This window comes from Amphibalanus amphitrite, unplaced genomic scaffold, assembly GCF_019059575.1.
Source record: "Amphibalanus amphitrite isolate SeventyFive unplaced genomic scaffold, NRLGWU_Aamphi_draft 000934F_arrow, whole genome shotgun sequence".
Classification (NCBI taxonomy): Eukaryota; Metazoa; Arthropoda; class Thecostraca; order Balanomorpha; family Balanidae; genus Amphibalanus; species Amphibalanus amphitrite.
The window spans coordinates 87,704-292,197 of NW_024882428.1; the positions used below are offsets into that span (position 1 = coordinate 87,704).

Here is a 204,494-nt window from a genome sequence, read left to right on the forward strand (position 1 = left end):
ATCCGTTAAACCCTACACCTAATACTTTTCCCGCTAGAGGGCAGCAAAGTTCCAGCGACAGATTCGCCGGACCCCTAGGATTCCGCTGAAAATCACTACACAGGGGTAACTTGGGGCGTAGAGTCGCGTGGTGCAATCCGTTAAACCCTACACCTAATACTTTTCCCGCTAGAGGGCAGCAAACTTCCAGCGACAGATTCGCCGGACCACTAGGATTCCGCTGAAATAGGGGTAACTTGGTCGCCGGACCCCTGGGATTCCGCTGAAAATCACTACATAGGGGTAACTTGGGGCGTAGAGTCGGGTGTTGCAATCCGTTAAACCCTACACCTAATACTTTTCCCGCTAGAGGGCAGCAAAGTTCCAGCGACAGATTCGGCGGACCCCTAGGAATCCGCTGAAAATCCCTATATAGGGGTAACTTGGGGCGTAGAGTAGCGTGGTGCAATCCGTTAAACCCTACACCTAATACTTTTCCCGCTAGAGGGCAGCAAAGTTCCAGCGACAGATTCGCCGGACCCCTAGGATTCCGCTGAAAACCCCTACATAGGGGTAACATGGGGCGTAGAGTCGCGTGGTGCAATCCGTTAAACCCAACACCTAATACTTTTCCCGCTAGAGGGCAGCAAAGTTCCAGCGACAGATTCGCCGGACCACTAGGATTCCGCTGAAATAGGGGTAACTTGGTCGCCGGACCCCTGGGATTCCGCTGAAAATCACTACATAGGGGTAACTTGAGGCGTAGAGTCGCGTGGTGCAATCCGTTAAACCCTACACCTTATACTTTTGCCGCTAGAGGGCAGCAAATTTCCAGCGACAGATTCGCCGGACCCCTAGGATTCCGCTGAAAATCCCTACATAGGGGTAACTTGGAGCGTAGAGTCGCGTGGTGCAATCCGTTAAACCCTACACCAAACACTTTTCCCGCTAGAGGGCAGCAAAGTTCCAGCGACAGATTCGCCGGACCCCTAGGATTCCGCTGAAAATCCCTACATAGGGGTAACTTGGGGCTAGAGTCGCGTGGTGCAATCCGTTAAACCCTACACCTAATACTTTTCCCGCTAGAGGGCAGCAAAGGTCCAGCGACAGATTCGCCGGACCCCTAGGATTCCGCTGAAAATCCCTACATAGAAGTAACTTGGGGCGTAGAGTCGCGTGGTGCAATCCGTTAAACCCTACACCTAATACTTTTCCCGCTAGAGGGCAGCGAAGTTCCAGCGACAGATTCGCCGGACCCCTAGGATTCCGCTGAAAATCCCTACATAGGGGTAACATGGGGCCCCAGTAAACATGCCGACGTCGGCCCGACGTCGGCCGACGTCGGGGTGACGTCGGCAACTCGGCATCAGCATGCCGACGTCGGTCCGACGTCGGTCCAACCTCGGCACGACGTCGGCTGAATGTCGGATATGCCCGCATGTTCCGACGTCCAGCCGAGGTCCAGCCGACGTCGGGCCGACGTCGGACCGAGATCAATTGCTGAGGTCCAGCCGACGTCGGGCCGACGTCGGGGCGACGTCGGACCGACATCGGCCGCTGTTTTGACCGTTAAAATAATATAAAATACATGTTTCATGTTTCATAAAGAGCTTCTGTATTCAAAATATCCTCAGGAAACTCAAATCTTCCTCCACGCCGCAACCCCCTGATCCGGACTGGACGGGAAACTTTATCCCACTTGGGATTGCCCGTAAGCCGAGCTCGCCGGTAGCCGGGTGCGGTGAGTGCTTGGGGGCTGCTCGGCCTATCCTTTGGTCAGGCTCAGCCCCGGTTACTCACCAGGGCCGGGCCCAGTTCATATACAGGGTGGGGCAGAAAGATTTACCTCTTGATTTTCTTAAATATTTCGGCCCCGGACAAAGATATCAAATTGATTTCTGACATATATATGCAGTAACATGTACACACCTCAGCGACGGAATTATGACTCAATATGGTCACCTTTGTCCTTCACCACTGCCTCGAAACCTTCCTCTGCGGAGGGGCACGAGCGCCGCACGGTGTCCCCGCCAAGATTCGACGGTGCCGTCTCGACGGCCAGCTTCAGAGTGGCGATTCTGCCGTGTGGCGCTGCACACACCCTCCTCTCCAAGATGGTCCAGATTGCAGAGTCCATCGAGTTCAGGTCTGGACTTGATGATGGCCGAATGTCTTTGTCCCAGAACCCAGGCACGTGTGCCTTCCACCACGGTTGAGCGATGTTGGCCGTTTGCGGCGGCGCACCGTCCTGGACGAAGACGCATCCGTCTCGGAACGACTGAGTGACCCAAGGCAAACCATGTTCCTCCAGCAGATGGACTTAGACCTGTGAATTCACCTTCACAGCCTCCTTGATGAAGACCAAGGTTCCTTTTGAGCCGTCGTATGCGACGGCAGCCCAAACCATGACACCAGCAGGCTTCCTGCGACGAAAAATGGTGCGAATAGCAGGATCAATGCTGGATTGACCATCTGCCCAAATTCTGACGCTCTGGAAGTGTCTCCAGGGCTCACGCATGAAAATGTTGTCATTGGACCAGAAGAATGCCTTGTTACCGGCGCTCCTGATCTCCTCCAATGTCTTTTGGGTCCTGTGTAACCGCTTTTCCCTGTATGCCGCCGAAATTAGATGCCGACGTTGCATTCTGTATGACATGAAGCCCAAGCCGTCGTTTATGATTCTCCTGGCGGTTCTGGGCGAAACATTGAGGTTCCTTGGCAGTTTGCGCATGCTTCGCCTAGGACTTGAAACACCTTCTTGCGCACGATATTAACCAGCTTTTTGAAGCGGTTATCCCTTGTTCTGCCTGGCATGGACTTCGTTGACACTAACCCTGTCTCTTGAAGTCATTTAATTACACTGCAAACAGTTTTTACGGCAACAGCGAGCTGTTTGGCGACGCTTCGGGAGCTGTGGCCAGCCTATTTCAGCGCCGCAATTTTGGCTCTCTTAGTCATCTTCGCCATAGCTCATCAACAACTAGTACAAAATGTAAAAACGATCACATGAGTCAGTTGGAAAGCTGCATGCAAAATTTTATCAAAATCCGTTCATAACTTTTTGAGTTATGGACTGAAAACAAACAGGTAAATCTTTCTGCCCCACCCTGTAGAAAGGCCAGTCGGCAAGTGTCACTTTGCCAAAGTGCCACTTATCAAAGGGACACTTTGGGAAACGTTGGTGCAGGTGTGTACCTAAGAGTGGCTATATGAATCCATTGTGGGATCGCCTTTTCCAATAAGTGTCACGTAACAGCAATGGGACCAGGGACTCTATATGAACTGGACCCAGGGTGCTCGCCAAGAAGACCAATGTCTCCATCCTATGATCCTTCCGGCTCTGAAATGGTCTTGTCAGACCGAAAGGGCATAACCCAACAAAACAAACCGAATTCGTTAGCTGGCTGCGTGGTGTAGTGGTTAGCGCACTAACGTAGCGTTCGTATGACACGGGGTTCGAATCCCCTGGCCGGCTAATGCTTTTGGCGTGTTGTCCCAGTAAACATGCCGACGTCGGCGACTGGGGGCTCGAATCTCGCCGCCGGTTGATATTTTTGGCGCGTTGTCCCAATAAACATGCCGACGTCGGCCCCGTCGGTTCAACGACAAACGATCTCGTCATCCTCGGCAAACGATCTCGGCCCGACGTCGGCCCGACGTCGGCTGGACTTCGGCTGGACGTCGGAACATGCGGGCATATCCGACGTCCAGCCGATGTCGGGCCGAAGTTGAACCGACGTTGGGCCGACGTCGGGCCGAGCCTCGGCCCGACGTCGGGCCGACGTCGTCATGTTTACTGGGGCGTAGAGTCGCGTGGTGCAATCCGTTAAACCCAACACCTAATACTTTTCCCGCTGGAGGGCAGCAAAGTTTCTGCGACAGATTCTTGGGGCGTAGAGTCGCGTGGTGCAATCCGTTAGACCCTACACCTAATATTTTTCCCGCTAGAGGGCAGCAAAGTTCCAGCGACAGATTCGCCGGACCCCTAGGAATCCACTGAAAATCCCTATCTAGGGGTAACTTGGGGCGTAGAGTCGCGTTGTGCAATCCGTTAAACCCTACACCTAATACTTTTCCCGCTAGAGGGCAGCAAAGTTCCAGCGACAGATTCGCCGGACCCCTAGGATTCCGCTGAAAATCACTACACAGGGGTAACTTGGGAACTTTGCTGCCCTCTAGCGGGAAAAGTGTTTGGTGTAGGGTTTAACGGATTGCACCACGCGACTCTACGTCCCAAGTTACCCCTATGTAGGGATTTTCAGCGGAATCCTAGGGGTCCAGCGAATCTGTCGCTGGAACTTTGCTGCCCTCTAGCGGGACAAGTATTAGGTGTAGGGTTTAACGGATTGCACCACGCGACTCTACGCCCCTAGTTACCCCTATATAGGGATTTTCAGCGGATTCCTAGGGGTCCGCCGAATCTGTCGCTGGAACTTTGCTGCCGTCTAGCGGGAAAAGTATTAGGTGTAGGGTTTAACGGATTGCACCACGCGACTCTACGCCCCAAGTTACCCCTATGTAGGGATTTTCAGCGGAATCCTAGGGGTCCGGCGAATCTGTCGCTGGAACTTTGCTGGCCTTTAGCGGGAAAAGTATTAGGTGTAGGGTTTAACGGATTGCACCACGCGACTCTACGCCCCAAGTTACCCCTATATAGGGATTTTCAGCGGATTCCTAGGGGTCCGCCGAATCTGTCGCTGGAACTTTGCTGCCCTCTAGCGGGAAAAGTATTAGGTGTAGGGTTTAACAGACTGCACCACGCGACTCTACGCCCCTAGTTACCCCTATAAAGGGATTTTCAGCGGATTCCCTGGGGTCCGCCGAATCTGTCGCTGGAACTTTGCTGCCCTCTAGCGGGAAAAGTATTAGGTGTAGGGTTTAACGGATTGCACCACGCGACTCTACGCCCCTAGTTACCCCTATAAAGGGATTTTCAGCGGATTCCTAGGGGTCCGCCGAATCTGTCGCTGGAACTTTGCTGCCCTCTAGCGGGAAAAGTATTAGGTGTAGGGTTTAACGGATTGCACCACGCGACTCTACGCCCCAAGTTACCCCTATGTAGGGATTTTCAGCGGAATCCTAGGGGTCCGGCGAATCTGTCGCTGGAACTTTGCTGCCCTCTAGCGGGAAAAGTATTAGGTGTAGGGTTTAACGGATTGCACCACGCGACTCTACGCCCCAAGTTACCCCTATATAGGGATTTTCAGCGGATTCCTAGGGGTCCGGCGAATCTGTAGCTGGAACTTTGCTGCCCTCTAGCGGGAAAAGTATTAGGTGTAGGGTTTAACGGATTGCACCACGCGACTCTACGCCCCTAGTTACCCCTATATAGGGATTTTCAGCGGATTCCTAGGGGTCCGCCGAATCTGTCGCTGGAACTTTGCTGCCCTCTAGCGGGAAAAGTATTAGGTCTAGGGTTTAACGGATTGCACCACGCAACTCTACGCCCCAAGTTACCCCTATGTAGGGATTTTCAGCGGAATCCTAGGGGTCCGGCGAATCTGTCGCTGGAACTTTGCTGCCCTCTAGCGGGAAAAGTATTAGGTGTAGAGTTAAACGGATTGCACCACGCGACTCTACGCCCCAAGTTACCCCTATATAGGGATTTTCAGCGGATTCCTAGGGGTCCGGCGAATCTGTCGCTGGAACTTTGCTGCCCTCTAGCGGGAAAAGTATTAGGTGTAGGGTTTAACGGATTGCACCACGCGACTCTACGCCCCAAGTTATCGCTATGTAGGGATTTTCAGCGGAATCCTTGGGGTCCGGCGAATCTGTCGCTGGAACTTTGCTGCCGTCTAGCGGGAAAAGTATTAGGTGTAGGGTTTAATGGATTGCACCACGTGACTCTACGCCCCAAGTTACCCCTATGTAGGGATTTTCAGCGGATTCCTAGGGGTCCGGCGAATCTGTCGCTGGAAATTTGCTGCCCTCTAGCGGGAAAAGTATTAGGTGTAGGGTTTAACGGATTGCACCACGCGACTCTACGCCCCAAGTTACCCCTATGTAGGGATTTTCAGCGGAATCCTTGGGGTCCGGCGAATCTGTCGCTGGAACTTTGCTGCCCTCTAGCGGGAAAAGTATTAGGTGTAGGGTTTAACGGATTGCACCACGCGACTCTACGCCCCAAGTTACCCATATATAGGGATTTTCAGCGGATTCCTAGGGGTCCGGCGAATCTGTCGCTGGAACTTTGCTGCCCTCTAGCGGGAAAAGTATTAGGTGTAGGGTTTAACGGATTGCACCACGCGACTCTACGCCCCTAGTTACCCCTATAAAGGGATTTTCAGCGGATTCCTAGGGGTCCGCCGAATCTGTCGCTGGAACTTTGCTGCCCTCTAGCGGGAAAAGTATTAGGTGTAGGGTTTAACGGATTGCACCACGCGACTCTACGCCCCTAGTTACCCCTATAAAGGGATTTTCAGCGGATTCCTAGGGGTCCGCCGAATCTGTCGCTGGAACTTTGCTGCCCTCTAGCGGGAAAAGTATTAGGTGTAGGGTTTAACGGATTGCACCACGCGACTCTACGCCCCAAGTTACCCCTATGTAGGGATTTTCAGCGGAATCCTAGGGGTCCGGCGAATCTGTCGCTGGAACTTTGCTGCCCTCTAGCGGGAAAAGTATTAGGTGTAGGGTTTAACGGATTGCACCACGCGACTCTACGCCCCAAGTTGCCCCTATGTAGGGATTTTCAGCGGAATCCTAGGGGTCCGGCGAATCTGTCGCTGGACCTTTGCTGCCCTCTAGCGGGAAAAGTATTAGGTGTAGAGTTTAACGGATTGCACCACGCGACTCTACGCCCCAAGTTACCCCTATATAGGGATTTTCAGCGGATTCCTAGGGGTCCGGCGAATCTGTCGCTGGAACTTTGCTGCCGTCTAGCGGGAAAAGTATTAGGTGTAGGGTTTAACGGATTGCACCACGCGACTCTACGCCTCAAGTTATCCCTATGTAGGGATTTTCAGCGGAATCCTTGGGGTCCGGCGAATCTGTCGCTGGAACTTTGCTGCCGTCTAGCGGGAAAAGTATTAGGTGTAGGGTTTAATGGATTGCACCACGTGACTCTACGCCCCAAGTTACCCCTATGTAGGGATTTTCAGCGGATTCCTAGGGGTCCGGCGAATCTGTCGCTGGAAATTTGCTGCCCTCTAGCGGGAAAAGTATTAGGTGTAGGGTTTAACGGATTGCACCACGCGACTCTACGCCCTAAGTTACCCCTATGTAGGGATTTTCAGCGGAATCCTTGGGGTCCGGCGAATCTGTCGCTGGAACTTTGCTGCCCTCTAGCGGGAAAAGTATTAGGTGTAGGGTTTAACGGATTGCACCACGCGACTCTACGCCCCTAGTTACCCCTATAAAGGGATTTTCAGCGGATTCCTAGGGGTCCGCCGAATCTGTCGCTGGAACTTTGCTGCCCTCTAGCGGGAAAAGTATTAGGTGTAGGGTTTAACGGATTGCACCACGCGACTCTACGCCCCTAGTTACCCCTATAAAGGGATTTTCAGCGGATTCCTAGGGGTCCGCCGAATCTGTCGCTGGAACTTTGCTGCCCTCTAGCGGGAAAAGTATTAGGTGTAGGGTTTAACGGATTGCACCACGCGACTCTACGCCCCAAGTTACCCCTATGTAGGGATTTTCAGCGGAATCCTAGGGGTCCGGCGAATCTGTCGCTGGAACTTTGCTGCCCTCTAGCGGGAAAAGTATTAGGTGTAGGGTTTAACGGATTGCACCACGCGACTCTACGCCCCAAGTTGCCCCTATATAGGGATTTTCAGCGGATTCCTAGGGGTCCGGCGAATCTGTAGCTGGAACTTTGCTGCCCTCTAGCGGGAAAAGTATTAGGTGTAGGGTTTAACAGATTGCACCACGCGACTCTACGCCCCCAGTTACCCCTATATAGGGATTTTTAGCGGATTCCTAGGGGTCCGCCGAATCTGTCGCTGGAACTTTGCTGCCCTCTAGCGGGAAAAGTATTAGGTGTAGGGTTTAACGGATTGCACCACGCAACTCTTCGCCCCAAGTTACCCCTATGTAGGGATTTTCAGCGGAATCCTAGGGGTCCGGCGAATCTGTCGCTGGACCTTTGCTGCCCTCTAGCGGGAAAAGTATTAGGTGTAGAGTTTAACGGATTGCACCACGCGACTCTACGCCCCAAGTTACCCCTATATAGGGATTTTCAGCGGATTCCTAGGGGTCCGGCGAATCTGTCGCTGGAACTTTGCTGCCCTCTAGCGGGAAAAGTATTAGGTGTAGGGTTTAACGGATTGCACCACGCGACTCTACGCTTCAAGTTATCCCTATGTAGGGATTTTCAGCGGAATCCTTGGGGTCCGGCGAATCTGTCGCTGGAACTTTGCTGCCGTCTAGCGGGAAAAGTATTAGGTGTAGGGTTTAATGGATTGCACCACGTGACTCTACGCCCCAAGTTGCCCCTATGTAGGGATTTTCAGCGGATTCCTAGGGGTCCGGCGAATCTGTCGCTGGAAATTTGCTGCCCTCTAGCGGGAAAAGTATTAGGTGTAGGGTTTAACGGATTGCACCACGCGACTCTACGCCCCAAGTTACCCCTATGTAGGGATTTTCAGCGGAATCCTAGGGGTCCGGCGAATCTGTCGCTGGAACTTTGCTGCCCTCTAGCGGGAAAAGTATTAGGTGTAGGCATGGATGATATAACACTGGATTGGTGTCTCGTGGAAATTAACATTGGGATCCGCGACATTGGGATCAGGCCTGCCATCTAGCGAGAGAATTATCGTAAGTTAGGAGCAAGCCGAGTGAACGCCATCTCTCAGCATTATGACACACGTGGGTGTGGTGTGTTAGTTGGCTTGAAGTGCATATTCCCACGAGTTGGAGGTAATCTCACTGGACCTGAGACGGCAAAAGCGTCTTAAATGCTTGAAAGCCAAAAACGTCAAGCAGCCTTTAGGTAATAACGAAAATAACATGCGTAAGACGGTGTGTATTGAAACGCCCAGTACCATCGGCTTGTACGACCTTTTATATGGTCATTTACTCACAATGGTACAGCAGTTTAACAATATGTCACTTACATATTTGGTAGGCTTATTCCTTCTTCTCCGAATTTCGCCCGATTTTCTTCATCTTAGTTAATGTTACGGCACGTGTCACGTGCCAACTTAGGGGTGTCGAAACTGTTCCACGTAAAGTAACTCCGCAATGGCTGGGCTAATTACAGTAAAACTTCGTCAATAGTTAGGCACTCAGTGGCCAATGCATTTCCATGTGTCACTATGGGGGTGCTACTGCACGTGCGCACGTGCGGGGTGCCGCTTCCATATCTCAAGAACGGCTGGGCGGATAACACTCAAACTAGGTACACAAATGTCACATCGATGCTCGCACTGCATTGATCAGTGCTTACATTGGTGCAGAGCTGTTAGGAAAACGATGAAATGAGATGCGTGGTGTTTATGCCTTTTTTCCAGCAGCTGATTGAATTCGCAACAGGAGATCCTTGTTTGCGAAGGCTTCGTCTCCCTTTTCCACCCCTTGTTTAAAATAACATTAATTAACAATGTACGAAGAAGATCACACATAAAAGTTGTTTTAGGCGGCTATCTTGGGCCAGGGCTGCGAAGTTGTAGTCAGAGCCAGCGGTTCTGTTCCGACTCGGAGTCGGTTGATTTTTAAAAGCTGTAGCCCGAGTACCTATGAGTCGAACGTCACCGAAAAGTCATCACTCCACAGACTTACCAGGGCTGCAGAGTCGGAGTCAGAGTCGGAGTCTGTGTGAATTGACAGTTCTGCCTGGAGGAGTCGGAGTCGATATTTGGATAACGGAATCGGAGTTGGAGCCATTGAGTTACTGAAATTTCATCGACTACGCACCACCGGTTGGGTCCTTTTCATAGAGCGTCTTGAATGACATATTGAGCGGCAATGACGTTAGCAATTCCGTTTAAGTTTTTCATTAGACTTAATAGATAGTACTTACGTTCGTTTTGTTCTTTGATCGGACAATTTGTTTGATTTAGGCCAAGTACAGACTCATGTGAAAAATAGCGAAAACGACACGTGCTGGCGAAGTCTCCAATAACTCCCTGTTTCACGATTTAATGAGGACATAACATGGAACTGCTTATCTTATTACTGACCCTGCACATAAATCTATTAATTTCTTCGCTTTTACTGACTTATAAAGACATAACCTTTTGAAAAATTGCACAACAAGCCTGCTACTACACCACACTCCCGTGTGTCACAATGCTAATCAGCGGCGTTCCCTCGGCTTACTCCTTACTTACGACAATTCTCCCGCTAGATGGCAGGCCTGAGCTCAATGTCGCCAAAAACTGCGAAGACACCAATCCATTATTATCTCATCCATGGTGTAGGGTTTAACGGATTGCACCACGCGACTCTACGCCCCAAGTTACCCCTATATAGGGATTTTCAGCGGATTCCTAGGGGTCCGGCGAATCTGTCGCTGGAACTTTGCTGCCGTCTAGCGGGAAAAGTATTAGGTGTAGAGTTTAACGGATTGCACCACGCGACTCTACGCCCCTAGTTACCCCTATGTAAGGATTTTCAGCGGAATCCTAGGGGTCCGGCGAATCTGTCGCTGGAACTTTGCTGCCCTCTAGCGGGAAAAGTATTAGGTGTAGGGTTTAACGGATTGCACCACGCGACTCTACGCCCCAAGTTACCCCTATATAGGGATTTTCAGCGGATTCCTAGGGGTCCGCCGAATCTGTCGCTGGAACTTTGCTGCCCTCTAGCGGGAAAAGTATTAGGTGTAGGGTTTAACGGATTGCACCACGCGACTCTACGCCCCTAGTTACCCCTATATAGGGATTTTCAGCGGATTCCTAGGGGTCCGCCGAATCTGTCGCTGGAACTTTGCTGCCCTCTAGCGGGAAAAGTATTAGGTGTAGGGTTTAATGGATTGCACCACGCGACTCTACGCCCCAAGTTACCCCTATGTAGGGATTTTCAGCGGAATCCTAGGGGTCCGGCGAATCTGTCGCTGGAACTTTGCTGCCCTCTAGCGGGAAAAGTATTAGGTGTAGGGTTTAACGGATTGCACCACGCGACTCTACGCCCCAAGTTACCCCTATAAAGGGATTTTCAGCGGATTCCTAGGGGTCCGGCGAATCTGTCGCTGGAACTTTGCTGCCCTCTAGCGGGAAAAGTATTAGGTGTAGGGTTTAACGGATTGCACCACGCGACTCTACGCCCCTAGTTACCCCTATATAGGGATTTTCAGCGGATTCCTAGGGGTCCGCGAATCTGTCGCTGAACGTCAATGTCAATAATTCGCTAAGTATACAGACGTGTAACACCCACCGAAATGCGTTGTCCTTCTCTATAAAAAAGTCGCAGTATATGGCGCTTTTGTTTCAAACAGCGACGCTTGGGTTTTTGTTTATGTTATCGCCTTGTCGTTGCTTGGTTGTAAGGATTCTAATTTGAATTAGAGTTAATTCGGTTTGGAATTAATTAGATTCTAATTCGGGGGTACATAGTGCCTACTCTTCTTTGTTTCCAACATTATTTTGCGCCACAAATGAACGGCATGCGCCAGAAACGCAGCCAAATCTTGCGATTGCGACTACGAAATTCATTATTTTGGCCTCAGAGCCTGAAGCGAAAAATACAAGCATATTTATTTCAAAAAGACTTCAGGTTTGTCGAACGGTGTTATGAGAATTTTGATAACAGTACTGCATAAGTTTTTCAGTGATGCCGCAAAAGTGTTGTATCTATCTTCTTTTATTGTGCAGTCGGCGGGACCGATTCAAAATTGAGTCGTTGCTACTAAAATAGCAGCATATGGCGACAGATGATGAACAGGAAAAATAGTTGCGTAAATTTAGACATAAACCACCCCCAAACCATGAATATCTTTTGAAGGCACTATAGACGACCATTAACTAACTAGATGTGATGAAGATCAAATGTAATGAATACGCTCATTTTACAAAATTACATGCAAGTACCAAAAAGTGATGTAAGTACTTATTCAACGGTCATTTTCAGCGCTCCCCGCTAACGTGACTTCAAGTTGAGATATTTGCGGCAAGGTACAGAATTGAGCAAAATGGTTTTAATTTACATTATAACTTGTTGTGTTTTGTCAGAAAATGGTCCTAACTCCTAACTCAGATTTTGTGGAAAAAGGTCATAATCTCCCTTTAACCTCTTTTCCTGGGTGATGATCATGAGCGACGAGTGTCTGCACAGGGGCTCTCTAGAGTGCGTCGGTAAGCGCAGCCATTGTGATTCTACCGATCGTTTTTTTTTTTGTTCAAAAATTTAAAAATTTGAATTTTCTGTAAAAAAAATGGCAAGTCATAGCTTCAAGGAAAACCTTGGGTTTGTTCCCGTGGCTCCTCTAACCTCCTCCAAGCTCCTCTAACCTCCTCTCGTTTCAAAAAATCGTTCCCGTCGCTCCTCCAAGCTCCTCCAAGCTCATCTTGATTTCACATCTCACCACCACTATTTGCCTCCTCCCTCATCCCAAACGAAAGTTGGTTTTTTGGAGGAGGCTCTTGCGTAGACATATTTGGCGCACGTAATACAAATGTGCATTGTTTATAAATGAGATTTGAGGGAAGTGGAAATGATTTTAGTGATTGATGACGATTGGATGTCTTTGATATTAATCTAAGGTTATTTTCTTAGAAAGCGATTATTATCTCTTGATTTATGTTTGCGCGCCATAAATCGCCAACCGTTACAGCCCGCAAACAGCTGATTTCCTCGCTAAAATGTTCCCGTGGCTCCTCTGAAACGGCTCTTCTCCAAGCTCATCCAACCTCATCCGAGATTTTTTGGGAGGAGCGACGGGAACAGACCCCTTGTCACCATCGTATTCCTCGCACCATTGCGCGTTGAATGATACGTAAAATGAATTAGTAACGACTGGAGGAAGGCAAGATTTAACACAAAAGTTGATTTTGCCCCCCCAACCGAAAACCTCTGGCGACGCCTATGCCTGAGATATAGAATGGCTCCCATAGGCGAAAACGATAATGTGACCCCCCCCCCCCAAGGTCGGCGAGGTTACCTGAGGTCACCATGTTCGTAACAGCAGATGAGATCGCATACGGCAAATCGACAGGTGGTGTTTTCGTTTCGATCGGTCCAGTGCAGTTCCTGAGTTTATAAAGTCTCACTCTCAGGTCAGGTTTTAAAAGTCATTCTTACAATACTGAACAAGTTCCTGAGTTATAGATTGGCTACAATAGGCGAACACGTCAAGCTGACCTTCCAAAGTCAACGAGGTCACCTGAGGTCATCATATTCGAAACAGCTCATGAAATCTCATACCGCATACGGCGAATTGACTGGTGGCGTTTTCGTCTCGATCGGCCCGGTAGTGGGAACTGGGCATAGAATGGCTGGCGGGCGGCGGCCAGGCGCGCAACCAGAAAAATATTTCGGAGGGGGCACAGCACTAGGGGGCGCAGTTTTTGCCCAGGTGGGCGGCACCAACCTACCCCTCCAAATTTGTTTCTCCTCGGATTTCGTCCACTTGATTTGGTAAATTCATTAAAATAAAATAAAAAGATAATTTAGTGTGTGAGTCCCACACAATGGCATATCCGTTGTTTTGAGGTGGCGGACATAATCACAGGACAACTCAATGGGTGAGCACTGACAGTGCAGGCCCTGCAGCCGTCTAAGGGAGGTACCTTATCACTTATCAGAGGATACCATCGGAAATGCATAGGTACAAATGGTTATGTATTGAACACAGTCGGTGTCATCCACACGAGTCCACAGTGTCCACTGTCCGCAGTGTCAGCTCGCACGACAAAGAGTTATGTAACAAGTCAGGATGAACACTGAAATCATATGTACCTATCTCACCTTATCTCACCTTCTACCAACAGTACCAATAATCTTCCAAACCACGCTCGCGTTCTTGAGCTTAACTGCCGGCACCTCCAAGCGACAAAAACGCAAACATTTTTTTCACTGTAGGTTATGATAACAACATTCCTTTCTGTGACACGCATCACACTGAGTCCACTGAGCCCCCCCCCCCCCTCCAGGATTTGTCAGCAGGCCGACCCGGACAGCCCGGCAGCGCGATCGGTGACAGTCCTTCCCGCCATCTCACCTTCTGCCTCACTTTCTGCGGGCGACGGCGTGGGTCTCCCTCTTCTTGAGGTACTTTTTTACAACCGAGGCTGCGTCGACGTGGATGCTTTTGTGCATCTTCAGGAGGAGGAGGCCCTCGAGGCGGTCCTCCCCCATGGTGGATCGGCCGGCAGTCTTCACCCGCTTCAGTGCGCTGAATGACCGCTCGGCAGCGCAGCTGGTGAGCGGCAGCGTACACAGGAGTTTTAGGAGCGCGAAAATTGTCGGGTGTATGCTACAGCTACACCGGTTCAGTGCCTCCAGCGCCGAACTGGGTCTCTCGCTGGCTTCGACCTCCGCCCATCGGGCACGCCAGGATGTGAGCTCCGGCCCCAGACATGTTGGAGACGGGAGGTCGGCTTCATATGTCTTGGCGGCATTCAGAACCGTTGTCACGTCTCCCAGTCACGACGGGATCACCAGCAGGTCCTTGCCAGGGTAACTGTCCGGTAACCTGCGCGTCAGCTCGCTGATCACGGCATCCACGACGGGAAGGAAGATGTTGCGCAGGTAGTGCTCCTCGGCGTTCTCCGCTGGCGCGTTAGCCCGCTGGGTCTGCTTCTTGCAGGTACGCGGCATGGCTACCTCCACGTCCAGCGCGTCGCTCAGCTCGGTGGCCGTCTCGAACACGGGCTGGAAGCCTTCCCGGAGCACCTGAAGGTCCCTTTTCGTCGTCTCGACCATTGAGAATCTTTCTTCCAGCGTCAGTGAGGGTTTTTGCAGGGCTTTGGAGAGCGCCAGACTGCAGAGTGATACCGAACACATGGACACAGACGGCCAGTGTCATAAGGACTTTGAACGATCTGATGCCCAGGGCCAGGACCTGGCATCGTGCTGTTGACGCCGCTTCAGGGGGTGCCGACTGACTCACTTCCTCGAGCGTCGCTGCGATGGCTGGCAGGAGATCGTGGAACAGCACGAGCGTGTCATGCCGCTCCACCCACCGTGTGGGGCACAGAGGCTTCAGCCTTTTCGATCGCGCTGCAGGGAACTTGTCCATCACATGCTTCTGCAGCTTAGCGGTCCTTGCGGGAGAGCTTTTCAGGAACGTATTGATGTTGCTGATGAGTCCAATCAGCTGGGACACATCCTTGTTCTTGCATGCTTGGGCGATGGCCAGATTCAGACGGTGGCTGGCACAATGAGTGTACATGGCCAGTGGTTGGACTTCTGCAATCCTTGCTTGGACACCACTGAACTTACCACTCATGTTGGAGGCGCTGTCATATCCTTGTCCTGTCGCCTCGTCGATACTTAGACCGATCTCCTCCAGTTTGGCCATGATGGTCTCGGCGAGACCACTTCCCGTTGTGTCGGTTGTCGTCACAATTCCCACAAAGTCTTCACGTACTATGCGCACATGTTGTTGTTGTCCCCTCCATCCGCGGCAGAGCCGTGGTGTAGCTTCTCAGCTCTGGAGGGCCCTGAAGGCGGCCACCAGGGCCGCCACCGTGTCGCCGCGCCTGACCTCCTCCACCGTCGGCAGTATGTTGCCGACCGCCGGGATTCTGAGGCGAGCTCAGCCGAGGGGCGGCACATGCTTCAGAGAGCGGCACTTCATAGCTGAGGGGCGGCACTCAGTCGGAAGGGAGGGGCGGCACTCTGACAAGGGCGGCATTTTGGGGCGCACGAAAAGTGCGCCCCAAAATCTAGTCTAGTATGATTGGTCTGATGACGTCGATGTCCAAGCATGTTGCTAATGGAAGGCGGCGTATTGATCACGGAGGGTGACATGAACCCTCAGAGAGCGGCATTATTCTGAGGACGGCATAACACCTTATGTGAAATGCATGTAAACAGTTAGAGGGCGGCGTATCGACCACAGAGGGCGGCATGACATCACAGAGGGCGGCATTGTTCTTGCTGAGGACGGAATAACGCCTTTTGTTACCTGCATGCAAGCCGTTAGAGGGCGGCGTACTTACCACGGGGGGCGGCAATGTTCTTTCGGAGGGCGGCATTGTTCTTTCTGAGGGCGACATAATACCTTTTGTGGACTGCATGCAAGCTGCTAGCGGGTAGTGTATTGACCACAGAGGGCGGGATAACACCTCAAAGGGCTGCATTGTTCTTTCTGAGGGGGCACAACATCTTTTGTGGACTGCATGCAAGCCGTTAGAGGGTGGCATAGCGGTCACAGAGGGCGGCATAACACCTCATAAGGTGGCATTGTTCTTTCTGAGGGCGGCATAACGCCATTTCGTTGCCTGCATGCAAACCGTTGGAGGGCGGCGTACTGACCACAGAGGGCGGCATGTTACCTCAGAGGGCGGCATAATTCTTTTGGAAGGCGGCATAACGCATTTTTGGACTGCATGTAAACCGGTGGAGGGCGGTAAAACACCTCAGCGGGCGGCCTTGTTCTTTCTGAGGGCGGCATGACACTTTTGTAGACTGCATGCTTACATTCTAAAAGGATTTGCAGGCGCCTTCGGCGCCTGCAAATCCTTTTTCGTGCGCAGGGGCGGCATTTGCCTCGAGGGCGCCTTCAAAGCTGACGGAGGGGGCAAATGCCCAGTGTGCCCCCCCCCCTTGGTTGCGCCTCTGGCGGCGGCTGCAATAGGCAAAAACGTCAAGTTGACCTCCCAAGGTCAACGAGGTCACCAAGGGCTCCGCCACGGACTTTTGGTTGGGGGGGACGGTCTGCCCTTCGCCCATCGCCGTAGTGTCTCCTCTAAACCTAGGGTACCCCCAAATCCAGTTTTCTCAACGGATTTAGGCCACTTGTTTTTCGTCATAGCCCTGATACGACGATTTTTTAACTAGAAAAATAAAAAATAGAGAAATGGTAGGCCACCTGACCCATGCAATATTACCCAATATTAGATTGTAGTCATTGTACCTTCATCATATTGACACACCAGACAGAAAAAAAAACTTGAAAGACCAGCTTCAATTTTTTAATGGTATCTGGCTCATAGTTTTGCGCTGAATCTGAATCCATTTTTAGCATTTGGCGAAGGTCGGATCAGGTTAGGTGAGATCAACAAGTGCGTGTCCCTCCGGCTAGCCAAAGTACCTAGGTGTCAACCACAGACAGCTTCGTAACATGTTGCATTGGTACCAAAACTACTTCTCAATGTTATATGCTTAATTCGACATCATCTCCAAAAAGTTTCCTAGTAACATGCCTAGCTCGAAAAAGTGAACCAAATTCATCTAACGGTAATGACCTTGACCTGATATTCACGTGACCTTGACACATACTAGAATGCATGTGTCTAATTCACGTGACCTTGACACCTACCCGAATGCATGTGTCTACCGTCATTTCACATGTTGGCTCGGTTTTATGACATGACAAGTCTGGAAACGTACAGATAATGTGCGCTAACATACACCGAATCGGTGGTTCGGCCTGACATGGTCTCCAGAAATAGGCCACAGGCCCAAAAGTCATGGCCCATGGGGTTAGGACTTAGGATCATGAAATTTTCAGAGGATGTGCAAAATTCCCGGGAAATACTAATAGTTTCGTCACGATAAACCACTTTTTACGCGAGTTACTTGTGAAAAACTGAGGGGTGGGTCAATCCGACCCACCATAGTCCATATAAGAACGAGGGTTAACCTCTCAAACACTTTAAACAAACAGCTTCTCTTATCCTACAGTTCTGCGATATTCTTATTTGACCGATGGAAGTTTCCTCTTAAAGAACGACAGCGTTTACCCGAAAAAAAAATAATATCCGTATTGATTGTTTAATTGATTGAATTTGAGAGATCCTTTTTTGATATACCTACTGGATTACCTACTGGATATACCTACTGGATTCATCATCGGACTGGGACGTATGATTGCGAACATTCGTTGCAGTAGACTCACGTTGATATACCTAACGCGAAAATGCCTGACGATATTGTCTACTAAAAAATTGAAATCCGTGGCCCTCATAACAGAAAAAGACTTAAAGCACAAGGCGACAATATAGGTTGTCGACGACAGGTTAATTAGATTCTCATCACGTTTTTTTTTTCTTCGGAGATTCTTTGCACTTATGTTCTGTATTCGGTGTCAGGAACAAGAGTCGATTTATCTACCAGCGGAGGAGCCGATTATTGGGGGGGACAAAAGATAGTATGTCCCACCCAACATTTTGGTTGGGGGGGACATGTCCCACCCGTCCCCCCCGGTGGCGGAGCCCTTGGAGGTCACATGAGGCACCATTTTCGATGTGGCTGATGACTGTTGCATCATACAGCGAATCGACTGGTGGTGTTTTCGTCTCGATCAGCCCAGGGATCAGCCCAGTAGTTGCCAAGGCCATATAACCTGAACAATAAGAATAGCTGCCAAAGGCGCGAAAACGGTCATGCGTACTCCCAAGGTTACTGAGTTCCCCTGAGGTCACTATTTTCAAAAATGCTAGTAAAACTAGCATTCCACAACGAGTATTCCACAATTTGGATGATGGTTAGATTGATCCGATCAGTTCAGTGGTTTTTGACACTATAAGTTTTTGAGTTATAGAATATTTGCAAATGTGGCGGTTCAGTAGTGCTGTCGGTGCTTTAGAAATTTAAATTTCGACAAATATTGCGCATCTCTTACATTAAATGACGCAGTTTTTTTGCTATTGTGGGGCAGGGGAGTGAAGCGACTGCGAGTAATGGTGTTTTTTTATATAGTTGAATCTACATCAATTTACATTGATATTGGTATTTTATTGTTAATTTTCAAATAACATCAGCAAACGATGGTCAAACGACTTGTTATGTAATGGCTGAGTCAGGACACTGCAAGGAACTCGAAAGTCGAAAGGACCGGAGGACCCTTGAGGCCAAGTGGCCTTTAAAAATTCGGTACCTAGTCGTAAAGCAGGCGTCACACACGTTTCATTTTACCCAAGCTACAAGATCATCATTTCTTATCTATATTCATTTTAGGATGATAGGTAGAATTTATGCCACCTATTATTGCCTGTCAAGTGTCAAACTATTGAAGTTATCCAGAATGATAACGATTAGTGCTCATTGTGTGACAATACCAAGAAAATGATAGTGAAAATTATAGTTCACCTTTTCTGGCAATGCTGAAAAACAAATATTTATGGCAAGTGGCAACTGGGTGGCAGGTGTCCGCAGGCCACAAGATACCCCGAACATATCACTCTAACCTACTCTTTACTCTAGTACCTTACTCTAGTGCTAGAGTAAAGAGTCTAGTTAGTACCTACTCTACCAATTTTTGCGGCCCCAGAACTTCTAACTGGGAACACTGGTTGATATAGCCTTGCTAAATGCTACTTAGGTAGGTGTACGCGTTAAAAGTGGCTTAATTTGGGCATAAAAAGTTCACTTGCGCAGTGCATCAATTTTGGCACATGAGTTTCTCATAGGCATTCATAGTGTGGATGTTTTCCAGTCTTGGGTCGGGTAGCTCATATACTGCAATAATTTTAATGTTGGCTAAGCCTATCTTTGAATGAGGCCATTTTGTAAATTGTGAAACCCCATTGGCATGTTTCGCAACATTTCTGGCAGAGCTAGGGGCTGAGGGGCTCACAGATCTTGCCACATCTTATGTGGGTCAGAGCTTAGGATGTATTGTAAGGCAGTCTTTTCTTTGTCACATGGGGTCCAAATAAAATTCTTATGATTTTTAAAGAAACAATGGAGTTGCTCATTTTTTTTTTTTTTGCTTATATTCAAATTTCAAAGCCTTTCTGTGCTTATAGTGACTGGTGCCCTGATTACTTTTCCACCCTAGTCCCTACACTTTTCTCACACTCACAAATAATGCTACAAATAATTTATGACCTTTATGCAATAGCTACCTTGTATATGTATCATTTGCTGATGGGTTTCAGTATCTTCAATCTTCATATTTTTCTTGATATGCCGTTAAGAGTTTCCTGTTCAGTGTTCCCTCTCAAAGACCTGGAATTATAGTAGCCTACTATTTCGTACCATTTTATTGTTGGTACTTTTGTGTGCAGTACATTCCCTGTTAAGTGTAATATGTGATAATCCTCTGTTTCAGGTTATTTGGAACTTGGAAGAGAATTTTAATAATAATGAAAGTCACATCCTCATCTTCTAAGAGTAAACCTGGTCCAAACCAGGAAACTAAGGCAGCAACAAAAGTGCAGGTATAGAGACTCAGAACACACTGGATATTGGTGTTGTGTTCATTTTCCTTTGCCTTATGCTGTTATGTTCAATGTTCATCAGCCTTTACTTTACCTATGTTGATGTACAATGTCATCGCTCTATGTTGTTACGTCCAATGTCCAATGTCGTTACGAATACGACAAGTACGAAACTGCCTGTACCACCGACTATGTAAATTGTAAAACTACGGCGCAATGTCGCGACATCTTTTTTGTCTTTGTTTCCCTTCTTAGTGTCGCTCTTCACCGAACACCGGCGCTGATGTCTCCGCCAGAGGCCGATGTCCCCGGCTAACCCCGTGTCGTGCCACACCGCGCTGTCTGACCGGCAGGACGATGCCGACCGGCCCTGGAGCCGCTGGCCGCCGCTGCTGTACGGCTGCGTGTCGGTGCTGGTTGCCGTGTCGGCCGTCCTCGCGGCGCAGCTATACCGACTACAGGAGCAGCAGGGCGGCCTGGGTGCCGCCGACCGACCGCCGCGGGTCTGGGTGGCCGGGAACAAGGTTAGCTAGAGTGATATGCAGCCTCTCCGACCAATGGTAGCCTTCCATGTCAAACATTCACGCGTGTTCGGATAATCTGAGTTTCCCTTCTGGGACCAGTCAATACTGCTGTTTTTGAAGTCTGTAAAATTGAAGCAAAATATTCTGTGAATATTTTATTTGACGAGGCCTGGAGAAAGTTAAATGTCTCGTATATCTCCACTGTTGTAAAAGGCGTGTTTATTTTCACCAACAGGTGGACTCTGGATATCTGAAGCACGTTCTGAACGTGTTCGAACGTCTCGGTTACGAGCGGGGGTCGGAGGAGGACTTTGACGTGCTCTGGTCACACCCGTACCCATTCCGCATTTATAACGACACGCTGATCGCACGCAAGAGCCACCAGAAGGTACATACAACTGTGCTGTATAATTATATGATCATCAGAGGTTGAGTTATACTTTACTCGTAGGTACTTTCTGAATCTACGGTTCAAAAGTCAAAAACCATGCCGATAAATGCATAAAAAAATAACAGGATAAGCCGTCTTCATGTCTGCTATTAGATAGTGTGTTGTTCGTTGGATACTGAGATACTGAAGTACGATTATATTACAATTTACTTACACGATTGATGTAAATCAAATGTTTTCTTTCGTGGTGTTTTTCAGGTGAATCATTTTCCCGGCTCGGGGTTCATCACGTCCAAAGTGGAGCTGTCCACCAGCGGGATAAAGCACATACCGATCGCCTTCAAAATGCCCAAGGAGAAGGAACAGCTGCTCGACTATGTAAGATAATATGTTAACTGTAACTAGTGGTGTATTTGGAGCTGGTTCTTGAGCATTGTGTTGTGTCAAATGAGCCTTTACTTGTTCAAAAGGCTGATGTTATAATGAGCTCACAATTTCATTGTTTCTCTCTTACAGGCCAAGAAGAATCCCCAAACTCTGTTCGTACAAAAGTCCAACAGTCACCGTGACATTCAGATCAAGAGCGTGGACGCGGCGGACCTGGACGCGAACAGCACCTTCTTCCAGGAGTACATCGGCAACCCACTGCTCGTGGACGGCCACAAGTTCGACATCGGCATCTACACGGTGATGACGTCACTGGACCCGCTGCGCGTCTACATCTACTGGGGAGACGTGCTGCTCAGGTCGGTACTTATATTGGGGAGACGTGCTGCTTATGTGGGTCCACGAGCGCACCCGGGTAGTCTGTCGGCATTTCAGTGTACCAACTCTAACTGCGTTGTAATCCTGTAAAATTGTTATAATTAGTTCATAATCGAAATATTGCTGTCTCAATATTTCCTTTAATCGCAGCAGCAGATGAGCTACTTCTGCCTGACTTTTACTTCTACTTCCTCTCTGTTGGCAATTTCACCAGTTGAGAAATGATGTTTGCAACCCCGATAAGATCGAACATTAACAATCCGCAATGTCTCTTCAGGTTCTGTGCCGAAGAGTACCACCCGTTCGACGCCTCTGTGATCAACAAGTACGTGGTGGGCGACGAATACCTGCCCATCTGGAAGGTGCCCTCTCTCAGCCGCTACCACAACGAGCTGAAGCTGGGTCACAGGGAGTCTCTGAACGCCTTCCTGCGCTCCCAGGGTGAGTGACGGCTCGGGCAGGCAATCAGTTACGGTCGCTAGTCGCTTGAGCGACTCTAAGCAGTGTCATTGATGAGCTCGTTGATGAATATCTCATTGAACCTCATTGGTGTGAGTAAGCTGAGGTCCTTCGTCCGTTTGCTGCTTGGTCTGTCTACTCTGAACCATGCTGAGCTTCTCCTGCGCCGTGCTGTAATAGTGCTATTGTGTCAATCGAGGTCAGTGACTCATTAAGTTGTGTTCGTGCTGCGCCCGGCAGGCTCTAAGCCGGAGAAGATCTGGTCGCAGATCGAGGAGTCGATCCGATCGGTGTACCTGGTTAAGGAGCCATCCATGATTCGCGCTTCGAGGAGGTTCGGCTCCACCCGGCAGTTCTTCGAGATGGTGCGATTCGACTTTGTGGTCGACGATGAGCTCAACGTCTACCTGATGGAGGTACGTCGGCTTTTGATCGTTCAGAGAGAGACGTCTGGGTACATACGTCAGCATTGATAGGTGTGGGGCAAGCGCTCTGGTATGTTGGCTTCGACAGGTCAAGGGCAGACGCCGTAAATAACCGACTTGGCTCTCCGGAGCGTTAGCGTGTGGTGTCCTCATTTATGGCGTAGTTAGTGTTGCTGACTGGCTCGGTTATCCGGATGTGGGCCTTATTGATGGTCCCATGCTGTGACTATTGTGCCTAATTCCTTAAGCTGACATTGATCGTGATGTTGTGGTGTCTGCGTTTCAGGCCAACATGTCGCCAAACCTATCATCAGCACACTTTCGTCAGAACGTGCCGCTTTACGAACAAGTGGTCTACAGTCTGCTCAGCCTGGTCGGCCTGGCGCCCCGGATTCGCCCCGGCCTCGCCCGCCAGGCGCGGTGAGTGTCTGTGGTGTGCGGTACTTCAGTCGGCCCGGTGGCAGTGTGACAGGGTTGTGGTAATGACCGGGGCTGGTGTGTTGTGTGCAGATAAGGTGTTGTGTTCCGACTGGTCGGTAGAGTGGCAGTGCCATGAGTTGCAGTCGAGTGTGTTTTCTACAAATCGGCAGTGTGAACTGTTATGTTCTTTTCTCATATCTAGTCCCTTACATCTGAACTAGTGTTTAGAAAATATCTGTATTTTCATCCAAAGATCCATTGCTGAGCTGTCCCCAGGCCCGGTCTGTTATTATCTTTTCCCTGTCACCGTTCATTTGGTGATTGAACTGTCCCCTGTCTCGAGGTCCGGCACGGTCGTAGAACTGACCCCTGTCCCGAAATCCGGTCTATCGCTTAACGCTCGACATCTGTCCCCCAGGTCGCCCGGCCCGGTTTCCGACATGCTCGCCACCGACAAGGAGCTGGCTGTGTTTGGCCTCGAGTGCGGCTCGCCCACCTGCACCGTGAGTGTTTTACGCTAGTGCTTTTGCGGGTTGATTAAGTGTAACTCATGTTTATGGAGACCGATTTTTCCAGACCATCGTCTGGATATTTATTTATATGCAATCCTATTTTATTCATATGCAGAATACAGTTTTATATTTGTGCAGAATTGTTTTTTTTTCTGTGACTGAAATACATACAGCTAGCTGTCTCTATACACATTCCGTCTTTCCCGTGTGGAGTATACTACTAACCACTGGGTTTGTGCCCGGCCCGCCCTGTGCCTTCTGCTTTCTGGCGGGACTCCTGGGGAGGCGTGTGCCACGTCTGTCTGCCAGTGTGTTATGTATGCTATTGCTGACCTCTGCCTGTCCTGTCCCCCATCCGGCAGGACTCGTGTGGAGGTGTGTGCCGCGTCTGCCTGCCGTGTCTGACGATCCCGCAGAAGGCCTTCCTCAGACAGGCGGTAGACGAACACCTGAACCGGCACCTGACGCGGCGCATCCTGCCGCCGCAAACGGTGGGTGAAACGACCCGGTCTGAGGTGACCTGACTTTGATTTAGAATACGAGAATTTAGAATTTAGAATTTAGAATTTAGAAACACACCTGACAATGTGTTTCGTGCCTGCAGTGTAGTTATTGCCCGGCCTATCGGCAGTGCTTCGTGCTCGGGCCTCGGAGTATTTGTTAAATCCTGCCAGCAGTATCCCGTGCCTTAAGTGTCTGTTTGCCCCTATCGGTAGTGTGTCTGTTGCATGGGGAGTTTGTTTACCCCTATGTAACGATATCTGCTGGCAGACTGTGGAAGAGGCACGCACAGGGCTGGAGGGACTCCAAAACCTGAGCTCAACCAATCAACTGATGCACCTCTGGTTCCGCGGCAAGTGCCTGTTGGAGAGAAGCTGGTGTTAAGCGCCCCTACCGGCCCACGGAAGATACACAGGGTCAATGTGAGGCCGCCCTGACTGACACACGCTCACTGCTGGCTGTTGGCGGCCTCTATTTAGGTATGGATGGCTGGGGTTGATGGTGGGAGTTTGCATGAAACTTCATTCCTACGGGTGACCGAGGAGTAACACGGTGCATAGATCTGCAACGAAATGATTTTGAATGCCGTCCTTATATTTTGATGCTTTTTGTGGTTGCGTGCCAAATTTGTTGTTTGTTTTATATACTTTATTGTTTTGTTGTTGTGTGGGAGTATGTGGGAGCGATCAAGTGAGGCTAAGTGAACTTCAGCACTCCGATAGCATTCTTCCTAGTGTCTTTCGTATCGTAGTGTTTCATTGAACACCTGTAACCAGAGTACTCGCACAGTTGTGGTACACGCGCACAACGAATCTTTGTCACGCGTTTTTGCATCTGTACACGACGCGCCCTTGCGCTGCGACTTGAGCCGATTGTCAGGGTTAGACGGTATTGGCTCACGATCAGGACCAGAATCTCTGTTTCCGTACGGGTCGCCAAGGCATGGCGAGTATTGGTGCTGTATGATCTGTGGTGACTTGGAAGCAGCCGTCGAGAAGTTGAGGCTACACTTTTTTTGTTAGTGATTTGCGGAGGTATGGAATCGTCTCAAACTTGTTACCATTTGGTGAATGGTGTTCGATAATGCACACATAGTGGGGCTTAGTGGACGAGCCGACTGCTGGTGACCGGTGACGCGCCACCAGTGGTGATTGCATGTTGTGGGGCGCGGCGAGGCTTTCTAGACCAATTTTGGATGGCTGCTGGCTGATCCTTCCACAAATAAGCACAAACTTCTGCCGTTCGCTGGTGGTTCATGACACGCACTGTTGAATATCTGACCTCCAAAATAATTTCGCAATTTGTTGACAGTGCTCGTGTCTTTTTCTATAAGAATGTGGTGTTTGGTCGCGCTGACTAAATGGCCAGTTCTTGTTTTGAATATTTTTGCAAGTGTCACGAGACCATGCGTACAGTTTAGTACCGTACAAAACTGTCGGGGATGTGCAACATCTTAATCGGCAAAGACACCGCTGCGGGTCTAAATTGCGGGAGAACCGCAACCGGGTGCATGCATGCGCGAACGGCGGTTGTTGTGATATTATGCGGCGTTAATATTTCGTGCGCACGAGTCTGTTACGCAGTGTTGCTGTTAAGACATTCCCATTGAAAGCCGTGTTAACGTACGATCCATTGTCTGAAATGTTCCCCTTTTCTATGATACATTCCGTCCAGGGTGCTGTTCTTAGCTCAGCTGTTCGTATGTTCGTATGTGCTTAGCACTCGTCCATTCCGTCCAATCAAATGCGACTGGCTGTTGACGTCACTAATAAATACTGTATTGTTATCACCCGACTCGTTGACTGTCGCTCCATTGAGTAAAGCTGCGATCACCAGTTAGGGCGAGGTGCTAACGTGCCATGAGTGGCCCTCCTGTGTCGGAGGCTAAAAGTAGAATCAACAAGGCACCTCGCCAGTACACAGGCCGGGCAGCAGGGAACCCAAGCCTCGGGTAGTTTTCCCAGCTTTGCCGACTCGCGGTCATCACATCCCACCGGTAGCCTGGCGCACGGGAAGGCACGGACTGATGAGACATTCGAGACGCCGCGCAGCGCCGGGATTACAGTCAGTCAATTACAATTACAGCCGCGCACAATCACAAAAAGCACACGCCAGCAGTGCTCGCCACAGCCAGCGGAGGCGACGGACGGAGTCTGTGCGTCTGGTAACAAGCAGCAGTGCGGACTGCGGCGCGACGGCTCCAGCGTGACTACTGACCTGTGGACCAGCTCTCTGCCACTCTGGGCCTGAGGGCGAGGACCGGCCCTCCGCGTCCGGGTCCGTCCCTGGCGCGGCGAGACACGGGGAATGACTGATTCAGGAGCTGGCGCCGTGGACGCACCTCCCTAGCGAGCGTACACGGCACGCATAGTCCGTCAGATTGGCCCGAGCCGACCGAACGTGACGATTTCGAGACAGACCTCCATCGGAGCGGTAGGCTGTATCGCACCATTCATTTCACAATTCACTTCCGCATAGTAGTCCGATCACAACAATTATACCGGAGCACCGAGATACAGACAGCTCTGTAACTCACACGAATTGCCGGTACATCCTCTTCAGTGGACAAGTCCTGACGGCGGCAGCTGGTCCCTCACGGAGCAGCGCCAATACCAGGTCCCTGACTGAACACCTAGTCGGTCGGCTAGTAGCGCGCTATGATCAGGTCGCCCTCCTCCACGCCGAAGAAGCGCAGGTCTCGGTCGCGGTCCATGGCGATTTCTCGACTCTCGTCCTGAAAACATGGCACTCGTTCAGTGTATGCAGTAAAGCGCCTAAATACACGTCCTGTGGTAATAGCAGCTGGCTCACCCACGTCTTCCACCGCGGCTGATTGTAGCTCACCCAGTCCGTGCGCCGCCATTCAGTTCATTTTCCAATACAACTATCATCTTGCCTACACAGTAGCACTAAATAAGTGTCTGCTAACCTACGCACAGACACTGCACAGTAGGGTGTCCCAAATTTCACGAAGTTTTTCAATTCACTTAGGATACACCGGGATCCCGTTCCTTGGTTCATTTGAACCTCACACGCCAATTTATAGAGTAAACTACCGGTAAACAAGGTTGCCGCTAGTGCTCTGAAGTTTTATTTGCATTTTGGTGTTATATGATAATGCAGCGTTGTAGTCTCCGAAAGCAAAATGGGACATCTGTGTAAGCAACGTAGCAATATTACCTTCTCCGATGCTCAGTGATGCTCAGATCTCACGCACATTGCACACTGATGAAGATCCGGGTATATGCACGCATACATAGGTGTGTAACTGTGTGTGTGCGTGCCCGTATGCGTCCATATGTGTGTATGTGTGTGTGTGTGCGCGCGCGACTGCGTGCGTGCCTACCGGAGAGAAGGCAATGCCCGCTTTAATCTTGGTGTGAGTGATTTCATGTGCCGATGATTTTGTTCAGGAGTAAGTGATCAAATACAGGTCTCAGGTTGGTAGGTACTTCAAATGTCTCGCTTCAGATCGAACCGTCTGCGGCAATGGCACACCACATAGACGCAGATTGAACGGAATCAAATTTATATTGAAGCGGTGGGTATTAAGTTCACCGTACCCTGCTCTGAGACCGTCTACGCGTAACATCACTGTATCCTGCTCCGAGATTTGTATAAACAAACATCATACCCTGCTCTGAAAACTGTCTATAACATCGTACCCTGCTCTGAGATCCGTCTAAAACATCGTACCCTGTTCTGAGATCCGTCTTTAACGTCGTACACTGCTCAGCTGCAATCCATGTAAAACATCCTACGCTGTTCTAAGGTCCATCTACACTCTAGTCTACAGTCTACACGTAACCTCATCGCACCTTGCTATAATATCTGTCTAACCACTACAGACCCATGTAGTCCTTCGTGTGACCGTAAAGCGACCTGTGCCATGCCACCACCTGGGCCAGCGCCTGCAGCTGGTCGTCATCTGCCGTTCTGTCCATCGACTCCTGTGCGAGCTTCACTCCGCGATCCGCTCCATCATTCACAACCGCCAGACTGTTGATGTATTTGTGAACTGCGTTGTATCCTGAGATACTTTTGCATTTTTGATAGGCTCTTGCAACCATTCGAGGGCGCACTCATCCAGAATCTTGATGAGTGCCCCCTTGAATGGTTGCACCCGGCTATGAGAATCATAGTCACTCATCCAGAATCTGGAAGAGTGCGCCCTCGAATGGTTGCAAGAGCCTGTCAAAAAAATGGGAAAATATCTCAGGTTACAAAGCAGTTCACAAATACGTCAATTCTTTTCCATTATTCACAACAGTCTGGCAGTTGTAAATGATGGAGCGGATGGCGGAGTGAAGCTGGCACAGGAGTTGATAGACAGAACGGAAGATGAGGACCAGCCGCAGGCGCTGGCCCAGGTGGTGGCGTGGCACAGGTCGTTTTGCGGTCACACGAAGAAGGACTACATGGGTCAGTGGTAGACAGATATTATAACAGGGTGCGATGACGTTACGTGTAGACTGTATAGTGCAGATGGATCGTAGAGCAGCCTAGGATGTTTTAGATGGATCTCAGAGCAGTGTGCGATGTTTAAGACGGATCTCAGAACAGGGTACGATGTTTTAGACGGATCTCAGAGCACGGTACGATGTTTTAGATGGATCTCATAGCCGGGTACGATGCTGTTGACGGATCTCAGAGCTGTGTACGATGTTAAAGACGGATCTCAGAACAGGGTACGATGTTTTAGACGGATCTCAGAGCAGGGTACGATGTTATAGACAGTTTTCAGAGCAGGGTATGATGTTTGTTTATACAAATCTCGGAGCAGGATACAGTGATGTTACGCGTAGACGGTCTCAGAGCAGGGTACGGCGAAGTTAATACCCATAGCTTCAACATCAATTTGATTACGTTCAATCTGCGTCTATGTGGTGTGCCATTGCCGCAGACGGTTCGATCTGAAGCGAGACATTTGAAGTACCAACCTGAGACCTGTATTTGATCACTTACTCCTGAACAAAATCATCGGCACATGAAATCACTCACACCAAGATTAAAACGGGCATTGCCTTCTCTCCGGTAGGCACGCACGCAGTCGCGCGCGCGCACACACACACACACACACACACATACACACATACGGACGCATACGGGCACGCACACACACAGTTACACACGTATGTATGCGTGCATATACCCGGATCTTCATCAGTGTGCAATGTGCGTGAGATTGAGCATCACTGAGCATCGGAGAAGGTAACATTGCTACGTTGCTTACACAGATGTCCCATTTTGCATACGGAGACTACAACGCTGCATTAGCATATAACACCAAAATACAAATAAAACTTCAGAGCACCAGCGGCAACCTTCCGGTAGTTTACTCTATAAATTGGTATGTGAGGTTCAAATGAACCAAGGAACGGGATCCCGGTGTATCCTAAGTGAATTGGAAAACTTCGTGAAATTTGGGACACCCTACTGCACAGACAACCTACCTACTGCACAGACACTGTTAACTCGCCTTGCTAACCAACTGGTAGCTCCAGGGGTCGTCCCAGTTAACACTCTCACCGACGCCGCTCACTGCCCTCTCACCTGGCCGGGACTACGGTAGCTCAGCTCCAGCTGCTTGATGTTGCCCCTGAACAGCTTGTTGACGAGTACCTTCAGCTTGGACAGTCGCATAGTAAGCGGCAGCCGGCGCTCGAGGTCCCGCAGCTGCTCGCCCTCTCGCGTCAGCAGCACCAGCCGGACCGACACCATGTTGGCGCTGATAGTGTCCGAGGTGATCTTCAGCTCAGAGTCTTCTGGCGCGCCCCACGCTGGGAACAGGGAATGGGGGTGAAGTCAGTGACACACTACGGACACAGTGGTTTGAGGCCACTCACTCCGCCACGCGTCCCACGCTGGGAATGGGGCGCTGGTCAGTGACACGGCGGAGACTCCACTTGGGCAGAGGGATGGGATAAACGGTAGATGACGCAGGCCAGTCTGACGTGGCAGGGTCAGAAACACACCGACTTGTGTGTCCACACTAAGCCACAGGCTGTTCGCAGGCAACAGGACTATGGGACGCACTGGCTAAACACACACCACGCATCTGAACAAATACAATTATATACCAGAAACTCCCTATCGTTCGAGTTCCCCGCTATTCAGAGTAGAGAGGCACAGGCACACCACAACCTAACCACTGAGCCCGGACCTACCATCACATATTGCCGGGTAGCGCGGGTGTGTTTGCAGGAATGCTCGCCAGGCGTCGCCGCGTTCGGCGGCGGGTAGCCGGCCGCCAGCCTCCCGCCAGGCGGGACCGAACCGGCGCAGGTAGTCGAGTTCTGCCCAGCGCCGCTCCTCTCGAGTCACCTCCGTACGGTTCAACACCTGGGGTCAGAGCGTCACCAAAGGTCACCACAGGGCACTCTGCACGGTTCAACACCTGGTGTCAGAGTATTGCCAGGGGTCACACCGGGCCCCCTGCACGGTTCAACACCTGGGGCCAGAGGTAGTATTTGAGCATTGTCCGGGCTCACGCCTGTCGCCCCAGCACAGCACAAAGACTCAAGTAAAAGGAAGAATCAGATCCCCACCCTGCACGGTTCAACATCTTGCTAAGAACGTGGTAGTAGCCGTTTACAATATAAGCTCAGTCGCTCACAGTAAACGCCTATAGTAGACGCACTGAGACACTTAAATGCAGTACACGCTGACAAAAAAAAAAAAAAAACGCTCACAGGTAGACGCTTCCAGCAGACACCTACGTCCTACATAGATGAGTGTGATGATGATGGTGCCACACCGTGGTGAGGCCGAAGCCCCAACATCGTCCATCACAGGAAGGCGGGGTCCATCGGCCGGCAAAAGGCCGCCTGACAGCGAAGTCAAGGCGGGGGCGCCAACCCGGCTACCGGGAGGTCTCGGAGGTCGAACCCGAGACCTCCCGACCCATTGGTCAGCGCCCCTGCCCACTGCGCTATCAGTGCAACTACGTGCAGCATAGCAGGCGGCGCAAGCGGATGTCCGCACCATCACAGGCGCCGTGGCCTGAGCGGCTGCAAACTGCAGAGGCATGGCGTAAGTCGTGGCCAGACTCCTTCTCCCGGCGAATTTGGAGAGACCGGATGCCGAGCCCGGTCTCAGGCGTGTGAACAGGAGCGAGGCGGTGGATGTTCACGTCATCCATCAACTGAGGGCCGGTCAATGGGGTATGGCCCGCCAGTACCTCCACCGCATCGGCCGCCTCCCGACAAACCGTGCCCCGGGTGCCCTGAGAAGGACTGCCCAGCGGCATGCTCCATCGAGTGTGAAGAAGAGGCGGACACACGTCCGGAGTACGTGTTGCTCCGGTGTCCGAGTCTCGCCGGCCTCCGTCTTCGGTTGCTCGGCAGCATCCACGTGGAACCTGCGCGGCTGCGTGACGGCGACGTCGTCACGGTCTTGGCCCGCGGCTTCAGGCGTCATCTGGCTGACGGGCGACCTCTGAGGTCGCCCGGGAGGAACAACAACCTACGTACAGCTCACAACAAAACGTTAGAGTACACCCTTCTAGCAGACACAAACATGCAATAGGCGTTCACAGCAGAGTACGCTCACAGTTCAGACGCCCTACCTGCAGTTTGCTGACGCGCGCGATGATGAGCTCCCGGGTCGTCTCCGGTTTTTCGATGGCCGTCACCGGGTTATTTCGGAGCGTGACATCCACCAGAGCTGGTAGCCGGTCTAGAGCCGAGACGGAGCTCCACTGGCGACGAGAGGGCGTATATAGTCACCACTACAGCAGCGAGCCTCCCTGAGAGGCAGGACGGGACAGGAAAGTCGGTCCAGAGCCGATACGGAGCTCCACTGAGGGGGGAGGGGCGTCGGACGCAAAGGCAATCTTAATTACAAACACGAAACTTTTCCAAAAAACTACCTATACCAAGGGTCGGACAGTGACACTTAAGCTTCCCGATGACTGCCAGAGACGGCTGGAGGGGTTTGTTTTCAGGGCAACCAAACTATAACAGTCTTTGGCACCTGGCAAACTAGAGTGACAACTGACAGTAGTAGCAAATAGCAATGCAAGTCATTCTTCAATGCAACTAACGAGACAATCTGTCATTTAGTACACCTGCGAACGGTCGTCAAGCCACGCTGACACACTAACCTCATCGATTTGGTTGGAGTCGAGTACGATAGCCTGCAGGGCGGGGAACAGGGCGTCACTCTGTTCGGGGACCTCCAGTCGCCGTAGCCCAGTGTTGGCCAGCCCCAGATCCCTCAGTCTGAAACAGACGGTGTAGGTTAAGCATCGTAACAGCGTAAGACTGAGACATAAGTAAGTGGCAAACCCTTGACGAGATAAATGGCATGACTCTGTAATAACCTTTAACATTCTATCAGCGATTTTAGCATTATAAACTCAGATCCATTTCTGACCAAGCCGACTGCACGCTAAGTAAAGACCAAAAGAGTGTAGCAACTACACAATGGATGACGACGTACTTTGGCAGGGAGGCCAGTTTCATGACCTCTGCCCAGTTTCCGATCGGGTTGGAGTCCAGATCGAGCGAGTCGAGCTGCTGGAAAACCTCCGGAGGCGGCGGCGCCAGCGAGCGGATTCGGTTCGTCACCAGCTGAAACGACCGTCAGAACTCGTAACCAATAATCAGTGCGATCATCACGGACATAACCCACCGGTCACCGAAGGAAACCACACAATCGTCCCTACTCAAACCAGCCCTGCCACAGACGGCACTCACCAACGAGCACACCAGTCACAAGGCACCACCCCTGCTCAGTTGCCTCTGTTCGTGTAGGCAGGCCTGAACAGTGAATACTAGCTGTTCGCACGTGTGGGCAGGTCGGAACATTGTCGGTATCGGCAGGTAATAAGTCCGTGTAAACAGGCCGGAGCAATGGCAGTCAGTCAGTGTAGGCAGCATTGTCAGTCTGTGTAACTGTAGGCAGCACTGTCAGTTTATATAGGCAGCACTGAACGTCAGTCTGTGTAGGCTGCACTGCCAGCCCGGGTAGGCATCACTGTCAGTCCGTGTAGGCAGCACTGACCCAAGTAGGCAGCACTGACCGTCAGTCGCCGGACGTCGGGCCACATGGGCGCGCACTGCAGCACCTCCTCCCACGTGTAGCGCTGCCGGTTGGCCATCAGGATCTGCAACGAGGCGAAGGCGGGCCGCAGCGCCGCGTCCGGCTCGGCCAGACGGTTCTCACTGCCGACAGGGGCGTAGCACCGTCACAGTCCATAGTCAGAAGCGGCTCACAGAGACGGAGAGGCACTGCCATCACTCTCGACGGCGCGGATGGCACAACACTGACACAGAAAATCTCTGGAATCACGTCATCAGACACTGTGATGCTCATACCATCACAAAGCAACGTTGGTAAATGGTATCGAGCCTCACGTTAGTTAATATCATTCACTAGACACTACAGTGTTTACAATAAGGCCGCTGAGATTTTCCTCATCTCGTGTCGTACATGCCGTCAATGTTATTCTGCTTCATTGGGTGGCATGTGGATTTAAGATGCAGCGATGACGTCATGGACGCAGTTTCAGCGATCTATAACATTCTACCGAACTCACCTAATGTTGAGGATGCGCAGTTTGGGCAGCTGTCGTGTGATCTCTGCGACGGCTGCCCACGAGCTGAGCAGGTTCTCCGCCAGGTCCAGCTCCTCGATGTTGGGACACAGCTGCCCCAGCAGCTGTCAGAGAGGAGGTGCGGCGTCACCCGGAGGCGTCAGACGCAGTGACAGATCAGAGCGTGAATGGCAGTGTGATATTCAGACCGGATACTAACAAAAGTAACCGTCGCAGCGGTCAACAGCGATAGAGCAAAAACATACGAAGTTAAGTTCAAAGTTTCAAAAACAAATTTGTGAAAAGCGTGGTGAGATCAAAACAACTTTGGGAAATAAAAACAATCGAAGTTCTAAACTGAAATTGCAAGATGAAAAGATTAAGTTCTAAAATAACACCCTTTTCTCACAGGGACGTCAGCCCACAAACCTCCTGTGTTGGCTTTGTTCAATAGTTACCTGGGATGAATCACCAGCGACGCAGCTATCCCTTAGGTAGACGTTCTTCAGTTGGTCCAGCTTGCTCTGCTTTTTGTTCAGCTTTGTCAGACCAATCACCTGTCCAAAAGATACAAGATATTGTTATTTGTTATATTATCTACTAACCACAATTCAAGTGATTTCAAGACGATGGCCGTCAGTCACTAGTAGGCGCCGGAACCGCTGAGACGAGCACTTTAACCGGGCCTTCCTGGCTTGTGTCGAGGTCGTGTTGAACAACCATCGCCGTTAACTGAGAGGCCAAAGCTATCATATCAAGTAAGAACCATGACTGCCTTACCAGCTCTTCAGTGAATAACGATGCTATCGCTATGACAGACCCGCAACAACAGTCCAAATCAATTCACACTTCCCCGGTACGACTCGCCACCCAGCCCGCTGCTGACCTGTACAAATCTGGCGTTGATATCCTGCTGGAGGGCGTCCAGCTCCTGACGGTCCACGGTCGAGTCTGTGTCGAGGATAGCGCCATACCGATCGACCACTGCCTGCGCGCACTGCACCGGCCGCGCCAGCTTCCGGGGACGCACCATCGAGCCGCCCGTCGCGTGGCTGCCGACGAGGCGCACAGTCAGTTGATATCGACATATCCAATGGGAGCAACAGGATGATGATGATTTTAGGCGTGCAACAAATATGTCATTTTGGAAGCAATACCATCCAGACATCAACCCATCTCTGAAAGATTGTCATGTGTACCTATGTGCTCGATTAGCTCATGGTCTCTCACCTGGTCATGAAGTACTGTTTTCCCTTGACAGTTCCATTGTGTTTGCCCCGCTCCGGGTTGTCCCACTCGACGCCGACCCACAGACCGTCGGCGCCGGTCACACTGCCCACAAAGCGGACGGTGGCGCGCTGGCCGTCACAGCAGACGCGGTCGCCGACGGTCGGCACCCACTCCTCAGCGGTGTTGGGCTCGCACATGCTGGCGGATGAGCTGGAGAGCGGTGTACGTACCACCTGTTGATACAAGAATAAAAAGTGGCTGTCCGTGACAGTGTTGGAGCTAGTGTTGGCACTGTCATTTTCATTCCTGGTCCCAGAGAATAGAATCTGACTGGAGAGCCAGCTGGATTTTAGAATGACCAGTCACAAAGCCATATTGCTGGACTACTAAAATGTGATTGGTGTTAAAATGTGTGACAGACTGTTATCAAAAAAGTTTTTTGTCATTTACAGGCTGGGAAATTCAGAAGGTTCTAGGTGCTGCAGCATAAATTTATCAAGGAGGGCATTATGCAGGGCCTTTGTTCCCAGCTGGGCCTGGGACTTTCAGCAGCAACCATGTTTTGAGGTCAGGTCAATGGACAGTGGGACACTGACCTTTAATGTCATAGTTGAGCCCCTGCAATGTGAAAAAGCTGCAGCTTTGAAATGCTCTTTGAACCAGGGAAATTTGACCAAGAGATGACACTTTTAGAAAGGGGCAAGATCCTGAGCACTTACAACTTGTGCATTTCAGATCTATTAGTCAATCACCAAGGTTACATAGCACAGGTCATGTGAACCCCATATCATTGCTGATTGAGAAAGAGAAAGAACATGCAAATTGCACTGTTCTCATATATGTAGTGACAGAGGCCAGAATGGGTAAAAAAGCAATTTTTGGGCAATTTAAAAAGTAGGTTAACCCAAGACTCCATGGGTTTCCAGTCATGCCCTGCAAGGGGGAGTGTTAAACACCCCAGAGGCCAGAACTGAAACATTAAATAAAAAGCATAAAGCCTTACCCCATCCAGCCCACAACTTATATAACTGCTCCTAAAACTATTTAATGCCTACCTTATATCTATCACCCACTTCTGTCTTCTGGCATTTGGTTTGCAACAAGAGATAGGTGATAGATAGGTCAAAAGCTGAGGTGACTACCTACCTAGGAACCTAATTGTCCTAACCATTCTCCAGCACTTCTATTGTGAACCATGCAAGATTCTGAAATGTTACATGTTACAAAATTTGTTACATGTTACCAATTTCCATTAATATTAAGTTTCCCTTTCTAATGATAAGTAAGATTGAGGATTCAGGGTTCCTGTTCCTCTTTCTCACTTCCTCCCTGCCTTCCTTTAATGACACTGGGAAGTGGGAACCCAACCAGGTGAGTAAACTCAGGTGAGTAAACCAGGTGAGCCCCAAAAACCTTGCTTGAGCCATTGATGAGTGGTGGATGTGTTGTGTTAGGTATGTCTTTCAATCATTATCAAGAGACAAAACACAAAACATAGCTTGGAAACAAGCAGTGTTGAAACATGTTTTGCTTGACAATATGACCATACGTGAACTAAAAAACACATTGTTGCTTGAGCTTGAGACATCAATGAGCTTCTAACAATGAGCTTGTGAACTACCTATCTAATGTATATTGTATAATATGGTACAACAGTGAAATTAAAAAAAAAGCCTGAGGGACTGGTGTCAATGTTTAGTCTATCAAGAGTCACAGAGCTCAAATCAAGCTGGAAGACCTACGGGCTTGAGGCAGGGAATGCAGTGAACCATTGATCAAGCTCGAGCACAAAATAAATTAGACCCCTGGGCCGTGGCAGGGCAGTGGAGGTCAAGGCGAGGACTGCAATTAAATAGGAACCACTACAAGTAAATAAAATAAATTAGATGACAAAGGCTATGTTCAGCTTTGATGAGCATGTTGAATTTGCTTATTTGGATTAGCTCAGTTGGGCAAACTAGACTTTTGGAATCAAAATATGGAGGCATCAATAATTTGATTCTGGTGGGAGGAGCCATGACCAAATATGGGCATGGAATCAATTTTTTGATTCATTTGGGTACACTTTTGACTTCAAATGAATCGTTACGGTTGAAAAAAGGCCCATGACGGCGAGATTTTTCTTTTAAAATGTAGAAAAATGTGGTAGGTTTGCAAAAAGTGTTACCTCAAAGCTAAGAAATTGTCCCTTTGGCCTTGTGAATGGGAAGAAGACAGAGCCACTGTCCATCACGTAAAAGCTGTTTTGAGGAAATCACACTGTATGTTATTTTTGTATCATGAATCACATACTAACCAATCAGTATTTGTGTAAAATGGCAAAATGAATTTTTTAAACTCCTAATTATCATTGTTGTAGTGCTTTTATATTATTTATATGGTTTTTACCTGTTGCTCCAGTTTTTGTATTCTTGACATTTAAAAATTGTGAATTATTATCAAATGTAGCGAAGGTAAAGTACAACAATGCTATAGGTATCAGTTGTGGTGCTGAGGATACCACTAAATGAGAATAATAGCAAGATAAATGCTGTATTCTTGCAAGTCATTGTTGCCTATCTGTTAACATTACCTGTGAATCAAAATAATGATTAGCCAGCTGATGGGGAATCAATATTATGATTATCTGTTTAAAGTGAATCAATTCCTTGATTGTCTTTCACTACCTATATAATTCAAATTGTTATGATAGGAGCAATATTATTTTGCTTAGGAGATAGTTCAAGCATTTCTGTTCAAGATCAGGCATGCTCCTTCTTGAAACACTCTCTTATTTTTATGTGATTGGTAAGTTAGAAATGGTCTGCATTTATGCCCAAAAGGAATCAATCTTTTGATGCCTCCATATTTTGATTCCAAAGGTCTAGTTTGCCCAACTGAGCTCCCTTCACATTCACCCGGAAATCTCAATCTTGCCCTACGCGGATGGACAGTGAAAACAGCAGAAAACAGGGCGCCTGGGGCTATTTGATCAAGGCTCTTGAAATGAGCACATGACAATCGTGTTGTAAAAGGCATAGGATGGGGGAGAAGTCTGTAATAGCCACTTGACTAAAATGCCCTCCAGCGCAGCCTTGTCCAGCGCCCTTTCTCATTCTGTTTCACCGCCCGACGACAGCCGGCTACGGAGGGTCTAGCTACAATATCCCTTTCGCCTGAACTCAAACTCCTGCAGCAGATCAATCCATTTTTGGCCAATTCAAATATTCGAACTAAATTCATTATAAAATATACCAAGAGAAATCTAAATTGAGTGGCACCTAATGGGACACCACACCGTACACCCCGCACACTCAGCATGCCAATGTTGTTTACCTGCGCCACGTTTGTCACCATTTGTCTCAATGAAAAGTACGTCCGTCAATTTAGCTAAATGTTGAAATCCGGTAAAAGTATGTAAAAAAGCAGACAACTCCAAAACAGCTTGCCTGATGATGTAATAAATGGGATAACAAGCGAATCGCTATCAAAAGATGCAGGTCAGCAAGTAAAACTGACCTCCCTTGGGTCATGACCTCGAAAATCAAGGTCAAGGTCAAATAAGGTGATGCCTACCAGGGTATGCCTACTGCCCTGATTTACCGTCCGATCGCTTTCAAAATGGTCTCATTCGATTTCATGACAAAGATTCCAGCCTGCTTGGGATATTGATCTACCTAGATACCAAGGTCATGACCGTCAAGGTTGTGGTGCTGTGGGGCTGTTCACCACATATCAGTGACTGGATTTTACGTTAATCAGAAATGGAGAATATCAACCTGGTGCGTGTTCCAAAAATTCAATCAGTTCGATCCAAACGGCCCCAAGTAAAAGAATTAATTAAAAGAGCGGGTTGTTATATTTAAATTACCAAAACGAAGTCAAAAACCAAAACAGCGAATCAGACAATGGAGCGACGAAGAGACGAGAATGAAATCCAAGTTTGCCAAATATGCCCTGCCTAATCTAAGTTATAAATCCCGGACAGAACGGGCCAAATCGCGGAGCCAGACGTGACGCGTCTGCTCGGGTGAAGAGCTCGGCCTAGAAGTCCCGGGGAACGCGCGGCCCGACGCAGCGGGCCGGGCCCAGACATGCGCAGAAGCACTCGGACACCACGTGGCTGCCGATCGGAGCGCGGATTGGTCACTGGCCGACGCACTGCGGCAGCGCAGGCCGCAGGCACGCGGTCGCATCGTGATGGGACAAAGTTCACGAACAGACACGTCCTGGGCCGCCCCCCCCCCCCCCCCAGCGCCGGGGCGGGGTAGCGACGTCACAAGTCGGCGCGCGAATCGGTCTGCGCCGGGAACTCCCGTGCCGGCCGGCGACACACGTGGTTACCACAAGGTCAAGGCCAAGGTCAAAATATGGTAGACTAGGTACGGTTTAGAGCAGGGCTGCGGAGTCGATGAATTTTCGGTGACTTCAACTCCGACTCCGATTCCGACTTCAAAAAAACAAATCTGACTCCGACTCCGGGCAGAGCTGTCAACTCCGACTCCGACTCCTCAGCCCTGGTTTAGAGCCCGGAATTACCGTCCGATCGCTTTCAAAATGGCCTAATTCTACTTCCTGCAGATGCCAGATTTACCGGAACATTGACATTTGACCTGCGCTGCCTAGGTCATGACCTACAAGGGCAATCTTAACACGCGCACCGACGGGGTGGGGGCGGATATCCGCCCCCTGAGGTTTTTCGCGGATAGCGGGAAAACCGCGGCGCGTAAATTTGGTACCTACGACTATTCTCTCATCAATTTTACACATGGTGTGCAAGTTTGAACCTCCTAACTTTGAAGGTCAGGTCACCAGGTCACTTTGAATGACCCAACCTCAAGTCACTTTTTTGCAGCTTTGTCAGGCCGTGCCAGAGCTACAGTAGATGTCGGAGGCCTTTGAAAGTCGCAGGATGTTATTAGGTCATTAGTAGCTACAATTTGCATATCTCGGAATTTTGATGTCGGTGACCTAAGGTCAGGTCAATTTCGCGACCTCCCCATTATAAGTCAATGGGGGAAAATCAACTCCCTGTTTTTACCACTAAAACGGGTCGGAATGGCCCCCTATACCATACATGACTTCATATACGATCAACCTTCACTACCTTGAGGTCTGTTTTGCTGTTGGGCAGCTGTAAAATCATGTGAAGTCATCAAAGGTTATCAAAGTTTTTTTTTTTGCCAATAACTCCGTACAGGAACAAGATACAGCCGCGCGGATGGTCTCATTGTGTTCACTTCGTCAAGACGCATCGAATGATATACATGATGACCTCGAGGTCACGTGACCTGAGGTCAACCTTTGACCTTGACCTTTCGAGGTCAACACATATATTATTCGATGCGGATTGACCAGAGGATCACGATGATGCCCTTAGTTTGTTCCTATCATGACTAATTCGAAGGTTATTCGAGAAAAGGTCAAAAGGTTTTCCTAAAGGTCATATGAGGTCCGGTCATTTTCGTGACCTCACCGTTATAAGTCAATGGGGAAAAATGAAAACTGCTATTTTGGCGCCGGGAACGATCTCCAACTATCTCAAGCACACAGAATCGTGATTTGATGCACTCCTTGCAAGGTTAGATGCGTCACTTTTGCAATGTTGACCTTGCGTGACGTCATTTATGACGTCATCAAGGTCATATTAGTTTTTCGTCAATAACTCTTGATCAAATTGAGCTAGTGGGTCGGGAAAGCCACCAATGGACTCGGGAAGACCTGCCGAATCGAATGATATGTGACATGACCTCTTTCGACCAACTTCGTGACCTGGGGGTGCTGACCTGACCTTGACCTGAGGTCAACACCCCAAGTTGACCTGACCCGGACAAAAAGTATATCATTCGACGCGCCTGAGCGAGGCGAACACGATGCTGCCAAAATCGCGGCTCTGCGGCCGTTTTTTGCGAAGTTATTCACCAAAAACTCAACCGTACCTTGGGACACTTGACCTGACCTCAGAGGTCACCGGTTGACCTAGGACTTTAAAATCGGGTACCAATCTCTGCGTCTCGTAACGGCACACACGCTCGTTTTTTCCGCGACGCGCTAGCTCCACCAGGGGCGAAACGGCGAGGGGGGGGGGGGTCGTAGTGTCGTACCCGCCCCCCCCCCCCCCCGGCCGGCGCGTATGTAGAAAACCAATAGGTCCGGCGAGGGTTAACCCGTACCCCGCTGGGCTATTCAGCCATACGCGCCCTGCTGGGGGGGGGGGCAGATTCTGCCCCCCCCCCCCCCGTTGGACTTCCGAACCGATGGTCGTAGAAAGACGAGGAAAACGGCAATCGAAAGCTCTCAACAAGGGGGATCTTAAGAGCCCAACTTTTTTTTGCTTAAGTAGGTCAGAGGTCAGGTCAAGGTCAGGTCAAGGGTACAAAATGCAAGTTTCTACATTAACGGCCTTGTAGGTACCGTAGTTGCCGAAGAATAGACTGAGACTGATTGCCCAAAACGTGTTCTTAGGCTACCAAGACAATATTTGTTGCATACAATATCATTCAAAGCTCAAGGTCAAGGTCAGGTCAGATCAGGTCAGGTCACCAAAAACAAAATATAGAAAAGGGCATGTGCGACACATGTTTTATGGGTCATTTTATTCATATAATTCAATAGGCACACTCAATAAGTGATATGGACCATCTCTGGATGAATTTCAGGTCGAGGTCAGGTCAAGGTCAGGTCAAGTGAGGTCAAATTTTGAAGTTGGTTGTTAAGACCTAAAAGGTGTCTATCTGATGCAGTTTTTCACGGCGAATCGAATGGTGCTATTTTTGTTTCCGTACGAGATCTAGAACTTCCAAAAAATCATTTTTCAAAAATTGTGTTTATCGTGACGTCAGACCTTTTATCGTGACCAGACAGACCTGACGTCAGACGTCAGACCTTTTAAATATCTCTAACATTTTTGAACCGATTCTTCTAAAAATTGGTATGTAGGTGCACATAGACCATTTCTCTGACATATATTCCGTTTTTTTTCGATACACTTTAAATTTTGGGTTTATTATTATTTTCCCAAAACAGGCAGTTTTTTATATAAAAAATTGGGCTTAAATTCAAAATTTTCAAAAAACCGAGATAGCCATTTGATAGACAAAGTAGAATCACGTACCTAACCTTTTTGTTACGTCTTGATTCCTTTAAAAATGAAGATGTTAACGGCGTTTGAAATTTTGCCGTTTTTTAGGCGAAAATGGCGAACATGACGTCACTAAAACGTCATTTTCTCAACAAAAAAATGACGGATTTCGCTCAAATTTTCAGAAAACGTCTTAAATTGATGCATGGGTACGGTTCTGAAAGTTTGACGTCGCTGCCGTAACGCGTTTAGAAGTTATTGGCAAAAACGGGAGGGGGTTGGGGCAGATTCTGCCCCCCCCCCCCAGCGGGGCGCGGGTTAACTGGGTACGGATATGTATTATGTACGTAGAGCTCAAACCGATCGCTTTTAAAATAGTTTCATTCGATTGTTCGTCAAAGATTCCAGATTGATCTACGTAGGTCATGAGTATGACCTGCAAGGTCTTTGTCAGGCGGAAACGCTCTACGGCTGAAAGTTACCGTCTAAATTAGACTGAAGGTCATGACCTAGGTAGGTACCTAGGTGTCGAGGTAGGGACCTATGGATACCTACATTGATCTCGATTTAAATTAAACGCAGTTGCACCATGCTCCGGCATACCTTCCTGCGAATTGGCCATTGATCATGATCAGAGGAACAGTGCGCACGTGTAAGCCACGCCGGAGGAAATTCTGAAACACGACACGAGGAAACTCCAACCGGTCTGATCAGTCCGTCGGCTGGGTTGGCCCGCACGCCATCTACCGACTGGCCGGCGTCACCGGAGCGGCGTTGGCGGCGGTGTGACCGAGGACGGCTCCCGGGCGCCGAGCAGTTCCCGCTCGGAGCCGACGGGGAACGCCCGTCAGAGTGCGGCGAGATGCAGTGGACGGCGGCAGTGGTGTTGGTGCTGGCAGCGGGCCTGACGCTCCGCCCGCCCGGCCCCGTCAGCGCCAAGAAACCGCGACACTTGGCAGCGGAGGCACAGAGTCAGTTCGGCCTGGACATGTATAAGGTGCGTCTGTGCGCTAAGCGCACTGTTGAATTCAGCGGGCTCAGTCCTCAGACGTCCTAGGAAACACTGGAATACGTATACACAAGATCTGTTCAGTGCAGCATAATCACTGCTCAAACGCCTTCATGACTTGACCGGCTTTGACCTGAGATAGGTACATGAGTATCCCGCGCGGCCAAACGGCGGCATAGAGCGACACCGTTTTAGGCGGACCTATAACCCGGCCGGGCCCGGGGGTAATCCCAAACACCGCAGCTGGGGGGGGGGGGCGTTTTTCGCCCCCCCCCCCGGTCTAACTCCGTAAATAAGGGAGCTACGGAAACAAAAGCGTTACCAAACGAAAGGTCCTTACGAGACGATCCTAAAGCACCTAAAATTTTTGACCTCAGGTCAATTTTCAAGGTCAGAGGTCAAGGTCAAAGGCAAAAACCGGCACATGTGTAGTGATCTCAAAGTAAGCCTTCTAGAGGACGGCAGGCGGCATCAAACCGGCAAAATTGGGTGTCAATCGAAAGAAGAGAATCTGAGGATTCCGAAAATGTGCTCAAAATCAAAGGTCAAGGTCAAGGTCACGCTCAAAATTGACCTCAAACTTGGCACTTTTTCGCACATCTTGCGTGCTAACTTTCAAGATGTTTTGAAATGTTTTGAGGCTTATCAGTTCCCTATTTGTGGTTCCTCTTACGATACAAGGCTGCTCAAAGGTCAAAGTCGCTGAAGAGTATCCCTGCTAGAGGCTATTTCACTAATTCAAGTTAGTAATAATAAATAAGGCAATTTTGCCATCCGGAAGCTCCAAATGAAGGCTTAGAGGAAAATAGATGCCAGATTCGTGATCAGCGGGTACAAATCCTTCATAAACGACCTTTCATGTGTCAAGGTCAACCAGAGGTTATTCGAGGTCACATGAGGTCAACATAAAACTTGACCTTTTCCGAACAAAATATATATCATTCGACGCGGCTTGACAAGGCGAATGCGATGGTACCACTGCCGTAGCTCTAGGACCATTTTTGTCGAAGTTATTTGCGAAAAACTAAAACCACATTTCGGGGTCGTTGACCTGACCTCTGACCTCAGGTCACCAAAACTATTTTTCTATTTTTCTCTAGGTAAAACGCTACACAACCGTGTTCGTAATTTGTCTTTATCTCTAAAACCTCTATTTTTAGCAGCTATTTGAAGTTTGCGTCTGTGACGCCGAAGTTTGCCGTGCAGGGGTCTAGAAAAATGAACCTTGTGACGTCATCAAGGGGGCTAGGTCCAAATTTTTTACTTCAGAAGATGCCAAATTGATGGGAGAAAAGGTACTGAAAGTTTCGCTTTCCTATCCCTAAGCGTTCGGGAGCTATCGCAAATATTCGCCAGGGGGGGGGGGGAAACGCCCCCCGGGCCCGCGAGGGTTAATCCGCGCCCTGGTGGAATCTGTTTATGGCTAATGCCTATATACCTAGGTAAGTCTGTCTTAAAAGTACCGCGCAAAGTATCGGTGGATCCATCAAGCCTGACCGAGGAAGGGCCTGCTAAATTTGAGTCACCGAAGCAATTGACAATCTCGCCCATTCCCCAGGTCAACTGGTTCGGTGACTTTCAAATTAAAGCAGGCCCTTCCTCGATCAGGCTTGATGGATCCACCGTCACTTTGCGCGGTACTTTTAAGACAGACTGTACATTTAATACTGACTATTAGGCATACTTGGTCGAATGTTGGCAAAACAAATGGTTTAAATGCCTTGGTTAAATTATTTCTCGAGTTGCTCAACTCGTACCTTCAATCGTTAGTTTTGTTGCATTTTAATTTGTTCTGCACTTAGTGTAAACATCCGTTTCAAATCAGCAATGTATGTGATACGGTTCTTTGCGAGCAGTATTTTGCTGTGATCCTGTTTCACATTTTCTCGGTTGTATATTTTCATTTTCGTGCATGTGCGGCGTGTGGCGGGGTGTTGTCGCTGAGCTCTCCAGGCGCCAACGACGGCATCGTGACCTCGAGGTGACCTTGACCGGTGGACGACTGGAGCCGGCGGCGCCTCTGTGTACCCGCCAACTCGCGTATCATCGTGTAGTGTCATTTCGACTGTTCGCTACAAACGAGAGCCGCGGCCCTGTTAGTGCCTGCCTGTCGGTGGCCCATCTGCATAATCGGTGCAGCGGGCAATGCGCCATGCGTGCAATAAGCCGCACTGCCGAGATGCTGACCGCTGTTAAGATGACTTTCAAGTTTCAACGGCGACGCATGCTTTCAAAACTCTCAAACAATTGTGACGGAGCTTATGAGTATCTCTTTTCAGTCAAGTGTTCTACAAACTAAAACATGTTGTCATGCCTTTTTAAACGTTGTATTTTTGTTGTTCGATGACACTACGCTCTGTTATTTACGGATACGGGCCAAGAGAATTTAGAATGTGCTTGATCTGGGGAACAGGAGGCGGGATTTCCCCCACTTGCTGAAGACACCTGAGTAGCATTCTTAGCAGACGTGTGCATGGATCCGAGCGATGGATCTATGATCTCAGTGGATCTCGAAGCAAACTGCAGGTTAGGATCTATGATCCCATCGGATCCGATGTGAAAAATTCATCTTGGATCTATGATCTCATACGATCTGACGATAAATCAAGAACATGGATCTATGATCTGAGTGGATCCCACCATGCACAACATTTGAAACCATGTTTTAAAGGGTTTCTGTGTCAATAAGTGCCACAAAATTGTGGATTATGACGTGCGAGCACATAAAATCACTAAAACAGAACGTTTATGAGTGAGTTGCAACAAGTGTTTTTGGGGGATTTCTGTGTTGACAAAAAATAAGTTAGGATCTATGATCTCACTGGATCTCAAGCAAAACATGAGACTCGGATCTGTGATCCCTACGGATCTCTCGATAAATTTGAGAGCTGGATCTATGATCCCGTCGGATCCGAGATCAGGATCCGTGGGATCAGATCCCAGATCCATTTTCTCGGATCCATGCTCATGTCTGATTCTTAGCTTCGTCTCAGTCTGGATATTCAGCTACCGACTCACCGACTCGGCAAGCAAGGTCGCATCGAATCCGGGGACGACCTCCGCTCGTTCCTGTAAATCAGATATCAGGAGTGACGGAGGCTTCCCATTCGAAGGGAGCTGGGTCCTGCGTCAGCGGTGCCTGGCGCCCATCGGTAGCGTAAGGCGCCAAGTATGGTCCGCTCGCGTGACTGACGTGCATTCAGATTTCAGATCGTGCAGGGCTGCGGCAATGCTGCTCAGTTTCGACGGCTTCCGGTAGACGTTTTTGATATTCGATTGTAACGTCGAAGGTTGACACCTTTATATATACGAAAATCGAAAAGGCATTTAATTTGGTTGTTCTTACCTTACCCTCACCAGACCCACCTATCGTTTATCTATACATATACATACACATAGGTAATAAGGTACCGATGGGGAGTGGATCATGTTGTGGAACCCACCCCTCGCCGTTTCGACATTAAATTTATCAGCAGATTCTCGCGAGCCTACGAAACGTAGACACTGGCATCCGATTCTAAGACTTTAGGTTAACCGATGACCTCTGAGCTCAGGTCAAGTGCTTCAACGATGGGACTTTTGGTGAATGACTTCGCCAAAATGGCCACAGCCGTTATTAGGGCACATTGCGTTCGTCATTCGCAGGCGCGTCGAAAGATACAAATTTTGTTTGGGTGAGGTCAACTTAGGGTGTTAACCTCAGGTCAAAGTCAGGTCAAAGCTATTTAGGTCAAGCAGCTGGCTGAAGGAGGTTTAATTGCATGTCGATCCATTCAGCAAGTCTCCCTGCGTCCAATTACGTACTCACGTCTCAGACTCGTGGTAAGTGACCTGACCTGACCTGAAAATGCGGTTGTCACAAACTCACAAGACTTGACTTGATTAAAGATTAGGTACGTATGCCTGTTTTCAGCTCTCTATCGCTAGTGCGTTCCGAGCAAACGTGAAAAACGGTCATGGGTGAGGTAACCCCTTCTCTTTTAGTGGTGGCTAGGGTCAAACGATTCATCATTTCTTAGCTTCATGAATTAATTTAATATAGTATCATATCAATAATCATGTACATATTATGATTTTAAAACCCTGACAAATTGAGCTGGACCACAGGCCGGGCATATAGCCAGACCAGACCGCATATGGCCCGGGTCTGTCGGGCCGTTATCAAAGAGACCGTGGGTCTGCATGGGATCTAACGTGACACACATTTCACTACCGCCGACGGCACCGGCCGCTTCATGAGGATAAAGGGCGGCACGCCCTGAGCACAAACGCCCTTGGCTTCTAAAAATAGTTCCATGAACGTCGCATGCTTGTAGCAGCCGCCAAATCACGAGCATGTAAGCTCTGGGCTGAGATTCGGCAACATTCCCACCGCCGTCCGTCCGAATGACACGCATGCGCGGGTACGTATAGTACTTTATTGTTTCAGGATATTTTCAAAGCTAGATTGGCTAGATTTATAAATCACTCGGCTGTGAAATATCTGTTCTAGTGAGATAGCGATTGAATCTTCATTTTCGTGTCGAAGCCGAGCATTGTATGTACCTATACCTGCTGTCTATCCAGTGTCCCACCCTGCAGGCTGTGACACGAGATAGACGATAAGCACATAGGGGAGACCCGGGAGGTATGGGCCGGTTTTGTGAAAAGGCAATTTTCTTCCAGTGGGCAGTGGCTACACCCGGTTTTTCACCCTGTGCATGTGAAATTGCCTTTCGCCTGCAACGTTTGCCTGACATTAGGCATCTGGGACCAACTATTTTGTCTCCAGATAACTTCCAATAAATCATGTGCTTTTTCGATCCATCAAAATACACCGGGAGGTATGGGCCATGGCCCAGGAGGTATGGGCCGTTGCCATGTTTCATATTCTTTTCTCGACAATGAGAATATACTCGTAGCTGGTACTCATACCTTGATCTCTCTTAGAGCCCAGGAACCGCATAAGCGGCCAACAGCTTACTTCATGGAGGTCACTTGGGCCCATATGTATTTTGGTAAACTCAAGCATGCATCATGAAATAAGATCAATGATATTTTTCTGTTCGAATGAAATTTGAAGTTAAATTTTCGACCTTGCGCGACAAAAATAAAACTTGTTGACGGGGACATTCAATGAAATCAACATTTTTGTTTATTTAGGATCAACGGGGGTGGGTGGCCCGAACCTCCCGGTTAGGACGCCAGAATGTGCGTGGCATCTCGGCTCATAATCTTGCAAGAAAGCTTCAAATTGTCTATCCAGTCTTAATTTGCATGCTTAAAACTTTATGTTAGTGATGGTCTGACATCATAAAACGAGCCTGGTTCAAATTTATCACGAATTTTCTGAATGTACCGTATTTTACTCGAAGTGGGCAAAAACGCTTTATCACCGCTCATTCCCAAAGAAGACTGAGGAAGATTTTGAAAATCACGTGGGATGTATAAACGGAATGGCTGCTACCAGTTAACTCCATCAAATGTGTGAAAATACGCAACATTTCTTCAAAACTGCGATGGCCCATACCTCCAGGGGGCCCATACCTCCCGGGTCTCCCCTAGGTATGTAGTACACTCAGTCCTGTGGGTACACAACGCGTGCTGAGTAAAAGGTCTGCCTCGCCTGTCTGGTATAGCATTTCCGCTGACTCGCTACATACATACTTGGCTCGTTTAGCTGACGCTCTTCGTTCTCGGCTCGTCAGTACAACTCCAGCGCTGACCTCTCCGCCGATAGCTCGCCGAGCCGCGCACCCGGCCGCAGGCGTGGCTGCTGTGGCTGCTACAGTGCAGTCGGCGCCCAGCGGCCCAGCGGGCCGGCCCTCAGCTGCCGGTCACGCTGTGCACAGTTACCGCTGCACCGTTCCGAGGCGAGCGGCTGGCTGTGCAGATGGGCGGCCAGCGCCGAGAACCATGCGCCCATGGTGCAGGCGTGCCAGTCACACCCAGGCAGACAAAGTCATGCAAAACAAGTGAAAAAACTGGTTTCAGGATCATGGGAGGTGTATCTCATTGAAGCTTATTTGAAGCTTGGCTGAGTCCTGTGCACTGCAGCCGCTGGTTTTTTTCACCGCTAGACGGCTAATCCTGCAAGCATGACGCTCAGGTTTGCAAAACCGTGAGATTCAACAAGGCTGTCTGCCATATTTGTCTAGCCGGACAGCCTGTTTCGTGTGCAGGTACGCCTGGTACGTGTCGCGGCCGACCGCATCGACACGGAACTCGCACTGACTGGACTGCGCCATGTTGGACTGACAGACTGGTGTGTCGGACTGATCAGACTGACTGACTGACTGGACTGATCGGAGTGTGCCGTTTCGGACTGATCAGACTCAGATAGGACTGATCGGACTGTGCGTGTCGGACTGACCGGACTGGTGACCAGACTTTGCTGTGTTGGACTGACCAGGCTGACCGTGTCGGACTGTCTGGGCTGTGACTTGTCGCTATGACCGGTCTGTGCAATTTTGGAGTGACCGGACTGACCGGACTGTGTCGCGTCCCCAAACCCGCACTGACGAATCACTTTGCTCTTTCGTCAGACGATGACCGAGCACGACAAGTCGGGCAACCTGTTCTTCTCGCCTCTGAGCATCGGCACGGCGCTGGCCATGACGTACGCCGGCAGTGGCGGCAACACCAGCGCCCAGATGGAGAGCGTGATGAACTTTGGCCAGCGACGCTCCTCCGTGATGCGCGCTCATAGAGCGCTCCTGCGCAGGATTAAGGTCAGTGAATGCCCGTCTACTCCACCCTCCTTCGACCGTGGCGGCGCCTATCGTAATATAATTTTAGGTAAGTATTAGCCATTAGGTATAGTTATCTAAGTAAGTAGCCACCTGTAGCATGTGCGATGGAGTTACGTCAACAGAGTCAGTAGATCCATAGGAATCATACAATTTCCTATGTGTTTCATAGCCTTGATGCCTACCTTAGTATTAAAATTGTACCTAATGTTTTCTGTACGTTTCCTTAAAGAAGTCGATTCTATTACAGCGCCGTGTATGTGTGTCCCTCAAATCGATGGTCATCAATATTGGATACCTATGTTCGAGTTCGAGTTATTGTTAGTTTCACCGTCTATGAAATCTAGCCTGGTCCTCCGGTCTTAACACATAGGCATACGTAAACTAAGGGAAGTCCTAAAATAATTTATAAGATACGTGAACGTTATCAAAATATTTTCGTCGAGCCCGCTAGTGAAGAGCAATTAGTAAAGTCATCTTGTTTTGCAGTGACCGTCATTTACGGGGTCGTTAGGTACGGATGTGTGTACGGATGTTAGGTACGGACCTCAGAAGCCCGTCGTCCCTCCCTTTCCCGCCAAATAGACTTAGGTATACGGCCGTGAAATGTGTGTCTGCAGGAGTCAGCACTCAGGCGTCTATTGTCCCTTTTCTCTCTCCCCGTCAGACACAGACGTGCGGTTGTAATTCAGAACTCAGAAGCCCGTCGTCTCCCTCCAGCGTCAGATAGACGCACGCATGTGTATTATAAGTCAGCACTCTGACGTCTGCTGTCCCTTTTCTCTCTCCCCGTCAGAGGCGCTACAGCAGCGTCGCACTGCGCATGACGAACCGGCTGTACGTGGCGCGCCGGATGCGGCTGCGAGGCCGGTTCTCTCGCTTCATGGATCGTATATTCGGCGCCGAGATCAAACAGCTGGCCTTCAATCGGCCGCAGGAGGCGGCCAGCGCCATCAACAGCCGCGTCAGCGAGGATACTAACGGCACCATCAGCACGCTCGTGGAGCCGTGTAAGTCAATATATGAGACTGGAGACAGCGTAAGTCAAGTCACGCGGCACCATCAGCACGCTCGTGCCTCGTAGAGCCGTGTAAGTCAATATAAGGCCGCGAAAGTCAACATACGCGGCACCATCAGCACGCTCGTAGAGCCGTGTAAGTCAATATACGGCAGCGAAAGGCAGTATACGCCCGGCACCATCAGCACGCTCGTAGAGCCGTGTAAGTCAATATACGGCCGCGTAAATCAACATACGCGGCACCATCAGCACGCTCGTAGAGCCGTGTAAGTCAATATACGGCCGCGTAAGTCAACATACGCGGCACCATCAGCACGCTCATAGAGCCGCGTAAAGGCCTGGCTACACTATGCGTTTTCTGCGTGCGTTTTTGCAGGTTTGCGTGTTTTGCGTAATATCGTTCTAGGAAAAAAGTTATAAACTATATAATTTTTACTTTGGTTATATACAAAAGCTAATATAACTCTTACGTAACTAAAATTTAAGGTGAAAAACATCACAAAAACGTAATATCCTTCTTTTTTCTAGAACGATATCACGCAAAACACGCAAACACGCAAAAAACGCAGGAAGAAAACGCATAGTGTAGCCAGGCCTTAACCCGGCACCGCCTGGGCTATTTCCGTACCCACGACAGCCTGGGGGGGGGGGGGTCGGATCCGACCCCCCCCCCCCTGTTATCTCGAGAACCAATGGTCGTATCGAGCCCCGCGAGGCGGCGTTCGAAAGGTCTCTACGAGACCTTCCCAAAGCACTCTTAAGATTTTAAGATTGAGGTCAACTTTCGGGTCAAGGTCAGGTCAAAGGTCAAATTCAGGGGTTTTGCATGATTAGGCTTACGGACAGCGGAATCGATAGCTGCTGCTCGAAACTCACCAAAAATGACCTCAAAGGCCTAGTGAAGGTACCATGTGCGTATAGGGGTCATACTAAGTACGGGTCAAGGTCAGGTCAGGTCACGAAAGGTCACGGTTTTCAATTTCTGCTACATGGGCGTGCGACACATGTTTTATGGCTTATTTTTCACGCCGAATCCGATGGTAATGGTTATATGTAACCCCAAGTCACTGTGCTGGTGATAAGTGTGCATTGAAAGCATAAAAAATCGTTTATACTATACGAGGGCTGAGAAAAAAGGTCAATTTTTCAACTTTTTATTTTTGACATAAAAATGCACTTTTCTAGACGAGCTTTGTCCCAGGAATCTAGTGGTGCCATTTGTTTTCACATGCGATGTTCAGAAGTGCCTCTAATTCACGAAAATGCTTATGACGTCACCATGCCCTATGCATGTTGGAGCTATTTTTTACAATTTGGGGGTCAAAAATCAAGATAGAAAGTTGAAATTTGGGGCATCTAATGTTCTAATAGAGCTCTATAACATATAGTCCTGTTTTTTGGAAATTCCCAAAATTTTGGATTTTATAAGCTGTTTTCCAAAAAACATAGTTTTTTGAATTTTTAGGGGTGAAAAACGCATTTTATGGAAAATCCGAGATAGCCATTTTAAAGAACTCGTTGAGCTGCGTCTTTTCATGTCCTTAATTTGCAATTTGCTTTAAACCCTGATTTTTGGCGATTTTTTAAACATTTACCACTTTTTGACTAAAACGCCATGTAGTTACATCACTAAAATCAATATATCTCAAAAAATTTTGGAAATTTTTTCTTGAAAATTGCACAGGAGACGTCAAATTGATGGGGGAGAAGGTATGCCAGGTTTCAAGTAGATAGCGAAAGTGGTTCATGAGTTATTCAAGAAAAACGGAGGGGGGGGGTCGGATCCGACCCCCCCCCCCAGGCGGTCGCGGGTTAAGTCTCAGTATGCAAGGGAAGTGGAAGGCACGGATCAGGGAAACTGAACGATTCTACTCTAACATACGGACTTGATGTCCTGTGCTACGGGCTTGGCACTTCCCCAGCAATGGTCCGCTGGGATTATCAAGGGTCTATTGGGGTCAGATAGACGTAAGACAGATAGACGTCCCTTCCACTATCGTTGTTCTCTTTTCATCTGACCCGCGGAATTTTGGCACAGATATGATCAACGGCGCCACGCGACTGGTCTTGGTAAACGCCGTCTACTTCAAGGGTGACTGGCTGTCCAAGTTCGACCGGGCCAGCACCGTGCCGGGCACGTTCCACGCCCCGGACGGCGATCGGGCCGTGCAGATGATGCAGACCAAGCAGCCGTTCCCCGTCGGGCGGCTGCCCAAGCTGAAGGCCCGCGTCCTCCTGCTGCCCTACAAGGTGGGTCAACCTAGCACCCTCCTGGTATCCCTAACAAAGTGAGTAGGTACCTGTCAGTGTCCCACCCTGCTGCCTTTCAAGGTGGGTGAGCTTTGCACCCTCCTGTTACCCCCCTCCCCCCAAAATGGGATACTCGTCCCATCCTGCTGCCCTTCAAGAATGCTTAGCTCAGCGTCTTCCTTACAAGGAGGTTAAGTACTTATCGTCCTACAAAGTCCTCTTAATGCCTTATCAGTTGATGCTCCCACATCGCCCTGCTGTCCTTCGCAGGAGAGCCTGTATCCTTCTAGTTACTGTTCAGAACTTTCAGAGCTATCGTTGAAGCCTTCTCTGCAAGCGGGGAATGCAAGCTTGCATCATCCCTGTCTGGGTAGGTGTTGATACAGCTCGAGCGGTCCTCCGGTTACCTTAAAACATGCAATATGACCCACGCTTTCGGACCCGCTCTCATGTAGAGGTGACGCGATGGTGTTGGTGATGTCATGCGGTTCTCAGATGTAGATGCTGCCGACTGTGGGATGCATGGTTTTGGCGTAGTCATTGTTGATAGATACAACAGCAAGGTCTGGTCTGGATTCAACACCTAGCTTTCTGCAGGATATGCATTTCGGGCCTACTTGGAAATCGAGCCGAGCAGTTCCTTCTCGTTTCTGCTGTTGGCCCATGGCTACTAATCTATACACATACAAAATATGCAATGATTGTTAATTTTACTTGCATCCCATATTATACGATGACTGGCATGAGCCACTGGTTCAAGGCTGGACACTTATTACTTACTGAGCGCCGCGATATTCCATCTCGTCCTCAGGGCAACAAGATCCACATGATGATCATTCTGCCGTTCAGAAAGGATGGAATGGCCACCCTGGAGAGGGGCCTGGCCAAAACCAGTCTTCAAGAGGTGTTCCAGGCAGCCAAGAAGCCCGATCGCGCCTTCAACATCAAAATGCCCAGGTTCAAACTTGACGAAAGGATCGACCTGAAGCGCGTCCTTCACACAGTGAGTCGTAATCACGAAATTAGGAAGGAACTATATAGTTGATCGTTCTGAGCCTGTGCTTCTCTATGTCACTTATGTCTCCGACACACTTTCTGTGGTTCGTTCAGCAGACGTGACCTCAATGGAGACGAAGTTAAATTGGTATTTAGAAATGAAAGGACTGGGACCAGCCGATGGTCACCACCTGGCTACCTTTTGTATGCACGCAATAAGCGATCCCTCATGGCAATGATTCTCTCGTACCGTCCACCACAGATGGGCCTGAAGGACCTGTTTGACCCTGGCAAAGCTGACCTGAGCCGGATCAGCCGCGGCGGCAACCTGCACGTGACCGACGCCATCCACAAGGCCGTCATCGAGGTCAACGAGGAGGGTACCGTGGCGTCGGCGGTCACCGGTCAGTTGGACAGAGTTGTGTGATCATCTCTGGGGACAGAGCCGTGTGGTCACTGGGGTACAGAGCCGGGGAGGGGGGGGGGGCGTGACAGATATATCACTGCACTGAACTGATCACACAGTCACGACCACTTACAGAACGGCCTTTATTCCTTAAAAGTTGTGCAGTCAAGTCTACAGTAAATTTATTACAAATAAGACCAAAGGGTTCCCTCCCCCACCAGCTCATCGGTTCCCATTTCAGAGGTTGTACTTTCATGTACTATCACCAGGTTCTCTCTGCCAAATGCCGATAATCGGGCTTCCTTCGTAACAAGCTATTGAATTACCCCCTTCACATGCATCACAGTCTGGTTCCCTTCCTTTCAGCCATCAAGATCGGTTACCGGAGGCTGGGGCCCAAGCCGCCGCCGTTCGTCGTGGACCGGCCGTTCTTCTTCGCGCTGTTCGACGCTGGGACTGGACTCACCCTGTTCGTGGGACGGGTCATGGACCCCACGCTGTGACTGCAGACACCAACAACGGGGCCTGGGAGTGGCCGGGTCCGCTGAGCTTGACACGGCGCTTTGTGCTCCACAGCTTATCGGTGAAATCGGAGCGCCCAGTGGGCTATGGAATCTCCGAACGGGCATTTGAGCTTCTAAATGTTTTCGCTGGCATGCGATCAACCGAGTTTCGGTTGAATGTCATGACGCACTTATTTAGGTATAACACTCATGAGTGGTAATAATGCCCGTGTGCATGATAGTTTTAAGATGGCACGGGACATATGTGGACAATGGCGGGCCATATGAACCTCAGAGGTTCATGTCATTGGTAGGTAACTGAAGCATATGCCGGGCTAGTTTGTACCTGAAAGGTGCCAATTACTAGGTCAGACGATATCAAGCAACGTGCGCTATTAGCATTGTTCACTAATTAGCTATCTAATCCAAATGACATTGTTCAACGCCCTGACATTATCGATCTAACAGTTATCATGGTCTGACTAAGTCACTTCATCGTATATTTCTACTCTCACGCAATTTTATCGTGCATGGCTATGTCGCTGTTCGCCTTAGCTACCATAAAAATGGTGCTGTAACTGTACTAGTTGAGGCCTGTAAACGGACTGTGTGAGCCCTTCAGCTACATCTTTCTACCAGCTTGCCGTATATCTCATGAACAGGGATGTTGGAAAAAATTTGTCGCGGATACCTGCTCACTCGTAGCTACAATTTGCTCACTTGAAAGACGTACCGATACTTGGCGCCTGGTAACGGAGCTAGCTACGTTGTGCTGCATTTTATTTTACAAATAAATTGATTTATCTTACATCATTGCATCGTTTGGTTTATTCGAAGCGTTTATTCATCGTTATTTCGTTTGTGTCTCCTATTACGTTAATAACAGAAACATTGAAAGGGAACACTTGTTGATTGAGATTCTCTCGTCTGTATGTCATTTGGTGTACGATAAAACGACGGTGCCGCGAAATTTACACCATGTTCCGGACTTCAAACCGCCCACACTCGATTGGCCGTAATTTGGTCCATGCTCCCACATTCGAAAGAACGAGAAGATAAGATAAATCACAAGGCTGTATTTCATTCCATTCCACTCCAATTTCCATTGCCGCTAGCCCCGCAAAACGCACCAGGTCATGCCCACAGTCCCATTGCTAATAATTGCCCAAATGCATGCGTCGTTCCTTCTACGCTTGCCTGTTTCGCATATTATGCAACCCGTACCATGCTGTGATGCCACGCACACGACAACAATGCGACTTTGTCAATTGAATCTCAGCCCATGCCCGTCACCTACGGCTCATATTATTAGCTCATCTCAGCATACTCGTACATCCTTCATCCGATCACAATCCGCATCCAAATGCCTCTATACGTGTACTATTGGTCTCAAATGAAGAGACCCTTCGACCAGCAGTGAAGACATGGTGCTGAGTATTACTGAGCCCTATATTTACCATCGCCCCTCGACCAGCGCGCCTATTCATTAGCGCCACACTCCCTTCCCTTCCTCCCCATTGCCACCAGCGTCTCTTCAATGACACCCATCCCCCTAACTGCCACTGCACATCCCGTGCCTGTGATCTGTGTTTTCAGTGTCCAACGGCTGGCAACTGAATACCGGGCCACAGCGGGCTGGCCGGGCCGGGACGAAGCGGAACATACGGCCGACCGCCGCGCCACCTGCCTACTGCAGCCCGGCGGCTGTCCCAGGTGCTGCGGGAGGGCACACCCGGGGACTCCAGCGGAGGGTCCCGCTGCTCGCAGGTGGCGCCGCTGAAGCCGGTGGTGCAGACACAGCGCGGCACCGGCAGGCCGTCCTGCAGCACCATCTCGCAGGTACCGCCGTTCCTGCAGGGGTCGGTACCGGCAGGACACGGTTCGGTGGCTGTAACACGAGCAGCGACCGGTCAGCGGGGGTGGTGAGGGTCAGACCAACACAGACGGACCGAGCTAGCTTTTTGTCTTCTTCAAGCTTTTGTTAAGATTATTTCGGCGGAAAAGTTTCGGATTTTGAATGTTGGCATTAAAAGCCAAAGCAACCGTTAAAAAAGTAAACCGTTAAAAGTAAACCGTTAAAACGTCAACCGTTTAATCGATTTGACGAGGATATTCGTAATTTACGTCATGACCATCGTTCCTTGGGATGCATTTACACTCCTGAGTGAAGTATCTATTGAATACTATTTTGGCATAGATAACATGAATCTATGATGATTCATGTTATCTATCATTTTGGTGATGAAGATTGAAGGATGACGATAACCTAGCCGGTTACTTTATAGCTATTAAAAAGGGGCTATTCAATGCGCACGCTTGTGGGGACGTTTCTCACGTTTGTCGCAGAGGAAGCCGGTCCATCCGCTGTGACAGTTACACTGCCAGGGCTCGGTACAGTTGCCATTCACACAGCCCGGGTACGGCAGACAGGTGTCACACAAATCACCGTGCCAGCCAAGCTCACACCTGCGGGACAGGAGGTCACAGGTCACAGCAATCACAGGGGTCACACAGGTCACACTGTGTCACAGGGGTCACACAGGTCACCGTGCCAGCCGAGCTCACACCTACAGGACAGGAGGTCAGGTCACAATAGTCACAGGGGTCACACACGTCACAGCAGTCACAGGGGTCACACAGGTCACCGTGCCAGTCGAGCTCACACCTGCAGGAACAGGTCACAGGTCACAATAGTCACAGACATCACACAAGTCTCTGTGCCAGCCAAGCTCCTCTGAGTGAGCCAGAGGTCACGGGCCGGGCTTGCGGGTCACAGAGGTCACAGGTCACGGAGGTCGCCGGTCACAGAGGTCATCGGTCACAAAGGTCACGGATCACAAAAGTCAAGGGTTAACAGAGGTCATAGGTCACAGAGGTCACTGGCCACAGGTCACAGCAGAGGTAACAGGTTACAGAGGTCACGGGTCGCAGGTTACATCAGATGTCAGGTCACAGGTCACAGAGGTCACATATCAGAGAGAGAAGGCACGGGTCACGGAGGTCACGTAGCAGAAAAGTCACGGGCCACAGAGTAATCGAGTAACCGAGGTCGTAGATCATAAAATGGTCACATGCCACAGGGGTTTTATTACATAGAGGTCATGGGTCACAGAGTCACGGGTCACAGAGGTCACGGGTCACAGAGGTCACGGGTCACAGAGGTCACGGGTCACATAGGCCACGGGTCTCAGAGGTCACGGGTCTTATGCCTGAAACAGACTCTTTCCGCAGTCAGGAAATCGCATGCGAGAGCCTATGCAAATACATTGAAGCACGCTCGCATCAATCGCACGCACCTCCCGGATGCGATTGATGCGGGAAGAACAATAATGTATTTGAATAGGCTCTCGCATGCGATTTCCTGAACGCGGAAAGAGTCTGTTTCAGCCATTAGAGGTCAACGATCACACAGGTCACTGATCTCGAGCGGCAGGGGTGACTGACCGGTCAGAAGGGTCACAGGCCCTCACCTATTCCCATGACCACTGTCCCGTTACTTGGGCCATGTTCTCACCTGCACACACCGGGCTGTTCGCAGAAGCCGTGCTGCTTGCTGCAGTTCTCCCTGCAGATTGCTGCGGTCGGTGGAAAGAAAGGCAGTTCAGTTACATCTGTGCAAATCGGCAATCCCATATTGAACCCGGCAGTCGCTGGGGTATTTCGCCACAACACCACTTGCCGGGGGGGGGGGACGTTAAACGCCCCATCTAAAGACAAAGGAATAATTACTTCAATGGACTGATCAAATGATCAATCATATTGAGATGGCCATTAGGTGATCCTTTTGATCACTTGATAAGCACCGTTTGAATATTCACATCGCATAACAGTTGAGGAATTTCCGTCACATAACTTCCTAGAGTTGTCCATCGCTATATGACCACTTCTTCCTTACGTATGTTGTACCTACAAGCATGTTTCCATAAAAACATAGGTAAGTCGACACATTCAAGTCACATGCTCTATTACTCGTCTCTATGTGGTTAGGACGGTCACAGGCACTATGAAAACAACGAGTCACCGCGGTGTAACAACGAGTCACCGCGCGAGTAGGGCACTATAGCAGGCGTTGGGCGCACAGTGCACAGGTGAGGAGCTGACACGAGGTGTTTGGGGCTAACACGCGGTGATGGGCGCTGACAGCCACGTCCGCGTTGGGCTCTAATGCGAATCGTTGGGCGCTGATCCGCGGCGTTGGGCGGTTATACGCGGCGTTAAGAGCTGTAACGCGGCGTTGGGCGGTTATACGCGGCGTTGGGTGCCGATACGCGGCGATGGGCGCTCACCTCGCTCGCAGAGGAAGCCCGTCCATCCGTGCCGACATCGGCACTCGAGGGGGCCGCTACAGGTACCGTGACGACAGCCGGGCAGCCGCACACACTGGTCACAGCGCGCGCCGCGCCAGCCGGGGCGGCACCTCCACGAAGAGGGGTGTCACTGTCAGCTCGTGGCGGGGACAGTATTATAGATATTAAGCACGAAATATTCATATCACGATGGACCTCTCATAAACTTACCTCACCTAACTTGACTTACCTGATTAGCCTATCACAAATTATCACGCGGCTATTGATAAACATTACCTAACTGGAAATGGCTGATATGAATAAATACGGATGAATACGAATAATACATTTTGCGAGCCTGGTCAAAGAATGGACGTCACCTGCATAGGCGGCGGAGTGGGGAGGGTACCGGGGCACCGTGTCTCCCTTTGATTTTGGCATTTTAACATTAGCCCTATGGGCGTTGCATGGAAAGAATGGGACCAAAAGTCGGCGGTGTCCCCCCCCCCCCCGTAATTGAAGGTGTTCCGCCGCTACTAATTACCTGCATTCGTTTGGTCTGGTGCAGAAGCCCCGGTCCCTATCGCAGTCTTTGGCACATATGGCTGTAAAGCAGAAACGGACACCACCAAATCATTACCAAATTACCAAGTAAAGTAATCAGATATAAGCCATTAGGCACAGCTTAATTTTCAAATCCGATCTCCATGCACGACACCTTTTCAGCGTCAACATTTGTTACCCACATTTGTGTTACCAATATTTGTAGGTAGCGTCAAATGAGTGTTCCGCCAGCAATACTTATGTTCCTGGTGACATATAAGGTCGAATGAAAGTCGAACGACAGGGGAGCGACATCATCAATATAAGCTCAGCATGCATTTATACAACGTCTGACCTTACCGATTCATATTCACTGGACTCAGCATAACGACGGGCTCAGTTGGACAGATTATCGCTATTGATAATTAGTGGCATAAGCCTGTCCGACTGCATCTGCATGGACTGTCTGTCCAAACACGGGAGAAGTTTTAACCCTCGCCGGCCGAGGGGGGGGGGCGGGTGCCGCCCCCCCCCATAGGGTTTTTTCGCGATAGCTCCGAACACGCTGGCGATAGAGAGCTGAAACTTAACATAGGTACCTGACCTTTGATCCAAGCCGGATCTTTTGACACCAACCGCATTTTTGGGTCAGGTCAGGTCACTGACCTATGACGTCATAAGTGAACCTCTGCACGGTCTTCAGATGTCGCAACTTCGCAACGCCCTCACTGCCAGAGGAGATGTCACAGGGAAATGAAACTTGCAGGATCTAGTATCCATTATGAGTCCCACAACTTGTATATCTCGGATTTTTCCTAAAGGTCATATGAGGTCAGGTCATTTTCGTGACCTCACCATTATAAGTCAATGGGGAAAAATGAAAACTGCTATTCTGGCGCCGGGAACGATCTCCAACTATCTCAAGCACACAGAATCGTGATTTGATGCACTCCTTGCAAGGTTAGATGCGTCACTTTTGCAATGTTGACCTTGCGTGACGTCATTTATGACGTCATCAAGGTCATATTAGTTTTTCGTCAATAACTCTTGATCAAATTGAGCTAGCGAGTCGGGAAAGCCACCAATGGACTCAGGAAGACCTGCCGAATCGAATGATATGCGACATGACCTCTTTCGACCAACTTCGTGACCTGGGGGTGCTGACCTGACCTTGACCTGAGGTCAACACCCCAAGTTGACCTGACCCGGACAAAAAGTATATCGTTCGACGCGCCTGAGCGAGACAAACACGATGCTGCCAAAATCGGCGCTCTGCGGCCGTTTTTTGCGAAGATATTCACCAAAAACTGAACCGTACCTTGGGGCACTTGACCTGACCTCAGAGGTCACTGGTTGACCTAGGACCTTAAAATCGGGTACCAATCTCTGCGTCTCGTAACGGCGCACACGCTCGTTTTTTCCGCGACACGCTAGCTCCACCAGGGGCGAAACGGCGAGGGGGGGGTCTTACCCGCCCCCCCCCCCCCCCCTCGGCCGGCGCGTATGTAGAAAACCAATAGGTCCGGCGAGGGTTAAACAAACATTGCAGCCAGTGTCCACTCGCTGCTGCTTAGTTTGGGTTTGGCAGATGGTGACGCTCGGACTATTTGCGTCACGCTATGTTTGGTATGTGCCACTCGACAATCTTGGTAAAGAGTGTTCAGTGTCGTGTCGGCGGCGTCCGGCTGAGCTGGGTGGGGGCTTCAGTGAGGCGCAGCACTGATCAGGAGTGGGTCTACAGTGACAGTGCCTTGCCAACCATGTGGCTCACCCTGTATCTGACTGTGGCGCTGCTAGCGGCCGGTGGTGGCGGCGCCCCCGGTCTGCCCACCTCTCCAGCAGAACTAGAGACGTTCGAGCCGGAGCCTCGGGTGTTCGCCGTGCTGAATCTGCTGGCGGCCGTCGACAGCCGACTGCGGCAGCAGGAGAGCCTGCTGAAGGAGCTGGCCGGTCAGGTGGCTGACCTGCGCCGCCGGCTGCCCGAGTACCCCATCTGCGAGGTGATCACCGTGGAGCAAGGCCGCCAGTTCCGGCTGGTCGGCGACGCCGGCTGCCGCCGCGGGCGACTACAGTGGCGCATCAAGGGCTACGGCCAGTGGCACCAGCTGTGTGACCGCAGCGCCTGGAGCGCCGCCGACGCGGCCGTGGCCTGCCGCTCGCTGGGCTTCCATAGCAGCGTCGCCGGCGTCGACGGACCGCTGATTGGCTCGGTGGAGCGGGGCTACGCGCGCGGGCTCTCCTTCGACTGTCAGGGGGACGAGCAGCACCTTTGGCAGTGTCCGCTGGGCACGGAGACGTTCCATACGGACGGCTGTCCGGCCGACACCACTCCGGCCGCTGTCACCTGTGACGACGGCTAGCTGCCGACCGGCGACAGCTAGCTACCGACCGGAGACAGCTAGCCACCGACTGGAGACGGCTAGCCACCGACCGGCGATGGTTACTGACCTGAGTGTCGGCTATGGCTACACCGACCGGTGACGGCTAGCGGGCGACCAGCCACGGCTAGCTACCGACCTGTGAAAGCTAGCCACTCACACGGCTCCCTTAAGGCCGTCTGAACAGTGTGGTGGGGCTGCAGCGCTATTTCTGCATCGAGATCCGAAGACTAGCCGTTGATGGAATTTCGTTTAATCGTTCTATATAGCAGCCATGTAACAGTGGGTTAACCCTATTCCTGGCGGGCTCCGCCGGGACAAGAAACTGGCGGGGGGGGGGCCGATTCGGCCCCCCCCTGAGATCTCGAGAACGAAGCAAGATAGCGACAAACGGTAAACGGCATCGGATACGCACGGTCAAGATCTACAATTTTTACTAAGGTCATTTTCAGGTCAGGTCAAAGATGACGTCACAGGGGTCGAAAAAGTCAAAATGGCGGCGCTAGATATGGAGAGAGTTTTTCTCGAATAACTTTCGAATTAGTCAAGATAGGAACAAACTAAGGGCATCATCGTGATCCTCTCGTCAATCCGCATCGAATGATATATATATGTTGACCTCGCAAGGTCAAGGTCAAAGGTTGACCTCAGGTCACGTGACCTCGAGGTCATCATGTATATCATTCGATGCGTCTTGACGAGCTGAACACAATGAGACCATCCACGCGTCTGTATCTTGTTCGTGTACGGAGTTATTGGCCAAAAACCTTTGGTGACCTTTGATGACGTCACATGACCTCACAGCTGCCCAACAGCAAAATAGACCTCAAGGTAGTGAAGGTTGATCGTATATGAAGTTATGTATGGTATATGGGGCCATTCCGACCCGTTTTAGTGGTAAAAACAGGGAGTTGATTTTTCCCCCATTGACTTATAATGGGGAGGTCGCGAAACTGACCTGACCTTAGGTCACCGATATCAAAATTCCGAGATATACAAATTGCACATACTGGTACCCTAACTAAAGCCTGAAGAGAAGAAATTGATCGGTCAAAAACTCTAGCTCTGGCGTGATTGCAAACTTTTCTGAGGTAGGGTCACCAAACCGCCTCTGGTGACCTGACCTGAGGTCAGATCAACTCAAAATTTTCAGACATGTTGCGTAGAAGCCTTTTAGGAAAAGTCAGAAAATTTGAGCTTCCTAGCTCAACGCGTTTGGGAGAAATAACCAAAAAACCTCAGGGGGGCTCCTGAGGCCCCCCCCCCCGCCAGGAATAGGGTTAAGGGATCACAGACGAGAGCTTTATGCCGTTGTGTCGTCTCATTCAGACTGAAATACATAGAATAAGCGGCATGTTCGTTGCGGATCCTAGTGTAAATAGGACAGGGTCAGCACTGCGTTAATTAACCTGTTACACGTACGTTTGTCGCAGAAGAGTCCTGTCCAGCCGTCTTTGCAGCGACATTCGAAGCTGCGCCTGCAGAAGCCGTTTCTGCAGCCGGGCAGGGGCACACACTGGTCGCACAGTTCGCCGTGGTACCCTGTCGGGGAACACACAGTCAGCACAGTGGTGCACTTGGTTACAGACCGATCGATAGGGACTCTTATCCACCGGTTATCTAGGCCTCAGCACTGGCAGCAGCTGCGCCGGTAGACTGTGCCGCTTGACTTCAGTGATAAGCGGCACAGTCTGTGTGCGGTCGCTTGTAGCTTTGCACCGATTACGCCGCTCAGCAAATGCGCTCCTTTCTTTTTAAATACGATGCACAGAAAACCACAGTCCGCAACCAACAACGACAATTATGTGGATTATCCAACTATAAGGAAAATGGTCAGCGCCCAATGTGGCTCAAACCGGGCCAGTTAAATACCGGTGGGGTCAAGAGACTAGCCCGCGCCGGGCCGGTGCTCTAAGATTCCGCGCCGGGCCGGGGGGGTGTCTGAACACCCCCCCCCCCTTCTAACTCGGCTTCTGGGCCACGTAGCGACACGCGGTAAGCGGCACTCGAAAGAACGCCCAAAATAAGGACGAAAACACTTCAGTCATTTTTTGGGTCAGGTCAAAGGTCGGGTCACCAGAGGTCACCAAAGGTAAAATGTTGACTATTTCAACATGTTGAAAACTGCCTACGGCTATCTCGGGAACCGATAGAGCTACAGCGCCGCGGAAAAGCGCATTCGATAGCCCTTTTACAGACCTTTCTGGGTAATGTTCTCAGATTTGACCTCAGGTCAACGGTTTAGCCTCCAGAGGGCAAAAACTCCAAAAATAGCCGTTTTTACGAAAAGCGTTTTTTTCGGCAATAACTTTTGACTCAAAAGAGCCATGACGTTACTTTTGCCAGAATCGTGTTCCTCTCGTCGAGACGCGTCGAATGAACAATAATTTGACCTTGAAAGGTCAATTTGAAAATTTGACCCAGGCCAAGGTCATGACCTGACCGGAAAAGGTCATGTTGCATATCAGTCGATCCGCAACGTCGAGCCAAACACATCTAAGGCGTTTTTCAGCGCTCTAGCACCTCTCTATCAGAAGTTATTAGCGAAAAACTGTAGCTTCTGTTCGTGACCTGAGATGACCTCGGGGACATAACGAGGGGTCACAGTTGCCATTTTCTGGTTCAGACTTCAGTGTGTCAATCGTACCTATATCTCGATGTTTGAGAGTGTCTAGAATAGCGTTCGTGCAAAACAGACGCTTCTCAATTTTCTCCCATTGACTTATTATGGACAGGCCGCAAAATTGACCTGACCTTAGGTCACCGATATCAAAATTCCGAGATTTACATTTTATTGATATTATTGCTCTCATCAATCGCTGAAAGTTTCAAGGCAATCGATCAATCGGTGTAGCTATGACGAGCATTCTTATTTTTTCTGAGGTGAGGTCACTTGGCGTGACCTGGTGACCTGACCTAAGGCGACCAGAGTCTGAAATTTTCACAACATGTGCGGAAAAGATGCACGAACAGGTGTGCCTAAAACGGCGGCGCGGAGCGCCGCCATTTTTGAGATATCTGCGAAAAACCGCAGGGGGGTGTTCAAACACCCCCGGCCCGGCGCGGGCTAGCAAGCTGAGCTTAGACGAGTGGCATACCTACTCTCCCACAAACATAATAATTGACTTATATAGTCGCTGGCCTTCGATGACTTAGACTTGTGGCATTCAAACAAACTTTATGCATGTTATGCTGCAGTCACAAAACCAAAGCATTGAACGGATTCACAGAGCGACCCGGGCCGGTGTCATACGGTGGGATATTGGATAGGCTGTGCCGCTTAACACCCGTGTTAAGCGGCACAGTCTACCGGCACCAGGCAGGCTGCTACCATGGCTGAGACCTAGATAACCGGTGGATAAAGAGTGCATATCGATCAAGTTGTAACCTACTGTACCTTCGGAGAGATACAGTCATCCCAAGAGTAACCCGGGGGGAACACGGTCAGCAGTTCAGCACAGGGGCAAAGTGATGAAAAAATAGTCAGCACAGATGTAAAGTAAGGAAAACACGGTCAGCACAGTGGTAAACTGAGAGAAACGCTGTCAGGTCAGCACAGTGGTGAACCGGGAGAGAGGTGATCGATCAGCACTCGCTGATAAAATGTCGACACAACAGTCGCCAAATTAAATGCAAAAAAGTACTCTCGTCGTAATGCTATAGGCGTTACGACGTTAAACAATTGTTTGCTAGACAATTGACGTTAGACAAGCGTTAAACAATTGTCAATTGTTTCATGTGGCTTGAGAATGAACTGTTGCTCGAAAATTTGTCAAACAGTATAATATTTGCTTTTTATTGCATTTTCAATTAATTATCGAGGAAAAGGTCATTTGAAATCCTAACTACAGATATCAGTTATCTTTAGACATTCAAGACGTTTGGTCTTTGGACTTGGTGCTCCGGCGCCTCGGTCCTCACCGACTTTGCAGAGGCACTCGCCGGGCACCCGGCAGTAGCCGGTTGTAGGGCTGCAGCCGGACAGACAGACGGGCCGGTCACAGTGCGTTCCCTGCCACCCGTCCTTACAGACTGCTGAGCCGTCCTCCAGACAGCGCCAGTGGCCGCCGCTGCCGACCGCCCTGTCACACTGCTGAGGGAGGGACGACACTGACCTGTCACACTTCTGAGGGAGGGGCGACACTGACCTGTCACACTCCTGGGGGAGGGACGTCATTGACCTGCCACACTGCTGGGGGAGGGGCGACACTGTGACTGACCTGTCACACTCCTGAGGGAAGGAGGGACAACACTGGCCTGTCTTACTTCTGAGGGAGGGAGGGACGTCATTGACCTGTCATACCGCTGGGGAGGGACGACACCGTGACTGACCTGTCACACTCCTGAGGGAAGGAAGAAGGGAGGGTGGGAGAGACACTGACCTGTCACACTCCTGACCTGAGGGACATCGCCAAGCTGTCAAACCTCTTTTAGACCACTGATTTGTTGCACTCATTGATTAAAGGCAGCATTTTAATCTGTCACTCTTGTGGGAAATATGATAAAGCGGATGAGCTGAATGAGCACCGCAAGCCTAAATGTGACAGCCCTATAAAGTCGACATCGTTCAGCTGATGTTTGGCCCGTGGCCCGCTGATTGAACAGCCGTTCGCCGACGTACCGTGGCGCAGTGCTCTCGGTCGGAGCCGGGACTGCAGAGTACGCGAGTCTGCACCTCCAGTTGGGAAGTGCCCGCAGTGATGACCTCACTGGACCACGCTCCGGGCTTCAGCGCTGTCCGCAGAGTCGCCCGGCCGGCCAAACGCGCTGCCGGCGAAATGGCCAGTGCCGGATCATATTGGGTGCATTGGTGTAGCTGCAGGATTGTTATTTCACCAGCATAAAGAACGGTGTGAAAGAGTCCACGGGGCTATGTGATGACCGGCTCATTGCGAAGGGGGACGTAACTTTTTAATCTTATTATGCTTTTAATGTTGCTTTGGATAATTGTAATACCGGATAGGTATTTGTGCAGTACCTATTTTTAGCTCTTTCTATTGAGGGCCATCATTTGCGTTTAGAAACACGCCTTCAAAGTTCAAACCTCGTTGGAGACCGTGTGAAGTTCCGCTTATAGGTGGACGGTTCCACCGACGCTTGCTCACCGAGACTCAGATGGCTGGTGTCGGTGACGGGCAGATCCAGGTCGCCGGTGAAGTCACTCCAAACTTCGACCGCTAACCTCAACCGTCCCTGCATCAAGAACGGAAATCAGCCATCTGATGATTATCGTTTCGAAAAAAATGAGCAACATATGGCATTTAATGTCACGATGACAAACGGAACGCGAGTAGTTACCTATTGATCACACGATGGTGAACCCTATAAATGCAACGTCAACACCATTCCTCAGCCCTCGGTAGTCGTGAATGCTATTTGCCAAACTCACTCACCGGCCAGGGTGACGTCACTCACAGGCCATGGTGATGTCACTCACTAGTCAGTATGACGTCACTCACCGGTCAATATGACGCCACTCCGGCCGTATGACAGTTTGACATCACTTACTGGCCAGGGTGTGTCGAACGGGAGGCTGATCGGTGGCAGGGTCTCCGCATCATCAGCTGATACGGTCACAAACGCGGTGCCTAGGGGACATTCGGAGGTCCTGCGCGGAGTCCCTACGTCCCCTGTGCGCCGGGAGTGGGCCACCTCTAGCGCCGGACCCTCCTCTGATTCCTCCGTCGGACTCTGTTCGGACTCCTCTGAGCCAGAGCCCTCGCCTAGCTCAATGGAATCCTCCGAGCCATCGACCCTGTCAGCAGTGTCGTCAGGACCGTCAAAGTGTGAGTCTCCGACGGTATCTGTCAGTCCCGCCCGGGCCTGTCGTCCAGACCGCTCGATGGTACCGATGGGCAGCTCGCCATCCCTGGCGACGGTCCTGACTCCTGGCCGGCCCACCCTCCGGCGCGTGCGGGTCCGTTTGGGCTGGAAGTACAGATGGATGAGGTCGTCGTCTTCGACAAATACCAGACCAATGTCGTGCTGATCGACAGGAGGCTCCTGGGGCCGGCCGACCAGGGCCGAGCCCGGGAGAGGTGGCCCGCTGCTGGTGGTGTCACCAGTGGTGTTGGTGGCCGTCCCAGGAGCGCCGGCGGACTCGGCGGACTCTCCGACCCCGCCGGACTCTTCCCGAGGCCGTGGGGACTCATCGCGAGGTCGTGGACGAGCCACAGAGTCCTCACTGGGTGAAATGGACTCGGTCGACTCCTGGGACTCGTCGTCAGCAGAGGAAATGAGGTGGTGGATCACCTGGATGGAGGTGCCACCGGACGGCTCCTCTTGCTGGGCGGATCGATGCTCCACCGGTAGTAGTTCGTCCTCTTCGCCGACAGGTGGCAGGCCACTCGGCACAGCGGTATCGGTGTATTGCTGAGAAACAGCCACGGGCGAGCGACGCCCTCGCCCGGATCGGAGGGCGGAGATGCGCGAAAAGCGCACAGAGGGCCGCTGTGAGATGCCAGCCCCACTTGCAGCGGCGCAGAGGCGAACCACTGTGCGGCAGGGCTGGTCGCAGGTGGCGTCATCTATGCTGTTTGGTGACTGACAACAGCGCCCTCGGCTGGCAGCCGGAGTGTCGAGGTCTGTCAAGGAGACGAGCCTGATCTGCAGCTGGCCGGCTGAGTTTACCTGGGAACAGACGATGTGAGGGAGATCGCAGGTAAGCCGCGCCCGGCGCCGACCCGAATGTGGGGGGAGGGGATGGGGTGGTTGAACACCCCCTGCGGTGCGCCACTGTTCTTTGCACACTTTTTCATACACCTTTTCATGCGCATGTGAACATTTCAGACCTAGGTCGTTCAAGGTCAGGTCACCAGGTCGCATCGAGTGACCTTACCTTTATAATGCTCACCATAGCTACACCGACGGAACGATCGCTTTGAAGATTTCAGCAATTGATAAGACAGTATGTATGAACTGTTTATCTCGGAATTTTGATATGGGTGACCTAAGGTCAGGTCAACTTTGCGACCTCTCCATTATAAATCAATAGAGCATTGAAATGAGCCTGTTTTGGACAAAAGTCATACTATCACTCTCAAACATCGGCTACCAGGTAAACATGCCACACCGAATCGGAAAATTACACCCGTGGGCCGCCGGTCATGACCCCTGTATTTATGCCCCTGAGGTCATCTTAGGTCATAAGATCTCCAATAGCCTGTTGACAATATTTTTAAAAGAGGCGTGCTAGAGCGATTAAAATACCTTAGATGTGTTCAGCTCGGCATTGCGGATCGACTGATCTGACTGCAACATGACCTTTTCGATCAGGTCATGCCCATGACCTCAAAATTCAAATTCAGTCAAACTTTTAAAATGACCATTGACCTTTCAAGTTCAAATTATAGTTCACTCAACGTATCCAGAGGAAAGGAGCACGATGCAGGCAAAATCAACGTTGTGCTAATTTTGAGTGAAAAGTTTTTACAGAAAATATTTTTTGAAAAATGTGTGTTGTGATGTCACTAAAATGAACGGAAGGGGGTTACACGGGTTCGGAAACACTTTTCACCTGTTAGTGTAAGAACTTAACCCTCGCCCTGGCAAGGGGGGGGTCGATGCGACCCCCCCTAAGGTTTTTCGAAGATAGCGTAAAAACGGCGGCGCGCAGCGCCGCCAAATTTGGCACAGCCTATGGGGCAACCTTCTTACATATGAACTGAAAATTTTAGGTCCGGGTGATCTTGGGTCAGGTCACCAGGTCAGAAAAACCGGTGCAAGGTCATGGTCAAGTTTCAACTTTCTTTTTGCACCTGTCCAACTCACAGTTTTGGACTGATTTCCTTCAAACTTTCAGGATGTACTAAGTTCACCGAGCTGTATAACATATAGTTCGGGTTTTTTGAAGTCACTGACCTGAGGTCAGTTAGAGCCAGAGGTCATTACCTCGTAATGTTAAGCCTATGGGAAAATACTAAATTTGGAAAATACTGGAGATATCCGTTTAGTTCTATCACTTTTGTGCTTTGAAACCACAGTACTTAACAGCAGGTCACTTGGTGCTTCTTTGTTTGGTGTACTTATCCATGGGTCAGGTCAAATGAGGTCAACTGAGGTCAAATAACGTTTTTGCCAATAACTTGGCACATAATGACGCTAGAGCTTAAAAAATGGTGTCATTGTGTTCCTTGTGATCAGCCGAATCGAATGATATGCGATATGATGCAATTTGATAACTTGAACTTAATTAATTAATTAAAGTTTACTTAAAAATTAAGAAAAAACTTTAAGTACACTTACGCAAGCTAAAAAGTATATCATTCGACGCGCCTTGACGTGCTGAGTTCACTGGTGCTTTTCTTTTTGCTCTATCTTAATTAGATCAAAAGGTATATGCGAAAAAAATGACCCGTTTTTAGCGAAATTTTTACATTTATACCCCCAAAACCCCCTAAATATTGACCTAGAGCAACCAAATTTGGACAGGGGCGAGAACTCCAGGGGGCCAACCTACCTACCAAATTTGGTGTTTCTAGGTGCCATAGGAGCCAATCGCGAGGGGGGGTCGCATCGACCCCCCCCCCCCCCTGCCAGGCCGTGTTATGAAAAATGCCCTGCCAGGGCGAGGGTTAATGGGAAGTTTCGCCTTCCAGTGGAAGAATCCCAACGAAATGGAAGTAGAGCATATGTAAATGAATAATGCTACGGCGTTTGCAATTTATATCAACGCTGGTCTCATGCAGATGCATCGAGTGGAATTGCACGCAATGGGTCGATTTTCTGAGCCCACACGTGAAGCTGAATCTCAGATGGACCCATATTTGTGTTGGTCTTACTTTCCATGGACGCTTCGTGCAAATGTCGCTTCTACATTTCCAAAAACGGCAGAGTGGATTGTTCTCAAATTCGGTCGAGTTAGAATTGTTTAAAAGGACGAACCACCTATATCAGTTCGCTATACCGTGCAAAGGCGGTCGTCCAGGGTTCGGTGCGCTTTTTACGCTCGGGGTCTGAGCCCCTCCGAAGCTCTTCGGCCGGGGGACCGATAATGTATTGGACCCCCATCCCCACAGCCATAGTCATCTAATTCCAGGAACATCCAAATTTACCAGCTTTTCTCGGAAGGACCGACTACCAATCATAAAACCGGGGGGGGGGGGATGATTCATCTGGCGCATGCCAGTGTAATGCGGTGCGGATAGGCTGTGCCGCTAAGCTCAATTCAAGTTACAGTCTACCAGAAACTTTCATAACCTTTTCTCCCATCAATTTGACATCTTCTGAGGTGAAAAAAATTGGACCTAGCTCCTGTACCTTGATGACGTCACAGTGTCGATTTTTCTAGACCCCTGCACGGCAAACTTCGGCGTCACAGACACGAACTTCAAATAGCTGCTTTAAAGGTAGTGTGCCACCTTTGAATGATTTCCCATTTTATTTTTCCTAGGATAAGAAGCTTCTGTTTTTACCTATATCGCAAAAAAGGGCCTAAAATAGTGTTTTTTTTTCGCCTAAAAGTTTTTCGGTTTTTCGATATGTATAACAACTGTAGTGGGCTGACCTGCAAACAGGCGTCGGCAACAATAACGAATGCGGCGCACATGTGACAATAAGCAAAGGTCAATATAGAGTTACGACGTACGTCGTACGGGAATGAGTTATCAGCTGTCTAATCGTAGACAACACAATGTCGAATTTAAACTGTAAGCCTGTATTGGTATTGTTTCTTTAATTTGGCTGTCGAACATTAATTTATGGTTGGAAATATTATTTTATGTATAATAATTGATATGAAACAGCCGTCTCTAAAGGTTTGACCCCATCTCACCACATGAAAGTGGCAGAAATGACAATGATCAGCTGACGCATTTTTCTTGGCCGAAGTCAGAGTGCGCGGCCCGACGCACCACCACCGCGCCCAAAGCCAGGGCCCCGGTAACGTGAGGTAGCCGAGTCGGGGCAGCGTGCGCTGACCCAAGCCGGGGCCGCGGCTTTGGGCGCGGTCTACCGCATCCCCACGGGCAGCCCCGGGCTATCACATGACACCGGGAGGACGCGCGGCCTCGGCTTGGGTCAGCGCACGCTGCCCCGACTCGGCTACCTCACATTACCGGGGCCCTGGCTTTGGGCGCGGTCTACCGCACCACCTAACAGGCGTGTTCGAAACCGCAGGAGATGATGATGAACGGGTTTATCGAAACTTGATTGGATGAGCCTATCGGTAATAGCGATTTTAGTGTGTGCATTTATTGTTCATAGTGGTGTGAAATGTGGTTGGGGTACGACCGACAACCCGTCGGGGCGAATTTCGCACTGGGGTACTCAAAATTTTAAGAATTAAGACGTTTCCATGAGTTTTGAAGGTATGGATAAGTTCTAAAAATCCGGTTCTCCTTATCTGGGCCATTAACTCCATACGGTCCAGGAAAGCTGGCACACTACCTTAAAAAAAAAAAATAGAGTTTTAGAGATAAAGACAGATTACGAGTACGGTTGTGTAGCGTTTAACCTCGACAAAAGTAAACAGTTTTAGTGACCTGAGGTCAGAGGTCAAGTCAACGACCCGACCTGTGGTTTTAGTTTTTCGCAAATAACTTCAGCAAAAATGGCCCTAGAGCTACGGCAGTGGTACAAACGCATTCAACTTGTCAAACCGCCTCGAATGATATATATTTGTTTGGAAAAGGCCAAGTTTTATGTTGACCACATATGGCCTCGAATGACCTTTGATTGGCCTTGACACATAAAAGGTCGTTTATGGCGGATTCGTAGCCGCTGATCACGAATCTGGCATCTATTTTCATCTAATCTTTCATTTAGAGCCTCCGGATGGCTAAATTGTCTGAATTATTATTAGTTATTACTAGCTTGAATCAGTGTAATAGCCTCTATCAACTATCAAGGGTACTCTTCTATGACCTTGACCTTCGAGCAGCCTCATATCGTAAGATAAACCACGAATAGGGACCTGATAAGCCTCAAAACATTTCAAAACATCTTGGAATTCAACACGCAAGATGTTCGAAAAAGTGCAAAGTTTAAGGTTGATTTTTAGCATGTCCTTGAGGTTGACCTTTGATTTTATGCACATTTTTGGAATTCTCAGATTCTCTTCTTTCGTTTGACAACCAATGTTGCCGGTTTTTTGCGTCCTGCCGTCCTCTAAAACGCTTATTTTGATATCACTACACATGTGCCGGTTTTTGCCTTTGACCTTGACCTCTGACCTCGAAAATTGACTTGAGGTCAAAAATTTTAGGTGCTTTAGAAATGTGTTGTAAGGACCTTTCGTTTGGTACCGTTTTGTTTCCGTAGCTTCCTTATTTATGGAGTTAGACGGGGGAGCACCCCCCCCCCCCGGGCTGCGGTGGTTGGGATTACTCCCGGGCCCGACCGGGTTAATAGCAATTGTGAATTGTGACCAGTTACACCATTCCTAGTTCCTACGCTATGAGCACTGGACAGTAGGCATAGACACTGTAGGTACGTTACGTATGTTGTATAACAGACTAACAGATTAATAAAACAGAATGACAAGTGCCGTGGTTTTCTCAGCAATTTTGAAACCCGGAACCAAGAAATGTCTCAAGATGTGCAATTGTTGCATAATATAACAGCTTGGCTCACATATTTTGACATTAATAACCACACCAGGCTTATAATTACATCATCAGACTGAGCGAAAGTATTGGTGGCGACAATCTTCGCAAATGTTCTCGCATCACATTTATGAGATGCCTGCGGCGAAAACTCACACCTGGGAGGCCAGCCCTTCACTCCGCACTGGAAGAAATTAGGCGTGTGCTGGGTGAATTTTGTCAAACCGCACTACACTGGCGCATTTCCAAACACGTGGTAACTTACGCCGCTGTGAGCTACTGGACCGAGCAGCAGGGCGGTGGTGACGGCCACCAGCGCCGACCAGCGGGGCTCCATGGGCTCTGGTCACTCGTCTCTCTCACACACTCTCACTCCGGCCGCTCTCTGCCGACCGCCGTTCTGCCACTGACGCACTCTTCTCCCACGACGGGAGATCGGCCGCGGTCTCAGAGGGAGCACCTTCAGCGCCGACCGGGCCGCCACTGCCGCCGCCGCCGCCGCCGCCGCCGCCAGCCGCCGGATCCGCTGCCGATTCGGGCAGCTGAGCTCCGGCGGAGGTGACGGTCGGTCAGTGACCCCGGCAGGTCACCGAGCAGGTCTGACCGTGACCCGGCAACGGTGGAGGGGGAGGACGAGTGTCTGGGCGGGAAGGAGGTGCGGTCAAGGTTAGCTAATCGGTGGGTCTGCTGCATCGATAAAGAAGGATGGTTCAAGAGTGATTCTTCTGGCACACGACCAAATATCGGTGACTAGCGAAATGTTGGAACGGTTCGTGCGACTCCGTGGTTAGATGCAATCAGTACAACCAATTCCAGCTACGAAGAATATATGGTCTTACCAGTCTTGCAAAAGTTGCAACGTGCTCCCGCCTCCCGGAGTTAGTCTTTGCGGGCGATTTGTATGCATGACATTGGAAGGCTTGTGAAATCGATCATTGGAGTGGAACCAATAAAAGATCGCTGCGTATGTCAAATCAAACTGGCATAAATCCCATGTTTTTAAATCACTCTACAGACACTGAAAAATGGCACACGCATTTACAACAAATGGCTTATAGTGGTTCTTATGGCTTATAGTGGTTTTTGCTTCCTTCACATGTTTCTATTTGCTTTTACTCTCGATTGATATAAAAGAACAAAAGGCAGCAATATTATGTAGGTAACGTTATGTTAGCAACGTTATGTTAGGTAAACATAGAGCATCTATCGGATACAGTGCATGCAGTTGTTAAGGTCAAGAAACGCCGTTTTGTACCCTTGTGGTCTTCAATTGTTCCAGCTGCCAGTGTGGTCGTTTGAAAGTCGTTTCATTGCACATACTCATCATTCTAGCCCGAAACGTTCCATTTGATTTGTCACGCTTTCCTGCTGACGGTGAGCAGCAGCCGCAGGCTGCTAGACAAGTCCGAACAGCCACTACTTTTCTGCATGGCTCGATGGTTTCCACAGTCCATTGCTCTTACGGCTTCAGGGTGGTCGCGGGAGAATGTGACACTAAAAATGATTTCGTGATTGGGGAAATCGTTTGTCTAATGTGTGTATTCTGCGAAATTGATTTCTTAGGTATTCAGACATGCATGAGTGGGTGGCTTCACAGTATGGCGCAGTGTTTGTGACAACATATGTGGGCCTAAGTTATTCCTGTGCACACCATGCATGCCTACATACATAGTAAGTCTTGATAAAAGCAAAGCCGTTGTTTTAACCCTCGCATGTGTGCGGCGTTTTCCAGCTTCTAATGTGTAGGGGGGGGTCGGTTGGACCCCCCCCCCCCTTGCCGTTTGGCCCCTGATCGAGCTAGAGCTTCGCGGAAAAAACGAGCGTGTTGCCCGTGACGAGAGGAAGCCGATGATACCCAATTTTAAGGTCCTAGGTCATTGGTTGACCTTCCAGGTCAGGTCAATGACCCCAAAGTCGGGAAAATCGGGACCTATTAGAAAGTCGTAAAGTGTGGCTGCTAAGGGGTTTTTCGGGGTGCTGATCACGAATATCGTGTTAGTTTTAATCACAGATGATGTCTTTGAGCATTTAGACCAGGTCGGGTCAGGTCAGGTCAGGTCAACCAGTAGGCGTCGTGACGGGTATTCGTAGTACGTGACAACCGCCTCTGACAGCTTCGTAACATGTTACGAAGGCACCAAAACTACTTCGTAAATGTTCAAATGGTTGCTAAATTCGAATTCAGCTCCAAAAACTAGCCTAGAAACATGTAAAACTCGAAAAAGTGAACCGAGGTCACCCGAGGTCACCAAAGGTCAATGACCTGACCTGACCTTCAGGTGACCTTGACACCCACCCTAATGCATGGGAGCAACATCATATCACATGTTTGAACGTTTGAAACCACGAAAAGCTTGCAAACGCGCGGCTAATGCGAGCCGACGTACGCCGAATCGCGATTCCGGCCAAACATGGTCTCGGAAAAGAGGTCACAGGTCAAAGGTCATTTGGGCCAGGGTCATGAAATTTTCAGGGTAGGTGTAAAATTGATCAATGTGAGGGTACTGAAAGTTTCGTCGCGATCGGCCGCTTTTTACGCGAGTTATTCGCGAAAAACCATGGGGGGTCCATCCGACCCCCCCTACACATGCGAGGGTTAAAGTCATTTTTCCCAGGAAATTAGTTATGTATGCTCACTTTTCGGATTATTCTCTGGGATAATAATATCTAACTCACAAGTCCATATATTTCGGATGATATTGCTCACCCTTGGTCACTGGACAAAATAAAAATGTAATTATACATGTAATTGTTTTTATTTGTCCAGTGACCAAGGGTGAGCAATATCATCCGAAATATATGGACTTGTGAGTTAGATATTATTATCCCAGAGAATAATCCGAAAAGTGAGCATACATAAAAGCAAAGCCCTAAAATTATTGACGGTATTGAAGTGTGCCACATTCCATACCTCGGTGGACGCTCTTCCCGCTTTTAACAGTCACCTAATACCTAACTTAGAATTAATAACATAATAACTTATAATTATTATGTTTCTGCTTTGGTTGGAGACGTAACAGCATTTCAAATATCATCCTGCATGTCCTCTCTTCAGTCTTCACCTCTGGAAAAAGTTCGCTGAAGCCGGAAAAAAACATGGGCGCTCATATAGGTGACTTATCGAGTGCCGAACTATTTAAGTCTCACAAATTGCGTCTCGAAGCGTCTCAGGTATGAGACAGCCTATTGGAAGGATTTTGACCTCTCGCTTTTCATCACCGCGAGGCTCGCACCCTGCAGTTATCTGCCATTTCGCGAACTCGGCGCGCCCACACGTGAACGCGCCGTTAAGACGGTCACAGCGGCTGCGCAGATGAGACCATTGTGACGCGCGCCGTGTCGGTGAGACCATTGTGGCGCGCACGCGGCAATGGTGACGGTGCGGTCGGTTCCGGTGCCACCGAACAAGATAGCGGTGAGTCGGGGTCATGATCCCTCTTCCGTCAGTTAGGTAGTTGGGGTCATGATCCCTCCTGTCAGTTATTACTTCGTCGGTGACCCGAGTCCCGAGACAAGTGTCTATTTCAATAAAGTAAAATGATCTACGGATAAAATAGTTTATGTTTGATGGTTATTTCAATGTTCATTGTTTCCACTAGGCGTGTTCACTTGTTCAGTGTCTTCAATAAAATATCGTGATGAGAATTCTATTATTAACACGCGCAGTGGAAGGGTTGCGATTACTACGCCCAGTGGAAGGGGGGGCGGATGTCGCCCCCCCCCATAAGATCTCAGCTCCCACTGGAGCTAGAAAGACGAAATTTGGAGGGTAGGTGGGGGCTATGGGGAACTCTGTTGTGTGTGAATTTCATGACCCTAGGTCAATATCTTCAAGGTCAAATGAGGTCAAATGTGGTCAAATCTGCCATATTAGCGACTTTTTTGCGTTTACGCGCCGATAACTCAAAAAGTTACCGGCCGATTTTCTTTAATCTTTCACTATACGAAAGAACAAACATTTGTGAGTATGTATAGCGAATTTCTAGTTAATCCAACAATAAATATGGCAGTTAGAAGCCTGCTCAGGGTAAGATGTCGCCGGCTGAAGCGGGATCGGCCGACGCGGAAACGCGGCAATCACAATTTTGTGTTTACACACTCATAACTCAAGTTGTTACCGGCCGATTTTCAAAATTCTTTAACCATATGATTGCCTGTACATTTTTCAGTCTTCTTACCAAATTTGACGAGAATCTAATCTAATGAGCGGTAAGGAGCGCGATGTAAAGACGGAACCGTCCCGCCCCGGCACAGTCTACAATTCAGGCGGCGCGTAACGGCTAGCGCCGGCCGCCGCGCCGCCGCGCCGCCGCGGCGGCAGGATGTTTGACTTTACACTGCTATTACTAGAAAAGTTGTGAACCGATTTTTTTTTACTTCTTGCACGAGAAGATCCGCAATTCAATTCTGGGCAGGTAGCCGAAATTTCACATTGATATTATGCTTGCGGCGCGAGTTATTGGCGAAAAACAGGAGGGGTGGGCGAAATCCGCCCCCCCCCCCTTCCGGCTTCCACTGCGCGTGTTAATAGGCACGTCATAATAATATTTTTTCTTATAAATTAGTCAATGTCATACGATAATGTGCTTAAGAAGATGTCAATTGAACCGAAAATACTGTTTTTTCAGTAATTCTGAGATAACACTATATTTTCGCAAATAAAAGATAATTTCACAATAAACTTACAAGGCCCATCTTTGCTCAATAAATGTTAATTTCAACTTCCATTCGCCTTTTTCTCACGAACGACGATAAAAATGCTTTAATCTATACGATTTAGCTTACACACCAGTTTCCATAGCTACGTAACTAGAGCTAGATACCTAGCTGGTTCTTAATTGGTACCATTAAAAAAACACTAGTTGATAAAAAAAACAGATGCGTTTTAAGGAGATCATTACTAAATATTTATTATTCTAAGTTCTTCAACAAAAACACAACAATTATCGGCCAGCATTTACAACAACCAATTCTAGCAGGTAGCAACGCGTTAAGACCAATAGAAATATAGGACTATTGTCGTGGACATACAATATGTAATATCTCAACCTAAGCCTAAACACCATGAATACCTAAACATTCCTATATGCTATTTTACTTTGAATTATCCAGCTGGAGTCACGAATAAAACTGGCAAGTGACGCCATGCATTGATTTCTGAATGATCAGCACCGGGCCACATTTCACATAACAGTCATTCAGTTCGCAAAGTTCATCGTGCTTCACCTACACTCCGCACAGGCAACCCTCGGTCATGACAACAGGTGACCGAGTGGTGACCCTTCTACCACACAGACGCCCATCTTCTTCGCCCCTCCCTCCCCTCAGCCTCACAGACTGCCCGCCGGCTGCTCGACCGCCTCTCCGATGTAGTTGACCTCCGCCTGGTAACCATCCTGACCTCCCGCGGTGTAGGTCACCACCTGGGTGCGACCGTCGGGCAGCTGCACCTCGTACCGGCCGCGTGTGATGCCGTCAGCCGCCGCCTGCTGCAGACCGAAGGCGGCCCCCGACTCACGTCGTCCGTCCACCAGATAACCGTACTCGTACTCGATGCCGCCGTCTGCGTCGAGGGACTGGGGATAAACGAAAATAGTGAATTGTTCTTATATCAGCGTGACGAGATCTTACACAAATTAAAGAAGTCAGATCATACAACGTTAGTAAAGTTTGATCACAAGCCCAGACACATTTTAAGCAAAAAGGCACCGACATGATGTGGACAGAATTGATCATAAGCATGTCAAGGAATAAATCCTAGTATCATCATATCATGATGTCCTCAGATGTAGGTATCACAGCATAAATAAAACTCGGCCAGAGAACACTGTTTAGCGATGACCGCGCACCAAATCCGCTGCTGCTCACCTGACTATCAGTGTCCCGCACGGGGACACCGGATCCCAGCACTGCGTCCTCCGCCGGCGGAGACAGCTTCCTGGCCCCCCTGCGTCGCGACGGCGCCCCTTCGAACACCGTCTCAAAGGTGGGAAACTGCGGCGGTGCCCGGCCGAGCCCGGCGGCGCTCGTATCGAAGAAGTCGTCGCCGAACAGGTCAAACTGCGAGATCGGCCGCGTCGCCCCTGTCGTTCCGTCGGCATCGGCCGCGACGAACGACTGCACTGTCTGCGGCGGCTGGAAGGAGGCCGGGGAGGCCGCCGACTCTGGCTCAGACAGCGGAGCCGCCACGCGCACTGTGAAGGGCTCGTGGCCGGAGCCGGGAGCCAGCGGAAACACGGGAATCGGCCGCTCCTCTCCGGCTAACTCCAGGTAGACGGGAGTCCGCTCCGGCACCTCCTTGTGCACGACTGGAATGGGGGACAGAAGCTCAGAGAGCGGGCGGGTGGTCGTAACTCCGAGAGGGAGCGAGCGGGTCGCAGGTTAGAGGGGAGCAGGACGCAGCTGAAAGAGAGAGAGAGAGAGAGAGAGAGAGAGAGAGAGAGAGAGAGAGAGAGAGAGAGAGAGAGAGAGACAGACAGACAGACAGACAGACAGACAGACAGACAGACAGACAGACAGACAGACAGACAGACAAACAGACAGACAGACAGACAGAGAGAGAGAGAGAGAGAGAGAGAGAGAGAGAGAGAGAGAGAGAGAGAGAGAGAGAGAGAGAGAGAGAGAGAGAGAGAGAGAGAGAGAGAGAGAGAGAGAGAGAGAGGAGAGTCGCAGCTCAGCGAGCGAACGGGTCGCAGCTTAGAGGGGAGAGCGAGTCGGCAGCGTGCTAATGTTGATCACGAGAAGAGTTCAATTTATACATTGGAGGTGAACTGAAGCCAGAGTAGAACACTTCCATATTAGGTATAGATAAACGGTTCGAGGGCATCGTATTTCGTTTTAGCAAGACAGTTGTGAACTATTGACGTGTTTTCAAAATATGTATAGTTCATCATTGCTGCCTGCGCGGTGTAACGAAATCAATCTGTATTCAATAAACTGTGTGCATGTTCATGTTCCTGTCATACAATGTTTTTTATTATGGGTAGCTCGTTATAGGTACTCTAATATGTGTGTGAGATGTAAATAACTAAATTATATAATGGGGGCACTTCTCAAGGGCGATATTTACGAGTACACGTGCGGCTGGTCAGTAGGTCACCGACACACACTCGCCGGCTGTTTTCACTTGCTCTCACCTGGCTTGCGGCCCTTGGTCGGCCTTTTGCCGCGAACCTTGCCCCTGGCGTGCCCTCTGACGCGACCCCGGACTCCGGGCCGGCCTCTGGGCGCTCCGGCCCGCACTCCGGGTCGGCCAGGTTTCCCCGGACGTCCGGGCCTGCCGGACCGGGCCCCGTCGGCCTCCAGAAGCAGCAGACCGAGCAGCACCACTAGCAGCAGCACCAACTGTGACAGGCAGACGACCAATGTCAGTGGAGGGCCACACGGAATAGAGTTCAGTGATGGTGAATGCAGGTATAAATGGTACACTTCCCGAGGGGTGTTTTTTTGTATTCAACTGACGATTTTTGTTATAACAGAAGCGCGACGCAAACACGCTGGCACCATCATGGGTCGAAAATCTCCAATAGGAAAAAAATTGAATAGTAATATAATAAAAAAACTATGGGAAAACGACAAATGATCCAAATGCCCCCTTGGAGCCCATTACCACAGGCACTGCAGTTGGGCCTATAGTTGGCAGCCTCAACCGCAACTGCGCTAACGAGAATTTATTCGAATGTCGAAAGTAAACTCGCTTATTTAGACACATACTGCTAAGTGCTCCACCATGATTAATTAGTTAAATAGAAGTGTTGCAATAAAACTAAAAGCAAAATAATGGTTTGTATTATTTATAATATTTATATTTATTTTCATATTTAATGACTGCCGGGCCGTTTACCTATGCATACAAAAATTCATTTTTATTTCAAAGCAGTTGCGCAGGGTTAACAGCTTATTCATCCCATATTTCCTCGGCCTACGTGACATTCTACTCGTATATGTGATATGAGATCCTCAGCTGAGCCTACGTGAAAAGGAGCATGCGTCGACTTCAGCTCAACACTCCAAGGAACCAGAGCCGCCGAATTCTTACCGTTGTTCTCAGCTTCATGTCCTTTGGGCACGATAACACACGTCAGTCCCAGTCCCAGCCACTCAGTTCTGCAGCCGCTCAGTCCTGCAGTCGCTCAGTCCTGCAGCTGCTCAGTCCCAGCCGTTCAGTCCGCCAGTCAAACTCCACCGGTCAGCGCGACCCACACCGTCCAGCTTTCTCATCAGCACTGGCCGATTCACGGGCCGACAGTCGACTATGTATAACCATCCGGCCACAGACCCGCCCCAGTAGACCACACTGCGGTGAGAGGAATAGGCCCCCCGGAGAGAGAGAGGCACCCACGCCACTTAGCTAAATCTACAAGGCCACATCATGCAAGATATACGAGTACGCAATTTAGAACAGATTGCAAAGTGTAATAGGTAAAATGTTCACACGACTTATGAAACTATTTGCTTTTATATTATTCATGTAATCCTTAGTTCCTCAATTATTAGCCAGTAGACAGCGCTGTCGTAACACATAGGCGTGACTAATAAATTCAAACACGTAACAGTCACATATTTTTAATAGTACCCGCTTCAAACCTATTTTTATGATATAGTTACTAGGCAGGCGATGATCTTCATAATGACACAATGACGGTCACAATTAATTGTTTTTCTCGGAGATGCAGCATTTTAATCTGCGCGCATGCAATGAAGCACGCCGCACGGCCTGTTCCGGCCCGTATCACCGCTTTCCGGCCGCTTTCCTCTCAAGCAGGGCCGTAAGCGCTCAATCAAGTCTCTCCTCTCCCGAGCGTATACAGGCCAGTTTCTCCCAATCTCACGCACCCTCGGGCGACCGCTGTGGCTCACGCCTCGACCCGGGGCACCGCCCTCATCCGTGCCCGATCCTTTGTGTCACGCAGCATCGGCCGGCTCCCCGCGGCATCGTTTCACTCCACCATGAGAGAGGTTCGAAAACAGCTGAAATTGGTGCAGTTGAATGACAAATAGGCTGCGCAGTTCCCAATCTTTATTTCCGTGTTTGTTAGGTATCTGGCAAGACGTCACCATAAGTATTCAACGTTACACTGAGTGTACAATGTACAATGTACATATATACATGCAACATCTTATGATCAGAGCCACGTGAACAGTTTACGACCAGATAGGCTAGCGATGGAACGCTTGATGACATAGACACCATCGTACCTGTTTAGGTAGGTTCATACTTCATCGCAGCGACTACATTAGCAGGTGACGCAGGCCCTTTACACTCCTCGGTGCTCAGTTCTCGTTGAATTCGCCGCGTGGTCACGTCAGTAGTCGGTACCGGCGCGTGGTCTCGTCCGTATCGGCGCGTGCTCTCGTCGGTGTCGACGCGTCGGTTCCGCGCGAGACGGCTGAGAACGGCAGTCCACCGACATTCAGTCCCCGGACGACGGAGTGTGAGCCACTGGTCGTAAGCCTCCGTCTGCGGACCTGCGACTGCGATTCTCCGCGACTGGCCTTACCGACCACTCGTGATAAGTAAAGACTGCAGGGCACTTGGTCCGTGGCATAGTGATGGCATCCACAGCGCAGCCAATGGAAAAGGACCTCCACGGCGTGAGCACCATCCAAAAGATCATGAAAGAAGCGGTGCAGATGTCGCAAAAGGAAGAAGTGGAGCTAGTCGCCATGCTAAAGAAGAAGGTCAGTTCGAATGGTAAACTGTCATTACAAGTGTTATGTTTGTATTTATCTGTATAATTGCAGATGTGGAAGCTGGGATAGTTCATGGAATAAGACATAATGCATAAGTTGATTGTTGATCGCCTCTTGCACCAAACTACCTAGCTGGGTAAAATCGTAAAACCTGTTTCAGAATAAGCTAATCTAACGGTGGTAAATTTGTTTGCAATAGCCCAATACATAATCATACATGTGCTTGCTAAATTTTGCACGCAAATTGTTACATTTGAGACTTGGACTGGGTATACGATGCAAAATAATCCAAGCATTGGTGCAAGAGGATTTTGGTGCAAGAGGCCTGTTTGATTTGGTGCAACCAATATTTTGGTGCAACCTGTTTGTCAGTGAGTATGTGAGTGAGTTTGTCCAAGCTTTTTTGGACCTGAAGTCAAAATGGGTGGACCGATCGGGACGAAAGTGGGAACGTTTGATTCGTCTCCGGCGAGGTAAACTTTTGGTGCTGGCCTCGGTTCGCTCGGTGCTTCGTGGCACATGCTATTCCGCTTCAAAGTTTCGGTGACACGAAATTTTTTGTCAAGGCTACAGGTCAACCCGAGGTCACGGGCAAAGCCATACTGGCGGGACACATCGGTAACACCTTGAACCAGTTTCCAGGGGGGTCACCGTCTGCGAGGGGTGCAGGCTGCACGTGCTGGGGTCGGAAAACCGTTTTGACGTGACGTGGTCGACTAAAGACTAGTGATGTACAGTATGTCTAAAAAGAATGTACCGTCGCCACTACGTGGCGCTGGTGTCGCGAGCCGGTAGTTGGCTGAATCCGCACCAGACCACACATTCCCAAGCGCTAGGTGACAGCTCTGTGCAGCGGCCGGTAGTAGCGTAAGCCCGAACCTTCGTGACACGACCCCCGGGGGGGGGGAGGGAGGGGATCGGGCGGGGCAGCGCGTGTAGGGAGGGGTGCTCCGGTGGGCTGGCAGTTGTCGCGGCCAAAGGTCAAGGAGTCACACACCAAGCGAACGGACGCTGATGTGGGTTCGTGGGGATCGTGAACTTGTGTGTGGTAGGTGCGTCTTGCGATGCACGGGTGATACGCCATGGGTCTAAGCCAAATGATTCAGGGGAGAGCTGAAGAAAAACACCTGGTCAACTACGGCGAATAATGGTGCTGAAAAATGGAAAGTATGAGTCAATGCAAGCATTCATGATTATAAACAACTTTTCTGAGGACGCAAAGGCCAGCATTGAATAACTATATCCGGATCGAAATAAGCAGTGATTTATAATTAGGGGAAGCCGGGGGAAGCCCGGGCGCGGGGGAAGCCCGGCCACCCCGTTTCCAGCTAAATTATTCACAATAAAATGCTCAACTGTTTGTCCTTTCAGCGTGGCAGCTAAGGTAACGCCAGCAAAAAAGTTAAGGCTGACAAAAATTGCATATTGTTAAAGTTATAGCGCAAAAATGATATTTTAACCCTATTAGTGGCAGGGGGGGGGGTTGTTTTTATCCACCCCTCAGGTTTTTCGGGAATATCTCCAAAACCGCTGAAGCTACGATGCTGAAATTTTCTGACTTTTCCTAAAACTAAATTGAGCACATTCCCTGAAAATTTCAAGATCATAACTTTACCAGGGGCGGCTCCAGAGCACTGGGAATTGGGGGGTCCTATTCGTGAAGCAAGTCATTTGGGCGAAGATCACGATGCTGCACCAGTTTTACGAACAGTGAATAAAAGGTATCATGTGATAACATATACAGTTATTGTGCATCCTCTTTTGACACGTTTTTGCTATAATAGGCGGATCCAGGCGTCCAAAAAGGGGGGTTATGTTTTACCTCCCAACATAGGTGCCCTGACACCGCCTATGCATTACCAATACAATTTTAGTCGTTCTCTCATAAGAAAATTATAACATAACAAGACCATTACCACCCTTTTTAGAAACAGTACCAACAAAAACCTTATTTACTATACTTTTTGTGTACCCCCAATCTCAATGATCTGTATCCGCCTATGATTTTTGAAAATGCATATTTTTAGGATCCATGTGAATTCCTGGTTCATTCTCTATCGATCGGCAAAAGTTGCGTTAAGATTGGTTCAGAAACCTGGCCGTGATAAACAGTCTAAAATGTATCTGCAATTTGCCCGTTTTTACCCCCCTCTACCCCCCAATTGACATTTTTTAATTTTTATTTTTTAGAAATGTAGATCACGTTGAGCGAAATCGAATGCCGTTTGAATTTTGAAAATCGGCCCGTTAGATCTCGAGATATCAAGGGGGGGTCGTAAACAGCCCCCCCTGCCACTAATAGGGGGTAGCCAGGAGCCTGCCACTAATAGGGTTAAGGGTTTTTAGCTAAAAAGTGAGATATCTTGCACCGTTAATGTTATACCATACAGTACTAAGATTTATACGAATGTTATGTAAGGACCGTTTAAGTGTTTGTAGTGAAGGGTGACGAGGCAGGCTGGCTTAAGTATGACATTTTTTTCGAATATCGCTGTTCTAAAATAAAAATTAGCACATTGGGGTAACCCCGGGCGAGTGGCCAAGCTTACCCCCAACCGAGAGCAATGCCACTAAACCATTGTTTTCCATGAGATAATAGGTACTGAGCAGGTTTGGTTTACACCTAGATCAAAGATAAATTTCGAAAATAAGCATGTTATCATAGACAAAGCCAGTCATGTCACTTAAGGTCAACTAGGGTCAAACTACGTTTTTGCAGATAACGCGACAGACAATGAAGCTAGAGCTTCAAAAATGGTGTCGTTGTGTTCTTCTTCATCAGCCGAGTCGAATGATATGCAATATGATGCATTAAGGTAAAAAGAAAAATAAATTTTAAGGAATTTTGAAATACACATTTTTTGTCAATTTTGCATCACGATTTTCATCGACCTGTACTGTATATGTAGTAGACGCTAGCTAAAATACCAGTAGTGACATAAACTCTATAGATGTCCAGAGCTAATCAGTACCTTAATATTTCACTTTCCGTTAATATTTGGAAAACACATAATGGTTTCATCAACTCGTTGTAAAGCGCTGGGGAGGTGGCCGGCGTTACCCCTATGCCGGGCTTACCCCAGAAAAATCAACACTTTATTAAAACTCGATTTTCTCAACCTTATACTTATTCCACGAAACCGAATTTTTGGGAAAACACGGCCAATGAACTTAGCTAGCTAGCAGGATATCAACATTTTATACAGCACGTATGGTATATAATAAAAATGAAAAAGAGCTTACTATGCCGGGCTTCCCCCGGCTTCCCCTACATGCCAAACTAATAGCGCTGCAAAACCCACCTGGTAAATTGTCAAGTCGGATTCATACCGACTTGAATTGCAAAACCCACCTAGTAAATTGTCAAGTCGGATTCATACGGACTTGAATTAAACTATCCTAAATTAAATTGTTAATTAACTTTCTAACACTGACGTTCTTTATCATATGATAAGTATGGGGTTAACCAAGATTCAGCATCTTCCGCGCTCAAACAATCACCCGTAAGGTTAGAACATTAATGGCCAGGGAAAAACAAGGTCGGGATTTGATTAACCTCGCAAAATGGTCTCAGGGGAAGGCGGCTCGGTGGTATTACGTTTGTCATGCTCAGCCGCGCCAAATAGAAATATGCACAGTGTATACAAAAAATATATACATTTTTCCGGGCAAGACCATTGTGAGGCCCTAGGGTCAACTTATAAGACAAAATCCTTTTGGCTCATCTGTTTTTCGTCAATAACTCCCGATCAACTAAAGCTACCGAGTCGATAAAGCCACTAATGGACATGGAAAGACCTGCCAAATCGATTGATATGCAATATGACCTCCTTTGACCAGCTTCGTGACCTGACGGGCTGTGACCTGACCTTAACCCAAACTTAACACCTTAAGTTGATCTCACCCGAAGAAAAAGTATACCATTCGACACGCCTGAGCTAGACAAACACGACGCGGCTAAAATCGCGGATCTGCGATCATTTTTAGCGAAGTTATTTACCAAAAACCGAACCTGTGCCTTGGACCACTTGACCTGACCTCAGAAGTCATCGGCTGACCCTAGTCCTTAAAATCGGAGACCGATCGCTACATTTCGTAACGACGGACACGATCGTTTCTTTCGTGAGGCTCTAGCTCAATTAGGGGCGAATCGGCGAAGGGGGTTGTTCCCTCAGTTCCAACCCCCCAACGCCCCCTCGGTATTCAGAAAACCTGAAAGCTGGTGAGGGTTAAAACGTTGCTCCTGAACGAGGAAGAAATGTAAAAGTCAAAGCTCTATAGACGTCCTGTAAAAATGGCCATAATAAATAAATTGGTTAGAGATAAGATGCTTTTTGAACGACTTTCTCATATAAAATCGGGTGCTGGGACCAATCTCATGAACGCTTTAGAATGGACAGGGCGTCACTGGCTTATGCTTGGGTGCAGAAAACGGCTATTAAATGCAAAATGGTTTTCACGCATTTCAGTCAATTGTATATTAACGGTCCTAGTGGCCGAACTAAAAAAGTTCGGTAGCGTTTTGCATCTGTTACGCCCTAAGAAAATACACCATCTGTTGAAGTGGGCGACCTTATTTGAATGGGAGGGCGCATTATGCATCAATCGTGTGCTTCCGTTTGTTTTGGACTGCATTTTACCACATCCACTGCTGTGGTAAAATGCAGTGAATACGACATTATCTAATGCCGTGAATACGACAGCATTTCATTTATAAGATTGGGACAATAGAGTCGCGCCCCGCGAGCTCGGTTTTCCGCTCGGCCGCTACGGGCCGAGGAAGTCGATCTTCGCCTGAGGGCAGGACGGAGGTCAGCGAGGGAGCGCGGGGTCAGCCAGGTATCGCCCAGTGCCGAGCGAGTGCCGCTCCCTCCCCTCTCTTCCCCTCTTCTCCCCTCCCCACCTCGGTATAGATGGGGACGGGGAGGGACCGAACTGCCAATGACATGCGAGCGGTCAAGGCCGCTCGCGCAGCAGCGACCCTGGCGGCCGGGTGCCGCAACTGGGATTCAGCCAAGTTACCGATTCGCCCTCCTGTGGGAGAGCCAAACCAGGGGACATAAACCCGGTTTACATAGCATATTTGACGAGGCTCTAGCTTGTTAATGTGACGATAATTTCGATGCAGTGGTCTTCAAATATTTAGATGGGATCATTTTGTAAATTGTTAAGCACCATAAGCAGCTTTTGCAACATCACGGACGGAGATATAAGCTTGCAACAAACCCTATGTAAACGTGTCTATTCTTTTTAGATATACTGTTCTTCACTGTTCATCGGAGCTTACTAGTAAAAGCAAATTTAGGACTGTAAACATGTTCATTTATATTTTTCAAATGGTATTTAATTTTTTACCAATGATGTTTAGGTATATATTGCGCAGCAAGCGGTAAATGGTGCGTACCGACAGCGAAAAACAATTACCCAAAATGCATGACGCGGGAAAATACGATAACGCATTGCGTACGGCTTTGTGGACGATGCCCATGGTATTGCGGTCATGGGTCCCTTTTTAATGCGCACTTCTTATGCGTCCGGGTATAGGTAAATAATAGACATGATTGTGTACGAGCTGTTTATGGCTTCACATGAACAGTTTCGGCGTTTAGAGCCGAACAGTTTCGGCAAACATGAACAGTTTCGGCGTTTGTCTTCTGGCGCTGCCACGCAGTCTCGATGACGTTCGAGAAGCCGGCTTTCGACTCTGACTCTGAGTTACGTACCAAAAATAGCTCGTTAGTTGTCGGTCATGGCATTGTTCTTCTCTTGTAGAATCAGTGATGCTTCTTATGCCTACATATTTGATATTCTGAGATTAAACGGACTCTATACAAAATTGACTTAAGAAATGTTTGATCTCTGAATTGTAGTGTTTATTCACCTCACCTCGGCTCTTTCCTTCCAGGACAACACTACAAATCGTAGACGATAGTTTTAGGGCCTTGCGTAGGCGTACCTAACCAAAAGGTGAAAAAATTGTTCACACCTAAGGAACCCATCATCTCACCTAAGGAACTTGTACAGGTCTGGCGGGTTTTAGCCGTAGGTTTTGCACCTAGAAAATTTAGTGTACTTCAGGGTGGCTTCGTCGTCTTAAGCTTTTAACCCGCGCCCCGCTGGGCTATTCAGCCATACGCGCCCTGCTGGGGGGGGGGCAGATTCTGCCCCCCCCCCCTGTCTAACTTCCGAACCGATGGTCGTAGAAAGACGGGGGAAAACGGCAATCGAAAGCTCTCAACAAGGCGGATCTTAAGAGCCCAAATTTTTTTGCTTAAGTAGGTCAGAGGTCAGGTCAAGGTCAGGTCAAGGGTACAAAATGCAAGTTTCTACAGTATCGGCCTTGCACCGTAGTTGCCGAAGAATGGACTGAGACTGATTGCCCAAAACGTGTTCTTAGACTACCAAGACAATATTCGTTGCACACAATGTCATTCAAAGGTCAAGGTCAGGGTCAGGTCAGGTCAGGTCAGGTCACCAAAAACAAAATATAGAAAAGGGCATGTGCGACACATGTTTTATGGGTCATTTTACTCATGGAATTCAATAGGCACACTCAATAAGTGATATGGACCACCTCTGGATGAATTTCAGGTCGAGGTCAGGTCAAGGTCAGGTCAAGTGAGGTCAAATTTCGAAGTTGGTTGTTAAGGCCTAAGAAGGTGTCTATCCGATGCAGTTTTTCACGGCGAATCGAATGGTGCTATTTTTGTTTCCGTACGAGGTCTAGAACTTCCAAAAAAATCATTTTTCAAAAAAATTGTGTGTCGTGACGTCATAAAATTTTGAATAACTCCCACATTTTTGAACCGATTCTTCTAAAAATTGGTATGTAGGTGCACATAGACCACTTCTTTGACATATATTCCGGTTTTTTCGATAAACTCAAAATTTTGGATTTTATAAATATTTTCCCTAAAAAGTCAGTTTTTTGGAAAAATTTTGGCCAAATTCCAAAATTTTCAAAACCCGAGATAGCCGTTTGATAGACAAAGTAGAATCACGTATAACCTTTTTTGTTACGTCTTGATTCCTTTAAAAATGAAGATGTTAGCGGCGTTTGAAATTTTGCCGTTTTTGAGGCGAAAATGGCGAACATGACGTCACTAAAACGTCAATTTCTCAACAATTTTCCGACGGATTTCGCTCAAATTTCAGGGAACGTGTCAAATTGATGTATGATAAGGTACTGAAAGTTTGACGTCGCTGGCGTAACGCGTTTAGAAGTTATTGGCGAAAAACGGGAGGGGGGCAGATTCTGCCCCCCCCCCCCAGCGGGGCGCGGGTTAAGTGTTGAAGATGCGATCGACCTGTTGGGTAACAAGCCGGCCATGATCGTGTAAAATGGCTTCATCGTAGATCGATTAGTTTCTGAGAATAACCGGAAATGTAAAAGAGCAAAACCTACCGGTTAATCTCGCGAGAGCCGTACGCTGTTTTGTCATGGCCTGAACATCTTATTTGATTCAAAATTCAGATAACATTTTCATTATCGTCGAAAGGTCTGCACTATAAAAAATCCAATCCAAGAAATAAAAGACAGCCTTTGTTTCTAACGTCCGGATCATAGCACATCTCTAATGACATGCATAGTAGCGGCGGAACACCTTCAATTAAGGGGGGCACTGCCGACTTTTGGTCCCATTCTTTCCATGCAACGCCCATAGGGCTAATGTTAAAATGCCAAAATCAAAGGGGGGCACGGTGCCCCGGTGCCCTCCCCGTTCCGCCGCCTATGATGACATGTGTATTATTATATTTCTACGCAGCAGAAAAGCACCTACTGCTAATTTCCTGACACTCGAGTGATAGGGACAGTCTGTTTGAGTTGCATATAAAATGAATATGCAGTTACATAGAACAATGGTAATGTGCATGTATTGTTCCATATAGGTCTTTGCGTTTGTAAACTTAACCCGCGTCCCGTAGGGCTATCAGTGGACCCTACCACCCGTGGGGGGGGGGGCGTTTCGGCACCCCCTACGATCTCGGAAATTTACGGGCCGATTTTCAAAATTCAAACGGCGTTTGATAGCCCCACCGGGGAACTAACTTGTGGCCAAGTTTCATTGGCCTAGGTCAAACCGATAACGTCACAGGTCAGGTCAAATGTAGGATTTTCACCGTTCACACTTCACAGGCATTTGAAGAGTGTTCTGAAATCAAGTAAATTGGTAAGTTATTGAAAATCATCGATGGTGAATTGTTCGCTAAGCACATACTTTGCTATCTGAGGTCACTGATACCAGGTCAGGTCACAGAGGTCAGGTCACTGGGGGTCAATTTATGAAAGTGTCGTGTGATGCATGTTTTATGGTCCATTTTACATGACAAATGCGATTATGTGGGTCAGGCAGCCTTTGGGGTTAGCTTAGGCTACGTTCTGGTAAAGGTCAGGTCAAGGTCAGGTCAAACTAGGTCAAATTTCAAAGTTGATATTTTTGCATAAAATGGGTATCGATTCGATGCAACTCGTCACGGGGAGTCTAATGGTGGCCTTCGTTTTGCCCTACGTTGTCTAGAAATGCCATAAATTTGACGTCATCATTTTTGAACAGTTTTTTTTTCGCTATAACTTGGCCAAAAAAAAAGAGATATCGCTCTGAAATTTGGTATGTAGATAGAAGACGATAAGTACTATCATACATACCGTTTTTTCGAAGCTCCAAAAACCTTTTTGGATTTTTTGGCTAATATATCCAAAAAAATACTTTTTGATTTTTAGTGGTCAAAATTCAAAAATTTCAAAAATCTGAGATGGCAGTTTTGTAGCGTTGTTAATTCTACACCTTTTGTGTCTCGATTATTTTCTGTATCTTCAAAGCTGTAGGCCTGACAGCTCTTCTCGTGAAGCTCTTTTTCGGTCGAAAATGGGAGAAAATGACGTCATTCTAACGTCATCTGTGGCCAACCTATCTGGAAAAGTTTTTGGTCACAATGTGTAAAATTGATGCCTGAAAATTTGATGGCGATATCTGCAGCCGTTTAGGAGATATCCACGGAAAAGGACGGGGGGGGGCCGTTTCGCCCCCCCCCCCTACGGGGCGCGGGTTAAGCTTGCTACCAGAATGTTCCTCTGCCCACTGCGCTGCACCATTGTCCCGCTACCCCCGTGTTCCAGCCTGGTGCCTCCGCTCGTCGGACGCGGGTCTCGGCCCGCCCTCGGTCCTCATCACGGTGGGGTCCGGTGAGCGCTCCTAAAGGAAGACGTCTGTGTCACCGACAGCGGCGCACCGCGTGGCAGCACCGGTCTCCCTCGGTGAGTGCCGGTCTAAAATTGGACAGGGAGCAGTGGACGGCGGAAGGTGGACAGGGGACAGTGAACATTAGACAGTAGACAGTGGACAGGGGACAGGGAACAGGGGACAGCGACATTAGATAGTAGACAGTTGACAAAAGGCAGGGGACAGGGGACAGTGGACAGTGGACAGTGGACAGTGGACAGTGGACAGTGGACATTGGACATTGGACAGTGGACAGGGGACAGTAGACAGTGGACACTTAACAGCGGACAGTGGACACTGGACATTGGACAGTGACAGTGCAGCATCCCCTGGACACTGCAGTACCAATACATATTCATCCTGGACACTGGACAATGCAGTACCCTTGTCAAGTAGAATGATACCCACGGCCGAGCAAAAGAACCCCTCTCGATCAGTGCCATCGTCAGCTCTCCCCCATTCGGTAAGTGTAATGCTTCGCCCCGCATTAGGGTTCAAGTGGCCGCCCGACACTATCATCTTTTGCAGACGTGCAGTAGGGCTCCAACACAAAACGCTCCCATAAATCCATTTGTGTTATTGTCCGATGGAGGTCTAAGTGATTGGCGTGTTCTCGTATAAGGGTGGTCATTTTCTCTACCAAACAGGTGATATACCGGCAACAGGTGAAATCCATTACCGCAGCGCATTTTAGCAGCGTCTTTCTCATGTGGTGCTTTGTTCCAATGTCTACTCCTCTGGCATCACGTTACATAAGGGCACTAGATATTTACTCAGCGTATTGGTCGGTATTCGTAACTTGCTATTCATTATCATGTCCTAATGATTTATGAAGATCATTGACATAATCAGCTTAAAAATATTTTTTTACCCAAACAGCTTAACATTTTGAATTCAGTTCCATTTACCACCTCCCAACCCAGCCTAGTGTTGAACTTCAGTTAATGCTTTTCTAAGCTCTTATTTTTCCGTCCTTTTTCGATGCTTAGTACCTACATATGCCAAAGAAAAGAGCTGAAATGGTATGCTGAAACGAAACTTCTTATATGTAGACGCCTGTACGCTGGCATTTTTATATTGTAAAGTTTGGCATTTCATCTAACGAATAGTCGAAAAGCTTGTCGAGGTTTATGGACGCGTTGGGCTCTTCCACTCCCCCCCCCCCCCACGCAACCGCCTTCCCACGCATCCCCATCGAGAGCAGGTTGTACTTATATACCTGTCGCAAATGATTTAGTCCGGTACAGTCTATCCTCCAGGCGTGTCATTTTCCGGCGCAGTCTATCACCCAAACGATACGGCACGGAGTTTAGACTGTACCGCCAGACAGCGCGCCTTGAGGTTAGTCTGTACCGCCAGACAGCGCGCCTTGAGGTTAGTCTGTACCGCCAGACAGCGCGCCTTGAGGTTAGTCAGTACCGCCAGACAGCGCGCCCGGAGTTTAGACTTTACCGACAGACAGCGCGCCTGGAGGGTAGACTGTACTGTAAGGCAGTGCGCCTAGTAGATAGACTGTACCGCCAGACAGCGCGCCCGGAGTTTAGACTTTACCGACAGACAGCGCGCCTGGAGGGTAGACTGTACCGTAAGGCAGTGCGCCGAGAGAGTAGACTGTACCGCCAGACAATGCACCTTGTGGAATGTGGATAGACTGAGCCGTATGGCAGTGAGCCTAGTGGATAGACTGTACCGCCAGTCAGCGTGCCTTGATGTTAGCCTGTACCGCCAATCAGTGCGCCTGGAGGTTAGACTGTGCCGTGACCGTGAGGCATTGCGCCTGGATGGTAGACTGTGCCGTAAGGTAGTGCGCCTGGATGGATTGACTGTACCGGAAGGCAGTGCACCTCGAGGTTAGATTGTGCCGCAAGGCAGGGCGCCTGGCCAATAGACTGTACCGTCAGGCATTGCGCCTAGGCCTAGAGGATAGACTGTATGTACCACGAGGCGGCACGCCTGTAGGATAGACTGCCGTGAGACAGTGCGCCCATTAGGATAGACTGCCGTGTGCGCCTATCTACTAGGCGCACTGCCTTACGGTACAGTCTATCCACCAGGCACGCTGTCTGGCGGTGCAGTCTATCTACTAGGTGCACTGCATTATGGTACAGTCTATCCACTATGCGCACTGCCTTACAGTACAGTCTACCCTCAAGGCGCGCTGTCTGGTGGTACAGTCTATCCACCAGGCGCACTGTCTGGCGGTACAGTCTAACCTCAAGGCGCACTGCCATACGGCACAGTCTATCCACAAGGTGCATTGCCTGGCGGTACAGTCTAACCTCAGGGTGCGCTGCCTTACGGTACAGTCTACCCTCCATGGCGCGCTGTCTGGCGGTAAAGTCTAAGCTCCAGGCGCACTGTCTCATGGCACAGTCTATCCTCCGTACGCACTGCCGTACGGTACAGTTTATCCTCCAGGTGCACTGCTTTGCGGTACAGTCTATCCACCAGGCACGCTGTCTGGCGGTACAGTCTAACATCAAGGCGCACTATCTGGCGGTACAGTCTACTCTCTCGGCGCACTGTCTCACGGCACAGTCTATCCTCCGTACGCACTACCGTACGGTACAGTTTATCCTCCAGGCGCACTGCCTCACGGCACAGTCTATCATTCAGGCGCGCTGTCTGGCGGTACAGTCTATCCACTAGGCGCGCTAGCTGGCGGTACAGTCTATCCACTAGGCACTGCCTCGCGGCAGTCTGCATTTAAAGTGACATCGGAATGCGGAACTGACAGGGAATAACTAGTGTATATTCAAAGGCGAAGAATGCTGGGAGCTCTATAAGATACATATATGTACCTACGCAAAATGTACCTACGCCTCATCTCCGGAACAATTGATCTGATTTGCAAAACTTAAACGGAGTTTGATAGTCCCGGAAAATTGTTGGACTTCACAAACAGAACTTACAGAAAAGTCTAGTGAAATGCGAATACATTTTAGAAAAGCCCCAAGAGTCGGTTCTATACGTACATTTACATACATGCATACATATGTGTGGATAAACGATGATAGGGTCACATTTAGGGGTTGAATTCCTTCTCTCTTTACGGGAGTGCGTATAGAAAATGTGCATTATTTTGTAGCCTTGTGCGGTAATTACATGCGATTGGCTTTTTCAGGGATATCGCGACATTTTCCGTGAACAGGCTGAGAAGTATTGCGAAGAGACCACCATCCATGGTGTCAAGTACTTGGCCAGGGAGAGGTCAGCTAAACGGTGAGCAATCCTGTCATCAGAATTTATTTGGTGTGTTTCGTGTAGGAACGTTGAGCATCTAGAAGAGTCAGTCTTGCTTGCATTATCACAGATATATGAAAAAATCAAAATAATATCGTATACCAATGAGTGAGAACTAATCTCAACCAAGTCTTGCGGTAGTGTCGAGCCTGGTTACTCCACTATAGGCACACAACTGTTTGTGCTGCTCTTCCTATTGCTCTGTTTTGGGTTGCTGTTACCTCATATATGTGAGATTCATAACATATAATGTAAAATATTATGTTACTTGCTAAAGCGCTCACAAAAATGTCAATAAAAGTCGTCGGTAGAACTGGTATTCGAAACTGTACATATGTGCCCCCGTTTCAGCTGGTACTGGGGCGTCATTGTGCTGGGCACGTTCTGCTCAGCGTCGTTCCTCATTTACGGCGTGGTGGACAACTACTTCCGGTCTCCGACACTGGTCAGCATTGAGACGACCGACTACCCGGTGCACCGGATCCCTTTCCCGGCGCTGACCATCTGCAACCTGAACAAGATCAGCAACAGCAGCCTGCCGCCCGACCAGCAGACTGTGCTGGGAAGGTGAGTCGCCGAGTCGCGTCGTGACCGCAGAGTCGTGACCGCCGAGTCTTGTACCGCAGAGTCAAACCGCTGACCTACCGCTGCTGGGTTGTGTACCGCTGAGTCGTGCACCGCAGACTCATTTACCGCTGAGTCGTGCACAGCAGAGTCATGCACCACTGACTCATGCACCGAGTCATGCAGAGTCATGTATCGCTGATTCGTGTGCTGCTGATTCACCACTGAGTCATGTACCGCTGATTCGTGTGCTGCTGATTCACCGCTGAGTCATGTACCGCTGATTCACCACAGAGTCGTGTACCCGAACGAGACCGAGTGGCGTCAGCGCGTGCTGGACGCTCTGGAGATCGCCTACATGGACTCGTGCGCCGGCGGCCGCTGTCCCCTCTCGGCCGACTCGTGTGAGGGAGACCACTGCCTCCCCTCGGCAGAAACCCGCCGCAGAACACATGACATACCTCCGGAACAAGTCCGGAAAATCATGGCGATGGTGAGCTCTGGGGACAAACGCGTCCTTCCAATATTTATTCTGGTTTGTTTCTATTATTTTTTCGTGATGCTCTCTCTCTCTCTCTCTCTCTCTCTCTCTCTCTCTCTCTCTCTCTCTCTCTCTCTCTCTCTCTCTCTCTCTCTCTCTCTCTCTCTCTCTCTCTCTCTCTTTCTTTCTACCTTTTCCCCCCGTCTTTTTCTCTCTCTCCAATAAGAGCGAAAAATAAAAGCATGCATAGAAGTATACGTATAAAGTATCTTGCCTGTCACACCGTTGTGTGTGCTTTCATTACGACCAGCGACACGTTAATTTTCTCCGTGCAGACTTCACCGTCGTGCGATGAGATGGTCGTCGCCTGTCTCTGGAGAGGCCGGAAGACACCATGCTCGAAACTCTTTAAAACGCAACGGACCGACCTCGGCTACTGCTGCCTGTTCAACGCGCACTACGACAGCGCCAAGTGAGAAAACGATGTTTTTTGAACGTTTAGGGGAAGCCGGGGGAAGCCCGGCATAGTAAGCTCTTTTTCATTTTTATTACATACCATACGTGCTGTATAAAATGTTGATATCCTGTTATCTACGTTCATTGGCCGTGTTTTCCCAAAAATTCGGTTTTGTGGAATAAGTATAAGGTTGAGAAAATCTAGTTTTAAAAAAGTGTTGATTTTTCTGGGGTAAGCCCGGCATAGGGGTAACGCCGGCCACCTCCCCAGCGCTTTACAACGAGTTGATGAAACCATTATGAGTCTTCCAAATATTAACGGAAAGTGAAATATTAAGCCACTGATTAGCTCTAGACATCTTAGAGTTTATGTCACTACTGGTATTTTAGCTAGCGTCTACCACATATGCAGTACAGGTCGATGAAAATCGTGATGCAAAATTGACAAAAAATGCGTATTTCAAAATTCCTTAAAATTTATTTTTCTTTTTACCTTAATGCATCATATTGCATATCATTCGACTCGGCTGATGAAGAAGAACACAACGACACCATTTTTGAAGCTCTAGCTTCATTGTCTGTCGCGTTATCTGCAAAAACGTAGTTTGACCCTAGTTGACCTTAAGTGACATGACTGGCTTTGTCTATGATAACATGTTTATTTTCGAAATTTATCGTTGATCTAGGTGTAAACCAATTCTGCTCAGTACCTATTATCTCATGGAAAACAGTGGTTTAGTGGCATTGCTCTCGGTTGGGGGTAAGCTTGGCCACTCGCCCGGGGTTACCCCAATGTGCTAATTTTTATTTTAGAACAGCGATATTCGAAAAAAAAATGTCATACTTAAGCCAGCCTGCCTCGTCACCCCTCACTACAAACACTTAAACGGTCATTACATAACATTCGTATAAATATTAGGACTGTATGGTATAACATTAACAGTGCAACGTATCTCACTTTTTAGCTAAAAACCCTTAAAATATCATTTTTGCGCTATAACTTTAACAATATGCAATTTTTGTTAGCCTTAACTTTTTTGCTGGCGTTACCTTAGCTGCCATGCTGAAATGACAAACAGTTGAGCATTTTATTGTGAATAATTTAGCCGGAAACGGGGTGGCCGGGCTTCCCCCGCGCCCGGGCTTCCCCCGGCTTCCCCTACATTTGCAACGTTCTAATTCTTCTTTTGTACGTATGTAAGTGCGTATATACCTAATAACTATGACGTATTTAGTTCCTTTAGGTATATTTGCTCGATTTCTCTGAGAAGATGGTGGCATGCGTTTGTTCTCTTCAGTAATGCCCCATTTCAGTTCCACCTCAGCAACATCCCGGTCAATATACCCTACGTGGATATCCGCTTCATCTCTGTTCGCTGGCGCCCCTGATGGCAGCTCACACGGTCGACGCTTGTGTCACATAGCGGCGCTGCCCGACGTTCCAGGCAGGACGGGGTACTGTACAGCGGCTCCGGTAACAAGAACGGTCTCACCGTGATGATCGACGTCAAACGCTACGAGTACTACCTCTCCCATTTTCTATCCGTCGGGTTCAAGGTTAGATAGGCGACGAGACAGGCTGACGGTTGGACTTGTTCTTGTCGGTACATTTTCTATTGAGCACTAAATAATAAACACAGATGAAAATATCGTATGCATGCTGCATGCAGTAAGAAATAACAAAGCCCATGTGTATATGCCAAGGCAAGCATGTCGTTAGGCGGCACGGGTGGACATCGATAGCAGCGCCTCTAGCGGTCACTAGGGAAAGCTGGGCTGTAGGCGACGAAATACCGGCTGAGTTGTTACACGTTGAATAGGTTTATACATAGACATCCGTCTTGTAAAAAAGTTGAACTTTTGCCTTCAATATTTCTAGAGGCAATTTTAGAAGTGATCTTCACATCTTGCAAAACCGTTTAGATTATTGTATTCACTCCAAGCCTTCCTTATTGTTCTTGATGATGCTGGAACTATTTATAATTAGTGTTAATCTAGCTTAGTAACGTAAGATATTGTGCAAACGATGGAAAAACATAAAAGGAAGATTTTAAATGCAATTGTATTTAATAATTGATGGTAGAATCTTTACACAGCAAGGAAAAGTTGCATGCTAACTGATAATTTAAAGCTCTTGGGGCCAGATGTTTTCTTCCTTCCTTACGTCGCCCCAATGGCCGCGAATACACTTGTGATAACGCCTATCGTGTAAGAGGCTATTCGCTTTGCTGCAGATTTTAGTTCACGGAACTCACGACGAGCCGGAGGTGCGTCAGCGAGGAATGGCCATACCGCCGGGACAGGAGATTTTCGTGGCCGTCACTGCTGAGGAGACCTACACCACAGGTAAGGTAACCGGAGGTGCGTCGGCGTGCAATAGCAATACCGTCGTGCAAGCTTTCCGTGGCCGTCATTATAGTCCACTCGGAAATAACAACATAAAGACGCGCGAACAAAAATAAAATTTTAAATCTAAACAAAAATCAAGATAAATGATTTCTACCAAATATCGCAGCACCATTTTAATTACCCAACTACCCGGCGTCTAGACTGGTCTCTTCGTCTCTGCGTGTTGCAGCGCGTGCCGAGTCCAGTTTCACGCCGGAGGAGCGGAACTGCTACATGGAGCACGAGCGAGCGCTGCGGCACGCCGACACCACCTACTACACGCTGGCCAACTGCCTGCTCAGCAGAGAGGCCCAGGCGCTGGTCGACCGGTGCGGCTGCGTGGCCTTCTACATGCCAGGTATGAGAGGGTGGATTTAGACGAATGGCATGAGATATAAATCAGTCTGTAATCAAGTCAGTCTCTGTCGGAAATCAAAGTCACGAGCGAAATCACGGAGATGTCAAATGTCCGTAATTTCGTTCGTTGCTTTGATTTCCGGCAGAGACCTTGGCAGAGAGTCAGAGACTGATTTAATTTTACAGGCTGATTAGTAGTCAATGCACAAATATTTTTTGAAAGAGGGATGAAGTAAAGGATTAAGTGACAAATAATTACAAATTGTCAAAGTATGGATTAGGTATAGGTAGGTATCAATTTATCGCTCCAATACGGCTCAAACGTTACGAAATGTATAGGGCGCAACCCAAGTGAAAGTTGGGAAGGCATGCTGAAGGATTGGAGACTAGGGGTATTTGTAGTTTATGTTTATAGGCTATCGTACTCAGTAGGTACTGACAAAAGACATGAGTGGAACTGGTCGACAAGGCCAGATAGGTGTAACTACGGATAAATAATTCGAACTCACTAACTTGTAAAGTTTAACTTCCGGAAAAAAACGAGTTGATATGGTGCGTCTGAAATCACAAAAAGTGTGCTCATGTTTCGGGAAGGCTGCTTCACATTTTTTAGAGCAATTCGACGTTTACCGTATGGAGACTCGTTTCTCTTGCGCAATGCCGGCTATAACTTACAAGCTAATGTTATTTCTTCCGCTACACAGGAACCGCCAAAATATGCCATGAAAAAGATTTACCGTGTCTTCAGACGTTCTTGCGTAAGTAATTGCAGCTGCTCGAAGCTTTTTATTCACTTATTTTTCCAAGCCCGTATTGGTCTAATTGCACTCCTCGGGACATAGCTTGCCTTTCAGACATCCTTTTCCTTTTACATTTTTCAAACACTTATGCAACACAATGTCGTTTCCTCTCTCACGCCAGTTTTACGGTCTTTCACATGTTGATTAAAGAGTTAAAAGTTGGGTCGTAGATATAACATTGTTGCTCTGCATTGCCATAGAAATGGTAAAGCAACAAAATCATCGGAAGTAATGTGGCTTTTCATGCCTAGCTTTTTAGTTATGTTCGTCGGCTAACCTTAATAAAATATTGCTATCTTATTATGCTTCAAAACTTTATATGATAATTATTATTACAATTATAAGCACACGATTAAAAGTTATGACTTTAAGTACACGAATGAAAATTGTAATTAATATAACACGAATAATCTTCAATAAGTAAACACAAAATTTTACTTTTATAACTCCGCGAAATATGATTGCACGCCACTTTTATTTGTGTGCCAACATCGGTTGTCCAGTCTTTGCTCCCCATTTAGGGCTTGGGGTGAAACGTGATTTTTACGCACCGACAACGTTTTGGGCTACGTTTCAGACCATCTTTCTCGAGACTTCAACCTGTCGGCTGAGTTTTGGGAGCACTGCCTACCAGCGTGCGACGAAACAAAGTATTCCACAGAGCTCTCGAGCTCACTTTTCCCGAGCCAGGAACTGATCAAGAACGAGGCTTTCAGTGATATTTTCAAGGCAATCGTCACCAGAATGTGTGCATCTCTGATCGGCGTAACCCAGCAGCAATCGGTGAGCTCCGGTTTGTGTGCTCTCAAGGGTGACTTGACGTGAACGCTGAACAGTTATAATGCGGTGAAGTGAATGCACCTCATTGCTTTATTGAGCCAGAAGTGCTCATTGTATGCGATTGCCTGCAGTGATTCGTGATAACTCTCTGTTGAATAGCTCTAGGAAGTGGGATTATTGAAAGTAAGAAAGTTTTACGTGTATTATTGACCAAGTCTTCTTCTGTGCTGTCCAGCAGATGCTACATAGAATGGGAATCATACCGGCGTTCTGGTTAACTATGTAATATCGCCTGCCCGGGGGTTCCACTAACTAGTCTCGCTGTTTTGCTGTTAACTAACGTCGTCTATCACCGGACTCCCAATAACTAATGTTGTTTGCCTCCGGACTCCCGTTAACTAATGTCGTCTGTTTGCTGGTTGCCAGAAGGAGTGTTCTCTGATCCTGGCGGGGAAGGGGGCTGAAGAGCTCCTGGCCAACGACTCGCTGACGGAGCCGCTCTACCCCCTGGCCGTCAACTACGCTAGGTAAGATTCCGACGGTCAGTTCGTCCACCCGTCACACTGACCCCGTCACCCGTCACGCCGTTCACCCGGCGGACGGACGTCACCCGTCCGTCCGTCGTATATCCCGCGCCCCGCTGGGCTATTCAGCCATACGCGCCCTGCCGGGAGGGCAGATTCTGCCCCCCCCCCCGCCCCTGTCTAACTTCCGAACCGATGTTCGTAGAAAGACGGGGAAAACGGTAATCGAAAGCTCTCAACAAGGCGGATCTTAAGAGCCCAATTTTTTTCTTAAGTAGGTTAGAGGTCAGGTCAAGGTCAGGTCAAGGGTACAAAATGCAAGTTTCTACAGTATCGGCCTTGCACCGCATCTTGCCGAAGAATGGACTGAGACTGATTGCCCAAAACGTGTTCTTAGACTACCAAGACACTATTCGTTGCATACAATGTCATTCAAAGGTCAAGGTCAAGGTCAGGTCAGGTCAGGTCAGGTCACCAAAAACAAAATATAGAAAAGGGCATGTGCGACACATGTTTTATGGGTCATTTTATTCATAGAATTCCATAGGCACGCTCAATATGTGATATAGACCACCTCTGGATGATTTTCAGGTCGAGGTCAGGTCAAGGTCAGGTCAAGGTCAGGTCAAGTGAGGTCAAATTTTGAATTTGGTTGTTAGGCCTAAAAAGGTGTCTAACTGATGCATTTTTTCACGGCGAATCGAATGGTGCTATTTTTGTTCCCGTACGAGGTCTAGAACTTTAAAAAATCATTTTTTTTTCAAAAATTTTGTGTGTCGTGACGTCATAAGATTTTGAATTACTCCCACATTTTTGAACCGATTCTTCATAAAATTGGTATGTAGGTGCACATAGACCACTTCTCTGATATATATTCCGATTTTTTGATGCACTCAAAATTTTGGATTTTATTCTTATTTTCCCAAAAAAGTCAGATTTTTTAAGAAAAAAATTGGGCTCAAATCCAAAATTTTCAAAAACCGAGATAGCCATTTGATAGACAAAGTAAAATCACGTATAACCGTTTTTGTTACGTCTTGATTCCTTTAAAAATGAGGATGTTAGCGGCGTTTCAAATTTTGCCGTTTTTGAGGCGAAAATTGCGAACATGACATCACTAAAACGTCGATTTCTCAAAGAGTTTCCGACGGATTTTGCTCAAATTTTCAGGGAACATGTCAAATTAATGTATAATAAGGTACCTACTGAAAGTTTGACATCGCTGGCGTAACGCGTTTAGAAGTTATTGGCGAAAAACGGGAGGGGGCAGATTCTGCCCCCCCCCCCCTCAGCGGGGCGCGGGATATGAATACACACTGGGCCACTCACACTGCCAAGCGGTGTTATTTGAGCGCACACAGACACAGCACATTGTTCGTGGTATATGGCAATGGAGACGAGCCGATGACCGACGACTTTCACTTGACAGGCGTGTTGCAGAGTCATAAAAAACATTCAGGCTGCTGTTTTGCAGTCAATGATAGGTACTTATCATTTCACGTGGCTTAGTGAAATTAAAAAAAAAATACTTCTATTTTCCCACTAGGTAATTTTCCCCATATTTTTACGGAGCGAGCGAAGCGAGCGTAGTCTTTCCTTAGATTAACGGAAATTTCTGAGTATGAGCGGCCGGCCGGCCGGCCGGCCGGCCGGCCGTGGTCACGCTTTTGCGAGGCTGATATCTCAGCAACCACTTGACCGATTTACATGCGGTAATTTTTGTAGGGTAGCTTCATTCCTTCTACCAAGTATTGCACTATTCCCGATGCATGTGGGTGACCCCTTATGCACGTGCCACGTGCAAAACGAAGAGGTGTCACTTTTGTAATTGTTGCAATATCTCGGTAACTACTGGGCCGATTGCGCTGAAAGTTGGCATGTAGGTAGGCACCCACTAGGCAATGCATATCCATGTGCCAGAGTTGGGGTGCTGCTGCACGTGCGCACGTGCAGGGGTCGTTTCCAGATCTCGAGAACGGCTGGACCGATTGCGCTCAAATTTGGTACACGGTTACGCAGCAGTTAGTAGGGTGCCGTGCACAAGTCAGTTGGGACCCATTTTGCACGTGCGCACGTGCAGGGTGCCGCTTCCAGATCTCGAGAACGGCTGGGCCGATTGTGCTCAAATTTGGCACATCGCTAGAGACCTGTTAGTAAGGTGCCGTGCACAAGTTAGTTGGAGGTACCCCTCACAATTTCGCACGTGCAAGGCCCACCCTCTCGCTCGCTCCGTTAGTCGCCACAAAAAGCGTTATACTGGTTTTATCTCTTCAGGCTGGGTTTTAACTTTTAATTAACTAAATAAATAACACAAGACAAATTATTACGGAGCGAGCGAAGCGAGCGTAGTCTTTCCTTAGATTAACGGAAATTTCTGAGTATGAGCGGCCGGCCGGCCGGCCGGCCGGCCGTGGTCACGCTTCTACGACGCTTATATCTCAGCAACCACTTGACCGATTTACACGCGGTAATTTTTGTAGGGTAGCTTCATTCCTTCTACCAAGTATTGGACTATTCCCGATGCATGTGGGTGACCCCTTATGCACGTGCCACGTGCAAAACGAAGAGGTGTCACTTTTGTAATTGTTGCAATATCTCGGTAACTACTTGGCCGATTGCGCTGAAAGTTGGCATGTAGGTAGGCACCCACTAGGCAATGCATATCCATGTGCCAGAGTTGGGGTGTTGCTGCACGTGCGCACGTGCAGGGGTCGATTCCAGATCTCGAGAACGGCTGGACCGATGGCGCTCAAATTTGGCACATGGTTAGGGACCGGTTAGTAGGGTGCCGTGCAAAAGTCAGTTGGGACCCATTTTGCACGTGCGCACGTGCAGGGTGCCGCTTCCAGATCTCGAGAACGGCTGGCCCGATTGTGCTCAAATTTGGCACATCGCTAGAGACCGGTTAGTAGGGTGCCGTGCACAAGTCAGCTGGAGGTACCCCCTCGAAATTTCGCACGTGCAAGGCTCACCCTCTCGCTCGCTCCGTTAGTCGCCCTAAAAGGCGTTATACTGGTCTAATATTCGTTCGTTTTATGACTGATTTGTGTTTTAAAGTTATACTACTAATAAAACGTTCGTTCTTGTTCCCAGGCTCAACATGGCCAAGCTGCACGTTTTCTTCAAGACGAACTCGGTCACGCGGTACAAACGAGACTTGATGTACACCATCGACCAGATCATAGGTAAGATGCCATGCTACGGATTTTTTTTTCATGCATGCTACGTGTGTAATGAAGACGTTTCGGTGACCAGGCGGGCTGTTTTCAGATCAGCACAATGAATGCGAGGAGACTCCATTCATAACGCAGGTACATTACATACGTGTACGTGCATTCAATTATGAGCGCATCACAATGCTTAAACTATCTGCTTGATATAGACGAAAATTTCACATTCATGTTTTTCTATCTCCCTTTGCTTGTCGTTTACTTGTTTGGTTATTTCTTTTGTAGAGTTAGGCTTTTTCAGTCTAACAAGACCTTTTCGTAGCCGCGGAAGGGTGATAGGAATTACAGGAAGACATTGGCCTGCATAGCCGCCCAGGTGCGCCACCGGGGCCGAGCCAGTCAAGCCTTCTCATGGATAGGCTGACCAGTCCCGTAAACGTTCACCTCATGGCACAACTGGCCTGCTTCTGAGAATATAAGGTGACCGTTCGATGAATGTCGGATAAAGGTTCAGAATGAATATCTAGCCTGGATCAGGGGTTTGAGGCGTGGAGGAGAAGGGCATGACTGCTTTGAGGATTGAACGACATAGAACGGTGTGTTCGTCCCTACACTGTATGTAGGACCTACAGTGTAGGACCTACAATGTAGGTATACTTATTTACATTTTACGGGCACTCAATATGTCAATGTCAATATTGTATGTGTATGTGTATCAATATTGTATGTCAATATAAAATGTCAATGCAACTTGCAAACAATAATATGCTGGTGGCTGCATGGTCAAACGTCAACATGGATGGTGAACAATGATCATGAACCGTCTATCTTCCATTGGCTTCACGATCAAGAAGACCATGGTCCATGGGCAGGGCAGAGCTGGTTAATGAACTGATGCCATTATGAACTCGAGTGAACTCCGCTGGCTAGGTAGTCATAAGTCAGAGTCACGAGTCACGACTCACGGGTCTGCCTGTAGGATTGGGGACCCATCGTTGGTGAAATCGGCCCTGCACCAGTCGCGGTAGCGCCATCTACACTACAGCTGCCTCAGTGGCGACGTCTACATCGTGCGGTAGAAAGCTGCCCATCACTAGTTATAACATTGGTACCTATAGGCCTGATAAGCCTGTAATTATGTAATTCGGTCAATTTAGCTTCATGAGTCCAATTAATGTTTAGACGTCAAAGTGACAGCGAGATTTTGTACCTTCTGGTCCGGAAAACAGCACCCATTCGATCTGTCAACCCCTGCTTTCTGTGCTGTCGGCAGCCAACATCGGCGGACTGCTCGGACTCTTCATGGGCTTCTCGCTGGTGACCTTCTTCGAGCTGATCTACTATTTCGTGCTGAACCTGAGCCCGGGGTCGCGCGGCTCCGGAGGCCGAGTGGCTCCCACCGCGAGCCCGCGCCCGGCGCCCGCCCAGGCGCCCTCGCCAGACACCAGAGAGGGCGCTGGCGCCCCCGTGGGCTCTGGTGCGCCCCCTGGCTGAAAAGGTGAATCGGCTGAAGGGGAGACGGTGCCGGGTCCCCTAGAGGGTGGGCACCCATAATTGGTGATGTAAATAGGCTGGTGAGTGATGAGCCTGCGAGGAAGCGTCTATTGACCGTTCATGTGAAACGAGATGATGCCAGTGTTATCGTGAATGCCGGTCGAAATAGTCTGCAGCGGTGAAACAGAGTGATGTATAAGTATGTCCATGTCGTGCTTGTATCCGATTCTTGTATTCCTTGTATCCGATTGTATTGTGCTTGTATCCGCATGAAACTGAAATCGTAAGCGTTCTTTGTGCTTTCAATGTCCGGCGTGTCTGATTTTACTTCGGCTATTATTGTTCACATTTTCGTCAAATGTGGGTGCCCGGTGCAATTTACATTATGGTACATTATATCGTTTTATGGGCGTAAGAATAGTCGAACGTTTCATTTCGGAGTTTCGCCATAGTGGCGGGTCATTTTCGCCAAACTCTTCAATTTTTTCTTCTGTTCTACTCATTATATCGAAAACTGCACAACTAATCCTTATGCCTATCTCATGGTCACTTGAAATTATAGGTCATGAAACGCCATCACCAGTTTGTGGTAAATGGTAATAGGCAACTTAACAGACACATGCATCTAGAACGATCGGTAATACACCTTATATGTATGTGTTTAGCTCAACTGTTTTTTTACTTTAGTATTGGCGATAGCTTTCCTTCCAGTACCGCTTTCAGCAGTCCCTCGAGTCTCGACTCAATTCGTTCTAAGTTTCACATGAACACAGGATTTCATTTGTTCCTTCCATCAGCGGGACATGTTTGGATAAATCTCCCAGCAGGGCAGGGCGAGAGCATCCAGCTCATACTTCTCAGGAGTGGCAAGCTGTGAAAGAAGTGCTTTAAATGACGCTGCAATTCGGCTGAGATACCATGACGCCACGTTTCGATAGGTGACGTCACGGTGCTATGTGGGCGGAGTATCCGATATGACGTCACGCCATCAGGTGGGCGGAATTCCTGATGGTCCGGTGTCGGTTCCCGTTATCGGATGGCTCCCCTCTGTTCGTCTGTCATCACACTCCATGTGGCGCAACGGCCAGTGACGTCATCGGCAGCTGCCGGAACTGTGACGTCACAGCGGGTTGTGGGGAGGGGCCGCGGCTGACCGGGGTTCCATTGCGCTGAACACCCTGGCTGGCCGCTACTGTACAGTGAACATTGCATAGCGACCTCTCCCCGCGACATGAAGTTCGTACGCGTCAGGGTCATGGCATTTTTAGGGTTGTGTAAAATTGATCACATCCAGGCGCGCACACAGGATTTTTAAATAGGGGAAGCCGGGGGAAGCCCGGGCGCGGGGGAAGCCCGGCCACCCCGTTTCCGGCTAAATTATTCACAATAAAATGCTCAACTGTTTGTCCTTTCAGCGTGGCAGCTAAGGTAACGACAGCAAAAAAGTTAAGGCTGACAAAAATTGCATATTGTTAAAGTTATAGCGCAAAAATGATATTTTAATGGTTTTTAGCTAAAAAGTGAGATATCTTGCACTGTTAATGTTATACCATACAGCACTAATATTTATACGAATGTTATGTAAGGACAGTTTAAGTGTTTGTAGTGAGGGGTGACGAGGCAGGCTGGCTTAAGTATGACATTTTTTCGAATATCGCTGTTCTAAAATAAAAATTAGCACATTGGGGTAACCCCGGGCGAGTGGCCAATCTTACCCCCAACCGAGAGCAATGCCACTAAACCACTGTTTTCCATGAGATAATAGGTACTGAGCAGGTTTGGTTTACACCTAGATCAAAGATAAATTTCGAAAATAAACATGTTATCATAGACAAAGCCAGTCATGTCACTTAAGGTCAACTAGGGTCAAACTACGTTTTTGCAGATTACGCGACAGACAATGAAGCTAGAGCTTCAAAAATGGAGTCGTTGTGTTCTTCTTCATCAGCCGAGTCGAATGACATGCAATATGATGCATTAAGGTAAAAAGAAAAATAAATTTTAAGGAATTTTAAAATACACATTTTTTGTCAATTTCGCATCACGATTTTCATCGACCTGTATTGTATATGTAGTAGACGCTAGCTAAAATGCCAGTAGTGACATAAACTCTAAGATGTCCAGAGCTAATCAGTACCTTAATATTTCACTTTCCGTTAATATTTGGAAAACACATAATGGTTTCATCAACTTGTTGTAAAGCGCTGGGGAGGTGGCCGGCGTTACCCCTATGCCGGGCTTACCCCAGAAAAATCAACACTTTTTTAAAACTCGATCTTCTCAACCTTATACTTATTCCACAAAACCGAATTTTTGGGAAAACACGGCCAATGAACTTAGGTAGCTAGCAGGATATCAACATTTTATACAGCATGTATGGTATGTAATAAAAATGAAAAAGAGCTTACTATGCCGGGCTTCCCCCGGCTTCCCCTACAGGGGGCACGACCTGCAAAATGGGCCCCTCATGCCGAGGGGCCCCAGGCCCCAGCCGAAAAAGCTGCCCTGCATGAACTCACATGGGCCTGCTGGGGCCTGAGATGGGCACTCCTGGTCTTTTCAATCACCATGTAATTAAGCCCATTTTTAGATGGTGTTCGGCGGTCTAAAGATTAGGGGCTCAGATGGGCCCCTCAATTCTAATGGGGAGGGCACGGGCCCGCGTGCCTCTCCCCCTTGTGTCCGCCCTTTACCTATGCACCAATGGTACTGAGACTTTCGTCGCAAGCGACAGCTTTTTACGCGAGTTATTTACGATAACTTGAGGGGGTTCATCCGACCCCCCCCCCACCCCCTATAAAAGTGAGAGTAAACAAGTGAGGTGAGCGAGTTTATTTGTGTTTTAACGGAAAAACTCTATTGCTCAATCGGAAGTACGAGCGACCGACTCGACCCCACAGGACATTTTACGTTCGAAGTGACCTTGTTAATTTTGGTTCAATTAGGTGCAATAGTTAAATCCATTACCTAGTTATACGATTCTTATATTATAGTTAAATCTAACGATTTAACGTTGTTAAATCGGCAATTACTCGGCCGATGGCACAGAAACTTAACATTACCTATAGGTGGGCACCCATCAGGCAATGCATTTTTTACATACCACGACTGGGGTGCTACTGCACGTGCGCACGTGCAATGGTCATTTCCAGTCTCCAGCTCTCCAACGACTAGGCTGATCGCCCTCAAATTTGGCACACTATTTGGGGCGGTTTGCAGGGGGCGGGCAAAAAGCATAGGTATGCCATTTATGCGTCGGGTTAAGACGTCGCTACTGGGCTGAGTGTACGGAACAGCCCCTTACGGCACGGAAAATATTTAGACGGTTTTCAACGTCTATACTCGAGAAAACGTTTTCCTAGAGAACATTAGAAACATGTTTAAAGTCATGTTAAACAAACCCCGTGGGCATTTTACTTTAAGGCATTATCACTTAGGTATCAGTCTCGGTGCAGCCCTGCATATACCTAAGTGCATAAGCGTATGAATCTAATGGGAAACTTGGGTATCATATCGCTTGAAGTTGAATCCGTTTATTAGTCTCACTTTAATAAAGTCTCCTTTCGATCCTTCTACCATCTCGAATTGAACGATTGATGTGTATCGGCCATTTCCATGCACCCTGACCTCAGTAGAGCCATACTGGGTTTCGTGCAGCCAATTGTAAACACGCGCAGTACCCCCCCCCCCCCTCTGTTGAGGATGACGTCACTTCACCGAACTGGCGGCACTGCAGTCCGGCCCAACAACAATGGCGGCGCTCAGTGCACTGATGGCATGGCGGCACATCATAGTGACATCATCACTGACGAACCGGCTGCTCCGTCAGCCCCCCCCCTCCCCCTGCAGTCTGCAGCACCCCCTGTCTGATGCCGGGCCGCGGAATGCGCCCATACAGCGCACTGCACCGATGGCGCCTCGGCGATGCACGGAACAGCGCAACTGTCAAGGTTATGCCGCCTTCTGCGAATCGGCGTTGAGTGGCGTACAGAGACGTTAAATACCAATCAATTTCATAGATGAATTCAACTCTTCTTACCGTCTTCCGAGCCATAAACTCACTGATTGATTAAAGCTCATGATAGGTAGCTTATTGGATGATCAGAATCAATTATCAAAATCACCGAAAGCCTATTACTAATAAAAGCGGAAGCACAAACGATCCGGAATATCGCCTGCACCGTTTCTTGTGTTACCATTTTCATCGAGAGCGAATATTGGTCATGCGTTTATGAGCGCACCTTTCCGTCAGAACGGGCTTGAAGGGCACTTTGCGGAGTGGTCCACTTATCTGTCACGTTTTATCTGCTCAGGTGACCGGATCGTGACTGGCGACTTGTCGGTGAATCCAGCGACGCACCGACAGCCGGATGTGGAGTGACGTAAATAGGAGAAAATCACCAATTAAAAACGCCAACCGCTGCACGTTTTCCCGGCTTAATTATCTACCCCCGGTGGATGGTGTTAAAGCTAAGCATTGGAGTGTGATTAAAACGGTATAATTAAAACTACGCCTAACGTCTTACATGTAGGGATAGGAATGCAATATAAGTAGGTACAATAAATGCATCATTTAATGAAATTAATTAATTAGTGATTCAGGTGCCAACCTGAAAACATGCTACATCCAGATTTTGACTATGCACATAGACGGCTGCTGCCGAATAAAACAATTTACACATCCACTTCGCTTACGATTCTCGTCTTCCTGGGACAACATAACGTCTAAACTGCGGCGCGACTCACTGACTGAGCGCCCCCGTCTTTTACGACCACCATGGAATGGTTCGGGAGTGTCTGTGATGTGAGATCAGTCGTCGTCATTGTTGTTGTTGTTTGTTGTGTACGTGCTTCAGTCCGTTGGACCAAGTAGCACTCGGGAGCTCAGTCCAGCCCTACTCCCTTTATGTTCCGCTGACATCCAGACTGCATCGCCTCTGGATGCCACCACCGCCGAGCCCGCATCGTCATTGACCACGAACCATCTCATGTGATCGGACCTCGTCCCGGCTCTCTCGACTGCGGTAAGCGCGCGGGGGTAGATACCGTCAGCGACGCGCGGATCGCACCTCCGATCACAGCAGATAACACCGATATGGCGCCCACTGACGTCAGGTGACGTGACGTCAGCGGCGGCACATGACGTCAGGGAGCACGGCTACATCACGTGACATCAGCACGGTGACAGCACGTCCAGCGGCGCAGTCGGGGTGACGGGGCCAGAACGGCACAGCAAACACTGACGATGTGGCATCTCTGTCGTGCCCTGTTGGGTTTTATCAGCGTGCGTTTATTTAGTTGTTCGTTTCTCTCTCGTGGTTGTTTTCTATTGTTCAAAAGTACGTGACATTTTGCGGTCGCACAATGTCAGGTCGTATAATGACGTCCACGTCTCATTAGTAAAGCGCTGGCGAGACATGAAACAGTTGCCGGATTTAAAGCTGAGAGCTGGCTCCGGCTTAAAGGTCTACAACTTTTTACTTTATTTTATACCTTTCCGCCATTTTAATTCATTCTCAGTGTTATACTCAGTTGGAACAACACCAAAGATCAGGAAAAAAATCGGGAAAGGGTTTTGCAGCCCCCCCATTCCGTTTCTGCGGCTCTATATCGGTACCCTTAACGAACAGCTGCTGGCTGATCTGAATACGCAGGTCTCCGCCGCCCCGGCCGAGTCGACCTGCTGCGCCAGTCCCAGCCGCCATCCACGGCGGTGCAATTCCAGGAACAGGCCCCGCTCGCCGCACTGCTGCCCTTGGCGCAGGAAATCTGGCCAGCCAGCCGCAGTGACGTCATCACCTGTCCCAATGACGTCACCACCTGTCCAGTCATGCAGCGCTGCACCCCGCTCTCCCGGAGACGGCCTATCATGCTCGACGGTATGGGAGACAGTTCGCCCAGTCCCGGAGACAACCCCTGCGCAGAGAATTGCCCCGGAGGCAGCCCACGCGCGCAGCCCAGCCTCCCAAAACACATGACGGCTATCGCAACAGGCACGGTGTTTATTTGCACACATTTGTAGGTGGTATAACATGGTGAATACCTCTGTAAAACGTGACACACGACATCAATGCAACTCGCACACGACTACAAAGGCACAGTAAAATAAATAGGGATGCATACCAGCAAGGTTCGAAGAGAGGCACTGGGGTCGGGCCGCGATCCATCTCCCTTCTAGACACGGGCGAAGAGACAGTTCTAGAATTCGCTGCCGCGAGGGGAGGGTGGCAGACAATACACCCCTCCGGCTCTCTCCGCTCCCAGGTATGCGCTCGGATGGCACTCTGCGGGCCGGCCGCGGCGCCTCGAGCGCCGTGCGGCCGAGCCGCGGCGGCGCCCTTCAAGGAACCGGCGCACGTCCCGATGACGTCGCCGGCTGAGATCAGGCTGGACAGGGTGCGGCCGCGGCCGCCGGTCAGCTGGTGCACGTCTCCAGCGGCCGGCACGGACTCTGCTGGCCGGATGGCGCGGTGGGTAGCCGGCCCGCCGCTGCCGCTGCCGCCGCCGCCGCTGCCGCCGGGTCGGTAGGCGCAGCGCGGCCCTGCGGCTGCAGACAGCGCTCCCACTCGAGCAGCTGACCCATGAAGTTCAGGTTGGGACTGATGATGGGCCGGCGCGCCTTCACCAGCTGGTAGGCCTCCACCATGCTCATCGGCAGGCACTTCATGATGTAAGCGATGGCGATGGTGGGCGAGCGTGATACTCCGGCCACGCAGTGTACGAGCACGCGGGTTCCCAGGCGGCGGGCACAGTCTGCAACAGAGACAAAGTAACAGTCAGAACACAGACACATCAACAGCCACAAATATAGACACTCTGGCCGACGTCAGAGTTCGCGAGAAAGCGGTTCCGGCTCCAGCGTATCTGCCCCGTCAGGGACCGATGCGCACGCCTGCAGACCCACCGGCCATCGGTCTGCATTTCATTCAATAGCACGCTCAGCGCCGCCCCGAATGAACACAACTAACGGTCCTACGCCATAGAACACAGACGACAGTCACAGACAACGTGTTCAATCACACTGAAGGTAGCGAAGGCCAGGATGTAGGTAGGTAGCTTAGCTACCTTTGAGTGATGCTGTTTTATTTCTTCACACACGGGGTTTTCTGGTGTGACTTTATTATGAAATAACTTATGTCTGTCCTCATGCTCTTGTCTCATTCAGGTAGGTGCGATCATCAAAAGAATCACATTTATTCTCCCGGTGGATTGTCCCTTGTCATGCTCGAGCAGGCAAATGCAGCTAGGCGGCGAATTTGCGCGACTTAGTTACTGAAAAGATCAGGTGATGTAATTCGCTCTGTATGGCAGTACGGCTTTATTCGCGTCACGAACAGTGATAGCATCAGTGCAGGGAAAATGACGCACTGGACGGGACGGGACGGCCGCGGTTCCAGATTCAGCTGCGATAGTATGGAGTCACCCAGGATACGGAGAAGCGGCACACAATATTTCCTGGCCGATATTTCCATGGGAGCGGACGGAGACGGACGGTAAAGGCGCAAACGTCGCCTCCTCGGCCGTCAGAACAATTTAATTAGCGGTTAAATAGTAGTCACTTCTGCAACACCTAGGGCGGACAGAAACATCTCCCAGCGACAGCGGCGTATTTAGAAAATCGCGAAGGGGGGGGCCAAGGGTTTGGAGGGCGCCACCTCACCCAAGGAGGGCGCCATACGGTCGCGAGATAAAAAATCGCTCAGTGGGGGTTGGGGGGTTGGGAGGCGTTTTTTACCATGCCACCAGTTTTTTTTTTGCGTAACCTCGTATAGGTCGTGCTGCATTGATTTTGCATCGTGTGTATTCTTTATACTCCAGGTCACAAAAGGTCAAGTGTTCTTGAAATGCTGCGCCGAAGGCGCGCGAAATTTTTGAAAACAACCTTTTCCTCCGCTTTTTAGGCACGCCTTTTATACGATCACTGTTCAAAGCTCCTCTCGCTCTTTTACCAAATTTGAAGGTGTAAAAAATACCTAAGGTTTGGTCGGGCCGCTGCCACACAAACTGTACAGAAAGCTTGGCTCATGGGTGTCGATGTATAAAAGTTTATTGGCGGTGGCATATCTACGCACCAGATCACCGTATCGGATTGATACCGGAGCGCGAGATGCGTAAACATCATCCAAATTACCTCAGACCAGCCTTCATAGCCTTCTCACAGATGCATACAGTGTACCCACATAACCAGTTTCAATCACCGAAACTTCAGATGCCTGCTGTTGCGCCCGAACCTGTTGACAATACTTAATCGTAATCCATATAGATGCCATGATGCACGTAAAGTAGGATCAATCCGTTAAGACCAAAGACGTGTTTTATGCATCGTAGAGCGTAGATAGTTTTGGTAGGTATAGATACTTCATTCATTGTGCTGAATGCACGTTCATTTGTGGCAGTTTTCACAGGCAAGACATCAACTATGTGCAATAGAACGACTAAGTTGAAAAACATGCCAAAGGAGTAAATAAATGATAGGAGGGCAGCGATCAACGGATGTTGCCAATAGGTAGAAGGGCTGCGATCCACAGGAGGGCACTAATAGGTAGAAGAGCCCCGATCAACATCCCGAGTTTCGACAGTAGGGCACCGATAGGTAGGAAGTTGGCGAGCAGCAGGAGGGCGCCAATGGATAGAAGGGCAGCGATCAACAGGAGGGCACCAATAGGTAGGAGGGCGCCGATCAACAATCAACAGGAGGGCGCCACGAAGTAAGAGGGTGGCGAGGAACAGGAGAGCACCAATAGGAGGGTGGCGATCAACAAGAGGTCGCCAATAGGTGGGAGGGCGGTCATCAACTGGAAGTCGCCAATGAGCGGAAGGGTGACGATTAAAATGGGGGTGGCAATGGTGAGGAGGGCGCCTTTGCTCAAGAGGATGACACGAACAGGAGGGCGTCTGTGCGGAGGGCGCTGGTCAACAGGAAGGTGCCAGTGGATAGGAGGGCGGTGATCAACAGGAGGGTGCCAGTGGTTAGGAGGGCGGCGATCTACACGAGGGCGCCAATAGGAGAAGGGCCCCGATTAACATTCAACAGGAAGGACTAGGGAACCAATAGGTAGGAGGGCGGCACTGAACAAGAGGGTGCCAAAAGGGAGAAAGGCGGCCTTCAAAATTTCACATGAGGGCTCAATAGGTAGGAGAGCGCCAATAATTATGAGGACGCCGATCAGCAGAAGGGCGGCAATGTGTAGCAGGGTGGCGACCTACAGGAGGGCGCCTTCGGGTGAGAGGGCGCTTATTTACAGGACAGCGGCTTACATAGGCGACCACCGTTACGCTTAGAGAGCTACAGCCTACAAATGTGGTTGGAGGGCGCCCGAGGGAGCCCTCCAACCGTATTTGGAGGGCGTATTTGGAATGGGCGTCCTCCGAGGGCGCCCTCCATCCGTATTTTCCCTGTAAACACATTCGCGATTGGAGGGCGCCCTCCAGTCGCGATTGTTTTTCGATTCGATTATATCACAATTGCATTTGCGATTGGAGGGCGCCTTCGGCGCCCTCCAATCGCAAAGGGCGCCTTCGGCGCCCAAGGGGGGGCCATGGCCCAGTGGCCCCCCCCTGCCTACGCCCCTGCCCAGCGAGTCAAACGTATATGAATCGCTTTAAATGCGTCCAGCAGAGATTTCTCACACATCCAGCAGTGCTCATCACAATGAACAGGAAAAAATCTGCCTACACAGTCAACAAGCAGCAGCAGATCTCACAGAAGCGACCGACACATCACTTCGGTCCGAGCACCGACTATTTGTAACATGCTATCGACAATGAGTCACTGACACAGAAAAACTGCGTAGGTCAACGCCCATTGTCAACTGTCTCACCCCTCCCCCCTCTCCCCGGTTCCCCGGGGTCCATTGTCTCCAAGCCGTGGGTCCCCGGGTTCGGGGCCGGCGCGGACCGGGTGCCACAAAGGCTGGCCTGGGCACACCGGATCCAGGTCAGCCGTTTCCTCTGAGAGCTGAGTCACCCGGCCGGCCGACCGACACGCAGTAAACAGCCCCAGGCCACGGCTCCGTCCGCCCGTCCAAGAAACATAGCGCCACAACGCCAACGCGTTCCATGAACGAGTTACCTGGCTAAAAATGTCGCACGAGTTTGTCGAACAAAACAAAAGTCGGATGTTTGTTTCTGAACATTCGTATTACCTACATACGAGCGGGCTTGTGTTTTTCTATTGAAGGGGTTAGCCGTCCTGCGATTTAACGGGACGTTTCTTAGACTTAAGATAAGCGCCTGGACCGGAAACAGATTTAAGGAAATCTGTAGTTAACTCCCACACTTCGTTCGATCTCGTCCGTCTGCGTCCGCAAGAGAGCGCCAGGTAGATACGCCAAACAGGCACGGCAACCTCTGCAGCATCAGCCAATGTCATGACCTTAGGCCAGGGACAGGTCAGGGAGATTCTGAATAGAATCTATCGCTTTGCATCAGCGCAGGGTGACCAGAGACGCACCGTCTCACACTGGCAGCACGCATCTATGCATACATTCCAGTTCCATAGGAATCCCAATTTCCCAATCGAGGGACAGCGGCTGACCCCCAACCGTGCATCATCCGCACCCCACGGGAGGTCGTGCCAGCATCGAGAGGGTTCTCCACCCCGGCAGCTGGCGGCCGGCCCGAGTCCCCCGCCGGTGGCGACGATGCTCGGCGCTGGTGCGTCGGCACCGGGTAATAATAGCCCGGCCGCGTGTCCAGCCACGGCTGCCCGCCGCCGCTGCCAGCCCGGGCTAAATTCGCCGATAATGTTGTCATGCCTGGAAGGTGCGGCGCCAGGCGCGGGCACAGGGCCCGCTCGGGGGAGGGGTCGGGTCACATGGTCCACCAGGTGGATCGCTATCTGAACGAGGGATCGTTATCTCAGCCCGACACGCCACTGGCACAGAGCCGCCCTCTCCCCTCCGCTACACTGGAGCCGCCCCTGCGCGCACGGTGACTCAGCGGCGATGACGTCACGCCGGCTGGGCCAATGGGCGCACGGCGTCCTCGGTGAAAGGCCGCCGAGGATGACGTGATGGCCCGCTGAGCCGCGGAGCTCACATCACGGCGCCGTAAAAACGCCACGGCGCAGGGCACGTCCGTCCGTGAATGGGCGCAGCGCCGGCAGCCGGTCATGCGGCGTATGCGCCTTACGTCACCGGCGACCAGATACGGCCACCTCTGGTCTCTATCGCCGGCCGGCAGCCTTATCGCCCCCGGCTGCGGTAACCGGGGGTAAAACCCGACCTACGAAATGTTGACCGATAGCTACTGAGCCTCTTCAGTCGGCTCATCGGATAGCCGTCCCCGGCTTAGATCCCCGGTGAGTCAGGGAGGAATGCGATGGAGAGCGCTCAACGCCCGATTCGCTCACGGCAGCCCGCAGCGTAGGTATAGCTCGATCTGAGCATGGACCGTCAGGTCTTGGGTGAAATAAAAATCCGACAGATCAGTTGTCAAGCACATCAGCCAGCGATGCATGCCATACAAGCCAGAAGGACAGACGAGCCGAAAAGACGAAAACTCAGCATTTCCCGGCACCACCCCTGTCCCCTGACATTGGCACTCTGTGAGTCTGTCACCGGCCCCCAGTGTCATCTGTCATCAGACAGCTGACATCTGGCTCTGGCCACGTGACCGTCTCTCGGTGTGTCGGGTGACTCACCTGGCACACCTGAGCACCCCCCCCCCCCGCCCTCACAGGGGGGGGGGGGAGATAGCGGCCGCGACGCACCCGCTATCTGACGCCAACGGCGCGGTGGCTGAAGCGGGGTGGTCGACTCTGTTCGGTCACGAGACAGCTCCCGAAATCACCGAGAGGTGAGAGTACCTTATACCCGAAACTGAGACACATTGCCTGAGTAAACCGTCGGAAGGTTTGTCCTGCACATATCTACGAACCAACATCTTTCGCATCGAGGTGCTCGACACTCGACAGTCTCCATCCGTTGCATTGTGTAAATATCCTTCAGGTAGCACCGATACGAGCATCCGTCAGTGCACTTGAACCCGACTGCGTCGCTGTGAGATCGTCACGAGTACGGAAGCCAGCTCCCGGTGACAGGTGGCCGGTGACGTCAGTGACGCCCGTCACGCTGACGTCAGTGACGCCCGTCACGCTGACGTCAGTCGCCACAGCAGGCTGGGCCGGGAGCCAGGCCTTGTCAGACCCATGTCAGGCCCTGAAAGCCGGTCGGGCGGTCCGTCGGCACCGGTCACTGAGGGCGCATGGGACGGACTGTGCCGCAGAGGGGAGATATGGATGAAGCGTGGGCTCCCAGCAACGTATGAAACAACCCTGGTGACTGGCAGAGCCAATGAAAAGAAGGAAAACATCTGGATAACAAGTGCATCTGATGTAAGTACCGCCATCAATTCAAAATCAGATTATTGATTGATCGTTCAACGTCCTTATGTGAATCATTCGAAAGTGATAGGTTCAACGACTAAACAAATTTCGGACCGATGGATATCAACAATATAGCACATCCACATGTACTGAAACTGGCACGAATCTATCGGCCATTGGTGGCACTTGTGCGTCTGACTCAGCGTTGGTACCGGCTCAGCGCTGCACCAGTAACCGAACTGTCTGTCATCGCTCAACGCAGGCGCGCTCTGCGCCTCCCAACTTCAGCCTTAACCGACAGGGACGGCACACGCCGTAACCGACATCACAGACAGACAGACAGACAGACAGACAGGCAGACGGACGGATAAACAGACAGACACGCGGGCCGCCGTCGGCGCGCAGCTGCGCAAAGTGAGTCATCGTCGACTCGACGACCGTACTACGGACACGTGACTCTGAGTCAGGCCCGTCCCCGTCCCCCTCCCCCTGACCGCACGCAGGTGCCGGCGGCGGCGGCCCAGGTGTGGGCCGGGGTACTGAAGGCCTGGTAAAACGCGCGGTCTGCTGGTGGGTTAGAATACATGTCTATTGAGCGGTAACGTCCCGTCAGTACCCCAGCCGGACCCGGAAGATGGGCAGCCAGTAGCACGGGCACGCGAACGCCGATCTCACTACCGCGTATCGCAGGTGATAAGTGGCTGAGCATGTTTAGAAACGCTCAGAGCCCACGATTCATCCGGGATGGGACTAGAAGGCAGCCACACCTTAGCTGCCTAGCAGCTAGAATTTAATATTTTCCCACGCTATGAGTCTGAATCCTCGGCTACAAGCTTCAACGATACTAAACCAAAGGCACCTGGCCCAGGATGTGGATAAAAAGTCAACATGAAACTCGTTCCTTATTCATGCAACAGAAGCACCTGCTCAGCTAAAATACCCAAGCTAGAGTAAATAGCCAGCTTTATATCGCACGTAAACAAATTCGAGGCTGATGCAAGAGCTCAGGTGTAAGCGAGGAAACTCCAACTCTTGAGTCGGCTTGTGAGGGATGCCCCAGGATAATAACAAAGTGAGGGAAGATAATGGAAAAGAAAGAGACGGAGAGAGGGAGAGGGGAGACTGGAGCGGGAGGGGGGAGGAGGAAGAGCCGAGAGAGGGCGAGAGCACTCACCGATAAACTCGACCGCCTCGTCGAAGTACTGGCTGATGTTCTGTTGGCCCGAGTCGGCGGCCGGCAGTGTTTTGTAGCTGATGCCCTGCTGCTGATGGTAGCCCGGTACGTGGGCAGTGACGTTCAGCACACGGGTGATGCCGCAGTTCTGCAAAAACCCGCACCGCTCAGCGACAGGCCGGGGCCGCCGACAGCGAAAACCACAGCTATAAGGTGCAGACGCCAAGTGCAGAAAGGCTACAAAACAATGAGAGAAAAAGACGTGAGAACGGCAAACCAAACACGTTTTGCTGTCTAAAAACACGGTGATTATTTTAGATTTGCGTAACACAGTCACGGATATTCCACAGCACCGACAGTATCGTCAGTTCTCTACCAACTATCGCCGCCTACCTTGAGGCTGTCCAGATCCTTGGCGTCCTGCTGGTTGCCCACGTAGAGGAACGGCAGGATCTGCGTGACGCGCGCCTTCTCAATCTCATCAGCCCGCTCTCGCAGCTGGGACGCGCAGTCGGGCAGGTCGGTCTCGACGGGACGCAGCTCAGAGTCACACTGCTCCGAGAACTGGCGGCCGAACTCCTCCATACCGCCTGAGGGCAGAAACGGACACCGACGGTTAGCGAGTGAACACGCAGACAAAACGACACCTTTTAACAACACCTACCATCTTCCTTTGGACTCCTCATGCATATTGCAGCTAGTCCTAACTGCCCACAAGTGTCTCTGTTGAGTCCTGAATCTGATTAACTGGCTAAGAGTGTCAATTACGGTTCAACATTAGGTCCGCCTACCGAACAAAAACCCGATCAGAAAACGCCATTCCCAGTGCATACGTCCCGACCGCACCTCGCACCACGCCGTCGCCGGCGGCGGCGACACAGGTGTACGTCGGCGGCGGCCGGGTCACCTCCCGTTGTACCGGCGCCGCTCGTCGATGACACGTCACCCCCAGCTGGTCATACGTCTGGCACGCCATGATCAAACGCCCGACCAAGGTCGAAACGGGGTGACACTCATCGACACACACACACCAGCCCTTACCATGCTACAGGTGATGAGTTATTCGGTTTGCGAACGAATTTTATGTGTCAAATATCTTTCGAGCCTATAGTTTATGCGGGTTTTGCGTACATGCATGGTGTCCGTTATTCGCTTTGTGAGTGCGTGTCGCGTGCGGAGAGGACGGACCGACCAGACACAGATAGCGCAGACGCAGTCTCTATCGGTCCACTAGACAGGCGGGTCACTGGGTCAACAGGGACACTCGTGGACAGTCAGGACTACTCGACGTCCAGCTGTCAAAATCTGTATGCCTTAAGCGTCATTGGGTGATGTGTGAATGCGCGTCGAGTCGTACCGAGTCACGCCAACCCAACCATCGCCGAAGCAGATTCTTTGGAGCACAAATCACACTAGATCAGAGGAATTATCTGACCGGACCGACTGCTGATGATAGAGCGACCGCGGCAAATAGCCGCAGCTTCATTAGGCGATCATTAGCGGTTGGCCACGGATCGCTCTCATCAACAGTGCCGGTTCGTTACAAACCGCCACAGAAGCGGGCAGGCCTGCCAACTGCGGTGAGACCCAAGGATTAAATCTATGGGCAAACCTGGATGTCTACCTAACTCTATCCTTCCCACATACCAATCATGACTCATGAGGACAAGTTGGAATCCCGATCAGCATTTGATGTGGAGACGCAGCCGATGTTGAATGTTGGCATTAGGAGTAAATCATCATGCTGACATTGTGTGCGACAGCGCCGTGCCACATCGTTGCACCACCCACCACCCAGGAGCTCTCCCCAGTCGTCTGCGTCGGCCGGTGAGTCAGCGGCCGGCACGCGGCACCGTTACTCCGCGCAGCGCGACCGGCCGGGCGGCTCGGATGGCAGCCGCTGCAGCCGCGTCGCGTGCGTGCCACTCGGCGGCACACACTCGGTCGGTCGGTGACCTGTGACAAACAGCCGCCGACTGCAGTCGCTCGCCGTGACGACCGACCGAGCCTCCGGGCCGCTGACGGTGTCGACTCGCAGTCAGAGAGCTGAACAGAGCGGCCAGAAAGAGGCAGATGTCCACCTGTTCTATGCATCGCGCGATCAAAGAGCCATCACCAGTCACCATCGCTCTGCAGTTAGCGCTATGCATGGATCATGAATGGGAAGCTATAAACCACTAATTCGCAACTTTACGCTTCCGCTTGCCTTCAGCGGGACTCGGGTGCAGATGCTGCTGCTCGAAATGAATGAAATCACCGGCGTAATTCTGCCCACTAATGGAATTCCGCTCCAGACGCAGCGGTACAGTACTGTGGTTGAATCGGTACCGCTGGGTGGCCGCTGGCCGCTGTCCCGATCCCATGTGGGCAGCTGCTCTCCCTTGGCCCCCCAGGCTACCCAGACGGGTCCAAGGTGAACAGGAAGCGACCCGCCCGGCGCCGCCTCCTCTCCGTGGCCGACCTCCTCAGGCAGCCGTGTCGTACTGGGCCAGAGAAACGTGCGGAATCGACTCAGAATCCACGAATGGGAGGCACGACGGCGCAACTCGCACATAAACTGCAAGCGTAGTACCTATAGGCAATAGGCATAGCTGTTCCGAGCTACATCAAATATCAATATCCCAAACAAAAAACTATCGAACTTTCGGCAATTTTGAGTCATAGGTACACGACAGGAAACTGGCTTCTCTGAGTCACACTCCACGCTAGGTAACAACGTGTGCCTCGGAAATCCACCTCCCCACCAAAGGTGACTGTGACGGTGACTCACAGCGCACCATACCGACAAAGCCAACGGCAAGGCGCTAACAAAGGTCCTCCACACCGCAACACCGTCTCGAGGAGGTTCCGGGAGGTCGCGTGGAGGCCGCCCGTTCCGGCAAACGGTGAGGCACCCGTGTCGTCAGTCTCGAGGACGGGACCGACGCGCCGACCACATTTGGTTCGACGTTCACTGGCGGATCCAGACTTGCGTTTTGGGGGGGGGGGCCAACTCATGCAGGAGCCAAACCTAGGGTACCCCCAAATCCTGTTTTCTCATCGGATTTAGGCCACTTATTTTTCGTCACAGCCCTGACACTATGAATATTTTTTTTAAACTAAAAATAAAAATATATAAATGGTAGCCCACCCGACCCATGCCTTTATATTACTTTGTAAACACTTACCATTGCTTTTGTCGACCAGTTAACCCGCTTCGAGTCAGTGCTTGGGGCCCTTTGCGGGCCGGGAGGTGGTAAAACGGGAGGTGGTCTAACTCGGCTCCTGGGCCAGGCACTGATTGAACTGTGCTTCATTATCGCTTGGGGGAGGGGGCAAACGGGCCACTTTAGGCCTCTGGGAAGGGGGCATGGCCCTAAATGCCCCCTCCCTGGATCCGCCAGTGTAAGAGACCATTGGAGCTGCAGTTGAGTACCTCAGACGTCAGGGTACGTCCTCAGATGTATAGGACTCGCATGGAGACCTCTTATGCTATAGTGGACTGAAAGGACCCAAAGGAGCCTGTCTAGGGCTCCCGGAGATAGACGTGGGCCCTCAGAAGCCCGCCAGAGCCCCCAATGAGGGATAAGTGAGGGATACCAAGTGCCTGCAATTGCATATTGCATAAGCCATAACGCCATTACAAATCAATATAATATGTACCAGTGGCAGATCCAAGGGGGGCCACATGGGTCATGACCCCCCTTGGTGCCCGGGGGCACCACAGGCCTGTCAGGGGCACCACCGGCCTAGCAGGGGCACCACCAGCCTGCCAGGGGCACCACAGGCCTAACAAGGGCACCACGGGCCTGTGAGGGGCCCCACAGGCTTGTCAGGGGCACTCCAGGTCTGTCAGGGACACCAGAGACCTGCCAGGGGCGCCGCCGGCCTCGCAGGGGCACCATGGGCCTGTCAGGGGCACCACAGTCCTGTCAGGGCCCAGGGGCACCAGCGGCCTAGCAGGGGCACCACAGGCCTGCCAGGGGCACCACCGGTCTAGCAGGGGCACCACCGGCCTCGCAGGGGCACCATGGGCCTGTCAGGGGCCCCACCGACCTCGCAGGGGTACCACCGGCCTCGCAGGCATCACGGCATCACGCAGGGGCACCTTGGGCCTGTCGGGGGCATCACGGGCCTGTTGGGGGCACTTTAGGCTTGTCAGGGGAACCACAGTCCTGCCAGGTCCCAGGGGCACCAGCAGCCTAGCAGGGGCACCCTAGGCCCGCCAGAGGCACCACAGGCCTGCCAGGGTCCAGGGGCACCACAGACCTACCAAGGGCACCACGGGTCTGTCAGGGGCACCTCAGGCTCCCGTGCCCCCCCCCCCCTGGATCCGCCAGTGATGCCACACCACGCGAAACACCGCCAACTCCCAGCTACCACGCCTTAAACACGTGCCAACAAGTCTTTTTTGAAGGTCGACTCCACTCGCGCAACTTTTGACTGACCCTCACTGCTACCATATTGCTTCCATATACTGCTGTGGAAAGCTTTACTTCATCAAGTGGCTAAAAACCTCCACCAAGGTATATTTTCTTAGCAATTTTTCTTACGTTTTGGGGGGGGCCAAACAGGCCACTTTAGGCCTTTGGGGGGGGCCATGGCCCCCGTGGCCCCCCCTGGATCCGCCAGTGTCGACGTTCACGATCCCAGTGAGCCATCCGATGACTCCCAGTCCCCACCCAGTCACCTTTGCCACGTGACAGAGGCTGGCCGGCGCTCAGCCTCCGGAGATTCAGCTGGCAGCGACGGCGGTGAGTCAGAGTTTGGGCTCCCGAACAGACTACCGACTGCGAAACGAACCAGGCCCCTTTTGCAAGGGAGCAGTGGCCTCTCGACACCAACAACAGCCTCAGGAAGTCGGCACGACACGGCCACTGAAACGTCGACAATCACTCCTTATCTGCCAGGAAGGAAATGGCCGGCGCGGTCGGGGCGGGTCTCTGGCGGGCTCTCCCTTTCTCTTGTTCCTTCCTCCCATAGTTCGCTACAGGAAACAAGGTGGGGGGGGGGGGGATGGCGGCATGACGCCGGCGGGTGTGCGTCATTGAACACACGCATTGACGGGGTGGGGAGATCCCCTGATGACGGTGAGTCACTACACTGGGGGACCGGGCACCCTCACCCTCGAGCAGCTAATTGAAAGCCAAACTAGGGGACTGCGCCCGACCGGCAGGAGCCGCCACCCGGCACTAACGCGATAACACCACAAATCAATTGCTGATTCAGTCAGAGTATTATCCAGTTACCACTCGTCGAGCAGGCTGTGCCAATGGGAGATGGAGATGGACTGCTCCCCACCAGGCTATATAGTATATAGGCTCCCCACCGCCACCGCCGCTGGCAGGCTTGGAGCGAGTGTCGATACACAAGGCCAGATACGCGAGCAGCAAAAACACGCCACGCGGAAGCGGCCGGCTGCTGGGTCCGGGCGAGGTCGTCTGGCCAGGTGGGAGGTCAGTCGCTGTCCGGCTGCTATAGTGCTGCAGACTATTCCTCCCCGGGGCGGACAGCCATCGCATTAACGTCAGAGGGAGCTGGCGACGAGCCGCGTGTCCAGCACTGACGTAGGTACACGGCTTTCCATAGAAAGACACAATCCAGATGCTCCTTCTTTCATGACTGAACAGATGAGAAAATTAGCATGGCACTGCGCCTGAATCGTCTCCTACAGACAGCAGGTTGCGTACAACTTCGTCGTACGCAACGTACGCTTTCTCGGTGATGGAATTTCCACTCGGCTGTAACGTAACAGTCGCTGTCAGGGAGCCGCCGCGCCGGCCCAGTGCTGACTGCAGGTCACCAGCCAACGCTGAGCCTGAGGACGGCCCGGGCCGGTCCGAGCGGCTCCACGGCGTCTCGCGCCGGTCCGGCGACCCGCTCGGAACGGTGTCGGTGCGTGACCAGGTCAGACGAACGAGTTCCGGTCGGCCCAGCTGGTGGGAGCGAGCCGACCGGCGCTCCTGCCTTCCCAGGCCCGCGCCGCGACCGAGGAACGGAGTTCGGAGCCGGCCGGACGGACAGGACAGGCACGGCACAGCCGAACGAGACAGAACCGGAAAGGACATCAATGCGAACCGGACAGCACAGCCGGCCGGCCGGACAGACAGAAGAGCATGAAGTCAGCACGGACGACGGAACCGTGACCGCTGACAGGACAGGAAAACGCAATGCAGTATTACTACGCAACATACCGGACAGGCAGGATGACACAGCGAGTAAGCCGCAGAGGCAGTGGGAGGAAACCATAGCGGCTAAGCTCTCACATCACCATTGGGCGTGATACACGGCCGGTCGACCACACCGGAACCCGCAGCATCACTGGGTGTTCCACAGCCACCGGAAATGAATATCGGAAACGAACTTCCGGACAGGGATCGGCTCTGCCCGCGGCGCCCACACCGCGCCTGTGCGTGGCCCCGCTTCCGGTTCTGGTGCGAGCCACCGGACGCACGCGCGTGTCAACTGACGGACGCGACACCGGGTGTTGACGGCGCCGCGGGATTGACGGGGGGGGGGGGGCGACGGGAGGTGCGAACGACAGACCGGCGCGGCGCGGGCTCTCTCCGTGCGGTGGGGATGGGGCGGCGTGGGAGGAAGCGGAGACGGGTGCCGGAGGCATGTCGACTGTCGTTTCCGGGTTCTGACTACCGTGTTGCCTGCTCGCACACAAACGGCGCACACGTTCCGTCTCCATTCACCTGGGGTCTCCGCCGTATTGACACGACCTGACACAACACCCGTCAACAGCCCGCCGCCGCAGCCGACAACGCCACCCGTCAACATGACCATTGTAGCTGTCAACTACAGAGCAGAAGGCGGCAGAGACGCGCAAAAAATGAACGATAAACGACAACACATGACAGATACCCATGTGCTTTGATTAAAAGCAATTCCAAAACGTCCAAAAGCTACGCGCTCGTATTCAAATGTCAAGAAAGCTTCCTCATCTATGCGTTGCCTAAAAAAAACGATATTCTGAAGGTGACTTTGAATAGTCAGAGACCCGTCCGTAAAGAGAATCATCAGCCCCGTGCCTGCCATAGCGGCCGGTGCTGGTCGTAAAGTGTCACCCCATCACCAGTCTGGTGCGGACCGCTGCCGCCGTGTCCCGGGCTGCACGCTCCGCCGGCCGTCACGCCGTCGAGCACGGCGGTCCCATTGAGCCGGACGGCCTGAATGGCGGCGACACCGTTACCGCGTTCGGGACGGACGGGAGAGCGACCGGTCCCGTACGGAGCGACACGAGCTGACGGCCGGCTCTCTCCCGTCTCCGGAGCGGCGAGAGCTACTGCCGGATGTCGATGAGGGGCCTGAGCCGTCCCACCAGGTCAGTGCCGGGGTCGGTCAGCTGGAAGAGCCTCATGCAATGGATAATGGGCCTAAGCATTGAAGTAGGTAAACAAATATGCAGCTTCCAAGCAAGTCAACAACCAATAGCTTACTGTCTTCCGTGATCGCTGTTATCTGGATCCACATAGCATCACTGTACTGAGCTTCGTATCATAGAAACGCGAGCGGTACAGTGGCAAGGGGTACGGGTGAGGTTTGCACCAAGCGGCAGCTCCGTCCCGGACTCGGGAGTGCCGTCGGCCGTCCAGCCGAGGGCTGCAGCGCTGTGCCGGCCGGTGTGTCGCGGGCGCCGCCCACCCGCCCGTGCGACGCCCACGACAGATGGCCGCCAGATGGGACACGCTCCCACGCGACACGGCGGCGACAGCAGTCGCGAGGCGCCGCACCCGGCTGACGGTCACCGCCTGCAGCAGGGCGGCGCCCGAGCTGCGGGTATGATCACCGGGAGCAGCCAGCCGCCCGGAGAAACCGCCCCCGCCCCCGCCGCCCACCGCCCGGCCAGGTCGGTAGAAAGCGGCCGCGTCGAGCGCCGACGGCCCGGAACAGCTTTTCCCGGAAGAAAGTACGGCGTTTTCTTGAGAGGAGGCTTCCGCTTCCGCGAGCGGGCGCCTTTCACAGAGCGGTGGTAAATGATGAAACGCGAAGCAAGTGCCAGTCATGAGCTCAACACAATGGGCCAAATCATGACAGACCGAGGAGAGAGCTGATAATACACCAGCGCATAGCAGGCTGTCCTGTATTGTGCGGAAATGCGCCAAAGGCACGCATTCTTTACAGCATGGTCAGCGCCATTCAGCCTGCGATTGGCGGTCCGAGCTGAGCTAGGACAGTGCCGTTGCAGCCGCCAGCGGGGCCCATAGAGAAGGTGCAGCGTAGGAGTCGTCCTCTGACGACCTTCCCAATGTCAGTCGATAGCCCGGCTCTCTCGGCTCGTGCGACACGTGCCTGAGACGACGGGTGCGACCTCGGGACGCCCTGGACACGTCCCGGCGCCCACAGGACGCCCTGGACACATCCCGGCGCCTACAGGACGCCCACGGAACGCCCCGGGCGCCGCTCTGCAGCGGCCGGCCGCACCTGCCCGGAAAGTCCGCTCGGTCCGAGCGTCGCAGCGGTGAGAGACAGAAAAAAAGGACACCAGGACGTTCCAACGGCCTCTGGCAGCTGACCGGCTCTCCACCGTCTCATCACGTCATGAACCGGCTACAGGCCAGGGCAATGGAGAAAATGTTATCCAAACTGAGGCGATGGACTTTCAAAATGGCGTAACTACATCAGGTATCCATGATAGGTATAGTGTGCTCTTTAAGACGAGAAAGGAAATTCCAGCCAAGGCTCGAGTTGAAAGAGTTCTAAAAAGTCCGAAAGCAATCATGGTAGGAGTAAGGCCGACAGGACAGTGTTTGTGTTGCATAACTCGGCGCTACATTGTCCACAGCGGGGACTGAGACTCGGCTCGCGCGCTGCGGTCTGTCAGACCTGCCTGGCGCGTCCGGCCCGAGCCGTCTCCGTCTCCAGCCGGCCGAGCGGCGAGTCTCAGCGATGAGGTCACCGCTGGCTCGCAGCGGGCGGCGCAGGTGGCCGGCCGGCCGGCCCAGAGGCCGAGCGGGTGACTGCAGGCACGCCACTGCACGGAGCGAGCCGCTCGACCAGCCACGCGCCGCAGAGCTCACGGTTCCACTGTTCAGAGCCGCCCGACCGGCCACGCGCCGCACAGCCCACGGTTCCACTGTCCAGAGCTGCCCGACCGGCCACGCGCTACGTCCGAGAGACAAGTGATTCAGCCGGGGATCGCCGCCGCTCCCCATAACAGGAGGCCGCAGCTCCTTATGGGAGAGACGGTCGATCCGCGGCTCCGCCCCGGCCAGGGCTAGTCGCGCCTCGCGCCATCCATCTGTTTATCTTTGGATGACGTATAAGGAATTCATTCAGATTCACTTCAGCGACATTTACGTACCAGCCCACACGGCCTGGACGTGGAGAACTCTCCTTCAAGGGCTCCAGCCTTGTCGGCTGAGTGACTAATCCTTGTAGGCCGCCGGCCCCTCGCCATTGTAAGCGTTCGTCGCTTGGCAACGCACACGCATATGAGGGTAGGTAAGTGGGGGAGCCTTCACCTGGGCGGAGCGGGGGGGGGGGGACGCGTCGCTGGGCATCCGATCCTGCCCAATCAGGGGACAGGCGAGGGGGGGGGGGGCGTCCGTCGGGACGTAAATAGACCGGGGTGGGCAGCCACGAGCAGTGAGTCACCGCGGCGATATACACGGCGGGGCGCGCCGCGAGGGAGCACGCATGAGTCACGCACACGCACGGTCGCACCCTACTCCCCGGCCGGTCACCCAATACGGGGAGGCAGGGAGGGGACCAGGGGAGGGGTGAGGGCAGGGTGGAAGCCCGGCGAGCCAGCCAGACGGCCCTGCTGGATGGTAGTGCTGCGCGGTGTGCCGATAAATCTGTCGGCCGTTTACCGCCGCCTCTGGCGACTGCTCGGCGCGGTCCAGACGCGTTCCATGCCGGCTGCACTGGCCGCTGGCGGTGCGGCGCAGTCTGCCGGACCCTGTCCGTGGAGGGGTCAGGGGTCGCGCTGAGTCACGGCGCGGCGGTATGCCAGCGAGCGGGGTCGCCGGTCGCCGGTCGGCCGCTCGGTAGGCACCCCAGCGGATCACATTCACAGGCCGACTCGGCGTGACGTCACCGAGCCGTTAGTCGCCCAGCGCCGCCAGTGACCTCAGCCGACACCGGGAAAAAGGGTGCAGTGACGTCAGCCCTTCTCAGAAACCTGGCCGCTCGACAATCAAATCACAAACAGTGCAGAGGTTCTGATGAAATATGACGGACCGACTTGACAAAACGATTGCGGCACCGGCTTTCCCAGAGCCGAGGCGCTGTCCCTCGGTGCACGTGTAGTAGGTATGACTTTATTTAATTAGGTACAGAACCGTTATGACTGACTGTCCAAAGTAATGCGCATAGGACGGTCACTGGAAGGTGAAGTCTGAAGCGGAAGCATAAAAAGATGCTTGGAAATGTGTAGATGCTCCAGGGAAAAGATGCTCCAGGAAATGTGTAGTCTTCCCAGAGTCAAATTGCTATTGGAACCCACCAAAAACCTCGCATACACCCAGCCCTAGGACTCTCCTTGCCCCCCCCTCTCTCTCTCTCTCTCTCTCTCTCTCTCTCTCTCTCTCTCTCTCTCTCTCTCTCTCTCTCTCTCTCTCTCTCTCTCTCTCCCCGCCGTCCTCGGGGTCGAGTGGTGACGTCACTATGACGCCAGCCGCTCGGCGTCTCGGACCCCTTCTGCGCCGTGGCGCCGCCTCGGCTGGGTGGTCTATTTTCACTGGTGATGTCACGCGCTCCGCCGTGGGGAGGAGGCGGCCCAAGGCGGCCCTTAGCTCACCTTTGAGCAGCACCGGGTCCCGGTTGTCCTCGAGCAGCGCGCTGAACACCATGAACAGCGGATGGCCAGACGGCAGCAGCTCCAGGTCCGAGGTGCTCTCGTCACAGACGATGAACTCGCGGAACGTCCTGCGCTTCAGCAGCTCCTTGGCCTCCTTGTTGGAAGCCAGCTCGGCCAGCGAGGCCTTTCCCAGCTGCAGTCGTCTCCGGTTGAAGCGGTCCATGCAGTTGAGGTTGATGGCGCCCTGGATGTGAGACGTGTTGAACGCCATGAACGGTCGAACATCCAGCAGCACGAAGGAGTTGTTGCCGCCCGAGGCGAGCCGCTTGGACAGCTCGGCGCTGCTGCACTGGCGAGTCCGGCTCAGCACCATCGTCTTTTTCATCTCCGCTGCCTCGGCGCTCGGCGAGGCGGGCAGGGAGCTGGTCACCGGCCGCGGCGCCACTGGCACGCTCGCCTCGCTCGGCGCACTGATGCTGCGGCAAAAGTTCAGTTTGAGACCGTCTCGCTTGGCGTCACCGCTGATCATGGCGGTCTGCGCGCTGCACGCTCTCCCCACCGGGCCGCGGCGTCCACTGGCGGCCGACGCCGAGCGACCAGCGCCGGCGGCCGCGCGGCGAGGTAAACAATCAGCTGACTGCGCTCCGCCGCCGCCGTCAGCTGGTGATTCACGCCGAGGCCGCCGGCCAATGGGAAGCCAGCGCCGCCCGCTCGCCCGAACGGCAGGAAATAGACAATGAATGGGGCGGGCTCGGCCCTCGGTACGCATTGGCATTGCAACACACTACACACAGTGACATGATATTTGGCAGCCCGATTTAGTACCCTACATTGCCACAGAATCCAACCATCGTCAGCTGCCAGGAACAAGAGCTAGCCTGCGCCTACGAGACTCGAAACCTGACTGCGAGCATCGTCCGCAGGATGGTCCTCGCTGATGATGGGCAAAGTAATCGGTCGTGGACAAATACTCATAACGAGCCAAGGTAGCTGATAACATTTTTGCGCGGTATTCGACATAGGCTTCAAAGTTTTGCAAAAGGACATCATTGAGCGTTTTGCAGCACCGTTACTATATGTCACTTGGCTTCAATCGCGAATCAAAAGGCCTCTTTCGGCCTAACACAACCGCATTAGCATGACACCAGTCACGGAAGAAGTGTCATTTCGATCGATATCGGCGATATCAGCATCCGACCGAAACGTGAAAAGTAATGGTCTTGCGTTCAACCGTTTTGACAGTCCAAAAGGTTAAACTGCCACGGGCCCACCTAGCCAATTGTGTTGGTTTATCGATCACCTACTACCGATAGCTGTACGAAGTACCGACGGTTGTCGTTTGTCAGTATGTGCCACTGAAAATGACGCCTTCTTGACGCAAACTGACTGAAGTTTCGCATAAAACGCACTTAGTACGACTCTCATATAGTTCGGCTAATAGGTATTGTCAATCTGATTTGTTCCAAATGCAGCCATCTGCAGGCAAGGATTGTCCGTCATCTCATATATTTTCACTCAAAACTTAACACTGGACATTCGGTCTGTCTGCCCAGACTCGGTCAGATGCACGGCATACAAGTCATCAAACACTAGCGAAAAACTACTGGTCCAAATACAATGCTGCAAATCTTATCTAAAAAAGTTCACATCATAGTAACAAGGTTTGAGATTGTGAATAGCTGGCAGAACCTCTCACGGAGCAAACTTCATAAGTACATACTGGAATAATAATTAACCGTTCTAAAAGGCAAGTGGAGTAAGTGGACGTGACGTAGTATTAGCTCACAGAACAAAGAAAACCAGAAAAATAGTGTTTAATGTATGCTTATATAACAACAACACGATGATAAGTGAGCGTGACTAAAGGCTGAGCCAGATACGGGGGAGGTGACCTATAGTCAATGAGATGTGGTTAGATGGTGCACTATGAAGCGGTGTTATCTGAATACAAAGCCATGATGGGTTCCACCGACAGGCAGTATCACGGCCTCCGAAAGCGCTCAGCATTGGTCCCAAAACTGTCAACATGGCAGCATCTGCCGCGATATGGCACCAAGTCGTCGCTTGAGACGACAAACCGTAACAGCAGGCACTCACAATAATCAGGTCACTCTGGTCGTGCAAAAACATACCTCAGAGCTGCATTATTGTCGACAAAGTACCAGGTACAGGGCTCCCTCCTCTCCGTCCGAGTGACCCAGGTCACCGGGAGGTCACCGCGCAGGACCGTCAGTCCAGGCGGAAGCGGCGACACAGGATCACCGACCACAGGAATGTCCCAGGAATGTGTTCAGGACGATTCCCGGGATTCTGCTGGGAGGGGAAGGGAGCGGTCACACTGGGAAACTCCCGATGAGACATAATATTTCGTAACAGCGCCGCCGCTTCCAGAAACATGACGTCAGCGCTCTCGAGGCATGGCACGCACGCAGAGCTGAGGGGGACAGACAGTGACTGTCCCCACCTCTCCACTGACGCACCCTCCCCCCCCCCCCCCCTCCTCCGACTGCCGCACAGTCCGACACCAGGCCCCGGAAGACGAACGAAGATACCCACTGGGTGGTACGGCGGCTCACGCTCGGCCCGGCGGACCCGTCGTCGGCGTCCCTATGAGCGTGACACGCGACTTGGAGAGGTCGGTCGGCTCCGAGGCGCACGGCGGCTCGCCCGCTGAGGGAGAGAGTGAAATGAGGTGTTAGACTCAACCTGTCAGGGGCAGCAACTGGTGGGGGAGTGCAGAAAAAAATATCACCAGAATGCAAATACGTTTTATACGAATACGTTTTGATGTAGTTTTGAGCCATTCAACCACACCAAGTCACTTCAAAGTTGACAAACCGATTCCAATGCTTAACAAGCTGAATGAATCGTTTCGAGTGATTCCTATCAATCCAAAATAAAGTGCTTCCATATTCAATTGTCAGTTTTAGTCAAAACTGATTACCGATTTCATTGTCCACTCGGCGTATCACGGATGAGGGACTGTTGACCGGTCAGTAACGACCTCAGTTTGAGGGGTGGGGGTCAGTCAGTGCTAGTGATCGCTTTTGTGTGAGGGTGGGGGTAGTGTGTCAGTGGTGACCCGTACCGATTTCACAGGCCACTCGGCGTATTACGGATGTGAAACTGTTGCCCGGTCAGTGTAGAGCTCAGTGTGAGGGTGGGGACGGTGTATGTCAGCGGTGACCTCTGCATAAGGGGTGGGTCAGTGTAGAGTGTAGACCTGGGGGTGGGGCGATGCATGTCAGTGGTCAGTGGTGACCCGTACCGATTTCGCTGGCCACTCGGCGTATCACGGATGTGGGGCTGTTGAGCAGTACCAGACCCTCCGGCAGGGACTGTGAGTGGGACGCGGTCTGCAGTGGCGACGACCAGTCTGTAAGACACGCCACAGACACAAAGTCAGACATAATTAGTCAATGTGCAGTCGTCGATTCAATTGGGACAGTCACAGCTATTGGCACAATCACAGTCAAAGTCATCGTGCAGTCACATCTACATACATTGGCATGCTCACTGATGATACACATACATGAAACAACGCTAGTCACTGATGACACATTGGCACGCAGACTATGTCACAACACTAGTCACACATGACACATTGCCACGGTGAAATCTAGCACAGCAGCACACTCATCAATGACACATCAACACAGTTACTGGTGACACAACACTGCAGTCATACATGACACATTGCCACAGTTAAATCAGGCATAGCAGTAGAGTCATACACGACACACAAGCTGAACAGTCATATATCAAACAGGCAGTGGCATGCCACAAACGGCAGTAGTAGGTAATAGAAGACACACTAACAGTCACTGATGACGCGCTGTCACTAAATGATACGAGCCTGGGCGCACGACGTCCTTGATGGATTGGACGTTGGCTCAGACCGTGCCGTAGTTCAATGTGGGCTTACGCCTAAATTGGTGAGGACGCTCGACTTGCACGGAAGTCATACGGTGTATAGGTTGAATATGGCTCGAGGAACAATTACCGAACTTCAGCAGAATAATAGGTACTCTCCACGAGTTTTGCATACTGAACTTATGCTGAAAATCGTTTTTCTTTAGAATTCTTCAGCACGGATATCTGATGACAAAGAATGGCTATTTTCGCCCGGTGTCAGTAGGCGTCACATGTTTGCCATCCATCCGGTAGCTCTGGGCTGGCTGATACGCCGCCCCAATCGCTTCCGGCCCACCCAGCGCCCCTATCACCCCAACCCAACGTGACGTCACAGCCGAGTAGTGCGCGTCGCCGCCGCCAGAGGCGCCACCGAGAAGCGATAGGCACCACGGGCGACGCGGCAGCACGACGATAACGCTGCGGATATGGGGCGGGCACAGGGCACACTCAATCGGTACACTCAGTGGGACGCGGCTGAGTCACGCTGAGGTGAGTGTGTTGTGTAATGCACAGGGCATGACGCAGCACGCCTGGTTTCTAAGAGTGGTGCGCAGGCACGTCGGTTCGACACCAAGGGACGCCCGCAAGGAACAGTGGCATCGTCCGGTGGAAAATCACTAAGTAATCAGCGAGAAGGAAGCTGGGAGGGCACCTTCAGAATAACACAAAACTCGATGCAAAATCAACCAGATGACAGCAACGCTCCTGTACTGTTAGGTTAGTGCCCTGGGTTCCATTGGGGTTACTTGCTTCACCCAGTTGCACGCTCAGTGGAAGTGAAAGTCACGCAATGCATCAGTAGATCGCTATCAAGGATGAAAATCATCTCCAATACAAATCCAGGCAATTACTTTTAATCAAATAATTCATGACAATGTCTTACTATGCCGAGTTGCTAGTTCATTAGCACTTATGTTCGGCTCAGACGTCTCGATCCGCCATGGAGAAGCAGCGGACACTGGTGGCGACAACACATGACCAGCATGACATTCAAGAGAGAAGTCCAGGCAATGATAATAATAATGCTTCTTAAAAATATGGTCACACAGCAATCTCACTCCGGATTTGGAAGATTTATTACCGTTCTTCGACCGTGTTCGGGACTGGAAAAGCACCTGGGCTCGTTCACTATGATGAGCTGAGTTGACAATTTCACAGATGGCGGTGCCGAGCCGTCCGACGTGTTCGTTGTAGGTGACGCTCCAGTCGGCGAGCCACACCGTCATGGCTGGTAGGAGCAGACTAGTCTAGCACTGCAAACGCAGGTCACCTGCCGCTGACATCCCGAAAGCGAATCTGTATGACAAAGTCATCCCCAATAACTTGCGACATCCAGCAGGACCTTACACCATTCGACTGCCGCGGATGAGCGAACGATACTCCACAGTGTGGGACCACTGAGGAGCCGAATACGCCGCAATAGCTGTCACGCTGCTGTGCAAAGGCAAATACGATTATGACGGGCTAGAGGTCACTCGAACGTAATCGGTTTTGCCTTTGTACGGAAGTGTTGCACCGGTGCCCTGGCAAAGGTGGCCATTAGACCCAAACATCGGTCAAAGCCACGGGAAATCAGGAGGCACTCCACAGCCGTCCGGGTTACCAAATGATTGGGGAAGAGGAGAATATCACCAGCAGACGAAAAGAAGAATCCCGTCCGATGGAAAGCTCGAATGGTATTCGTGTCTATGATTTCGGATGCCCTAAATACGAATCAGTCTGGAGCTAAGGCCGTGCGTTTGTAATGCGCATTATCCTTCGCAAGATGAAATACAAGCAAAAAGTGCCACCATGCGTTCAGCCATGGTTACTTCCATATGGAGTAACTAGGTCTAGGGACTCAGGGAGTCTACATAGTTTCATCGTCACCAACCACATCGCCACTGAGCGTCCGGCACACGTCCAGACACAGCGCAAGCCGCGCCCCCCGCGCAGCTCACCTATGCTGGTTTGTTTGTTTATTTGCTTGTTTGTTTTCTTACTGCTCGCTCACCTATATGCTCCGCGGCGGTGGACGGCGTGGGGGCGGCGGTAGCGGCGCAGGTGGTATGCTCGGCCTCCGTATCGGTGCCTCCCTGCGTCAGGTCAGGTGCTCCTCCTCCCGGGGAAGAGTCACAGTCGCTGTCAGCCTCCTCCTGCGGCGGGCACAGAGTGGAGGTTAGACGGGTCACAGACAGGGGCGGCTCAAAAGACGAGTCACAGTCGCTGTCAGCCTCCTCCTGCGGCAGGCACAGAGTGGAGGTTAGAAGGGTCAGATCAGAGGGGAGGCTCAGGAGACGAGTCACAGTCGCTGTCCGCCTCCTCCTGCGGTGGGCACAGAGTGGAGGTTAGAAGGGTCAGATCAGAGGGGAGGCTCAGGAGACGAGTCACAGTCGCTGTCCGCCTCCTCCTGCGGTGGGCACAGAGTGGAGGTTAGAAGGGTCAGATCAGAGGGGAGGCTCAGGAGACGAGTCACAGTCGCTGTCCGCCTCCTCCTGCGGTGGGCACAGAGTGGAGGTTAGAAGGGTCAGATCAGAGGGGAGGCTCAGGAGACGAGTCACAGTCGCTGTCCGCCTCCTCCTGCGGTGGGCACAGAGTGGAGGTTAGAAGGGTCAGATCAGAGGGGAGGCTCAGGAGACGAGTCACAGTCGCTGTCCGCCTCCTCCTGCGGTGGGCACAGAGTGGAGGTTAGAAGGGTCAGATCAGAGGGGAGGCTCAGGAGACGAGTCACAGTCGCTGTCCGCCTCCTCCTGCGGTGGGCACAGAGTGGAGGTTAGAAGGGTCAGATCAGAGGGGAGGCTCAGGAGACGAGTCACAGTCGCTGTCCGCCTCCTCCTGCGGTGGGCACAGAGTGGAGGTTAGAAGGGTCAGATCAGAGGGGAGGCTCAGGAGACGAGTCACAGTCGCTGTCAGCCTCCTCCTGCGGTGGGTACACACTACACAGTGGAGGTTAGACGGGTCACAGACAGGGGCGGCTCTGTCAGACCGATCAGAGGGGCAGATCGGCCAGACAATCAGGTGGGTAAGATGGGCGGTGCGGTCAGACGGGTCACGGGTGGCTCAGTCGGACCGGTGAGATGAGTGAACCGAGTCACAGCGGCAGCTCAGTCGGACGGATACAGAGGGGCGGTTCAGTCAGACGGGTCAGATGATCAGCTCGGTCAGACGCACACGGCGGACACATATGACAGTGACACGGGAGACGCCACAGACTCGTATATTGTGACATAAACTGCGGAAAGACAATTGAACCGACGCGAACTTAACAGCAGAGGACCGAAGGACACGTCTGAGTTACCAGAACGTATAGCCTGCGATGAACAACGGAACGATTGCCGTCCATCGGCACCCACACCGGTCAGCTGTCGTGGAGCAATGGACACGAATGGGCCATGGCCGCAAAAGCTGTGCTTGCTACCCCGTCACTGATACGCAATTATAACAACGACCATCCGGCCGATGAGAACTGCCGGGCCTATCGGAGCCAATGAAAGGGTTGGTTTCTTTGAGCTGGGGTGGACCCAACAGGATAACGATAAGTAGAGTGGAAAACAAAAGGATAAGTATTTAGATAGGAACCTATGGCCTCCAACACAAAAGCGGACCATTTAACCCGGCAGTTGCTGGGGTATTTCGCCACCCACCGTTTGCTGGGGAGGGGCGTTAAACGCCCCCAGCCGATAACTCGAGAACCAAAAGGCGCAGCGAAACGCACGAGGCGGCAAACGAAAGAACGCGACAAGACGCTTCAGATGAATACTTTTAAAGTTGAATTTTGAGGTTACAGGTCGGGTCAAGGTCAGGTCAAACACCTGAAATCGGGCTTTCAGTAGCATGGACTTCAGGACTTCGCAATGGGCGCCTCTCGTCATAAACTCTGTCAAAACGGTGCACAATCCATCATACAAGGCTTACAAGAGTGTCAAGTCCATGTAGGGGTCAGTCAAGCATAGGTCAGGGTCAAGGTCAGGTCAACCGGGTAGGCACATATCCCCGAAAAGCAAAACTGATATTGGCAGCCTGTGACACATGTTTTAAGGGTAATTTGGGGCGTAGAACACGATGGTGACGTTCATTTTATCATATGTGTACGTGTTTGGCTCAAAAAGTTCAATTTAAGAAATGCATGTATCATGGTCGTGAAGTAGTCACGAGAAATTGCCAAGATTCAGTTCAAGATTTTGGAAAATACGGAACGATAATCAATAATCGAAGATAGCCATTCGATTCTTCATGGTATTGGCAGTCTAATGGCGTTTACGGAATGTCTGTATGTTTATTCTGTGATTTTATATGATATTTTGAACATATGCCGCTTTTGGTCGAAAACTCAGAAATCATGACGTCACTAAAACCTCGATATCTCAAAAATTTTCCAACCGATTTTTTTGAAACTTTGTCACAATAAACTTCCAACATTTCCCTACAGGTACCTAAAATTTGGCGCGCCTGCGGCGCGCCGTTTTTATGCTATGGTCCGGCAAAAAAAGTGGGGGCGTTTAACGCCCCCCCCCCCCAGCAACTCGCGGGTTAATAATAAACTCTGCTGTGGTGGGATGGATGCCAACTATGAACTAGTGATTTCAAATACGGAAAATTTGGAAACCGATAGCAAACCAAATACCAACCGAAACAATAGGAATAAACCAAAAACGAAACCAAATTGTAAAACTGATAGAAATACCAACTTTTTCCAAATACGGCGCACCTTGTACATAAATGATGGTTCCTGATACCAACAAAATACCAAATGCATGAGGTTTGAAATACGACCTAAATACCAAGTTGGTATCGGTTTGGTATCGGTATACCAAAAAGTTGGTATCCGATTGACATCACTAATACCAACCGTCTACCTTCCAGCCTCAGGTGGGACAGACACACGGGCTGCGAACGGAAAAGCTTATCAGTGGCGCACGGGAAAATACGCTAATTAGGTACCAGCGATTACTGTATGCCTGGCCTATTCAAATACATTAGCCAGAGGGGTGTGGTAATAACTGGTGTAAGCAAATTGACCACGGTCAAAAATGCATTACCAGAATGCACTAAAGCCAACATTTTGGGATGGTCTCGTTCCTAAGTCGGCTAAGAGCTTCGGTCCAGAAAATAAATTTATCGTTGGCATACAGTAAAATACATACCAAACTCGGCCGGTGATAAATTTTCAAGACCTCAGTCCTTACTGATTTTTGAACTCGGCCTTCGGCCTCGTTCAAAAATTCAGTAAGGACCTCGGTCTTGAAAATTTATTTACACCGGCCTCGTTCAGTGGACTGAGGTCTTGAAAATTTATCACCGGCCGAGTTTGGTATGTATTTTACTGTATGCCAACGATAAATTTATTTTCTGGACCGAAGCTCTTAGCCGACTTAGGAACGAGACCATCCCAAAATGTTGGCTTTAGTGCATTCTGGTAATGCATTTTTGACCGTGGTCAATTTGCTTACACCAGTTATTACCACACCCCTCTGGCTAATGTATTTGAATAGGCCAGGCATCTCCTCGAAACTCGAAAACTCAAACTCCTCGTTCCTGCATTCTTTAATTCATTCATTATCCAAGTGTATTTGTATCAGCAGAAGAAATTAAGAAAAAATAAAACAATCATCCAATGCCAACATGGTGGAAAGTGTGATCAGAAGGCCGAAGGGCAGGATTAACAGGACGGACAAAGGGCCGGTAGTAAGTATTTTCTCAATGCGAGTAAGTTTTTTTTTTGCCAGCCGAACCGCTTGCATCGGTGGAAGTTACGTGTGAGAAGATTGAAGTTTTTTATTTCTTCCTGCTATGACACCTCACATCGCTACCACAAAAGGCACCCCACTTTGTTTTCCGCTCGTTCACCATCTACCCTTGGCGTCACCAGCCATCCATTAGCCCATCGTGACTACACCATGCCCGATTTGGGCCGGACCGTCTTGTCGGTCACACGGTCTCCATTGTCAGCTTCCCGCAGACTCCGCCCCCCGACTGCCAGCTGACCAATCAGCGCGCCGGCAGCGTCCGGCCCAGCCGAATACGGTGATACAGTGAACCCAGAGGGGCCCGAGGCGCTGCGATTCGGCGGCGGATGCTGGCGGCTGGGACATCGGGCAGTGATGGACCAGAAGCGGTGGGGTGGGGGATGACACAGGGAGCCGCTGGAGGTGGACCACGCGCAGCGGGGCTTTCATCGAGACAGACAACGCGACCAAAAATCGACGGAGTTCTTCGGTCGAGGGAGAGCAGAGAAATCGAGGCTGCGTCATGTCATTCGGCAGTGTGAATGGTGATGTGCTGTGCGTGAGAAAATCTGCGTCGGTTGTGAGGTGCAAACCAGTGCTCAAAATGTGCCACATCGGCGCGTGAAATGGTGATGTGGGTAAGCACGGGAGAGTGTGAAGGTGTGATGCGCTAAGTGGGGAAAATGTGGTGTTTTATAGTGCATACGAGATAACGTGACAAGTGTCGAGATGACAGTTCAAGTGATGGAACGGTGCTGTGCCTGTGATCATAACGCAGCGACAAAGGCAAGACCGGTCTTAGAAGGGATATGGCTGCCGAGAACGACCAGCCTTCTCGGCATCCCTGTGCGTGCCATATCTTTTAAAGCTGTTCTCAAACCGAAATTTCCTATGCAGGTAACGGCAGATTATAGCTAGACCCTTCATTTTGTTTTACGTGACGCACTTTCCCCTCCACCTATTTGCCGATCAATAAACTATCCGGGGTGGGGTGGGGTTCTTTGTGACCGAAAAAGCCGCATTGATATTTCCTATCCCGGAAAGATTCATACCTATTCAAGCTTCGTAAATCGTAACCAGACAATACGCAGCATGACGCAGTGCGATGAACAAAACTTCAAATAATAACTGGCCTAGGGTAAAGGCCGAAGGGATATCAGGCCTACAATACTTGTAAAACAAGGGCACGGTGAGGGCGAATTAGCAATCGGTAAAGCTTTGTGCAAAACGCCAAGTGACCGCACAGTTTTGCTTCAAAACACCTATTATTCGTCAAACGTTACGACACGCAGTGCTTGGTAGTTGGTACCCGATATTAAAGGAACTATCCCACCTTCTAAAATGTTGTTAAAACCAGTTAAATTGTGCCCGACTTTATAGACTGGATGACCAGGAACACGGTTCTGGCATTTATTTTTCAGTAAACATCTTAGGCTTCCCATATTCCAAACACAAACTTTCAAATATGTGACGTCACAGTCCAAAATTACCTCCTTCCCCAGGCCACATTACTGTCATAAAGCCGTGATTCTTTTTACTCTGTAGGCACCACAACAAAGTTCAGACCAAGTTTTAAGCGATTTTTCAACGAACAAACCCATTTAAATCAGAATGACTAAACGAGGTGACGTCACACTAACGGTCGCTCCATGTTGAAGATAGGGCCTTGCGCAAGGCCCATTTTCAAATGAAGGGAACGAATTTCTTCAACACCAAGAGGCCGCGGGGGTTGCAACCTAGATAGATAGTGGTTTCTGAACCTCGCCGCAAACTTGGCTATCTCAACTCAAACCCCATGTTAAAGGTGGGATAGTCCCTTTAAGGGTTCAGGTCAGACGGTGACCTCTGAGGTCAGGTCAAGCAGCCCAAGGCACGGGTTCGGTTTTTGTGTAAATAACGTCGCCAAAAATGGCCGCAGAGCTGCGATTTTACGTCATCGTGTTTGTCTAGGTCAGATGCGTCGAATGGTACACGTTTTGTTCAGGTGAAGTCAGCTTAAGATGTTGACCTCGGGTCAAGGTCAGGTCAGAGCCCCTCAGGTCACGAAACTGGGCGAAAAAGATCATATCGCATATCATTCGATTCGGAATTCAGGTCAGAGCCCCTCAGATCACGAAACTGAGCGAAGGAGATCATATCGCATATCATTCGATTCGGAATGTCTTCCCGAGTCCATTGGTGGCTTTCCTGACTAGCTAGGCTCAATTGGATCGGGAGTTATTGTCGAAAAACTCATATGACCTTAGTGACGTCATAAATGACGTAACGCAAGGTCAACAAAGCAAAGATGAAACATCGGACCTTGCATGGAGTGCATGAAATCAAGATTCCGTTTACTTTAGATAATTTTAGATCATTCCCGGCGCTAAAATAAGTTACCATATTTTTCCTATTGACTTATAATGGTGAGGTAACGTGGCTGATCTGACCTCAGGTGACCCTTCGGAAAAATCCGGGATATACAATTACAAGTTGTGGAAACTCTCGTGGGTACTAAGGGTCCTGTATATTTTCAAGCCTCTGTGATAGCTCCTCTGGCATTGAGGGCGTTGCGAAATTGTGATATTTTCGACGATGCAGAAGTTTACTTACTCGTACCTATAACGTCATGGGTCAGTGACCTGGTCCGACGTGACAATGCTGTTAATGTTAGAAGATCCGACTTGAACCAAAGGTCAGGTATGCGGCCAAATTTTCAGCTTTGAAAATTGGCCGCATACCTGACCAGGGGGGAGGGCAGATTCTGCCCCCCCCCCCTGTCTAACTTCCGAACCGATGGTCGTAGAAAGACGGGGAAAACGGCAATCGAAAGCTCTCAACAAGGCGGATCTCAAGAGCCTTTTTTTTGCTTAAGTAGGTCAGAGGTCAGGTCAAGGTCAGGTCAAGGGTACAAAATGCAAGTTTCTACAGTATCGGCCTTGCACCGTAGTTGCCGAAGAATGGGCTGAGACTGATTGCCCAAAACGTGTTTTTAGGCTACCAAGACAATATTCGTTGCATACAATATCATGCAAAGGTCAAGGTCAAGGTCAGGTCACCAAAAACGAAATATAGAAAAGGGCATGTGCGACACATGTTTAATGGGTCATTTTGTTCATAGAATTCAATAGGCACACTCAATAAGTGATATGGACCACATCTGGATGAATTTCAGGTCGAGGTCAGGTCGAGGTCAGGTCAAGAGAGATCAAATTTTGAAGTTGGTTGTTAAGGCCTAAAAAGGTGTCAATCTGATGCAGTTTTCACAGCGAATCGAATGGTGCCATTTTTGTTTCCGTACGAGGACTAGAACTTCCATAAAATCCATTAAAAAAATTATGTGTCGTGACGCCATAAAATTTTGAATAACTCCCACATTTTTGAACCGATTCTTCTAAAAATTGGTATGTAGGTGCACATAGAGCACTTCTCTGACATATATTCCGACTTTTTCGATACACTCAAAATTTTGGATTTTATAATCATTTTTCCGAAAAAAGTCAGTTAAAAAAAGGGGTCCAAAAACCAAAATTTTCAACAAACCGAGATAGCCATTTGATAGAAAAAGAAGAATCACGTATAACCTTTTTGTTACGTCTTGATTCCTTTAAAAATGAAGATGTTAGCGGCGTTTGGAAATTGATGTACGATAAGGTACTGAAAGTTTGACGTCGCTGGCGTAACGCGTCTAGAAGTTATTGGCGAAAAACGGGAGGCGGGGGGGGGGGGGGGTCAGATTCTGCCCCCCCCCCCCAGCGGGGCGCGGGATATAATATGAGGCGAAGTCCAGTGCTGATCTGACCATTGCACACGGGAGGCAGATCAGCACGAATCGGGACGCGGAACGTCCCTAGTGGTATTGAACGGGGACGGCACAGCTCCGGTATGGAACAAAAGTCTAAAATACGCTGGCTTATGAGCCGACCAGGGCCTCGTTTCATAAAACTCTGCCGTAACTTACACCTTTCCGTATTTCACACCCTTTCAAACTACGGAGCGTAAATTAAGCCGTTTCACAAAGCCAAAACTGGAATTGTTTACACCTCCGTAACTAAGCACATTTGCGTAGTTACCGTAATTTATCAAGTGTCCTACAAATTACAATTTCGTGTCAACACTAATTTTTTACGAGAAATTATAAAACAATTATGTTGAATTTTAATCTTAGAAATTATTTATGAAAAAACAAAATTGATATTGATGACCATCCTTTATTAAATCAATATATTAAGAACAGCAGAAAGCCAGCTAAGCAGAAGTGCCTTACTACGAAAGTGGCGCGGCGCGGCGAATAAACAAAATTCCGATAGCTGCCACAAAAAGCGACTGGTACAGAAGATTTGCAGTTTCTTTTTCTCATTTTGGCTGTTCTTTCTTCCTCACCGGGCTCAACATTATAAAATATATTAAAAATTATCTTCGAATCTTCACATTAATTTAAATTCACGCAACATTTTTGTGCGTAGTTTACACCACTGATATCAAGAACTTGATAAAATATTTGGCGTTAATTACGTCGTTTTATGAAACCCAAATGGCATCAATTGGTCCGGATTCGAACATTTGCCGTAAATGAAGCTCCGTAATTTCGATGGCGTGAATTACTCCGGTCTCCGGCTTTATGAAACCGAATTGGCATCAAATACGCCAAATCTGGCATAATTGACGGAACGCCGTAAGTAATTCCTTTTATGAAACGAGGCCCAGGACGCAGACGGGAACGCACCAGATGAGCACCACAACATCAAGCACATATCGAACTCGTAAAGACCAGCTGGACACAGCGAGCACAGGCTCGATCACCGGACCGCACCAGCTACCAGCACAAGTACAAACACAGCCACGACAGATAGACGACCGAAAGCAGGCAGTCACAGTGCACGAGCCTGGCGGACGGGCAGCAGCCGACCTGGGCGGGATTGCGTGTGTGTCGGGGGGGGGGAGGTCAGGGTTTGCAATGTAAAAGTTCTCAGAAGAACTTCGCACACAATGTCTATGACGACGTCATAGGCACTTTCTAAGACGAGCCGTAGACTTTATGCATAAAAAAGAGGAAGATAAAATCAAATATAGTTACAATCAGTGAGGCACCTTTGGGAGGTGACAAACAGTCTGAGATTCTGCCAACGGACTCAGTCGACTGACCGGCGCAGACGGTCCTTTCGGGGATGGAGCCACAGCAGATGGCACCCGCTGACACAGGAAGTCACTCTAGCAGGGGAAACTCGCTGACGCAGCGCTATTAGTCTATCCGCAATCACTCCCGCATGTACAATCTGCAGGCTGCCCCATCCTCCCCGATTCAACTTATCCACGAACCGAATCCACAAGCACGACTTCGGCCTGCGCTCCAGTCACTGAGCACGAACATTTGCTGACCACGGGCCCAGTCGGTGGTCACCGAACGCCCGAGATCAGCGCCCATGTGCGATAGGTAGTTGCCTCATTGTGACCCAGGACTAACATATGGTGGAAAAGTAGGATCGCAGCGTGAATTCAGTTCAAGAATGGTTCAGTTCAAGATAGCGGCCAACTGATCTGGGGACCGACCGCAGGTGTCGGCCAACACGGGCCGCAGTGCGAGGAATCCAATAGTCCACACCAGCGTGCGTCCCAACTCGCACTCGTCGGGTCGTATAAAAGCTGGTCGGGACTCGGGACATGCCTACTACCGCCAGAAGACAGCTAAAACGGAAAACCGTACTGACCACTTCACAGAAATGTGTAAACAATACCCAGAACGACTCTCTCTAGAACCCAGAACAGGCATTCTCAGGGGTTCGGTCCGCTAGAACCGAGGTCGACGCAGCAAAGGAAGCATCGCCCATCACGGCGGCGTTGCCTTCCGCCTACGTAAGTCCTGAGACGTGCCTGAGGCCTGCCATTTAACAAACACATGGACAGCACCGGGGTAGATACGATAGTCGATTGCAAACCGGTGCAACACGTAATAAATAGCATGAAAGTGATGTCGCTCGGTTCGGAAAGAGCAAAAACGAATATCTACCAAATTTCATCGAAAAATATTCACCGGTTTTCAATATACAATATATGTATTAGACTTTTACTTTTGTTTACTTTTTGGGATCTCCGCTGTTCCTAGAGACTTTATTTGAAAGTGCGGCATTTGTTGCGCGCAAAGCAACGTATACCACCGCGTGCTACAAAACGTTTTAGTCAAACATTTAAAAATCGTTAGATATCTGCGATGACGTCACACATTCAGAGGGGTATTCCTATGCATTAGCCCCTCTGAATCAAAATGCTGCAATTTTGAAATTCAATATTTCCGATTTAAGGCATTTCTCGATGTTGTGAGTGCCGAAACCGGTAATTGTGAGCCAGGGACCCCATTTTGGCTATCTCAACTCAAATCTAATGTTAAGGTGGGAGGGTCCCTTTAACTTATCAATAGAAATCATACCGAGATCCATATACGCCGATTGTACGCCGGTTTGCCATACACGCGGGCATGGACGTCGTGGAACAACAGCAAACCAGCCAGCAAGAGCAGGACCTCGCGTCTGCCGAAAATAGACAGCCTTACGGCTTAGCCTTCATTAGAGACCAGCTGCCATGAAGCAGCTGCATCGGAAAGTGTTCGGACCGGTCCACCTCCTCCCCAGCACAGCCTCTGTAAAAGGCGCGGGGTATTTAAATCCAGCCTGGCTCAGAGACTCCCTTATTAGGTCTCGTGATGGCCGACAGACGTGGGCCGGCGTCCAATAAACGTATCCGGTACTGCCGCGTGAGGAAAATGAATGAGCCTCGTCCTTGTGAGCGAGAATGAATGAACTCAGGACTCGCGAGCGAACACAATAAATGAATCTGGTACCGGTACGTGACGAAAATGAATGCATCAGGTCTGGGCGCGATTTGGAAAAAAAGCCGGACTGAGAAGGGGAAGACCCATTCATTTTTCTCTCCTAGCGGAAGAGCAAAAATGAATGGGACTTCTCCTTGGCACACGAAGTGAATGAATAAAAATCCCGTCTTGCTCTTGAGTCACGAGCGAATAAATGAGACGTACGCTGAGAAGGGACGTACATAAGTTGGGAACACCTATCCTGGCACGCGAAAAAAAGAAGCAAGCCTACCAAAAATCCCCAAATAACTGCAGCATCGACTGCCATGCAATGAATGAGAGAATACATGAATAAATGAATAAATGAATGAATGAATGAATGAATGAATGAATGAATGGCGTTGGTTAACGCGAGAATACGTAAACTCGTGGTGTTATAGCGCATTAGAGATTAAATTAGCTTCGGAATATGTATCCCTATGAGTTGGGCATCTCCGTTTTACAGAAGGCGCCAGCACAACTCGTTCTCGTTCATCGAAACTCTGAATGACACTAGGATGCATCAGTTCGTCATGTGTGCATGTTTGCTTGCTTAGAGTATGTGCAGGCACGTTGAGGCGCTGTGCAGTCACGGATAGGCGCTATAAGCTTCTCCAGACGCCAGTGCCGGCTGTCGGCTCCGTGCGACACGTCACAGTAGCACATGGATATCGGTACGGTCGGGAATTGCATGGGGGTCATGCATGTCGTCGATTGTGTATGTGTATGCTTCAGGTCGGCGCAATCAGGTTTTGTATGGGAGCCGTGTGCCGTAGGGCTTGTGCGTTTTAGTACGATATGGCATATGATCGCCGGTTTCTGCAGGTAAGCCGGAACGTAGTATGGTGAGGAGTAGGTGCATCGGTACTGCACGCAATGGTGTAGCAGAGCTGGGGTATTCGGCGTGTCTTTCGGTCCAGCACACTGCTGTGTGGAACCTAAATATCATCCCTGCGATACGGTCCCATATCGGCGGTCATCCAGCACGCCAGCCGCTCACTGCTGACGCCACAAACGTGGTTCGACGACCAGTTTCTGCAGGTAACGGAGCTGCCTGTCAACAGCGCGCCGCCATGCGCCCGGCCCGTATATGGAGTGGTCACCAAGACCGTCCTGAGCGATGGACCAGGAGCTGGCGACCGGACGGAGCGGACGACACTGTGCGGTATTTACTGACCGACGTCGGCGCTTCGGCGGACGGGCGACAGACTGAGCTGTGTGTGCTGAGAAGCACACACACTACACAGGTCAGGATAATGTCATAACCAATCTGTCAGGATAATGTCACTGTCATAACCGCCTCTGAATATGCCAGTATCCGACGGAATGATACCTATCCACTTTACTTTTCAATCCTGGTGAAAAGTTTTCGATGTCAGCTTTATCAGTCAGTGACGTGTGTGGCTGTGCATTACGAATGTAGCTAAAGGGATTAATGTCATAAATTTGTTAAGTGAAATGTGTAATAATCGGCAAATGCGTGCCTTGTTACGCAGGATGGCATCCTGTCTGCCCAATTTCCACTCCATGACGTGTATCCACTTCGGATACACTTGTTGCATAGGATACCTACGTAATTGCTCCTAGAACGCTGTGATGCGATGAGGGTTGCCAAAAACCGTGAAGACTGACAAAGGCGTGTACGCATGTTCGATTTAACTTGATCTGTAACTGTATACATTCCAAAATAATAAACTACGATGAAGAGCTCGAGCCTGTTTTCTGAATGTCGTCTACCGCCAGAAACTCTTTTCACTATCCAGTTCCGTTCCCTCCGTGGTAAAACTTACGAGCTAACTGGGTAACCGGACAAACGCGTGTCAAAGGAGCGCAGCCGTCAAAGACTTCAACGGCAGATATAAGAGCAGCCACATCTTACATATTTGTGGTTTGAGCAGAGTAAAGGCGACGAAGCCATTCATTTCACCGGGCAGGTCCCATTTCGTGGACGACGGAAATGGACACTCGCTCATCGAAAGAATTCGGAGAACGAAATAACGCACTGTAAACAGCTCATATTGAGACTAGAAAGACGTCCACGAGCACAGCCGTCAGAAGATTCCTGGTCCGCGTACTATCACAATGCCCAATCATCACATCAGCTCGGAAACCAAAGTGGAAATTATGGACGCTATCTCGCGTCCGACAGAAAACAGTCGAAAGTTTTCTGGTGGCATTGTAGTTGTCTATCTTATGGTGACTTCAACTTAGCCGTCTCCAATGACCTTTTCCCGAATACATGCATGCCTTTCCTTTGCTCCGAAGCAGCTAACAATTGAGTATTGCTGCAAAAGCCGTGCGTTCTTTGCCGAGCGCATGACGACATCCGTTGCTGCGCGGAAGCATATTTCCATAACTTCCATCCTTGAACCATGCAGTACCGAGTGCTCCCAATAAGGCGCACCTCCCTGTTTGTTGTTATGGAGCTTTTCTGGATCGTATTCCCTAGTGCTTCTTTGTCACTATTCGTTGCAGTCTCTGGTGCTACTTACTACCGTCCGATGCAGTCTCCACGCTGCGCGGTGAACTCAGTTCCAATTGGTGTTACGCTGTAGTAACTACTTGCAGTCTCCTCAGCATTTTGCTCCCTTTCTATGCGACAATGCAGTCTCTCACAGGTTAACCCTCGCATGTGTGCGGCGTTTGCCAGCTTCTAATGTGTAGGGGGGGGGTCGGTTGGACCCCCCCCTTGCCGTTTGGCCCCTGGTCGAGCTAGAGCTTCGCGGAAAAAAACGAGCGTGTTGCCCGTGACGAGAGGAAGCCGATGATACCCAATTTTAAGGTCTTAGGTCATTGGTTGACCTTCCAGGTCAGGTCAATGACCCAAAAGTCGGGAAAATCGGGACCTGTTAGAAAGTCGTAAAGTGTGGCTGCTAAGGGGTTTTTCGGGGTGCTGATCACGAATATCGTGTTAGTTTTGATCACAGATGATGTCTTGAAGCATTTAGACCAGGTCGGGTCAGGTCAGGTCAGGTCAACCATTAGGCGTCGTGACGGGTATTCGTAGTACGTGTCAACCGCCTCTGACAGCTTCGTAACATGTTACGAAGTCACCAAAACTACTTCGTAAATGTTCAAATGGTTGCTAAATTCGAATTCAGCTCCAAAAACTAGCCTAGAAACATGTAAAACTCGAAAAAGTGACCCGAGGTCACCCGAGGTCACCAAAGGTCAATGACCTGACCTGACCTTCAGGTGACCTTGACACACACGGGAGTAACATCAAATCACATGTTTGAACGTTTGAAACCACGAAAAGCTTGCAAACACGCGGCTAGTGCGAGCCGACATACGCGAAATCGCGATTCCGGCCAAACATGGTCTCGGAAAAGAGGTCACAGGTCAAAGGTCATTTGGGTCAGGGTCATGAAATTTTCAGGGTAGGTGTGAAATTGATCAATGTGAGGGTACTGAAAGTTTCGTCGCGATCGGCCGCTTTTTACGCGAGTTATTCGCGAAAAACCATGGGGGGGGTCCATCCGACCCCCCCCCTACACATGCGAGGGTTAACCCTATTAGTGGCAGGCTCCTGGCTACCCCTATTAGTGGCAGGGGGGGGGGGCTGTTTACGACCCCCCCTTGATATCTCGAGATCTAACGGGCCGATTTTCAAAATTCAAACGGCATTCGACTTCGCTCAACGTGATCTACATTTCTAAAAAAAAAATTAAGAAAATGTCAAAAGGGGGGTTGAGGGGGGTAAAAACGGGCAAATTGCAGATACATTTTAGACTGCTTATCACGGCCAGGTTTCTGAACCAATCTTAACGCAACTTTTGCCGATCGATAAAGAATGAACCAGGAATTCACATGGATCCTAAAAATATGCATTTTCAAAAATCATAGGCGGATACAGATCATTGAGATTGGGGGTACACAAAAAGTATAGCAAATAAGGTTTTTGTTGGTACTGTTTCTAAAAAGGGTGGTAATGGTCTTGTTATGTTACAATTTTCTTATGAGAGAACGACTACAATTGTATTGGTCATGCATAGGCGGTGTCAGGGCACCTATGTTGGGAGGTAAAACATAACCCCCCTTTTTGGACGCCTGGATCCGCCTATTATAGCAAAAACGTGTCAAAAGAGGATGCACAATAACTTTGTATATGTTATCACATGATAAAACTGGTGCATACAGTTATAATACATCAGCATCGTGATCATCGCCCAAATGACTCGCTTCACGAATAGGACCCCCCAATTCCCAGTGCTCTGGAGCCGCCCTTGGTAAAGTTATGAACTTGAAATTTTCAGGGAATGTGCCCAATTTAGTTTTAGGAAAAGTCAGAAAATTTCAGCATCGTAGCTTCAGCGGTTTCGGAGATATTCCCGAAAAACCTGAGGGGTGGATGAAAACAACCCCCCCTGCCACTAATAGGGTTAAAACGCAGCTTATCAAATCGCTTGAGGCCGAGAAACCAGGCACCGAATGAGAACGAGGGAGGTGACGGCGATGCTGCTACAAGGGGAGAAGACGAATCTGTAGACAATGCAGAAGGCACGAAACTCCGGACACTGTTCCTCTCTGAAAGGACTGACAGGCATTGGGACGGTGAGGGCAGTCGGAAGACAGCAGCGGCGGACGGAGAACTGTAGGAGGACGACAGTTGGTCTCGGTCGGACATAGAACGACAGTCGGTCCCCGGTACGCGGAGAACAACAGCCGGCCTCCGTCGCGTCGACCCACAGCTCCATACACGGTCACGGATCCGGCGGAGACAGTTGGTCCATAGCTGCTCGCCCGGTGACCGGCCGTATAAGGGCGGCGCGCGCCGGCCGGCAGCAGGACACCATTCAGACTGGCTTCCACGGCAGCCCACTGAGTCAGCGATGATGGCCGATAGCCGGCGCGACCCTTGTAAGGCGCGACCGGCCGCCGCGGTGCGGGGGAGCCGGTCGGCGGCCGGCGGCCCGCCTCATATGGCTGCCGTCGGTGGCACATGGGACCGGCACGTGTCGCGCGACGCTGCCCGGCAGCCGGAAACGAGCGGACGCCCAGCGGGTGCTGATGAGGCGGCCAGCGCGCATCAGTCGCCGCGCCGAGGGAAGGAAGCGGCGATCCTCAATCCTTCTCTCATCAGAGCATCGTGCTGAGTAGCGAGGAGCACACCGGTCCACATTAAACCTTGCACAATGTGATCTTACCGAAACGGGTGATCATCTCATCACGACCATCTGCCCTCGCCAGCAGCAGCATATGATCACCGCGAAACAGACGCCCGGCCAATGCATAACAATGAACGAGGAAGTCAGTCTGAAGCCCTCTAAAAAGGCAGTCCACTCAGAGGAATGTGCTCTCAATAACTAGCAGCCTAGTTTTGGTTCCAAAAGCAGCCAGCGCTAAAAAGCGATGTTCACTTTCGCATAATGAAATCCTCTCTGAAACACACCGAGATCTACAGAAAAGTATCTTCAAATTACTGAGAGGCGAGAGCTGATAGAGTATCGAGCTTTTACGCACAAATAAGGGACGGTGTCCCTAACTGTTGTCCATTAAATCAGTCGTCATAATCCGCATTCCACCAAAGCTACGCACACTTCCATCACATCTCACTCTGTGCAGTTTTTTTTTTCTACTAATAGTCCGTTACCCATGATCAGGCAACCAGGAGTGCCCCCACCCTCAGTCCCAGCGACGCACAGAACCCTTACGTTAACACCAAAATAAAAATCAAAGTTGAAAAGTCGCGGCACTCCCTGCTAAGAAGAGGAAAAAACATAAAAGAAGCGGCGTTGACTACGTATGATATTATTTAACTTGGTTAGTAGATACAGAGAGCCATAGTAGTTAATGCCAAATCTAGCATCAACTGTCCGCTAAGGGTTCAATCGTACATTGTTAGTGAGGAACACGCACACACTCACTTGGAAGGGGACATTAGTGGGGTAAATCAGGTCTGGTCTAATTCATGCATGTTGTCTTGCCATCCCTCCCGATGCCCTCCAGCTAAGCCGAGCTTGTTGCAAGAGAGTCATCGGGAGAGATGGGGCCTGATATGGTGATTATATGCGAGCAAACATTTCCATGCCAACACTCTCCCAGTCTCACACTCCTGCGGCCCGCCTGGCCAGGCCAGGGCGGTATCATTCACCAAAGTTAAACACCTCCCCACGGGAAGCCGTATCTATCCCCGGTCCCCCACTGCACCCTGTGGTGGGAGCATCTCTCCGGACAGCATGCAACCACCAAGACACGGCCATCCGTCAGAGCCCGTCACCTGTTCTGACACACGGCTGGCCAGAGCGGACAGATGAGCCCAGTGGCCAGTGTCGGGTGTTGACAGGTCGTGTGTCGAGGGCGCGACAATTGACAGTCGCAGACAGCTACCAATGAAGCATGGGTGCTAAGAAGGAGCCAACGAGAAGGAGCCAACGAGAAAGAGCCAACGACAGAAGACCAGACCCTCGTCAGTTTAGGATAAATAAGATGTATAAGTTTTTCCTTCCTTGATGCCAAGACAGTTAAAAACAGTTCCTCCGATTGAAGATGACAGAAGCATCAGTCGACAAGAGCCACAATCTGCACGATACAGCCACACGCTGCAGATTGGCATACGATAGAAGCTAACATCTTCGGGACCCAAACAGACCTACGCAAGTTCTTTATCCTGGTCAGCAAGCATACTCTCCATAAGCTTCGAACATCATAACTGAAAGCGGCAAGCCTAAACGACACTCTCAGAGACATTGCCAAGTAGCAATGCCTCTCCAGTTACGGAAATATCTGCAGCAATCATATTTCGCTATCCGTGAAAACCCGTTGGATACCATGAAGAGGCCTTCTTGCATCACCATACGGCCTCCACGCCATCCATATGACATAGACTGACTGTCCACAGATCATGGGGGGGGGGGGGCACCGCCAGCGGTCTCCGCCGCAGTGGAGGTGGTAGCAAGGCTGCTCGCTGGGTGGGGCAGGCAGGCACGGAGGCTCGGTGGCACTGTGCACGACATGGCTGGCCGGCCCCTATATGGTGCGGCGAACGGGTGAATGACTGGCCACGAGCGGTCAGCGCTCTGGTCGGTGGCCGTGACTACACGCTATCCACTGGCCGGGGGCTCCGAGCAGATATTGGAGCTACGACGGATTGAACAACAGAGACCTTCCTGAGAAGGTTGTGGAAGAATGACAGCGGGAAGAAGACGCCGGCTCATACCAGTGAACACAGAGGGGATAGAAATAATCTCTACCGGACGACTTGCTAACGAAATAACGAGCTTGATAAGCAGAATTGTGCACTTGCTTGGACAGTAAATATCCAACGAACAACCCAATCAGCAAGCGGGTCCCGACACCCAAGGCAATATCAAGCATTAATCAATTAATGTCGTTCCACTAATTATTTCGTTTTTTTTCGGTACATAGACATTTGTCACAGCCCGACGCCTTTGTGCAAATAATAAGCACTTCCAACCGTAGAAGCCATTATGTCCAACAATGAAACGTGCCTCCCAAGGACAAGGTAAACTGAATGACTAGTATGAAATGTTGACCTGGCGTTGAGCTTAGGCTATCGTGGGATATAATCGCGATTGTAACGTTTCAAGCCTGCGAAATGTGTTACCCCCCTCCCCCCGAGGGGTATTGCCGCCTGTCACGTGGTCGCTATGTTCAGGAGAGCTGTGTATTGTGCTCGGTGGAGAACGACAGCAGGGGGCCAGCCCAGGCCGTCCACCACCGATTCACATACAAGCACAGCGTAAGCAGCATCAACAACCGTTCACAGAACACACAGCACCGTAGCAGGCACGACCAATCGCACCAATCACAGACGCAGACTTATGACCGTGTGATAATTACACAGTACAAAACGGTAGCAATGCCTGGGTTCATCATTTCGTTGAAAACCGCAGCAGGCAATGAATAAGCACTAACAAACTAAGAAAAACACATTTTGCCTCCGTCATTATACGATCTAAAGTCATCTAGCTACATGACTATTTTTCCATATGGCACAATTATTAGGCAGCGGTAAAAGCATGTAACATCATAACTTATAAATAGATCCCAGGTCATTAGTTCCCCCTCTTTACCGCCGGGGCAAGGGGACACACTGAATCTACAGACTATCAAAGGCACTCCATTACGTATAAACTAGCGGAGGTAAGCCCGAGCCATCCCACTCTGGTGGGGGACCTTAGAAACACTCCAGCCATGTCTTGACTCAGCCCGAAAACTCTGGGTGCGTGATAGCCCAGCACGGTGAGATTCTGCCCTGACGTACCACCACGGGTGACCCACCAACTACCATTCTGGAAAGCACCAGCCCACCCTGGGGTCAAACCCGAACCAGTCGGAACTGCACAGCCCTCCATTCCTCATACCGTACTCCTTAGACTGCCCGAGCTGGGTATATCCTCCCCCTAACCGCATCTATTGGTCCCTCCCCCGCAGCCCCAGGGGAGCGCCACACCCGCCTACCGACACACACTGGGGAGATAGAATCCCCCGGGGCCCAGGCCCGCCTGCGACCCCTGGGAGTGGGGCACCGACACGGGCGGCGTCGGCGGCTGGCACACCATGCCGCCCAGCTGGGGCGGCAGCGGCCAGCAGGCCTGCGGCTGGCCGCCGTAGCCGCCATAGGGCGGCGCCAGGCCGCGGTACTCGCCGTAACCGGCGGCCAGGGGTTGCGCCAGCGGCGGCCTTACTTTCTGCTCGTCCTCGGCGCCGCAGCACAGCTCCGTCTCCTCGAAGCCAGTGGCCGACATGCGTTGGTCGCCGGGCCCCGGCGGCGCGCCGGCCGGGTCCGGCGAGTTGAGACACGTCTGGATGAGCGCCTTGCCCGCCTCAGAGGTGATCATCGGCTGCAGTTTGCGCGTGGCAAACGTGTAGACGTGGCCAGTCTCGGACGCCACGAGCAGCATCACCTGGGTGCCTGTCAGAGTGGACAGCTCGTACGCCTGCCGGACACAAGGGTGGGGCGACGGAGCGTCAGCGATGGCTTGTGCCCGAAAGAGGCGCAGTGTTGAACTAATAAATCAAAACCACAATTTATGTACAGAAACATGACCGTTGTACCCTTATGCAAAGGAGAGGTCGAAACTGATGGCCAGCGGTCTTTCAAGGCATTCAAGTCTTTCAGCGGTCATGCTAGGCAATACAAGTTCACCAGCGGTTTTCCGACAACAACTTTTGATGGAGACATGGAAGGGCAATGAAATCAACTGGAATGTGTTCAGGTCATCAATCGATAGCTCGATTGATGCTATCGAGCTATCATATGATCATATAGCTATCACATGCTATATGTTGCATAGCTACCATAGATCGATAGCTATGTATGCAACATGATTTTTTTCCGGTTGCTGGGGGGGGGGGGGTTTGAACAAGTCAATTTTCGTCCTTATTTTTTACGCTCTTTCGAAGGCCGCCTTCCTCGTATCACTACGTGGCCCAGGAGCTGAGTTAGAAGGGGGGACCCCTTCTAACTCAGCTCCTGGGCCACGTAGTGATACGAGGAAGGCGGCCTTCGAAAGAGCGTAAAAAATAAGGACGAAAATACTTCAATCATTTTTTGGTCAAGTCAAAGGTCAGCTCACCAGAGGTCATCGAATGCCAAATTTCGCCGACTATCAGGTCGAATGTCGGCAATTTTCATCAAACCGGCGCATAACTCGGAAACCAATAGAGCTACAGCGCCCCGGGAAAGCGCATTTGATAGCTCTATTAACGCCCTTCCTCCTGCGTAGTTCTTTCAGATTTGACCTGAGGTCAACGGTTTTGTCTCAAGGGGGCAAAAACTGCTAAAATAGACGATTTTTGCGGAAACAATTTTCTGTAACAACTTTTGACTGAAACCTCGCACGAGCACACTTTTACCGGCATCGTGCTCCTCTCGTCAAGACGTATCGAATTAACAATAAGTTGACCTTGAATGGTCAACTTGAAAATGTGACCTCAGGTCAAGGTCATGACCTGACCGGAACGCGTCATGTTGCATATCAGTCGATCCGTATCGTCGAGCTGAACACATCTAAGGCGTTTTCATCGCCTTAGCGTGACTACAGCATAAGTTATTAGCGAAAAACTGCTAGATGCCACTATTGGTCAGCGACGTGCTGATTCACCGTTCACGATCGCGGCTTTAACAGAGCGGGCAAAGCGGGAGGGAGGCAACTGCGACAGGTGAGGTGGTAGGCTGTTTAGCAGAGCTGCAGCTCGATAGCCGAACCGCCGCTATTTTCGGCCGACGTAAATTTGACCATGTCTCCGACCTGCGAACAAAACTCGGCTGGTTATCCCCGCGCGGTATGGCCGATTACCAAACCCTTGTCATCGCACACAAAGCCATACAGTGTCGAGAACCCGAGGAGCTAGCAGCCCTGTTCGTTACTAACAGCGCTATCCGCGAGCGACAATCCAGACAAGATTACCTCTTCCATCTTCCGCGTCCGCGCCTGGAAACAGGCAAGCGGCGGTTCGGCTATCGAGCTGCAGCTCTGCTAAACAGCCTACCACCTCACCTGTCGCAGTTGCCTCCCTCCCGCTTTGCCCGCTCTGTTAAAGCCGCGATCGTGAACGGTGAATCAGCACGTCGCTGACCAACAGTATGGGGGTGGGTAAGAGGGACGAGGCTCTCCTGAATGTGTTTTGTTCTGTTTTGTCCGTGTTTTGACGTGAGTGAATGTGCAAATGTTATGAATGAATGATTAGATTAGTAACCGCGGATACGGATTCTGAGCAGTAATCGCCACGCATGTTGATTGTGGATCGCTCTTAAATGTAAATACAATACAATACAATACAATACAATACAATACAATATGACCTGAGATGACCTCAGGGACATGAGGACTGAGGAGGGGTCACAGGTGGCATTATCCGCTTCAGTGTGCCATGTTTACTGGTAATTCAGTGTTTGAGTGTTAACCCGCGCCCCGTAGGGCTATCGGCGGACCCTACCACCTGTAGGGGAGGGGCCGTTTCGCCCCCCCTGCTAAGATCTCGGAAATTTACCGGCCGATTTTCAAAATTCAAACAGTGTTCGATAGCCCCACCGGGGAACTACCTTGTGACCAAATTTCATTGACCTAAGTCAAACCGATGACGTCACAGGTCAGGTCAAATGTCGGATTTTCACCGTTCACAGGCATTTCAAGAAATGTGTTGTGAAATAGAGTAAATTGGTAATTTATTGAAAGCCATCGATAGTACATTGTTCGGCAAACACATACTTTGCTATCTGAGGTCACTGATACCAGGTCAGGTCACAACGAGGTCAGGTCACCGGGGGTCACGATATGAAAGTGTCGTGTGATACATGTTTTATGGTCCATTTTATATGACAAATGCGATTATGTGGGTTAGGCAGCCTTTGGGGCCAGCCTGGGTCACATTCTGGTGAAGGTCAGGTCAAGGTCGGGTCAAATTATGTCAAATTTCAAAGTTGATATTTTTTGCATAAAATGGGTATTGATTCGATGCAGCTCGTCACGGGGAGTCTAATGGTGGTCTTTGTTCTGCTCCACAAGGCCTAGAATTGCCAAAATTGAGTTTGAAAATTTGACGTCATCATTTTTGAAGAGTTTTTTTTTTCGCTATAACTTGGCCAAAAAACGAGGTATCCATATGAAATTTGGTATGTAGATAGAAGACGGTAGGTACTATCACATATATTCCGTTTTTTTTCGAAACTCAAAAAACTTATTTGATTTTTTGGCTAATATATAAAAAAAATGCTTTTTTGATTTTTGGGGGTCAAAACTAAAAAATCTCAAAAATCCGAGATAGCAGTTTTGTAGCCCTGTCAATTCTACACCTTTTATGTCCTGATCATTTTTCTGTATCTTCAAAGCTGTAGGCCTGACAGGTCTTCTCGCGAAGGTCTTTCTTCGGTCAAAATGACAGAACATGACGTCATTCTGACGTCATTTGTGGCCGACCTATCATAGCCTCTGGAAAAATTTTTGGTCACGATGTGTAAAATTGATGCCCGGAGGGGTTCTGAAAGTTTGGTGGCGATATCTCCAGCCGTTTAGGAGATATCGACGGAAAAGGACAGGGAGGGGCCGTTTCGCTCCCCCCCCCCCCCTACAGGGCGCGGGTTATATAACGTTCGTCCAAAAAAGGCGCTATTCAATTTTCTTCCATTGAATTCAAATGGAAAGGGCGCAAACTCCCCTGACCTTATGTCACCGATAACAAAACACCGAAATATGAATTTTGTACATACCTACTGTTACTCTTATCAATCACTGACAGTTTCAAAGCGATCGGTCACTCGGTGTAGCTATGAAATTGGTTTGAAATTTTCACATGTGCAGAAAAGATGTGTGATAAGGTGTGCCAAATGACATATTCGCGAAAAACACCGCAGGGGGTGTTCACCGAAGGGCGCGGGTTAATCGGAGGTCAATTCTGGATAGTTCATTTCGATGCGTCTCAACGAGAGGAACACGACGGTGGCAAAATAAATTTTATACAATTGCTGGAGCCAAAATTATTGCAAATATTGTCGGAAAATTTGCTTCGGCCAAACTCCGTTTAATTTGGCGGTATTCGCCCCCTGTGGACTAAGCCATTGACCTCAGTTCAAATCTGAGGACATGTTAGCAAAATGCGCAAAGCCGAACGCTCTTTTTTTGCGACTCTAGGTACCTATTATGGTTCACGATTTATGCGTCGATTTGTAAAAAAACAAACTTAAATCGGGAAATTTGTTCGTGATTATTTTATGTTTGGTGGCCTGGAGTGACTTCAGCGATGCCATTGAAAATGACCTTTATAATTCTGAAAGACCTTATAGCAAGCTCTCTTTTCCTTTTTCCGTGTCTTTCAAACTTTTAATTTTCAAGCTAATCGGTTGTGGCCAAATACCCCCCATGGTGAAGTTGGTTGAGAGCACTACTAGGGCGCGGATTTAATTTGTGGGATGCTTCATTCATGACACACTAATGATGAGTCTCTTTCACTCTGCTGCTCGCCATAATGAACCTGCAAAACTTTTCTGATTCATTAGGTCCAGCAGTTCAGAAGAATGTATCCAGCGAAGCCGAAGCAGGACAGAGCTAAGCAGGTCAGTGTCGAACTGAAATGTAGCTCCCTCCCGTAGCCAGCTTGGTAAAACATACCTTTGGCGCGGTAGTGCCGGCCTGCGATCGAGCCGTTCCGCCGCTCGACATATGACACTACAGGGTCCGGCAAAAGTTCTGTCCTCTATCTATGACAACGCTTTCCAGTCCCTAATCGTCTCTGCCCCTATACAGATAACGGCTCTGGCCGCACCCCTGCATTGCACGGTCCTTGGCCGCGGGACGTGAAGTGGCGAACGGATCTCGGGTCACGGATCACCGAGCTACGGCCAGTTTCGCACTGATTGTCCACCCAAACGGCCGCGTCGTAAAATGAAGGTCTGAAATTTTATCTTGTGGAGCTGAACCAGACAGTAGGCATGCTCCAGGCCGAAATGACACAGCATGCCATTGCTGATCCTGCACACTCGGCATTGGTGGGACAAGCATGCGGCTGTTGGCAGCGTTGCTGATCGTTCCAGTTTGGGCGTTCGTCCAGCATTTCGACCGTGAAAGATATCGCATTGAAAGAGCCGGCCGGGAAGAGGGGCCAGTTGGCGACAATATCGTCCAAGCGGCTTACGCGCAGGGGCTATTCCATCTTCAGACAGGACCGTGAGGCGTGAGATGCTATTGGAAGAGCTTTCTGAGGCTCAGTACCTACAAGAGCCCCCAGCGGCTCACTTTTAAGTCGACGCATGGTCGATGGAAGGTCGACATGCATTTTCTTTCAGGGCGGTGCGCCGGCTCATCGCTCTACCAAGGCCCAGCGGTGGTGCGAATCGAACATGCCGGACTCCCAAAAGAAGGACATGTTAGCCGGCTACCATCCGGACCTAATCCTGATTGAGGAATTTCGGGCTATCGTCCGGCAGGACCTGGACGAACAGAAGACGGCGGCTAGCCTCAACGCCTTGCCGTTATCGCTCAAACAGGCATGGTCGAAACTCAAGCCGTCTGTGCTGCACAATCTGGCTGCCAGCATGTCAAATTGTGTTCGTTCGTAGGCCGTAGCACCCTTTTTGTGGGGAATATACTGGACGCTAAAAGGAATCGCCGCCTCTTATAAGGCAACTTAGAGAGCACATCTTTTGAGAGGACAAAACTTATGCCGGACCCTGTACTGACGGAGATGGTCAACGGTTGACATCCAAATAATCTCGAATACAAGACATCGCCCGACCGCTATCGGACGGTAGGGGTCAGGATGTACGCATTAAGCACTGCTTGGCGTGGGCTCTGACTCTCTCAATCCGTTTGTTCAAGCATTCGAGCTAAACATTCCAGCTCGGCCTCCGGAGGCATCATCGATGGAGGAGCGGCTCCTTCATAGAGAGATCGGACGGCGGAGTGATAGAGCTCCGCATCGCCGCTAGCCGCCTCTGCTCGAGCTACAGAGCAGTCTGTCGAGATGGTCGCACTCCAAACAGCTGCCGAATACCTTATACACAACCCCACACACGATGCAGAGACGATCGTCTTCTGCACAGACTCTATGATGGCGCTCACGCGCCTCTGTGAGGGACCTGCGGCGCAGCCGCAGCCGCCCGGAGTCAATCTCTAGAGAGCCCTGTGGATGACGCGTTCACCTCCAATGGGTCCCACTGCATTGAGGACTCCTTGGAAACGAATGGGCGGATACCCTGGCGGCGAGGCCTCCACACATTACCAAGAAGCCAGGGCGCTGGACCTCAGGACTATCCAAGGGGCGGCAGCAAGGCTGGCGCACACGAGAACGATAGCGGCCTGGCCGCACGGTTGGTAGTTGGTCCCGACAACTGGTGTGCCCCGTCTCTCTTCCTCTCGTCTCCCGATCCCGGGGGGAGATTGGCCGAGTGCCGTTGACGTGTAATAGATCCGCGTTGGTCACTAGTCCTTGTCCAACTAACACCTGAACCAGCTCTGCGATAGGCCCTCAACCACCTGCGCCGGGTGCGAGGACAAGAGATGTACAACGGCTCGGTGCAGGCTCTGCGGAGAGGAGGCGGACACCCTGGCACATGTCATGCTGAAGCGAACTGCCGGTGCCCTTGATTCCGAAAGCTGGACACTATATACCCGACATACGAAGAAGTACGCAGCGACAACGCGGGGGGGGGGGGGGTCCTGGGAGCCGCCTTCTTCTCCCTCAAAAGCCGATTGGCTACACCATTAGGCCGGAGGGAGACAACAATGACAACATCTAGCCTTATAAATAAAAGAAGGGCAATGTCGACGACATCTCGTGGTGCGGTGTCGACCCGCCAGCGCCGATCCTCGTGCTGCTCTATGGACCAGATGTATCATGGCTTTTGTGTGAGCCAGTGCTTGCCCTCTCAATTCTCATGTTACCATGCTGAACTGAGGTAACTCAGTTGCTATACCTGCTAGATATTCCACTGCAGCAAGGTAATGGTGTATTGCTACACAGCAGTGCTAGCCAGCATTATAGGTACCTACCTATCTGATCTTTTCCTTTCCCACTTTCCAAAATGCAGCTCTTATGCTCTGTCACACAAAGTCCAGGCCTTGTTTGATGATGGCTGGTCTGGTGTGTATTTTCAGACTGGTTGGTGCAGCCATGCCCCCTGGCATGGCTGTCCATGCCCCCTCTGCTGTTATGCTTTGCAGTCTGGGGTCAGAGCCCTGCTCAAAGATATGAACACAGGCATGGATTAACTTAATTCATCTATGCTCAGGGTACACCCCAGCCCTACCAACAAGGCTACCACAGCCAGCCTTGGTCCAATAGGGGAATGGAGCTCCTGCAAAAAGCATGGACAGGCCCAGTGCTGCTTCAAGGAATGGTCATGTCACAAATCAGCAGTCATATTGGTTTAAACATGAAAATAAACACAAGTAGAATACAGCCAAGGCAAACATTAAAAGATGTTACCTTAGCCATTCAAGCTGATGCAGATGCAGATGAGTCTTCGGGGGAATAGCCTTTGCATCGGCTCCCCCATAGGTGCCCTATTTGGTTATAGGGGTACTGGGAAAAGGATGAGGATGGAGGCTGCATGTCTTTCTACATTTGCTCATGTTCCTTCCAGACGCTTTTGACGGATTCTCCATAGACAGTGCAGCTTCTCCTTCCTCTCTTCCGCATCCTCTTCCCGTTCGTCATTGAAGAGAAAGTCTCTCATGATCTCCTGAGTGTCTTCTATGTGAGGTCGTTGTAGGGACTCGATATTACTTCTAACATCCATGAGTCTGTTACATTTCAATAGAAAGTGCTCCATGTCTTCATTCTCCTCTCCACATAGTTGGCATAATGTGTCTTCATCGGTGTGTCGTCTTCTTTCTTGTAATTTCTTTCAAGCTAATTGATGAACAAACATAGGCGCGGGAGCCGGGGGGGCAGTGGGGGCAGCTTGCCCCCCCAACTCTGGGGCCGTGGGGGCGGTGCCCCCACAGCTTTGAGACGGAATACCACACTTTTTTTGCAAATGTTTTCTTTTTTTGTTGAAAAAGCCGAGGGGTGAAAAATAAGTGGCCTAAAACCGGTGAGAAAACTAGATTTGGGGGTACCCTAGGTTAATCTCTATTATGGTGTGCCCCCCCAGTCGGAAAGTAGTTCCCGCGCCCCTGTGAACAAACTGAACTGAACATAAACATTGCATTCATAGGATGCTACAGACTTAACCTGCGCCCCGCTGGGGGGGGGGGCAGAATCTGCCCCCCCTCCCGTTTTTCGCCAATAACTTCTAAACGCGTTACGCTAGCGACGTCAAACTTTCAGTACCTTATCATACATCAATTTGACACGTTCCCTGAAAATTTGAGCGAAATCCGTCGGAAAATATTTGAGAAATTGACGTTTTAGTGACGTCATGTTCGCCATTTTCGCCTCAAAAACGGCAAAATTTCAAACGCCACTAACATCTTCATTTTTAAAGGAATCAAGACGTAACAAAAAAGGTTATACGTGATTCTACTTTGTCTATCAAATGGCTATCTCGGTTTTTTGAAAATTTTGGATTTTGGCCAAAATTTTTCCAAAAAACTGACTTTTTTGGGAAAATCATTATAAAATCCAAAATTTTGAGTTTATCGAAAAAACCGGAATATATGTCAAAGAAGTGGTCTATGTGCACCTACATATCAATTTTTAGAAGAATCGGTTCAAAAACGTGGGAGTTATTCAAAATTTTATGACGTCACGACACACAAAAATTTTGAAAAATGATTTTTTTGGAAGTTCTAGACCTCGTACGGAAACAAAAATAGCACCATTCGATTCGCCGTGAAAAACTGCATCGAATAGACACCTTTTTAGGCCTTAACAACCAACTTCAAAATTTGACCTCACTTGACCTGACCTTGACCTGACCTCGACCTGGAATTCATCCAGAGGTGGTCCATATCACTTATTGAGTGTGCCTATTGAATTCCATGAGTAAAATGACCCATAAAACATGTGTCGCAAATGCCCTTTTCTATAGGTATTTTGTTTTTGGTGACCTGACCTGACCTGACCTGACCTTGACCTTGACCTTTGAATGACATTGTGTGCAACGAATATTGTCTTGGTAGTCTAAGAACACGTTTTGGGCAATCAGTCTCAGTCCATTCTTCGGCAACTACGGTGCAAGGCCGATACTGTAGAAACTTGTATTTTGTACCCTTGACCTGACCTTGACCTGACCTCTGACCTACTTAAGCAAAAAAATTTGGGCTCTTAAGATCCGCCTTGTTGAGAGCTTTCGATTGCCGTTTTCCCCGTCTTTCTACGACCATCGGTTCGGAAGTTAGACAGGGGGGGCAGAATCTGCCCCCCCCAGCAGGGCGCGTATGGCTGAATAGCCCAGCGGGGCGCGGGTTAAGAACGAGGATGAGGATGAAGAATTCATCCCTTCACAGGAAACCAAGAACTTTATATTCTTACCTTTTTCATGATCCCAGTTTTCCTCTTGGAGAATGTTGTGTATCTTCTTAGTTTATTGTCAATATACTCCATCTTTATCTTCACACGTCCTTTTGTTTTCTTTGCAGTCTGTGGAGATAGCCCTGCGGCTGGCTGTCCCGATTGTGATGGAGATGACAGTGCTTGAGGTAAGGAAAATTTTCCAGACATTGAGCCATCTTCGTCAGATGTCATTTCATTGTGCCTCGCATCTGAGAAAGATGCCACGTGGTGGGCTTTCCCGAGAAGCTCACCATGTTGATCATAACCATGCTGATGCTGGTGCTGGTGAAGAGATTGAGCTTGAGCGTCACCAATGTTTTGTAGTGGGTCAGCAGAGTGCATTTCACTGTATGTTGGCACAGGAACTCCACTGGCAGACGTTGCCTGGGAAAGCCGTAAAAGGCCCGGCACACAAGCAGCACTGGAAGAAGGTAAATTTCCACAGTAAGCGTCTATTCCTCCAACACCACGGAACGACCCAAATTGTTCGTGCTGTGCTCCAGGGTCTTGTCCAGCGTCACTCCCGGGATTTTCCATCTCATCCACAATTGTCAACACCTTCAACAAAATCACCGTCGTTTCTAGCACCCACTATTCCTATCCGCATTACGAATGAGCCGCCATTTAGCAAAATAAACAACCCCCAATTTCGCACATGTCCACGCCCTGCCCACTTTTACAAATAAGGAAAGTGCGGAGTCAGCACGGAAGATTTCTTAGCACGAATAAATATAGTTCCAAATTTGAGAACAGATTTACAGAGCTCAAAGCTCTAAAAATCAGATAACACTTATCCTTATTATTGATGACGTATTTTCAATGAGGTACTGAGTTTTTGTGACTTTCTATAAAAGAAAAACCGTGCATCATTTTCCAAGAAAGTTGCCGCCCCTATGACGTAATGACGCAAAACCTAGGCCACGCCCACGAACAGCTGATCTGGCGATCCCTGCCATCTGGAAGAGAAGTTGAAATTCAATGGAGATCCGCGACGCTTTTATTATATCACTAGACAACAAATATGTTGATAAAACAAATTCATTCAGGCTGTAAGACCAAGCCCATTGTTGCTGGAAGTATCCAGGCACGTCTGCTTTACCACACAAGTAGTCTAGAGCGACATCTACAGGCTGATTTCGAGCGCCACCTGTAACAGAAATATGCAACATGCTCGGTAAAGTCTGTAACATGCCAGGGGCCCCAACCGGCTCATTCCACTGATGATTTGATCTTCGATTAGCCAACGTTCTATAACGTTGTTAAAACAAATTTGATGGTTGTTTGACATTAAGGGATTATGGTTAGAGCTTTGCCTGATAATTTCCAGTACTCTATTTTGTTTTCGTATTCGCGAAAAGGAGACAGCGAACCGACTACGGGAGTCAGAAATTTTAGTTTCAGTAACACCAGACCGCCTATGACTCAGTATTGCCAATAGCAAGCAGTGGGGCTGGATCCCGACTCCATTCCTTCCATTGAGCTCGCTCACCAAAGCCGTATGTTTATACAACACTGTTGGCTTTATTAAATGTAGAAACACATACTTATTTGCGCCTGCACAGCATGATCGAGTGACCACGAGCTTCCACATTGCACAATTCACTGTAGCATGCGACAAACCCTATACAGGCAGCAGCACGACCCCCTGTGTGCCGAGAGAAAGGCTCGATTCGGTCTGCAGCTCTTCTGCAGATTTCGTGTAAAGGCATTTGCCATAGATTTTCGGCAGCAATGGGCGACGCGGACACACTAAAGCTCCCTCAGTCATAAACTTACACTATACTCACCGCGAAATAGCTCGCTTTTGAAGCATACACTACACATGGGACAAAGGCAGTTGCACCAAATGGTTTTCGAAGGCCTCCTAAAACACTGCATAACATAAAATGACAGGCTGTAGTTTCATAAAAACGTTAATTGCTATATGAGCTAGCCACTGCACAACTTCTATAAGAAACCACACTGCAGGTAACTTGAACAACAGCTGCACACCCAAGCAAACATGTCAATATTTCTTAACAGCTTACACTGCTAGTCATGGCTTCGATATAGAAAACCTTGTTCGATAATCTGACTTCATGAAAATGAGGATACTACATTTGCTAAGAAATAAATATTATTTTAGCTAGGATTATGCATAAAGAAAACTCTGAAATTGTCAGCTGCGTACGAGAAGGCGATAAATAGAGCGCAAGGCACAGCCATTCATGTTAATTTAGGCGGACTTTTAAGAAAATTTAAAAACATCTACCTGGACGTTTACATCTCAGTCGATGTCTCTCATTCGATATCTCGATATCTCTGTAATTACAAAACTATTACGAGGTGAGCCTGGCCTTTGAGGCATCCTTTCTTTTGAGCCATAGTTAGATGCGTTGCGTTATAACGCTGCATTTCAGCAGAGCATTACCACACAGCATACACAGTACACAGGTCGTCCACCGATAACCAGTTAGCGTTACCCAGAAACACTGCGACGATGAGCACTTAAGCTTTGCATAGTAAAATCTATCACATATTATCACCACACACAAAATACGTTACATTAAGTAGCATCACAACCTAGTCAACTAGTCTTTTACACAGGTCGCATGATTTTTCACAGAAAACTTATACAAAATGACACTGATCTGAGACAACCATGACATTTACAAAGACCCACACGAAGGCAAACTCCATTGGCTGCGGTACAAAGTCGCTGACACGGGCACGGCGGACGGCGTGACTTCTGATTGGCCGAAAACTGAGGCACCGACAGCGGGCGTCGCCGATTCGCCGACGCGTCGGACGGCTTGGCTTCTGATTGGCTGGCTCTCGAGGCAGGGAGGGCCACCGATGGTCACGGAGAGGCGTTAGTGGTCTGTGGAGCTGTGGACTGAGTCAGTGTCGTAAGTCCAACCTCGGTCGCAGCACTGGACGGAACAGCGTCAGGGGCCGAAAGCAGCAAGTGCCATCTAAAAAAAAGCAACGGAGATAGCTCATAACGATAATGGAACTCCATTCGGCGCGTATAAGGCCCAACTGTCAACTCATACTCGTACACACTCACACTGCACACATAAAAACAAGCACGCCTGCTCACTGCATGCAGCTCAAAATCCCGGCCCCATCTCACCGTTCATAAGACCGTCGCAGCCGGCGGCCGGTGTGTTTCGACTACAGATAGGTAGCGACTCCCAGATACTCCGCGACAAAGACACGCAGTACCCGGTTGATGCGCTGCACCGTGGGGAAGTCGATGGCCCAGCCGTTATCGGAGTCGTCGTGCCACACCTTCGGGAACGGGTGCGGTATCAGGTGGAGAATCTTCACACCTGTGGGAGAAGGGGCGGTGTCAGGGCTGGAGCACCTTCATCCCTGTGGGATCGGAGAACCTTTGTGCCTACGGGAGGAGCGAGAAAGGATTCTCAAATGTCAAACGCAAACCGCAAAGGCAGCCACAGTATGAGTGTGCGGTAAAAGCGATCGTGGACGATGAACGGTGAAAATAGACGGGTCATGCAACACATTACTTTTTATAACGTGAGAATTAATTATGTTTTTTTCTATCCCAAGATTTTTTTTTCACGAAGAACAACAGCACCAAAAAATATAGCAGTGGCGGTCTCCAAACTACAGAGAGGAAATGACTGATAAAAGTAGGTGACTGACCGCGCCTCAGGAAAGGCAGGTGGTCGTCGCTGATGCGCGGCGCGCCCCAGGCGCCCCAGCTGTCCCGGTAGTGGAACACGGACGGCAGGTCGGGCAGCAGGCCGGCCTTGGCGAGTCGCTCTTCGGCCGAGACCAGGTGGCGGAACTCTTCCCGAGAGCTCGGCTGGTAATTACTGATGGACGGCAGCGCGGCACCCAGCAGGTCCAGCAGCACGAAACAGTCCTGAGGCAGACACACGGGGGCTGGTCAGACGACATTGATCCATACAGTCCTGTAATGTAAACACAGAAAACCCGGTCAGACGAAAGTGGAACAAAAATATGGAAAGTTTAAAAAAAAATATCTGAGCAGAGGGCAAGTCATCTGCATAATATCGTAATTATTTTCATCCTGATGCGGATTGTAAATGTACACTAATAATGTTCGTCAAAACTACGCATACGGGTTCGTAAAATTGGAGAGAGGTGGCAGGACGCGACGATTGTAGCCTTACTATGCGGTAAGCCTTATCATTCGCTAAACATTACTAGGCGGTTGGTTCTATTCGGTCGGCCTCACTCTGTGGTCAGCCTTACTATGCAGTCGGCCTTACTATGCGGTCGATGTCGTTGATGACGCTGTCCCCGGTACGCTGATATACGCTCTGGGCCAGCTCTGAGGCCAGGTGACGCGCGCCGTATATCGAGTCGGTGTCGGTCCAGTGGACAATGGCCTCCTCACCGTCCAGGAAGAGCAACTGCAGCGTCAGCTCCGACCGGCCCTGAGCGGGGAGACGCAGACAGTGTCAGGTCAGAGCGGCAGACTGGACACAGTGTCCGCTCCGAGCGCCCCTAGGCATAAAGACGCAAACAGTGTCAGTTTCGACCGGCCCTGGTCATACACACAGCTCAGAACGGCCCTGAATACAGACACAAAGTCAGTATCACCGGCACTGAAACACCAGCTAGAGCGTCAGCTCCGACCAGCCGTTAGCGGAGAGACGCAACAATACAGTGTAAGGTCAGAGCGGCACTAAGGAGAGTCACGATCACATAGTGTCAGTACTGCCAGTAACGAAAGAGCGCCCGGAGTGCCAGTTCCGAACGGCCCTGAATGCGGGCACACAGACAGTTTCGTCATCGATTGGCCTGCTGGCGAACCAGACGGCTCGCTGACTAGCTTCACTGAATGACTGACTGACTCGACTCACCTTCATAGGGTCCAGGTAGCGATTAGTAATCAGAGTGGCCATGTAGAGCATCATGGCGCACGGTACAGCAGAATCGGTGGCCGCTGTAACGGAGGGCAAGGTCTGTTAAAACGTTAAAACACCACCTAACAGCAAAAAACACGACCAATGCAAGCATTAAGCTTACCGTTTGGTAATGTGTGCAAAGCAGAAAATATGTACTTGGCGAACACAGGTGCTTCTTCAGAACCGATTTACGTTTAACAACATCAAGCCTCAACAAAGCACCAAAACATGGCGCGTTTTGTCACGACGGTCGCCGTGATCGACTGTGGCAAACCTCCACCGGGCACCGACAATATCTATCACCAATTGAGCCCCAGCTACCCATCCTTCCAACCACCCAGCTGCCATCCCTCCAACTGCCCAGCTAGTTACCATCCCTTCATCCAAATCACTGGTCACCCACACAGTCATTATTCCGTCCCTGCCACTCAACTTTCTATTGTATTGCCATCCTCAACAGTGCGTCACTGACCGACAAACGTGTCCCGTCCGTAGATGGAGTCGTAGTGACAGGCCAGCACCAGCCGGCGCGGCGCCGACGGGTCGTGCGTGGCCACGACGTTGGTGAAGTTCATCGCGCCGCGCGGCGTCTTCATCTCGAATGGTCGGTCCCCGTCCACCGTCCAGCCGAGGGTGGTCATCGTGTGCATTATGTGCTGTGGGGTGTCACAGCTGAGTCACTGTCAGACGTAGACCTCTAAGCAGTGTTTCTGACATGAGACAAGTTACGTTGCAAGCAACGAATGCAATTTACGTAACAATCATAGGCGACGGAACGAGTGGGCACCGGGGCACCGTGCCCCCTTTAATTTTGGCATTTTAACATTACCGTAAAGTGGGGCTATTTGAAACGGATTTTACAGTTTTTGGCCTCTCTCTTTAAAGAAAATAGTTCACTTCTTAACATGGGTTTTGAACTGGAATAGCAGTTCCGTAGCTTGGGCTGAGACGAGCATAAATCAGGAGCTTTTACAGCCCAACGATCACCCTAGGCAAAGATATTCTATTTCTCGTCCCGAAAAAGGTGTCTTGCGTTGAGGATGTGTGCCTTGCATATATTTCCATCCAGTATGAAAAGAGCATGGGTCCCGAAAATTCTTCAGAAACTAGAGAAATTATCTACGAGAACTCTAGAGAAATTCTCGTACTGATCAATTAGGACATTCAGGGGAACATTATCAGATCGAGCAGATCGCCCAAATGCCGGTGGCTGCGATAATTTCTCTGTTTCTGAATAATTTTCGGGACCCATGCTCTTTTCATACTGGATCGCGTGTGCCTTACAGAAACTGAAAAGTTCTTCCTATATCAAAATATAGAAAAAAAATCTTTTGTTATAAAAAGGTTTTATTTTCTTTGCTGATTATTTTGAACATAAAAAATCATAAATCGTTGCAAAAAAAAAATAATTTCGTGAAAGTGAACTATTTCCTTTAAGGCGGTTCATATTTCTTATAGCATGTAAATTGCAAAAATGTAGTTCCCTGTGAGCTCTTTCATATAGGTGCATTTTGCTTCAGCTAGTGATAATAATTAAGGATATTTTGTTAGCTAAAGCCTGTCTCAAATAGCCCCATAGTGTGGGGCTATTTGAGACAGTTTTAGTTACAAAGAAATTGAAGAAAATTGGTCACGCTAGAGATAATTTTTTAAACGCCATGCGATTGGAAATTAAATTTTGATCATTCTGGCAAAAATTATTTTTGGAAAGACTGTTATATTTCCTTTGTATTCGATCTTTTCCTTTTTCGTAGGATGCTTCATTTCGGTAGGCTATAAAATTGCATCACTATATGCTAAGGCTATCATAATATGATGTGACCCTAAACTTTCAAAATGACAGGATGATCATTAAGGACCATTTCAAAGTCAACGACAGTAAAATTTTGAAAGAAAGTTTTCGTATATAACCCTGGTGGCGTGAAAACAGATATACTGAAAGTCGGTGGGGCTATTTGAGACAGGCTCGCTACCTTATGAAGCACGCTGTAATGAATCAAACGAGCTAAAATCTTTCCCAAAACATTCAAGTGAATGGTCTGCATGATTCCTTGTTCAATTGCACATCTTCGTGCGAAGAAATAACCGAAAAATGTTAAGCGGTTTTGATTTTATGCCGATTTTCCTCGATCGCTGCATGCTGTATCAATTGGCCGGTTACCCTACCACATCAAGTACTTGCATAGGCTAACCTAACAGGACGTTCTTGTGTTAAGTAATCTTCAATGGTGTTTTTGGTCAACCAAGGCAGACATGTGTTGATTGTCACTAAGTCAGTGACTGATGAAGCACATTTTAAGCACATATTCATCAGAATAACTTGTTTGGTCACCAGCTAAAGGGTCATTATGTTATACTACGAACATGTAAATATTGCTTGCTGCTAAAAGTACCCAACATGAACCCACTGCACGTTTATGACCACGACCGATTCAGCGGCGTTGCTCATGTCGAACGTTCGATGCACTTCAAGTAGATGGTGATAAGTCTTCTCGGGTGCAATGGCATCACCATTATCAGTAGTTATTAGGCATATCGGTTGAGGTTTGACCAGGTGGGCATCATCGGGATTCTGAGACAATGGGCTACGCAATCGGCAGTAACGTTAATAATGTATAATATTTTCATAGAAAATGTGCTTAGCCTATAAGTAAAACGCTAGTAACGATAGATCCAGTAGCGAAGCTGTCAAAACTTCAACCATGTTAAGCTGCAGGGGGGGTCCTTTTCGAGCAACTTAAATTGTGCGTTTTTCTGGATTTCGTATTCTATGCCAAATTTCTTTCAAAACTTTTCGAAATTTTCAAAAATGTTATAACAGGTCATTCACTGTTCAATTCCACATCAGCCTAAGCAAAAATGACGAAAAAGTATCAAACGGTTTTCATTTTACAGCGGTTTTACTAAACCACTACCTTACTGTCTCAAATAGCCCCACTGTCTCAAATAGCCCCACTTTACGGTAGCCCTAATGGGTGTTGCGTGGGTGTTGCATGAAAAGAATGGGACCAAAAGTCGGTAGTGCCCACCCCCTTAATTGAAGGTGTTCCGCCGCCACTGGTAACAATGGGCTGCATTAGCTACCTGCACTAGCTACTAAATCATTAGGTGTATTTGTTCAGCTTGGTGACTGCTACAAACAGCTGAAGCAGCTCAAGACTGCTCACCTGTCTGACATCTTCATGTTGTTGTGTGCCAATGTACCGAGCCACCATCATGGGATCCAGCAGACTGGACCACAGCTGGGCCTCCAGGTCCAGCTCCTGATCGAGCAGGGCAACAGTCTCCAGCAGACCAAACTTCTCCAGATGCTGTGGCTTGTGATCACTCTGCAGGAAACAAAATACTGTGAGCAGGGCACAAGCAATAATGTTGAGAGGGTAGTGTCGCTGGGACTTGGGGCTGACTGAGGGCTGCATACTTGGAACCATAAATGGCCATAATATGATTGAATGGATAACATATGTGTGACATCTTACTTGATTACAACTGTGTTGGGTATGTGCCAGATTTAGCTAAGATCTGTTGATGGAGTCTAAGACTGAACCAGGCACCCTGCCATCACATGACTCCCAGGTCATGACACTGGGACTACAAGGCAGGGTCCCTAGCGGCCTTCCTACAGCCTTCTTGAGGCTTGAAGTTCAATGGCATATTCTAGGTATCTGGAATTGAAGGAAAAACTTTAATATTATTGTGTGCCCAGCAATCTATGATTATGGACACATTTTGATGAAACTAGACTTGACTTGTTGAAACCAAGGCCCTAGTTGAAACTAGCAGACACTGGACTTTGACTGATGACAGAGTGTTGTTCAGTAGGTAGTAGGTAACTTAGATACCTGTTTGAGTTTCCCAGTGGAACTGGCTGAGCTGACTGACACAATGTAGGTGCTCAGCAGGCACCAGAAGGTGCATACTGTCAGCAGAACTGGAGCCATCAGTGTACCCATCCTGCAGCTGAAACAACAAAAAAGCAATGCTGATGCTAAAGTTCTGCACAGTTAGCAAATCTCACACACATGAATACCACTTCTTCCTTGTGTAATGAATTAGGATATGAAACCTTGTGCTCTGAGGTCAGAACAGCACGTATACAACACATGTGCACAAAATTTGAGCCTTTGACTATAAACGATCAGGCTGTGTGACCCCATATGGCTGGCAGACTCCAGAACCAGACTGAGGGTTGTGGCCTCATGAAATTTGGTGTCAGAGGACAAAAGTGGCCCACCCATTTTCATTTATGTACAGAATTACAGATATAGCAGCTGCATCACACATGCGGCATGAGCCCTATTCTGGGAAACAACATGAACACTTTGCTCCACTACCAAGTACTTGTGCTTCAGTTTCCATGGAAGCATTGGTAAACTTGGCAATTTGGCTTAGGTTATCTCCCAAGGAAACCCAATGTCAATGGTTTATATAGCCTTGGTCAATACCCTGATGCGGATAGTTGCATGCAATTGCATGCTCGATGCTATGATCCAACAGTGGAAAATGTGTGAAAAGGATGTGAAATTGAATAATTATACCATACTGATACAGGTCAAGAGTGTCATCCAGGCCTAAAAAATACAGCTTTACTGTTGTGGAGGATTTAAGTGATAAAAAGAAATAATGCAATTGGCATTGGTGATCATCCCTACAAGTTTTTCCCATTAATAGCACCTTCTGGGTCAAATGGGAAAATGGGTCAAAAACTGTTAACTTAAATTTACCAAATTGAAATACCAATCAATGGGTTTGTTCCCGTCACTCCTCTAACCTCCTCCAAGCTCCTCTAACCTCCTCTCGTTTAAAAAAATCGTTCCCGTCGCTCCTCCAAGCTCCTCCAAGCTCATCTTGATTTCACATCTCACCACCACTATTTGCCTCCTCCCTCATCCCAAACGAAAGTTGGTTTTTTGGAGGAGGCTCTTGCGTAGACATGTTTGGCGCACGAAGTACAAATGTGAATTGTTTATAAATGAGATTTGAGGGAAGTGGAAATGATTTTAGTGATTGATGACGATTGGATATCTTTAAATAGTAATGTTTGATATTAATCTAAGGTTATTTTATTAGAAAGCGATTATTATCTCTTGATTTATGTTTGCGCGCCATAAATCGCCGACCGTTACAGCCCGCAAACAGCTGATTTCCTCGCGAAAATGTTCCCGTGGCTCCTCTGAAACGGCTCTCCTCCAAGCTCATCCAACCTCATCCGAGATTTTTTGGGAGGAGCGACGGGAACAGACCCAATGCCAATCAAATGCTTGCCTTCCAGTACGAGTCAACCTAGAATCATTCAGCAAATTTAGCAAATTTGAAAGAATATAGAAAAACATCCAAGGAAAATAATCAAAAAGCCCTCACACTACAAATTTTACTCAATTTAGCCCTAGGTGTGCAAGACAAAAAAAAAATTGACTCAGAATTTCTTAAGTGTGACTGACCACCCCACTCAAGTTGGATATTTTTGTCAACACATGCCACATCAACATGCGAGAAGGATAGGTACAAATGAGATAATTTTGTGACCTTTCCTGCCTCAAACAATTAAGTTCCCCACGAAACAACGCACATAAAATGACAAAAGTAAAGTACCCACCTAACCTATCAGTGCTAATATACGGCGGCGAAACCGGCGCATACGTCCCATTCCCAGTGACGTCATTTGACCGTATCTACTCTGTAGCCAACTACGTCATGTGAATAACGACTTTTCCTATCCCCTGGCGCAAATGCTGTCCGATTATCCCAAATCATTATCCCCCAACAAAAGCTTCTACCAAACCTATCACGCCAATAACCTACTTTTGCAGTTATTCATCTTCGTGTTGTGGGGACAAGAGGCACGATGTCCTATAGCGCCCGTTCTCGTCGATTTCCACTCTGTATTCAGTCTGCTACAGGAGTGGAGTACGAGTACCAGATCACTGGTCGACTAGTCCCAGCGCGCGCATCCACGGTATATCGCGCATCCAGCCTTCTATCGTATAACGTTGACGACTCATCAGTCAGGAATTCAGCATTGTCTTTATATATTTGCAAGTTAACAGTGCAAGATGTGGCAGCGCTAGGGAGCTCTAGAAACACAAATACAAGATAAACACAAACATAAACAAATATCCACATGAGCAGCGTGTGTGTACACTGTGTTTGGCACGTCACTGATATTATAAACGTATGAATAAATGTATGAAAACGTATGACCTACGATAGGACATCGGATTTCGGAAGGCACTTTCTGTCGTTAATGCCTCCGCGGTCGCCGGTCGCCAGTCGCCGCTGGCTTGCATCCGCAAGTCGCACACAAAAGTCGCCATGAGATTTTGTTCAGACACGGTGGACGGCAAAGGTCCATCGACTAAGCACTCAGTTGTTGGTCCACAGCCATAATGGCATAATATTGCTGGTCCACGAAGTGCATCCACTCCGGCTGGATTATGCTGGTCCAGGGAACGCACACACAGGGGCAGAATGGTGCTGGTTCTTGGAAGACAGTCACTGTTCCCACTACCGCATCGATAGGTTCAACGGCTCTGAAACACAAGATAGCAACCGGTGAGCACGGCGGGAGTACAGAGAGGTCGGGAAATGACTGGTGACACTTTCCCTTAATTTAGAAGTTGGTAAGAAACTGCGAAGAATGTGACCAACTAAGACACGATGGCACAATTCATTCATCGCGGTGTCATGGGCGTAACGCTGAAAGACCTGGGCCATAAATCCCTTGTCCCCCACCCAACCGTGTGGGACAGACACGACACACACCACTTGAGTAAAGGACGTTTTTCCAGAGTAAATATAAACAGACCTCGCGACCAGCGGCGTAATCTGCCCATACCGCTATTAGATACCCCACTGCATTGATCCAGCACTCACCATCCATAGTTCGGCTGTAGTCGAGCGCGGCGGAGCACCGGCCGGAGGCCGCGTGCGCCGGCCTCGGCCGCCCGGTCACGGACCGAAGAGCTCCTCCTCCTCCGGCCAGCCGTGCCAGCAGCAGCGGTGACGGCGGCGCGGCGCTCGGCTCGGTCAGGTGGTACACAGGGCTGTCAGCTGGCCGCGGCGCCGTCCGGGGCGGCGGTGTTGGCAGTGTGGGCGCTGCGAGCCGCTCGGGACCCGCCAGCAGCGCGTCGATACCGTGCACCAGGGGGTGCCGGTCCGGCGCTGGGGCGGGACCCGACTGCGCGCCGCGCTGGGAGAGCCGGCGGACGGCGTCGGCCAGCCGGTCAGTACGCCGGGCGGGGCAGCCGGCCGGGGTGGGAGTGACAGCCGGAGGGGCGGCGCCGCACGGTCGGCGGCCCAGCCGGCGCGGGCAGACGGCTGGCGGACCGTCACCGGCCGGACGCCGGCTCCTTCGGCCACTGAACAGCGCGCCCGCCGGCTTCCTGCCCGGGTTCGTCTGCTTCCGTCCGGCCAGCCGCCACCGGCGCGGTGAGCGGAGCACCGCTGGGGGAAAACGGAGCATGTGAGAGGGACGGAGAACCGCTGAGGGTAAACATAGCACTGCTAAGAGGGAAATAGGACAACTCAGTAACAGGGTAAATAGATCACCGTGAGCGGAAATGAGCACCGTGAGGGGAACACAGCACCGGGAGGGAACGGAGCAGGGGGAAAACTGGCTATGGAATACTGCTGAGAGGGGTGCGATGTACCGTGAGGGGGGCTAGAGCACCGTGAGAAGGGACGGGACACTGCTGAGGGGAAACAGAGCTGCTGGGGTAGCAGGTAGCGACAATGTAACGGTAATAACGTTTCATTCTCCAAAACGGAACGGCAGTCGTTACAATGCTTCAAACGAGACACGTCCACGACAAACGGTGTATGTAAACGGATATCATAACAAAATTGATTGACGAATATAGTTATGTAGAGATAGTCCATTGTGCAGCATTGCCAGATAAAATTTTTCTTCTCTAGAGGCCGCAGAATGAAAGGCATCGTGCGTGTCCCGTCGTACTTACCCTGGAAACCGTGGACCTCGCCGAGCGGGGCCGTTACCGTCACCGTAGGCCAGGCCGGCTTTTTGGCCAGCGCCACCCAGCGGGCGGGCCGCTCCCTCAGCTGCGCCGGCGAGTGGGACAGCTCCAGCAACACGTCACCGTCTGGGGGAGGGGGAGTCAGAGGTGAGGTTGGGGAGAGGTAAGGTCGCAGTCCGGTTGACAGGACACAACTGACCGGGACCTGTCGGTATAGCGCGGTGAGACATGGACTATGGTCACAGCCACCCGCACAACCCGTCATGAATGTCCTATATGTGTGGTCTAATGAATAAGGCGTCTGTCTCGTAATCCGGTGGCGGCGAATTAAAAGCCAGAGCAGCCACGTCGTTTGAACCACGTTCCTATACATATTCAGCCAGCTGGCAACTGGCGAGAGAGGGCAACACTAGACCCGGGAAAGCCTTGTCGCCATTTGCTGGCAGTACATTCAACTGTTGATCAAAATTATCACCCTGAACCGGCACAGGCAAGGTAGGGTGATGGGTCCATGGTGGAAGTGCCATTCGCAACATGCACCACTTAGCATGGCACCTGGGCCCAGTGCCAACAATTCATCAATTCAGACTAAGGCTATTAAGAAAAAAATGTTACACAATCTAATATCAGTGCTGTGTGCTAAACCTACTTATCAGTTGAATTGAGCTTCTATAAATCGAGAAAATACAGGTAAATCACCAGTAGCTCCAGCTTCACAGAGGCACTCAACCAATCTAAAAAATTGTCATTTGCCCTAACAACGAGTGCCAGCAAGTATTGTGTGTCATCCAGCAACTTTGTGTGCTGGGGATAGCAGCACAGGCACAGCAGCTGATTGATATACATACCACGGCCAAAGAAGGAGAGTCGGCCACCAGATGCCTTTTGAGCCAGAGGAGGTACGTCTGGCTCCGAGAGAGGAGGGGAGAGAGCAGCAAAAGGTGCAGGCAGTAGTGGTGTCTGGGGCCGCGCCGGCCCTGCTGGCGCCGTCATGATGGTTGCGTCCACAGCATCTACCAGAAACAAAGAAGCTGCTTTGGGTCACCGAAGAAACTGGTAAGTACAACAAAAAAATATTTGTTCCTCTCAAACATAGAAATGGCAGTTAGCAGTTATAGCCACTTAAACTCAAAAACTTGTCAAGTCCAAACCAAAATATCTACAAAGCAATAGGTAGTGAGCAATAATTCTAGCTTATCAGAATGAAAGACAAATGAACCTTTTTACCTATGTATATCAACAAGTACCTGAATAAGCAAATCAAAAAAGCCTGTCTCGACTCTCACTGGGGTGATGCATCCTTTGACATCCCAGTCCAAGATTCGGACGCCGGTGAAAACAGAGCGCGGGAGGGCTTATTAGTCACGTAACATTTGGAGATTCTCCCCGTGGGCCTTCTACATGCTACACGTCACCTGTAAATTTCACGAACCTTGATCAAATCACCCCAGGCGCCCTGTTTTCACCGTCGTCCCAAGATTCATGACTGTCTCTAGTAAGGAGCTCGATGAGATCAGATCCCTATAGGCCTAATAGGCCTCGAAATTCTGTATTGGTAAGGTAAGGTAAGGTAAAAAACCAGCACTAGCCATCATCATGACACAGGTAAAAATACGCACTGGTGCCTGGCGCCTTGCGGCAGGTGGCGGTGTTTGTCCTTTCCCTTTGCATTGGCTCAAGGGACAACTTTAAAGCCTATCAAACAATTTTGAACAAATAAATAAATTAAAGCAGTGCAGTATTTAATGCAACAAGCTATAAACAGGAAGATGTGTAGTTATCCCATGACAACGGCAATTGTGATGCTGACAAATGGCTATGCTGATGTTGGGGACGAAGTGGAAGTTACAAGTAGGTTATAGGCACCTTCCAATAAAAATATGAAATACCTACCTATCAAAACAACGGCATCATTTTTCAAAATGTATAACAATTCAATTACCTAGTACTTTATTCCAACCAAATTCCAACAAATTCCAACAATACAGCGACCCCGAACCGAGAACACTTGTAGCCCACGAAGGCAACAGAAAATGTTCATCAATAACGGCGATCGTCGCTAGCGCGCGAGAAACGCAGCAACAGCACAATATTTACCAATCAAATTGCTTACTTTTGTACTGCTTTGGGAATCTCCACATATATTAGGAAGCTAGTACAGAAATAATGAAATTGGTGCGCAGGCTTCGCTACTAACTCGTTGCAAGTAAATTGCTATGTAGTCACGGTAGTCAATGCAGTCAGAAATTTTGCCACCTCCCTGCAACCTTTTCCTCCGTATTTGTTCCTACGATAACTTAAAAAAAAAAAAACAGGCATGGGCAGCCCCTCAGTCTCAGTGGTGCTCCGTACCATAAGGCGGACAGCGGACTACACATTTCGGTCTAGATTCTAGACCGTTCTAAGGTGTAACGCCTCAGTGTCAATTATACCTATGTGCCGCTATAATCTATATCGATGACATTTCATTCAATTCTCCCGAACCGGTAAGTGTATTTATTAACCAACTTGATTAACACACGTGAGCAATGAGTACATGTGAAGTTGATATCACTCGCGCCTCTCGCCAGTGCAGTGTGGACCCATTCAGGGTTTGGTAAAATTTTCCAGCGAAATTCTAACATGCGCTAATACACGGGAGCGGCAAAACTGGGCTACATGCTACCGCCAAGAGACCGCCGATACACAGGGCGGCCAATAAATACACACAACGCAATACACCAAGATATCACACAGTATAGGGCTCGCTAAGACACCCACCCGCCTGTTCACAAATAACTCGGCACCGGACCATCACCGGTGACCGCACCGCTAGTCAGGGCGGGACGCGCCGCTCCCGAGGACCAGAACGGCGATAGGAACGGAGACAGCAGGGTGGCCAGTGGACGCCGTGTTCCCTCCAACACTCTGAAGACACTGAACACACAGTGACACCGGCGCTGGCGGACTGAGCCGCTACAGGTACCGAAAAGTGAACACTCAGCGTGAACCACGACAGCCCAGTTGCATCGGTCGGTTTCTCGGAGATCCGTGCGCCCCGGTGCAGGCTTGTAGGATCCATTCACTCCGCCGTATCGCCAAGGAGTTCTAGTTTCTATCACTCTGGCCACCGCCAGGCTTTCAGACGACTTCACGTCCCTCACGTATCCCTCGGAGCGTCGTCTTTGGCGAGGGTAATGCCTGGCCGACCCGTCACCGGGCCGCACCCGTCTCTAATACTACGGTCCGACCCACTCGCTCACTGCGCGACCGGCACCGGCCGGCTCTGTTACTGATCACAGGGCGCCAGGGCGCCGGGGCGCCGTTTGGGCGCCGGGGCGCCGGGGCGCAGTTTGGGCGCCGTTATGCCACCACCAGTGGCTCGTCGTCGGAGAAGCCGCGGATCACCGGTGCCTCGTCATCCTCTGTCGGCGGAAAGTTGGAGGGCGTTAGACGCGTCAAGGACAAACACAACCACACGATGACAGATGGCCACACTATCAGGCCTAACACTCCGGCAACAATCTCAGTAATAGGTCGGTGAAAAGAACTTTAGGGTGCAAATGGCGAGCAGTCAAAAAGACAGTGCAGCTCAGCACTTCTGTTTGACTGGATGTGTTGCACTGTTGTACGAGCTCCAGTCAGCACAAAATATCGAGGCGCATTGTGAACACGAGATCACTAGAATGCAGCGTCAGTTGAGAGCTGGAAACCCACATTGACTGACAACAGGACCGTTACCGTGTTCAGCAACAATACGGTCTGAGCACCCTGGCTGGGGCAACGATAAAACAAATCCAAACCATCGCAGTACGGCATGACGAGACAAAAAAGCATATCGGCCCAGGCAACATCCCAGACAGAAGCAATGACAAAAAAAAACTGACGCTACACCTGGACAGCATCGATAAAACCAGCGCAGGGCGCCAGTCTCACATTATAGCGACTCTCACCTAGTCCGTCGCCGTTGGTGAATCGCGCCGCCGTCGGCCGAGCACTATAGTGGGTCGACACAAACGCCAGGAACCGATGCCGCAGCCGGCGGTGGCGGTACACGAACACGACCACAGCGGTCGTGAGCAGCACCAGCAGCAGCAGCACCGGCACCAGGACGGACACCAGGTGGTGCTTCTTGATCACCACAGAGTCCTCGCCTGGCGGGGAGAGCGGCGGCACCAGTCAGTGGAGGGCGGGAGAGGGCTCGGTCGAATAGCAGGACACATGGCAGCACTGCCGTCAGTGGCGAGCGAAGAATCATGGTGTCACGTAGGCTCGGACATCCAAGGCATACCTGGCTCCCGCTTGATTGGCTCTGGCCCAATAGTAACGCCTTTTGTTATGGACAATTCAACTGCATTTCGCGTTAAAATAAACATTTGGAGACTGTAGGTCAGGGTAGGAACACTGTTATGCTCCATGGTGTATTAACTACATCTCACTGACTCAGGGCCACTGACTACGACTGACTGGGACGCGCATGTGTCCGAGCTCAGTCGCCGATGCACGGGTCTCCTAATTGGCCTCTCCCATGTCCGCCACTACCTCCCCGACGGTGTCACCAAGACACTAGTGGTGGCTCTCGTCATGTCACGGATCCAGTACTGTCTCTCCGTATTTGGTAATGGTAGCCAAAAGAACTTCGATCGCATTCAGAAAATTCTTAACTTTGCCGCTAGAGTCATTTTCGGTCGCCGTAAATTTGATCATGTCTCCCATCTCCGGGACCAACTCGGCTGGATGGCACCTAAAACAATGGCTGAATACCATACCCTTATCACGGCGCACAAGGCCATCCAGAGAGGTGAACCCGAGGAGATCGCGACCCTATTTTCCAAAAATTCCCAAACACGAGCAAGGTCTACTCGCCAAGACCACCTTTTCCACTTACCGCGACCCCGACTAGAGACCGGAAAACGTAGATTCGCCTACCGTGCCGCGGCGCTCCTAAATACTCTCCCCCTCGAGCTAACGCAGTTGCCTCCAGCCAGATTTGCCCGTGCTGTAAAAAAGGGGCTTAAGCCTAGCCAGAGTAGCCATAGTAGCTAGCCTCATGACTCTTGGACTATGAAAGGCAAACGAGTCTGTGTGTACATAGTTATGAACGCGGCTTCGTGCTGGTTACACCAAGTATGTGCGTGTTCGGCGTTCGCGTTGTGTATTTCGTATCCGTAAGTGTGTGCGTTTTCTTGTGTAGGTACCTATTTCTTGTGTTATCTTCAACCAGCTCGGACTCGGAGTGTAATCGCCACGCCGATTGTGGATTGCTCTTGATTGTCAATACATACATATACATACATACATACTACATCTCACCTGGCGGCGTGTGGAAGCTCTCCACCTCTGATGGCAGCGAGCGGTGGCCGTCACTGGTCACCAGCTGCACGGCCGCGTAATACGTGGTGTCCGGCTGCAGCGTGTGTGTCACGAAGCGGCTCTCGCGCACCGTCTTACCAGTGCTGTTCCACACGGCGGCCACAGAAGGCGCCACGAACACCTCGTAAGAGTACCTGGTGAAGAGAAGACAGAGGTCAGGGGACAGCCAGAGAACGGTGAAAAGTCACAAACACCTCGTAAGAGTATCTGATGGAGGGACAGGTCATTGGACAGTCAGAGGGACGGAGAGGCACAAATACCTCTTGTACCACCTGATGGATAAAAGACACAGGTTAGGGGATAGAATACAGTCAAGACAGCGGCGGATCGCCAGCTCGCTCCACATCAGTCACCGCTTCCGTCCCTATCGGCCTACCGACACTCACTTGACATAATCCATATCCGCCGGCAGCCGGCGCTCCTTCCAGTAGAGTGTGACGGTGCCGTTTCGCTCAATGATCGGCCTGAGCTGGTGGGGCCCGGGAATGGGCGGTGCCGCGTATATCACGGGTGGCGCCGGCACAGCGTCTGTCGCCGTCGTCCGTACCGACACCGAGTAGCGAGCGCCATACGAGGCCGGCAGGTCGTGCCACAGCAGGTGCTCAGACGTGGTGGGACGCACAGAGCGCTCCACCTTGCCCGGGCCGCCCAGCTCCGTGGCGGTGATCTGCCGAGCGTCAGTCGCACCGGGTCAGGTCAGGTCAGGTAAGGCCAAGTTAAGTAATTGTGCAGCATAGACAAATTGAGCATACATCGTGCAATAGTATGTCAACACCAACCTTTCATTATCTGACCAAAAGGAAACAATCTAATGGACCATAAGTAATTCATTGAACAAGTCGAACAAGTAAAGTGACGACAGCTACAAAACAGCACCAAGATAGGCGAGTCCCCGCCGCCCATCCCCCCGGCCTGTCTCCTCCCCTCTGCTGCCCATCTCTTGGCATACCCCCGCACCACATTTCCCCTCCCTCCTGCCCCTGCCGCCGACCACTCACGTTGTATCCGACGGGCCGCTCCACCACTGAACAGCTGGCCTCCCACCTGACACGCATCATGAGCGTCAGACCGCGCTGCGTCTGTACGGTGACGTTTTTGGGCGGCGCGTGCGCGTCAAACTTGGTACGGACGCGGCCGATCTCTGAGGGCAGCCCGGTACCGTCCGGTCCGACCACAGCTACCAGTAGCAGGTAGTCCTCGCAGGCCATCAGACCCGTTGCCTGGGGGCAGAACAGGCACAGTCAAAGGGGCAGCATGGGATTGGGAAGACTAGCAGACAAGGTAAGCGCGGGACAACCAGGGGGGGGGGGCAGAACAGGCCCCGTCAGAGCGGCGTCCAGAAGGCAGAATACGCACGGTCAGAGCGGTCAACTGGAAACGGAACAGGCGCGGTCAGAGCGGTTAGAGGTCAGACAGATACCTGGGGCCAACAGTCACAAAGTGCGTCACCTACGTCAGAACAGCCACGGACCGCGAGCACGAGCCACTGCAGCACCGGAGAGGGGTAGGGAGTCATGGGAAGATAGCCACCCGTGACAGAGCGCCGTGCGGAGCGCTCCTCTGACAACCCACCTGAGTGGAGGTCTCCACAGTGCGCTGGCGCACGCCGCCCTCATACAGCTGCTCCATCGAGGTGCCCCAGAACACGCCGTACTGAAGCGGCATGGCCGAGCCGCCGGCGGCGCCGGCACTGCCCTCTGTCGGCGGCGGCTGCCAGCTGAGCTTCACCAGTGTGCCGCTATGAGGCGACAGCTCGGCGGTGAAATTGGCCACGGCAGCCAGCTGGCGGCCGCCCGTGGTCGCCACTGTCACGTACTCGGGGCCCGTGAAGCGGCCGCGGTAGCCGCGGGCCACGATCTCGTACCGGGTGCCCGGCGACAGGCCCGTCACTGTCGGCACAGGGAGGGGAGGGGAGGGTCACTATCGGCGAACCGGTCACTGGCAGTGGATGGGGAGGGAGGTAGGTCAAAGGAAGTCGTTGGTAGACACCCCAGGCACGGGACCGTCTGACTTTCACAACAGCAGAGGGCGAGGACTGAGGAGTCTGGATGATGGAGCTAGACGAATACTGAATAGAAGAAAAAGCAAAAAGGTATCAAATTGAAGCTGCATACAACCGAAACAATATAACCAGTCCACACAAAACATAAGTGAAGTGTTGCGAGCTCCTAGGGCGGCGCTCAGGTCATCTTGCCATTCTTAACCCTCTCCCCCTTCTCTGACGACTACATTCATTGGTTGTTTCACTCCACCCCTCCTCCCGTATACCTCCCTCCCGTGCAAGCTGCAGCTGAAACAAATTGTCCCTAGTGCCCCCTTCGTCCCCAAGCTTGCTCCCCCTACTCACACTCCAGCTGATGTGTATCCCCCTCGACTCGCTCCTCTCCTGCGGGCACCAGTCGGTTGTCTGCCGGTCGGTAGGTCACCAGTACTCCCGCAGCCGACGGCAGCGGCTGCCAGCGCACCGTCAGGCCATGTCCGTCCGCAGCCGGCACCGCGCGGAACTCGCTCAGCGGAGCGATCACGGCGTCCGCATCGAACACGACTGACGCAGAGTGGGAGCGCTCGCTCAGCATGGCAGAGTTCTCCGCCTGGACCTGGTGAGACGGGGGGAAAGACGGAGGAGTCAGAAGGTTACAGGAGAGCGCCGTGAGATAGACAGAGGGGTCAGATATGTCACATAAAGACAGTCAAAGCCAGACGGCGGTCTAGCACGATTCAACTCTGATTTCCTTTAATTCCCACCGTTGTCAGTCCTGCCGAGACACCGGAGCACGGTAAGACATTCTCGCCACCCTGTCTGCCAGATTTACCTTCCCTCCAGGGAAAAGCCGGCTCAGTCCGTTCGAGGCTACTGACACAAAGGAGTACTGGAAATCTATCCCACTCACAAAGAAAGTCGACTGCCCGCCACTGTCTTTCAAGGCCACTCACAAAGGAGTACTTATTGCCTCGTTGAAATCCTATCGCACTCACAAAGAAGGAGTACTCGACAACAGTCTGGAAAGTCTATCCCACTCACAAAGAAGGAGTACTCGACGCCCGGCTGGAAGTCGAGCACCACGGTGAAGTTGGTGTGGCGCGTGATGAACATCTGCGGCGGCTGCGGCGGCGTCAGTGACAGCCGGTAGTTGAGCAGACGGCCGTTCAGGTGTTTGGGCGGCCGCCACGAGACGCGGATCGAGTGGTGGTCCAGCTGAGTAGCGTTCACACGCCACGGAGGTGACGGCTCTGCCGGGGCGAGAGGGAGTGTGGTGAAGTTACCATGGTGGCGGCGAGGGTTCTACGGGGACGTCCAGAAACCCCATCGGCAAGTCAATAAGGTCAAAGCATCGTCGAACTCGACAGAACATTGTATAAACCGTCGAAGACCAGAGCAGCCCGGGAACATGTCAATTGTCTAATAAATGTTCGTAATTTCTCCGATCATTCAAGGCTACCCTAACCTACCAACAATGCGATGTAACTATTAAATGATACGCTCAGCGCTCACCTCTACCACACTCCATCTCGGGTCCCGGCGCCCACTCTCCCTCTCCTCCCCACTCACTGGCACTGGCAGTCCTCTGGCTGATGTACTGACTCGCCGGGAACACGTCCGGCCGTCCCTCAGCACGTACAAACACGGTGATGTTGTACCAAGTGTAGGGCTCCAGATGTTCGAACGTAAACTCGGGCTCTGCCACCCAGGTCATGTTGAGCCAGTGGCATGGCTGACCGGGCTGGTACACGGCGCATATTGATGGCAGGAACCTGCAGAGAAAGAACGGCAGAGAGGGTCACAGCTGGTAAGCAAGGCGCATAGTGACGGCAGGACTCTGCAGACTGCAGAGTCCGCAGACACAAGGGCAAAGGCGGCCAGACTAGTAATTGTGAGCAGAAGTTATCATTGGTATACGATGTCGGCGCCAGGGTCACCGAATCAACCAATTTCAGAAATCCTTGTAACATACTAACGTTTATTCCAATATTCAGTCGTAGACTCTATTGTCACTCTGCGTTATCGTCTCCCCACTGCAGCGAGATCCAGACACCCCTCCCCACTGTGGACGCCGGACGACTGCAGCCACGCGCCTGTCTCACCTGAGTCTGGTGAGGGCGGCGGCGCCACGAGCGTTCGTCTGCCACCGCACTGTCAGAGAGCTGTTGGACACCTCGTCCAGTGTGTAGCTGACCACCTGAAGGCGGCAGAGGTCGGGGTGAGGCGCACACAGCGATACACAGAAAAAAAAATCAGGGGAGAAACGAGCGGAGAGGCGTCATAAGAAAAATTGACTTCACGGCAAGAGATACAACACAGCAAAGCAGGATTGCGTCACCAAAAGTCCAGAGTACCATCTGGCGATGCTTGAATAATATCAACGCTCGGCTAAATTATCTCGCTCACATCACTTGCCTTTACCCACTCTTACCACTTCAACAAACAGAAATACACGTACCCTGGCTCAACCAGCCCCATGGTATGATATTCTCTACCGTGCCCGGACTGCGCCCCTCACGTGCACAGTCGAGCTAGTCCCGTCAGTCAGGCGAGCCGGTTCGTCAAGTCACCCAGCCGGCCTCATAAGATCAGTCAGTCAGGTCAGTCAGTGCCTTGGTAAATCCGCCCCCATAGGTTAGCCCCCTACCTCTAATCCCCCGCTCCGCATACCTGGAAGACGGTGCTGTCGTCTCGGCAATTGACCTCGTCATAGCCATCGACACAGTCTCGGTGTCCGTCGCAGTACTTGTAGTAGGGCAGGCAGGTGTGGAAGTCGCAGCGGAAGTCCCCAGAGGGACAGGTGAAGGGCTGCACCGTGGTGCCGCCCTCTGTCGAAAGGCAACGACGGAGGGCGGTCAGTTACAGTGCGAACATAGTGCACACGGCAGCGGCAGTGAAAACCGCCGGTCGGTATTGAGGAAAGCTGCCTAGTGACTACAACGTGAATACATGGCTCACCCTACCAGAGTGTCCCATCCTACCCGATCAGCTTGAAGCTTCCCCATTTCACTTATCCGAGCACCCCCCCCCCCCTCCCCCCACATGCACACACCTACCTGAGTGGCCCACCTTATCCGAGCACCCCCCCCCCCCGCCCCTCCCCACACCTACCTGAGTGGCCCACCTTAACCGAGCAGCCCCCCCCCCCCTTACTCGAACAGACCCGTACTTACCCGAGTGGCAGGCCTCCTCGTCCGAGTTGTCGGCGCAGTCCTGCCGTCCGTCGCAGACCCTCTCTCGGCCGATACACTCTCCGGAGAGCAGACAGCGGTAGTGGTCGTGGCCGCAGCCGGCGTGCGCACAGTCGGCCTCGTCCTCCCCGCCCGGGCAGTCGCGGTCGCCATCACAGAGCCAGGCCGACCAGATACATTTGCCTGCCACAAAGTCATAGCGACCGTCACACAGCGTCGACCGTCACCTGACCGGTACACAGCCACGCAGACCAGATGCACTTGCCTGTCATATAGACATAATTATTGTCACACAGCGCAGATCGTCACACACCAACGCCGACCGTCACAGAGACGCGCCGACCAGATACATTTGCCTGTCACAAAGTCACACATACCGTCACATTACACACCGATCGTCATACAGCCATGCAGACCAGATGCACTTGCCTGTCACAGTCATAAGTCCGTCACACAACCAAAGTTCATGACGGGTGACGTCGAAGACCGTACTATAGCCGTTATCTAACACGATCAACTGCAGGCCAGAATCAAATGATAACGGTATCCGAATATCGTGTACCATGACAGCTCCTCCGCTGCGCAGGGATGCGCGCTGCCCCTACTCCAAACTTCAGCAACGTTTCGTCGAGTAAGACCTGACCTCCTGTCCCTATTCCGGTCCCGGTGAGTCCATTTCGGGCAGTTCCTTTCACAGGTCTTTTCTGCATACGGCGCACAGAGGGGTACAACCCTTTCCAAATCCTCACCACCCTTCTTCCCCGCCGCCCCGCCCCCGCCCTCACCGGAGTCGCAGCGGAAGTGGCTGGCCGAGCAGGTGGTCGGAGCGACCGGCGGCGGCGGCGAGCCCGTGGCCGGCCGCTCGGTGCCGCTGTCACAGCCGCGCTCGTCGCTGTTGTCGCCACAATCGTCGGCGCCGTCGCACTTCCACCAGACGGGGATGCAGCGTCCGTTGTCGCAGCGCAGCAGGTGGCCGCTGGAGCTGCCGCACTGGCCGGTCGGCGGGGCCTGGGGAGCGGACAGCGGTAAAAGAAATGGTCAGAGCTGGGACACAGACCACAGAGGACACGGACCAGAGAGGACACTGATCAGAGCAGTCACATATCAGAGAGGGCACAAACTAGACAGCAGTCAACATGAATCCAGTACCGTGCGATACCATGGGGTTATAGATCAAGCGGCATGATACCGTGGGTAACGTTGCCCCAGCTCTGCCGTACCGTGGGGAATGTGGGCACGGCCGGCTCGGTGGTCGGCGCCGCCGTGGTGGTGGCGTCTCCGCAGCCCTCCTCATCCGAGTTGTCGCCGCAGTCGTTCTGGTTGTCACAGCGCCATTTGCTCTGAATGCAGCGCTTGTTGGCGCACTGCCACTGCCAGCTGGGGCAGGTGTGGTTGGCGCAGCGCGTCGGGTCCTCGTCCTCCCCATCAGGACACTCTGCCGTGCCGTCACACACCCAGGCCGGCGGCAGGCACTGGCTGGACGACCGGCAGGCGAAGCTTGGCGGCTCGCAGGGCGGCGGCGCCGGCGTGGCGCAGCCCTGCTCGTCAGAGTTGTCGCGGCAGTCGTCCTCCCCGTCACACCGATACTGGGCCCGCACGCAGCGGCCGCTGTCACAGCGGAACTCTGCCTTCGTGCAGTTGGGGTACTGGCAGTCGCGCTCGTCCGAGCCGTCCTGGCAGTCGTCCTCAAAGTCGCACCGCCACGAGCCGGTGATGCACCGGCCGTTGTCGCAGCGGAACTGGAGCGGCGCGCACGTGGAAGTGCCGCAGCCGGCCTCGTCCGAGCCGTCGCCACAATCGTCATCGCCGTCGCAGATCCAGTCGCGGTTGATACATAACTTGCTGGTGGCGCACGTGAAGAAGCCCTCCGGACACACGAGGTTCACTGCAACACGTGAAACGGATGCATAAATGCACGATCAAAATAGCGAAATTGCGGAAGTCATACAAATTTTCTAGAGACCGTATTCTTTTTTTCTCCAAATGAGTAGGCAAAATAGCATATAAAACACTGCCTCTGTGCCATAAAACTCAGCAAAAGTAATTAGGTAGATACGTACACACTTATGAATAATATACCAGGGCGCTATGCGTGAGCGATTTTTCAACACATTTTACACTTAACTGTTCCTTGCCAGGTTACTATCAGCGTGCTGCGCGGACCCGCGATCCTCGGCCGTGCGGCGCGCTCACCTGACGGACAGGTTCCGTTGGCGAAGGGCGTGCCACCACCGGGACAGAGGCACTTGTCGCCCTGCCCGCTCAGTCCGTCCGGGCAGAGACAGCGGTGCCGGCCGGCCGGCCGCGGCGTACAGATCCAGGGGCAGCTGGTGTTGGTACAGCCGCTGACACCCTCCTGGGACTGCTGGCCGTACACCTGGTGAGGGGAACAGGGAGATGTCACCGATGTCACCGATGGAGACATGGGCAGGCAGACGTCACATACATACACGCAGTACCTTGCGTTTTTAAACCGCAACCGCAAAAACGTTTTGCGTTTTTTTCACCGCAAAACGCCGTTTTTTGCAGCGTTTTGCGGTTTGCGGCGGCCGGCCGTTTTTTGCGGCGTTTTGCGATTGCCAGCGGCCGGCCGTTATTTGCGATAACGACGGCACAAATGTGCGATTTGTGTCCACTCCTGTGGTATGAGGACACAGAGCAGCACGTCACCATGACTAACCACCCGTACGCCGACACAAAGCGCGTGACATAGCACAGAGCACAGCTGTTAGTTCTACAAAATAAGTCCTCTCCGTATGCGGGCAGGTGGCGCCCGAGTAGCGCTCAGGCGCTAACTGCTCACTGGTGACCTGCATACGACGAGGACTTATTTTGTAGACTTACTTTACGTGACACAGCATAGCAGGTGAAACAGGACATCATAGCAAGGACAAGGTACTGCTCCCGCTGCAACTCGTGAACATACCAGTCTAAGACTACCCTAAAAAAGCACAATTATTCACTGACAGTAGAACAATTGTTATATCAGAAGATAGCATATTAGAACGAAATTTATCGCCCAGCCAATATTTTACTGCCCAAATTTCCAGACCAGTAATCCGGCCTGTCCTTCAGACAGCAGCTCACCGCACCACCCATCCAGTGGAGGCCGTACCTGGACGCTGACCACGTTCGGCATGCCCTCCAGCACCTTGACGATCCGCTTTGGCTCCAGTTTGTCCGACATGAGTACACTCTCGATGCGCCAGTCGTTCCAGAACATCATATCCTTGTAAACGGCGATCGAGAACGGGTGGCCGCTGTACTCCTGTGGAGAGCACGGGACAGCCGCGGGGTCAGTTATGACGCTCAGAGAGCGGGTGGCTGCTGTACATACTCACTTTGGGGAGCAGGGGACAGGCGGGGGTCAGTAACGCTCAGAGCTGCGGGTGGCCGCTGTACTCCTGTGTAAGGCAGGGGACGGCGGGGTGTGTAACCTTAGAGAGTGGGTGGCCGCCTGTACTCCCGTGGGGAGTAGGGAGCGGGGAGTTAGTAGGATTCAGTCAGGGGGTCAGTAGGGGGGCGGGAGTCATCATGGAGCAGGGGAGTCAGAAGGAAATGCTGGGGGAAGTCAGTAGTGCTCAGAAAGCGGGTGTCTGCAGCAGCTGCTGTATAACTCTTGTAGAGAGCACGGGGCAGGAGGGGTCAGGCTGCAAGGCTCAGGATAGATGTGGGATACTTTAACACGCGCACTGCAGGGGGGGGGGGTTGTTTTCAACCCCCCCCCCTGTGGTTTTTCGCAAATTGCGAGAAAACGGCGGCGCGTAGCGCCGCCAAATTTTGCATACCTGTTCTCACAACTTTTGCACACCTTGAGTAAAAATTTTGACCCCAGGTGACCTATGGTCAGGTCACCAGGTCAGGTCAAGTGACCCTACCTCGAAACGTAAATTTCGAAGTTTGCAATCCCACCAAGCCCACAGTTGTTGAGATATGATCTTGAAACCCACAGGAAATAGTAAAGTCATCACGAGCTACAACTTGTATATCTCGGAATTTTTATATCGATGACCTAAGGTCAGGTCATTTTTGCGACCGGCCCATTATAAGTCAATGGGAAAAATTTCAACTTACTCTGAATGCCATCCTATGACTTCAATACGCTCAGGATCATAGTATTACAGGTCCTTGTTGGTGATTTCACCGAAACATATCACTTATGACCTTTGGAAGGTGATCTCCAGGTCATCTTAGGTCACCTGAGGTCACCAGCGGTTTTTCTTCAATAACTTGAGATTGAGTAGAGATAGAGACTCCGTTCGACGTTTATCGTGTTTTTCTCGTCAATGCGGATCGAATGATATGCAACATGACCTATTTCGGTCAGGTCATGACCTTGACCTGAGGTCAAATTTTCAACTTGACCTTTCGAGGTCATATTATACATATCATATTATATGTATATCATTCGATGCGCCTTGACGAGCTAAGAACGATGGCGTTCGAATCGATCCTCTGTCTTGTGTGCAAGACAAGTTATTCAAGAAAAACTACCGCGAAATTCCTGTTGTGAAAATCGTAACATTTTGTCTTCGGTGACCTCTGGTGACCTCGTTTTTGACCTGACCCAAAAATGATCTTAGTATTTCTTGTCGATCTCATCTTAACCTATCCAACGCCGTTTACCGCTTGTCGCTACGTTGCGCCGTTTTTGAGATCTCAGGGGGGGGTTGTTTTCAATCCCCCCCCCTGCAGTTCGTGTTCGGCTCAGACCCGCTGCAGTGCGCGTGTTAATTTCAGAATATGGACAGAGCTTTGACAGCTGTCGCCCTTGCCTGACGCAATAATCTAACAGCTCAAACTGGCATACGAGTTTTCTATCACATTGTGTGACCCGAGAACTAAAAGATATGCTCTGAACAACGCTCTTAACTCTCTGCCCCCCCCCCCCCCGGCATCCCGTGCGTCCCTTTCCGACCGTCCTGTCATGTCTCATGACCTCCCTTCCCGCGCGTCACTGACCGTCTTGTCCTGCAGTATTTTGCGGTTGGAGCCGTCCAGGTCTGCCGAGGCGATGTAGTCTAGATTAGCATCCACCCAGTAGAGCCGGTCGGTGGAGTAGTCGATACACACACCGTTCGGCCACACCACCTGGCCGCGGCCCGTGATCTGTTTCGGCTCCGTGCCGTCCATGAAGGCGCGGTAAATGCCCGGAGACGTCTGTGACCAGTCCGTCCAGAACATGTACCTGGGGGAGAGGGACAGAAGCGCCGAGTTGAATACATGAGAAAATAGTCTTCGACCACAATTATGACTGGGTCACCTTCAGAAGCATATCATGATACAATTACTGGAGTGAACCTCTAACGAAGCATCTTACCACCCGTCACTGGGGTGAAGCTGACCCGCCTACGTCCCCTGCTGCCGTACAGTTAACCTACTCGCCCTTCGGTTAGTAGAGCGGCAGGCCCCTACACAACGCCATGGTTGTAGTGTATCCTGTCTCACCATTTGGTGGGGCGTACTACTACCCATCCTTTGATGGGACGGAGCGTCAGGTCCCTGTTCCCCCGTGGTCCTTTGGCGAGGTGCCACGCCCACTTACCCCTTGGTGGGATGGAGCGCCAGGCCGCGCGGGTTCTCCAGCACGCTCCTGTCGAGCAGTGTGGTGCGCAGGTGACCGGCGTGCCGCACGGCCGGACGCAGCAGCTGAATGGTCGCCGTGTCCGACTCAGTGAGATACAGGTTACCCGTGGTCCAGTCGAGCGCCAGGGACTCCACTGTAGACGCGTTGTGGTTGAGGACAACTTCCTGACCGGAGCCGTCCATACACTGACGCTGCGGGCGAACAGACGGGCTCAGATTTCATGACGGTTATTTATTTATTTATTTATTTATTTATTTATTTATTTATTTATTTATTTATTTATTTTTGTTGGGTTAGGCCCTTTCGGTCCAATGGGCATTTCAGAGCCGGGAGGATGATAGGATATAGGGGGAGACAATGGTCTGGGCAGGCACCCTAGTGAGTCAACGGGGCTGAGTCCGTCCAGAGGACACGCCACCCAGCCCCAAGGCACTCACTGCACCCGGCTACGGGGTGCGCTCCCTGGGGAGCAGCGGTGCCGCTCCAAGGGAGCAGCCCGCATGAGATAACGTTGTCTGTCCAGCCCGGAGGGCGGTTGCGGCGTGGAGGAGAAGGATTTCAGTATCCTGAGGATAGAAGCACGGAACGGTGATGGCAGTTATAGGGGCGGACGGAGGTCAAATGTCACAGGAGACGGGCTGGGGGCCGGACAGACGGGATATAACGTCACGGCCGTTATCGGGGCGAACGGACGAACGGATGGAAAGATGTCACTACGGTAAGGGCGGTCACAATGAAAGTACCGGTAGATCCGACTCGTCATAACGAACATCGCCAACCAGGTGACAATGACAGTTTAAACACGGACCCAGCCAAGGAGACTTGACTTCAATTTGAAACCAATACGTTTGCAGCACGTTCAACCCTGGCTCCTCATCAGATCAATGTTATCAACTAGGCCTCCCTATCAAAAGCCAGCACCACCAGCAAACCTTTCGCACCTCCGCCCCCCCCCCCCTCAAACACACTCCCAGCGTCACTCCAGATTCCAATCCCTCCATAAAATCCACCCGTCCCTTCCGTCCCACACCCGGACACCCACCATGACGTGTTTGAAGGCGGTGTCGGACCAGTACAGGCAGCCCGTCCGCTTGTCGTACTCGACAGCCACCACGTTAGCGATACCAGTGAGGGGAGCGGGCGTCGGCGCTACGCCACTCTCGACATCCTTCAGGGGCAGTCGGAGGATGGCATCTCGGCGAGCCAGCAGCAGAAAGTCGGAGATCTCACTGGGGACACAGAGCAGTGGCAGTTAGAAAGGGAGAGCGAGGGAGGACGAGGGAGAGCGAGGAAGGCCGGGAGACGGAGAGAAGTGGAATGACATGTAACCATAGAGGATGGCATAGGGGACGGAGAAGGCGCAAGAGAACACGAGAGACGAGAGAGGGTAGTGGGACATAATGATATCATAATGATATAACTCATATAAGGAAGAAATGGTCCGGAAAACAGAAATTGGCAATTACGGAGATGTCGAGCTGCCGCTTGATGGTTCTGTCTGTACTGACTACTGACAGTGAACAATCTTTGAACAGTCTAGTCTTTGAAGCTACCACAGAAAGGCAGACACGGCTGCGTAAGTGGATATGTTAACCCTCGCATGTGTGCGGCGTTTGCCAGCTTCTAATGTGTAGGGGGGGGGTCGGTTGGACCCCCCCCCCTTGCCGTTTGGCCCCTGATCGAGCTAGAGCTTCGCGGAAAAAACGAGCGTGTTGCCCGTGACGAGAGGAAGCCGATGATACCCAATTTTAAGGTCCTAGGTCATTGGTTGACCTTCCAGGTCAGGTCAATGACCCAAAGTCGGGAAAATCGGGACCTGTTAGAAAGTCGTAAAGTGTGGCTGCTAAGGGGTTTTTCGGGGTGCTGATCACGAATATCGTGTTAGTTTTGATCACAGATGATGTCTTGAAGCATTTAGACCAGGTCGGGTCAGGTCAGGTCAGGTCAACCAGTAGGCGTCGTGACGGGTATTCGTAGTACGTGTCAACCGCCTCTGACAGCTTCGTAACATGTTACGAAGTCACCAAAACTACTTCGTAAATGTTCAAATGGTTGCTAAATTCGAATTCAGCTAAAAAAAACTAGCCTAGAAACATGTAAAACTCGAAAAAGTGACCCGAGGTCACCCGAGGTCATCAAAGGTCAATGACCTGACCTGACCTTCAGGTGACCTTGACACACACACGGGAGTAACATCAAATCACATGTTTGAACGTTTGAAACCACGAAAAGCTTGCAAACACGCGGCTAGTGCGAGCCGACATACGCGAAATCGCGATTCCGGCCAAACATGGTCTCGGAAAAGAGGTCACAGGTCAAAGGTCATTTGGGTCAGGGTCATGAAATTTTCAGGGTAGGTGTAAAATTGATCAATGCGAGGGTACTGAAAGTTTCGTCGCGATCGGCCGCTTTTTACGCGAGTTATTCGCGAAAAACCATGGGGGGGGGGTCCATCCGACCCCCCCCCTACACATGCGAGGGTTAAATGTGCAGAAAAGGTTAGACCATATCATCTGATCATACCTCACTGCAATGTCGATGAAAAGGCTCATCATCAACGTCCATAAGTCAAGACACTGCATGGCAGCTTAGAGAAACACCAGCTGTCAAACTAAAAAAAGGCCGTAGTATGCGGCGGAGCCCTAATATAATAGCTCAGCGGCTAACTATCAACAGAAAACAGACAACAGACAAGCCAGCCGACACCATTACCCGTCAACGCCGAGTGCCGGCTAGCCGTCTCCCTTCCCTCACCTGACCGGGCAGGGCCGCGGGTCGGGCTCAAACAGCACAGCCGCCACGGGTCCCGGCTGGCACGTGTCGCCAGGCACGCGCACGAAGCCCCGCGACACGTTGTAGTAGGAGCCCTCGGGACACTGGGTGGGGTCGAAGGCGGGCGGAAGTCGGGCCACCTCTGGGTCTCGGACGCAGGTGGCCGTCCGACCTGTAGCGCCCACGGCTGACTCCTTGTATCCAAAGTCGCTGCCGAGAGGGGAGGGAGGTGAGCCAGGACTGTCAGAGAAACCCCGATCACAGCCAGTCAGCAAGGTAGAAAATCAAGTTAAACATCGCCAGAGCAGGTCTACAAGAATACAAATCGAGAATCGTATAGACACAACAATCCGGAACAAAAAATACTACCACCTGAGACAATGTGCCCAAGCTCGTCTGTTTTGACCACAAACAGCTCACGTCATGGCTGTTGACTTCCTTATCCGAAAACAAGTGATAACATCGTATCGAACTCATTTCGTAGCAACTATCAACCAGCGTGTTATCGCCTAAACCACAGACCAAACACTGCCAGCCTCAGCAGCCACATCGACAGGCCTAAAAATCACACCTATCAGCTCGATCCCGTCCCGGCCCGGTGGCGGCCGGGACACCTCGTGATCCGTGATTCTTCCCACGGAGCTGACCCTTCGAAGCCGCACCTGTGATCACTCCAATAAGCGCTCACCACAGTCCTAGTTATCCCCTTCTCACAGACCTAAACACAAGTAGTGACCCTGACACGTAATACACAACCACACCCCTTTGAACCCTCCCGTAGCTAACTCACCACTCGTAGTCGTCTCTCAGGCAGGCGCAGTTTTCCACAGAGACCAGTGGCTCGCGGCCGCCCTCCCCGATGTAACAGCGCTGGTGCGGCAGTCGGCGTCGGTACGTCTCCTTTCGACCCAGCAGACAGCCGCGGCCCGACGAGCGGCCGCGCGGTGTCCACAGCTTGTAGTCGTCCTGCGTGCAGTTGTGTCCTGCGCAGGACACACGCTAGGTCAGGAAATGTGAAAGAGGTAGGCAGCATTTACAGGGAGGCAGGGCGAGGCTGCAGCTTTGTTAGGGCGGCTGGGTAATTAATGGCCTGCAGAGGACATAATGGTAAGCTGGTGTTAATGGTTTCCATTCGACGCACGTCATTAATAAACGCTTAATAAAAGCTTTAAAAAATCTACACATTCAAAGCTGGGTAAGTATAAAACATAACACGTTCCAAACCCTGTTGCCCAGACCAACTCGGACGAGTCCACTTTGCGCCACTCACTGAACTGGGACCTCAGGTCGACGCGGACCGAGATCCAGCCGCTGCGGTCCATGCGCGCGCAGAAGATGAGGAACACGGTGCCGGAGCCACCCGACTCCGTCAGCAGACTGTACACCTTCACCTCGTCCGTGAAGAACAGGTGGCGGCCCCACGTCATGCCTTCGTCGAGCGAGTAGAGCAGTTCGCGTGTGCCTCCTTCGCTGTAGCGCCGCACGGCCACGATCAGGCCGCCGTGGTCACCGAACGCGTACAGAAACTGGCCGCGTAGCACCTGAGGTAGGGGAAGGAGGAGCAAAGGTTAGAGAGATACCCGCTGAACGTGTACAGGAACCGACCGCGCAGAACCTGCGGCGGAAGGAAGGGGCAGATAGAGGCAGAACAGAGGTCAGGAAGAAACTCCCGACTGCACTTTGTAGAAACATCCGATACCATCACCGTCAGTGTATGAAACCGTCAGGATGTCAAAAAGTGGTTTACTCCAGCAGTAGAAACTAAAAAACCAAGCAAGGTAGATTTCCTTCGATCGGACTTCTGCAACGAGTATCACATCCACACATTGTGTTCCTTTCCAGCTCCCATGCCGAGCTCAACCATCTCGTGTCATGCACACAGCCTGAGCTGTCTATAAACCCTTCCCCTTTCCTGACTCTTCTCCTTCTTTTCCCGCACCTAGCCGACCCGTCCGCTCCTATCACCTCCCGTCCCTATCCTCACCTGCCGCCACGTAGCGCCGGCGTCGCGGCTGAGCACGATCGACGGGTGGCCTTTGAGCGAGTCGCCGATGACGCCGGTGGCCATCACCAGCCCGACGGCCGACGAAGACGACAGCACCGGAATGTACTTGGTGCCCGGGTACAGGTTGGTCATCTCCTGGGAGATGTGCAGCGAACAGTTCTCCGCCTGCGGAGGGGAAGAGACGGCGATAACGGGCGTCAGAAAGTAGGAAATGGAAGTCAAAAGACAAAACAATCAGCAACGGCCGAGATTCGAGAAACAGTTCAAGACAAGTATGCGGTAAGAAAATTGAAATAGCCAAACACAGATAGTATAGACTTTGGCACTAAGTACGTTCATGAATGCATAACTCTACCGTACCACCCTGAAGCAAACACAGCATGGATTGCGCCGACGCGACAAATTCGTGCCGACGCGGATGTTTTTATACCGTCACCTACTCTTCGCAGTGGATAGGCACGTCCTACAGTAGGTATGACGTGTGTCGACTCGTTACCCACCTTCTCGCAGTGTATCGGCACACCAGTGGCATCAACTGTCGGCGGGGACACCGGCTGCCAGCGGCCGCCCTTATCGAACGTGATGAGCGTCAGTACGTGCTCGGGACCCAGCCGGCTGGCCTGCTGGCCGTCATAGTCGGGAGGCAGCCGCGACGCCAGGTAGATGCCACGCAGGCCGCTCACACGGTGGACGTCCACAAAGTCGCCGCCCACCACACTGCCGGGGAGACAGGGAGCTGGTCAGGGAGACGGGAGAGAGAAGGGCAAATGGTCAAGGGAGAATATGTGGGGACAGTCGATCCGTAGCATGGCTAGAGCAGGTATGACAGATCGGCGCAACAAACACTCCATATGTTTTTCCATCAGTAGGCACGTCAGTATGTATCCTTGTCAGTTAGGTATTAGTAAAGTAGCCTTGAGTAGGCATGCCCGCGGTCTGTCTGCAAATTAGGGTGCGCCAAAGGGCGGGTGGACAAGTGAAGCATGTCCTAGAAAAAGCTGTTATTCGTCTCAAAACAAGGATTCGCTTAGAATTCGTGAGGATGATTCACGAAAAACACGTGACACGTGACACGTGACGAAACACGTGACGAATATTCGCTGCTGTACGCAGTTGCAAATCGTGAACAAAACATGCACCCGAGGCGAGTGAATGGCTGCAGCTACAGCCGAGCCCGGTAAAAACAGACCACAGCGCCCCAGTACCAAGCCGCGTCAGCGACCGTTAGGTACCCGCGGTAGGTGACTGTACGCCGCTTCTGCACTGTGACTCACGCTGTGAGCGCAATCAGGTGTTACAACATATGTCGACGGCTGCCGCAGCTCGCGTGTCGAAAAACACCACCGGGCACGAAACCAATTTGCGGCATCGATACATCAAACCGACGGGTGTATTAGTTCGATCAGGTAAGGCTAGGGCTACTGACGAGCCTTATACAGCAAAAAGGCGAAAGAAAATAGCGATATAATTAGTAGAAAAGATATAAAAAGTATTGGAATACAAATAATATGATAATGAGGTTTTACAGGCACAAGAACAAAGCATCTTGCAAGACATAAGCTACACATGATACCACTGCAATAATACCGATTCGAACCCAAAAGCCCAGCTCCCATCAGCGTCCACCAGTTTCTCACCTGAGCCACGATCCGGCGAACGTCTTTCCGGTGCTGTGCGTGAGAACGTTCTCCAGTGAGAGTGAGAAGCGCACGCCGCGCTTGTCCGGCACGGCCGACACGTACAAGCTGGACGAGGTGGCGTTGTGGATGACGGCCACCATTACCTGACGGTAGATGACGGTAGTCAGTACATAGGGGCTAGGACGCTACTACGATACAATCACTGCAGTTGTTGGTGGTAGTGGTCATTGAGGAAGAGCTGTCAATGACGGTAGGTAATCTAACCATCTTGGGGGTAGAGCTACCACAATGTTTAGCCTAAGATAGTCGAAGGTGGTCGTTGGGATAGGTCTGCCGCAACAGTGAAACCCACCTCTGCAGTAAGAGAGCCGTTCTGATAGCGCTGAACGTACTTTTGAACGTAACTTCGAACGTAATCTGATAACGCCGTCCAAAATGTCCTGTTCCGCTCATTCAGCAGAGTAGCTGCCGAGTGCCATGCCTTCCCCACCAGCACCACCCATCACCTCCGGCGATGATGCGCTCACCTGATCATCACTAACGTCCACCACTTCGTAGTCGATAGCGCGCAGACCGGCCGGGAACTGGGCGTTTGTGAACGGATCCCCGCGGTGGCTAACCCATAGCTGTAGCGTGCCGTCCGACTGGTGCGAGCCCAGCAGTCTCTGCAAGAGAAGGAGGAGTTACCGCAGGAACGCAGAGAGCGACAGCGTGGACGACGAGGCATGGGAGATAGTCAAACGTCCCTCGGTCTCCTAAGTGAATTTCATCCCTCACAAACATTTGAGTTGAGTCATCTAACCGTTGAAGCTCACCAGTTTACTCGAGCAAGAAAAAAACATTTGCTGAGCGCGATAAATTTAATCGGCACCTTTACGAACATCTAGTAATCTAATGAGCATCTAGCTATGATCATCTAGCCCACGCAGACGAACCAACAGTTCGTCACGTGACCGGAACCCTAACGTCGTAGAGGGGGCTGCACTCCACTGGGTGTGTCAGCTCGCCTCCACCGAGCCAAAAGTCAACAATGACAGACAGCGTGGTACTACAGCGCACTAAAGCGGACCGCCGCGCCCGGACCGCGCTCTATGAGTCAAGACATCGAAGAATGACACAGAATAGCTGTCGATTACGCAATACGCGCATCCCGCGTGTATGCCATCTCACTGTCTACCTACCTCCCCAAAAATCAGCCATCTCCCCGTCCCGTCCCATGGTGACCTAGTGTTCTTCCTCTCTCTCTCTGTCCCTTCAGCATCTCCCTTCACCCCCTCTATCTCTCCCCTTCAGCATATCCCTTCACCACCTCTCTCTTCCCTTCAGCATGTCCCTTCACCCCCTCTCTCCCCTTCAGCACTCACCACCCGGCGGACGGCGAACCGGAAGTCCTCTTTGATGGTGAACTTTTCCACATCCTCTGCCACTGTGGTGTAGTTGAGGAAGAGACCGGTGGACGAGCGGACCACGCCCGGCCGTTCCGGCTGCCTCCGGTGCACGTACAGCACGGCCGGGTCGGCGGCCGCGTCCCACGTGTACGACGCCACGTACTGCTCCACCACGTGCCACGAGGCGCCGAACGTGTCGCTGGCCCATAGCTGAGGGTAGGGGGTGAGGTCAGGTGGCGGGGTGTTACTGATGGGTGGGATGACGGACTGTATTGGTTGGGTGAAGGGAAAGAGGAAGGCTGGGTTGTACAGTGTACGCATTGCGCCACGGTCATGATACTGCGGTGGGGTGAGAACCACAGTACAGTGACACATTCGGAAAACCCGCCCCCTTCCCAGCTAACATTGATAGCGGGCTGGCTGCAAAACCATACGAGAGCGGAAGTCATTCAATGGCATGACAAGCGCTGGCGAGTGGCGAGCCTCCACCAAACGGGCAACATACGCATTTCATAGCGAATTACTCACTCAGGGTCTCACTGCTAGGTGTGATAAATGTCAAAGTGCCACACGAATGTCCTAAATTTACAGCCGTAGTGATCGCTAAAAAATCGTAAACCTATCAGGTAATTGAGCAGAATAAAGATACCTTATCATTCATTGGAAATACGATACCCTATCAGAAAGCAGCCAGAAAGTGCTCAACATGCTCTAGCCGTGGACTGCCGTGGTAGGCGACATCACTCAAAATGGACAGACTCATTTAGCCCAATCAGTATCAATCTGACTCCATCGACAGAGCTGGGTCAGATTGACAGCCAAACGGCAGTAAGCGATCAGCAATCGGGCGGGGAGCACGGTGTCAATCAGTGTCAGCGGAATCAATCCGTTTATTGTACGTACTCCAGACAGCTAGCAACAGTGGTGAGCCTGCAGTCAACAGTCGGTAGCGGTATTCTAAGGTCAAGTCTACGGTGCAGCCTGCAGTCGTCTGCAGTCTGACAGTGTTAGCCCGACGCAGTCTTCGTGGATTGTGCGGCCAGTGCACCTGTAAGAAGGGCGTTAGGTACTGCGTCGCGGCACGAGTCACGGGTCCTGTAGACTGTGTGGCCCGTACCAGCTAGTAGGTTAGGTACTGCGCCGCGGTACAAGTAAGGACCCCTGTCTTTGTCCCCCATAGACCGTGCGGCCGGTGCACCTGTTAGTAGGTTGGGTACTGCGCCGTATGCTGCGTCGCGGTACCAAGTCAGGCTTTGTCCCTGTAGACCGTGCGGCCACTGCACAATAGTAGGTCAGGTACTGCGCCGCGGTACGAATTAGTGGCGATCGATCTGTCGCTCCACCCATTCACCCTCCCCTCGGCCGCTCGTCGGCGGCGGCGCAGCGACGGTGGACGACGCGACTCCTCACACACCGGTCACCCCCCGCACCGGCCACCCAGCCCCTCCCCGCCGGTCAGCCCACCCCCTCTTGCAGGGGTGACGGACGGTCTCAGTGGTCCGCTTTTCCTGGTCAGTCGGCCGGTAGCAGTGCTGTCCACTGTCCAGTGACAAGTGGTAAGCACCAATTGACTGTTGTAACCTCTAACACCTTCCGCTCAATGAACAGGCGACAGCCCCGTTGAACAACAGAACAGACGAACAGCAGAAGTAGCTAGCTGGGTTTTATCCCACATCACAGCGATGCTTATTTGCGCAGTCGGTCAGGACGAGCGCCAACAATCGTGACAAAAATGTCCACGGCGAACGCGGTTCATCTACGCAGTAGGCCAGAATGGGACTCGACGGGGTTCCACATAGGATCGGCGGTAGTTGCCGCTGACAGTTAGCGACACCACTGGGTGCACCGGTGTCGTCCGACCAGCGCCGTGGCTCACCCGACCGCGTTTGTTGACAGTGTCCTAGTATTGCAGACCGCAGTAAAATCATAGCCTGCCGTCCCCGTCCATTCCGTGACCGGTTCGGGCGCGTCGCGCCGCGGCGGCGGCCTTCACCGTCACGAACTGGCGCGACAAAGACCCGCGGGCTGTCACGGGAGGGGGCAGGGGGAGGGGGCTCTGTCGCAGCCGCCCGGCCGCCAACTGTGGCACAAAGACCGGCCGCTCGGTCAGCTGACGGTGGCGGGGCAAAACCCGCGCAACCCGCCGCTGCGTTATCGGTCGGGCCTCGCCGCCGCTGGCCGAGATAGGTTATCCGCGTCCAACGAGCAGCTGTAAACGACAGAAGCGAACCCACGCACCGCTATCGGTCAAGTTCGGCTGCCCCGTAGCCTCAGTGCGCTGTTTCGATTCACAGGCACGCGGCAAAAA

General features: G+C 50.7%; 11 protein-coding genes across 27 annotated transcripts; 3 read left to right on the top strand and 8 right to left on the bottom strand.

The window, feature by feature from the left end:
* The first annotated feature begins 18,293 nt into the window (after positions 1–18,293).
* LOC122368253 (probable tubulin polyglutamylase ttll-15) lies at positions 18,294–25,116 on the top strand. Of its 5 annotated transcripts, none has more exons than XM_043342012.1 (12): positions 18,294–18,301; positions 20,072–20,180; positions 20,534–20,704; positions 20,940–21,092; positions 21,354–21,473; positions 21,612–21,841; positions 22,138–22,301; positions 22,560–22,735; positions 23,031–23,164; positions 23,583–23,667; positions 24,039–24,167; positions 24,448–25,116. In XM_043342012.1, exons 2-12 carry the CDS (start codon positions 20,106–20,108, stop codon positions 24,559–24,561), a joined length of 1,551 nt encoding a protein of 516 aa, XP_043197947.1. In that variant the 5' UTR covers positions 18,294–18,301; positions 20,072–20,105; the 3' UTR covers positions 24,562–25,116. The 5 variants fall into 5 exon arrangements, with proteins under 5 accessions (XP_043197947.1, XP_043197946.1, XP_043197944.1 ...); XM_043342011.1 differs by lacking the exon at positions 18,294–18,301 and adding an exon at positions 18,662–18,695; XM_043342009.1 differs by lacking the exon at positions 18,294–18,301 and adding an exon at positions 18,665–18,701.
* An 815-nt stretch (positions 25,117–25,931) lies between these two features.
* Positions 25,932–38,252, bottom strand: LOC122368252 (tubulin-specific chaperone E-like). 6 transcript variants are annotated; one of them, XM_043342007.1, is made up of 13 exons: positions 38,180–38,215; positions 36,001–36,027; positions 34,946–35,178; positions 34,602–34,767; positions 34,174–34,272; positions 33,719–33,840; positions 33,203–33,344; positions 32,620–32,750; positions 32,282–32,399; positions 31,745–31,876; positions 30,345–30,519; positions 29,731–29,957; positions 25,932–26,911 (listed from the first exon to the last, which is right to left on the bottom strand). In XM_043342007.1, the coding sequence occupies exons 3-13, from the start codon at positions 35,140–35,142 to the stop codon at positions 26,822–26,824; spliced, it is 1,599 nt and encodes a 532-aa protein (XP_043197942.1). In that variant the 5' UTR covers positions 35,143–35,178; positions 36,001–36,027; positions 38,180–38,215; the 3' UTR covers positions 25,932–26,821. The 6 variants fall into 6 exon arrangements, with proteins under 6 accessions (XP_043197942.1, XP_043197939.1, XP_043197938.1 ...); XM_043342004.1 differs by lacking the exon at positions 36,001–36,027 and adding an exon at positions 35,542–35,563 and having other exon boundaries at positions 38,180–38,193; XM_043342003.1 differs by lacking the exons at positions 36,001–36,027; positions 38,180–38,215 and adding an exon at positions 38,228–38,252.
* Positions 38,253–42,736: 4,484 nt separating this feature from the next.
* LOC122368262 (leukocyte elastase inhibitor-like) lies at positions 42,737–55,728 on the top strand. Its single transcript, XM_043342025.1, has 7 exons — positions 42,737–43,002; positions 49,539–49,724; positions 50,539–50,752; positions 52,799–53,010; positions 53,822–54,013; positions 54,269–54,410; positions 54,779–55,728. Exons 1-7 carry the CDS (start codon positions 42,868–42,870, stop codon positions 54,913–54,915), a joined length of 1,218 nt encoding a protein of 405 aa, XP_043197960.1. The 5' UTR covers positions 42,737–42,867; the 3' UTR covers positions 54,916–55,728.
* A 243-nt stretch (positions 55,729–55,971) lies between these two features.
* LOC122368247 lies at positions 55,972–74,002 on the bottom strand. The gene is made up of 11 exons (XM_043341995.1): positions 73,931–74,002; positions 67,631–68,752; positions 67,228–67,315; positions 66,744–66,889; positions 66,044–66,215; positions 63,545–63,664; positions 59,746–59,806; positions 59,202–59,332; positions 58,430–58,490; positions 57,251–57,381; positions 55,972–56,803 (listed from the first exon to the last, which is right to left on the bottom strand). The coding sequence occupies exons 1-11, from the start codon at positions 74,000–74,002 to the stop codon at positions 56,508–56,510; spliced, it is 2,400 nt and encodes a 799-aa protein (XP_043197930.1). The 3' UTR covers positions 55,972–56,507.
* Positions 74,003–78,548: 4,546 nt separating this feature from the next.
* Positions 78,549–81,880, bottom strand: LOC122368263 (pro-resilin-like). Its single transcript, XM_043342026.1, has 4 exons — positions 81,704–81,880; positions 80,802–81,009; positions 79,534–79,973; positions 78,549–79,241 (listed from the first exon to the last, which is right to left on the bottom strand). The coding sequence occupies exons 1-4, from the start codon at positions 81,719–81,721 to the stop codon at positions 78,996–78,998; spliced, it is 912 nt and encodes a 303-aa protein (XP_043197961.1). The 5' UTR covers positions 81,722–81,880; the 3' UTR covers positions 78,549–78,995.
* Positions 81,881–83,217: 1,337 nt separating this feature from the next.
* LOC122368248 (pickpocket protein 28-like) lies at positions 83,218–106,836 on the top strand. Its single transcript, XM_043341996.1, has 13 exons — positions 83,218–83,346; positions 95,704–95,801; positions 96,174–96,389; positions 96,681–96,879; positions 97,203–97,339; positions 98,769–98,880; positions 99,558–99,669; positions 99,902–100,069; positions 100,773–100,826; positions 101,446–101,651; positions 102,075–102,175; positions 105,266–105,357; positions 106,616–106,836. Exons 1-13 carry the CDS (start codon positions 83,218–83,220, stop codon positions 106,834–106,836), a joined length of 1,845 nt encoding a protein of 614 aa, XP_043197931.1.
* Positions 106,837–112,818: 5,982 nt separating this feature from the next.
* LOC122368258 (dual specificity protein phosphatase 10-like) lies at positions 112,819–131,958 on the bottom strand. The gene is made up of 4 exons (XM_043342021.1): positions 131,068–131,958; positions 120,732–120,928; positions 120,339–120,486; positions 112,819–113,589 (listed from the first exon to the last, which is right to left on the bottom strand). Exons 1-4 carry the CDS (start codon positions 131,840–131,842, stop codon positions 113,252–113,254), a joined length of 1,458 nt encoding a protein of 485 aa, XP_043197956.1. The 5' UTR covers positions 131,843–131,958; the 3' UTR covers positions 112,819–113,251.
* An 803-nt stretch (positions 131,959–132,761) lies between these two features.
* On the bottom strand, positions 132,762–166,144 carry LOC122368259 (serum response factor homolog). 2 transcript variants are annotated; one of them, XM_043342022.1, is made up of 6 exons: positions 165,391–166,102; positions 156,162–156,413; positions 136,976–137,117; positions 134,336–134,443; positions 133,624–133,737; positions 132,762–133,380 (listed from the first exon to the last, which is right to left on the bottom strand). In XM_043342022.1, exons 1-5 carry the CDS (start codon positions 165,946–165,948, stop codon positions 133,640–133,642), a joined length of 1,158 nt encoding a protein of 385 aa, XP_043197957.1. In that variant the 5' UTR covers positions 165,949–166,102; the 3' UTR covers positions 132,762–133,380; positions 133,624–133,639. The 2 variants fall into 2 exon arrangements, with proteins under 2 accessions (XP_043197957.1, XP_043197958.1); XM_043342023.1 differs by having other exon boundaries at positions 132,762–133,737; positions 165,391–166,144.
* A 768-nt stretch (positions 166,145–166,912) lies between these two features.
* Positions 166,913–175,932, bottom strand: LOC122368264 (glutaminyl-peptide cyclotransferase-like). Of its 4 annotated transcripts, none has more exons than XM_043342031.1 (9): positions 175,894–175,932; positions 174,140–174,257; positions 173,465–173,626; positions 170,770–170,953; positions 170,253–170,335; positions 169,656–169,823; positions 169,063–169,285; positions 168,527–168,725; positions 166,913–168,279 (listed from the first exon to the last, which is right to left on the bottom strand). In XM_043342031.1, exons 2-8 carry the CDS (start codon positions 174,248–174,250, stop codon positions 168,568–168,570), a joined length of 1,089 nt encoding a protein of 362 aa, XP_043197966.1. In that variant the 5' UTR covers positions 174,251–174,257; positions 175,894–175,932; the 3' UTR covers positions 166,913–168,279; positions 168,527–168,567. The 4 variants fall into 4 exon arrangements, with proteins under 4 accessions (XP_043197966.1, XP_043197963.1, XP_043197964.1 ...); XM_043342028.1 differs by having other exon boundaries at positions 166,913–168,271; positions 175,894–175,921; XM_043342029.1 differs by having other exon boundaries at positions 166,913–168,365; positions 175,894–175,914.
* Positions 175,933–176,309: 377 nt separating this feature from the next.
* On the bottom strand, positions 176,310–180,370 carry LOC122368250 (methyl-CpG-binding domain protein 6-like). 4 transcript variants are annotated; one of them, XM_043342000.1, is made up of 5 exons: positions 180,213–180,370; positions 179,119–179,283; positions 178,256–178,396; positions 177,171–177,740; positions 176,310–176,827 (listed from the first exon to the last, which is right to left on the bottom strand). In XM_043342000.1, exons 2-5 carry the CDS (start codon positions 179,261–179,263, stop codon positions 176,802–176,804), a joined length of 882 nt encoding a protein of 293 aa, XP_043197935.1. In that variant the 5' UTR covers positions 179,264–179,283; positions 180,213–180,370; the 3' UTR covers positions 176,310–176,801. The 4 variants fall into 4 exon arrangements, with proteins under 4 accessions (XP_043197935.1, XP_043197934.1, XP_043197936.1 ...); XM_043341999.1 differs by having other exon boundaries at positions 180,164–180,370; XM_043342001.1 differs by having other exon boundaries at positions 179,119–179,301; positions 180,164–180,370.
* Positions 180,371–180,738: 368 nt separating this feature from the next.
* On the bottom strand, positions 180,739–202,396 carry LOC122368249 (sortilin-related receptor-like; the record flags this gene model as incomplete). The annotated part of the gene is made up of 27 exons (XM_043341997.1): positions 180,739–181,674; positions 182,203–182,403; positions 183,563–183,756; positions 184,009–184,289; positions 184,621–184,842; positions 185,195–185,511; positions 185,970–186,219; positions 186,645–186,853; positions 187,173–187,375; positions 187,706–187,800; positions 188,274–188,431; positions 188,777–188,977; positions 189,580–189,802; positions 190,015–190,679; positions 190,988–191,171; positions 191,910–192,062; positions 193,757–193,982; positions 194,340–194,572; positions 195,424–195,610; positions 197,136–197,363; positions 197,944–198,136; positions 198,424–198,694; positions 199,138–199,323; positions 199,659–199,875; positions 200,796–200,941; positions 201,326–201,463; positions 202,163–202,396. Coding segments are annotated over 27 exons (5,877 nt in total), but the record flags the coding sequence as incomplete, so codon positions are not given.
* Positions 202,397–204,494: the final 2,098 nt, after the last annotated feature.

Coding starts and splice junctions, on each gene's coding strand:
- LOC122368248 (XM_043341996.1), top strand. CDS start 83,218: ATGGCATCCACAGCGCAGCCAATGGAAAAGGACCTCCACGGCGTGAGC. Junction 95,802..96,173: donor AGGGAGAGGTCAGCTAAACG/GTGAGCAATCCT, acceptor CCCCCGTTTCAG/CTGGTACTGGGGCGTCATTG. Junction 97,340..98,768: donor GCGCACTACGACAGCGCCAA/GTGAGAAAACGA, acceptor CCGACGTTCCAG/GCAGGACGGGGTACTGTACA.
- LOC122368262 (XM_043342025.1), top strand. CDS start 42,868: ATGCAGTGGACGGCGGCAGTGGTGTTGGTGCTGGCAGCGGGCCTGACG. Junction 43,003..49,538: donor TCGGCCTGGACATGTATAAG/GTGCGTCTGTGC, acceptor CTCTTTCGTCAG/ACGATGACCGAGCACGACAA. Junction 49,725..50,538: donor CGCTCCTGCGCAGGATTAAG/GTCAGTGAATGC, acceptor TCTCCCCGTCAG/AGGCGCTACAGCAGCGTCGC.
- LOC122368252 (XM_043342002.1), bottom strand. CDS start 37,363: ATGTCAAGAATACAAAAACTGGAGCAACAG. Junction 34,273..34,601: donor TCAACGCCAGATTTGTACAG/GTCAGCAGCGGG, acceptor TCTTTTGGACAG/GTGATTGGTCTGACAAAGCT. Junction 29,958..30,344: donor CTACCCGGCAATATGTGATG/GTAGGTCCGGGC, acceptor CCCTGTTCCCAG/CGTGGGGCGCGCCAGAAGAC.
- LOC122368263 (XM_043342026.1), bottom strand. Junction 79,974..80,801: donor GACCAAGGGCCGCAAGCCAG/GTGAGAGCAAGT, acceptor CCCCCATTCCAG/TCGTGCACAAGGAGGTGCCG. Junction 79,242..79,533: donor TGCGGGACACTGATAGTCAG/GTGAGCAGCAGC, acceptor GTTTATCCCCAG/TCCCTCGACGCAGACGGCGG.
- LOC122368247 (XM_043341995.1), bottom strand. CDS start 74,002: ATGGAGCCCCGCTGGTCGGCGCTGGTGGCCGTCACCACCGCCCTGCTG. Junction 63,665..66,043: donor CGAGTGCCTCTGCAAAGTCG/GTGAGGACCGAG, acceptor GTTCCCCGACAG/GGTACCACGGCGAACTGTGC. Junction 56,804..57,250: donor CGGCTTCCTCTGCGACAAAC/GTGAGAAACGTC, acceptor CTCGTGTTACAG/CCACCGAACCGTGTCCTGCC.
- LOC122368264 (XM_043342031.1), bottom strand. CDS start 174,250: ATGGGTACACTGATGGCTCCAGTTCTGCTGACAGTATGCACCTTCTGG. Junction 173,627..174,139: donor CCACTGGGAAACTCAAACAG/GTATCTAAGTTA, acceptor TGTTTCCTGCAG/AGTGATCACAAGCCACAGCA. Junction 169,286..169,655: donor TCAACGACATCGACCGCATA/GTAAGGCCGACT, acceptor TGTCTGCCTCAG/GACTGTTTCGTGCTGCTGGA.
- LOC122368258 (XM_043342021.1), bottom strand. CDS start 131,842: ATGCCAATGCGTACCGAGGGCCGAGCCCGCCCCATTCATTGTCTATTT. Junction 120,929..131,067: donor GGACCCGGTGCTGCTCAAAG/GTGAGCTAAGGG, acceptor TTCTGCCCTCAG/GCGGTATGGAGGAGTTCGGC. Junction 113,590..120,338: donor CGAGGCGGTCGAGTTTATCG/GTGAGTGCTCTC, acceptor TCTCTGTTGCAG/ACTGTGCCCGCCGCCTGGGA.
- LOC122368250 (XM_043341998.1), bottom strand. CDS start 179,941: ATGCAAAGGGAAAGGACAAACACCGCCACCTGCCGCAAGGCGCCAGGC. Junction 179,284..179,889: donor CCGCAAGGCGCCAGGCACCA/GTGCGTATTTTT, acceptor TGTTTCTGGTAG/ATGCTGTGGACGCAACCATC. Junction 176,828..177,170: donor CTACAGCCGAACTATGGATG/GTGAGTGCTGGA, acceptor CTTGTGTTTCAG/AGCCGTTGAACCTATCGATG.
- LOC122368253 (XM_043342012.1), top strand. CDS start 20,106: ATGAAAGTCACATCCTCATCTTCTAAGAGTAAACCTGGTCCAAACCAG. Junction 20,705..20,939: donor TCTGGGTGGCCGGGAACAAG/GTTAGCTAGAGT, acceptor TTTCACCAACAG/GTGGACTCTGGATATCTGAA. Junction 22,302..22,559: donor CGCCTTCCTGCGCTCCCAGG/GTGAGTGACGGC, acceptor TGCGCCCGGCAG/GCTCTAAGCCGGAGAAGATC.
- LOC122368259 (XM_043342023.1), bottom strand. CDS start 165,948: ATGGAAAATCCCGGGAGTGACGCTGGACAAGACCCTGGAGCACAGCAC. Junction 156,414..165,390: donor AAACTGGGATCATGAAAAAG/GTAAGAATATAA, acceptor TGTGTCCGGCAG/GCGTACGAGCTGTCCACTCT. Junction 137,118..156,161: donor GCGCCGAGGACGAGCAGAAA/GTAAGGCCGCCG, acceptor TGCCCGCCGCAG/GAGGAGGCTGACAGCGACTG.